Source organism: Nomascus leucogenys, chromosome 10 (assembly GCF_006542625.1).
Source record: "Nomascus leucogenys isolate Asia chromosome 10, Asia_NLE_v1, whole genome shotgun sequence".
NCBI lineage: Eukaryota > Metazoa > Chordata > Mammalia > Primates > Hylobatidae > Nomascus > Nomascus leucogenys.
This window is the reverse complement of record NC_044390.1, coordinates 34,860,646-35,149,003: the sequence shown is the minus strand read 5'-3', so window position 1 is coordinate 35,149,003 and position 288,358 is coordinate 34,860,646. Positions and strand designations below refer to the sequence as shown.

General features: G+C 36.9%; 2 protein-coding genes, 1 long non-coding RNA gene and 1 other non-coding gene across 7 annotated transcripts; 3 read left to right on the top strand and 1 right to left on the bottom strand.

Annotated features, from left to right (window-relative positions):
- The first annotated feature begins 81,553 nt into the window (after positions 1-81,553).
- Positions 81,554-192,851, top strand: CNOT2 (CCR4-NOT transcription complex subunit 2). Of its 4 annotated transcripts, none has more exons than XM_030819992.1 (16): positions 81,554-81,637; positions 116,895-117,037; positions 148,768-148,890; positions 157,158-157,224; positions 167,283-167,430; positions 168,147-168,329; positions 170,626-170,705; positions 173,299-173,424; positions 175,240-175,364; positions 176,291-176,411; positions 176,513-176,669; positions 179,900-179,961; positions 180,051-180,100; positions 181,920-182,020; positions 183,976-184,120; positions 191,684-192,851. In XM_030819992.1, exons 2-16 carry the CDS (start codon positions 116,990-116,992, stop codon positions 191,768-191,770), a joined length of 1,623 nt encoding a protein of 540 aa, XP_030675852.1. In that variant the 5' UTR covers positions 81,554-81,637; positions 116,895-116,989; the 3' UTR covers positions 191,771-192,851. The 4 variants fall into 4 exon arrangements, with proteins under 4 accessions (XP_030675852.1, XP_003259579.1, XP_030675851.1 ...); XM_003259531.4 differs by lacking the exon at positions 81,554-81,637 and adding an exon at positions 81,641-81,899; XM_030819991.1 differs by lacking the exon at positions 81,554-81,637 and adding an exon at positions 82,173-82,606.
- An 11,861-nt stretch (positions 192,852-204,712) lies between these two features.
- On the top strand, positions 204,713-272,249 carry KCNMB4 (potassium calcium-activated channel subfamily M regulatory beta subunit 4). The gene is made up of 3 exons (XM_003259536.3): positions 204,713-205,570; positions 238,713-238,840; positions 270,800-272,249. The coding sequence occupies exons 1-3, from the start codon at positions 205,235-205,237 to the stop codon at positions 270,966-270,968; spliced, it is 633 nt and encodes a 210-aa protein (XP_003259584.1). The 5' UTR covers positions 204,713-205,234; the 3' UTR covers positions 270,969-272,249.
- Positions 272,250-272,499: 250 nt separating this feature from the next.
- LOC115836935 lies at positions 272,500-285,225 on the top strand. Its single transcript, XR_004031939.1, has 3 exons — positions 272,500-274,600; positions 284,589-284,721; positions 285,137-285,225. It is a non-coding gene; the product is annotated as an uncharacterized LOC115836935 (long non-coding RNA).
- Positions 284,581-284,720, bottom strand: LOC115837190. The gene has a single exon (XR_004032207.1). It is a non-coding gene; the product is annotated as a U4 spliceosomal RNA (small nuclear RNA).
- Positions 285,226-288,358: the final 3,133 nt, after the last annotated feature.

Here is a 288,358-nt window from a genome sequence, read left to right as displayed (position 1 = left end):
CAGCAATACCCTGATAACAAAACCAGACAAAGAAACAACAACAAAAGAAAACTACAGGCCAATATTGCTGATTAACATAGATGTAAAAATCTTCAACACAATACTTGCAAACCAAATTCAAAAACATCTTCAAAAGATTATTCATCATGATCAAGTGGAATTTATCCTAGGGATGCAATAAATGCAAATCAATAAATATGATACATCACATCAACACAATGAAGGATAAAAGCCATAAAACAAATTTGGTATGGAAGGAACATACCTCAACACAATAAAGGCCATATATTACAAACCCACAGTGAATATTATATTAAAAAAAAATCAGAAGACTTTCCTCTAAAATCTGGAAGCAGACAAGGGTGCCCACATGCACCACTTCTATTCAATATCATACTAGAAGTGCTAACCAGAGCAATTAGGCAAGAGAAAGAAATAAAAGGTATCCAAATTGGAGAGGAAGAAGCCAACTTATCCTTGTTTGCAGACAATATCATTTTATATTTTAAAAAGCCTAAATACTCCACCAAAGAACACTTAGAGCTAATGAACAAATTCCATAATGTCACAGGATCCAAAATTAATATCCAAAAATCAGTAGCATTTGTAAACACTAACAGCTATCAATCTGAAAAAGAAATCAAGAAAGTAATCTCGTTTACAATAGCTACCAAAAAATTACTAGTAACAAATTTAACCAAAGAAATGAAAGACTCCTACAAGGAAAACCATAAAACACTGATGAAAGAAATTGAAAAGTCACCAAAAATTAGAAAGATATCCCATGCTCATAGATTGGAAGAATTAATATTATTAAAATGTTTATACTATCCAAAGAAATCTACAGATTCAATGCAATCCCTATCAAAATGCCAAAAACATTCTACGCAGAAATAAAAAAATAAAATCCTAAAATTTGTATGGAACCTCAAAAGACCCCACACAGCTAAAGCAATCCTGACCAAAAAGAATATAGCTAGAGGAATCATACTACCTGATTTCGAATTATACTACAATGCTATAGTAACCAGTACAGCATGGTACTGGCATAAAAACAAACACATAGACCAATGAAACAGAATAGACAACCCAGAAATAAATTCAAGCACTTGACACCCAACTCATTTTCGACAAAGGAACCAAGAACATACATTTGGAAAAGGACAATTTCTTTTATAAGTTGTGCTAGAAAAACTGGATATTCATATGCAGAAGGGTGTAACTAGATTCTCATCTTTCATCATATACAAAAATCAATTCAAAATGGATTAAAGGCTTAAATGTAAGACTTGAAATGATAGAACTACTAAAAGAAAACATTGGGGAAACACTACAGTACATTGGTCTGAGGAAAGAGTTTTGGATAAGATCAAAAGCACAAGCAACAAAAACAAAAATAGACAAATGAGATTACATCAAGCTAAAAATCTTCTGGACAGCAAAGGAAACAATCCACAAAGTGAAGAGATAACCCATACAATGGGAGAAAATATTTGTAAACTATCCATCCAACAAGAGATTAATAACCAGAATATACAAGGAACTTGACCAACTTAATAGTAAAAGAAAAAAAAAGACATGATCTTGTTCTTTTTGATGGTCGTGTAGTATTTCATGGTGTATATGTACCACATTTTCTTTATGTAGCCTATCATTGATTCCATGTCTTTGCTATTGTGAATAGTACTGCAATGAACATACGTGTGCATGTGTCTTTATGATATAATTATTTACATTCCACCAGGGTTATAACCAGTAATGGGATTGCTGGGTTGAATGGTAGTTCTGTTTTTAGCTCTTTGAGGAATTGCTGCACTGCTTTCCACCATGGCTGAACTAATTTAGACTCCCACCAACAGTGTATAAACATTCCTTTTTCTCTGAAACCTTGTCAGCATCTGTTATTTACATGGATGGAGCTTAGGCCATTATCCTTAGCAAACTAATGCAGGAACAGAAAACCAAATACTGCATGTTCTTACTTATAAGTGGGAGCTAAATGATGAGAACACATGAACACAAAGAGGGGAACAACAGACATTGGGGCCTACCAGATGGTGGACAGTGGGAAGAGTAGGAAGAATAACTAAAGAGTACTAGACTTAATACCTGGGCAACAAAATAATTGTTACAACAAACCTCCGTGACACAGGTTTACCTATATAACAAACCAGCACTTGTACCCCTGAACTTAAAATAAAAATTATTATAGAAAAAAAGGAAAAAAAATCTAACTTAAAAACGGACAAAAGACCTAAGTAGACATTTCTCAAAAGGAGACATACAAATGGCCAATAGGTGTATGAAACAATGTTCAACATCACCAGTCGTCAGGGAAATGCAAATCAAAAACCATAATGAGATGTCATCTTACCCCAGTTAGAATGGCTACTATCAAAGACAAAAAATAACAAATGCTGGCAAGGATAAAGAAAGGAAAACCCTTATACACCATTGGTGGGAATGTAATGTACCTAGTACAGCCACTATAAAGAAAAGTATGAAGGTTCTGAAAAAGGCTAAAAATAGAACTACCATGTGATCCAGCAATCCCACTGTTGAGTACATATTCAAAAGAAGGAAATTAATGTATCAAAGAGAGATTTGCACTCCCATGTTTACTGCAGCATTATTCACAATAGCTAAGATGTGGAATCAACCTAAGTGTCCATCAATGGGTGAATGGATAAAGAAAATGTGGTATATATACACAATGGAATATTACTCAGCCACAAAAATCAATGAAATCATGTTATTTGCAGCAATATGGGTGGAATTGGAAGTCATTATGTTAAATAAAATCAGCTGACCACAGAAAGACAAATATTGCATGTTCTCATGCCTTTGTGGGAGCTAAAAGCCTTTGGGAGGCTGAGGCAGGAGAATTGCTTGAATCCAGGAGGCTGAAGTTGCAGTGAGCTGAGATCGTGCCACTGCACTCCAGCCTGGGTGACAGAATGATTCTCTGTCTCAAAAAATAAAAATAAAAAATAAATTATAGTATTCAATAGTACAGTAGCAAAATTATAGTTAATAATTTATTGTACATTTCAAAATAGCTAGAATAAAAGAATTATAATGTTTCAACACAAAGAAAAAATAAGTGTTTTAGGTGATTGATATCCCAATACTCTGATTTGATCATTACACATTGCATACAGGTATCAAAATGTCATATGTACCCCAAAAATACGTATTTTGGGGGTAATAAACATTTTTATTATATATCAATATAAATAAAATAAATTTTAAAATAAAAGCATTATTTATTATATTAGAAGACACATTATTCACTATTCCTTTAAAAGTTTACTAAACTGTTGGAAAAAGTAGATTTATATTTTTTTCCAGAAATTTAATGTTATTTCTTGTGCCATAAAAATTGTTATGTGATACTAAATTCCAGAAAAAAGTAAAATCTCACTCCACTTGTAAACAAATATTTATTGTATTTTTGAAAAATAAAAAGTAGTTAACTAAAAATAATGCTATTACTACCGTAAGTTCTCATTTTGGTAACTACAAAAAAATAGAAAGGTGACTTATATTTTTTAGCTTGTGCCACTTTCTCATTATGAGTTCCTTGAAATCAGAAATTATATATTTCTCATTTTCTATCTCTAGTGCCAATCACATATTGTTTTCTGGAGAGATGGAATGGATGGATGGGATGGGTGGATGAATAAGAAAGAAGGAATGGATGGATAGGATGATGGAATAAATGAACAGATAGATAAAACAGATGTGGGGTTGTATGGAACAAATGGGATGGATGGATGGAATAAGTGGATGAAATTGATAAATGCATGGATGGAATGAATGAATAACTGAAGAGTTCAGAAGTTCCAGGGTTAGGTGAGTTATGGTACATGGATATTGCAATGTAAGTGTCCATTAATTCACACAGTTACTACTCATCTCTAGATGCCAAATATGTAATGCATAGTGAGGCTTACAGTGATGGAGGGGACACAGGTAGATAAATAAAAATACAATGTAATCAGTATTAGGATGGGGTAAGCATCAGGTCTTATAGGAGCATAGAACACTAGGGAGAGCTTTTAAAAAAACATAGTAATTAATCTGAATCTTGGTGAAGATGATTTTCAACAGTATGACCTAAAACATTGCATGAGGAAGGCACATATGTACTGTATTAGCTCATTGGGAATAGTCGACTAGGTGGACAAAAGTGGAAAGGAAACTCCAGGAAGATGAAGCAGTATGTGCCAAGGTACAGAGATATAAAACTCCATAGGATGGGCCAAGAAACTATGAGTAATTTGGTATGCCTGAATTTATAGCAAAAGGATCGAGTTATTTATTTTGATGCTATAGTTTCATTCATCTCTTAGGGTTTAATATAATGTATTTCTAATTCCTGTCAAACAGCTGGATTTATTACTTATCTTTTATTCCTCACCTCTAATTTTACAAAAATAAACCAAACCTTAAAGAAGATGATTAATTTTCATACACTCACACATCTAATAGTTGAATTGGAACTCAAATCCAGGCCTGTCTGATTTCAAACCTCTTGATGACAATGCTAATATTACTACTTAAATTCAGAAGCTCAGATAATTTCATAAAAAGATTTACATGAAAGGGATGGGGGTAACAAGAACTTGGTTTGGACTAGGGCAAGGACTTTAAAAAGATTATTAGGAATAATTTATATTTGAATTTGGAATAAAGTATATAACATTACATTATAAACAGATTATTAATATAAAATCAATACCAAAGAACTGTATACAAGCTTTTCTAGTTCTTTTTTATGTCAGCAGAATTAACAATGAAGAAGAGGCTCAGTTACAGTGGAAAGAAATATGTTGATATTTGGGAATAAATGTTTCTTATTTTTGAAATGTTTATCATTTTTAAGTAAATAGTGCTATGGTTAAAATTCTGTACTTCTATCAATGTAGGTTTTTGTTTTTATTGTTTCCAGTATTTCCTTGATATCCATTAGAATTTAGTAAGTTTTAAAAAAATTCTAGCCATAGTTAAGCCAGAATGTGAAAGGCAAAATAAACGTATTTCAATGGACCAGTATACATTGGAGGTAGAGGAAATTAGATTGATTACTTACCTTCCCAAAAGGGAAGTAAGCTATAGTTAAGAGTCAGAAAAATAAACTATAGTCTTATCTTTAATCTCCAAGAATATGGGATGGAAAAGGCAGCAGCAAGATTGTGTCTCCTTCTGCTAATAAAAGAGGTTTGAAAGGGAGAGAATGTAAAAGGGTAAAAATCTGCCTACAATTAACCAGTTAGTAAGATGGCTAGATACATTATCTACCTGCAGATATAAATAGCTTTCTTACACATTACTGATAACATGTTCCATAATTTTTTAAAAACTTTGGTCTAGAGGTCTTTCTCTAGGGAATGGCTATAATTGTAGCCCCGTCCTGATGGGACTCCAGGGGAGGTAGTTGTAGATGGTTACATTGTGCATTTCACGGGATAGTTCTTTATCCTGGTTGACAGTCTAATGCCTAAGTGTCTAAACTGTGACCAGGAGTCCCTCTTACAGGAAATTTGTTTATACTGTGGCCCTTATGTGACCGGAGTCCATTTTTCCTACCAAGATAGCCATTCTATAGGAGGGCCCTAACCTTTAGAAGAGCCTTCTGCCCTGTCTAGGACAGACGCTAGATTCAGGTGTGTTGGTCAGGTGAGACACAAAAGAGGCAGCACAACAAAACACATAAATAATAGAAACAGTTTTATTACTTACAGATCCCTGAGAGAAGAGGGCAGCATGCTTCACAAATCCTGTTGGAAATGGGGAAATCATCCAGGACATGTATACTCAACCAGAAGGTAAAGAACAAGAGAAAGAGAGACAGGAGCTATGGGACAAGGCTTTATTGGGGCCCAGGACATTACGCAAGCAGGTTTCCCAAGGGGAATTCTAATGGTTCTATTTAAAGCAAGAAAGCAGGAGTTCTGTGGGGACACTCTGTGACTGAGAGGTGGTCACCATGGTATATCTGTGCAGTCCATGCAAAGTGTGGGGGTCAGCGGGGCAGGTCAAGTAGGTTGTATCTACATGTTTCACAGGGAGGTGGTCACCAGGAGGCAGTTGTACAAGAAAGATACCTGGATTGACCACACGGAGAAACTAGGAGGAGGTGGGAAACTGAAAACTGGGTTAAGGGTAGGTAAGCCCTGCTTCTGCTATGAGAAAGTCCAATCTATATTCAAATAGATGCTTAGGTACCATAAAATTATAGGAATTTGCTATACATGTTTTTAAAATACTACAAAGACTCTATTCACAGTAGCAATAAGAACTATAAAATATTGACGAGTAAATGAAACAAGAAATGTACAAAATCTATTTTAAAAACTAGAACTTAAACACATAAAACATCCAACTAAATGAAGACATACGATGTTCCTGGATAGGAAGACACCATATTGTAAAGTAATGCAATTCTGATTCAAATCTACTCAGTATTTTGAAAAAATAAATCTTAATTAGCTTATTCCAAAAATTACAGAAAAGGTTTATAAACATTGAGTTTTGAAAAGAATAATAATAGAATAATAGGAAAGATAATTAATTCTACTAGAAATCAAAACATACTATGCAACTAGAATAAAACAGTAAGGTATTAATTAGCCTAGGACTAAACAAATATATCAAGGAAAAGAATGGCGTTTAGGGGGACAATTCTGAAGTACATTTCTGCAATCCTATAAGATTCCTTAGAGGTTCCCCAGCAAAACTGAGCCTCAGTTGTCTACAGTAGCAATCCATTTGTTTTGTTACCACACGCTTTACTGGCCCTTTTCCTTTTCCCATCTCACTTTCTTCATTCCTCTTGTGCTTCCTAGGATCACCTCCCAATCAGAATACCTACACTCAAGTCATTTTCTTAGACTCTTCTTTGGGAAGAACCCAAACTAAGGTAAGAAATACTTACATTTTTGTTCTACATGCTCCCAAATAATATTAATTTTTCATAATGACAACATATGCATGTAGGACTTGTGTCATCCAAAAAATTTAATTAAGAAGTATTAGGCTTAACAAATTAAACTTTTAATTTTAGAGTATTGTTTTGGGATTTTATATTTTGTTTCACTAAGGGAGGACCTCATAAGTAGTAATCAATGTCTACATAATCTTCCATATATCTCAAAATTTAGATTTAGAGTCCTACAAACACTTCCAGCTCATTTTGCTCTTAGCCTTTCACATTTAGAGGCTAACAATGTGAAATCACAGAAGATGATTCCCAAAATGAAAATGTTAAAGATTCATAAATGTATAAAAACATGCCATTTATAAATCTGCTATCCCTCAAGAAAAAGCACTTAATGAGATTTATCTGTCCAACATCTAAAAATGTTTGAAGGTTTGTGCTGTGTACTATAATACCATAACTAAAGGATATTTAGAAACATTATCTCTGAAGAACACGTAGATGTTAATCACCAGGTAATGGGGAAGTGTGCAGAGCCGGATATGCAATCCAGTGAATAACAGGAGAATAGTCTCAACAATTGAGTTCAGAAAATGCCATTTATTTCTACTCTAAACTGAGACCTGTTTTTTAAACAGGAAGCAGGAAGTTGATTGCCTAGGCTAAAAGGTAACACAAGCTTAGAATAGAAAGAGGGTGATCTAAAAGGGTTATGACACCATGAAGAAAACCTGGAGTTAAAAATAAAATGCTCAAGATATTGCAGGGGCAACAAAGAAAACCATTGGAGAAACTAGTATTATTCATATTAAAGTGTCATTGCTTGCATAAACCACACAAACCCCAGTGGGCTAGCAAATGGATAACTTTACCATAGCTGATGATGATAGGGTAGTAGAAAAGGGACACTGATTAAGTGATGTACAACATAACCATAGGATGGTGGGGTTGTGAGTATGACAGAGGAAGACCTTTAAGTAAATACTCATATCAGAAACTTACTTCTATTCATCAAACTTCATAGGAGCAAAAAGGGAGGATGCCTAAAATGAGATATAACAGGTATTCTTTTTAACTGAAGAAGGAAAATTCAACCTGGATCTGTTTAGCAGCAAAAAAAAAAAAAAAAGAATAAGTGTAGCCAGTAGCAAAATAAATAAATAAATAAATAAATAAATAAATAAATGTAGTCAGGTAATGAAAAATTTTAAGATCACGGTAACCAATGTCTTCCTATCCTTCCAAATCTTAACAGGGAGGAGGCACTAATTAAAACCCGAGCTACATAGTATGCTAAAACTACATACGATTCCTTCATTAATGTGGGTTCTGCTACTCTCAATTATATCTTCATAACATCCCAAAGCAAAATTTCCTTTTCAACTACTAATGGCAGGTATTTGAAATACCAGTAATCAATAGATAACAGTAGTCAAGATTTTGGTACTCAGAATGCCAGATACCCATACTTGGTGAGTAGCACAGAATGTAGAAGTTCCCAAGCTGGGAATTTAGAGTTTGTGTTAAAAGAAAGCAAGAGTTTGGAAATAGTGAGAAAGGACTAAGAATCTATCTGTGCAGGTTCAATGGTATCATAATATGCCTATTAGTTCAGAATAATAAGTGAAGAATCCTTTCTCCATCAAAGAGTTGAACCAATCTTTCAATTCTGCTGATACATATTCTTGAAGTGAAATAATTTTTTAAATGAGTGAAAGCTTAGTGTAATGTATTCTGTCATCTTTCAAGAGACCTCTTGAAGAAGCATTCAGTCAGCAACTTCCAGAGCAAAATGACATAAAGCCCCAGAGAAAGATTTCTGGAGCTTAGCTAGTTTCATAATGATCTATTGCTGCATAACAAACTTAGTGGCTTAAAATGACAAACATTTTATTTGCTCATAATTCTATGGGTCAAAAACATGAGCTGGTTTCAATTGAATGGTTTGTCTGCTGACCTCACATTGGGTCACTCATGCAGATGCTGTCATCTGGAGGTCACTTGGGACGCATGGTCCAAGATAGCCTTACTCAAAAGTCTGCTGAGTGGTGACAGCTTTGGCTGGCCTTCTGTCTCCATGTGGTCTCCTCATCCTCAAGGAGACTGGCTGGGGCATCTTCACGTGGTGATGGCAACATTCCAAGAGGATAAGAGCAAAAGCTTCAAAGGTTTCCTGATGCCTAGGCTTAGAAGTTCCAAAATATTACTTCCATTGCATTCTATTGGTAAGGCAAGTCAGAACGCCAGCCCAGTTTTAAGGGTGCAGAGAAAGGATTTCACCACTTGATGAAAGAAGTAGCAAAATCACAGTTGCAAAGAAATGTATACAGATGGGAAGCCGGGCGCCGTGGCTCAGGCCTGTAATCCCAGCACCTCGCGATGCCGAGGCGGGCGGATCACAAGGTCAAGAGATTGAGACCATCTTGGCCAACTCGGTGAAACCCTGTGTCTACTAAAAATACAAAAAATTAGCTGGGTGCGGTGGCTCAAGCCTGTAATCCCAGCACTCTGGGAGGCCGAGGCGGGCGGATCACGAGGTCAGGAGATGGAGACCACGGTGAAACCCCGTCTCTACTAAAAATACAAAAAATTAGCCAGGTGCGGTGGCGGGCGCCTGTGGTCCCAGCTATTCAGGAGGCTGAGGCAGGAGAATGGCGTGAACCCGGGAGGCGGAGCTTGCAGTGAGCTGACATCGCACCACTGCACTCCAGCCTGGGAGACAGAGCGAGACTCCGTCTCAAAAAAAAGAAAAAAAAAAAAAATTAGCTGGGCTTGTTGGCAGGCGCCTGTAGTTCCAGCTACTCGGGAGGCTGAGGCAGGAGAATGGCATGAACCAGGGAGGCGGAGCTTGCAGTGAGCTGACATCGCACCACTGCACTCCAGCCTGGGAGACAAAGCGAGATTCTGTTTCAAAAAAAAAAAAAAAAAAAAAAGAAAAGAAATGTATACAGATGGGAGGAATTATTGTAACAGTCTTTATAAATGATCTAACACAGCTAGGGAGATGCTTTCTCCTTTAGGAGCAGGAACAGAAGCAGAAAAGACCACAAGAGGCCTCCATACAAGAGGCTAGCCAGTATATTGATAGTGGAATCTTAAAAACAAATTGGACCACTGAGTGTTTAAATATTAAAAGAGTTAGGGAAAATACTTCCCAGAACAAACTGAAACTCTTCATTCAATGAAATATTGTCAATTCTGAAACAGTACAGGGCTATAAAATAGACCATCCGTATTTAATAATCAGAAAATTTCCCAAATATTTACTTTATCTGAAATTATTTTCTGCCAGATCTTCAGATGGCTGACTTCATATTGACAATCAGCTCAAATTTTGCCTCCTCAGGGAAACCTTCCCTAACCACCCTAATTAAAGTTAACCTCACCCATCTTACCATCACGTTTTCTTCACAGCAATATTACTATCTGAAATTACTTTAATATTTATCTACTTGTCTATGATCTTTTTCCCTTACTAGAAGATAACCTCCATGATATTTGGGATTCTATTCACGTGTTTAGCATAGTAATATCAGCTAGTGATTACTGTTTGAAAAGGTAGCAAGGTGAAGACAAGAATTTTTTTTTTTTTTTGAGACGGAGTCTTGCTCTGTCACCCAGGCTGGAGTGCAGTGGCGCAATCTCGGCTCACTGCAAGCTCTGCCTCCCGGGTTCACGCCATTCTCCTGCCTCAGCCTCTCTGAGTAGCTGGGACTACAGGCGCCCACCACCACGCCCGGCTAATTTTTTGTATTTTTAGTAGAGACGGGGTTTCACCGTGGTCTCCATCTCCTGACCTCGTGATCCGCCCGCCTCGGCCTCCCAAAGTGCTGGGATTACAAGCGTGAGCCACCGCGCCCGGCCGAAGACAAGATTTTGATAATTACTTCTCCACTAATAACCCAAGTTTAGCTCATGTCTTAACTTCTGCAATAAAGCACAAAGTAGATGATACTATCCCATCATCCCTGGGTTGAGATTACCAAGCTTTTCTTATATAAACATGCCATCTTGGAACTTCCTATTAAGTCACAGATTCCAGTCTTTGGAATGCATCTAATTAATCTCATTTTTTTTTTCTTTTCTAAAACTGAAAAAAATGCCTCATTTATTATGTAAGTTAAATGAGATTCAATTTGTAAAATGAGTAGTACAGTACCTGGTATAGTGAAGGTACTCAATAAATGGTAGTTACACTATTATTCTCCACTGTTCAATTGTGAATTATTAGGCTCACACATATCTCAAACCCAATCAATATTCCATTAATTTTTGCTTTAAGTTACCAACTCCAATATCCTCTTTCTGAAGGATTCTGTGACTCCTCAGAAGGTCCTAGACAACATCTGATCATTGATGTTTACAATTTTCCCATGTCCAATGCAGAAATATAACACTACTGGCATGCATAGAATCAGACGAACACATACAGAATCAGATAAGATGTTCTTTTCACATGTGGTCATACAGTATCAAATAAAATGTTCTTGCCTGCTTAGCAGTCTTTCTGATTTTCTTAGTCTTCAGACATTATAGTTATCATCTACCCCTTCTCCACAAAACCCAGGCCTCCCTCATCTAAGCTTATGTTGCTCATCGGATGGTAATCTCCCCACTTTCTCTATTCTTACAATTCTATGTTTCAGCAATAGGTAACTTCTCTTAGTAATGGTGCCTTTTATGCTATCCATGCCTCAGATATTTTGTCATCTTACCTTTATTAATGTTACTCTAATGATTTCTTTTTTTTTGAGATGGAGTTTTGCTCTTGTTGCCCAGGCTGGAATGCAATGGTACAATCTCGGCTTACCACAACCTCCTCCTTCCGGGTTCAAGCGATTCTCCTGTCCCAGCCTCCCGAGTAGCTGGGATTACAGGCATGTGCCACCACGCCCGGCTAATTTTGTATTTTTAGTAGAGACGGGGTTTCTCCATGTTGGTCAGGCTGGTCATTAACTACCAACCTCAGGTGATCTAACCGCCTCGGCTTCCCAAAGTGCTGGGATTACAGGCGTGAGCCACCGCGCCCTGCCACTGTAATGATTTCTAATCACATTTTATAGACACAGCATGAAATCTTTTTCATTAAGTTAAATTTGCATTAATATAATGGCTTCTTGAATCTGGAATCTGGAACGACATCTTGAACCTGGAAAGCCTGCTGTGTTTGTCCTGGGAGAGTATTTTCCTTGGATACAGGAACATCATTTTCTGAAATAACAGGCTCCTTTTTATCCTCCTATTAAAATACTTCCTGTGTATTCTTGTTGATATTTTAGATACCGTCTCACAGGTGAGGACAGCATGTGATATGTACTTGTCATCTTCCTCATAATTGATTGGTCACTTCAGCATCCCTAGAGCACTATGTTGGACTCACTGGGTCATTTCGCTATGTTCATGTCTTCTAGGTTGCTTTTAATTTTTAAGCTATTCTCAAACACTTTCTTTTTTCTTCTTTATTTCATCTCTGTGAAGAGGCAATTAATAAATAATTAGGTTTGGTTATATCATAACTGACATAACTAGTTGACATAAGCAGCTAGTGGCAAATTTAATGTTATAAACGGTTTTCTTGATTCTCCATACAGACTCAACAAACCATCCTCAGGAAAAGATATAGAACCTTCTTGGCTTTTTCAGAGGAAAGCTTCATTAACTTAAGAAAAGTGAGGTATAGCAGTTACCAAAGCAAATTCAGATTTTTTTTTTTCTCTTAGTAGAGAGAATAGTAAATCTGACATAGGGATTTTTAGGAATATGTAATGACAGTGTACTATGATGGTCAATAAAAGATCCCTACCAGTGACATCACAGTTTAAATTAAACATTGAAGAAATTATGTGACTTTGGTGTCTTAATGAAAAACATGGTCTGGTTTGGAAACTTGAGGTGTTTTATAAACTAAAACATTTATATAAAAGAGTTTTAGAAGCTCGAGAGTATGAAAACTATATGCCCTGCCTCATTCTTTTTGGTAAAATACAGGGGTAAGGGGCAGTGTTTAAGTTTTCTTCCAGCTCAGATACAGTATTATTTTGTCTAATGACATATTCTTTAAAAAAAAAACAATATTTTTCATTATGAGCCCTGAAAAAGAAAAAGACTTGAAATTGGCTACAAATTTATGTGAGGGATGCAAAAAAACATTTCTAAAGAAGGCCCATTTGTTCTGTTGAGCACTTTACTGGGTTTTGATAGGCCACGATTTCCTCAAGCTGACTTTAGGTATAGGGGACATAGAGAACTAAATTATTCTGCTACTAAAGAGTAAGAGAAACTGAGATTTTGCTCCTTAGAGAAGAGGACAGAAACTGAGAAGAATAAGAAAGGTACAGGAGGCTGACCTCAAGTTGAGTTTTTATTTTACTGTCATATGAAATGAATCCCTGCATATTACCAGCCTTCAGCAAAAATGTCTACATATATATGCTGTGAATGTGAATTTTTTTTTTTTTTTTTGAGACAGAGTTTCTACTCCAGGGTGGAGTGCAATGGCACAATCTCGGCTCACTGAAACCTCCGCCTCCCGGGTTCAAGCAATTCTCCTGACTCAGCCTCCTGAGTAGCTGGGATTACAGGCATGTGCCACCACATCCAGCTAATTTTGTATTTTTTTAGTAGAAACGGGGTTTCTCCATGTTGGTCAGGCTGGTCTTGAACTCCCAACCTCAGGTAATCCACCCACCTTGGCCTCCCAAAGTGCTGGGATTACAGGCATGAGTCACTGTGCCCTGCCAAATGTTTTTAATGGCCTTATTAAGGAAAAAGCCCAAAATCCAGAACTGAGTTAACATGCTATGAAACATAGGTTACATGAACAGGGTGGTGTATGATCTATAAACTAGACTGAGTAAATAGAAAAAAAACATCCAGAGTAAAAAATGACTATGAGATCACAAGCACCCAGAAAATTCATATAAATCTTAACAAAAATTTTATAAGTCTACAATCCACAGGATAATGTTGGATTAAGTCAGTCTCACCCATATCTAAGGTTACCTCAAAGAACTAAGGTAATATGTGAATTATACAAGTTATGTTTGAGTGGTTTCACTAAAGAAAAAAAAATTACATATGCTTATGTAACAGCTCTAGCTGTGTCCTTGATCCTAGACTCTCTCACCTCTTCTTGACCTTACTACCTCTCTCTTTCACCATGTGAAGTTTTCCTTCTCTACTAGCAGCATGCTCTCAGATGATAATTAGTTTCTCTCATGTTAAAAAATCAACTCCTTAATTCATATTCCTCCTAATACCACCAACTATTTTCTCTTCTCATTCAGACTTCTACCCATAGTCTATATTTTTGTCTCCACTTTCTTACAGCACATTTATTCTCAATTCAGTTCAACCTGGAGGTATCACATTACCTGATTTCAAACTATACTATAAGACTACAGTAACTGGTACAAAAACAGACACATAGACCAATGGAATAGAATGAAGAAATAAAGCTGCACACATACAGCCATCTGATCCTCAACAAAGTCAACAAAAATAAACAATGGGGAAAGTACTCCATATTCAATATATTTGTTCATTATAAATATTGTTAAAGTGTCGTCTTTAATTAGCTACACACTAACACTTGTAAAACCATTGCTTATAAAACTTTTTTTTTAATTCGTTCATTTCCTAGTGGCTGAATTTTAGAACTTTCTTCTTTTGAATGGCCTTACTCACGTAATTTGTTTGCTGCTTACAATAATAGAATTGATACATACCACAAGAGGGCTATCCCAAATCTATAAAAATGTTGTATTGTAATAGAAAATTATTGGGTTTGGGTGGCTTAGCATTCATTTATCCATCTGGAAGGAACCTTATTTCCTTTTGGGGAATAACTTCTAACCCTATGAACACAATCTGATGGGACTGACATATCCCATACAGGATATCCCTGTATAACAAATTAGGCCACATAATTATATTCTTTTTCCAGAATATAATTTTAAAAATTTATAGCCTTTTTATTATAAAACGCAGATATGGCAAAAAAACACAAATATATGGTTTAGTGAATTATTACAACGCAAACAATCTTTCAACTACCATCTACATTAAGTAAAGAACTTTTTCAGCCATTTCAGAACCCCCTTCATTTAGCTCATCCCAAAGACTATTCCCTCCTTATAAAAATCATCATCATCCTGAATTTTATAGGTTTCTTCAACAAAGATAATGATAACCACAGGCCTGAAGATATTGGTATTTTAGGCTTTGGGGGACATCTTATAATCTAGTTCTGTTGTAAATGATCTCCAGAGAGTTTTGCTATCTAGCTGCTTCCTCTAATTTTATGCAAGAATTCAAGAATATTTAAAAACTCTGCAGCCACCTCAACACCTTTGTCCCAGAATTCCTGAAAATGGAATCTTGAGTAGATGAATAAATGTATTGAAAACAGTTGAACACTTAGTGGAGATGTTTTATCTAAAATTTTGCTGATAAAACTTTCCTAAAGTTCTTGTTTACTGATGCCCAGAGCTGCCTTGGTTCTTAATATCCTTCTGACAAATATCTTTTCACTTAAGTTAGCTAGATAGTTTCTTTTGTTTGAAAACAAAGAACCCAAACTATATCGAAACTCTTAAGTCAGTAGTAAACTTGTTTCAGCTCCAATATTTAAAATCTTAGAAGTTGTCACTGACCTCTTTACAACAAGAACAATCTGATCAAACTAAAAAATCAATGACTCTACTTGGACCCATCATAGAACTAATGCTTTGGATCAAACCACCATCCTGAAATCCGCAGAGGCATGTTCTCCCAGAGAAATAAAGCAACTTATATCTGCTTAACTTGGAGCAGAAGCCACTGGAGACATAAACTGTTAGAAACACTTAAAAGTAATAGTTTTGATAAACTGCTGGAGGCTGAGTGTAGACTAGTGTGAGAATAAGAAACTCCTGGAGACTGCAGGTATCACACTTTTATGGTCTTTCTGAGTTTCACCAAGTTTTCATCATGAAGATCCCAGAAAAATTCACTCTTGGTTCTGGCAGGAAAAGGAGGCTTCTGAAGGGGGATCTATGTGCAAACCACACATAGATCCTTCTCCATAACGAAGGCCTACTCTCCAGAGAAAACTTCTTTGCCAAAGTATAATTCTGATAACTTATCCCAGGTGGGGAAAAAGAATTCCTGCCCACTTCAGCCCCTTTTGGCCATCCTATTTCATTTAAGGGTGGGGAGAGAGACCATAGTCAACTGGAGACAAGCCTTAGGAAACAGATTGACAACATTGCAGCCAGCGAGTAGAGAGTAGGGGATAAATGCTGTAACACTGAAAAAAAGACAGAAACATTGGTGAAGGCCATAGACTCAAGGCTTAGACCACTAAAAGAGTGACAGTCAATCAGAAAATTATGAAGTGCTTCTCCTCCCACATACCCTACCACCACACCGGCAAGTCTCAAATATAGTAACAGTGGAATATAGCTGAAAGAGCTGCAAGACACAGACTGTCTTTGAAGAACAGTACATACGAGGTACATACGAAGACTGGAGACAAAATAAAAACAAAAATCCCAGAACACTAGAGAAATTTGAAGTCTCTGATTCCTAGCCAGATTGACATACATCCTCATACTAAAGTCCTATTTGCCTCAGTTCCTACTACCTGATATAACATGTCTAGCTTTTAACATAAAATTACAAAGCAAGCTAAAGGCAAGAAAGAAATAGTCTGAAAAAATACAGCAACCATAACAACCAGATTCAGTTATGTCACAGATGTTGGAATTATAAGATAGGAAATTTAAAATGCATGTTAAGGGCTCTAGCGGAAAAAGTAGATAAACACAAGACCTGATGGTAATATAAACAAAATGATGGGAATTCTCCAAAAGAATCAAAAAGAAATGCCCGAAATGAAAATAGAGTGACAGGAATGAAGAATGCTTTCAGTGAGCTCATCAGTAGACTTAACATGGCTGAGGAAAGAATCAATGACCTTTTAGATAAATAGTCCCACAGAAAATTTCCAAACTGAAATGCAAAGAGTGAAAAGAATGAAAAAATACAGAACAGAACATCCAAGAACTGTGGGACAACTGCAAAAGATGAAACATATATATAATTATAATATCAGAGAAAGAAAAAACAGAGCAGAAGAAATATTTGAAGGATTAATGGCCCATAATTTTCCTTAATTAATGATAGCCACTAAACCACAGACACAGCAAGCTCAGAAAATACCAAATAGTATAAATACAAAAACAGAAAGAACCCACACCTAAGCATATTCAAATTTCAGAAAACTAAAGACAAAGGAAATCTTGCCCAGACTTCGCCACTATAATATACATTAACGTAACAAAACTGCACTTGTACCCCTTAAATTTATACCAAAAATATTAATTAATTTTTTAAGCAAGGTAGAAAAAACACCTTACATATACAGAAAAACAGACAATAAAGCATAGCAGACTTCTCATCAGAAATGATGCAAGCAAGAAGAGAATGGAGTGAAATATTTAAAGTGTTGAAAGAAATAAAAATCAACCTAAAATTCTATATTTAGTGAAATTGTCTTTCAAAAATGAAAGAGAAATAATATCAGTAGCATGGTAGAATACTGGAGAGATCCAAAAAACCTTCCTTCCACAGAACATCTAAAAATGTTCTGTAAAATTAAAGATAGTTCACTTTAATTATTGAATGAACCTGCAATAAACTAAGAGAAATCCACCAAATATAGGACTGAATCAGGAACACAAGATCAAGAAGATACAAAAACTCTGAAGCCAGAAAATTCTTGGCCAACTCTGAGTCATGGTAGGTTAGAGCTACTGTGCAGAAGACAGTATGGGAACAAAGATCATGCTGCATAAAGGTGGAGCCCTGGAAGGCCTACCATCTCAGGGAAAGAGTGAACTAGAAAAAAAAGAAACTTGACCTTGTAATCAAATAGACAACCTGTCTCAGCATTGGCTCTGGATAAAAGTTTGTTTGTTTGTTTAAGTCTCTCCACAGAAAACTGTGACCTTTTTCTGACCCTCACAAGAATTTAGGGCCTAAATCTACATTAATGGAAGGTTGAAACTTAAGTGGAGTTGAGTGTGTTGTGTTTATAGGCCCCTCTCCCTAGAGGAGCGTACATTTATGCTAGCTTCAAGGAATTTCTACAGATAAAGTTCCAAGTATTATTTAATAACAATTTTAAAATCACAAACACAAAAGAAAATAAGCCATCAGAAACAGGAGTAAACAACACAGTGAATAACAAGACCCTGACATACTTCGGGTATTGAAACTATTAGATAAAAAATTTGTTAACTATGTCTTCAGAAATATAACAGGGATTGACAAATATGAGCAATGAAAAACAAATCAATGAGACAAAACTCATCAGGAAAATTTGAAAACTAACCATACTGAACTTTAAAAAATGAAAATGTAATGAAATTTAAAACTCAATCAAAAGGTTAAAAAGCAGATTAGATACAGCTAATTAGAATTAATGAATGGATTATAAAATTGAAAAAATATTCAAATTGCAGCTCAGAGAGACAGACAGGTATAGAGAGGTTTACAAACATAGAATATAGAATGAGACGAGCTAATTAGAATTCCAGGAAGAGGTAATTCAAATAAGGAGAAGTAATATTTAAAGAAATAATGACTAATAATTTTAAAAAGTTGATGAAAGACATCAATTATCATATTCAGGAAGGTCAACAAATCCCGAACAGTATAAATAAAACAAATTCCCACCCCAACATAGAGTGAAGCTGCAAAACAACAAAGACAAGAAGAAAATCTTAAAAGCAACTAGAAAGAAATGATAGATTACCCAACAAAGGGGACACAATTAAACTGACAGCTTTATTTCTTAATAACAACAATGGGCCAGGTGTGGTGTTGTGCACCTGTAGTCCCAGCTACTCAGGAAGCTGAGGTGGGAGAATTGCTTGAGCCAGGGGGTTTGAGTCCATCCTAGGCAACAGAGCAAGACCCCATTGCTTTAAAAAAAAATAATATACAATTGAAAGATCTTCTGAGAAGGAAAATAAAATAAAGATACTATCCAAAAAAAAAATGAAAACAGGATTTATCACCAAAAGACTTTCACTGAGGGAACATGAAAAGAATGTACCTCAAGAGGAAGCCAGCTGATTCCAGTAGGATGTACTGAGATGCTCTTCTTAAGAAGGAATGTTGGAACTTCACTAGAACAAGACACTAATGATCCTCAGGACCACATTTACAGAAAATTGTATTTATTTCTTCCAAACATGATTTTAGATTTACATATATTTGATTTTGCCAAGAGGTTAAAAATTCTGGAAGAACCTAGTATGCTTTCCAGGCAATATACTTTTTTAAAAAAGGTTTTTAAAAACGTTACTAAGAGGATGAATATAGTAGGAGAATATTTTATATTTCTGTAGTCCAAGAGACTTGCTTCTGGCTAACAAGTACATTTCTGGGAAAGCTTGCTCAATCTGAATCAGAAAGCAGAGAAAAAAAGCAGTCAGATCAGCAGGAAGAACAAATGTTGCAAATGGAAGAAAACACAGACAGATGGCTCAATCTGTGTTAGATCACACTGAACCATTGTGAAGGCAAGTAAGGACATTAATTGTTCAGAGCATGCACATAGTGAAATGGGAGGAAATTATTCATTATTTGCAGATGGATTTCCTGATACTCTACAGAAAGACTACTAACATACCTGCATAATGCTGTCCCCAGAGGAAATAAAAAGATTTGACATTTTCTCCCCAAATCGATCTGAGTTTCACATTTACAAAGAAAGAGTCTTCATTGGACTATTTATCCTTATGCTATTTTTATGGCTTTTTCATTGGTTTAAAGCTGGAAAATATTAGAAAAATTTGGAGTGATTTACTTACTAAAAAGCCATATTATAAGTCCTTATTATTTCAATTGGTGCCAGATAATACTTCAGTAATTGTCATAAAAAAAGTCAGAGCTTTTTGTCAATGACAACAATTGTGAAGAAGACAATAGTTTCTCTCATTCATGCCACATTAAAAATTAACTTTTCTACTTTTAACTTCCTCATCCCCAGGAAGATTTGACCTCCAGAGCCAAAATTACTATTTTTAGCTACATTTATCTCTGCTGGGTATCAATAGATACCCAGTATTATCTAATTTACATTACAGTGTTTCTAACTAATATTCCTTCCAGGGTTACACTTTTAAAAGAATTCTTCTTAACCAGAATGAAACACTTATTGGTAGAATGTCCAGCAACTGGCAAATTTCTAAACATCTACTGTATCAAAGTGGCATGTCAAGCCATTTAAAAAAGGACATATTTTGAGGATAATTGGCTAGCCATTTGGAAGAAAAGTGAAATCAGATCTCTACTTCAGGCCATAGACAAATACAATAAAAGATTCATGATTAATTATCATAAAGTTAAAAATAAAAGTTAAAAATTCAAAAGAAAATATACGGCCGGGTGCGGTGGCTCACACCTGTAATCCCAGCACTTTGGGAGGCCGAGGCGGGTGGATCACGAGGTCAAGAGATCGAGACCACAGTGAAACCCCGTCTCTACTAAAAATACAAAAAATTAGCTGGGCGCGGTGGTGGGTGCCTGTAGTCCCAGCTACTCGGGAGGCTGAGGCAGGAGAATGGCGTGAACCCGGGAGGCGGAGCTTGCAGTGAGCCGAGATCACGCCACTGCACTCCAGCCTGGGCGACAGCAAGACTCTCAAAAAAAAAAAAAAAGAAAAGAAAATATACTAGGAAATATTATTCTTTATACTAAGCCTTTCTTATGAAACAAAACTAAATAAAATTAAGAAAAATATTGAAACTTTGATTACATAAAATTTTGTGATTTTTAAAATTTTTTTTAGAGACAGAGTCTTACTCTGCTGCCTAGGCTTGAGTGCAGTGGCACAATCATGTCACTGCAACTTTTGTTTGTCTGTTATTTTATTTTAAGTTCCAGGATACATGTGCAGGATGTGCCGGTTTGTTACATAGGTAAATGTGTGTCACTGTGGTGTGCTGTACCTGTCAACCCACTGCCTCGGTATTAAGCCCAGCACACATTAGCTATTTTTCCTGATGCTCTCCCTCCCCCTAACCCGCCCCTCCTGACAGGCCCCAGTGAATCACTGCAACTTTGAACTCCTGGGCTTAAGTGATCCTCCTGCCTTGGTCTCTCAAAGTTCTGGCATTATAGGCATGAGCCACTGCACCTGGCCTCTACATAAAATTTTTAAATATCATCCAGTAAGAAAGACCATATACAAAATTAAAATTCTGAATTAGAAATTGAAAAGATATTTGTAACATATATGATAGACAAGGAAAGCCAGTAAAGGCAGTGTTTAAGAGCATAGGCTCAGAAATGAGATTGCATAGGTTCAAATATTAACTACACCACATTCTTAGTCTTTTGACCTTAGGCAAGTTATTTAACCTCCTTGGGCCTCAAGTTTCCTCACGTATAAGAAGGAGGTAATAATAAATCTATTTTCTTGGGTTAGCTGATAACTATTATAATTGCCCGTGATATATCAAAGGTTAATCAAATCAATAAGATAAGCGGTACTGATCCACTAGATACTGAACATGAATAAAAACCTATCTATCCATTTCAACTTATTTTCAGCTACTCCTTGGCACAGATCTTACATATCAAATTGTCCTGGTCCACATTCTCTTTAAATTGGGTGTATATTTCTGTGATGGTTAATTTTGGATGCCAACTTGACTGAGTTAAGGGATACCTAGCTGGTAATAACTGGAAAAGCATTATTCCTAAGTATGTCTGTGCAGATGTTTCTGGAAGAGATTGGCATTTGAATCAGTAGACTGAGTAAGGAAGATCCACCCTCCCCCATGGATGAGCACCATCCAATTGGCTGAGGGCCTGGATAGAACAAAAGGGCAAGAGAAAGCTGAATCTGCTCACTCTTCTGGAGCTGAGACACTCATCTTCTCCTGCCCTGGCACATCAAAACTCCAGGTTCTCTGATCTTGGAAAACTGGGACTTAATCCAGCATCCCCTTACTGCCCGAAGTTCTCAGGACTTTGGACTCGGACTGAGCGATGCTACCAGCTTCCCTGGCTTTCCAGCTTGTAGATGGCATATCATGGAATTTCTCAGTCTCCAAAGTAATGTGAGCCAATTCCCATAACTCTCTTCTCTATCTAATCTATTAATATTTACCTTTCTATCTTACTGTTTTTCATTATCTGGAGAACCCTAATAAAACTTCCTGTTGCATACCTTTAATGTCATCATCATTATCTCAGTCTAAAATTCTCCTTGCAGTCACTGGAAGTAAAATATTAATATCACCCATATTTTAAATTCAAACTCAAATCCTGCTTTTAATATATTATTAGTCAGTCAAAATGTTGCATTCTCTCTCTGAATTTCTAAGGAGTCTATAATACTAGTTTCTACATATAATCAAATATTGTTTTGTTCTTTCGGTGTGGAATATGTACATGTCTTATCTCCTACAGAAATGTGTAAATTTTCACAAGCAAGAATCTTCTACTTCTTTAACCTCACAATGCATAGTAAACACTTATTGTGGAAATGTTAAAAAATTTTTTCTGTCTTCCATAACATTGATCTGCTACAGGCCAATCAGTGAGAATGTATATAGAATTCCCATACCTGTAATCTGTTCACCACCACCACCAACTTCCGCCCGAAACCCTTACCCTACATACACACTTAGAAAAAGAAAGAAACATTTCCCAAATGGCATATAGTTCCTTTTGTTACTTGCACTTAACTAATAAATATATGAGACATGATCTGTGCTACATTTTTAGCTGAAAGGGGGAATGGGTGGAAGAGTTAAGCAGGCTATTTCAGTGTTTAAGAGAGATGATGGTGGCTTGGGCAGGATGGTAGCAGAGGAGGTCGAGATGGGATCAGGCTGGGTGTGGTGGCTCACACCTGTAATCCCAGCACTTTGGGAGGCCCAGGTGGGTGGCTCATCTGAGATCGGGAGCTTGAGACCAGCCTGACCAACATGGGGAAACCCTGTCTCTACTAAAAATACAAAAATTAGGTGTGCATTTCTGTAACAGGTGTGGTGGTGCATGCCTGTAATCCTAGGTACTTGGGAGGCTGAGGCAGGAGAATCACTTGAACCTGGGAGGTGGAGGTTGCAGTGAGCTGAGATCCCACTACTGCATTCTAGCCCGGGCAACAGAGTGAGACCCCATCTCAAAAAAAAAAAAAAAAGAGATGGGATCAGACTCCAGATACATTTTGAAGGTAAAGGCAGCATATTTGCCTGCAGACTGGATATAGTGTGAGAAAGAAAGGTCAAGGGCAAGATCCAGAATGTCAACTGCATAGCTGACTTCAGAAAATAACCAGTTCAAATCAGAGCAAATGGATGAAGAGGGGAGGGCATAGGTTTCCAAATGAGATGGGCAAAATATCTTTGTTTTGAATACCTGAAAATTATATTAGTAGGCATACAACAGATTTAGTAGTGCATATTTAAAAATTAAGAGTAGATACATAGAAAATGAACCAATAAACTAACCAGGCAATTATTAATCTTAGGAAAAAAATATTAAGTATATAATAAAAGGTATATAAGCCAGATTTATTTAGCTTTGCAGGGACCAATATTTTTATAGTATTAATAACATAAACACAGAGTAATCAATTTAGCAAAATATTGGGATAGAACTCTACTGGAAGGATGAGAAGAGGGGAAAAGTACAAAAAACTAAATAAATCCTTATTTGCCATAACAGGAAGTCAATAGATAAAGTATAAAATTGTCAAATCAAGAAATAGGATTATGAACATATTATTTAGATGTGGAGGTAAATATAGAGGATACTGCTAAAAATAGTGAAAAATGATACCTTATAGGGTAAGGCTAATTTTAACACGAATAATTACAGTTAACTGGAACCTCAGATATTCTTTTTTTGTTTGTTTTTGTTTAATTTTGTATTTTTTTATTACACTTTAAGTTCTAGGGTACATGGGCACAACGAGCAGGTTACATAGGCAAACATGAGCCATGTTGGTTTGCTGCACCCATTAACTTGTCATTTACATTAGGTACTTCTCCTAATGCTATCTCTCCCCCCCTACCCTCACTCTACGACAGGCCCTGGTGTGTGATGTTCCCCATCCTGTGTCCAAGTGTTCTCATTGTTCAATTCTCACCTATGAGTGAGAACTTGCAGTGTTTGGTTTTCTGTCCTTGTGATAGTTTGCTCAGAATAATGGTTTCCAGCTTCATCCATGTCCCTGCAAAGGACATAAACTCATCCTTTCTATGGCTGCATACTATTCCATGGTGTATATGTGCCACATTTTCTTAATCCAGTCTATCACTGATGGACATCTGGGTTGCTTCCAAGTCTTTGCTATTGTGAACAGTGCCTCAATAAACATATGTGTGCATGTGTCTTTAGAGTGGCATGATTTAAAATCCTTTGGGTATATACCCAGTAATGGGATCGCTGGGTCAAATGGTATTTCTAGTTCTAGATCCTTGAGGAATCGCCACACTGTCTTTCACAATGGTTGAACTAGTTTACACTCCCACCAACACTGTAAAAGTATTCCTATTTCTCCACATCCTCTCCAGCATCTGTCGTTTCCTGACTTTTTAATGATCGCTATTCTAACTGGTGTGAGATGGTATCTCACTGTGGTTTTGATTTGCATTTCTCTGATGACCAGTGATGATGAGCATTTTTTCATGTGTCTGTTGGCTGCATAACTTTCTTCTTTTGAGAAGTGTCTATCCATATCCTTTGCCCACTTTTTGATGGAGTTGTTTTTTTCTTGTAAATTTGTTTAAGTTCTTTGTAGATTCTGGATATTAGCCCTTTGTCAGATGGGTAGATTGCAAAAATGTTCTCCCATTCTGTAGGTTGCCTGTTCACTTTGATGGTAGTTTATTTTGCTGTGCAGAAGCTCTTTAGTTTAATTAGATCCCATTTGTCTATTCTGGCTTTTGTTGTCATTGCTTTTGGTGTTTTAGTCTTGAAGTCCTTGCCCATGCCTATGTCCTGAATGGTATTGCCTAGGTTTTCTTCTAGGGTTTTTATGGTTTTGGGTCTAACATTTAAGTCTTTAATCCATCTTGAATTAATTTTTGTATAAGGTGTAAGGAAGGGATCCAGTTTCAGCTTTCTACTTATGGCTAGCCAGTTTTCCCAGCACCATTTATTAAATAGGGAATCCTTTCCTCATTTCTTGTTTTTGTCAGGTTTGTCAAAGATCAGATGGTTGTTGATGTGTGGTGTTATTTCTGAGGCCTCTGTTCTGTTCCATTGGTCTATATCTCTGATTTGGTACCAGTACCATGCTGTTTTGGTTACTGTAGCCTTGTAGTATAGTTTGAAGTCAGGTACCATGATGCCTCCAGCTTTGTGGAACCTCAGAGATTCTGGTTCAGTAGGTTAGAGTGGGCCCCATGAATGTACATTTCTAGCAAGCTTACTCCTAGCCTGGGCAACATGGCGAAACCCTCCTTCTACAGAAAATACAAAAATTCCAGGCATGGTGGTGCACACCTGTGGTCCCAGCTACTGGGGGGCTGAGGTGGGAGGATCGTTTGAGCCTGGGAGGCAGAGGTTGCAGAGAGCCAAGATCACGCCACTGCACTCCAACCTGGGTGACAGAGTGAGACCTCATCTCAAAAAGAAAAAAAAAATAAAAGTCTCACTGGTGATGCCAATGCTACTGCTCTTAGGTCCAAACTTTGAGAAAAACGGCCACGGAAAGTAGAACTAAGGAGTTAGAAATAGTGGAATAGAAGACATCTGTTTTTTCATTATAATTATTTTAGTAGAGTGGTTCTCAAACTTGGGTGGTCATTGGAATCACCTGGGGATCTTTGACAACTACTGATGCCTGGATACCATCCCCAGATGTTGTGATGTAATCCATCTGAGGTGCAACCTGGTGTTGGTGCTTTTAATAGCCCTCCAGGTGATTTCCATGTGCGGCCAAGCTAGAGAACTACTTTTTAAGCACAATTTTAAGTATGTGCATAAACTAATTTTTAACATTAAAGTAATTATCTGTATAGTCTGCATGGGAGTGGGAAGACTGTCAGACGAAGAGCTGAAAGACATGGGATTATGTCTGATATGATCCTCTGCCATGAGCCAGCTCTTTATCATTGGGAAAGTCACCAAATCTATCTGGGATTCAGTTTCCTCATATGTAAAATTATGATGTTGGACTAGCTATTCTCAAATGTTCTTTTCAACTTCACATTTTTATGGATAATTGCTATAATGCTCTATGCTATAAAAGTTTACAGCAACAAACATACTCCATGTGGATACCAAGAGTAATTATTATTATTTACGAAACTATATTATAAATAATTTTATTATCTTTTTCATATATACATACCACTTTTCCCCAGTGCCTATTTGTTTTACTCAGTACAATAATCAAATCACCCTAGAAAATAAAGATGAAAACAGTTGAGATTAATTTATACTTGATTTCTCTAAAACACCATTTGCCAAATTGCACCCATGAAGAGGACAAAATAGTCCACCCTTGGGTTATTGTAATTTATTTTCTCAATAGTGATAATGAGCAGATTCTGACCCTTCTACTGGCCTCATACGTCTATCTACAAGGAGTACCCTTTTGCAAAATGTCCCCCTCTAACTAACTTTAAGGGGGCAGTGTGTGGTGATAAAAGTTCAGGCATAAGAAAGTAGAGAAAGCTCTCACTTAACATTGTCAATAGATTTTTGGAAACTGTGACTTGAAGCAAAACAACAGATAATGAAACCAATTTTGCCATAAGCTAATTGATATAAGTGAGAGTTAAGTTCCTATAGCATATTTTGGTCACAAAAATATCACCAAACTTCTAAATAAAAACCAAACACTTCTAATATTAAACATTAAAATGAATGTGAGCTATGTATAAATTTTTAAATGATTAATAAAAACAAGTATGATAATTACTTACCCAATTATTCCAGCTCAGATGGCTGGAGCCTATTTTGGCAGCTCAGGGCACAAAGCAGGAACCAGCCTGGACAGGACAGGATGCCTTTTCGTCACTGGGTATACTCATACACACACTGACACACACACCCACACCTGCCCATGCTAGGACCATTTAGACACTCCAATTCACCTAATGTATGCATCTTTGGGATGTGGGAGGAAACCAGATTACCCAGAGAAAACTCATGTAGACATGGTGAGAACTTACCAACTCCACACAGATAGTGGCCTTGGCTGGAATCAATTTTTTTTCTCTCATCAACGTTATAATGAAACCATGTTGAAGAAAATGAGGTTATTCAAGGACCTGCTGTAATTGATTGGTGTGGTGGCTAAACTCCCTGGTGACTCCTCATTACTCAAAGGTCTTACCCTGATTATCCCGGAGGCCTAGAATAATTGTGCTATAAATTCTCAATCATGAGGCCGGGCGCGGTGGCTCACGCCTGTAATCCCAGCACTTTGGGAGGCCAAGGCGGGCGGATCACAAGGTCAGGAGATCGAGACCATCCTGGCTAACACGATGAAACCCTGTCTCTACTAAAAATACAAAAAATTAGCCAGGCGTGATGGCGGGCACCTGTAGTCCCAGCTACTGGGAAGGCTGAGGCAGGAGAATGGCATGAACCCAGGAGGTGGAGCTTGCAGTGAGCTGAGATCGCGCCACTGCACTCTAGCCTGGGCGACAGAGCGAAAATGAGTCTCAAAAAAAAAAAAAAATTCTCAATCATGAATACTAACAAAGAGAGATTTGGGGAATGAGGATTGATATAAATAATCCAAGAGATTTTATATTGACTTCAAAATGCACTATATAGAGAGAACTTCCAATTTGTCTTTAGAATTATGTTTTCCTTAGAATAATTTAAAATCAGTTATCATTTTTTGAGTCAATAGAGATAACTGGTGTTGCATAGGTGAAGAAGGAAAACTGGTCTGAAACAACAAAAATTAGTTGCTCTGAATTACAGATGGATTATCAAGAGTAAGTTATTTATTAAAATAAACATATTCATGCACATGTGTGTTTGTCCATGACTTTGACCTCCTGCCTTTCAAGGAACTTTTTTGCTCAGATGGAAATCATAAGCTAAAATAAAAGGTGAATTCTAAAATGAAATGAGGTCAGCGCCATGTGCCATGATTTTGCAGGTAGTTAAAAATGAACTGAGAATTCACCATCTGGTGAGAGGCATCTTGGGGAAGCAGCCACCTTCTGTTGGAAATAAATGACATGAAAGCTTGTCAAGCTATTTATTCTTAAGTAGTTGTGACCGTGTTTTGCTCCTCCACTGAAATAAGCTCAACTTTTGATCTCACACTTTTAGAATGGATATTCTTAGCTAATAGTGACACTAATCTAATCAATTATTTTGTGCCAACAAAGAAGTTGTAGGAGACAGTCCCTTCTCTCAACCCCTAAGTTTGCCTTACTTTTCTAGGTAAAATAAGAACATGTTATCAGAATTTAAACCCTTCTAGTCTACCAAAGTAGAAACACTAATTGATAAATTCCAGGTGAGGTAGGAGAGAAGATCAGCACTAAGAAGAAAAAGAAGATTGGTGGTCTAGTAGCATCTTGCAACTGCCCTGAAATCACAGCATCTATGCATAAAGACTAGAAAATACACACTTACCTTTTAGTATATGTGCTACTGAAGTGAACACTACACTTACTTTTAGAAAACAGTTGCAAATAGAGGTATCTGTTTTCTTTACAGAAAATCTTTGAGAGTCACTCAAAATCATTTTGAAAGAGATTTATAAATAATATTTTAAAGGTAACCTCAATGAATGAAAATAATGCTAACTCATGTGTATAGCATTTCCAAATACTTTCAAAGACTGAATTTTATTCTTTATAACAACTGTGTGAGATAGGTAAAGTAAGTAAAAGCACTATTTTACAAAGGAAGGAACTGAGATTCAAAGAGATTAAATAGAGTACTAGAAATTGTATAGCTAGTACATAATAGGAAGAGAGGGAGGTGAAAGGGCTTATATTCAAGCAACTATAATAACCACCACTACCATTTCCTGAACACCTACCATGTTCCAGTGATTATGTTAATCATTTTAAGGATATTATTGCATTTATTAAAATATTATTTCTTAAAAAGGAAATAAAAAGTAGGACAATTTCTTGCAAAAAATTTTAATTCAGTAAAACAACTTAAGGCAGATGATGATGATGATAACTATCATTTGTTGAACAGCTATTTGCTAGGCACTTAATCTAGATTTTATCTAATTCTCACAATTACCCAAAGAGATTACTATTATGTATTTCATTTTACACATAAAAAATATGAGGCATAGAGGGATTAACTGACTTGATCAAGACTACACAGCTGGTAAGTGATGGAACATACTATTATATGTGGTAACAAACATTGGTTACATGGAATTATTTACTCTTTCTTCTTAACTGTCATGAAAACTTACCTATCATAGACCTAACTACATAACTGGTATTTTAAGCAATTATTTTTGTTTCCCATAATTTTACTTAAGCTTCTTGATGTGGATAATCTTTCTCCTACCCTTGGATTAAAACTCAGGTAGACCCCATATTTTTTCTGGCCACTCTTGGGTAAAGTCCTATGATCATGTTAAGTCACAAATACAGTCTGAGTATAGTAATTATAAGTGTACAATAATAGATAATGATCAAAACTCCAAAATTGTTTTAATGTTAAAGTCTTCCTGCCTTTTGCAACATGGGCCAGCAGAGGCTGGACACAGGCAAGTTGGAAGTGAGTGCAGTCCTCCTTCCTGTCCCTGCTGTTTCCCCTAGTTTATTAACTATGATTTTTGATTTTCTGTTTCCACCAGAGTGAAAGTTGGGATGGGGAGGGGAGAAGAAATAAAAGGATGAGAAAGTTTTTACATGACTGTTATTGTTATAAGGTGACTCTGTGCTCTCTGGGACTGGAAGACATATAATTTGACATTTTTATCCCCCATGGGCCATTTTTATTGGTTCTTTGGAAATCTCTGTTGAGGGCCTCTCAACTTCCATTGTCTTGATCTGGCTGAATGGATTTTATTCTTCTAGAATCCTTCAGCCCACCTCCACTTTCTTCCTTCTGAGGTCCCATCACCCTTCTAAGCAGCACCATTGAACAGAATGTAATACAAATGCAATACGAACTGAGACAGATTGTCTCTAAAGCTAGCCATAACACTCTCTTCTTATTCCTTTGCTCTTTTGTAATGTGGTTTCCACTCTTCCCATAAGGAGATGAAGTCTATTTTCCTTTCTTTTGAAACTGGGACCATCCCAATAAAAGGCAGCAAAAGCTATGCTTTGTGACTTCCAGGCCTACATCTTAAGAGATCTTGCAGCTTCCATTTTTACCCCTTTGGAGTTCTGAGTCATCATGCATATTAGTCCAACTACCCTGCTGGAGAGAGAGGCTCAGCCAGATCCCAGGCGTTCCAGCCATGCCAGCTGAGGCACCAGGTATGGAGTGGACATTTTAGATACCCCAGGAACACAGAGAAGAGAGATCCCAGCCAACACTGTAGAGACAAGCCAGCCCTGAGCCTACCCCAAATTGCAAAATTGTGAGCATATAAATTATTGCTTTTATTTTAACCTTCTATATTTTGTGGTAGGTTTTTATTTTTTATTTTTTTATTTTTTATTTTAGCAGCAGTATATAACTGATAAAAGGCTATCTGGTCTACAGTAAACACTCCTGTATTCCTGATCACACATACTTTGGGAGGGCAGAGAACTCTCCTTCATTTTGCTGCTCATGTTGTTTGTCAACCCATCTCAAAGATTTCCTTAGAGTCAAACAGCAACCCAATAAAGTTAAACATATACTTAACATATTGACCCATAAATGCCACTCCTAGCACAAGAGAAGTTGAAGACATGTTCACATAAAGACCTATTTACAAATGCTTAAAATAGCTTTATTCATAATTACCAAAAACTGGGAGGAATCAAAAAATTCATCAACTGGTGAACGGATAAACAAATTGTCATTTATCCATGAAACTACTGATGCATGCAACAACATGGATGAGTCTCAAAAGCAATATGTTAATTGAAAGAAGGAAGATACAAAAAGCTACATATTATTATATAATTTCATTCATATGACATTCTGAAAAAGACAAAACTAAATGGGCAAAATTCAAACCAGTGTTGGTTAGCATCTGGGAGTATGAGAAGGGTATTAACTTCAAAGTGGTACCAGATAGCTTTTTTGTGTAATGATGTGGTATTTTTTACATGACTGCATATATTTGTCAAAACTCATACCTAACTTAAAAGGTTAATTTTACTGTGTGTGTATTATACCTCAATAAACCTGACTTAATAAATAAAATCCACTAATGCCCTTCAACCATGGTTAACACATATCAAGCTATATAAGTAGTCTTATGGAAACCCCTGTCACTGGAATTGAGTGCCAGTTTCCCCAATCCATTTGGGTGGTGAAGGTTGGTAATTACAGTATAGCATAGCTCTCTCTAAATTAATCATCCTCAAAAATCTCTCCAACCTTCCAAAAAGCCAAACATTTCGTGCCTTTTTTTTTTTTTTTTTTTTTTTCAGAGACAGGGTCTCACTCTGTTGCCCAGGCTGGAGTGGAGTGTGGTGCAATCGTAGTTCACTACAGTGGACTACAGGCACACACGAGCATGCCCAACTAACTTCATTGTTTTCCAAATTCTTTTTAGAGACAAGTCTCACTATTGCTCAATCTGGTGTCTAACTCCTAGCCTCAAGTGATCTTCCCACCTTGGCCTCCCAAAATGCTGGGATTATAGGTATGAGCCACTGCTCCTGGCCTTTTTATGCTCTTCATAAGGATGAGTCATCTAACATATTTTTGACTGTTTCCTTTGAAAATTTGCATCTGGATTATCATATCCTCTGGAATGTGCCCTCTGTTGTATCTTGGTGTCTCAATTGAAATTTGTGGTATTTATATACATTATAAAGTAATGCTACATAGAGAAACATGATTTTTTTATGTCAGTTTCTAGGAAATAATTATCTACCCACATATTTACCATTTGAAAAACTCTTCACTCTTAAATATCTGAATTTCCATCTGTTACCATTTTCCTTCTGCCTGAAGAACTTCCTTTTGTATTTTTTGCAGTGTAGGTCTGCTAGCAATAAACTCTCTTGGTCTTCTTTTGTCTTTACTTTTCATTCTTTCCTCTTAGAAACTCATAGTGAGCATATAACATTACTACTATCCAGGCATGTTGCTATTCAGGTTTTATGAGGTTTCTGTGAATAAGTGACTGTTTCAGCAATGGGTAAACACAGTCTAAACTGAACAAAACAAAACAAAATGCACACTTTTAAAATGTGTTTTGATGTTCATCAAAGGTTTAGGGGGAAAGGAATCCTGCTCTAGCATAACAGACTAAAAAAGTCTTCTAAATCTCTCTGAGATAAGACTACATTTCTGAGAACAAAAGCTAACTTCCTACTGATTTAAAATTATGTTTTGTATTCTCTAATTCTGGAGCAAGTTATCAATAAGATGTGTCTTTTAGGATGATTTGCAGGACTTTAGGAGTAATTGTTAATGAGCTTTTGCTGTTTACAAATGTGTGTGTGAAGGTGTGTGTTTGTATATATAAACCAAATTTAATGCACAATAATTTTTGAGTAGGTAAATGATTGTCAACTATTTTATTTTACCTCTTTACAAAAATTAAAAATTTTCTCTAATGGGATGAGTTTTATAATAATATTTAAAAATCAAGAAACCTCAAATCTAAAAAATAAGCAGATTGAGGCTCCTTGTTTATATGGTGATTACCATTTTATAGATAAGAACACTGATGCTTACAGATTTTATGTAACTTGCTTAAGATCACAAATCTAGTAAGTGTTAGATGTAAGAATCAAATCTAGGTTTATCATATGACTAAGCAAGTGTTCTTAACCTTTAACCCTCTGATTTCCTATCTTCTTTGACCTTACATGCTGGCAGTAAAAAACAAACAAACATATATTGGTACATATGTTCTACTAGAGTAACATTTTATGAATATATTATGCACATTGTAAAACATGCAAAAATGGAAACTATAAGGGGATAAGAAAACAGAAATAGAAATAGAAGCACCAGTAGTTTTTTCACATACCCTATGGATCATCTAATACATGCCCTAGGTACTGAGTGTCCACTTTAGAGAATGTTGCTTAGATTCTCTGAAAATTATTTGATTTTTAAAGTGAAAATATTATTCACAGCTTTTGCCAAATTTAGATGTACTATGTTTGAACTTGTGATTTCCTAGGCAAGTATATGCCAATCTAATTTAGCAGGGAGACATAGTATAGAGTGAGAATAGCAGCTGAAAGAGATTGCTATAGAGAGCAGAGGGAGGTAGAATAGAGACGGAAGAACATTTATAGACATTCAAACGTAAGCAATCTGTGTTTGTGTACAAAATCAGGCTAATTAAAAATTTAAAACAGAACAGGTTAGAGTCCTTTTTATAACATAAATATGCAATAGGAATATATATATTGTTTATATAACATAAATAAATGATATTATATATGTATATACAATTATATGAAAGATAGAAAGTTGGTCACATTATGCCCACTAGCAGCCATTATTTAAAATTGAAAATATGTTTAGAAATAACACAGGCATAGGAATGTTACCCCCAAAAAATCAACTAACACTGAATCTATAATTATACTAGTAGGTTAAACCACATCTTTAAACATAGAAAGTCCATCAAGATTGTTTCACAATCATCTGCCTAGATTTCTTGGTCATTTATGCCATCTGATTTTCATAAGATGACACAGATAAAACTCATATATTTGAAGAATGCAAACTCATAAAATTGTTATGTATCTGAATAAATTTTGTTTTTGTTTCTTCTTCTATTAACATTATGTTGTTATTCTTTGACTCCCAATTATATTTTCCTTCATCCTTTTTGGATTATTTATCTTTTGGGAATGATACGAGGGAGAGGAGAAGGAAGAAACGGAACCTCTAATATCTCAGGATCTTGAAATTTTATATAGCCTTCTACTTAGACTTTTCTTTTACTCAGACTGATCCTTAAACTCTAAGTTAACACATTTTAGGGTTTCTTTTCAAATTGAAACCAGAAAATTCAGACCCAAGGACTTGACATCTCTCTGTAGGAGAGATGGGTTCTCACAAAACGGTACAGTATACATCTATAATTCATGGGAATTTCCTAAGGAATTCCTAAGAAATACTAGCTAAATTTCCTAAGAAATACCAGCAAATATAATCATAATCATCTATCCCATTAACTAAAATCTCAGCCTACAGTGCCTAAACCCAGATATTTCATGACAAAGGATAATATACAGACTATCTTTCCTCCAAGCCTCAAATTTCCTGTTCTTATTATGTATCTTTCTTCTTATAAATAATGATTGTTTCAAAGAACCATCTTTGAAGTTCTTTGAGATGAGACTTATCATTTCTGCTCTAAATTTTCAAATATTAATAGAAAATACTGTTTCTTTGGCATTATCTGAAAGAAGCCAGTCTATGGAAAAAGTAATTGTGATCATTGTTTTATTCTTTTAATTTATCTCTTGTGTTAAAGAAACAGGCCATGCATTGACCATGCACAGAACATAACAATGAACATTGTTTTGATCATGAAAACTAGGAATTGAAAACCACCTTTATTTCATTAAGCTTAAACTTAATTGTACCCTTTGCAAGGATTCCAGGCAAACATGCCTTCTGCAATGCTATATTTGGAGTGGGCATATGCACCAGATATATTGCTTCTGCTTTTTCCAAGGCTGTAATAACTACATGACAAGTTATATTTTTTAATACCTAAATTACTCCTGAGAAGAAAACTCTGTGCCAAAAAAACTAATAGCTTTAATTCTTCATATCAATGACATATAAACTTATTAAATTACTATTAATTGACAGGCATTTAGCATATTGCATGGTTTTATTTTTTGAAGTTTGTTCTGTGTTTCTTCATACTTATTCACATTCATATAATATTAAACCTGCACCACAAACACCAACATATGCCATTTAAAACATAAGTGAATTAGATACATCATTAATCTTATTATTGATTAGATATAATGCAGCATATACTTATTTACTCATTTTTATTTACACTCCAAGTCCTTTCACAAAGAATTTAGGCAATCACATAAAAATTTTAGCATCTACAATATAAAAACTGAGAGCCAACAGTTTTTATATTTTGGCAGATACTAAGTAATCTTAGTTAATTGTGGTAGACACAAACAGTGGTAGATACTAAGTAAAGCTACATTTTGCCGTGGGTGATTGTATTTTAAAACTTTACCACATTGCTTTTAAAAAGCAATTTCTACTAAATAATAGAATCCTAGTGGGTATCTGAATCACCAGTATAAATGGGGTTAATAAATGCATGATGATATGGCTTAGCAAAATTTAGTTGCTAACACATTGTTAGCTGCTTGCAGGGTTTGTTTTAATAGCAGCTGGAAATATTAATGATGTTAAAAAGCAGTCATAAGGCCAAGCTGAGGCAGCTTAAAAGATTTGGCTCTCTCCACTTGATGCATAATTTTCATTAACCCTTAATGTTACCAAAGTAACATACAATCTCAGTAAAAACATTTCCTATGTAAATCTTGCCTTAGCACCTTCTTTCAGATTGCCTCCATAAGCCCTGCCTATATAGAAACTTTGGAGCCACCCTAGGATTCTGCAAAATCAGAGGTTCAAATATGTCAGCCTCAGTTCAAATCTCTATTTACTGCCTAATCTCCCTGCTTTCAAAGAGTAACTAAAAGAAGAAAAGCACTTTGAAGTTAAAGAAAAAATAAAATTCTGGTAATTGAATTGTTGTGAGAGTGGAGAATGCATATTAAAATATTTGCTATAGACCAATATAAAGTCTAAGTAGAGAGAGACATGAACTTAGTATAGATCCAAAAATCATTGCTGAAATAGGTCTAATATTGTGTTGGTGGTGTCTTTTTCAACAGCAACCTGTTTATGGTTTGAGTTGACTCAAGGTTTTGAAGTTGTTATGTACGTAAATACTGTTGTTGGAATTCCTCCACTTCTGTCCTTGGTCCATACTTCTTTTCATTCTGTTCACTCTTCCTGGGTAATTTTTAATATTGTCATAATTGTAACTACATCCATATCCTATTAACTACCAAAATCTGGGCATTTAATAGAAACTTCACACACATATGCAATCACTTCCTAGAATCTCCACTACATATCCCATACATGTCTTCAATCTCGACCTGTCCAAAACTAAACTCATGTTATCTTCTCTAAACCTATTCCTCCTCTTATAATTATTCCTTTGTTGGCACCCCATCCATCTGATCATCTGTGTTACAAACTTTGAATCTTTTCTACCCCTTACCTCCCTATACCAATCAATCACCAAGTTCAGTCAATCTAACCTCCTAAATATTTTTAAATTCTTTTTGCTTCCCTGGGCAACATTGGCAGAAGAATCGTCTTGGGCCACACATAAAATACACTAACACTAACAATAGCTGATGACCTTTAACAAATCGCAAAAAAATTCTCTTAATGCTTTAAGAAATTTTAGAATTTGTATTGGGCCACATTCAAAGCTTTCCTGGGCCACATTTGGTCCACAGGCCATGGATTGGACAAGCTTGATTTAAACTCTTAATGATTCCCTAAAGATTTGTGCACTACTTCCCAAAGTAATTCTCAGAACTCTGGCCCCAAAAGATTACCTCTGATAAGTGTTTCATGGTCAGAAACTGTATAGTATATTCCTGTTTTGGAGATTCACAATATGCATTAGCATATTTAAATTTCCAAGAGACTCTACATTAAAGAAGTCTTGTTGATATGTTTTCCAAACTTTTTCCCACAGAATTTTCCTGCTAGGAATAAACTATTCCATCAAGTATCTGCTAAGGAAAGCTCTTTAACATGTCATATGAAGCCTTCCATGATCTGGCTCTGCTGGATTCTTCAGCCATCATTCCCCTGACTCCACATGTCCCACTCTATTCTTTACTCCCACTGAAGCACTTTCTCTGCATTTAGCCCTAGCTGAAGCTGCTGCTTCCCCCATCATTCTTCAAGACTTGTTTCAGAAGTCACTTCCTGCAGAAAACTTTTTCTAATCCCTCCTATATGTTTCCATAGCCTTCTCCATGCTTGCCTCTTTTATTATTACACTTACCACATTTTTACTGAAAGTAACAATTTAATGAATCTTTCTCTCCCCCTACTAAACCTCTTGAAGGAAGTGGTTATGTTTCTTTCATCTTTGTACTTCCAGCATAAGCACATGCTATGGCCTGAATGTTTGTGATCCTCCCAGATTCATGTGTTGAAACTTAATCTCCAATGCAACGGTATTAAGAAGTGGGCCTCTGGGAGGTGATAGGTCGTGAGGGCTCTGTCTTTATAAATGGGATTAGTGCCCATATAAGAGGCTTGATGGAACCTGTCTGCCCCTTCTGCACATGAGAACTCAGTGAGAAGACCATCTTTGAGGCACAGAGTGAGCCCTCACCAGGTAATAAATCTATTGGCACCTTAATCGTGGACTTCCCAGCTTCCATAACTGTGAGCAATAAATTTCTGTTGTTTAGAAATTAACCAGTCTATGGTATTTTTGTTATAACAGCCCAAACGAACTAAGACAGAGATATACTTGACATTTAGTAAGGACTGAAATGAAACAAATAGTGCCTGGCTCATGTAGCAGGTACCCATAATTAAATGCCATAGACATTTGTTATTAATAAGTAATAAAAGGTTTTCCTCAACCATAAGCAATTATTTGAAAGTTTTTGAATATAAAATCAATGCGTCCAACTTTGACTTTATATCTCATGTATTCAGTGAGTTCTTATAATCACCACTGGGCCTTCACAAACACTGTGGTGCTCCTTTCACTTCTGATAGCACATATGATGTTGTTCTATAAATCTGAAAAGTTGCAGCATTTCATTGATGCAAATATTTAAGCAAATATTTCAGGTGGACAGAACTGAGTAGGCAAAGGAAAGACGATGTGGTCAAGGATTCCCTGAATTGGTTCATAAAAGGATATAGTGAGGTAAATTAATGCTGACACACTGCCCTCTGTCAAAACAGCCTGCTGGCCTAGGAAAATGATCACAAGCAGCATATGTGCTGGCTAGGGAAGAGAAAAGCAGTCCAGATGGCTGATTTTTAAGCAGCCAGAATTTTAGAAAAGAAAGGGGGAAAATTTGTATCCAGGTCATTCCTAACACTTCTCCTGGGAGATCATATAAAGTTGTTGCTTTTAAGTTCCTAGGAATTCTGCCGATAAATACTCACTACCTCATTGTAAAGCTGTGAGCATCCCCTTAAAACTGGAGACTAGATGGATGTTTACTAAAAAGTATGCTAAAGTATCCTTTATTCCTTTTGCTTCTGTTCCATTTTATGTCTCATCATCACTGATGATTTCTACTATACTTGTGCAGAACAATTAACCCCATACTTACGGGTGATTTAGTGAGAGTTTGTGTATTTGCATCCTACTCCCTCCAGCTGTGCAGAAAGGGTCCGTTTCTTGTCCAATGGCATATGATTTCTGAAAGAATCTCTTATTTTATAGCAATCACAGTGCTGAATTTCATCATGCCATTACTTATGCAATTGAAAACAGACTGCTATGTGTTCTCATAAAGACACTTTGTGAGAATTTTAACCCTATGAATTCCAAAACTGTGAGAAGATTTTAAAAAATTGAACAGCACTGGCTCTGGTCCCCTGGGACATCAAGAGTACTCAAAAAAATTAGAGTCTCTCCTACACTACCTGGATATAGGTTGTTGCTGTGGCCTGATTGCTCTTTTCTAAACCTATATATTAGCAAGGCTTTATTAAGAAATAAAAATCTGTTTTTTCTTTATAAAACAATAGAGAAGAGCATAACAGACAACAGAGGGCAGACATAGCAATTCCTTTTTTTCTCTCTTTTCAATTCCTTCTCTTTTTTATTTAATTTATGTGAGATCTGAGATCCTGAGGATACTATCTGTACCTTCACATTGTACTCACAGTCATTTTATATGTAACTCATCCTTTTACATGTTTACTTTGATACTATCTCCAATCCTATACCCAAAATGTTTATATCTCCAAAATAATAATGGAAATCTTTCCATTCTGATTTTGAGATGGAAAATTTATGTAAATGTTTATTAAGTACATAGTTCTTTTTGTGTGGGGTATTTTTTTCCTCCATTCAAAATTGTAATCTTGTATGGTTTTGCAAACTATTATAACTCCCTCCCCCCACCATTTAAAAGTCATTATCATTTTCTATCTGTAGAATTTCTGGCACCCATTTCCATTCCAAGCTATTAGGTTGCTTTTGAAGTGACGTCCCACTGCATCTTCCTGGCATATGTGTCTAAACTTGTATTTATTTTACTTCTCTGTTCCTGTTCACATTGACAATGCCTCCCAAATTAGGTCACCAATGGATTTCATTATCTTGCTCTTTGCCTTCTTGAGTCAAGATATGGAATAAAACGTCCAATAAAGTAAATGTGACCTTATCCTGACTCCTATGACACTCAACCAGGGATCTTCACACAACAGACTCATTCTTTGTCTATGGCTAAGAAATATTGCCCAAATCAGTTGAAGTCAGATTTTAAATGATACACATCATCCCATATCAAAAAATGCCTCAGGGCCAGGTGCAGTGGCTCATGCCTATAATCCCAGCACTTTGTGAGGCTGAGGAGGGCGGATCACTTGAGGTCAGGAGTTCGAGACAGGGCTAGCTAACATGGTGACACGCTGTCTCTACTAAAAATACAAAAATTAGCCAGGCATGGTGGTGTGCACCTGTAGTCCCAGCTACTCAGGAGGCTGAGGCAGAAGAATCACTTGAACCTGGGAGGCGGAGACTGCAGTGAGCCCAGATCACACCACTGCATTCCAGCCTGGGCAACAGAGCAAGACTCTGTCTCAAAACAACAAAAAAGCCTCATAGCCCAGATAAGTAAAACCTACATTACCTTCTTTTGTTCAACAATTTTAGGGGGAAAATTATTTAGTATAGTTGACACAATCCACTTTTTATAAAAGACAACATGGCTTGCAATTCCATTCCATCTAATGTTTACACATTTTCTCCCAGTGGTTGATGTGAGACTTGCTAGGATTTTTCTTCTCTTTGCTTGCTTGTTTTTTTGCCTTGCTTTGTTTCATGTATTTACGGGCTTTGAAGGTGTATATCTAATACCTGGACTTGGGACAATTTTATATTGTGGAAAATCCATTAGGTCAGCTAAGAGACCTGGGTTTTTATCCTTATATTGTTTTTAACTAGTTATAATCTTGGTTAAGTCAACCAAGTTATCAAGACTTAATTTTTTTCACCTGTATAATAAAAGCATTAGATTTGGATTTATTGCATCTGTATGTGTTCTGACTTTATGAGTGCATTTTAAAAACTTACCTTCCTTTGGACTGGTCTCCTAAGACAAGACTGAACAGGGGCTACCAATGCAAATTGACTTAGGGGCCTTTGAAAGATCCATTTACCACAAAGCATCCACAAACCTCTGCCTTCTTCCTCATTTGGCTTTAAATTCCATCTTAAAGAGTTGTCAGCATGTATGAAAGCCAAGGAAAAAGAGGTAAAGTCTCCAGAAGACCCAGATTAACTATTATATATATTTTCCCTGGGGATGGTTTACTTACCATGTCCCTTTACTGGGAGTTAATTTCTTCAACTACTGAAGTGACTCTTTGAAATTTGAAGGTATGAAGGGCAAAATAATAAACATATCTTGTATAGGTAAAGAACTTTAAACCTTACAAAGGATTTTGACTTCTATCTAAATGAAGGAACAAGCAGCCAAGAACCACAAAAATCACTGGCCACTGACAAATGACACTTAAAGAGGAATACAGGCTTAATAGCTGTGAACACAGGTTCACTGAACAAATGAATAATTTTGAATGATTCTTGCATCTCCATTTGGTATTGTCCTTCCTTTTTCTTTTTTCTTTCACTTCTGTCCACCTACCAACCTCACAGACTGCCCAGTACCTCACCCTAGAATGGGTGATACCTCCAGGATACCTCACCATAGAATTCTGACTAGAATTAACCCTACACAGTCAGCTCTATAACTGTAGAGCATTACACAAACCACCAAAATATTCTTCATCAGAATGTCCTGAGTTTGATACAGTAATCCATGCTTATATGTCAATGGATGCTCCCCTCCTGGATCAAATAAGGTAGGTTTCATAGGAAGACAGACAATAGAGCTTTAAACAAAAGGAGTTGCCTTACAAAAATTTTAATGTCCAATGCAGCCAGTGAGGGAGATCCTTTGAGGCATTTAGGAATCTGTAGCAATCTTTAAATCATAACAGAATAGAAAAGAAGACCTACCAATAGAATAGGCTTACTATATTGAATAATATGTAAATTCATATACCTTTCACCATACCTTGCCTTCTTACCTTCTGTCCTCCAAATTTGTCAAACTGAAGACATTAAAGTTGGTAAGTATATTTATGACAATTAGTCTTACTACTTTGATTAACTAATTTCAGATTCTGACCAGCGCTTATATAACGTAACTCCCCAATCCTGAATTTTCTCATTGTGCTATCTTCTGATTACAAAAGAAAATATATTTTTGTAAAAATTTAGAAAATATAGAAAGTTTAAATAAGAAAATGGCAGTAAATCAAATGCCTAATCCAAATAGCCAGAAAGAACCATTATTAATATCTAGATATATTTCTTCTCAGTCTTTCCCTAAAAACTATAATAATTATATATATTATAAAAATATATACACATATAATATATACTTGCCTCATTTAATCAATATCCTAAAAATAAACGTTTATCTGTCCTACATATGTAACATAGTTTATGTAATGACTTTCCTGTTCTTAGACATTTAAATTATTTCAAAATTTTAATTATAAGAAACAGTGAGCAAAACATGATGATAAAAGAAATTTTATTATCATCTCTACTTATTGCCATAAAAAATCCTGTAAGTGCAACTATTGGGTAAAAGAATATAAATATTTCAAGACTTCTCATAGTTTACTAAAATTACACTCAAACAGTAGAAATAGTAAATATGTGGGTAAGTATAAAAATAACCAATGTATGTATATGTTTCTTTCCTTATTGAAAACATATATGACTGTTTAAAGCAAAGAAATATGACACTTCACTAATATTAATGGGTTTATAACAAATGTAGATGTAATATATATGACAATAATAGCACTAAGGAGAAGGGGTAAATGGAATTTGCTCTTGTGAGTTTTCTATATTTCACCTGGAGTAATTCAATATAACTAGGTAGATTGGGATTAGCCAAAGATCCACTTTGTAAACACTAGAGAAAGTAAAAAATAATGAAAAATGTAGCTACAAAGTCAACAGAGAAATTAAAATGGAATATGAAAAAATATTTGATTAACATAAAAGGAAGAAAATGAGGAACAAAAAACCAAAAAAATTTGGTAAGACAAATAGATAATCAACAGCAAAATGGCAGAGCTTTAAATACAATCATATCAATACATATATCAAATGCAAATAAACTAAACGCTCCAATCACAAAGCAGAAACTGTTTGAGTGGATAAAAAGTAAGCACCAACTACATGATGTCTACATGAGATGCACTTTAAATACAAATAGAATAAAAATTTTAAAGATGGAGGAAGGTATACCATGCAAACAATAACCACAAGAGAGGAGTTGTTGTATTGGTATTAGATAAAATAGACCTCAAGAAAATGAGTATTACTAGAGACAAAAGGAAATACTTCATAAAGGATCAATATATAAGGAAGATATGACAATTATGAATGTGTATGTAAGCCACAATGGATGGTGACTTCACAGTGAAAACTATTTTAGGGAAGAAGGAATATGAATGTTGGGTAGACAACTAGGCTTTTCTGCCACAGGCAGATTATTTATCCTCTCTGTAAAATAGATAACACTTTATAGGATTGTTGTGAGGATTAAATGACTCCCCACAGTAGGCACTTAATCATATGGGTTATTGTTGATGCTGTTACTATTATCTTGTGGTAGACTGCGTCTATGAGTGAAAGCTCAGCTAAAATTAAGTTGTCCCTCTATATAGGGAAAAGAATCCCTGAAGAAGGAGTGAAGTAAGTAGAATGTCCACACAAACGTCATTTTGGGATCAGAGTGGGCCCTGATTCCAGGAGAAGAAAAAAGTATTATAGAGAGTTGGTGGCGTGGATGGGCCTTGCTTGGTAGGGGGACAGGGGTGCTAAAGGGAATTTGGATCTGGGAAGAAACTAGACAGAAGACTTGCATAATGAAAATATTGTTTACTGTGTGTAATGAAATGTTGCCTTCTTCTCCATCTATCATAAAAAAAAATTCAGCAAAATCCATATTGCTCACCAAACTGGTTAGGATAAAGTTCAGGAGAGAGTAACAGAAACTCTAATGAACAGTCATATACAAGACAGATGCTTCTTTCTCTCTTGTATAAGAGAAATCAAGAGACAGCTCAGGGCTGATATGGTGGCTCTACAGTAATCAAAGGGCTGAGGTCCTTCCAGTTTTCTGCTCTGTTATGCTTTAGGTATGGCTCTTGTTCCCTTGATCCAATATGAATTTTGGAGCATCAGTCACCACATCTACATTTCAAGCAGCAAGATGGGAGACAAGAAAGAATAGGTACACACTCCTTCCTTTTCAAAAAGATTTTTCCAAAAATACCACACAATATTTCCACTTAAAGGTGAGTTATAGGCTAGGAAATGTAGTCTTTTAGCTGAATAACAATATACCCAAATAAAAATCTGGGTTCTCTTATTGAAGGTGAGAATGAATGTGAGAAAACCAAGAACCCATCAATACTTATAGATTTTATTTATAAATGTGTTATTTGCATATTTTTATGTGTAGACAAAAGATGTGCATAATAGATCAGTCTATTGAATGCAAGGTGAAAGACTGTCAATGTGAGTCAGTTTAACAAGAGTTAGATCATAAAAAAAGCTTCCCTCCTTTCTTATTACATTATTATTACAGTTATAAACTAACATTTAACTATTCCAGGTAAGTTTGCATCTTACTCTTAGTTCTTCAATTAGACTTTGCTTCAAGGAAGGTTTGGTAGGCCTACAGCTCTAGTATTGGCCAGAGGGTGCAGAAGGAACAGACTGTGTAAATATATTACTATAGTACAACAACAAATTTTTATATATTAGTGAATTAGATCCTTAACTATGGCCCCCTCACCCAGCCTGTTACAAAGGTCTGTAGTTTTGAACCCCTTTGATCTTATTCCTCATGGGCTGCCTCAATTACCGAACTTGGGCATTTTTCAAGTACAAGGAAGCATTAAAGAGCTGCATCCATTCACTTATATACTTATTTGGTGTACATATCCCTTGCACTGCTTGTTTGGTACTTTAGTGGTAAACTAAATGATAGTAGACTTGAACTGACAGAGTCAACATTCACATCAATCTTTGTGCCTGGATTGTACTTTATAAGCTGGCCCGTATCAAAAGGAAATTACTATTTTATATATATATATCTCCAATAGTTTTCCTATGCTCTCTTTCCCATTGCATATTTCTACCTTTAGGCCAGACCAACCCACACATCTATGACCAGTCAAAAAAGAAAAGCTGATGGTATTTCATTTCTGGTCAATGCCTCTCTTCAAGGCCATTTCCTGGTATAATCCATCCTTTAATTCATCAAATATACATTCAGTATTGACTATGTACTAGGCACTGTGCCTAGTATTAGGAATATAGCAACGAACAGATACTTAAAGTTCTTCTCAGAAATGCCTTACCTGCTGGGCATGGTGGCTCACACCTGTAATCCCTTCACTTTAGGAGGATGAGGTGGGAGGATCACTTGAGTCCAGAAGTTTGAGACCAGCCTGGGCAACATAGCAAGACCCTATCTCTACAAAAATGAAAAAATTAGTTGGGCATGGTGGCTTGCACCTGTAGTCCCAGTTTTTCAGGAAGCTGAGGTGGGACGATTGCTTGAGCCTGGGAGGTGGAGGCTGCAGTAAGCTGTGATGGCACTACTGCACTCCAGCCTAGGTGACAGCACAAGACCTTGTTTTTTTGTTGTTTGTTTTTTAAAAAAAGCCTTTCCTGATAGTAGTTACCTCAACCACTGAGTATTCTCTCTCTTTGCCTCATTTTATTCATAACATCTTTTAGAAATCTATCATTTAATTTATTTTTAGCCTTACCACAGTTCCATATGGGCAGAGAAATTCTGTACTTTTCACCATCGTATCTCCAGTGCTTTGCACAGTGTGATACATAAACACTTAAATATTTGATTCATTAACATAATAGACCCTCAACACATACATTTGATGTTTCTAATTGGAGCTCAGAATTTAGAATAAAGAAATTTCCCCAAAAAAAGCCTTGAGAAAAATTTAATAATTGAATCATTAAATTAGTAAATCAAACCACCATTTTCCGTAATGATTCTAATAACTAGTATATATTTTATACAAAATAAGTCGATTGTTTTCTCCAGCATTATTGACGTATAATTGACAAATAAAAAATGAATATATTTAAGGTATACAAGGTGATATTTTGATACAACATGTACATTGTGAAATGATTACTGCAATCAAGTTAATTAGCATATCCATTACCTCACATAGTTACCTGTTGTGTATGTGGTGAGAACATTTAAGATCTGTCTTAGCAAATTTCACGTATATAACAGTCTTACTAACTGTAGTCACCATGCTGGACATCACATCTTCAAAACTTATTCATCCTGCATAAGCGAAACTCTGTACCCTTCACCAACGTCTTCCCATTCCTCCTACCCCCAGCTCCTGGCAAACACCATTTTACTTTCTGCCTCTAGTTCTACCTTTTTAGATTTCACACGTACACGAGATCACACAGTATTTGTCTTTCTGTGCCTGGCTCATTTCACTTAGTAAAATGTCCTCCAGGCTCATCCATGTTGTTCCAAAAGACAAGATTTCCTTTTTTTTGAGACGGAGTCTTGCTCTGTCGCCGAGGCTGGAATGCAGTGGCGCGATCTCAGTTCACTGCAACCTCCGCCTCCCAGGTTCAAGCAATTCTCCTGCCTCAGCCTCCTGAGTAGCTGGGACTACAGATGCGTACCACCACGCCCGGCTAATTTTTTGTATTTTTAGTAGAGCTAACACAGGGTCTCACCATGTTGCCCAGGCTGGTCTCAAACTGCTGACCTCATGATCTGCTCGCCTCAGCCTCCCAAAGTGCTGGGATTACAGGTGTGAGGCACTGTGCCTGGCCCAAGATTTCCTTTTTTAAGGCTGGCTAATATTCCATTGTGTGTGTGTGTGTGTGTGTGTGTGTGTGTGTGTGTGTGTGTCACATTTTTTCCATTCATCCATTGATGGACACTATGTTGATTCCATCTTGGCTATTGTGAATAATGCTGCAGTGAACATGGGAGTGCACATACCTCTTCAACATACTGATTTCATTTCCTCTGGATACATACCCAGAAGTGGAATTGCTGAATCATATGGTAGTTCTATTTCTGTTTTTTTTTTTGAGGAAGCTCCATACTATTTTCCATAATGGCTATACCAATTTACATTGCTAACAATGCACAAAGGTTTCCTTTTCTCCACAGCCTCACCAACACTTGCTATCTTTTGTCTTTTTTATATTAACCATCCTAACGGGTGTGAGGAGACATCTCATTGTGTTGTTTTTGAGGCATGGTCTCGCTCTGTCACCCAGGCTGGGGTGCAGTGGCACGGTCTTGGCTTATTGCAACCTCCACCTCCCAGGTTCAAGCAATTCTCATGCCTCAGCCTCCCAAGTAGGTGGGATTACAGGCATGCACCACCATGGATGGCTAAGTTTTGTATTTTTAGTGGAGTCAGGGTTTCACCATGTTTGCCAGGCTGGTCTCCAAATCCTGGCCTCAAGTGATCCACCTGCCTCAGCCTCTCAGACTGCTAGAACTACATGCTTGAGCCACTGTGCTGAGCCTCACTGCGGTTTTAATTTGCATTTCCCTGATAATTAGTGGTGTTGAGAATTTTTTCATATACCTGCTAGCCATTTGCATGTCTTCTTTTGAGAAATGTCTGTTCAAGTCCTTTTACTTCTTTAATTGGGTTATTTGCTTTCTTGCTATTGATTTGAGTTCCTTATATAATTCAGATATTGGTGCTTTATTTGAGGCATAGTTTGGAAATATTTTCTCCTATTCCATAGGTTGTCTCTTCACTCTGTTGTTTCCTTTCATGTCCAGAAGCTTTCTGGTTTAATATAACCCTATTTGACTATTTTTGCTTTTGTTGCCTGTACTTTTGGTGTCACATCAAAAAAATCAGTACCCAGACCAATACCAAGAATTTCTCCCCCATGTTTTCTTCCAGCATTTTTATAGTTTCAGGTCTTACATTTAAGCTTTAATCTATTTTGACTTGATTTTTGCATATGAAGTGACATGAGTCCAATTTCATTTTTCTGCATGTGAATATATGGTTTCCATACCACTACTGATTAAAGAGACTGTCTATTCCCCCATTGTGTTTTCCTGGCACCTTTGTCAAAGATCAATTGACTATAAGTGCGTGGATTTATTTCTGAGCTCTCTATTCTGTTCAATTGGCCTAAGTGTTTTTGTGCCTGGACCATGCTGTTTTGATTATTATAGTTTTATAGTATATTTTGAAATTAGGTAGCATGATGCCTCCAGCTTTGTTCTTGTTCGAGATTGCTTTGGCTAGTTGCGATCTTCTATGGTGACACGAATTTTAGGATAGTTTTTCTATCTGTGAGAAATGCCATGGGAATTTTGAGAGTGATTGCACTGAATCTTTAGGTTTATATGAGTAGTATGGACATTTTAACATTATCAATTCTTCCAATCCATGAAAATAGAATATCTTTCCATTTATCTGTGTCTATTTCAATTTCTTTCATCAATGTTTGAGAGTTTTCAGTATACAAATCTTTTGCCTCCCTGGTTAAATGTATTTGAAGTATTTCTTTATGCTATTGTAAATAGGATTATCTTCTTAATTTCCTTCTCAGATAGTTCATTGTTAGTGTATAGAAACACAACTTATTTTTGTATGTTGATTTTGTATCATGAAGCTTACTGAATTCATTTATTAGCTGTAACAGTTCTTTGGTGAAGTCTTTAGGGTTTTCTATATACAAGATTATGTCATTTGTAAACAGAGACTGTTTTACTTCTTCCAATTTGAATGCCTTTTCTTTTTCTTGCCTAATTGCTCTAGCTAGGACTTCCAGTAGTATTTTGAATAGAAGTGACAAGAGTGGGTTTTCTTGTCTTTTATTTCTTTTTCTTGCCTAATTGCTCTAGCTAGGACTTCTAGTAGTTTGCTGAATCGAAGTGACAAGAGTAGGTTTTCTTGTCTTGTTCCTCATCTTAGAGGAAAAGCTTTTAGCTTTCCACCATAGAGTATTATATTGGCTCTAGGCTTGTGATGTATGGCCTTTCAGGCACATTCCTCCTATAGCTAATGTTGAGAATTTTTAATCATGAAAGGATGTCAAATTTTGTCAAATGCTTTTTTTTTTGCATCTATTGAACTGAACATATGATTGTCCTTCATTTGGTTATTATGGTGTATCACATTTACTGATTTGCATGTGTTGAACTACGTTTGCAGCCCAGAGATAAATCCACTAGATTGTGGCATATGATCCTTTTAATGTGTAACTGAATTCAGTTTGCTGGTATTTTGTTAAGGATTTTTGCATCTATGTTCATCATGGATATTGACTTATAATTTCTTTTCTTACAGTATCCAACTGTCTAGCTTTGGTGTCAAGGTAATGCTGTTCTCATGATGTAAGTGGTCCCTCCTCTTGAATTTTTAAGGGTTTGAAAACAATTGGCATTGATTTTTGTTTAAATGTTGGGTAGAATTAACCAACAAAGCCACCAGGTCCTGGGTTTTTCTTTTTGGGAGGTTTTTTTGATTATCGACTCAATCTTCTTGCTTATCATTTGTCTGTTCAGATTTTCTATTTCTTCATTATTCGGCCTTGGTAAATTGTATGTTTCTAGAAATTTATCTATTTCTTCTAAGTTATCCAATTGTTGGCATATAATTTTCATAGTTGTCTCTTATTATTCCTCATATATCAGTGATATCAGCTATAATATCTCCTCTTTCAATTGTAATTGTTTGTTTTGAGACAGGGTCTCACTACATTGTTCAGGCTGGCCTAAAACTCCTGGGTTCAAGAGATCCTCCCACCCCAGCCTCCTGAGTAGGTGGGGTTACAGCTGCACAACAGTGTTCCTGGCTTTTTTTCAATTTTTGTTCTTTCATTTATAATTTAATATTTTGAGTCTTCTCTATTTATTAGTCTAGCTAAAGTTTGTCAATTTTGCTTATATTTAAAAAAACTCAACTCTTAGTTTCCTTGATCTTTTGTAATATTTCTAGTCTCTGTTTCACTTATTTCTGCTTGGATTTGTATTTTCTTTCCTTCTGCTAACTTCAGCCTTAATTCATTCTTCTTTTTCTAGTTCCTTGAGATATAAAGATAGGTTGTTTATTTGAGATCTTTCTTTTTTCTTAAGTAGGCATTTATTGTCATAAACTTCCCTCTTAGGACTGCTTTTGTTGCATCCAGTAAGTTTTGTTATACTGTGGTTTTGTTTTCATTTGTCTCAAGATATTTTTCATTTCTTTTTTTTTTTTTTTTTTGAGATGGAGTTTCGCTCTTGTTGCCCAGGCTGGAGTGCGGAGGCGCGATCTTGGCTCACTGCAACCTCTACCTCCTGGGTTCAAGTGATTCTCCTGCCTCAGCCTCCCAAGTAGCTGGGATTACAGGAGCCTGCCTCCATGCCTGGCTAATTTTTGTATTTTTAGTAGAGACAGAATTTCATCATGTTGGCCAGGCTGGTCTCGAACTCCTGACCTCAGGTGATCCACCTACCTCAGCCTCCCAAAGTGCTGGGATTACAGGCACCTGGCCTTTTATTTCTCTTTTGAAGACTTCTTTCACCTATTGGTTATTCGAGTGTATGTTCTCTAATTTACACAAATTTGTGTATTTTCTAATTTTCTTCCTATTGTTTTTGTAACATTTTACAGCATTTCATAACATTGTCGTTGAAAAATATATTGATAATTATTTCAATCTTTTTAAATTTGTTAAGACTTGTTTTACAGCCTAACATATGATCTATCCTTGAGAATGTCTCATGTACACTTGAAAAGAATGTGTATTCTGCTGCTGTTGGATGGAAAGTCCTGTATGTGTCTGTTAGATCCATTTGGTTTATATTATACTGTATTTCAAGTCCACTGTTACCTTATCAATTTTCTGTCTGGATGATCTATATCCATTTTTGAAAGTGAGGTATTGAAGTACTCTACTATTATTATATTGCTTTCTAGTTCTCTGTTCAGTTGTTAATATTTGCTAAATATGTAGGTACACCAATGTTGAGTGCATAGTATTCATAATTGTTATATCCTCTTGATAAACTGATCTCTTTACTATGACATAATTAGCTTCTTTGTCCTTGTGAAAGTTTTTGACTTAAAGTGTATTTTGTCCAATATAAGTATAACCACTGCTGTTCACCCTTGGTGACCATTTGCATGGAGTATCTTTTTCTATCCCTTCACTTTCAGCCTATGTGTGTCCCTAAAGCTTAAGTGAGTCTCTGGTAGGTGGTATATAATTGAATCTTGTTTTCCTTTTATCCATTCAGCCACACTATAGTTGAAGAACTGAATCCACTTACAATTAATTATTGATAGGAAGAACTTAATATTGCCATTTTGTTAATCATTTAAATCTGTTTTGTAGTTCCTTTGTTCCTTTCTTTCTCTCTTGCTGAATTCTTTTGTGATTTAAGGATTTATCTATTTTTATTTTTATTCTATTTTTGAGATGGAGTCTCACTCTGTTGCCCAGGCTGGAGTGCAGTGGCGCGATCTCGGCTCACTGCAAGCTCTGCCTCCCAGGTTCATGCCATTCTCCTGCCTCAGCCTCCCGAGTAGCCGGGACTACAGGCGTCCGCCACCATGCCTGGCTAATTTTTTGTATTTTTAGTAGAGACGGGGTTTCACCATGTTAGCCAGGATGGTTTCGATATCCTGACCTTGTGATCCGCCCACCTCAGCCTCCCAAAGTGCTGGGATTGCAGGCGTGAGCCACTGTGCCCAGCCTAATGATTTATTTTTGTAGTGGTGTGCTTTGATTTCGTCTTCTTTATCTTTTATTTACTACAGACTTTTCTTGTGTGTGGTTACCATAAGGCTTACATAAAACATCTTATAACAGTCTGTTTGGATCTAATAACAACTTAACTTCAACCACATACAAAACTCTACACTTTTAACTTCTCCTCCTCTCACATTTTATGTACTGGTGTCACAATTTGCATGTTTTATATAATGTGTATCCATTAACAAATTATTGTTGCCATATTTATTTTTAACACTCATGACTTTTAACTTTTTACTAGTTATTTATGCACTATCATTACCATCATTAGTATTACAGTATTCTGAATTTGACTGTATTCTTACCTTTACAGTTCTATACTTCTATGTTTTTATATTATGTCATTTTAAAAAATTTTTCACAGCTTCAGCTTCTAGAAAGTTAGTGTCATTTTGTTTCAACTTGAACTCCCTTTACAGTTTTTGTAAGGCATGTCTAGTGGTGATGAACTCCCACAGCTTTTGTTTGTCTGAGAAAGTCTTTATCGCTCCTTCATTTCTGAAGGAAAGATTTACCAGGGGTAGTATTCTTGGTTTTCAGGTTTTTTTTTTTCTTTCAGCACTTTAAATATATCATTCCACTCTCTCAAGATCTGCAAGGTTTCTGCTGAGAAATTCACTGACCATCTTATGTGAGTTCCACTGCATGTGACAAGTGTCTTTCCTCTTACTGCTTTCAAAATAATCTTTGTCTTTGGCTTTTGAGAATTTGATTATAATGTGTCTTGGGGTAGATCTCTTTATATTTACTATATTTGGGGTTCTTTGAGCTTCATGAATCTGGACATTCATTTCCCTCTCCAGATTTGGGAAGTTTTCTGCTATTATTTCTTAAAATAAGCTTTCTCCCCTTTTCTTTTTCTACTCCTTCCAGAAAACTTACACACAAATATTGTTTTACATGATGGTGTTCTCTAAGTCCCATAGGCTTTCTTAACTCTTTATCATTCTTTTTCCTCTGCTCTAATTTCAAGTGACCTGTTTTCAATCTCACTGATTCTTCCTTCTGACTGATCAAATCTGCTTTTAAATCTATCTATGGAATTTTTCAATTCAAGCATTGTATTCTTCAGCTCCAGAATTTTTAAATGCCTTCTATCTCTTTGTTGAACTCATTTCCTTATGTATTGTTTTCCTCATATTGTTTAGTTGTCTAGCTGTGTCCTCTTGGAGCTTACTAAGTTTCTTGAAGACAATTATTTTCAATTCTTTGTCAGGCAGTTTTATTTGTAATCCTTGTGGTGTTGTGTTAGTGTTTGTCTATTTGAAGAAGTAGGAACCTCTTAACCAGGCACAGAAGTCCCAGCTACTCAGGAGGCTAAGGCAGGAGGATCACCTGAGCCCAGGAGTTTGGGGCAGCAGTGTGCTATGATTGTGCCTATGAATATCCACTACACTCCAGCCTGGCAACATAGTGAGACTCTGTCTCTAAAAAATAAAACACAATTTTTAAAAAGAAGCAGGCAACTTTTCCCATCTTTACAGACTGGCTTTGGCAGGGAAAGTCCTTTACCAGTCAGACCATCCAGAGATTCTTGGTGAGCCATTTAGTGGGGTCTGCTTGCAAGCTTGCGGTTGGAAGCCTCAGACAGGCTGGTCCTGGTGGCTAGGTCCACTTGGATGAGCCTGGCTCATGGGTCCAGTGGGGCAGGCGTTGAACCTGAATCTAGGTGGTTAGGCCTGGATCTTGGGTTCACAGAGGCCAGCCTAGTGCTGGACTCCACTGGGTTGGGCCTAGAGATTGGGCCCACATGGGTAGGCATGCATAGGCAGGCTGAAACCTGTGTCTACAGGGGCCAGCCTAAAGCCCAAGTCCATGAGGGAAAACCTGTTGCTGGGGGAGGCCTGGTGCCTGGGTCCATGGAGATGGGCCTGGTCCTGAGTTTACAGGAGCTGACCTGGCACCAGGGTTCAATGGAGTGGCCTGGCACCTGGGTCCATGGTAGTGGGCCTGGAGGCTGAGTCCATGCGGGCAGGCTTTGGTCTTGGGTTGATGAGGTCCAACCTGGAGCTTGGGTCTTTGAGGGCTGGACTAGTATCAAATTCTACTGGGGTGGGCCTGGAACCTAGATATTCTAGAGCATAGGGCCACAGGGGGCAGTCTGGAGCCTGGGACCATGGGAGCTGGCTTGGTGCTAGGATAGGACTAGAGCCTGAGTCTGCAGGGGGTGGGTTGGTGCAGTGGTAGGGCATTTTCACCCACTAGTATTTTAACGAGAATTAACACATTATGTCATCAACATAGGTTATTTAGCAAGAGCCTAGGACAATAGGACAGAAGACTTAGCAGGTTTGTTGGACAAAGTATAACATGATCATCAAAAATAAGGACTCTAGAAAGAAATGAGACACCAAAGAGAATACACGATATGATTCCACTTCTAGGAAGTTCAAAAATAAACAAAGTTAATCCATAGTGAGAGATAACAGAATGTTGTTTACCTTTGGAGGCCTGGAGCTTGTGTCCAAGGGGCTGGCCTAGAACCTAAGGCTGCAAGGTCAAGCCTGTCTCTAGGTTGGGCCTGGAGCCTGTGACCACATGAGCTGGTCTGGAGACTGGGACAGTTGGCCTGGAGACTCCTGGTGCTGGGGTGGTCCTGGAGTCTGGGCTTACTGGGGTAGGCCTGCTGCCAGGGTCTGAAGTTAAGGTGAGAGCTCACTTCACACTGCTTTTCCCACATGAAGGGTATTTATTTGCATGACGTGTTGCCCAGGTTGTGAAAACAGTGACATGGTGTCTTTAGTCTGTTTTGTGTTGCTATAACAAAATATCTGAGAGACTGGATAATTTATAAATAGCAAATTTATTTTCTTATCATTCTGGAGGCTAAGAAGTCCAAGATCAAGGCCCTGATAGGTTTGGTTGTTTGGTGAGGGATGCTCTCTGCTTTCGAGATGGCACCTTATTGTTGCATCTTCTGGAGGGGAGTAATACTAGGTCTTCACATGGTAAAAGGTGGAAAGGCAATGAGGTGAACACTACACAAAGCCCCTTTTATAAAAGCCTTGATCATGAGAGAAGGAGCGCTCATGACCTCTTAAAGGCCCCATCTCTTAATACCATCATATTGGCCATTAAGTTTCAACACATGAAGTTTGGAGGGGACACATTCAAACCATAGCACACCGGTAATGTAAAACTGTCTTTCCTGTCGACGTGAATACATGTTTTCTTATTTCCATGCTACATCCAGGTGCTATAATCCCTCACTTGAATTTCTTAGTTCTTGTAAAGGTATTTTTTTAGTGTGGATAGATGTTTAAATTTATGTTTCTGTGAGGAGATGAGTACTAGGAACTTCTGTTCCACCATTTTGCTGATGTCATTCTTCAACAAGTTCTTTGTTCTAATCTCTGAACATAATTGTTTTGTTTGTCAAACATTGTTTGACTTAATTTACCAGTAGATGGCAGTCCAAAGTAAAGCTGAACATACTATTACTACCCATCCTCCTACCCAGCGCACCTCCCCACCCCACGCCAATTTTTTTAAATTGGCTATAAATTAGTAAGTGGTTATCGGCAGGGCACGGTGGCTCATGCCTGTAATCCCAGCACTTTGGGAGGCCGAGGCAGGCAGATCATCTGAGCTCAGGAGTTTGAGACCAGCCTGACCAACATGGAGAAATCCCATATCTACTAAAAATACAAAATTAGCCGGGCATGGTGGCGCATGCCTGTAATCCCAGCTACTCAGGAAGGCTGAGGCAGGAGAATCGCTTGAACCTGGGAGGTGGAGGTTGCAGTAAGCCAAGATTGCGCCACTGTACTACAGCCTGGGCAACAAGAGCGAAACTCGGTCTCAAAAAAAATAAAAAATAATAATAATAATTGGCTATCAGTATGAAGTCTTTCACATTTTTCTAATAAATTCTTCACACTCTTACCTGACAATTAGATAATTCTTGTTACAGGAGAATCCCTAGGCAAATTCACGTGTGACATGCAAGAAATTCTAAGGAAAAGGGTAAAAGTAAAAAAATTATGTCTTGCTTTCCAACAAAATTTATCACCGAGAAGAGGTGAAATGTAAAAGCAAAAGGAAATGGGAAAGAAAATTGCTCTTGTATTTTTCCAAATCCATTCATTTAGAGTTCTGACAAACTTGAATTGAGTGACTGGCAGTCTGGGTTATTAGAAGTTCTTCAAAAACAATGTCATTAAGACTTTCTATTGCATCAGGTGGTTACAGTATCCAATTTTTTTATATATCTAATATTGTATTAACTATTTTATGACAGTGATATGTGTATATATATAAAGCTTCATATATGAGACTTTATAAAGCACATTAATATAAACTAGCTTATTTCATATTTAATCTTCACACCAATCCTGTCAGGCAGGGTAAATGTTTTTATGCATATACTGAAGTTGACTCAGAAAGATTAGGTGATTTAAGCGAGGTAATTAGCTGGTAAGCTGCAGAGCAGTGACTAGAACCCAAAACTTTTGACAACTTCAATGTTCATTTTTCTATATGACATTAATGTTTCTTTTTATACATTTAAGATTTCTTCTGAGGTATTTCAATTTCAGTTATAGATACAGCACTTACATTTTAGAAATAAATTTTAAAGGTCCACAATTAGTGTACCAGTGCTATGATTTGAATATTTGTGTCCCCTCCAAAATTCATGTTGAAACTCAATCCCCAATGCAAGAGTACTAAGAGACAGATGATTAAGTCATGAGGGCTCTGATCTCATAAATGGGATTAGCACCCTTATAAAAGTGCTCAAAGGTTGAAGGGAGCACTCTCTTGCCTTTCTGCTGTTTTGCCATGTGAGGAAAAAACATTTGTTCCCTTTTTGCCCTTCTACCACGTAAGGACACCTAAATGGCACCATCTATGGAAAATGGGGCTTTACCAGTCATCAGACTTGCTGGTGCCTTGATCTGTGACTTCTGAGCCTCCAAAACTAAGAGGAATAAATGTCTATTGTTTATAAATTACTAAGTCTCAGGTATTTAGTTACAGCAGGAGAAATGGACCAGGACACTCCCCTCTCCCAATACCATAAAACTCATACAGCCTTTCTTTGCCCAGAAGTATTTACATACTTTCAGTTTCCCCCTTTTTTTTCAGCTTTTGCTTTCCTTCTATGCATTCATTATGAGCATCTTTCCTAAAGTTAACAAACCATATAAAACTGGAATTAGCTAGGCCCCTTTTGCCTAAAAGTCTCTCAGACTCTACTTAAAATTTTCATAATAGTCATTCTTCTCAGCTTAAGGTCAGTTATGATACTAATAAGTTATCCCCCCAAAAAAGTAACTTAAACAATTTTCACCCACTAATATTTTAGCAAGAATTTGCATATTACATCATCAACATAGGTTACTTAGCAAGAGCCTAGGAAAATAGGACAGAGGACTTGGCAGTTCTGTTGGATAAAGTATAACATGGTCATTAAAAATAAGGACTCTGGAAAGAAATGAGACACCAAAGAAAATACAGACTTGGCAGTTTTGTTGGACAAAGTATAGTATGGTCATTAAAAATAAGGACTCTGGAAAGAAATGAGACACTGAAGAAAATATACTATATGATTCTACTTCTAGAAAGTTCAAAAATAAACAAAGTTAATTCACGGTGATATATAACAGAACGTTGTTTATCTTTGGAGGATTATCTACTGCTAAGGGGGATGATTAAGGAGTCTTTCCATCGGGGAATGTTCTGGGTGGTGATAATTATACAGGTATGTAACATATCAGAGTTCATCATACTAAATATTTAGGAATTGTACATTTTAAATCATGTAAGTTATACCTTGGTTTTACATCGAATTTTTTTAAAAGTAGAACTTTGAAGTCAGACAGATCCAACCAACCCAGGGTCTGCCATTTATTAGTATTATGATCCCACATATGTCACTTAACCTCTCTAAGCCATAGAAATATCCTCTGGAATATGAGGATGATAATAGTATCTACCTCATATAAATAGTATCTACCTCATATTGAATTAAAAGAGCTGGCACACTTAGTGCTCAATACATTTAGCAATCTGTACTACTATCATTATAAAGGGAAAGAGGAAAAGTAGGAGACAAAAAAAGAAAAGCTAAATTTCACATATGAGACTGGATTACATGGGATATCACAAAAAACGGCACCTTAGAAGCTTGTGGGAAGAATGAAAGCATACTGTATAAGGTTGAGAATAGAGTCAGTATAACCTGATGGTTTAAATTACAGGCTCCTGAAACTAGGTTACTTGAGTTTGAATCTAGGCTCTGCTACTTACTAGGTCTGTGACTCTGTCTAAGTTCCTTAGCCTCTATATAGTAAGTTTGAATATCAATGCCTACTTCATATAGTTTTTGCAAAGAAGGACTTTGGAGTGCGAAGAAAAATAATGACTTTATTTTAGAATTATTTAAAATACCAATAGAACATTTACCACTGAGCTGGAATAACACCAGTGAGTTTGATTCCCAGTGATATTTTTAACTTGGCTGGGACAGTCTCATCATTTACGTTTCTGTTTAAAAGTCATATAGTTCAAGAAGCCTTCCTAACTGATCTAAAGTAGTTTATTCATTTCCCAGGGCTTCTATAACAAATTAATACAAACTGGGTGGCTTAAAACAATGGAAACTTACTCTCTCACAGTTCTGGAGGCTGGAAGTCCAAAATCAAGATGTGGCAGAATCATGCTTTCCAAAGGCTCTAGAAAGTCATTTCTTGCCTCTTCTAGCTTCTACTAGTTGCTGGCAATTTTTGGTGTTCCTTGGCTTGTAGATCACTCCATTCTGCCTCCATTTTCATATGGCATTCTTCCTTGTGTGTCTGTGTCTCTACTTCTGTTTTTATAAGGTTACCAATCACTGGATTAGGGCCAATCCTAACCCAATATGACCTCCTCTTAACTAATTATATTGGCAACGACCCCACTTCTAATAAAGCCACATTCTGAGGTTCTGGGTGAACAAGAATTTTGAGGGAACATTATTCAATCCAATACAAGTAACTTTCGCCAAAAAGACCAAAATAAAGTAGTTCCCTAACAAACTGTAAGTATTGTTTATCAAAAATACAGATTTTTGGCCGGATGTGGTAGCTCACGCCTGCAATCTCAGCACTTTGGGATGCCAAGGCAGGTGGATCACCTGAGGTCAGGAGTTCGAGACCAGCCTGACTAACATGGTGAAACCCCATCTTTACTAAAAGTACAAAAATTAGCTGGGCGTAGTGATGGGCGCCTGTAATCCCAGCTACTAGGGAGGCTGAGGCAGGAGAATCGCTTGAACCCGGGAGGCAGAGGTTGCAGTGCACCAAGATTGTGCCTTTGCACTCCAGACTGAGGGACAGAGCGAGGCTCTGTCTCAAAACAAACAAACAAACAAACAAACAAAAACAGATTTTCTTTATAGCACAAATTGATATTTTTTCACTTCTTTATTATCTGTCTCTTCCAGACAGATTCTAGACTTCTTGAAGGTAGGAATCAGTATAGTGCCTGGCATTTACTTGAAGTTCAAAAATCATTTGATAGAATAAATTTATTGATTCTGGCTGGGAGAAATAAGGAAAGATAATTCAGTATAACATAAAAGTGAGCCATTGCCCCAGGAATTGTTCCCCCCTTTCAAATCACTTTTTTTTTTTTTGACATGGAGTCTCGCACTGTCACCCAGGCTGGTGTGCAGGGGTGCGATCTCAGCTTGCTGCAGCCTCCGCCTCCCGGGTTCAAGCGATTCTCCTGCCTCAGCCTCCCGAGTAGCTGGGACTACAGGTGTGCACCACCATGCCCAGCTAATTTTTCTATTTTTAGTAGAGATGGGGTTTCACTATGTTGGCCAGGCTGGTCTCAAACTCCTGACCTCGTGATCCGCCCACCTTGGCCTCCCAAAGTGCTGGGATTACAGGCGAGCCACCATGCCCAGCCCAAATCACATTTTTTAGATAACCAAAATAAATCAGTTGAATATTTAAAAAGTAAGCCAATCAACCAAGTGTTCCAGCCACAACATGGGCTATTAAATGACATTCTGAGTTCTGGAATTTGTAAATTTTTCTTCAGAGGTTACATGGAGAATTAGAGGAGAGAACTGGGTAGGGAGCAAATAGAGCTACATCCCCCCATCTTTCACTTGTACCCCCACTTCAACCATTTTCACTTGTTTTATGTAGCTTTCTGTGGGGGAAAAATAACTTTTTTTTTTCAACTTTGAAAATCACTAATGTAAAGACAACAAGCAAACATCTCACCAGATTTTCTTCTCTTAAATATTTTGTCTAAGTAGATATTCTCTTAGAGTTAAAACAATTAATTACTATATGGCACTGTCCTCCTGATAATGAGAGCTAATTTATATCCTTATACTTATCTTGGGCTAGTTAGTGTTTTAAAACTAAAGCAATCATTTGGTTTGTTGTTGGTTGGTTGTTTTGTTGTTGTTGTTGTTTACATTTTAACTACTATAACTGCTTACAATCAACATTACAGATGTGTCAATCTGCTCTAATGCTTGGATCCCAATCTCTTAAGCAGCATAGTATGGTTAAAAGAGCATGGGCTTTGAAGTCAGAAAGGACTGGGCTTGAAATTATCTTTGTCACTTCCTACTTCTGATACTAAGTAAATCATTTCTCTTAGTTTCTTTGCTTGCAAAGTAAGGATAATATTTCACAGGATTATTATGACAATTATATGCACAAATTATACAAAAGCACCTCACACACAGCAGGTATCAAATAAATGTTGGTTTCAAAATATTTTTCAAGGATATGTTATAGCATTTTCCTAATTTCAACTTTCTCATGTTGAAGAAGTCTATTATTCTATTTATTACTTAGTAAAGTTAAAATTTTGCTGATGTTACTGTCCATATATGCCTAATTGAAAGTTATCTCAAATTGGTAAGTAGCTAAAGTTCTTTCTAAAAACATAATTCAAAAAGTTCAAATAATAGATTATACCTGAAGGAATATATATTTCCAATCTTGGTTTACACATGACTTTTTGAAACTGACATAAACCTCATGAGTGGGCATAATGCCTTATAAACAGATGGATGTGAATGCTCAGGTGCCAGAAATCCGACATGGCCACAGCTGATGGAGAATGTTAAAATAGTGACAGTTTTTGCAACTGGTCATCTGTTCCTGGTAATAACTAAGTCCATCAGAAATAGAAAACAAATTCCAAAATACATGAATGTTAAAATTTAGTCTTCAGTAGGAATTTATATATAGTTCATATTCAAATAGTTTTGGCACCCTTTAAAATCTACCAATATGCATCTGATATAATATTTTCTTTCTATGGTTATAGCTGGGAAAAAACCCAATGTACACTGTATCCAATGTGTAGACTTTTATCCTTCATCCAGCCCCCACCCTTCCCCACTAGTCCCCAAAGTCCATTGTATCATTCTTATTCCTTTGTATCCTCATAGCTTAGCTCCCTCTTATAAGAGCTCCCGCTTATAAGTGAGAACATACGATGTTTATTCTCACTGAGTTACTTCACTTAGAATAATGGTCTCCGATTCCATCCAGGTTGCTGGGAATTCCATTATTTTGTCCTGTTTTATGGCTGAGTAGTATTCCAAAAAACTTATCCACATAACCAAACACCACCTGTTCCATAAAAACTACTGAAATAATAAAAAAAGAAAAAAGTAATTCTTTGATTAAATATAAACACAATGAAAAAATATGATGAAAAAAATTCTTTAAATAGGCAGAGATTCCTAAGTAATACAGTGACTATATTTTCAAAGATATAGCAATGCAGATGTTCATTTCAGTGGTATTTATAATATAGAAAAACTAGAAAATGTATAAATGGCCAACAATAGAATACTGGATAAATAAACTGTTCTATCTATAAAATGGCTAAATTATGCTATATCCAAACTATATTATTTAGCCACTAATAACTATGGTATGAGAAAATATTTAAAGAAATGGGAAATTATGACAATATATAAAAATACATATAATGGGTAACAAAATGATTTTTGTATGATCACATTTGAATAAACATAAGATACATACACACATACATTTAGAAGAAGTGAAAGACTATCCATCAAATGTTTAGAGTGAGGTTCTGAGTGATTTTTACTTTGGTTTTTCACCTACCTATATTTTTCAAACATTTTACTATGAAAGTATACATCACAAATAATTATAAAAACAGTACTTCAGTCAATGATAAGCTAAATGGATTTAATGGCTCTTTATTCTACATTCAGAAGCTGACTGCTTCTCACCACCCCCTCTGTTACTGCTCTGTTCCAAGTCATTATCTCCTTTTACCTGGAATATTGCTATAGTATCCTACCTGGCCTTCCTCCTGCTTCTGCTTCTTACCCCAATTCAGTTAGCTCTTCTTAATAAAATAGATCATGTCACCTCTCTACTTCAAGTCCTCCAAAGGCTTGTTATTTCACTTAGAGTAAAAATCAAAGTTACCAAAATAGCTTAGAGTGACTTACGATTGGAACTCTCTACTCTTCTTCACTGGACTCCTTCTACTCTCACCTCATCACATCTTTTACTTCGTCTCCTAGTGAGCTTCCACTTTGCACACTACTTTCCAGCCTCATTGGTCTTCATGCTGGACCTTGAACACACCAGGGTTTTGTATGTGCAGCTCCCTTTGCCTGAAATGCTCCTCCCTGGATATTCAATGGCTTGTAGTTTTCTTCCTCCAGGTTTCTATGTAGTTGTGTTTTCAGACTTTCCTTTCATCGGATTTAGTATTATAATCCTCCATGCTCCTACCTCTACCCAGACTCCTTACATTCCTTCTTTGCTTTATCTTTCTCCCATAGTACCTAACCACATCTAACATACCAAAATTTTACTTATGATTTTTCTATTGCCTGCCTCACTCTCTCTAGGGTTTAAGCCCTCTGAGGCAAGGGTTAGGGTATCTCCATCTGTTAAACAGTAGATTGCTAGAGAAGGTAGTGTGAAAAGAGATTTCATTCAGCGATCCAGTTTCTCAAGGGCAACAGTAAGTTGTAAAGTCCAAGGGAGCAATTTAGGAAGGCTGAAACTTAAGTTCTGTATTTTAAATTTATTTAACAACAAACTGTCACAGTGAAAATCATTATGCCTATTTATCAATTTCATCCACTAATTAGGTAGCTAACCTAAAAGTCAAAATCAGAAATTTAAAAAAACTTTTGCTTAGCTTTCTTAACTGTCATAAAGTTTTTAAGGAGAGAAGGGCAATTAAATCTGTTATAATAGATTGGGTTGAAAGGTTCTTGGTCAAATTCCACTTTCCACATTATAACAATATGTAAACTGAATAAGCTCGATTAACCACACTGCAGTTTAGTTGCTATACTTTTTAGGTTTTAAAGTCATAAGCTTGTCTGACAAATGTGAAATGTGGTGTTTTTTCCCTAGTTCTTTGACTAATGATTATTAATGATCAGGCCAATGAAGCAAGTCCTTGGCATAACACTAGGGTTCCCTCAGTAAAGCATATTTTTTTATTAGTGAGGCCAAAATAATGTTCTACTAAAACTATGATAACTTCAACCTGATGCCATTCACATAGAAAATAAGACCACAAACTGATAATTTTTTCTCCTTAGTATGAATTTTTGTTATTTAGAGAAATATTTAAAATATGGTTTAACTAGGACTAATGTATGAATTTTTAACATAGCTATACATTTTAACTTCCACTAGGAGAAAACATCTAATAACTCTTTATAATTACAATATCAAATAATTTTCCAAGTAATACCTTAATAAGCATACATACCCTTAAGAGTTCTTATAGGAGACAAAACTGGAAGTTCTGTTAGTTAAAGCAATAGACTTCTAAGATTTTCATTATTTGCTTGCACTTCTTATTTAGAGGATCTGCTTCATAGGCATGCAACCTGTGCAGTAAGTAGCACAGGGCACCATGTTTAGTTGTATTATTAGACTAACTGCTTGGTATCCTTTTCAAAGTAGCGATCACTGGACTTCACGAAGATCATGTATCAAACAAGTAAATTTCAGCTCTGCCCAAAGGTGACACTTCAATCATGGTTAGTTTTTCCTAACAAGTGACAACACTGACCTGTTCAAACTTGTTAGGAAAAACTGAAGAAGTGCAATGTCCACAGCTCAGATTACTCTGCATCAAGTTAATCTTTTTCCAACTTTCTGTAATAATTCTGGTCAAAGTAGTTGGATTGCTAGGCCTTGATAACTTGTACAATATCTTATTTCTCTAAGATTAGAGTCTATCCTCTCACCCAACTCCTAATCTCCTCTGGAATTGGATTATTCCTGCAAGAAATAAAGTAGTCATCAGGGATGAGGACCTAAAGTGAGTAGAGGGCGGGTGTTAAAGATTAACCTGTGAGTTTTTCCAAAGGACATCTTAAACATAACTGAATCTTACACATGATCTAAGATGAGTAGGATGAGGATATGTATTTTTGGGTAGAACCAGATAATACATGTTACTTTAGTTGTTGCAAGTTGAAGTCTATCAAAGAGCAGAGTTCTCATGGATTTTAAAATACAATAATCATATTTTGATGGCCAGAACTGTTGCACTGCTACATTTAACCTTTTGTGCAGATTAGAGGGGAAAGAAGTAAATGAAAGTCCTTTGAATTGCTTCTCTTTTGAATTTTCAGACTGTATAGATATAAAAGCAAAATATTTTGGTGTCAATATAAAACAAAAACATTTTAGGTTTAAATTTATTTCTATATAGTACTCCTTATGATCAACTTTTTATATGTACAAGCTGGTTATTGCCGCTTTGGCTACCCAATTTTTCAGGTAATAGAACCTTAACCACCAAAGACAGAGGAGGGATGATGGAAAGCCTTTTTTTCTCTATCTCAGGAAGGTAGACTAAATAAACCCTTTCAATTTTAAAAAGATTTCAATTTTAGTATAGCATAATTTTATATACTATACTATATCTATATTTAGATATAGATAGGTAGATATAACATAACTTTGAGTTTTACAAGTGTAGTGGAAGAATTACTTTGGGAAACAATCATTATGCTAACTGACAAGAATTGGATCTTTGTCCTTGGAAAATGTATGGTCTATTTTTGGACGCTAAAACAGACACAAGACAACACATACTATTAGGTTGGTTTTTGCCATTAAAAAAGTAATTGCAAAAACCGCAATTCCTTTTGCACCAAACTAATAAGTGTCACATAGGTAATACAGAAAGTAAATTCAGAAGACAGAAGGAGACGCTGTAGACAGGATTTGAAAGGAAAGATTTTATGAAGAAAAAAAGTTATTTTTTTAAAGCAAATCAAACCTATTACTTCCAGGTTAGTAAAAGAAGTATAAAAAGTATATGTTTATGGAACGTTTATGATCTTTTTAGTAAAATATATTGTATCTAAAGTTACAAAAAGTTACCTGTTATTTAACATTGATTCAAAAATAAAAACAGAACACAATTTGAAAATGGAAAGAAAACACAGTTACGGTACCTAGATGCCTAGTTGTAATTGTGTGGTTACTTTTTTTAAAAGTCATGCTTTTAGAAACATAAAGATTAGAAGATTTTACTTAACTCTGCAGAATAACAAATATATGTAGAGTAATAATGTTAACTTTAAACACCTTTATAATAAAGTCAGTGATATCTGAAAGGCAGACGGGATGAAGCAAAAATAAAAGAATTGAAAGTATTCTAATTTTATTGAATAAACTCATAAAAGTCAATTTTCCTAACGACACATACCACACTTGTTAGCTCTGCACTCAATTTATAGCATGCAGTGAGTAACCTACCATGTCTTCTAACTTATCTTAAATTATTATTTTGGATTTCTAACATGTCTTCAAGAATACCATTACCTTTTAACTGGAAAGCATAAAGTATATTTGTAGTGTGACCTACACATGCCAGTATATAAAAATATATATTTTCTAATCATAAGTTATTTTTCAGTGCCTTTAAAAATAGTAGTTCTTGGCTGGGTGTGGTGGCTCACGCATGTAATCCCATCACTTTGGGAGGCCAAGGTGGGCGGATCATTAGAGGTCAAAAGTTCAAGACCAGTCTGGCCAATAAGGTGAAACCCCGTCTCTACTAAAAATACAAAAAAATTAGCTGAGCGTGGTGGTGCACGCCTGTAATTCCAGCTACTGGGGGAGGTTGAGGCAGGAGAATCACTTGAACCCGGGGAATGGAGGTTGCAGTGAGCTGACATCGCGCCACTGCACTCCAGCCTGGGTGATGAAGCAACACTCCATCTCAAAAAAAAAAAGGTAGTTGTTCACACTTTCAGATGATAAAAATTTAAAATCATATATATGTCATATATATAAATCATATATGTATATACGTATGTGTGCATGTGTGTATAGTAGTGGCTACCTATGTAAATAAAAGATAACCACGTCATGTATTCAAGTAAATTATATACAGTGATGGTATATCATAGCTACTTTATTTTTTATTAAGCTAAAAAAATAGTAAGAGTTGGAAAAAAGATAGTAACTTTCCTGGAGGCAAAAGCGTATGTATATATGTATGAGTCAAGGAGAGCTGTTCTCTCAGACAGGCACTTAGCTAACTCCCTCAGGTCCCTGTTGTTTGCTCAGGTCTAACCTAATTGAGGGCCACTCTGCTAGCGTACTTACTAATGGAAGCTGTTTTTCTCCAAGTAATTAGTATCTCCCTTTCTCTGGTCTACCTACCCCACTACAGCACAAATCACCTTCTAACACAGTATATAATTTGTTTATTATGTTTATTGCTTATTGTCTGCATTTTCCTGCTAGAATGCAATCTCCGGGTAGCCAGGGTTCATTATTTTATTCAATGGTATATAGCAAAAACCTAGAATAAAGCCTTGAAGTACAGCAATTACTCAATAAAGATCTGTTGACTTAAAATGAAATGAGTCAGAAGCAACAGATTTTATGAAGATATAACTGTACATAACAATATGCCATTTTTTTGTAAAGGCAAGTTAATTGTATTTCTCAGATGGGGTTGTTCAGAATATACAAAAAATACTGTCCTTAAGAAATATTAAATTCATAGCCTGACACCTAAATCATATATATATCAACATGCACTTGATGCAACCTCATTTCCTACATATCTTTTGCTTCCGTTACCTGCTCAGAGATGTCTTCACTGACCACTTCATCTAAAAGAGCACACCATTCCCTTATCATTCTCTAGCTCTTATCTTGCTTATTTCCTTGATAGTTCTAGTCACTGCATATTATATTGAATATTTATTGTTTATCTCCTCCATAAAAACAGGAACCTTATCTGCCTTCCTTACTGCTCTACTTTCCCTGTATTTGGATGAGTGCCTGGTACACAGTAAATACTTACCAGCATGAATGCACTGGGAATTTGCATGGACCCACGTTGTCCTTCATATAAAAGAATGATCTAATTGTTTGTATCCAGAGCTGAAGTTGGAAAGCAATCACTTGTATTATTCCCTCACCAATAAAACAAACAAACGAAGAACAGTTCTTCATGCTTCACACCATACAGACTGAGATGGTTAAAAGGCTTGACTAGATATATGCTAGATGTTATCGCACCAAATATCAATGAAATTCAATATTCAAGTGGAAGATTAAATCTTAAATCATATTAAATACAAGTTTTAGATTTACTCTGTGCTTTTTTTTGGGTGAAATTATACTCATTTAATTGATCAGAATGAAGATACTGATCTAAAATTCTGTGAAATTCTGTTTGATTTTAAAACTTCAGCAAGGTGAATGCTAAAAGTAAAGCAGTAGTTCAGACTCAGTTGCTCTTTCATCCCACTTTTCTGTTTAAAATCTAAGACTGAGTGACAATATCTGGATTGAATGACATAGCTGTCTGTCTTTGTAATGGGTGGTAAATGCAAAGAGGAGCAAGATTTTTAAGAATAACATTCTGCAAAGGATGTTGCTTACCTAGTCTGTTCTGTCTGAACACCAGAATCTTCACTCAAACTGTTAATTGTAGATATCTTTAAAATTCTTCCCAGAATGTTTTCAATTGCAGAACTTTATAAAGTTCACCAAAGAAGTTGATAAAGACTGAAAGCACATTTTGAAATGAACTATATAATGTAAGCATACATGTTATTAAGTATCTGTCTGGTTTACTAAAAGTCCTGCTTCTTTTTGCATTTGCTACCCATTACAAAGACAGGCAGCTATGTCATTCAATCCTGATATTGTTACCCATAGGCAGCAAAATCATTCAATCTGGATATTGTCAGCCAGTCCAGATTTTAAACAGAAAAGTAGGATTAGAGAGCAACTGAGTCTGAACTACCACTTTTAGCATTGGCTTTACTTAAGTTTTTTTTTTTTTTTTTTTTTTTTTAGACGGAGTCTTGCTCTTGTCACCTGGAGTGCAGGGGCGCAACCTCGGCTCACTGCAACCTCCAACTCCCGGGTTCAAGCGATTCTCCTGCCTCAGCCTCCTGAGTAGCTGAGATTACAGGCATCCATCACCACATCAGGCTAATTTTTGTACTTTTTTAGTAGAGACGGGGTTTCACCATGTTGGCCAGGCTGGTCTCGAACTCCCGATCTCAGGTGATCTGCCTGCCTCGGCCTCCCAAAGTGCTGGGATTACAGGTGTGAGCCACCACGCCCAGCCCTGGCTTTACTTAAGTTTTAAAATCAAACAGAAAAAAAGAGGGATGGCTCCTTTAATTATATCCTACGTAGATTCTCTTGATTTTTCAGTTATTTAAAGTTATTAGAACAATCACAGTATATTAAAGAATCATGTTGTTAACTTTAAAGCTTCAATCTCCTGCTCAATTCAAAGCTCTTTTCACTATTCCCTTCTACTCTCCCCGACCCCAAGTACAGAGAAAGGGGCGATTATTTTCTTACTCAACTGGGTAAGGATGCAGTCCTCATTGGATTAACTGGATTTTGATAACCTCTGTGTGACAGTATCCAAAAGCTAGATCTATCATAAGGCTTCTTTGAGGGAGCCTGCAGGGGCTTCCCATTATGTAGTTTCCTGATGTTGGTCATCTGGATCATTTACTGAACCACTTTAATTTCTCTTGCTGCAGAGATTCCCCTCTTGCTGAGGTCAGCCTGCATACTGACAAAATGGCTGAAGCTCACCTACTTTCCCTGGTGTTCATACCACCCATGGGAATCTCCGTTATTCTTGACACACTAAATGATGGGCATGAAGACCCCTTTCTTGCTGTCCTGGCCTCTGTTAGTCTACCATCTCTTGCAAATTCTCTTTCCTCTACTCATATAGCTCCAGGAGCTCAGCAAGTCCTTTGGCCCAGCAAACACCCAACAGAGAAAAGAAATATGCCTCTTATTTTGGTAATCCCAATCTTTGGATATAATTCTCTTCATGCAACCCCCACTCCAATTATATATTGGGAAGAGTCCTGTCCACAAACTGATTCTCCAAAAGGCCTCCTTATTTTCTCTCAGGCCTACCATTTTTTTAATGAAGGGTGAGTAGAAGTGGTGGTGGTGAGATAGTGGCGGTGGTGATAGCTATGGTTGTGACACTACTTGGCTAATACTATGGGATTATTCAAAGTTATTTTAACTTAGAATGTGAAGTATTTAATGCATTTTATTCTCAGTTTTCGGGCATAATCATAATTATGGGGCAATGGGAAAACTCCCACTCAATATTATATTATAAATGCATCAACAAAAAAGAAAGATTCTGTTGTACCTACAATATTATGAAATCAAGTGTTAGCCAGTCCTTGCCTAATGTATTGGCAAAACCTCAGTCCTAAAAGGGTAAGAGAAATATCTTATTTGGTCCTGTTAAAAATATCTTCTGTGATACCCAATTCACATCATGTGTCAACTTTTTTAGAGAGGAGGTCTCACTAGATTGCCCAGGCTGGTCTCAAACTCCTGCACTCAAGCGATCCTCCTGCCTAGGCCTCCCTACGTGCTGGGATTAGAGGCGTGAGCAGCCACGCCTGGCCTTGTGTCAATTTCTTATAACAAAGCTGTGGTAGGGAATTCTCATCCCCATGTACAGGAACCCAAAATTCAGCCTTTCAAGTACAGTATCTCCATCAAATGTAGTTAGATAGCTTGTGGTTTTGTGAGATATTAATTAAAATCTTCAATAAAAAAGAACTAAGGTACTTAGGTACACATATATTAACACCTTAACATACCAATGGGCTGGGCACAGTGGCTCACACCTGTAATCTCAGTACTTTGGGAGGCCAAGGTGGGAGAAGTCTCAAACCCAGGAGTTTGAGAACAGCCTGGGCAATATAGTGAGACCCTGTCTCTACAAAAAAATTATTAAAAGTTAGCTGGATGTGGTGGTGCATGCCTCTAGTCCCATCTACTCTGAAGGCTGAGGTGAGTGGATCACTTGAGCCCAGGAGTTGGAGGCTGCAGTGAGCTCTGATTGTGCCACACTGTACTCTAGCCTGGGTGACAGAGTGAGACCCTGTCTCAAAAACAAAACAAAAAAAAAAGAAGAAAAAAAAGTAACAAACAAATTTGGCAATAATGAAACCTCTTAATTCAGAGCATTACAATGAAATCCTTTGCTTTTTAACAGAATACTCGCCAGTATCTTACGGAACTAGTGTACTGAGGAATCCAGTTTAGAGCCTTCCTTTCCTTTTTCTTTTTCCTTTCCTTGTTCCTTTTTTCTTTCCCTTTTCCTTTTTTCTTCCTTCCTTTTTCCTTCCTCTCCCCCTCCTTCATTCCCTTTTTGTAATTTTTGTTTCTATAAGGAACTAGGCAAAGCCAAGTAAATTCTTTAACTTAATTAAAGAAGTGTAATAGCTCTCTTTTGCTCCCACTCCACCATGTTGAGATGCCTGCTCACCCTTCACCTTCCACCATGATTGTAAGCTTCCTGAAGCCCTCATCAGAAGTCAGGCAGATTCTGGTACCATGCTTCCTGTACAGCCTGCAAAACTGTGATCCAATTAAATCTTTTTTCTTATAAATTTAAAAAAAGTATAATAAATATGTCTGCTGTTGTTGGTTCATTCAAAACAGATTTTCTCTTCCCTCTGCTCTATTGTTAGTGGTGTCGTTTTTAAAAAGATTCTAAGATTCCCTAACTTTTAGCAAGAAGAGATTCGTTTTCAGAATAAGGCTTTCAGAAAGGTCTTCCTTACTAAGTATTTAGAAGTCCTGTGTTTTATGGTATCTTTTTGTGCTACATTATCACCTGTTTCCTCAGTGGCAGCTGCTGAGTTTGTAAAAGATCAATTGGCTGTTTCTCTGGATTTTGCCATTTAACTATTACATGCTCACTTATATGGGTTATGCTTAATAAGAGTTGTTTCCTAATTGCAGGCTGCTTCATTAGAAGGAAAAGAAGAGGTTTGGGGATAATATTCCTCCAGAATCGCCTTCACCAAAGTTATGGCAGCTGTAGCAACTTTTATAATCCAGAAGCTAATAGAAACTAATCTTACTCTTACTGAGGAAGTACAGTAAGTGTATTATAAAATATGGTGTTTACCTCTATATTAGGCAGTGTTTTTAAAAATCTTAATTGATTATCACTCTCGATTCTAACTACTTCAGAGTTGGACATCATATTAAAAATGTAAGGTTGTTTAAGAACTGTTGTAAATATCTGGTAACCACCTTCTTCTAAACAATGTCTTTAAAAAGTGATGTGTCTTTTAAAACCCTCTTAGTAATTGTGAAAGGGATGCCATTACATAAACTCAAGATTAGTTAATGTGTTTATTTTTTAAAGTGACTTAAAAATATATTTTTATGGCAGCAAAATAAAACATGATCACTAGTTGATGCTATAAAATGTAATCATTTAGGGATATGTTTTACTTCCCTACCTTACCTGATTTATTTTTTAGTTCTCAACAGAAAATATTTAACTCAACTAGCTAGCACATTTATATTTCTGTTGTTTTTTTAAATGGCTGTCTACATGGTCTATTATTTTCTTGCATTTTCCTTTTCAGGTGCCTCATTAGTAATTTTATTAAAAATTCTTAGATTACATGTGGTTTTCCACATAAAACTATTATCATCATCATCACAACTATTTGAGTGGTTGGTTCATTCCATACACTACGCTAAGCATTTGCATATATCGTCTGATAAATTTTTCTTTTTTTTTTTTTTTTTTTTTTTTTTTGAGATGGAGTCTCGCTCTGTCATCCAGGCTGGAGTGCAGTGGCGCGATCTCGGCTCACCACAAGCTCCACCTCCCGGGTTCACGCCATTCTCCTGCCTTAGCCTCCTGAGTAGCTGGGACTACAGGCGCCCACCACCATGCCTGGCTAAGTTTTCTGTATTTTTAGTAGAGATGGGGTTTCACCGTGCTAGCCAGGATGGTCTTGATCTCCTGACCTCGTGATCTGCCCGCCTCGGCCTCCTAAAGTGCTGAGATTACAGGCGTGAGCCACTGCGCCTGGCCCATCTGATAAAATTTTTATGACAATTGTGAAAGGCAGCCATATTTTTATGCACAAATTTTAGGCAGCAAAACTGAGGTTTGTAGAAGTAATTTTTAAAATATTGCATTTTTTTCAAAGGGCACTGAAGCTTGCATGTGTTTCAGTTAGATAAAATTCCAGATCTTAGCTATTCAAAACCCTTATGCTCATAACCTTGCTTCTTAAATCCCTGGTGGCCCACTAACATATCCTTTAGTATTTGTGAGTTCTTACAAAAAATCTTTAGTTTTGTACTTTCATTTCAAAAGTAATCTGAAAATTAACATAACTCTGTTTTGGATTACAAAACACCATTATATAAATAAATACTTTGACGTGAGTGCCCATGTTTTTGTTTGCTTATAATGGAGTTGGAGCCAGACTATCTAACTTAAAATTGCTCTGGGCTACAGTAAAGAATAAGTAAATTAATGATCCATTTATGCCAGGTAAAGGTCAAATACTGTAATTGCTTGCTTCTGGAATAAAGGTTTCAAAAAAATTATAACAGAGAAAACTGTTAGGAAAATTGAGTTATCACATAGCAACATAGGTATCTCAAATTCAAATAAATCTGTGCTCTATTTCCAATGATGATTTAGGCTTAACAAAAAACTTTTACATTAATGTTAACCTAAAATATTTTAGTTTTATTTCATTCTTAATTTTTTTCTAGTTTAATAGTTAAAACAGAGCTAAAAACATAAGTTTACTCCCAGTTTTCTATTTGTACATATTAGGGTAACTTTATAAGAAAAATAGTTTATCACACTGGGTATCCACAAAAATTCATAAAAGGTGCTCCTATAGTACTCAAGACTGAGAAACAGTAGTGTATAATCTGTGAGGCCAGTGCATAATAGCAACACAACAGTTAGTTGAATCAGAATTTTAAGCATCTACCTAGGTTCTCCATATTTATTCATTTGATTGACTAGTAACATTTAAAAAATATATTCTGTGGCCAAACTATGTCAGAGTTACTTTCTTCCCCATTATTAAGTGCACTAAATTCATAGTAGGGAGTTTTAGTGGTCCTTAGACATTTTTTTTTTCAGTAAGGACCCCTTCGAGAATCTTGTGAAATCTATGGATCCTCTCCCAAGAAAACGGATATACAAAAATATTACAAACATTTTAAAAATTACATACATTTAAAAAAGAAAAGAATAGGTTCTGTAGTCACAAAACCTGAATTCCAATCCTCTCTCTTTATAATCTGTGTAATCTAAAGCAGCCTCTCTTTTTCTTTTTTTAAATTATACTTTAAGTCTTAAGGTACATGTGCACAACGTGCAGGTTTGTTACATATGTATACATGTGCCATGTTGGTGTGCTGCACCCATTAACTCGTCATTTAACATTAGGTATGTCTCCTAATGCTATCCCTCCCCCCTCCCCCTACCCCACAACAGGCCCCGGTGTGTGATGTTCCCCTTCCTGTGTCCATGTGTTCTCATTGTTCAATTCCCACCTATGAGTGAGAACATGCGGTGTTTGGTTTTTTGTCCTTGCGACAGTTTGCTGAGAATAATAGTTTCCAGCGTTATCCATATCCCTACAAAGGACATGAACTCATCATTTTGGGGGGCTGCATAGTATTCCATGGTGTATATGTGCCACATTTTCTTAATCCAATCTATCATTGATGGACATTTGGGTTGGTTCCAAGTCTTTGCTATTGTGAATACTGCCTCAATAAACATATGCGTGCATGTGTCTTTATAGCAGCATGATTTTAATCCTTTGGGTATATACCCAGTAATGGGATGGCTGGGTCAAATGGTATTTCTAGTTCTAGATCCCTGAGCAATCGCCACACTGACTTCCACAATGGTTGAACTAGTTTACAGTCCCACCAACAGTGTAAAAGTGTTCCTATTTCTCCACATCCTCTCCAGCACCTGTTGTTTCCTGACTTTTTAATGATGGCCATTCTAACTGGTGTGAGATGGTATCTCATTGTGGTTTTGATGTGTATATCTCTGATGGCCAGTGATGATCAGCATTTTTTCATGTGTCTTTTGGCTGCATAAATGTCTTCTTTTGAGAGGTGTCTGTTCATATCCTTCGCCCACCTTTTGATGGGGTTTTTTTTTCTTGTAAATTTGTTTGAGTTCATTGTAGATTCTGGATATTAGCCCTTTGTCAGATGAGTAGGTTGCAAAAGTTTTCTCCCATTCTGTAGGTTGCCTGTTCACTCTGATGGTAGTTTCTTTTGCTGTGCAGAAGTTCTTTAGTTTAATTAGATCCCACTTGTCAATTTTGGCTTTTGTTGCCATTGCTTTTGGTGTTTTAGACATGAAGTCCTTGCCCATGCCTATGTCCTGAATAGTATTGCCTAGGTTTTCTTCTAGGGTTTTTATGGTTTTGGGTCTAACATTTAAGTCTTTAATCCATCTCGAATTAATTTTTGTATAAGGTGTAAGGAAGGGATCCAGTTTCAGCTTTCTACATATGGCTAGCCAGTTTTCCCAGCACCATTTATTAAATAGGGAATCCTTTCCCCATTTCTTGTTTTTGTCAGAGATCAGATGGTTGTAGATATGCGGCATTATTTCTGAGGGCTCTGTTCTGTTCCATTGGTCTCCATCTCTGTTTTGGTACCAGTACCATGCTGTTTTGGTTACTGTAGCCTTGTAATATAGTTTGAAGTCAGGTAGCATGATGCTTCCAGCTTTGTTTTTTTGGCTTCGGATGGACTTGGCAATGCGGGCTCTTTTTTGGTTCCATATGAACTTTAGTTTTTTCCAATCCTGTGAAGAAAGTCATTGGTAGCTTGATGGGGATGGCATTGAATCTGTAAATTACCTTGGGCAGTATGGCCATTTTCATGTTACTGATTCTTCCTACCCATGAGCATGGAATGTTCTTCCATTTGTTTGTATCCTCTTTTATTTCATTGAGCAGTGGTTTGTAGTTCTCTTTGAAGAGGTCCTTTATGTCCCTTGTAAGTTGGATTCCTAGGTATTTTATTCTATTTGAAGCAATTGTGAATGGGAGTTCACTCATGATTTGGCTCTCTGTTTGTCTGTTATTGGTGTATAAGAATGCTAGTGATTTTTGCGCATTGGTTTTGTATCCTGAGACTTTGCTGAAGTTGCCTATCAGCTTAAGGAGATTTTGGGCTGAGACGATGGGGTTTTCTAGATATATCTAGCAGCCTCTCTTAAAGCCTCCATTTCTTCATCTGTAAAATGCAAATACCACCTATCGCACAGAAATGTTACACAGATTGAGTGATATCATGTAATTATGGTGCTTGCCACTTAGCAGATGCTGAACTAAGCAGTAACTATAATTATTTTCTATTGTTAGAGGTTTTATTATGCTGACTGTTTACAGCCACTTTTTAGATTCCAAGGATCTTATATTCTTTCCACTGGTTACCTCATTTATTTGGCTTCTCCTTTTAGAATATTTTTATAGATGATAGTGACCCACAAAATCACTGGAGGGGTAATAGCATCTTTAATGTTCAGTTCAGAATAGAAGTGGCTTTAATACTGCCATGATCAATTCCAATGGTGATGAGTATTAGAGAGATTCAATATATGGACAAGGATATTTAAAGGGGGGGAAATGTGGTTCACAAATTTAAATGATATCTGCTACATACATGTAGCATACAAGAAAATGGAAAAAATTATACTATTATTCTGACATCACATAGTTTTCTTGAGAACTAAATGACAAGGTGATGTGATTTATAATATTATATATATAGATCTATTTTCTGTATGCATTTTTTAGTTTTCGTCTCTGTTTCCTAGCCCAGAGGTCCTAAAACTTCTAGATGGGGCACTAGGAGAATCTTATTCTATTCAGTCTTTGACCCTTGGTTCCTGACCCAGAGCTTCTAAGCCCCTTGGAATTTCCTGGATGATAGGAGAATCTTTTGTTCTAATGAGGTAACTCTTGATGGGCTCCTGGATAGCCTCAGGATGGGAGCTGGTTGCCAGGGACTCCACCCATGTGATTAGGGAGTTGGAACTTTAACCTGGCTCCTCACCTCTAGGGAGGGGAGAGGGGGTTAAAGGTTATTTGCTCACCAGTGACCAATAATGTAATCAATCATGCCTACATAATGAAGTATCCATAAAAACCCAAAAGGACAGGCAGGGTTCAGAGAGTTTCCTGATAGCTGAACACTAGGAGGTTCCCGGAAGCTGGCCTGCCTAGAGAAGGCATGGAATTGCCACACCTCTTCTCCCTATACATAGGGCAAGGTCTAGGAGAAAAGGTGTGCAGATTCCTCTTCCATCCAGCTGTTCACCTATATGCTTTGTAATATCCTTTATAATAAATGGTTAAATGCAAGTAAAGTGTTTCTCTGACTTCTGTGAGCCACTCTAGTGAACTAATTGAACCTGAGGAAGGGATCATGGGAATCCTGATTTATAGCTTGGTCAGGAGTATAGGTGACAACCTACTTGGGGCTGGCACTGGAAATGGTGGGGGCAGTCTGCAGAACCGAGCCCTCAACCTGTTCGATCTGATGCTGCCTCCAGATAGATGGTGTCAGAACTGAATAGAATTGAGACACCCAGCTGATGTCTGCTAGAGAATTGATGGTTTGATGTGGGCAGGGGTGAGGGGGGACCACTACCCCACCCCATCTTGTTGCAGAAGTATTGTATTGAGTAGTATTTGAGAACAGGGAAAAAGTTTGGTTTTTCCTCTCTCAGAGACAAAACATAGTGCCTGGAACATGACTGAGGTTCAGCTACATTTGAAAAATGCATGGCAAATGAATACTGCATCAGAACAGAACATCTTATTAAGGTGAGAAGGCATTTATTCTATTATACTCAAAATTGATAATATTAAAAACATACTTTATGTTCATATCTGAGACACAAACAAATAACTCTAAGGAACTATCCAAATTTCTTTCATTTTCATGGTCACTTTGGTATTTTAAGCATCAAATATTGCTTGAAATATCTGAGCATAAACATATTCTGGTTGTGTTTCATATAGGGTCACTATAGCCATCATAACAAGATTTCACAGAAGGCTGAAGAAGTTTTAACAAAGATCCTCAGTCAATATAAAATGGTCCGATAACAGTAACTGATATAAAAATAATGAAAAAATAGTTACGTTTGCAAGGCTGACTTAACACCTCGTGCATATTTTGTTAGATGATCTTTGTGAGACTTACAAATTAAACATTTGTATTTTACAACTTTTTCTTTGCTCTTAACAATGTATCATGTCAATAAAATTTCCTCCACATCATTTCAAATGTTCACTGTATGGATGTTGCTTAACCAATCTCCTAATAAATGATGCAGTAAAGAATACTCTTGCAACTAACTTGTTAAACACACCCTTATTTGCTTATAATACATTTTTTTTTTTTTTTTTGAGACGGAGTCTCGCTCTGTCACCTAGGCTGGAGTGCAGTGGCACAATCTCGGCTCACTACAACCTCTGCCTCCTGGGCTCAAGTGATTCTCCCATCTCAGCCTTCCCAATAGCTGAAACTACAGGCACCTGCCAGCATGCCCAGCTAATTTTTGTATTTTTAGTAGAGATGGGGTCTCACCATGTTGGCCAGGCTGGTCTTGAACTCCTGACCTCAGGTGATCCAACCCCACCGCAGACTCCCAAAGTGCTGGCATTACAGGTGTGCGCCACCGTGCCTGGCCTTTTGTTTTGTTTTAGGCAGAGTCTTGCTCTGTCACCCAAGCTGGAGTGCAGTGGCATGATCTCAGCTCACTGCAACCTCCACCTTCCGGGTTCAAGTGATTCTCCTGCCTCAGCCTCCAAGTAGCTGGGACTACAGGCGTGTACCACCACACCTAGCTAATTTGTTTGTATTTAGTAGAGACGGGGTTTCACCATGTTGGCCAGGCTGGTCTCAAACTCCTGGCCTCAGGTGATCCACCTGTCTTGGCCTCCCGAAGTGCTGGGATTACAGGCATGAGCCACTGCACCCAGCCTGCTTATGACACATTTCTAAAAGAATTGCTGGATCAAATGCACATGCTCAAGGCTTTTGATACATATTGCCAAACTGCACTCTAGAAAAGTGCTGCCAGCATACACTCTCAGCAATATAAGCAGCCCTGTTTCTCTGAATCCTTGCTAGTATTATCAAGAAATAACCACTTGTTAAAATAATGCCTGAAGACTAAATTAATGTTTAACATGTTTTGTCACTCACAAGTTGGGCTTACTATTAAACTTTTAACTGTTATAGTATTACCATTCAAAGCTTAAGATTCTTACACATATTTCAGATGAAGAAACTGAGGTCTAGTAAATTATAAATCAGACCCCTTTTAGTGTGAATTTTAGCCCTGGAATATATTGCAGTGCAGTCTACTTTTTTTTTTTTTCCTTGTACTAGCCTTACAGATTTCCCAGAAAAAGGTAGACATCTTCTTTACTAAGTTGGAGGCTAATATCCTATTAGTTTAGTACTGTTTTTCCTGTTTCCCAGATTGGATTTTACAAATTTTGTGTTAAGGATATCTTTTGACATTTACTCATTTATTATTAAAAAAGTCTAGCTAATCTTGGATAAGAATTTTGTTGATTCATTCACTCAGTAATTTAACAGCATTTATCTAATGCCTACCATGTGTGAAGGATAAAGTAGTGAACAAAACAGGTGTAGTTTATATTTTTGTAAGGGGAAGGGAAGTAGAAAATAAACAGTGAATAAAGAAGATAATGATAAATTATAAATGCTAATAAGAAAATAGAAGGGCACGTGATTGACAGAGAATAAATGGGAACGGGAGCTATTTTAGATAGGGTGGCCAGGGAAGGCCTGTCAAAGATATTTGGGTTAACCTGAAGGAAGAGAATGAGTCAGCCATATCCAAGACAGAAAAACCACATCCCAGGCAGAAAAAAAATAAATAAGTAAAAAATAAAAAGCAAGTGCAAAGGCCCTGAGACACAGTATCAGGTAAGATTAAATTCAGTTGAGAACAAGAGACTCCAAAACAGTGGCTTTAATAATATAGACATTTACGAGTGCAGGGCTGGCATGGTGCTCTGATCCACAAAGTCCTCATGGACCCTGGTTTCCACCAGTTTAGTTTTGCCATCCCAAGAATGAGAGAACTTGCATGAGACACAAATTGGCAGCTAGAGTTCCAAGCCATCACATCTATATTCCACGGTACAGGATAAAGGAAAAGCTGCATTGAAGGTGTGCACCAACTGTCTTTTAAGGATGGTTTTACAAGTGTGCCACATGATATACTGCTTATATCCCATCAGCCAGCACTATTACACAGCTACAAGGAAGGCTGCAAAACATAGTCTTTGTTCTGGGTAGCCATGTATCCCTGTCTATTACTATGAAAAAAATGGAGGAATTTTTGGGGACAACTAACAGGCTCTGCTACCGACGAGAAAAAGCTCAGCCCACGACAGAAAGGAGGCAGTAAGAAGGGTGAGAACAACTTCCCGTGCTGCTTCCTGGGAAGATGGAGAAGTGGGCAGGAGGCAGATTATCTATGGTAAGGAATTCCGATTTCATTCTGCGTGCATAAGGAAGCTATTGGAGGGTTTTAAACAAGGGAGTGACATAACCTAACAACATTTTTTAAATGATTGCTTTGATTGGTATATAGAGAACGGTTTAAATGGGAAAATATTGATGAGGGTACAGATAGAAAGTGAAAGCAGCTAGTGTGGATATTGCTGTGGTCCAGCAAGAGATGATGGTGGCTCCCAAGGGTTGTAGCAGTGGAGGTGATAAGTAGCTAAATTCAGAATATATTTGTCAGGAAGAATTGATGGTACTGTCTGATGAGTAGTATGAGTATGAAGAATCACAGAAAATTCCAAGTTTTATGCCTGAGCAAGTAAGTGAATGATGGTACTATTTATGAAAATCAGGAATTCTAAAGGAGCAGCAGATTTAGGGAATGAACAAAGGGAATTCAAATGTTGTTTTAGACACATTAGAGAAGCCTGTCCTTTTTATCCCTTGCCATGGCAAAATTTTCAATACCATCCATACTTTTCTAAAAATGTGTGGCCTCCTTCTTCTACAAGTTATACACAAACTCATTCTTCCCTTAATAGGGTATTTTTTTCCTCAAAGTCTGTAATTTTTAAATAAAGTGTACAGAGAATTTAACATAATACATATTTTGGAAATACACAAAACATGCGCCTATTAGTATGGACTACTTTTCAGGTAAAAGTAAGAAAATCTAGTAAGATAGTTAAAAGAAAACCAAACTACCAAATGGGCAAACTTGATCAACATTACCAATAAAGACGAACTTTTTGATGTAACAGGACAATTTAAAAAATGTCCCATCTATTGGTAAGAACTCCTACTATAAGAATTCTTACTATACAAGCCTTTAACAAATGCTAGCTCATTAAATACCTAGAGTACCCTCTAAGGTAGGTATTAAAAATTTTTTAACAAATTTATAATAGATTTGGCACAAATAATAGGACAATTAAAGGCTTGTTCTTCAACACGGCTTAAAGTGAATTCATCCTAAACAAATAGTGTTCAGTGAGAGTCAAAGTAAGTAGTATCAAATATTGAAAGTAATAGTATCAGTGTATTTTTTCCTAACACTCTTAACCCACACATTTACTATGAAAATGTTTGTTGTTCTATCTCTTCCAGTAAAATACTCAAGGTAATAAAACTCTCAAATCAGACTTACACCCTCTAGAAGTCATTCCATAGAGGTATATTCAATCTTTTAACACACCATCTTATGGTTGAAGATGTTAACATGAGGAGGAGAAAGCAGGAGAGGAAGGGACTATTTGGAGAAGACGGGGAGAAAGAAAGGAAAGACACTAATGTGTTGTTCCTCCTCGAATTTTCCTGAAGTGAAAAAGAAAACAAAAAACAGTGGAGTGTTTGATGAAATGAACAACCAAGCAATACATTTTCTACCTACACCAGTACCACTAGGAGTTGAAATAAATTCACACAATGTCTGCTGATATGTCAAAACACCTTACCTTCAAAAACATGACCGTTACCTTTTATTTTATAGTATGCTTGTGTTTCTTGCTATTTCTTGCTTTTGACCTTCAATGATAAATTTAAACTGGATTACAGTGATTCTTTTGTAAGTAAAAGGTGACTTTTTAAAAGAAACAACCAATGGAAATAGAAATTTTATTTGCTTCAAATTAACTGTACTTTAATTACTCAAATAGAAAAGAACAATTTTCACATTATGAAGCCACACAATTCCAAAACACATGTGCAGAGGCTCTTTTTAAGTCCGAACTGTCTACTAATTACAAAAAAGTGAAGAGTTTACAGATATACAAGGAAATAAAGGGGAATTATTGCAAAGAAAACAAGTTTAATTTCACTTTGAACGACAACGATTTTTCTGGAAAGCAGATACTTCACTGCTTTAAGTTTCCACCTAAGCCACAATAATTTCAAACGGTCTTGCGGATGACCCAGCTGGTCACTCTTGTTTATGTGGGGACTGCGGGGAACGAGACCCAGAAAAACTGCTATAAACCTAGTTTGGCTAGAGCAAGTTCACACGACGCGACCGTGCTTTAAAAACTTGCTCTCCATTATGTACCTCCTTCCATCAGGTTGGGAAAAAAAAAAAAAGGTGGGGATTGTGAGTAAATACACCAGTGGTTTCATCAGAGGGGAACTCACTACTCAGGAGGTGACGGTGACGTGGTGCCGGTCCCTGAAGTACGCGCACAAGCTCCGGAGGTTGCGGGAGCTGAGGGAGGAAACAAGGACACGGTCAGATTCGCTCCAGGTGGCGGGAGTGAGGAGGGGAGGAGTGAGGAGGCGGACGTGCGGGGGCGGGGTGTCCAACACAAACACAAACACGAACACGCTCAGCGTCCCCGGGGAGGGCGGACTGAAGCCACCTCACCATTCATCGCCCCTGGACCCCGCGGTCCCCCTCGGACTCAGGACCAGAGCCCCCCGCGAAGCAACCTGGCCCTAGGGAAACGGTAGCGGCCGCAGAAGCCCCGCTCTCTGTAACGGCCGCGGAGGAGCAGCAAGCCTCCCTCTGACTGGGTAGGTGACAAGACGGAGCGGCGGTAAGGGCGGTAGGGGAGTGACGCGCCTCTCTCCACCTTGTTACAAGCACGCTGGAAGCGGCCTACCCACCCCATCGCTGCCGTTTTGCAGTCGCCGCTCCCACCTTCCGCTGCCGCCTGGAGGGAAGCCGGAGCGACGGGGGTCACGGCGGCGGTCAGAGGGTAAAGGTCTTGCTCCCAGCAGCCTCCGCGGTGGATACGTCGCCATCTTGGATCCGCGGGACAAGAAAATTCATGCGGTGAGTTTTTGGCAAATTTTCGGAAGTCTGGCAGCGGGGCGCGCGGCGGGGGCGGCGGATTCGGGGCCTCTGCAAGGCGGGGGAATGCCCCGGGGCCGGTCCGGTCGCGCCCAGGGTCCGCCGGTAGCGTCCCGGCCCACCGCTTCCCGTTGCTTTTGTCTCGGCTCCAATCGAGAGAGGGAGAGCGGAGCGGGCGGGGAGGGGGGGTGGCGGCGGTGGAGGGAGGGAGGGGGTGTGTATGGGGGTGGTGGTGGACCGGACGTAAAGCGTCGCTGTACTCGGGCCGCTGCAGCAGCAGCAGCAGCTCCAGATCCTAGGCCCGGTCCCATCCGCGAGTGTTGGGGCTTCCCCAGACTCCACTCCCCTAGGCTCCCGCCAGTGCGGAGGAGCCGCTGCTGCCGCGCTGCTTCCTGGGGGAGAAGAGAAGGCGGCAGTGGCCGTGGCCGAGGAGCTCGAGCCCGCTTTAGACGGCTCTGCCGCCTTTCCGGCAGCTGGTGCTGTCTGTGGCTTCTTACATTCTCTCAATACACGTATATCATCTGCCAGTTATGTGTATTTCTGTTAGTGTGTTTGCAAGTGTCAGATGGGAGACACTGGACTGGCTAACGGGTGTCAGGAGCCCGCAGGCCCTGGGATACCGAAGGCTGTGCGTGGTGGAGGGAGAAGGAATGCAACTGCGATGCCGCCTCTGCCACCGCACCAGGAAGGTGAAGCTTCCGTAGTGTCGTAGACTGAGTCCAGATGGTCCTGGGGCGGCGGAGGAACCACAGACGCTTCTGTCTGTGAAGTTGCAAGCCCTGGGTTTCTACTTCCGCAGGCGCCTCTCCACCTTTTGCTGTCGTAGGTCTCACTTAAAAGTTTAACAAGAAAAGAGTAGGGTTAAAAGAGGCCTTTGTAGTTCTTCATTGAAGCACTGTTGTCTGTCTGGGAGAAAGCTGACAACTCTTGGTAACTGTGGTTCTTAGCAAAAGAGAATTGTAGTTTTCTTTTGTACAAAGTATTTCCAAGGTTTTAGACTTTATATTTATTCCAGGCCTAACGGTATTACTACTACAAAAGTCTTAAGTAAGGGTACCACCCTCTCAGAAGGAAGCTAAACATCAACTTCCTTCGAATCCTTGGAGACATCTTCACTTTTCAACATCCGGAAGACTGAGTGCAACATATTTTGTTTCATTTTCATAAAATTCTTGGTCAGAGAATCCCACTCCTTTTAAAATCGTTTGGGCAATTCCTCATAATTAAGTACACTGCTTCGAACCCTTAGTTCTTGGCGAAATGGTAAAAAGTACTCAGTTAAAGTTAGTTCACGAGGGAGGCCAACTTGAATTTAAGATTCAAAGTTGAGCGTATTTAGTGTCATGCTTGATATTAGGAATTTTTAGAGCTCGGAATCATAAGTGTGACTCTTGATTTCCCTTTTGAAGCAATATAAATGGAAAGAATAAAGTATGGGGTGAGGGATGAGATAGAAATTTTAAAGTATCCATTTACATACAAGGTTTGTGTTGAGTTTGGGAATGCTTGGCATAATTGACAACAGTTCTTTCCAAACGTCAATGAATAAATCTCTTACAATTTTGTAAGGTAACTATTGCAGATTGAAAGGGTTAAGAATCATAGTTGGCTGAAATGGTTAAGTGTATATTCAGATCTCTGTTCATTGAAATGTTTTATAATGGACCAAGATAATTAGTAAGCTCTGTATGTTGAATTTGTTTAGTTTGTAGTTCTTTCATAATGTTTAAAGAAAAAGAAATACAAAATACACCTAAAGACAAAACATGTTCCACTCTACTCACTTATTTCTTGACTTTGTAAGATCCTTACTGTAAAAAAGGTACCTTTCTCTCATATTTTCTGAGAGCTTGAATTGTAATAATTTTTGTGAATACTTTGTATTTTAGAGAGGAAGTGAGAAACTCCGCTAAAGTTTTTTTTTGCATCTTGATTAGTGCTTCATCAATACAAATAAGTTAATGTAAACATTTGTTGGCAGGAGTCTTTTTCTAAGTATACAATGTAGAGATATCTGTAACCTAATCTGATCTCAGGGAATGAGAATTGCCTGTTTGTTTAACCAAGCAGCAAATACAGCCTATACAGTTTTTCAGTTTCTATAATACTTTAATTTATATGGTGGAAAAATGAGGGCAAAATGCTTATGTGTGAGTGATTTATATCCCCAAGTACCCGATCTTGAAGATAAAACTCAGATTGTGGCTTATCTTCTGATGCTGGGCAAAAAACAAAAACAAAAAAGTTCAGAATGATACAACTTCCCATGTACCTCCCTACAAGAACTAATTACCTTTGTTTTTGCTTTATAACTTTGAATGTTGCACTTTTTGATTTTTCAGAGATGCTTTACAGTTATTATAACCTGAAAATTATTTGTTCAAAAGTAAATAAAATTTTCAGGTGTATGAATAGTTTTTATTAGAAGTGATTCTAAGCCAGTTCTCATTTGTATTCCTTTAGTAGATACTGATATTAAAAGTACTTGTATTTTGAAAGACCATTACAGAATTTTTTACAACCTGTATAAGTTATAGTTTTATCTTTTCTAGTGACAGACTTACTTCGTAAGATTTTCTGATAATATAAATAAAATGTATGCTTCACATGTATATATGAAATAATGAGTAAGCATTAATAGACTAGTGAAAAGAACTTAGCTTACAATTTATTTTCTTGCTGTTTAAAAGCAGTGTTAAATAATAGCTTTTTTTTGTTGTTAAAATTTGTAACTGTAGAAAGTTCATTCTGTTGGGATCACATATTTGAAAGCAAACTAACAATGCCATGTGCCTGCTTGAATAGGCATTTGAGGACAAGTTACTTGCCTGAGATTTCAGGAAAATATACCACCAAACATTTATGATGTTTGTTACCTGGATCTGTAGTGGATTTTGTAACACAAAGAGGCAAAAGATCCAAGGTACCAGGTAGGGCGGTTTAGGGGCAGAGTTAATATGAGGTGTACTGTAATGTTTGAGTGGAATTACATACAGTGTTAATCAAGGGATCTAGTGCTATGGTAGAACTTATTCTGCTTGATGATACAGGTGACTGTTCTTCCTTACTAAGAGCAGTTTCTACCTGTGATACTTAAAGGGATTGAATTTCACTGTGACTTATACCAGATATTTTGAAAAGAGCTGTGCTAAAGTTGATGTCGTTGTAGAAAGTTTGCCTTGAAGTGGAATGAAAGTTAGGTTTTTATTTCTTTAGTTTTTCTGTTTGACATCCTTTGATTTCTAGTTTAGAATTCAACTCTTATGACTAATCATGCTGATGTGGTTTGTTCATTTATTTTCTTTGTCTATACTGTTAGGAATGTCCTGGAAATAGAATTCGTACTGTGTTTTCTGACAACTTGTTCTCTGAAATACAGATGCTAATCTGTTGGTATCTGTTGGTATATCCCGTGGGGGTGTGCTGCATTATAAAGTAATAAAACAGTTTACAATGTTTACTTTTTGTCAAGAGCTCATGACATGTAATATGGAAATACAAAAAAGTGAATAATTTAGAAAAAAATGGGAAATTTTTCCTTTTCTGGGCACTTCAGTGTTTTGTATATGCTTAGACTCAGGATCTAAGTCCACTTAGATATATGGTTAGATATTTTGGACTATTTGCCACTTAACCCTGAACATTTTCCTTTCCTTATTCTTTTTTTTTTTTCTTTGAGTCGGAGTTTTGTTCGTCGCCCAGGCTGGAGTGCAATGGCGCGATCTTGGCTCACTACCACCTCCGCCTCCCGGGTTCAAGCGATTCTCCTGCCTCAGCCTCCTGAGTAGCTGGGATTACAGGCATGCGCCCGGCTGGTTTTGTAACTTTAGTAGAGACGGGGTTTCACCATGTTGGTCAGGCTTGTCTCAAACTCCTGACCTCAGACGATCTGCCTACCTCAGACGATCTGCCTGCCTCAGCCTCCCAAAGTGCTGGGATTACAGGCGTGAGCCACCACGCCCGTCCTATTCTTTTTATTCATGTGTATGTTAATTGCATGTATGTGTGTGGGGGGTAGGTGGTAGTGCATATTTTATGTATCTTTCACTTCTCTGTTGTTTGATGAACTTCTTCCATACTCCTCTTTGGTATCACTTTCTTCATAAATCTTTCCTGACTCCCCAAATCCTTCTGCTGTATTGCTTTTTATTCTTCAAACTTCTATTATGGAATGTCACACTGTATTGTAATTTACTGTCCATCTGGACTGGGAGCACCTGAGAGGTATGGCTTTCCCTTGTTTATGTTTACATTTCGAATGCCTCTATAGTGCATAATACTTAGTAGGTTCTCAATACTATTAAACTGAACTGTTGCTAGATTGTCATTTGACAGTGCTGTTTCACAATCCACAGATCTGAAGCAACAGATTGGAAAAGTGGTGGGGAGAATGGCTTCCTGTATTCCTTCACTTCCTTGAATCCTTTCTTACAGTTTTGCTTCTTAATTACATATGGAAAAATAGATAACTAGCTTCTTAGAGAAGTGTGTTTAGAGTTAGTATGGAATTAGGGAAGGATGTTAGTAATAGAGTGATTAATACCCCGTTTTGTTTCTGGCAGGATGTTTAGATCTGTATTTCTTGCTGTATTTTGTATGGTTATGGCTATTATTTGAAGGAGATATTTTGTATTTGTCTTTACAAGGTATCATGTTTACCAGTACTTACCCATGAGCTCCTATTAGATTTGGGGCTTCTGAAGTTAGATTCTGTTTTTCTCATCTTTTCCCTCTTAATGCCTGGCCCATTGGTTAGTAGAAAGCAGAATTTCTCTAGTTTGAATAAAATTGCCCTTATGGAAATAAGGTGAGATGTGTCTTATTGGAGGTCCAAAATTTAAAAAGCTCTGAAAGTTGATCATTTCTTTTGTTTTGTTTTGAATAAGCAAGCTGAGAAAATATCAACTGGAATTATACCTGTGAATTTTATTATTATTATCTTTCTTAATCTGATTTTCCCACATTTTCATATGGAAATGTTCACGTGTTTGACTGCAGGTGTTGCCATTGGCAGATGTTACATCATATATGATACATGCAAGATTTTACCTTTCTCAAATCTGAAACTGTGTTTTGAGAAACATGTGGCCTTTGTAGGTTTGTTTAAGAGATTGTGAGCCAATTTTCTGCCCATTTTAGAGATGTAGAAATCAAAACAGGATAGATGACTCTCAGAATTGCATTTTAGTAGATAATGCTAATATTGATAATGATTTTAGGAATATTATGTCTTAATTGCCTGTATATGTTTCAGAGACCTTTTAGTGACTGAGAGCTGCCAAAGATACAGAGTATATATTTTTAAAAAGGAAGTATGATCCAGTACTCAGGACACTAGTCCTTTCTCTGCCTTTTCTGAATGGAAATGTCTTTCCTTATATGTGAGTAGATGAAAATGCACATTTAGTAAGTTTTTACTAAAACTTAGTAAAAACTAATGATAAAATGAGTGAGAGAAAATTATGTGTCCTGGCAATTTAGGTAACAGTGAGTAGACTTGCTTGTTTTTCAAACATATTGATACACTATTTTTCCATTTGTGTATTCAGATGTTGAAACAGCTCCAGTTTGTATTAGCATCTGGACAAAATGTAATGACTGATTATGTAATACAATGTGTTTGAGAGAGGAACATTTGGTTTTGTGTCATATCTGGCAAGTATGTGCTTTTGTATTTTCTACATTGTAAATTATAATGCCTATCCTGCATACAAATTTTGTATTTAGTTTTCTGCTTGTAAGAATCTTTCATAGGTCAGTAAAATAAAATATTGTTTACTATGCCATTCCAAGCACCTGACTACTTTTGGCTTTGCTACTTAATATTTTTAAAATGTTTTACAGCTTGCAGAGAGGACTTCTATATATGTTATCTTAATTTTATATATATTATTTAAAATAAGTTTAAAACTTAACTTTTATGTTTATAAACAAGCTATTTTGGTTAATAAGAAAATTAGAAGTTGGGAATTACAAAGGCCATTTTCATCTTCAGACTGGACTCAGTCTAATTTCTTTCTCATTTATTTTAGCGCTACTTTATAGAGAAAATCGTGATTTATTAAATCAAATAGATGTTAATGGAGGATTTGTTTTTGTTTGCATCTGATCATCTTGCAGATCCTGGATATTTAATCAAATTGATACAGAAGTTTGAAAGACAAGCAGCAGTAGGAAATTTTTGTTTCAAGCTTGACTTTCTGGCAATATCCAACAGCTGCTCATATTTTTAAAAATTATAAACATTCATTGAAAAACGTTAAAAACTTAAAAGCCAATACTGTGTTATAATGAGAATAGGTAATAACATATCATTGATGCTACACTTTACATATTATTGCACCATTTTTCTGAGGTAATCATATGCTGAACAGATTACTGCACAAAGTAATGCTTTAGGGGTGTAGTTTTTATGGCAGTGAACATGTCTGGCCTGAAATTAGAAAAAAAAAATGGAGCCATAATCTTTCTAATCTATGCTTGCTTATGAGAAATTCTAGGTATATTTATGTCAGGCCAAACTATTTGCTACAGCAAAACCGGTTAACCTGACATCTGAGATAGTCTTTAAAGTGTTTAAGTTTGGTATACAATGCACTTGTGTGTGTATATCACTCATCCTAAAATGGATGTATGTGTGTAAAAAAATTGTAATCCAGTGTTTAAATGAATTTGTGAAGCACAAATAAGTGAAACACTAAGGTGTTTCAGAGCATAGTTTGAAAATCCCTGTGCTCGATCGCCAAAGTCACTTCCAACAGTAAAATTCTGTGTATTTTAAAAGTTCTTTTTCTATTCCCTGCACATGCAAAGTTCATATAATTTAGCTGTTTTTTAGTAGTATTTGGATAGAAATTGTTTATTAAATTAAATTTAAAGTTTAGGCTGATTATATGTTAGCACTCTAGATGTTTTCAAGTAAATCCTTTAGTAATTTGAGTGTTTAGTCTCTGCTTGACATTGTTATTGGATATATGATGGTGATCCAGGCAAGCCTCCACCTTCATTAATGTAACATTGTGGAGGAGACAGACAGTAAACAAATAAATAAACATAATTTCAGGTAGTGGTAACTTAGGAAAAAATAAAGGGGGATAAAGGTACAGCAGTTGATTAGAAATGGAAAAAAAGAGATTAAGTAGGGTGATGAGAGAAGACTTCTGTGGAGGTATCATTTGAGCAGAAACAGAGAAAGGAGTCAGCCATGCAGAAATGTGGTTGAATGGTTTTCCAGGCAGAAGGAATAGAAGGCCCTGAGATAGGGTCAAGTTTTGTATGTTTGAAGATAAGAAATTTCGCAAACAATTACTTAGTGCTTTCTGCATAAATGGGGGTAAGCTCTAAACGGGAGAAGAGGTGATTAAAGCATAATGATCTGTGTCTTTCACTTCAGAAAATATTGTGGTGGACCCAGTAATCTGTAATAGGTTTTACAAAGAGCAATAGGGAGGAGGGATTATTTTTTATTAAGGTGCCTTGAAATTGTTTTCTACATCAGATGAATTGCAGGGGTTGTGGGGTGGTCTGTCTGGAGTACTGGAAAATGACATAGGAAAGCAAACTGAAAACGTCCCTTAATTCATGTGTTTATGTGGAATAATAAAACCTATACTTTTCTTAGAAATTAGTAATGATTTTCATGTTTAATTAGATTTTCTTGTACAGTCCAATAAACGTTACTTTGTGCACTACAGTTGCACTGCATAATTCCTCAAGTTAAATTTTTGTCATACTGTAGAAACATCCTAGAGTAGAGTAACCTTGTTTCAGGGAGTTAATGAGTTGGCTTCAAGGAGGTGATATGTGAACTGGGTCCTGAAGGGGTGATTTGTAGTTAACTAGATGGGGGAGGGTAGGGAATCAGCATTGTAAATGCACAAATCCTAGGAAAATATTCTGGATTTGGAGAATGGCGAGGTAATCCTCCATAGCCCTTGATGGAATTCTGGGACCTCATAGGAGAAGTTAGTTGAAGGAATGAAGTAGCCACAGTATGAGAGGTCTTATCTTTTATGTGATGAGGGAACCATTAACCATTGGGGGGAAAGAAAGCCAGTGAGATTGATAAGGAGATTTGTGTTTCAAGGGAAAGTTTAGATTCCACAGTCGATTTACAATTAAAATTAGAAGCTTACTGGTGTATGTTTATGACATTTTTGAAAGATTATTTTCTCTCCATTAAACAAATTGAGTACTTTGTATTCATATAAGCAGGATTTTTATTTGTTAAGAACTGTATGGCCTTGAAACTCTGTAGTCTCTACCTTTTAGAGAACTTGTTATACATATAAATGAATGCCTACTGTTCAAGGTTTTTCCATTACTGGGGTGGAATTTTTACATACGTTTTGGGGCAGGCAAAGTTTGAGTATTAATCATCTGATGTAATGTGTTAGGCATGAGATTTAACATTCTTGGATAAATTGGAATAATACCAAGAAAATCTAAATCAGTTATAAAATCCCTACGTAGGAGCTGATATTTATGTTATGTTACTAGAAGTGCTTATTTTACAATGCTATGATATGTTTGTGTGTTTCTCAAAATATATAACACTTGGTTATATTAGGTTGCTAGCATTATTTGTTAATTGACATGCAAAAACAAATCCTAAATTAATGTTTTTAAAGAAAAAGAATTGCTTCTCTGAGAATGTAGTTTCAGCAAATTATTACTTTTGTTTTTATTTATTTCTTTTTTTGAGACAGGTCTCGCTTTGTCACCCAGGCTGGAATGCAGTATCATGATCATGGTGCTCTGTTGCCTCCTGGGCTTAATCAATCCTCCCACCTAAGCCTCCTGAGTAGCTAGGACTACAGGCGCATGCCACCATTCCCGGCAAATTTTTGTATCTTTCGTAGAGACAGGGTTCCTCCATGTTGCCCAGGGTGGTCTTGAGCTCCTGCGCTCAAGCCATCTGCCTGCCTCATCTTCCCAAAGTGCTGGGATTACCGACCTAAATTATTGCTTTTATTGTATGCATTATATACTGTTTTATCATAGCAAAAGTTAATGGTTCAACTATGGCATTTAGAGCTGCCCACGTAGCCTGATTGTCTATTTAGTTCACTTTTGACTGAGTAAAATGGAGCTGATTTATCTGCTATTAAAGAGTTATATTCTGAAATTTTAAGTGATGTTCATAATGCCTGGAACTAACCAGCCTGAAATGGAATCACCATTGTACTGTTTTCAGTTGGCTAGGTGACTTATTCTCCCTATGCTTCAGTTTTCTCATTTGAAAAATGTAGATAAAAATAAATAAAAACAAAGAAAAATGTAGATAAATAACAATACTTACCCAGTAGAACTGATGTAAGGATTAAAGGTTTTTGTGGGCTTTTTGTTTGTTTTCGTTTTGGAGTGGGACTTGTTAGGTTAAAGAGGAGCTTCTGAGGCATAAGAGAATTGGCCACAATTTATTTCATAGAGTGCACTGTACTCTTTTTTGTATCAGATTTGTAAATGTAAACAAGAATGCAGTTTTAGAGTCTAAACATGTTTTTCCCACCAGGAATTTTGTTTAGATGACCTTCTGTGAAGTAAGATGTGTAGTATTTTGAGTAACATACATAAATCTTCACATTGCTCTGTCTGCAGTACTTGGCAAAGCACAGGGCACGTAATAGGCATTTAATAATTCCTTTGTTAAGTGGGATAAATCTGATGGGTTAGGATTCAGACAGACTGGTGTCTACCTTTTCCAACCTGAATAATGCAGAGTTAGTTACCTGTAGTAGTTTTTTCTTCTGTGCCTGTTTTCTTCCTTAAAATTAATAAAATATCTTCTTCGCTTAAGTGTATTTAGTGGGTTTAAATATGATCCTGTAAAACTCCTGACAAGTAGATATTTACTGGTGTTGGTTCCCATGCCATTTCCTTTATTTAGAGCAAAAATTGCAAAAATCCTGGAAGTTCAGAAGAAACACTTAGCACCTATCATTTATTTTTTTGAAAGTTGAGAAATGCACCATTGAGTACATGCTTATCTTTAATGAAGAGATAATATATTATTTTGGAAAGACTTCACACTTGGATTCAGATGATGGGTTCCAGTCTGGGCTCTATAAACTTACTAGCTGTTTGCCTGGGCAGATGAATTAGTATTGAAGAGCCTCAGCTGTTTGATAATTTATACCTCCCAGTGTTGCTGATGACAACTCAGATAATGAAAGCAAAAGTGTTTAACTGTAGAGCATGTCAAAGCATCATGATAATTATTCCTGATTATTAGTTTTTGTAGTGAAACTAGTATAGTAGTCTCCCCTTAATTCAAGGGGAAATATGTTCTAAGACCCCAGTGGATGCCTGAAACTACGGATAGCACTGAACCTTATATGTACTGTTCCCCCCATACATACATACCTATGATAAAGTTTAACTTGCACATTAGGTACAATAAGAGATGAGCAACAATAGCTAATAATAAAATAGGACGGGCGCAGTGGCTCACGCCTGTAGTCCCAGCACTTTGGGAGGCCAAGGCGGGCGGATCACGAGGTCAGGAGGTTGAGACCATCCTGCCTAGCACGGTGAAACCCTGCCTCTACTAAAAAATACAGAAATTAGCCAGGAGTGGTGGCACGCGCCTGTGATCCTAGCTACTTGGGAGGCGGAGGCAGGAGAATTGCTTGAACCCGGGAGGTGGAGTTTGCAGTGAGCTGAGATCACACCACTGCACTCCAGCCTGGGGGACAGAGCGAGACTCTGTCTCAAAAAAAAAGAACAATTATATAATATAAAAACGTTAAATGAATGTGATCTCTCTCTCAAAACACCTCTTGTACTGTACTTATACTTCTTGTGATCTGTCAGTCTGATAACCAAGATAGTTACTAACGTGACTAAGGGGTGGGTAGCATATGTAGCAAGGATATCATGTCCCAGGTGGGATGGAGCGGGATGTCACAAAATTTCATCACACTCCTCAGCATGGTGCCCAATTTAAAACGTATGAATTATTTCTTTTTGGAATTTTCCATGTAATATTTTTGGACTGCGGTTCACCATGAATAACTGAAACTGAAGAAGAAGAAACCGTGGATAAGGGGAGACTGTGGTTTCTTAAGTTGTATGATTGATTGAATGATTCATTCATTTTTACCTTGTGATGCTGCTGCATTTGGGTGCTTTGCCCTTTATGCATTTTTATTTAAATAGATATCTGGTTTATTAGGCCAGGCGCAGTAGCTCATGCCTGTAATCCCAGCACTTTGGGAGGCCGAGGCGGGTGGATCACTTAGGAGTTCAAGATCAGCCTGGCCAACATGGAAAACCCTCTCTCTACTAAAAATACAAAAAATTAGCCAGGCATGGTGGCATGTGTCTCTAATCCCAGATACTTGGGAGGCTGTGGCAGGAGAATCGCTTGAACCTGGGAGGCGGAGGTTGCAGTGAGTTGACATCGTGCCAGTGTGCACCAGCCTGGGTGACAGAGCAAGTCTCCATCTCAAAAAAAAATAAATAGGCGGGCGGTGGCTCACGCTTGTAATCCAGCATTGGGAGGCGAGGGGGGATCACGAGGTCAGGAGATCGAAACACGGTGAAACCGTCTTACTAAAATACAAAAATTAGCGGGGTGGTGGGGCCTGTAGTCCAGCTACTGGAGAGGCTGAGACAGGAGAATGGGTGACCGGGAGGCAGAGTGCAGTGAGCGAGATTGCGCCACGCACTCCAGCTGGGCGACAGAGCGAGACTCCGTCTCAAAAAAAAAAAAATAAATAAATAAATAAATAAATAAAATAAAGAAAACTGGCTTGTTGGACTTTGGGAGATGGGAGTTTGGAGAGATTGTGGGAGTGGTAAAAAATGATTCTGCTATGTTCATCGGAGCAGGCCAGTTAATTGAGTATTTTTGCATGCTGAGGTCCTGATGCTTTCTCTGTATCTATAGTAGGAAATTTACTTCATCTTAACTCCTGCTTCATTAGGGTAAAATATCATTATAATCTTTGGGGTATTCCCATTTTTGTAACTGTATTCGTGTCCTTTCTCTTTATCATTGTTAGCCAAGCATATTTTTTGTGAACATCGTGTCTGTGTTTTTGAAATTCATTTTTAATTTATAGTTAGGGCGTTGAGAATGTCAGTGCAGTAGTTTGAAACTCTTGTGTATTCTTGTGCATATGTGTATGAATAACTTACACTGTTCTTTGTCCCTTAAATCTGTAAGATCTCTTGGGTACTGAGCCTTTTGGAGCATTAAAAGTAAATACCATATAAGGCAAGCAGAATAGTACTAAATAGCTGCAGTAGCAAAGCAAGGAAAGTGAATCACAGAGTAATGAATTTGGAAAATGACTGTCGTGCATTGTAGGAAAAGGCATTGCTTTTACGATCATCCTTATAAAATCTAGTTACTGACATTAAGTATTTGTTATGTGTGCTGATTATTTAATCGTGTACTGTAATAAAGCCACTTACAAGCAAAATACTTTTTCTTCTAAAAACATATACTAAAACTCTGGAAATTGGAATACAGCTACCCTAAATCCTCAGTTAGTTCGCTCTTCAATTCTTTCATGTTAACTAAGGCAAATAATTTAAAATTGAGCAAATAACTCATATCTAAAACTTATTTATAAAACTTATATTTGTTATATAAAACATATGAACTTCTAGAAGATTTACAGATTCTGGTCAAGATATGCCCCTTTATAATTTTGATAGTTTTAATAATGATTGTCAGGCACAGCAAAATACTCGGGCATCAGATACTCAGTTAACTCCGTTATGTTTACTATTCTTAGGAGATTATTACCACACTTTAGAAAAGTTTTCAATATCCAAGGCTCTTTGCTTATTTCACTGGAATTAACTAAAAGTAATTAGGGAATTTATTCCTCAGAATAATTTATATCCTAATCTATATGATTAAGAAGGCTTTTATTTTTAATTGTATATTCCAGCCTTGGACCAAAAATGTACGTGCTGAAATATCAAGACAAGGCAAAGATATATTTTTGCTTTTCTGTCACTTAACACTATTTCAAAATAGTTTCAGATTTATCAAGTGGCCCAGAAAAAGAGTATTTAATTCCTTCGATTTTGAACCTCTGATTCAAATTAATGATTTGAGAAGTTTTTATATACTTTGGGAACTTCAACTTGGAATTCTGAGGTAAATTTTTTTAAAGGGAAGATTCTTTTGTAATAGAAAGTTTCTCTGTAACTTACGTATTTTATAATTTTGGATTCTTGTATATTGATATGTATTATTACAGCATACCAAGGAAGTAATACTGTTATTTACTGGTTTTTAAATTTTTATATGGAGTGAATTTTAAATTTTTATACGGAGGTCTGCTGAAGGAGACCTCTGGTTAAAAAAAAAAAAAAGTAGTAATAGCATATGCTTATTATAGAAAAAGTAGAAAGATTAGTGAGAGAAGAAAATGAAAATCACTTCCAAGCCTATAACCTAGAGAACCGTTGTTAACTGAGGCAAACATTGTCATTTCCTTTGTATGCATGTGTTTGTAAGCTCTACAGTCTCTCGCTTTTCTCTCTGATTATTAAGGTAATATGGGGGATGTGAAAATGCAGGAGAGTTGTAATAAAGAGGGGAGAAAAAGCCACTCAGAGACATCCATGAAAGTTTGCATTTTTGTGATGAAGAAACTGGAGTAGACATGCTAATGTGTAACCTGTATTGAAAAAACAAAACTGACACCATAAGCATTTTCCAGTGTCATATATTTATCCAAAACAGGATTCTTAATGGCCAGAGCATACCTGATTTAATGATTGTGTATGATTGAACATTTTATTTTGATTTTTTACTTTTATAAATAGCACTGTGATGAACATTCTTGTACCTGAATTGTTTGTACATTTATTTCTTTAGAAGAAATTTCTATTTAAGTACAATCATTTCAAAGTATATGAATTTTGGAGGTAAGCAGGTCCAATGCTTAGCCAATTGCTGTGTCCTTAGATTACTTTTCAAGCCTTAGTATTCTCTCTGTAAGAACAGGTATAATAATGATACTTAACTCAGAGGTTAGAAGGAGTAAATAACAACATATGTATAGCATTTAGCATATCCGATAGTATACAGGATATTCTCGGTGAGTCCTTCCCCAGTTACCCTTTGTTTTTTTTTTTTTTGAGACAGAGTCTCGCTCTGTTGCCCAGGCTGGAGGGCAGTGGTGGCGATCTTGGCTCACTGCAAGCTCCGCCTTCCGGGTTCACGCCATTTTCCTGCCTCAGCCTCCCGAGTTGCTGGGACTACAGGCGCCTGCCACTGTGCCCGTCTACTTTTTTGTATTTTTTTTAAGTAGAGACGGGGTTTCACCATGTTAGCCAGGATGGTCTGGATCTCCTGACCTCGTGATCCACCTGCCTCGGCCTCCCAAAGTGCTGGGATTACAGGTGTGAGCCACCGCGCCCAGCCCCAACTACCGTTTTCTTAAGTAGACTCTTCTCCCCTAGCATCTATTGTAATTAGCTATTACGGTAAAAAAATTTTGTCTTTCATTCCACCACTAGATCATGAGTAGGGACAAGTTCAGTCTAGTTCATTAATGTATATTTGAAACCTCATGCAGGCTTAACAAATATCAATATGTTGGATGTATGAAAGGTTATCTTCCAAAGCTTTTAATATTCAGTTGCTTTTTTTCTTACAGCAGAGCTGTGCCAGTTTACATTCTCTGCAGCTCTGTGTGAATTGTGTCCTTTTTAATTTACTGTCACTGATACTGAGTATGGTTGTGTTAAAAAAAAGTTGTAAATTTCAAAGTTATAAACTGATGATTTTAAAAACTTGTATTTTTTGGCTTTTTCTCTGAAGAGGGAATATTTTATATTCACTTCTATTTTCACGTTTTCTGTTTATATTTTTCATTCTTACTAATAAGAATAAAGACAAAATAAGAGTAATATGTTACAGTCCTGTCCATGGTCCCCTCCCAAGCATTATTCCATACTTCCTGGGAAGAAAAAGTAAATAGTATCACACAATTATGAGACAGGGTTAATATACAGAAGTACCATATCAAAACTGATCTCTAAGAGGTTTAAGCTGGATAAACTTAGAGTGAAAAAGTTTAAAAGAATTTTTGCCTAATTTAATTTACTGTATTAACACTGAAAATGTAGGTTAATCAGATTGTATTTTCAGTATTAAGCTTATGTTTTCTGGAGGGCTTCAAAATCACTTTGATATCTGTAGATATATTTGAAAATAGTATTTTGCTTGTGGGAAGTAGACAAAGACAAGTAACATTTAGGTATTGTATTATATACTTTCTTTATATTACTCATTTATTCATTAATTTAGCAAATATTTGTTTAACTCCTACTGTGTGCCCCAAGTGCTATTCCAAAAGAATATAGCAGTGTACAAAATAAAATCTATATAGATACATATAGTCTGACAGATGGTGGTAAGGATAAGGAGGAAAAGAAACTAAGGGAAAGTACGGAGTGTGTATGAGGTGCAGATTTAAATAGGCAGGTCAGGGAAGTCCTTTCCCACTGATTTCCCCTCAAGGAATGAGCCTATGGTGAGGGAGCAATCCTGTGCTTGTTCAGGAGAAAGGGCTTTCAGGAAGGGACAACAACAAAGAACAAAAAACCTGAGAGAGACGTATTCTTGATGTCTTATGATTAAAAAATTGCACAGAAGTCTGTGTGGCTAGAGTGTAGTGGGAAAGGAAGAGAATGGTAGATGGGTACAGAAAAGGTCAGAGGCAAATGAGGAAAGACTTTGCTAAGCTACCTTAAGGACATTTTTACTTACAGTAAAATATACCTTGTATATACTCTTCACAGTTGTTACACGAGGTTAACTGAATTTTTCCCATTTTACAATTGAGTAAATAAGGTAGGTTCTACCATGTAACTGGTAATTAACTTCTTCAAGGTCACATAAGCTAGCCAGTAAGATCCAGAGTCAGGTCTTTGACTTCAAAACCTCCTGATTTTTTGTTTGTACTGTTCTTGTTCAAGCATACTTATAGAGGCCTTCACTTTTACAGTGAAATTCACACCAGGCTTAGTTTTTAGTGTTGATCTAGGGTGAGTTTTCATGCAGGGCTTATTATTTTTAAATATCCATAGGAACTAATACCATTCTTATTTTTAAATCAACTTTGTCAAGGAAGTTTACATATAATACAAGGTACCATTTAAGTCTCCTTTTTTAAATGAGTTTTGACAAATTTATACACCCGTTTAACCATCACCATCATTCAGATACAGAACATTTCCCATCAACCCTGAAGTTCACTGATTCCAGGGAGACCCCAGTCATGGCCCTGGCAACCACAGATCTGCCGTCAGTATATTTGAGATTTTTTCTAGAGATTCGAACAAATGGGTTTGTAGGTACTACATTGTTTTGTGTCTTCTTTTGCTCAATATACTTTTATGACTTACTTATGTTGCATGTATCAGTTGTTCACTTCTGTTGGATATTTTGTTGGCTAGTACTCTTCTAACTGGTGCCTGAAACATGTTTGTTGAATGAATGCATATAATAAATATCCTCTTCCTCCAGTTTTGCTGCCTTCCTTTATCATGAGACTGCTAAAACCTCGTCTAGATTTTGCATGTTGCTAGACTTAAATTTGTGTATAGAGTATGTGAGGAGGTAATAGTGAAAAAATGTGCATGATTTGGAGCTCAGTATTTGTTAAAAAGACTGTTTTCTCTGTTTATTTATCTTAGTACCCTTCTCTAAAATGAGCTAACTGTATATGTGAAGCTTTATTTCTGGACTCTCAATTCTGTTTCATTGATTGGTATGCCTATCCTTATGCCAGTATCCCTTGATTACAGTCTGCAATTTTGAAAACAGGAGTTTTTGAGAATCCTCCAACTCTGTTCTTTTTCGAGATTGTTTTATTAGTATGTGCTCCATGAATTTCCGTATGAATTTTAGAACTAGCTTGCTAATTTCTCCAAAGAAACCAGGTGGAATTTTGATAGAATTGTGTTGAAACTGAACATGGGATGTCTATTTATATAGTTATTTAATTTCTTTATTTTTTTAATCAATTGAGGACCAAAATAGACTTTAATTTCTTTTAAGAATGTTTTGTAGTTTTTATGATACGTTTTGTATTACTTTTGTTAAATTTACACCTATTTTATTCTCTTGGATGCTTCAGAAATGGAGTTATTTTCTTAATTTCATTTTTGGATTGTTCATTGTTATTGTATAGAAATGCAATTAATTTTGGCATATTGATTTTGTACCCTGCAACCTTGTTGCACTTGTTTACTTAATTATTATAAAGCATTACTATTAATAAAATCTTAAGTATTAAACTGCCATGTAAACTGTTTTATATTTTCAAGTCTCCTGTTGGCTTATCTTGTATCTAGTTGTTGCATTCATTATTGACATAGAGTATTAAAAGTCTCCCAACCACTGTTGTTGAATTGGCTATTTCTCTCTTCAGTTGTCAGTTTTTGCTTCATTCATTTTGGTGCTCTCTTGTTAGGTTCATGTGTTTATAAGAATCTTTTTAGTGGCTTCTTTAGGATTTTCTTATCTATGATACCATGTAATCTGCAATTAGAGGTAGTTTCACTTCTTCTTTCCCAATCTGGATGCATTGTATTTTATTTTTTTGCCTAATTGTTCTGGCTAGAATCTTCAGTACAGTATGAAATAGAAATGGCAATTCTGTTTAGTGGACAACCTTGTATTATCTCCGATCTTATAAGGAAAGCATTCAGACTTTCGCCTTTAAGTATATACCTGTGTTTTTGTTTTTTTTTTCCTGGATACCTTTTATCAGTTTGAAGATGTTCCTTTCTATTTCTAGTATGTTGAGTGGAAATGAAGGGCTGTTAGATTTTTTCAGATGCTTTTTTTGGTGCATCTTTTGAGATGATAATGTGGTTGTTTCTTCTAATATGTTGTATTACATTATTTTATTTTTATGATGTTGAACAGTTCTTGAATTTTTGGGATAAATCCAACTGGTCATGTTGTACAATCCCTATTTTGCTGTATTTGTTTTCTGGTATTTTGTTGGGGATCTTTGTGCCTATTTTCTTTTTTTCTTTCTTTTTTTTTGAGACAGAGTCTTGTTCTGTTGCCCAGGCTGGAGTGCAGTGGCACGATCTCGGCTCACTGCAACCTCTGCCTCCTAGGTTCACGCCATTCTCCTGCCTCAGCCTCCTGAGTAGCTGGGACTCCAGGCGCCCACCACCATGCCTAGCTAATTTTTTTGTATTTTTTAGTAGAGATGGGGTTTCACTGTGTTAGCCAGGATGGTCTTGATCTCCTGACATTGTTATCCTCCTGCCTCAGCCTCCCAAAGTGCTGGGATTACAGGCGTGAGCTACCACGCCTGGCCAGGTTTTGTGCCTATTTTCATAAGATATATCAGTCTTTAGTTTTCATTTCTTGAGATTTCTTTGATGTTGTTATCTGGATAATAATGGTCTTGTAAAATGAGTTAGGAAATGTTCCAGGTTCCAAAACTCTTCTCTGTTTTAGAAGAGTTTGTGAAGAATTGATATCAGTTTTTCTTGTAATTGGTACAATTCACCAGTGAAGCTGCCTGGCCCTGAGATTATTTTTTTTTATGGGAAGTTTTAAAATTATTAATGCAATCTCTTCACTTGTTATAGGTTTATTCAGATTGTCTGTTTCATCCTAAGTCAATTTTGATAGTCTGTGACTTTGTAAGAATTTGTCCCTTCCCTTTAGTCATTTAATTTGTTAGTATTCAGTTCACATTATTTCTTTACGATCCTTGTTATGCCTACCCTACAAAGTTGTAGTAATGTACTATTTCTTTCCTGTTTTTGGTACTTTGAGTTTTCTTTTTCTTTTCTTTTCTTTTCTTGGTCAGTTTAGCTCAAAGTTTGTTAATTTGTTTATCTTTTTACATAATAAACTTTAAAAAGTATTTCTCATTATTTTATTCTCTAGTTCACTTATATCGGCTCTCATCTTTATTATATCCATTGTTTGCTTTTGGTTTAGTTTGTTCGTCTTTTTCTAGGTTTTGTTTTGTTTTGTTTGAGACAGAGTCTCGCTCTGTCACCCAGGCTGGAGTGCAGTGGCGTGATCTCAGCTTGCTGCAAGCTCCGCCTCCCAGGTTCACGCCATTCTCCTGCCTCAGCCTCTGAAATAGCTGAGACTACAGGCGCCTGCCACCACACCTGGCCAATTTTTTTGTATTTTTTAGTGGAGACGGGGTTTCATTATGTTAGCCAGGATGGTCTCGATCTCCTGACCTTGTGATCCGCCCACCTCGGCCTCCCAAAGTGCTGGGATTATAGGCGTGAGCCACCGCGCCCGGCCTAATTACATAATTATTTTTATCGGTCTGCCAAGTTTGCTAGCAGTGAATTCTACCAATCCATCTTAATCTCCAAGTTTATTTTGCCTTATTTTTTTTTTTTTTCGGTTATTCGTGTTACTTGAGATGGAGTCTTTCTCTGTTACCCAGGCTGGAGTGCAGTGGTGTGATCTCAGCTCACTGCAACCTCTGCTTCCCGGGTTCAAGCAATTCCCCTGCCTCAGCCTCCAGAGTAGCTGGGATTACAGGTGCCTGCCACCATACCTGGCTAATTTTTGTATTTTTAGTAGAGATGGGGTTTCGCCATGTTGGCCAGGCTGGTCTTGAATTCCTGACCTCAGGTAATTTGTCTACCTCGGCCTCTCAAAGTGCCGAGATTACAGGCATGAGCCACCACACCCGGCCTATTTTGCCTTTTTTGAAGGATGGTTTTGCTGGATATAAAATTCTTTATTGACAGTTTTTTTCTTTTATCATTTTAAATATGTTATCCTACATCTTTCTGGCCACCATTATTTCTAATGAGAAGTTAGTTGTGACATGACAAGTCACTTTTCTCTTGGTGCTTTCAAGAGTCTCTGTCATTGGCTTCCAACATTTTGTGCTATGATGTTTCTGGGCATGAATCGTTTTGTTTATCCTACTTGGTAACTCTTCTTGGATGTGTAGATTAGTGTTTTTCTTCAATTTCAGAGGTTATCAGCCATTATTTCCTGAAATATTTCTCTGTTCTTTTCTCTCTCTCCTTTCTTCTTACTCCCATTACATATATGTTGATTCACTTAATGGTGTCCTATGCTTTTTTTTTCCTGAGGCTTTGTTCACATTTCTTTATTAATTTTTCTCTGAATTGCACAACCCTATCAATCTGTCGTCAAATTTGCATTCTCCTTGTTCTCCTGGTTCAGATACACTTTTGAGCCCCTCTTATTTTTGAGCCTCTGAATTTTTCAGTTCATTTTACTTGTTAACTACATAATATCTCTTTTTTTCTTATCTCTTTCTTAAAGATAAGACATTGTCATCATACCTTCCTTTACTTCTTTGATCATGATTTCTTTGAATTATTGAATATATTTTTAATGACTGCTTTGAAGTCTTTATTAAGTCTGACATCTTGGCTCTTAAACAGGCAGTTTCTGTTGACTGCTTTTTCACCCTGTATATGAATTACTTCTATTTATTTGCATGTCATAATTTGTGGGCGAGAGGCTGGACATTTTACATGAACTTTGCAGCATCTCTGGATACTGATCCTTCCTCTCCTTTGTGCTTATTGTTTGCTCGTTTAATGGCTTGGCTGGGCTATTTCAATGAAGTTTTATATTTCTTGCAGTGTGAAGTGCCTGATGTCACCCATGAGAGGGTACAGCCTTGGACATGGGCAGTTGTATTGGGATGACAGTGATTTTAGTAGGACCGTTTCCGATTGTCTCTTTCACTTATATGTATCTGTTAAAACCTCTGCTTCTGTTGGTGTCACACCCAGATGTGATAGCCTTTACTAACTGCTGGTGACTGCTCTTTTGTTATTAACAGTTCTCTGGAGCGTAAATTTCTCCACAGTGAGATCAAATTAAATTTTGGCCCCTTTGTAGGGGCATTTTTTGAGGCTAGTCTTCATTGTTTGTTATGAACCGAGGAGGTCTGTTCCTAGCTGTCTCTCTTCCCCGTTCTCTTTGGTACACTAGCTGGCCTGTGGTTTAACTTGTTCCTGTCTTAGAGCTACCAGCTTCCTTTTAGTTGCTTACTCCCCAAATCTCCATATTTTTGAGGGTACCCTTAGGCTTGAACTTCTCTACACTCTGTTCCAAATAAAGTCTTTTCTCTTTGGGAGGCTTTTAGAGTTCTCTGCTCTTAGGTCTACTGCTGCTCTGCAGCAGAATCTCTGAGCCACTACCACTGGGCAGGGTGGTAGCCTCTAGTCTTTTTGGCTTGCCTATCCCTGTGTGTAACCACTGTTTTATGAGTGAGATGGGTTGAAGGCAAATGGGGCCCCTGTGTTCTAGGCCTATCATGTTTATGGTAGAGCCTCTGCCTGTGTTTTGAGGCTGGTGGCAGCAGTGAGGGAGTCGAGTATAAGAAATTCTGTTGGCCTGTCTGTCCTGGAGAGATACTCTAACCCTTGACTGGAAACTAGGCAGGGAGAGAGCCCTGTCTTGACTCCATCTGCCAGAAGTAGAAATTTCATTATGCTGAGCTGGCAGAGGGAAGAAAGGGACAGTGTGGCTCAGATACTATAGATTCTTGCTATTTCTATTGAGATTTAGTAGATTATTTAAAATAAAATAGTTTTTCATTTGCTGTATTCCCTTAGAACACTCTCCAGAGCACTGAGTTTTTGTTTTCTTTTCAAGCGGTTTTCTCCAATTATGTTTTTTTCATTGATTGAATTTTGACAATTAAGTCAGTCTTATTTTCTCTGGATAAACCTTACTTGTTCATAGATCTTTGGGCATTTTATTGAATTTGCTTTGCTAATATTTTGTTGAGAATTTTTGCCTTTATATTTATGAGGAATATTGGTCTTTAATTTTCTTTGTTTGTTGTTGTTTTCTTGTTTTTAGTTTTGATATCAGTAATGCCTCAAAAATGACTTAAGTGTTTTGTGTCCCGTTTTCTGGAAAACATGTCCAGTTGGTATTACTTCTTTAAATGTTTTGGTAGAGTTCACTAGTAAAACTACTAAACCTGGAGTTGCATTTTGTTTTGTTTCATTTCTTTTCGTTTCATTTCTTTTCTTTCTTTTTCTTTCTCTTTCTTTCTTTCACTGTGAGTTCATTTGTTTCTGTAGGTATAAGACTCTTCAGGTTTTTTGAGGAATAGGTGCATTTCATCTAAGTTGCTGATTTTGTTTTTATAGAGTTGTTCTGGTATTATTATCCTTTTAATGCCTGTGGGTTCTATATTTTCTCTATTATTCCTGATAGTGGTAGTTTCTGACTTTTTTGTCAGTCTGCCTTAGAGGTGAATCAGTTTTGGTGATTTGCCTTTTAAATAATTAGATTTTCTGTTTTGTTTAGTTCTTTTTTTCAGTTTTTGTGTTTTTTCCTCTCATCTTTATCATTTTTGTTTACTTTTGGTTTATTTTGTGCCCTTTTTCAAGGTTTTTGAGATGTAAGCTTAGGTGATTGACCTGAGATCTTTTAAAGATAAGCACTTGAAATTATAAATTTCCCCTTGAGTACTAATTTGGTTACATCATACAAATTATATGTTTTATTTTTTTTTCAATCAGTTCAAAATATTTCTAAATTTCCCTTTATAATACCTCTATGACCATGGATTACTTAGATATGCACAGTTCAATTTTTATGTATTTGGAGATACTTTCCAGTTTCTCATGTCACTTTCTAGTGTAATTCTCTTATAGTCAGAGAATATCATTTGTATGAATTCAATTCTTTTAACTTTTTTTTTTTTTTTTTAAAGAACTAAGATGCAACTAATTTGATGAATGTTTCATTTTCTCCTTTTAGGAGTTTGTAATCTACTGTTGTCGATGTTGTGGTTTTTTTTTTTTTTTTTTTGAGACGGGATTTCCTTCTTGCCAGGCTGGAGTGCAATGGCGCCATCTTGGCTCACCACAACCTCCCCCTCTGGGTAGAGGCTGAGGCAGGAGTTCATGCGGTTCTCCTGCCTCAGCCTCCCCAGTAGCTAGAATTATAGGCATGCGCCATCACGCCCGGCTAATTTTGTATTTTTAGTAGACACGGGGTTTCTCCATGTTGGTCAGGCTTGCCTCGAACTCCTAACCTCAGGTGATCTGCCCACCTTGGCCTCCCAAAGTGCTGGGATTACAGGCGTGAGCCACAGCACCTGGCCGTTGAAATTGTATTCTATAAATGTCAATTAGATCTAGTTGGTTAATGATGGTGCTCTGTTTTTCTGTATCCTTGCTGACTTTTGTTTACTTGCTTTATAATTACTTAGAGGAGTATTGAAATTTCCAAATGTAATGCTGGAATGGTCAATTTCTCCTTTCAGGCTTATTAGTTTTTGGTATTTTTAACTTGAAGCTCTGTTGTAAGTTCATACACATTTAAGGGATATTATGTCTTCCTGGTGAGTTGGCCTTTTTATCATTATTTAGCATACATTTCTTAGCCCTGGTAATATTTTTTATTGCTCTGAAGTGTACTTACTCTGGTGTTAAGGTAGCCACTCCAGCTTCTCTTTACTTTTTACATGGTTTATCTTTTTTCACCTGTATGTTTTCTGTAGACAGCGTATAGTCTTTTTTTTTTAACCATTTTGACAATCTCATTCTTTTGGACTATCTATATCTAATATAATTATTGATCTATGTGGATTTAGGTAAACCATTTGCTTTTTTAAATTTTGTTTGTTCCATTTGCTTTTTCACTCATGTGACTGATTCTTCTTTCCTGCCATCTTTTGGATTATCTGACTACTTTTAATATTGCATTTTACTTATTGAGTTTTTTAGTATATTCTTTGTGTAGTTTTTTTAGAGATTACTTTAGGGATTACAATGCACATTCTTAACTTTTTAGAATTTACTTATTATGTTAGTTTCCTAGGGCTCCTATAATAAATTGCCACAAACGATGTAGCTTAAAATAACCAGAAATTTATTCTTTCATGGTTCTGGAGGTTGGAAGCCCCAAATCTCAAGGTATCATCAGGGCCGTAAATCCTTTGAAGGGTATAGAGAAGACTCCTTCCTTCTAGTTTTGTTGGTTGCCAGCAATCTTTCGTGTTCCTTGGCTTATCCCTGCATCACTCCAGTCTCTGCCTCTGTTTTCACATGGTCTTCTTTCTCTTCCCACTGTGTTTCTGTACTTAAATCGCTCCTTTCTTTTCTGAAGACACAAGTCATTGGATTTAGGGCCTTCATAAATCCATTATGACTTCCTGTTAATTTGGTGAGATTTGCAATGACTCTGTGGCCAAATAAGATGAAATTCAGAGGTCCTGGGGGTTAAGTCTTGAACACATCTTTTTTGAGTACACAATTCACTCCACTGCACTTATATCACCTCAAGTGGAATGTGGAAACCTCGTCAGCATGTAGTTCCGTTTACTCGTCCTCTTTTATGTTGTAGTTTCATATGTATTACATTTGTATACTTGAGATACTTGTCACACAGTGAGGTCACTTGCTTTAAACTATCATGCATGTTTTAAAGGATTTAAGAGGAAAAGAATAGTCTATCACAGGGATTGCAAACTATGGCTGCAGGCCAAGTCTAGCCTGACATCTGCTTTTTGTAAATAAAGTTTTATTGGAATACAGCCGCATTTGTTAGTTTATATATTGTCTCTAGCTGCTTTTGCACTACAATACAGAATTGATTAGTTACAATGGAGACTGTTAGGCTTGTGAAACTTGAAATGTATTTTATCTGGCCCTTTACAAAGTATTTACTCTCTGACCCTTTACAAAAAAGTTTGCCAACTCCTGGTCTGCCATGTATGTGAAACTTGAGATATATTCTATCTGGCCCTTTACAAAGTATTTACTATCTGACCCTTTACAAAAAAGTTGTGCCAACTCCTGGTCTGACATGTATACACACATAATTTCCATTTTTTTCCCATTCATTCATAAAACTCTAAGTTTTCTACTGGTATTATTTTCATTTTATCCAAAGAATCTTCCTTTCTTTATAGCAGGTCTGCTAGCAATGAATTCTCTTAGTTTCTTTCATCTGAAAGTGTCTTTATTTCACCTTTGTTTTTGAAGGTTGCTTTTGATCCATATAGAATTCTGGGTGGACAATTCTCTCGGTAGCAATTAGCTAGAGTAGAGTAGCAGCAACTGCCTTCTTTAGGTGGTCTGTGGACTTTCCGGTTTGCCATACTTTTTGATACTTTCTCTTGTCTCTTTGACATTGATACCCACTGCCATTCTTGATATTTACTATTGTGCCTATGTGGTGGTTTTTCTTATCAAAGGATCAGAAGAAAGTAAAATTTATTATTTTCTGAGACAGGGTCTTGTTCTTTTTCCCAGGCTGGAGTGCAGTGGTGCAATCAGAGCTCACTTGCAGCCTTGAACTTCTGGGCTCAAGTGATCCTCCCACCTTAGCCTCCCAAGTAGTTGGGACTACAGGGTGCATGTGCCATCACGTTCAGCTTATTTAAAAAAAATTTTTTTTTTTTTTTTGTGATGATGGGGTCCCACTGTGTTGCCTGGTCTGGCCTCGAACTCTGGGCTCAAGTGATTTTTCCTACTTTGGCTTCCCAAAGTGCTGGGATTACAGATGTGGGCCACCACACCTAGCCAGAAGTAAAATTTTTACTGTACTCGTGTTTCTATGTAGTGGGAAAACAAAATAATAAGTCCATGTTTCAAGAAATGTGGGAGAAACAATAATTTTAATGGCATTTGGAATGTTTATACATGTCTGGTATGCAAAGAGGATCATACCTGTTTTCAGACTAGTCTTTTTAAACGTTTGAGTTGGCATCTTATGCTGCAACATATATTTTCAAAATGCTTTAACATCTCACCCATCATTTTCTTTTTCAAACTAGCTCTTTTTCCTGTATAATTTATGTCTTTCCCTAATAACTTTTTGGCATATATTTTCAGTGTCTTTGCCCTGTCTTGCTTTCTTATAGCCAAGTCACATCAAAGTTGGTTTAGCCCTGGGTTGTGAATCAGAAATCCTGGATTCTGTTTTTCTCTCACTCTGTCACTAATTAGCTGTGTGTATGAGACCTTGAACAAGGTTAGGCCTACCAGACTACAATGTATCTCTGAAACAAGGTGTTTCAACTCAATTTTGCTCTGAAGTGGTTTTTTTTTTTTTTTTTTTTTTTTCAGTTCTTTACTGTTCTAAGTTACTCTCTGCCAACAACTTTGTTCATGCTGTGATATTCTCATCCAGAGGTTATTAATATTTTTTGTTCCATGAACCTTTTTGGCTCTCCGGTGAAGAATGTGGACCCCTTCTCAATAATAGTTTACATGTGCAAAATTAAATACATATGCTTATGAGGGCACCAGTTATATTGGAGTACGGTTTTTAAAATATTGACTAAACAAACTCAGTAACATGCATATCAACATGAAGTCTACTGGTATATAGTATTAATAACTTTTAGACTTGTGATGAATATAAATGATAATTTGAGATTTGAAGCAACTAAAGTGATATGAAAATATCTGTGGTTTCTAGTGGTAACAAAAATCATCACAGGTGCTTCTAGCACCACTGTGGCTTGTTACCTACATTTTAAATTAAGGAAATACTAAATTTCAGTTAGAGGTTTGTAAAATTAAAGCTCTAGCTTTTTTACCCCAGCCAAGTTTATGTACCCTCGGCATTCAGTCAAAAGACTGAAGATTTATAGAACCTGGTTAAGAATTCTGTCTTTTCCAGCCCATGAGACATTTAGCTTAGTGCCTAATATGTATTAGGTGAACGTAAGTTATGTGTAATACATATGAAATACATTCCTCAGTGAAAAAGTGTTGCTAATAAAGGTTTGAATATTATTGCCATTTGTGACCTTGTGTTAATTATAATTAGTGCTTTATAAATCCGTAGAGAACAATTGGCAAACACAGAGTTTTATTTACTACCTGGCATATAGTAGGGCTCAGTATTCTTGGAAGGAAGTTAGAAGAGTCTCTGATTATTAGTATCAATGATTTTTGACCATTTGATTATTAAATACTTGTTTCAAAATCTCTGGTAAATTTCTGTGTGAAATAATTTGTTTAGTTACTTTAGTATTTCTTAACAGGGAATACTGGTATCCCCTATAAATGGCAAGCTGCTATAGTTATCCTTAGTATAACACATGATAAACTGGAACTTAGTTCTTGGATAAAGCAAACAATACGTTTGTCTGCACTGCCTGAAAATTTTGAATTGCACAATTTTTCAGATATTCTCAATTCAGTAGCAAGGAAACAACACATATTGAGATAAAAGTTCTTTACATTAATAGTATACTACCACTGTTCTTAGAGTAGCCTTATACCCCTACTTCTTTGATTCTAGGTTTACTCTAATTTTAATGTTTCTCCTGGAAATGTAAGTCCTAAGTTTGTATAGGGCTTTTTAGCTGCCTTCTTCCTCCTCATAGGAAAATATTCATTTGTTAAATAAAGATATTAATATATACAGAAATATGTTTGTAACCAATATTCTTAAACCTACACTTAACTGACCCACTCTTTTAAACAAACCATTATTTTAGATTCTTAGTCCTGAGTATTCTGAGCATTTATAGCTAGTAAACTACTCTCTAGTTTACCCTTGTACCCTTTTCTCCACCAGGTTAGTTATATGCCTAACAAGAATCAGTTTTTCTGCCAGTGTTAATGTAATTTTTACTTTAAATGTGATCTAAGTGAATAAAATATGAGCACAGAAAAATAGAACTGTTGTTGTAATGAAAAGCACGGTGAATGGTTTGGAAGGACTTTATATAAAGTTCTTTATAAATTGCTAAAGGATTAGGTGTGGATAAGCCCAGAGGTTTAGGAAGCTTTTGGTTCAATTGACTAAACAGTATGGAAAACTATTTTCTCACATATCTGGAGGAATGGAAGCTTTTGTGTGGTTGGTTAATGCAGTGGTTTAATAATTAATTCCAGCATCAGATTCTTTCTGTTTGTTCTGCCATTGTCAGAGTGTCAGCTTGTCCCCAGGCTAACTCTCTTTATGGTTACAAGATGGATATAGTAGCTCTAGTTGTGCTGTTCTGATATAACAACACCTATTGGGGAAAGAGGGGATGTTTTTCTTCCTTTCCTAGGATCCTACCATCAGTTTTTCCCTTATGTCTCACTAGCCAGGATTGGTTTAAATGCCCTTTCATAAATCAATTACTGACAAGAGGGATAGGATTACCATATTGGCTTAGACTGACCACATTTACTCTTTTTTTTTTCGAGATAGGGTTTCTTGCCCAGGCTGGAGTGCAGTGGCGTGATCTCGGCTCACTGCAGCCTCCACCTCCCAGGTTCAAGCGATTCTACTGCTTCTGCCTCCTGAGCGGCTGGGATTACAGGCACCCATCACCACGCCTGGCTAATTTTTGTATTTTTAGTAGAGATGGGGTGTGCCATGTTGGCCAGGCTGGTCTTGAACTCCTGACCTCAGGTGATCTGCCCGCCTCAGCCTCCCAAAGTGCTAGGATTACAGGTGTGAGCCACTGTGCCCGACCAGCATTTACTCTTGAACCATGTGGGAAAGTTTGAATATTTGGACAACTATAGTGGTCACAGATAGAAGGGCGTTTAGAGTGTCAACCAGGAGTGTTTGCTATGGTGAGACAGCTATTAAAAAACCAGAAAGTATTTGTAAAATTTCAGAAAGATTCTGCTATTTATTTGCCTTTAAGGTCTTGTTCAACTTTAAACAAAATTGAAACTAGACATCTTAAAAGATGCATTATAGATGTGCATTATACAAAAAATGATGTGAAAAGTTAATTACTAATCCTACACTCAAAGTAAAAGCTTGTCCTACATCAGACTATCAAGGGGGAATAAATGTACATTTATATTTTAAAAGTATTTGATTTGGCAGGAACTAACTTTTAAAATTAACCTTCTGGTTGCTGGTCTTTTTCTTACTAGACAAGGTGCTTCTGCTGCAGTCCTTGTAAGGAAAATGATGTTTCCATAAAATTAAAGTTAGTAAAGGATTTAGTATATTTCTTGTGGTTCATTTATTCAGTAAAATGTATCCGTTATGTATCACTTATTGTAGGTACTTGTGATAACAGTGATAAGCTTAATAGACAAGGTTCTTCTGCTTAAGGAACTTAAGGGATACAGACAGAAAACAAATGAGAACAAAATTCAGACTATTGGGTGTTCAGTGAAGGCCTTTCTGAAAAGAGATAGTCAAGCAGACATGTTAACGTCAAGAAGCAGTTTGGCATTTGGAGATTTGGGGTAAGGTGGTTGAAGAGGAGCAGCAAATGTAAAGGCCCTAAATTGAGAACTGACTGGATGTGTTTGAGAAACACAAAGAAAGGCAATATGGCTAGTACTTACTGAGATATTCTCACTTCTTTTCTTACTCTTTGTTTTCTTACCCATCATTAGTAATCACTATATTGCTTATACCCTTAATTCTGTTGCTTCTCTCATGCTTCTTAATACTCACGACTTTTGGTTAAGTCTGCTTCTACCTATACTGTTCCTGCATCCCTGCAGTTGTGTGTGGCTGGAGAAACCAGCCTCCCATGGGTCCTTAGTACTACTTGGCAATTCTACCTACTGTTGTTCCTCTAATCCCTTCACTCTGCCTTTCTTAGAAGACCTTTTCCTTCCTCAGACCTCTAACACTTCCTCCCATATTCTTTTGCTCACCCAATAACTACATTGCTTACTTTACTAAGAAAACAGAAACAGCTGAATGAGAACTTCCATAGCTTTTATTACTATGGCCTACCTGAATCTGTTCCTATGTACCATCTTTCTTTCTGTTTCTATTGATGGTATATCTTTGTGCCTATCTGAGGCCCTCTTATTAATGCCATCCACATCTGCTCAAAGTCATTACTCCAGTAATTTCTCTCTCTCCATCTCGTATCATCAGCATTTCCCTCTGTGCCATAATTTTTCCTGTCTTTAAAGAAAGCCTTCTGTCAACGCTATATTTTTTCAGCTATTACCATTTTTCACTTTTATGGCAAAATTTCTTGAAAATGATGTCTGTACTTTGTCTCCAGTTTCTCTCTTCCTGTTCTCTTGTGAATCCAGTCTAGTTAGTACATTTATTTCACCAAAGCTATCTTATGAAGATTACCAAGTAGGTGATCTCCATGCTGCTAAATCCAAAGATTAATTCTCATCTTCTTTTTTTTTAATCAACAGCATTTTGAAACAGTTGATTACATTCTTCCTTGAACCACTTATTCCAGTTAACTTCCAAGATATCTACCATACTCTCTTTGGTTTTCATCTCCCTTGCCGGCTGCTCCTTCTCTAAACCATGAACTAGACCATGCAGATATATTATTTTCATTTATAATAGGAAATTAAATCACACAGAAGCTAAGCAACTTGTGTAAGCATATGTACATTTCAGGCAGCAGGAAGACTAGAAACAGCCCGTATTGTCTGAATTTCAGACACCAGTTTTATTTAAGCCCAAATCAAATGAAGACCTTTCAATTTTCAAGCCTGTGGTTCAGAAATTATTGAACTTTTGTTGTTTAAGATCAGTAGGATTCCCTTTATAAGTATTCACTTCATTTGAAACTTTTAAGCCACAGTAGAAGAAAATTTCTATGTCTCAAGATGGTAGACCTGCCTCTCTACTTATAGTAAATTTTGTGTATCAGATGTGTAGAATCCTCCTTGGAGTATGGATGAGAGAACTATACAGTTGAATTAAAAGTAGTACCACTGTGGAAAATGGCAGACACATACAACATTGTTATAAAACATTATGACAACCAGAGAGCAAATTCATTTCAACAGATTATTGTTAAGTTGTATTTGGTTTTTTTTTGTAGATAATAGGCAACTTTTCATTTTACATGCTAATTATAGGTCTGTGAAACCCATATTACTAAAATACTCAGAGAAACTGTTCTTAGTTAATATGGCAATTTTCCCAGACCGGGTATGGTATTCTTGAGTTTTATTTATTTTTATTTCACTGAAATTCTTGAGTTTTATTTATATTTATTTCATCTGTCCATCAACTCAGAATTTTTAAAACATTTATCCATGTGATCAAGCAAAAAATTAGTTCATAAGGGCAAGGAAATATTTATGTGACTGCAGTCTACCTATTAAGAAAACGTTGCTTGATGTAATTCTAGAATTTGAGGAACCCTTATTTTAAAGATAATGGCTAAATGCATTTACTGCACGTTTTATTGAGCTCCAGTGAAATCAGTCACATCTTGTAGTTTGTCCTAATTCATAGCCACCCTAGAATGTAATGTCTTCTGTTAAAAAAAGAGAAAACCTGTTCAGCTGGTTCAGCTGTCTTAACCTAACCAAATTCATATTTTAACTTTGAGTGTGGTAATGACTACCAAATTACAGATATTTTAGATGCTATTTTCAGCCTCTAAAATATTTGGACATTGTTTAAATACTATTGAGTAATGAAGTGGGATGAGGGGAACATGGGGAAGGTTTTTTAAAAAGTTTAAAAAAAGAAAAAGTTAAAAAAGATTAATCTAAGTCATTTTATTTTATAGCTTAGGAAACTAAGGCCAGAGAGAATTAATTGATCTATTTTTTGTGTTTGTAATTTTGCCTTTTCCATAATGTCATATTAATGGAATTGTTCAACATGTGGCCTTTGGGGTCTGGTTTGTTTCCTATAGCAAAAATGCACCTAAGATTCATCCATTTTGATGAATTAACAGCTTCTTCCATTTTGTTGTTGAGAGTATTCTGTTGTGTAGATACTCTGTTTATCCATTCACCTATTAAAGGACATCACGTCTTCACTAGAGTGAAGTACATCTTCATACATGTACTGGTTTTGGTGTGAACCTGTTTTCAGTTTATACTGGTAAATACTTTGGGGCATAGATGCTGAGTTGTATGGTAAGCTTGTGTTTACCTTTATAAGAAACTGGTTTTGGTGTGAACCTGTTTTCAGTTTATACTGGTAAATATTTCGGGGCATAGTTGCTGAGTTGTATGGTAAGCTTGTGTTTACCTTTATAAGAAACTGTCTAACCTTCTTCTAACATAGATACACTTACCTTCATTTTTGAAAGATATTTTAGCTGGGCTTAGAATTCTTCGTTGATAGTTTTCTTTTCTTTTCTATACTTTAAATATATTAAACGACTCTTCTCTGATTTGCATTGTTTCTGATGAGAAGTCTGATGTCATTCCTACCTTTGTTACTCTATGTACTTTTTTCCCCTGCTTTAAGATTCCTGTTTATTGCTGTTTTGCAGCTATTTTACTCTGAGATGTTGTGATCATGTGGTTTTGTTGTTGTTATTCTCTTTAGAGGTTGTTGAATTTGGATCTGTGGGTTTATAGTGCTCATCAAATATATTTTAAGAAATTAGTTCTAGTTTCCCCTCCTTGTGCTTCAGCCTCAAAACTACAGGCAGTGAGCTGGGTGCACTACATTTGCTCCTTTTTCTTGATGATCTCTGTCCTGAGAAGATTGTTGTGTGATGTCTGGAAACCATTGTTTCATATATTTTGTCTAGTTTTCTGTTTATTTAAGGTAGAAGGGTAAACATAGCCTCCTTTTTTCATCATGAAATACATCCTTGCCTTATAGAAAATTTCATTGTAGTTTTGCAAATATTTGTCTCTTCTGAATTCTTGAATATTTATAGGACTTGGTGGGAGAACAGTGTGTAAACCTTAATAAATTTTGGCACCTAGGGTGCATGCTGTCTCTCATACTTGTTCCTTTTCACAGACTGTCTCTCTTTGATTTATTGTACATCCTTTCCAATATGAAGGTTATCAACAGAATTTATTGCTGAATATTTTTATTTAATATAGTACAGTGAAGATAGTGGTGACAGATGTTAACTTTTCATGTTTATTTGGAAGAAAATACAGTGTCTTCAGTCATTTTTCTTTTTTGTTTATTAAAAGGAGATAATGATTCTTAGTTCACTATAGAATATTAGCTCCCACATTGATTAGAGTATATAGTGGCTATGGATTGAAACTCCAGGCCATGAAATATTTCCAGTTACCCCAAAAGAGGAAACAAAGCAAATAATAAACAGATTTTCCCTTTATACGAAAATACATAATTCTTCAAAGTGAACTTTTATCTGGTAAATTCTTACAGATTAAATATTAATATGTATTGTTGTGGTATTAGCCTATAAAATTCAGTCCTTACTATTTTTTGTATATAATTAGGTTGTGTTAAAGATGTATACAGCATTAGGGTATTGAAAATTACCTTACCTGATTATAGATTTCCAACATTCTTTCGCTGACGTTAATATAGTTGGAGGTAATTCGTAGACCCTAAATATTATATAAGAAGGAAAACATTTTATTCTGTAAGTACTGACTGAAATTTTGCATTATTATCCACTGAATTCAGAGTTACCATGTATATATTAATGGTAAGGCAAGTACTACTTTACAGTTTAATATTATACAACACTAATATTAAAACGGTTAATATTTAGGGGATGCATAATAAAATAATCTTGCTCTCTTTTTGTGACAATCGTGAAAATTTGAGTTGGAGCCAAATGTGCGTCATTTAACAATTCCTGAATATCCAATTCATTTGTTAACTTTACCTTATGAATAACCTCATTGCTTGCTAAATGATAAAGATTACATTTATAGTAGTAAATGTGCTTTTAAAACTTTACTCCTTTGTTATTTTTGAAAGAGACGTTTAATCCCAAAGGTATTTATAAATTTGGTAATCAACAATTACAATTTTGTCATACAGCCTGACTGAAGTATTTCAGCTAAACGTACGCTGTAAGATAGTCAGACTTAAGTAAAAATACAACTCCCACTACCTTTGTGATGAAACATAAAAGAGGAGCCAGAAGATAGGTTTTTGTCACCTGGGTTCTTTTTAAAACTTAAATTTAGTAATATTCATTTTTAATTATTATTTTTTTAAAAAACATGTTCTGCACGTATAGATTGCTTTTTAGAGGTACTCCATATATATGTGTACATGTGTGTTTGTTGGTTTCAATAATTCTGATTCACTCTCCTTATAAATTATAGATTAGATGTTCTCTCCTCACAAAATATTTGTTGATATTAAATAATTGCTCTGAATTTGAATACAATCTTTAGTGGCTAGCAAGATTATTAGTTCAGTAGGTATACATACTACTTCCTTAGGGAGAATGTTTAACAAAACTTAGGTAAGAGATATCTGTCTTGAAAATGCATATTTACAAATTCTTTGTAGACCCGCCGTTGAATATTTGAACTCTCATTTTCAATATTCATTTTAAAGATAGCATTTCTTGTGACTGTCACCTCAGCTTCAGTGATTTTTTTTGTTTTTGTTTTTGTTTTTTGGTGGGAGGTGGTACCTGGAGTGCAAGTCATTTTGACTTATTTATATCTCTGCAGTTTAAGAAATTAGCCCCATTATTTTTTCGCCCAGTGTAAAAAAGTGAATTCCCTATTGGAGTATGCGTGAAATTGGATGACTGAAAAGACAAAAGCATCAAAGGAAGTTGACATTTTTTGCTCTTCTTTGTGGAGTAAAGTTTAATAAAATATTGAGTTAGGTTTGTATCTCTTAATCATGTTAAGAATATATGTTGCATTCCCATTTTGTTGCATGGGAATAAACCTACAGAGAAGAATCGGTAGCTGTGTGAATAACTTATATTTCTGTCTCTCATATATAATCATTTGGAGGGGAAGGATTTGTAGTTAAATGATTGAATATGAATTGTATATTTTTGAGATAACTGGAGAAGAGTCATGTAAAAAAAAAATATGTCAGTTGTGGGAGGGGTAAACTTTTTTGTCCACTTCATTTTTTATTCACTGTAAATTTCTCCCTTGTGTGTGATGTGTGGCAGACAGTCTTAATTGAAGAAAGTAGAAGTGGGTAGGAAGAATGTTTCATATTTAATAATTTCTGTTGGAAATGAAGTATGCCAGTCTAGCCCACGAAAATGGTTACGAGGAAGACTATAGAACAATTACTTTTTGTTTTTTGTTTTCTGTGTATCATATTGAATATTTTTGCTGCTGTTGATATATTTACATGTTAGTAATTTTGATGGCTTTTGGATAATTCCACTCTAGAGGGAGAAGTGGTGGGCGGTCCTTCCTGTGACACGACCCTTGAGTGACAGTTCTATTTGATTGCCTCCGATACTGTGAGGAAAGGACACGACTCTATGGTGAGGACTGATGGACATACATTATCTGAGAAAAGAAACTACCAGGTAAGACCAGTCTTTTTTCTTTTTTCTCTTTTGGTCTTATAGCTACCTTGAAACTGTTTAAATGTGTTATATGTAATTGGAACCAGCAAATTGGATACACCTCAATTTGAAAATTTGGGTTTATAATTTTAAATTAAGTACTGGATTTGATAGTTGAAATAGTTGGGAACACTTTTCAAAGTAAAGCATATTCATAATGAATATTCTTTTAGTGTCAAATCAGGTTTTCTGAGATATTTGTCAAAACTTAGATTATATGATATACAAGTTATGACTTCATGGCTGAATTCAAAGCTGGTAAAAACAAAAGTGTTGATTGCTTTTACGTATATTATTCCTGGAAGACTAAACCCGAAGTCTTGTGCTATATTTTGGATAACAAAATATATATCACAGAAATGTAGACAAAATTGAGTAGAGTATAGAAGAAATAGAAACGAGAAACCCAGGGTGCTCAGAGACCCAAATTCTATTGAATTTGTTATTAGTTTGCTGTCCTTAAAATGCTAGATTCTTGTTTTCTCATTTAATAAGGTGGTTAATAATATCCATTCCTTATTCAGTGTGTAGGAAGGCTGAAAGAATAGTGGAAATGTAACACTGCTATTTCTGAGCTTTGAAAAGAAGGTGAATTTTAAAGATTGTGCTATTAAACAGTGATTTAAAGAAAACCAACATATTTGAATTTAGTTTTTTAAAGGAAATATCCTTTATTCATTCGATAGTGATCTGTTACCACATTTATTTAGTTATCCAGAATACAGAATACTTTAAAGTTTGAGTACAAATAAACTTTTAGGCTTCCTGCACAGATAGGTGTCCAACCTCCCGACCTCCCACACTTCCTTTCACTCATCAGTTCATTCCCTCTAGGTTGCGAAGGCAGCTAGTATGATAGCAGCAGCTTTGGTTAACTGACTGTTTATCTGCTAACCATTTATTTTAGCCCAGTTAATCTTTTCTTCCCTTAAATTGGAAAAGTGAGCAGTGGAGCAAATTGTAAATTAGTGTTTTTGGTGTATGGTATAACAAAGAGGCTTTGATTATAAGATCTGGGTTCTGGTTTAGGCACTGTTCCTAATTAAAAATAATGTCATATTTAACCTTTCTAGAATTTCTTCTAACTTGATGTCTAAAGTTTCTTGCCAGGTCTTTATGATTTTAATAAGCCAGAGAAAACTGAGGGTATGCTGAATCAGTTTTCTCTGTAATCTTTCTTCTGAGTTGTCCTCGTAGACTTGACCAACATAGCCTTTGCTAATTATCTGTACTCAGGTGTAGCTCCTGCTTCCCAACCACTTCCAGTTACCTTGACTTATAAGATTTTAATTGGTCACACTTCTTGGACTTCTGCATCTTTTGGTAGGTTCTGCCAAATTATTTTAAGAATTTTGTGATTCTGAATTATGTGGCTTTTCAGTGCTCATAATCCAATTTGTAAAGTGTGAATGTAGAATTTTTAACACACTATAGTGTAGAATGTAGAATTTTTAACACACTATAGTTAATTTGTCTCATGGAACCACATTAATATAGAATTCTAAAATTTATACTTAAGAAAGAAAACAGAATTATGTTTTATACATGAAGAGATTTGCTTATTCTTGCTCATTCTACACTAAAAGTACTCCATTGTTTCAGTCACATTATTTACAAATAATCCAGGTTTTGAGCATACCTGGAAAATGCATTTTTGGTTATGGTTTTGCTGCCTCAAAATGTTTTCCCTTTTCTCTCTTATTGATACATAATTGTACGTATTTATGGGGTACATGTGGTATTTTGTTACGTGTATAGAATGTCTATATAAGAATGTATGGGAAATTCAAAGGAATGTTCATCACTAAAGTAACATTTATATTTGTACTGGTAGTCTAAGAATTTTTATACTCTTAATATATTCATCATAATACCAAACAGGAAATTCTGTTTCTATACATGTGCTTTTCAGAGTAGGGTTCAAAAATAAAATAATTTTACAATCCAGCTTTAAGTAGCTGTTTCCAAGGTATACTTCAATATGCATTTAGCATCACTAAGTAAAAACAAAAGAGAAAAGGGATATAGAGGGATAAATTCTAATGTTCCATAGCAGAGTAGGGTGACTATAATTAACAACAAGGTATTTATATTTCAAAATAGCTAGAAGAGAGAACTTAAATATTCTGAATTGATGAAAATGATTTTGGATTTTTAAAAATTCTATTTTGGAGGAAATTTATTTTTCATGGATAAAGTAGAGTTTCTTTGTGTCTGTGTTTATAACCATTTTCATTTATCTTTGAGGGTTTTTGCTTTTGAGGGATACTTAATATTTTATATTTATTCGAGCATTCTGATAATAGGCTAATATTGCAGAGTTTAACAAGAATTTTTGTAACATTTCTCCAGGTCTCATTTCCTTACAGACCTGATTAAAGCCTTAGGAATTTATTTAGTTTAGGGAGGTGCATTCCCTTGGCTCTATACTAAAGATAGTGACTTTTAAATGGGCTTGGTTTAAAGTATTGATTTTTATGGTGGTATCTACTTTGTGTGTTTTCTTTCTTACTATATATTTAAGCCCAGTTAGGTATTTGGAGTTTGAATACAGTAGTTGAAGTTTATTTGCAGAGATAGACTGGCATATGAGTTCAGATAAAACAATTTATTTATATGGCTCACAGTTCATTTTTGGATTGTCAAGCTTTTTCCAAGGAAATGCATCTTCAGTTTTTGTAAGCATTTTCTTATCTTCCTCTAATTTAGACTAACTTACCCTGACTATGAGCATGTACATGCACAAATGTAAACCATCTTAATTACCAATTTAACTAATCAATGGCTTTCCCCTTTTTTTTTTTTTTTGAGACGGACTCTCACTCTGTCACCCAGGCTGGAGTGCAGTGGTGCGCTCACTGCAACCTCCGCCTCCTGGGTTCAAGCGATTCTCCTGCCTCAGCCTCCTGAGTAGCTGGGATTACAGGCACGCGCCACCACACCCAGCTAATTTTTGTATTTTTAGTAGAGATGGAGTTTCACCATGTTGGTCAGGCTGGCCTCGAACTCCTGACCTCGTGATCCGCCCGCCTCGGCCTCTGAAAGTGCTGGGATTACAGGCGTGAGCCACCGGTGCCCAACCCGGCTTTCTCTTTGTTACATAACATATTCAAGCTTCTAAACATTACATTTAGACTTTCCACATTCTGGCCTCCTTACATACATTTACCTTTCCAGATCTCTCCTGTTGCTTTTTGTAGTAGATTTTCCCATTTAATAACACAAGGGCTTACTTATATTGGTTATTTTCATGTAATGCCTCACCTTCGTTTACGTGATTCAAGAATTAAGTATCAATTTTTCCAGACGTCACCCTGTGGTAGATTCAGTGTTCCTTTCCCTTTCTTTCATAGCCTTTACATACTTCTAGTTTAGTGTTTACCATAATACATTGTAGTTGTGTTTATTTGTCCTTGTCTTCCATAGACTTGTGCAGTCCAGTGCCATAGGCACTAGTCACAAGTAGCTATTTAAATTTAAACTCATTTAAATTAAATAAATTTTAAAGTTCATTGGTCACATTAACCACATTTAAAATGCTCAGTGGCTACATGCTGCTAATGGCTACTGTATTGAACAGTGCAGATACAGAACATTTCTATCATTGCAGAAAATTGTATTAGATAATACTGCTGTATCTAATAAGCTTCTTGAAAACTGGGACTGTATCTGTTTATTTTGGTACTGCCAATACCTAGCTTGGTGCCTGGTATATAGATAGGTGTTCAATGCATGTCGTTCCAATAAAATTAAATAAAACAGTGAAAGAAGGGAAAGGAAGAAATGGAAAGTATACTGGGTAACATACCAGTGTAAGTGGTATGGGAAGATAGAGGTATTTGCAAGATATTTAGATGTTACTTTGAATGGAACTTTTCAATATGAGGTCATTGGTCACATCATATACTAGCTAATTCAATGCATTATCTACAGACTGGGTCTAATGCATCCTATTCTGTACGTTTCTGAAGAATGATTCATAATCTAAAACATTGCATTTTTGTGGAATATAGTATGTCAGAGAACTGTAAAAATGATTGTATTGCCATTTTCTTCCCCAACATTAAATATCTTACTTCCTTTTAATTAACTTTAAAAATCACAGATGCCCATTACCAAAACGTTGAAGAAAAATACGGAATATAAAATACAGTGTGAAAGTTTGCCTTGACAACTTTACTCTTAACAGTTTGGTGTGTACCTCTTCAGATCTTTACTAGTGACTATATAGTGTAGATGTGATTCATTGTCTTTGTCTTTAACAAATGTGTATTTTTCTGCATTGTACTTAATGGAGTTATTTCCATTTCCCATTCTTTCCTCTGTCCTCTTCCCCAGAAGTAATCAGTAGTTTTAATTTTGTGTTTCATTCTTTATATTTTTATAACTTTATTACATATATGTGTTTCAGTATATTGAGGTACATCTTTTTTATGTATTCTGTGGCAATTTTTTGGAAAGTGGTACCCCGTATTTTATTATTTTGAGTAGGAAAAATCATAATTTCCAGCCCACTCAAGACCCTAAACAATTTCCTAGATAGAGCTAAAGTACTCAACATCTACTTGATAATTCACCAAGGATGTCTGCATAATACAGAGTATTTAAAATACAAACTACTTAATATAAACAGAAACAAATGAATCACTAAGTATATTTCCATTTAGTATGTACTGTATTCAGATCATAATTTTTCTTTTATACTGCAATAAAAATGTAATTGTAAATAAACAGTTAAGTGTATTTCCTTTCTTTTATTGTAAGTGGCACATTATTGAACATTTTTCTCTCTCTGAAGTCAGGATGCATCTCACAGCTGATGGTGACTTTGAGTCATAGTTATGACAAACAGTACCCAGCACCAAAGCATCTTAGAATCTATGATATATAGTATGTTAAAGATATATAGTGAATATAAAGAACACAATAAAATAAAATCATAGCTGAGTGTAGTGCTGTGCACCTGTAGTCTTAGCTACTGGAGAAGCTGAGGCGGGAGAATAGCTTGAGCCCCAGAGTTTGAGGCTGCAGTGAGCTATCATCACACCACTGCACTCCAGCCTGTGTGACAGAGCAAGACCCTCAGTTGGTCGATCAATCAATTGATTGATGGATGGATAGATAGATAGATAGATAGATAGGTAGAATTTTATTAAATTAATACTTAACAATTGAAAATTTGTCAGATCTGGTGCCCAGAGAAGAAAAATTGAGTTTGCGGTTATTATTGAAGCCTGGTGTTAGGCGAAGATGAATAAGAGTGACCTAACGAAAGAATGAGTTTAAAAAAAAAGAAAAGGGAAAAAGCCTGAATCCAATGAATTGGTTCAGTTTTCTCTTCTTTGTTCTTGAAAGTCTTGCAACCAGATGGCTGTGACATGTTATCACTAGCCAGAGATAAAGTAAAGGGGTAGAAAAAACTCACATGGATGACTTTTTATGTGCCCTTTACTTGCATTTATACAGCTGCTTAAGATGAAGTTGCTCTTATAATTACATTTTTGATTGTGAAAGCTCTGTTCATGTCATGATCACATGATCAGCAACAGAAGTCACTTTGACTTCATGATGTAAATTTTTTTTTTTTTTTTTGAGATGGAGTTTTGCTCTTGTTGCCCAAGCTGGAGTGCAGTGGCGCGATTGCTGGAGTGCTCATCACAACCTGTGTCTCCCGGGTTGAAGCGATAATCCTGCCTCAGCCTCCTGAGTAGCTGGGATTACAAGCATGTGCCACCATGACCAGCTAATCTTGTATTTTTTTTTTAGTAGAGACAGGGTTTCTCCATGTTGGTCAGGCTGGTCTTGAACCCTTGACCTCAGGTGATCCATATGCCTCGACCCCCCAGTGTGCTGGGATTATAGGTGTGATCCACTGTGCCCAGCTTTTTTTTTTTTTTTTTTTTTTTTTTTTTTTTCTTTTTGAGACAGGGTCTCACTCTGTCACCCAGGCTGGAGTTCAGTGGCACCATCTCTGCTCACTGCAATCTCTGCCACCCAGGTTCAAGCAATTTTCATGCCTCATCCTCCCAAGTAGTTAGAACTACCTACACGCACCACCACATACGACTAATTTTTCTATTTTCAGTAGATACAGGATTTTACCATGTTGGCCACGCTAGTCTCAAACTCCTGACCTCAGGTGATCTCCCTGCCTTGGCCTCCCCAAAGTGTTGGAATTATAGGCATGAGCTACTGTGCCAACCTAATCTAAATTTTTAAAAGTAAAATTTGACCTTTTTTTTTTTTTTTGGCATTCATGGCTTCTCTTTGTCCTCTTTCTCAGGCCAACCAGTAATGTCAAATCAAGTTAAATGAATTCCCAAGTTCCTCATTGGTTGGCTCATTGCCATGTGATGCTAAATGTTAACCTTTCTTTAAATGCATTATATGTTCTGATACTTTTTTTTATTATCATCTGAAATCATCAAATAAGGTGACATTTGTTTTCCAAAAAATAAGTTTCACCAAGACACCTGGTTTATGGCACCCTTAGTGAATTGGTAATTTTTTCATAGTGCCCTTGGGCCAAAAGAAACTCTGCTAAATAAGTAATTAGGTCCAAATCACTTATATGATTATCTGATAGATATTGTTGTATTTCATAAGAAGATATAAAATATCTAGTAGCACCCCTGTGTGTTCACTCTGGTGTTCCTTTTGGCAACGTATGCCCCAGACTTTATATATGAAATATGAAGTCTTCTCTTTCAGAAAAATAGTTTACATTTAAGTGGTTTGCCTTAATCATGAATATGAAATGTGTACTCATTAAATCAAAAGTTAAGACATTAATGCGGATATTTCTGTGAATCAGAGAAAATACAGAAGCAAGCAAAGTTTTTTTTTTTCTTTTTTTTTTTTTTTTTGAGACGAACTCTTGCTCTGTTGCCCAGGCTGGAGTGCAGTGGCCTGATCTCGGCTCACCGCAAGCTCCACCTCCCAGGTTCACGCCATTCTCCTGCCTCAGCCTCCTGAGTAGCTGGGACTAAGGTGCCCGCCACCATGCCCAGCTAATTGTTTGTATTTTTTTTAGTAAAGACGGGGTTTCACCGTGTTAGCCAGGATGGTCTCGATCTCCTGACCTTGTGATCCGCCCGTCTTGGCCTCCCAAAGTGCTGGGATTACAGGCGTGAGCCACTGCGCCTGGCCGCAAAGTTATCTTTTAAGAGGTTATCTTAGGTCTTGCCTGGAGTCTAGGATGATAGCACTGATGGTGGCAGGTTAGTTTTTTTTTTTTTTAATCTTTTTGAATTTCTACATAAAAATAGAACCAGCTAGACAGCAAAACTAAAACTCGTGAAAACAGAACTTGATGACAAAGTGTCCCCATGAACCCCAATATAAGCAGATGAGAACTAAGAAAAAGACCTACAGTTATCAGTTTTTATGCATAAAAAAGAGACCCCTTGGAATGTCTGATGGACCTGAGAATGGAAGCACCCAATGTAGTCAACAGGTATTCACTGGTAAGTACAATTAGCCAGTTTGAAATTGGGAGAGACTTTGTCAGCCTCATAAGGTGAGCAAGGAACCCATGGTAAGGCTAAAGTGATTGGAGCAGCTTCGCTCTGTGACCTCCTGAGCGTGACCCACCAGTGTGTCCTTCTAGGATTCCACCGAGGAGAGGAATTAAAATTGAGCAGGAAAGGGACAACAGTGACATTGGAAAGAGAGATCCAGATAAAAATGGGAGAGGGGAACAGAACCAGGAAACCTCAGTAAATAAGCAATCATGTTTTCAAACACTACGTGAAAATAACAGAAGAGAGAACTTTATGAAGTTAGAGAAGTTTATCTGAACAAAGCAGTATTCTAAAACTTCAGAAAGATTAAATTCCTAAGAGGTCTTCTAGGAGTGTATTTGGGAGTGTTTATACCAATTTTGAGCCCCATCAGTAGTCCTCATATTCATCTGACATTTGATAATTTCAGAATTAAAATTTTTTTTCCATCTATTGAGGTTGTGTTTGAGATATATTGAGATATTCTTCTTCATAGTCTTTTAAAAAAGATTTTTTGTTTTGTCTTCCATATTTAATCTACCTGAAATTGATTTTTGTACATGGTGTTAGAAGTGCAGTTTCCTTTCCCCTGCACCTAAATTATCATATTAGCATTGTGTACCAATTTGTTCTACCCTCCTTAACTATTCAGTAGTGCTAGCTCCATTGTAAATCAAGTTTCTCTTTATATGCATGAATTTCTTATGTCTCTGTTACCTTGATGTGTTTGTCTGTGCCTGTACCAATATCATGTTTTCTTAAATACTAAAGCTTTGTGTTAAATCTTCATGTCTGTCTGTCAAGCTTTTTCTTCATAAGAGTCTTGACTTGGCCTTTTGCTCTATGACAAATTTAGAATATTCATGAAAATGCTCCCCTCCAACACAAAAAGAAGCATTGAGTTTGTAAGTGGAATTGCATTGACTTTAGTTTTCTTTGTGGAAGAATTGATAAGTTTATGTATTGAGTTCTTTCGTGTTTTCTCTCAAAGTTTTATATTTTTTTCATAAGGGACTTAGAAATCTTTAGTGCGATTTATGACTACTTTTGTTGCTTTTCTTGGTTGTAAATTTAAAAAAATGTTTTAGTTATAGGTGTTATTGAAATATAGTTGACTTTTAAAATTGATTTTTGTATCTATCAATGTTGCTAAACTTTTTAATTTTTATAATTTATCTGTAGGCTTTTGGGGGGGTTCATATAAGTAAACACATCCTTCAGAAATGACAGTTTTGAAATTGTCACCAGTTTTGAAGTTGTCATTAAATAATATTCGATACAGGATTTTTTTATAGATATACTTTATCAGGGTAAAGAAATTGTTCATAATGCTACCTTATGTATTTTTTCCTCTGTAGCATCTTTTTTCTTAAGGTTGTTTACTATGTGCCTTTTCCCCTTATTTGGTCAGACTTACTAGTGATTTGTCAGTTTTACTAGGGGTCAAATTTTAGCCTTTATTTATTTCTAAAATTTAATTTTGTTTTCTATTCATCAGTGTTCTTTACCGTTTTCCTTTCACTTCTTAGGGTTTGTTATACTGTTCTTTAATCTTATGTTTTTAATTTTCCAGGTAGTTAACTTATCAGGTTTGTCTAGTTATCTTTTTGTTGCTGATTTCTCATATAATTCCATTTTGGTTCAAGAATGTGGTCTGTGTGATACAATTATTTGTTTATGTGTTTGAACAAAATGTGTATTAACGAAACTGGCAGGTGTATTTCTTTGTTTCTCTCCATTAGATCAAGTTTGTTAATCTTATTATGTGTATCTTATGTATCCATATAATCATTAATCCCTTTGTTTAGATCTAGATTCCAATATATCTTATTTCTTTAATTATTTTATAAATTTTTGTGTTTAGCGTGTGGTAAATCCAACAATTGGAAGTTGTCACAGATTATGCTAATGTTTTTGTTTCTGCTGGTTCTCATTGTGCCTTGTTTCCTTGTGTGTGTATTAAGCTATCATTTCATGTTTCTTAGAACTCTGGGAATTCTTTGAGGACTAGGTAGAAGGGGACATTTCTCCCAAGGGGATTTTCACTTGTTTTTGCTAAGCCCCTAAGGCACTACCAATCCAGAACCAATTCCAAATAAAATATTAGCTTGAGGTTGCAGTCCACATAGGTAATGTGAATTCATGCTTTTTTTGTGGCTATAAATTTTCAGAGCATTCCTTCACCACTTTTTGCTTACCATAAATAACAGGAACATCGAGATTTTTTGATGTCCTCTTTACTAAGGGGTTATTACAATTATAGTGTAGCTCTTTTTTTTTTTTTTTTTTTTTTTCTTTTTTTTTTTTTCTTTTTTTTGAGATGGAGTTTCACTCTTGTCACCTAGGCTGGAGTGCAATGGTGCAATCTCGGCTCACTGCAACCTGTGCCTCCCTGGTTCAAGCGATTCTCCTGCCTCCGCCTCCCGAGTAGCTGGGATTACAGGCACCTGCCACCATGTTCAGCTAATTTTTTTTGTATTTTTAGTATAGATGGGGTTTCACCACATTGGCCAGGCTGGTCTCGAACTCCTGGACTTCAGGTGATCCACCTACCTCGGCCTGGGATTACAGTGCTGGGATTACAGGCATGAGCCACCGCTCTCAGTCATGGTGTAACATTTTAAGGTATATGATTTATAAAAAGCTTTTTTAAATAGCTTCTCCTTTGGGGATACAAGCTTGTGGCTTCTCTGGAATTCTAGCTTTTACTCTCATTTAAGGGTGCTGAATTTCCCTTCCTCCCTTGCAGGTTCAGCTGTACACTTAAAAATGTAACCTCTGTTAGTGTTTATTTTGTTCATTGCTGTACCCTCACCTGAGAATAATGTCTGGCATGTAGTAAGTATTGTTGATTGGATAAAGTTAGTATTTTATGGAGTGATTTTAGTTGTTATTTAGTGGGGCATTCTGGGTTCTTAGTTGTACTACCAAACAACATGTATTTTAATTATTCTTTAGATCTCAGCTGAAATCTCACTTCCTAAGGGAAACATTTTCTGCTTAGACTTCTGTTATATTTTCTCATTGTTCATGGTGATTTTAGGGATGGTGGTAATGTTATTTCTGCTTTTTATTATCATTCATAATTGAATAGGTTTGTTGACTCTTTTTCTTCCCATCTTTTCCTGTTTTTACTTCTTATCCCTTTCTTCTCTCCTTTCCCTTCTTTTTTTTTTATTCCCTCCCTTGCCCTTTCTTTATTTTCTTGCTCACTTCTCTTCCTTTTTTTCTTCCCTTCTTTCTTCATAATATTTTTCTTCTACCTAAAGGATTAAAATTTTTTTTTTCTAAGGCATTTCTAGTGGTGATGAATTATTTTAGGTTTTGTTTGAAAAGTCTTTATTTCACCTTTATTTGTAAATATACTTTCACTGAGTCTGAAGTTCAAAATTGACAGGTTTTTTGCTTTTAGAATTTTTTAAATGGTACTTCACTGTCTTCTTACTTATTTCCTATGAAAAATCTGCTGTCATTCTTATCTTTAGTCTTGTGTATATGATATACCTTTTTCTCTCTGGCTAATATTAAGATTATTAAATCTGTCACTTATTTTACACAGCTTGATTAAGGTCTATGTCGGTATAATTTTTTTTATGGATCTTATGCGTGGGATTTGTTGAGCTTCTTGAATTTGTTTATACAAATTTAGGAATTTTTTTCATCCATTATTTATTTGAATATATTCTCTGTCTTCACTGTCCTTTGAAGACTCCAGTTACAAGTATATCTAATTGCCTGGAGTTGTCCCATAGCTTACTGATGCTTTGTTCATTTTTTTTCTTTTTTTCTCACAATGCTTTAGTTAGGATAGTTTTTATTACTATGGTTTTAAGTTTGCTTATCTTTTCTTCAGCATGCCAGTTATTCTGCCTTCTTTTACATACAAAATGTAATTATAACTCTTTGAATATCATTGTCTACTAATTCTGTTACTCATGTTTACTAATGGAAACTATGTCTGTTTCTGTTGAGTGTTGGTTTTTTTTCCTTCTCGTTATCTGTTCTCTTTTACTGCTTGTTTGCATGGCTGGTGATTTTTGCTTGGATGCCAGTCTTTGGAAACTTTATCTTGTTGAGTGCTATATAATGTTTGTATTTCTGTTAATATTCTTTAGATTTCTTGTGGTTGCAGTTAAGTTACTTATAATTTGATCTTTGAGACATCCTTTCTTTTTTTTTTTTTTCTGTTTTGGGTCTTGTTTAACAGAACCAGAGTAATCTTTAGGGTTAATTTTCTTCCAACTATTTAAGCAATTCTTTAATGAATTATGTAAATTATGTTTTTCTACTCTGGCTCGTAGGAAATAAATGATTCCCAGCCCTGTCTGGGCCCTGGGGATTGTTTTCTCTGTTTTTTTCAGGTGGACTTTTTTTTTGTTTTTTTTTGTTTTTTTAGCTTATGGTAGTTTCCTTACATGCATGTGCTAATCAGTACTTAGCTGAAGACTCAGAGGGACCCTCTGCGTATTTTCAGAGCTCTTTCTCTGTGCCACTCATTCTCTTTTAGTATCCCAGCCTATTAATTCTGGCTGCCTTTAATTACCCTCTTCTCCACTTCCTCGATTCACAAAGATTGCTGGGCTCCACCTCTCTGGAATCCCTCTCCCTCACTGCAGACTGAAAACTCTTTCAGTCTTATAAGCGAGGGTAGTTGTTGAGCCCTCATTGATTCTTTCTCTTGTCTCAAGGATTATTGTCCTGCACAGCCTGATATCCTGCGTCTAAAATGCATTGTTTAATATATTTTGTCCATTTTCAAGTTGCTTTAGGAGGGCTACTGCTACAACTAATACTACCACTACTCTCTCTTGGTTGGAAGTAAAAGTCTTAATGTTTCATTTTTTTAAATTATTTTTTCTTATTAAAAATTTTTTTGTAGAGACAGGGTCTCTATAATGTTGCCCAGGCTTGTCTTAAATTCCTGGTCTCAAGTGATCCTCCCACCTTAGCCTCTCAAGATGCTGGGATTACAGGTGTGAGCCACTGCATCCTTATTTCATTTTTAAAAACTATATTTTGGTTGAGAAGATGAATGAAAACCATTCCTGATAAAGAGAATAAGCTTTTGTGTCAACATTCAGACAAGGCTTGGATGCTTTCTCTTGTATAAAATACTATACAGTGTGCAATATACACAAATTTCAGACCATTTCTCAGCATTTTTCATTTAGAAAGAAAAATAAAACAGTACAGGTCAGTAAATGAATTCCACTTCTTATGTAGAATTGTCATAGTCCTGATTCAATTTAACTTAAAAATTGGACTGTTTCCTCTGAATTTCCTGATTCCCTTAAGATTCCCTAGGATCCAGTAGGCCTATAGATACAATGGTAATTCATTTTCTCAGCTGTGAGGTAAAAATTTTACTAATTAGCATTTCTTACTTTAAAAAAATCTGTGTTGTATAGCATAAAATAGTATATTATCTCTGTATTGTTTTATCTGGATCAGTAAATTAAAGACAGTATAATAAATGTGCTAATGAAAATAGAAGATGTTTTCAAGGAAAAAGAAAAGACCCTTATTAGGGCCAAAAATGCTAAGGGCACATGAAATTTTACACCTTTTCTACCAAGGCACTTTTCTAAAGGCACTGTGATAAAGCTAAAACAAATGTGCTTGGTAGAGTGAAGAGCCTTTAGTTTGAGCCACTAGTCTTCACCTTCTACGCGAATCACTTGGGTCCATTTATGTAAAGTCTTTGACACTGTGTTCATAATTAACAGTGAAATCTTTAAAAGATTTGGTTTGCTTTGTTAAAGCATTTCCATTAAATAGAGAAGGAAAGTAGAAAATTACCATTAAAACACCACGGTAGACCAGGCGTGGTGGCTCATGCCTCTAATCCCAGTACCTTGGGAGGCTGAGGCGGGCAGATCACAAGGTCGGGAGATCGAGACCAGCCTGGCTAACACGGCGAAACCCCATCTCTACTAAAAATACAAAAACTTAGCCGGGTGTGGTGGCGGGCACCTGTAGTCCCAGCTACTCGGGAGGCTGAGGCAGGAGAATGGTGTGAACCAGGGAGGCGGAGTTTGCAGTGAGCTGAGATCATGCCACTGCACTCCAGCCTGGGCGACAGAGCAAGACTCCATCTCAAAAAAACAAAACAAAACACCACCACGGTAATAGGTACTGCAAGCAATATTCACGGATGAATGCTATAACGAGTGGACAGAAATGTAAGGACAGACAGGTATTTGCATGTTCTCACAGTACTTCTCCAAAACATTTCTTATTTAAAAAGAGAAAACTAGTAGTTTACAGTGGAGAAAACTTGCAGATGCACCACCTTAACCATGATCAAGGTTAACTTCACCTGTAATAAGACATATTAACATCATATGCACTCATATATTGGAATATATGCATCACATATGATGCACTTGAGAAGACTACATCAGCTCTGTGGTGATGTGGCTTTCAGAATGCATAACTTCAATCTAACGAGAAAACACCTGACAAACCCAAATTGTGGGACATTCTGCAGTGTGTATGATATAACATCAATATTGTGAAAGAAGAAAGACTTGGATAAGTCTCGGATTGGAGAAGACTAAGGAAATGTAAAACTAAATGTAAGGGGTGGGGGGACAAAGTATTGTAATTTTAAATAGACAAGGAATTCCTTACTGAGATGACTTCATACCTGAAGTAGGAAGCCACCTGGATGTCTAGAGGAAGAGCATTCCTGGAGGATAACAAAGGCAAGGGCTTGGAGACGGAAGTATGTCCGATGTGTGTGAGGAATAGCAAGGAGGCCAGTATGGCAGGAGCACATGAAGAGAAGGGGAAAATGCTAACAGAGGAGATTAGAGATAACAAAGAGTAAGGTCATGAAGGCCTTGGAGGCCTTGGTAATGGTGCAGGAGTCCATTGTAAATGTGTTTCACCTCTATTCCCTTTGATTTCTGATGTTCTTTTATTCTGAGCGTGAAGGGGATAAAGTATATAAGTATAAAATGTAAAGTCTTTAAATCTAAAGCCTTAGATTTAATGTTGAGTACTCGAGAGAGCAAGAGAGTATACAAGGAGTGGATAGGCACAAAGTATTTGAACACAGTGCTTACATGTTTTCATGATGGCCAGGTAAGCTCTGTCTTTGCATTTTCTGGAGAAGTGTGCAAGTTTGTAATGAGCACTGCTTTTTTTTTGTTTTAAACTTAGTACTTTAAATTAGTCTGAAAGATGAATCTAGGTTTGGCCAATAATGAAGAGGTGAACAGGGAGTCATAATGTTGAAACTGGACATTCAGATCTTTATAGCATGATTTCCTTATTTTTCAAAGAGCGAAAGAATCTCATCGTTTATCATGTTCTGGTTGGACTCCTTTCTTACTGTTTGCTGGAGTTGAACTTCAGAGCTATGGCGTCAACCCTGCTGTAATATCTCAGGGGAGCTCCTAGTGTGGAGCTGGTGCCATGGCTCACCGTCCAACCTTTCCTTCTTCACTTCAGCCTCCAGCTCTGAGCTTTCCAATCCCCAGAGTAGCAAATGTTGAAAGAAGTTGCACAGGTAAGTATGTGGTGGGGAAAGCTGGGGGAAAAATGGTACTGTCATCAGTATTTTGAGGGTGGATGTTGGGCCATTTTATCAATGAGTCATTTTGTTTAGAAATATAATGTTTCTTATAAATTATTTTTCTCATAAAACTCAAATGATTTAAAAATAGTGTAGAAGAAATAATTTTAATTCTTGTTAGATGTGAAATAGGAAAAAACCTTAATAAACTATTCATATTACAATGCAAAGGAAGGTTCTTACATTTTTTTAAACTTTATATTCTCCACAGTGTATATAGCAGGTCCAGAAAACCCATGTTCAAAAAAGAAGCTAAAAAAAAAGTTGGGGAAGGCCTAAGTCCATAGACTATAATTTTGCCGTATGTAACTTGGTCTCAGAAGGAGGCAAGTTTTAGTTTTCTTCCACTAGCTTTAGATGTGCTATTTTTTCCTGAGGTATTAGGCAGGTAGCCATGTTTTTAATCTTTACAGAAATAGAAACTTCAAACATCTTTTTCCTTGAAGTCTTGACAGGAGGACTGGAACGTTTCTACCAATCTCTAGGTTTGAAGTTAACAAAAATAAGTATAGATATCTGGTACATAATTCAGCAAATATTTGTTGAATGAATGAATAAACTCGTCAGATCCTGTGTCGTGTGTGTGTGTGTGAGAGAGAGAGATGCCGACACTCCTGGCGTTTTCTCCTTGTCTGCCTTGCACTGGAAATCATGATCTAAACATTACAGATTTAATTTTGTAGGGATGTAGCTCTGGGTCTTCACTACCTTACTTTTGAGCTTCTTCTCAGAAAGCTTTCAAAACTTGTTTCTTTCGTTCTCCTACATCTACCCGTATAATTCATGTTCATGTGATTTATAGATTTTTGCACATACAAGACATTCACATTAAACCCAAGAAAAACAGACTCTTAAGATGGCCCATGGTTACTAAATTTCTTCAGAGAAAGTATGTGAGGATTAAAAGAGATTGGAGTTCTAGTGTGTTTGGTATTTCAGGTCTCAAAACAAGTCATCAAAATACAGACTTCCCAGCAGTTTATCTCCCTTTTTTTCTTGAGTTTTTTAGATAACTGGACACTCTATATAAACACATCTCCCTCAGCAAAGTACATCCCATTTTTTTCTCAATATGTATTCATATTCCTTTCCTTCCTCCCTATCAGACCCATCTTTGCCTACCCTCTTTTAAGGATTTAAAATATTCTCATTAGAAGATTTTCTTTCTTTATGCATAGAAGATTTGTTTTGTATTCTAAATGTAGAGATTTTCTACTGTTATATGTCGTTCCATTTGTATTTTATAGTTTTACATCCTAATATTTAAGGATAAAGTACTACTTTAATTTTAGGCTCTATTGTGTGAGTTCTCAACTCCAACTTCTTACTGCTCATAAGAGGTACTAATTATATTTAGTTCTTTAGTATATGTGTACTTTTTTCCTATGGATTAGCACTTTTTGAATAATTAGAATTTTGGTTTTAGGATGATGCACTTAGCTTTTAAAGCTTATATATTAATTATTCAAATGTGAATCTATATAAAGCATATTGGTGCAGCACATTTTAAGATTCTAGAAAACCACAAAATCTGTTTATTCATGTTGAAACGTACAGAACATATTCTCCCTAGATCAGAGTCAAACTTGTGGAGATACTTGTAGCATTTTGGTAACACTCCCTAGAGAATTTGTAGACTTTGGGGGTGTATATTAAGGGATAACATACGTGGCTTTTCAGAATATTTTCTGAATAAAGCAGCTTCAGACACCAGATTTTAGTTTTTGGATTAGGAAAGAGTAATGTGTTTTTTCACCCTCCCCTCTCCCCACCAACACACACATACATACCCTCCCCATCTTTCAGATATAGGCCATCTTGTTTTATTGGATGAGCCCCCAAAAAATACACAGAAATATGCTAAATATTTCTGTAAACCTTGGAAAGGACTCTGCCAGGATATTTATCTACTCTCCAAAATAATGATTGTGGAAATGTTTGTATAGGTCCCTAGCTTTCTACTAAAGCCTATTTCCAACCAGTCATAGATTTTTGTGTGTGTGTTTCTACATGTTAACTATCTTTGGTATTCATTAAGGCCTTTTTTGCTTATTTATGGTCATTCTGCATTGGCTAAAACTATGAAATGAGTTGCTCTTGTTTCCATGGTATTGATTTGATTATTTATAATTCTAGACTTTAAAATTTCTCTAAATCTTCACTTTTCTTAGATCCATCCTAAGCAGATTCATGAACTTTTCATTATACATATATCATATTAAAAATATGAAACCACAGTATTCTAGAACTCGGAGGACTTGAATTTCTCACATGGAGAGTTTTTTTTTTTTCTGTAAAGATTTCCAGGTATTAATATCTTTGTTCTTTAAGAAGCTAGAATTTTTTTGTGCAGTGTAGGTGCCTTTCTGTCCTTTATTTAAGCCCCCCCTTTTTATTGTTTTTCAAGAATTAAATAAAATTAGAATTATTTATAGTAGTTGTGAAGCAGGATAAGCAGTTTAAAATCCTATCACAAAAAATACTACTAAAACAAAAATATCTTTGTTAACAAATATTTCCAGGTTGTAACAATACAATATTTGATATAGGAATATTCTACTTCCATAGAATTTAGGCAGCCTGTGAGATTTTTACCTATCATGTTTTCCCTCTAAAGGGCAATTATAAAAACACTAGATTATCTTCAGGTATTAGGACTCCTCATCATTGGTTTCAGATGTTAATTGGCTACACCTTGATAAAAGGCAGATAAGTGTTAATGGCAGTTGGCTATGATTTTCTATTAAGTTTCTGCCTATTTTATAGACAAGAACTTGTGCATATTTGTATATTAAGTGTTTGTTGATATTGAGTATGGAATTCAGAGAGAAAGTAAGAAGTCAAATTCTAAATTACTCAGCTCTCCATTAGGAAAACAGTGCCTGAGAAAGAAACACTTTTTCCCCCTTCTCAGGTACTGTATATCTTGCAGTTAGCACTCTTCATCTTGTATAATGTAAACGGAGTACAAACTCTGTAGCTGGGAGTGAAAATTTGGTACTCAGTATGAAGCAGTGAATGAGACAATTGATTTTATCCTGTGACACCTGTACCAACATGTTAGCAGTAAAACTCCTCTCTACATTAGAGAATCTACAATAAAAAGTTGCTACTAGGGAATTGTTTTGTTTTAACACAAGTTCTAGATGTGTCCTACATATGTAATGCTATAATGTCTACATTAGAGCTATTATAATAAAAGTTTGGTTATAATTGTCCTAATTCCTTGAAAGGTTAAATTGTGTTCACTATACTTAAGTACCTAAAAATGTTAGTTCTTTGGGAAGATGGAAACCGGGTATATATAACTTTTAGTAGTTATTTCTACTTATCTGAAGCCCTCCTTGGATAATAATTTTTGTTTGTTTGTTTTTGAGACGCGGTCTCACTGTCACCCGGGTTGGAGTGCAGTGGCATCGTCTTGGCTCACTGCAAACTCCGCCTCCCAAGTTCAAGTGATTCTCCTGCCTCGGCCTCCAAGTAGCTGGGACTACAGGTGCGCACCACCATGCCTAGCTAATTTTTGTATTTTTAGTAGAGATGGGGTTTCGCCATGTTGGCCAGGCTGCTCTTGAATTCCTGACCTCAGGTGATCCACCCACCTCAACCTCTGGGAGTTGAATGGGATTACAGGCATGAGCCACTGCACCTGGTGGATAATAATTTTTAATTGGTATAGTAGTATTTCTTTTAAGCATAACTTCATTTTCAAATTAATGCAACTTTCTGTAAAATACATGTACTTAGTGTTGTAGAGACTGGCTTTTGTCTCACATGTTTATAGTCAGTCATAATCAGTCCATTCTTGTTCTTGTGCTAAAGTGATCTTTTTGACACACATAAATATTTGAATTGTGGTATACCCTACTTACCATTGTTCACAATATAAGGACCTCCCTCCTCCAATCGGCTTATTTGCTCCTTACTGCTTTTCCCTTTACAAATTCAAGAACAAAACACACATTAAACTATTCGTTGTATATTTGAGAGTCAGTGTACTATCATGGTTAAAACAGGGGACTCTGGCAAATTGGTCTGGGTTCAAAACCCATCTCTGCATTTCTCAGATATATAACCTTAGGAAGTTAACCTAACTTCTCTGGTTCTTAGCTACAAAATAGGGATAGTTAATTGTTCTTACTTTCTAGCGTTATCTTGATAATTACATAAATAAATTTTAAAGCATTTAGAATATTGCCTGGCACAATAATTTATTATTATTTTATAGTTATGATAAAGTGTTTTCAGAGACTGTATAAAACAAGAGTCCTAACTTATTGTGAAAGTTTCAAAGAACGGGAGAAAGGACATTTTAAGTAGCTGTATCAGCATATGCAAAGACCGTGACATGGAAACTAACTTGTGTTCTGAGTAACTGAAGGTATGGCAAGGGTTTGGTGGTATCAGGGGACTTAGGAGAGAAGTCAGAGGTTACAAAACATCTTATAAGCCTTATTGATTTGGGAGTGCTGTTGAGGAATTTTTATCAGCAAGTCCATGAAGATAAAAAATTTTTACTTTAAAAAATCACTTTGATGTGGGAGAGTACAATTGAGGGGAAGAAGAATAGATTAATAAAGACCTGTTTGGAGGCCATTGGAGTGGCTTCTCCTATTGTATTAGTCTGTTCCCATGCTGCTAATAAAGACATACCCAAGACTGGGCAATTTATAAAGGAAAGAGGTTTAATTGACTCACATGGCTGGAGAGGTCTCACAATCGTGGCAGAAGGCAAATGAGGAGCAGTCATGTCTTACATGGCAGCAGGCAACAGTGAATGTGTGCAGAGGAACCCCCCTGTATAAAACCATCAGATCTTATGAGACTTATTTTTTTTTAAATTTTATTATTATTATACGTTAACTTTTGGAGTACATGTGCACAACGTGCAGGTTTGTTACATATGTATGCATGTGCCATATTGGTGTCCTGCACCCATTAACTCGTCATTTAGCATTAGGTATATCTCCTAATGCTGTCCCTCCCCACTCCCCCCACACCACAACAGTCCCCAGTGTGTGATGTTGCCCTTCTTGTGTCCATGTGTTCTCATTGTTCAATTCCCACCTATGAGTGAGAACATGCAGTGTTTGTTTTTTTGTCCTTGTGATAGTTTGCTGAGAATAATGGTTTCCAGCTTCATCCATGTCCCTACAAAGGACATAAACTCATCCTTTTTTATGGCTGCATAGTATTCCATGGTGTATATGTGCCGCATTTTCTTAATCCAGTCTATCGTTGTTGGACATTTGGGTTGGTTCCAAGTCTTCGCTATTGTGAATAGTACCACAATAAACATATGTGTGCATGTGTCTTTATAGCAGCATGATTTCTAATCCTTTGGGTATATACCCAGTAATGGGATGGCTGGGTCAAATGGTATTTCTAGTTCTAGATCCCTGGGGAATCACCACACTGACTTCCACAATGTTTGAACTAGTTTACAGTCCCACCAACAGTGTAAAAGTGTTGCTGTTTCTGCACATCCTCTCCAGCATCTGTTGTTTCCTGACTTTTTAATGATCCCCTTTCTAACTGGTGTGAGATGGTATCCCATTGTGGTTTTGATTTGCATTTCTCTGATGGCCAGTGATGAGCATTTTTTCATGTGTTTTTTTGGCTGCATAAATGTCTTCTTTTGAGAAGTGTCTGTTCATATCCTTCACCCACTTTTTGTTTTTTTTTTTTTTTTTTTACATTCTCTTCGCCACTGATGCGTTTGATGCGGTTGTTTTTTCTTGTATATTTTTTTTTTTTTTTTTTTTTTTTTTTTTTTTTTTTTTTTTTTCTTGTAAATTTGTTTGAGTTCATTGTAGATTCTGGATATTAGCCCTTTGTCAGATGAGTAGGTTGCAAAAATTTTCTCCCATTCTGTAGGTGCCTGTTCACTCTGATGGTAGTTTCTTTTGCTGTGCAGAAGCTCTTTAGTTTAATTAGATCTCATTTGTCAATTTTGGCTTTTGTTGCCATTGCTTTTGGTGTTTTAGTCATAAAGTCCTTGCCCATGCCTGTGTCCTGAATGATATTGCCTAGGTTTTCTTCTAGGGTTCTTATGGTTTTAGGTCTAACATGTAAGTCTTTAATCCATCTTGAATTAATTTTTGTATAAGGTGTAAGGAAGGGATCCAGTTTCAGCTTTCTACATATGGCTAGCCAGTTTTCCCAGCACCATTTATTAAATAGGGAATCCTTTCCCCATTTCTTATTTTTGTCAGGTTTGTCAAAGATCAGATAGTTGTAGATTGCGGATCATTTCTGAGGGCTCTGTTCTGTTCCATTGATCTATATCTCTGTTGTGGTACCAGTACCATGCTGTTTTGGTTACTGTAGCCTTGTAGTATAGTTTGAAGTCAGGTAGTGTGATGCCTCCAGCTTTGTTCTTTTAGCTTAGGATTGGCTTGGCAATGCGGGCTCTTTTTTGGTTCCATATGAACTTTAAAGTAGTTTTTTCCAATTCTGTGAAGAAAGTCATTGGTAGCTTGATGGGGATGGCATTGAATCTAAATTACCTTGGGCAGTATGGCCATTTTCACGATACTGATTCTTCCAACCCATGAGCATGGAATGTTCTTCCATTTGTTTGTGTCCTCTTTTATTTCATTGAGCAGTGGTTTGTAGTTCTCCTTGAAGAGGTCCTTCACATCCCTTGTAAGTTGGATTCCTAGGTATTTTATTCTCTTTGAAGCAATTGTGAATGGGAGTTCACTCATGATTTGGCTCTCTGTTTGTCTGTTATTGGTGTATAAGAATGCTTGTGATTTTGTATCCTGAGACTTTGCTGAAGTTGCTTATCAGCTTAAGGAGATTTTGGGCTGAGACGATGGGGTTTTCTAGATATACAATCATGTCATCTGCAAACAGGGACAATTTGACTTCCTCTTTTCCTAACTGAATGTCCTTTATTTCCTTCTCCTGCCTGATTGCCCTGGCCAGAACTTCCAACACTCTGTTGAATAGGAGTGGTGAGAGAGGGCATCCCTGTCTTGTGCCAGTTTTCAAAAGGAATGCTTCTAGTTTTTGCCCATTCAGTATGATATTGGCTGTGGGTTTGTCATAGATAACTCTAATTATTTTGAGATACGTCCCATCAATACCTAATTTATTGAGAGTTTTTAGCATGAAGGGTTGTTGAATTTTGTCAAAGGCCTTTTCTGCGTCTATTGAGATAATCATGTGGTTTTTGTCTTTGGTTCTGTTTATATGCTGGATTACGTTTATTGATTTGCATATGTTGAACCAGCCTTGCATCCCAGGGATGAAGCCCACTTGATCATGGTGTATAAGCTTTTTGATGTGCTGCTGGATTTGGTTTGCCAGTATTTTATTGAGGATTTTTGCATCAGTGTTCATCAAGGATATTGGTCTGAAATTCTCTTTTTTGGTTATGTCTCTGCCAGGCTTTGGTATCAGGATGATGCTGGCTTCATGAAATGTGTTAGGGAGGATTCCCTCTTTTTCTGTTGATTGGAATAGTTTCAGAAGGAATGGTACCAGTTCCTCCTTGTACCTCTGGTAGAATTCGGCTGTGAATCCATCAGGTCCTGGACTCTTTTTGGTTGGTAATCTATTGATTATTGCCACAATTTCAGAACCTGTTATTGGTCTATTCAGAGATTCAACTTCTTCCTGGTTTAGTCTTGGGAGGGTGTATTTGTCGAGGAATTTATCCATTTCTTCTAGATTTTCTAGTTTATTTGCATAGAGGTGTTTGTAGTATTATCTGATGGTAGATTGTATTTCTGTGGGATCGGTGGTGATATCCCCTTTTTCATTTTTTATTGCATCTATTTGATTCTTCTCTCTTTTCTTCTTTATTAGTCTTGCTAGCAGTCTATCAATTTTGTTGATCTTTTCAAAAAACCAGCTCCTGGATTCTTTTATTTTTTGAAGAGTTTTTTGTGTCTCTATTTCCTTCAGTTCTGCTCTGATCTTAGTTATTTCTTGCCTTCTCCCAGCTTTTGGATGTGTTTGCTTTTGCTTCTCTAGTTCTTTTAATTGTGATGTTAGGGTGTCAATTTTAGATTTTTCCTGCTTTCTCTTGTGGGCCTTTAGTGCTATAAATTTCCCTCTACACACTGCTTTGAATGTGTCCCAGGGATTCTGGTATGTTGTGTCTTTGTTCTCATTGGTTTCAAAGAACATCTTTATTTCTGCCTTCATTTCGTTATGTACCCAGTAGTCATTCAGGAGCAGGTTGTTCAGTTTCCATGTAGTTGAGCGATTTTGAGTGAGTTTCTGAATCCTGAGTTCTAGTTTGATTGCACTGTTGTCTGAGAGACAGTTTGTTATAATTTCTGTTCTTTTGCATTTGCCGAGGAGAGCTTTACTTCCAACTATGTGGTCAATTTTGGAATAGGTGTGGTGTGGTGCTGAAAAGAATGTATATTCTGTTGATTTGGGGTGGAGAGTTCTGTAGATGTCTATTAGGTCTGCTTGGTGCAGAGCTGAGTTCAATTCCTGGATATCCTTGTTAACTTTCTGTCTGGTTGATCTGTCTAATGTTGACAGTGGGGTGTTAAAGTCTCCCATTATTATTGTGTGGGAGTCTGAGTCTCTTTGTAGGTCACTAAGGACTTGCTTTATGAATCTGGGTGCTCCTGTATTGGTTGCATATATATTTAGGAGAGTTAGCTCTTCTGGTTGAATTGATCCCTTTACCATTATGTAATGGCGTTCTTTGTCTCTTTTGATCTTTGTTGGTTTAAAGTCTGTTTTATCAGAGACTAGGATTGCAACCCCTGCCTTTTTTTGTTTTCCATTTGCTTGGTAGATCTTCCTCCATCCCTTTATTTTGAGCCTGTGTGTGTGTCTGCACATGAGATGGATTTCCTGAATGCAGCACACTGATGGGTCTTGACTCTTCATCCAGTTTGCCAGTCTGTGTGTTTTAATTGGAGCATTTAGCCCATTTACATTTAAGGTTAATATTGTTATGTGTGAATTTGATCCTGTCATTATGATGTTAGCTGGTTATTTTGCTCGTTCGTTGATGCAGTTTCTTCCTAGCCTTGATGGTCTTTACAATTTGGCATGTTTTTGCAGTGGCTGGTACCAGTTGTTCCTTTCCATGTTGAGTGCTTCCTTCAGGAGCTCTTTTAGAGCAGGCCTGGTGGTGACAAAATCTCTCAGCATTTGCTTGTTTGTAAAAGATTTTATTTCTCCTTCACTTATGAAGCTTAGTTTGGCTGGATATGAAATTCTGGGTTGAAAATTCTTTAAGAATGTTGAATATTGGTCCCCACGCTCTTCTGGCTTGTAGAGTTTCTGTTCTAACAGCTGGGAGATCAGCTGTTAGTCTGATGGGCTTCCCTTTGTGGGTAACCTGACCTTTCTTTCTGGCTGCCCTTAACATTTTTTCCTTCATTTCAACTTTGGTGAATCTGACCATTATGTGTCTTGGAGTTGCTCTTCTCAAGGAGTATCTTTGTGGCATTCTCTGTATTTCCTGAATTTGAATGTTGCCCTGCCTTGCTAGATTGGGGAAGTTCTCCTGGAAAATATCCTGCAGAGTGTTTTCCAACTTGGTTCCGTTATCCCCATCACTTTCAGGTACACCAATCAGACGTAGATTTGGTCTTTTCACATAGTCCCATATTTCTTGGAGGCTTTGTTTGTTTCTTTTTATTCTTTTTTCTCTAAACTTCTCTTCTCGCTTCGTTTCATTCATTTCGTCTTCCATCACTGATACCCTTTCTTCCAGTTGATCGCATCGGCTGCTGAGGCTTGTGCATTCGTCACGTTCTTGTGCCATGGTTTTCAGCTCTATCAGGTCCTTTAAGGACTTCTCTGCATTGGTTATTCTAGTTATCCATTCGTCTATTTTTTTTCAAGGTTTTTAACTTCTTTGCCATTGGTTCGTACTTCCTCCTTTAGCTCGGAGTAGTTTGATCTTCTGAAGCCTTCTTCTCTCAACTCGTCAAAGTCGTTCTCCGTCCAGCTTTGTTCCGTTGCTGGTGAGGAGCTGCGTTCCTTTGGAGGAGGAGAGGTGCTCTGAATTTTAGAGTTTCCGATTTTTCTGCTCTGTTTTTTCCCCATCTTTGTGGTTTTATCTACCTTTGGTCTTTGATGATGGTGATGTACAGATGGGTTTTTGGTGTGGATGTCCTTTCTGTTTGTTAGTTTTCCTTCTAACAGTCAGGACCCTCAGCTGCAGGTCTGTTGGAGTTTACTGGAAGTCCACTCCAGACCCTGTTTGCCTGGGTATCAGCAGTGGTGGCTGCAGAACAGCGGATATTGGTGAACCGCAAACGCTGCTGCCTGATCGTTCTTCTGGAAGTTTTGTCTCAGGAGTACCCGGCTGTGTGAGGTGTCAGTCTGCCGCTACTGGGGGGTGCCTCCCAGTTAGGCTACTTGGGGGTCAGGGACCCACTTGAGGAGGCAGTCTGCCCGTTTTCAGATCTCAAGCTGCATGCTGGGAGAACCACTACTCTCTTCAAAGCAGTCAAAGAGGGACATGTAAGTCTGCAGAGGTTACTGCTGCCTTTGGTTTGCCTCTGCCCTGCCCCGAGAGGTGAAGCCTACAGAGGCAGGCAGGCCTCCTTGAGCTGTGGTGGGCTCCACCCAGTTCGAGCTTCCTGGCCACTTTGTTTACCTACTCAAGCCTTGGCAATGGCGGGCGCCCCTCCCCCAGCCTGGCTGCCGCCTTGCAGTTTGATCTCAGACTGCTGTGCTAGCAATGAGCTGGGATCCGTGGGCGTAGGACCCTCTGAGCCAGGTGTGGGATATAATCTGGTGTGCCGTTTGTTAAGCCCGTTGGAAAAGTGCAGTATTAGGGTGGGAGTGAGCCGATTTTCCAGGTGCCATTTGTCACCCCTTTCTTTGACTAGGAAAGGGAATTCCCTGACCCGTTGCGCTTCCGGGGTGAGGTTATGTGCCACCCTGCTTCGGCTCACGCACGGTGCGCTGCACCCACTGTCCTGCACTTCCCAGTGAGATGAACCCAGTACCTCAGTTGGAAATGCAGAAATCACCCGTCTTTTGCGTCGCTCACACTGGGAGCTGTAGACTGGAGCTGTTCCTTTTCGGCCATCTTGGCTTCACCCTCATGAGACTTATTCACAATCATGAGAATAGCACAGGAAATACCTGCCGTCATGATTCAGTCACCTCCCACGGGGTTCCTTCTACGACACGTGGAGATTATTACAGTTCAAGGTGATATTTGGGTTCAGACACAGCCAAACCATATCAGCTAGGAAATGATAGTAGAGATGAAAAGATATTGATGATATAAATAATTTCAATAAATATATAGGGTTGGTTTGATCAGCTTGAATTTTAATTGTTGAAGATCAGAAAGGTTACACACAGCATTTTTGAGAGTTAAAGTGACATTTTTCAGAGATTACCATGAACAGTTACAACTGTGAATAGCCAAAATTAAGCTGAAACGTAAGATTTGTGTTGGGTTCTAAGATAATTAGTGCTGCAAAGTCATGTTGAGGTGATGATCTCAGGGATTTTTAGGTGTATCCTCTATGTAGTTTCAGGCCCTGCCTCTTATTTTGTTGGTTCCCTAATTGCCATTCGTCCTGCCTGTATCAGGGACCACTTTACCCATCTTCTCTGAAGTTCTTGGTTATTTTATCTGAAGTTTGTTTGGTTTTTTTTGTAAATTTCTGTGATTATTCTGTTTTACCACATTTGGCTTTGAAATACTCTATTTAAATGTTGAGAATGTCATGCCTTAGGAATTCATAGCTAGTCTAAACTAAATAATGAAGGAGCAATATACTGGGAAAATCCAGCCAACTTAAGTGGCTCCATTACGTCTTCCAGTTTAATTCTTTATTACTTTTTGAGACCAATTCTTTTTGGGGATTCGGTTTGATACAGAGGATTAGCTTACTTATCTCTGTATTTTTAACTTAATTTAATTTTATTTTATTTTAAGACGGAGTCTCATGGTGTCAGCCAGGCTAGAGTGCAGTGGCATGATGATCTTGTCTCAGTGCAACCTCCACCTCCTGGGTTCAAGCAGTTCTCCCACCTCAGCCTCCTGAGTAGCTGGGATTACAGGTGCATGCCACCATGCCTGGCTAATTTTTTTGTATTTTTAGTAGAGACAGGGTTTCACGTTGTTGGCCAGGCTGTTCTTGAATCCTGACCTCAAGTGATCTGCCTGCCTTGGCCTCCCAAAGTGCTGGCATTATAGGCATGAGCCACCATTCCTGACCTCTGTGTACTTTTTAGAATATGCTGCTTAGTTCTTATGAAATCAAAGGAAAGATTAAATGTCTTGATTAAACGTTTTAGATTTGTGTTCAAAACAGGTTTAAGAGACATTGGTTTTGCTACATGCGTATATTCTTTCTTGGTAAAATCTCAATTTGTCTTAGAAAGTCTGGTGTGAGTGTCAAGTAAAAAGGTGATCACTTAACAAAGTAGATATAAGCCCTTGACTTGTTTGCTTGAATAAAGCTGACAAATTGTACACACCAAACATTCTAATGCTGTATATCTAAGATGAAGTCTGATTTAATTTTAAACTACAGCCATGTGTCACTTAACAATGAGAGTACATTCTGAGAAATGCGTCAGGCAATTTTATGAATGTGGACCATACTTACACAAACCTGGATGATACAACCTCTTGCTCCTAGGCTATAAACCTATACAGCATATTGCTATATGAATTCTGTAGGCAGTTGTAACACATTGGTATTTGTGTATCTAAACATACCTAAACACAGAAAGGGTACAGTGAAAATAAGATATAAAACATTTTTTTAAAAAGGTTACACCTATATAGGGCACTTATCATAAATGGAGCTTGCAGAACTGAAAGTTGTTCTGGGTAATTCAGTAAGTGGTGTGTGAATGTGAAGGCTTAGGACATTACAATATACTACTGTGGACATTGGAAACACTGTACACTTAGGCTACACTAAAATTATTTAAAATTTTTCATTCTTGAATGAATTAACCTTAGCTTACTGTAACTTTTTTACTTTATAACCTTTTTAATTTTTTAAAATCTTTTGGACTCTTTAATACTTGACTTAAACACGTACAGCTGTACCGAAATATTTTCTTCCCTTGTATTCATACTTAGCTTTTTTCTATTTGAATTTTTTTGTTTTTTTACTTTTTAAATGTTTTTGTTTTGTTAAAAACTGATATACACACTCATGTATTTGCTTAGGTCTGTCAAGACATCACTAGGCAATAGGAATTTTTCAGCTTGTTTATAATCTTATGGGACCACCATTGTATATCTGATCCATCATTGACTGAGATGTCATGCTGCACATGACTGTCGTTTATTAAAATTTTTATTTACCAAATTAACTTTTTAACATACGTTGTAACCAGTAATTTCAATGTATTTCGATATAATATTGACATATCCTCTTTGAAATTTATAGAAATTGATTTTTATGTACCCTAACTTCTCTTTCAGGGAGAAGATGGGTATAGTTTAACCCTTTCATATCCTCCATCCGTCCATTCATACTAGTTCTGCCTTAGAGTATATCCTTTATTCAGCTACTACTCACCACCCTATTAGGCCATCATTATCTATCACTGGCCTCCTTATGCGTTTTCCTGCTTTCATTTTATAGCCTCTTTAGCCCATTCCTCATGGAGTAGCTAGGACCTTTTTAAAAAAAAAAAAAAGCCAAATTAAGTTACTCTGAAGCTTCCCCTAAATCCTCTCTTGATTTCCCATCTAACAAAGAATAAAATCCAAAGTCTCTCAGGCTCGCGAGGTGTACTATATGATCTAGCCCCAACCAGTCTCTCTGACATAAGTTCCTACCCTTCACCACCTAAGTTCATGCTGCTTGAGCCATACCAGTGAGGGGCTTACTGACCCTCTGAACTGACTGCTTTTCCTTCAAGCATTTGCCTGGTCAGTTACTTCTCTCCTTGTTTTCATCTCAGTTTTATGTTCCCTGATTATTTTTAAATACTTCCTACCCTGTTCCATTGTTCTATGTAGAATAAAGGACAGGCACTTTGAAATTAAATAAATCTAGCTTTATGAAACCTGTGTTGTCTTTTTCTCTTGTGATTTTGCCGTGGATTAGAATTGTCTCATACCAGCACCCATCTCTGGATGGGGGCTTGCATTCATGGGGGAGAGTAAAACACCCTTATTTCTCCCTCCCTCTGTCCGTCTCTCTCTCTGTCTCACTCTTATTTTGTTTTGTTTTTTAATTATTTGCTGAAGTCATATAAGAATAATTAGTATTGTCACTGATGTGTAATTTCTGTCCCAAAGCACACAAAACAGAAATTAAGCTTAAGTTTGGTATATTTTCTTTCTCTCTCTCTCTCTCTGTCTCTCTCTCTCTCTCTCTTGCGCGCGCACACACACACACACACACACACACACACACACACAGTGACTCTTGAGAAAATCTGGTATTGATGGAAAAGGAACATTTCTTCATTTTCTTTTGTCTGGAACATATGTTTAATTTTGCCTTCAAACCAAACCTTTTTGCAAGGTATTAAGCATAAAAGTTTTAATTCTATACAATTAATTTCAATTTTAGAATTCTAGGAGTCTATAATGGTCTTGATGATAAGTGTTATACAAACAGTGTCAAAAGAAGAGTTTATCAATTTGAGCTTATTTATGTGTATAAAATTTGATGAGAGATGCCTTGATATTCACCTGAAACTTTATTGAATTATGTACATTTTATGCATTTTCCGTGTTTATTCTTTCTTAGAGCTCAGTAGTAAAAGTTCTATAAAGATAATTAAATGTATCTTTAACTTTCAAAAAGCAAACTTCTAAAATCTTATGTATAGTGAATCTTAATTTGCAAGCTCTAAAGTGATTTTTGCCACTGTTTCCTTTTTGAAATTACTCACTAAGAAACATCTGTTTTCCCCCTAGTAGGGACTACTTAGGGAGCTGGTGGATAGACACGCGGGATCCTGGTCTGAAATAACAGAGTACAGAATAGCATTCTGAGATTCACCAGGAGTCTGCTTCCCAATAAAAGATTAAGTACCTGTGTTCTAATAAATTGTTAGACCCTCAAAAAATATCTTTGTATATTTCACACCTCAAGCAATTACTTGCCTAAAAGCATATAGCAAAGTAATAGTTTAGCTGTCCTTAGACTTTATTTATACCTGACTGAATAGGTTTTCAGACCTCATGAGGAAAGACAGTCAAATAATTAAGTTTCCTACATATTTAACAGGGAACTTAGAATATATAAGAAATATTAAACAGCATGGGTGCTTTCAACAGAGTTACACGTAAAGTTTGGCCTTTAAAGTCTGCAACATAGTTCACCACGTCTACTGATATGTAATAGTGACTACAGCATTTTTTGAAATGAGATATGGAAATTGTTCACTTATTTATAATGGAAGAAAATATTCTTAGTCATAATGAATGTACAAGACAGATACCTAATTTGAGATGAGGTTTCCCCACAAATGTACTTGTGAAAAGACATAGTCACCTTGTATTCAAGTCTTTAAAATCTCTCTTCTCATTGACATTGGTTTACCTGGGTTTTCAAAGTACTGTTAGGAGAAAGACACATTGACCTTAAATAACTTTAGTCAGTTAATAGTTTTGGTAATTTTATAGAGGTCACATTTTAAAAATAATTAAAAATAAAAATTAGCACAGATTTTAATAATTACAGTTGGTCCTTCATACCCACAGGTTCTGCATCTGTGGGTCAACCAGTCGCAGATTGAAAATGTTTGGGGAAAAATAATGGATGGTTGTGTCTGTCCTGAACATGTACAGACTGTTTTTTCTTGTAATTATTCCCTGAACAATACAATGACTATTTATGTAGCATTTACGTAGATATTGTAAGTAATCTAGAGGTGATTTAAAGTATATGAAAAGATGTGTGTAGGTTATATGCAAATATTGTAAACCATTTTATATGAGAGAATTGAGCATCCATGGATTTTATTTTTTAATCCATGAGGGAAGAGGTCCTAGAACCATTTCTCCACAGATAACAAGCGACAGCAATTTATGTTGGTGTGAGCTCAAAATTGCTAATGTTGGATGTTACAAAGACTGGAAAAACAAATGAATAAGCAGATTATATCATTGAAATAATAACTTTATACCAGTATGATCAATGAAAGATTGTACTTTGAGTGGGTGCTTGCTTGAGATAAAATTCTAGTATGCCACTATATATGCACCGATTCAAAAAATAAACTTAGATTGTAAGGAAAAATAAATGCTTGGGAAAACAGATAACTGAGAAAATAAGGTGATGACAAATACACAAATGTGGAAGATGCATGTGAAGATTTTAAATAATTAAACCTAAACTTAATTTTTAAAAAATCTATGTATGGGAAAATGATATTTGGGGTTGCCATTTTTGAAGAGTAAGGTATACTTAGTTTTTTAAAAGGAAGTGGAATTGTTAAGATAGGCTTTATGTGATTCTCCTACTTTCAGGGTCTGGAAATAAACATCTAACACTTTATTGTTATAATCAGATTTATGACTTTATCACATGCCCCGCTAGCCATTAGTTGATCAATTTCTGTATCTTAGCAATGCTCCCTTCATGTTCTGTTTTCCACATAGAAGTAAGGTAAAACTGAACATTTTCCAAACTATTACCCCTGATAAAAGTAATATTTTTGTTTAGGTGACAAACAGCATGTTTGGTGCTTCAAGAAAGAAGTTTGTAGAGGGGGTCGACAGTGACTACCATGACGAAAACATGTACTACAGCCAGTCTTCTATGTTTCCACATCGGTCAGAAAAAGATGTAAGTTAATCAATTATGTTGTATTTTTTCAGCAATGTAAGTCTGTGTCTGGGTTCCTGAAAAACAGCGTATCAAGTGCAGAATACTGTCTGTGGTTGAGTGACAATCTTTTCGGCACAGTGCTAGTCCCTTTGGTGCTTGTATCCTTTTGGGATACAAAGACAATGAATTTGTATTCTAATGGGGAAAATAAATATCCCGTGATTCTCCAATTGGGATATGGTAATACTGTGATAGAAGTACTCAAAGACATGGAGTAAACATGGTATAACTTCTAGATCACTGATTTTTTTTGTTTGTTCAATATGGGAAATAACTTGTTTGATATTAAAACAAATGCAGTTATAGAACAGAAAGCAGATTTACACAGACTTGAAGATATAATGACAAGCTGTAATAAAACTTTATGCTTATTGTGTCATCTAGCTGTAATTCTGGACCTCGGTGTATCTCTCCTCTGTTCAGCCATAGGGATACTACAATAGGAAAAATTTGGAAGAACTGTATTCGAAATGTGATGGATGATATAGAGATATGAATTAAATGCTTTGGAAGGCTAATAGTTCAATAATCCCATTTGGGATAAAAGGATTTATAATGCAACCAAGTCATAATTAGCAAATTTATAAAATATTTTAAAATGAATGTAATTACTAAAATTCTGTTAAGCTACTTTGTACTCTCTATTCACACCAGTTGCATTCTTATACTTTGTACACCTGCCCAACTTTTTTACCTTTCACACTTTATAAACTTGCTATGCCCGATCTCCTTATGTATAAAACAATCTAGCTATTAACTTAATGAGATTTTTACTGATGTTTGAAGCATTTATAAAGTTCTAAGATAGGGAACAAATGCCCTTGTTTTTCTTTGAAGTCGATCATTAGTAAATCACTTCGTTTGTCTTTGCAGAATTTCGCAAATCAGCCTAACCTACTAGGTTTATGTTAGGATGTTTGTTATTCTGTTTTTGTATTTTCCTTTTTTATTTTGATTTGAACATTCTTGTGTCATTTTGGAAACAAACTGTCAATGGCATTATTGGGCTTTTTTCAACTAATGTGTGTTGTGGCTTTGTTGATAATTATTGTGTAGTTTAATAGCTTATGGAATAATTTCATCTAATTTTCTGTTATCTTACAGTGCTTTTAGCTATGTGCTATGTAACTTATAATTGAATTATTATTTACACTGTTTTCTGTTTTAAGTGTTGACCTTGTAAATAAAGAATTTGGGATATATTTTTGGTAGTATCGTTGCAGAAACAAAAACCTACAATTTGTGTGTATTGCTGTGATTATATAATGAAAGTTAAGTTTGCTTGGAAAATGTTAATGAAATATTTATTACTGATGAAATGCGTTTATTCTAATTAGGAAGATAGGAACCTTTCAGGCTGAAATCTAAAAGTATATAAAGAGAATGAATGACAAAGAGATATATGTCTTCTCAAAAGCAGAAATACTATATGTCTACATTTTAAAATCAGAATTAGTATATCTACTTGCACGCATACTCACAAATGTTGGCCACCATTCTGATCCAGTTGGTTGGCACAGTAGTAATGGAATGGTTTGATTCACGAACCATTTTCTTTAATGGTTTAAAAATTAATGTTTTTTAAAAAAACATTAAGAACATAGTATGGCATAGGAATTAAGAACTTGGACTCCAAAGCAATACAAATATGTGTGTTTGGATCCTGACTTTGCCTGTTAGCAAGAAATTCTCCAAGTCTCAGTTTCCTTTTCTGTAAAAATAGGAGTAATAATATGTTAGCTACCATTGGCTGCTGTTGCTGTTACTTTTTTAAAATTACAAAATAGCACAGGTAAATTATACAAATTTTTAAAAATACACTTGAAGAAGAAAAATTACCTATAATGCTATCAGAAATAATTGCTAAAATTCTAATTTTATGCTTTAAATATTTTTATTGAAAAGTACACAATTATTTAAACCTTCTAGGTCATACAGACATATTTTCCATCAAAAAGTTTGTACCAGTTTTTACTGTAATCACCACTCTCCATGCCAACAAGAATACCAGCAATTACATTTAAGTCTTTGCTAATAGACAAGCTTATTGTTTTCGTGTACATACAGTAAAACATCATTAATTTTACACACACACAGTGTGATGTGTCTTTTCCATATAGTTATCGGTCATTTGTATTTCTTCCTTTGTGTACCTCTTTTGTGTCATTTTCTATTTCTCTATTGAGATCTTAAGTCTTACTAGTTTGCATTCTCCATGTATTGAGGATAACAACCTCTTGTCATTACAAATATTTTCCCAGTTTTTCACCTTTAATTCATGGTATTTGTAGTATACGTATATTTGTCATTTTAATTAAATGTGATCCGTCAGTCTTATTTTTAAATGCCTTCTGTTTTCGAGATCATACTGAGGAAGACATTTCTCAATTACTTTCTTATAATACTTTTATGTTTTGTTCTTCACATATAATTTATGTCCATTAGAAATGTGTTTTGGTTTAACCTGTGAATTGTAGGGTTCCAAATACTTTTTTTTTCTACAAGCTTATCCAGTTGCCCAGACACCATTTCTACTTTAAATCACGGGTCAGAAAACTTTCCCTTAAAGAACCAGACAGTAACCATTTTAGGCTTTGTGGACCAAGAAGCAAAATCAAGGATATATATAAAATCAAAACCTATTTTGTATAATAGGTCTTTATATAACCATCTGTAATGTAAAAACTTTCTTGGTTCATGTATCTTACAAAAACAGGCAGTGTGCTGGATTTGTCCTACAGGCAATAATTTGCCCACCCCTGGGTTAGATCATTAATTTATGGCTAATTAAAATATCCCTTTATTATATGTACTAGTGTCTCATACATTCTTGGGCCTGTTTCTAAGATCTTGTTCTGTGTACCATACTGATCTGTGTCAGAACTACAACATAATTGAATTGCCATAGCTCTGTAGACCATTTTAACATCCTGGGTAAGAATCTTTGACATCCTTTTTTTAAAAAAATGGTTTTTGATTGTTGCACATTAATACCAATATAGATGGTTTTTCAGAAGGATATTTCTCCCTTTAATCTTGTTCTTTATGGGTTTTAATAGGGTTATGCAGTTGCCATTTTCATTGCATTTTTCAGATTGGTTTTTACTGACCTATGGAATACTTTGTGTAGTTATTTTATAACAAACTGCCATGTAAAACTCTTTCATTAGTTTTTGGTGATTGAGAATGTAGGCCCTGGAAATCCTACTATGTAAGTTTTTATGTCAGCTACCTGATTTGCTAGCTGTGTGTCCTAGGACATCAGTCTCTGTGTGTCTCAGTTTTCTCATCTGTAAAATAGGAACAATAGTACATAGCTCATGAAGGATTTTTTTTTTTTTAAGTGAGAGACTAGTTAGTGTTTGTGAGGGGGGCACTGAAGTGACTGCTGTAATTAAGACAGACTGTAGAAAATAGCTTAACAATGAATATTGAAACCCTTTAAAATGTAAACATTCCTTGAGTCAGTCATATGTCTTTCCGTAAATTTGTACTTCAGCTGTAACCTGACATTCAGACAATATAATATAATATAATGCCATACTTGTTTTTAATAAAAAATTTGAGTCTCAAGTGTTTAAGGAATTAACTATATTGAGTATTACACTATTTTTCAAATGTTCCTTATGTAAGCTTAAGAATATTTTAATGAAAATTATTTGAAATACCTAGTAGATGCATATCGTCAGTTATCTGATTTGTAAGCTACCCTGTTCTGTGACTTAATGACTATTTTATTTTACTGTCTGCCTCCTCCCTTGCCCCTTTTCTCTTTTGTTCTTGTTTGTTTGTTTGTTTGTTTGTTTGTTTGTTTTGGGGGACATTTTGAGAGAATTTCGCTCTTGTTGCCCAGGCTGGAGTGTAATGGCGTGATCTTGGCTCACAGCAACCTCCGCCTCCTGGGTTCAAGTGATTCTCCTGCATCAGCCTCCTTAGTAGCTGGGATTACAGGCATGCGTCACCACGCCTGGCTAATTTTTGTATTTTTAGTAGAAACGGGGTTTCTCCTTGTTGGTCAGGCTGGTCACGAACTCCTGACCTCAGGGGATCTGCCCGCCTCGGCCTCCCAAAGTGCTGGGATTACAGGCGTGAGCCACCATGCCTGGCCTTGTTCTTTTTAATGTATTACCTTCTCATAGTTTTCTTTTTTTGTGCCTGTTTGCTAGATTTCATTAGTTTCATGTTTTAAGTCATCCGTTTTCCAATTTTAAAGGTTCTTTAGCTTCTGTCTAGATCTGGAACTCTATGTGTGTGCATGTATAGGCTTTCTTTCTTTGTCTCTCTTTCTCTTTGTAGATATGGTACAGTTAAAAAGTCATAATTCATTTGTCATTTTTGTCCTGGAATAATAACATAGTGCTAGGAATTATGTTATCACCATAATTTTGAGTATATTATACAGTCTTTTAAAAATAATATTTTAAAACAAATATTATTTTTTAATTGCTGTCATGGTCATGGAATTTTTATTTAACAAAATTTTGTTGTATTTCCTTACAACAATTTGTGGATTTCTTTGACATTCTGTATATTAAAGGATAAAGAAGTTCTGTGATGGGTTAGGGAAATAACCAGAATCACATTACTGTTTCTTCTAGTTGCTTCCTGGTTTTTATTGTTGTTGTTTGACTGCAGTGTGCATTGTAGATTTCTGAGAGATATGGAAGACCTGATTATTATGATGATTTTAGAGTGTGCTGTAACTTGTTGTTTTCAGCATTCTATTAATCTTTTTCTACCTTTTGCCACTCTTAAGAGCACAAGTTCTACGCCTTATTTTACCTGGAATTTGTGAAGATAAACTTCTTTCTTTAGCCCCTTGGGCAAAAAGTTATATAAATTAAGGGTATTATTTAATAAATTTCTCAAGAGTCTGAATGCCCCCTCTCACTCCTGTTAATGAGAGTTCTGCAACTGAGGGGAAGATTAGATTATTAGCAGCTGCTGCTACCATTTATTGAGCACATACTATATGCCATATCTTATTTCATTTAACCTTCAGTTCGGCTCTGTGAGGTAGTTAGTTATTTTCATTTTATAGGAAGGAAACCAAGTATTGGCCGTTCCATAGGTAAGTGGCAGAACCAGGATTCAAACCCAGATTATTTCTGACTCCAAAACTAGGCTCTTTTTACTTGTGCTGCATCCCCTACTGTAATGTAACTTGATCTAAAGTTTTATATTTTTCTAAGAAATTTACCTTTATATTATTAACTTTCAGAATTTAAAAAATATATAAATTTTGTTTTCTGTTAATAGTACTTACTGTTCTGTCAGAGTATATTTCTTGTGCATTTTCTATACTCATAAAAAGCATTTCTGTGACATTCACATTTCTTTACTGTGTTAAATCCATTTTTAGCACCGACTTGTTTCATGAAATATTGCCGTCAGAATTTAAAAGTACAGGTTCTTAGGGATAGACTTTATAAGAAATTAGATATTTGCATTTTTGACACATTTTGAGGCAGTAATTTTAAGATATGTCTGTATAGCTGATCGATGCTTATTTTACATGAATGTGTTGAAGGTTATAAACTCTTAAATTTAACATTAAACTTTTATTATTCCTGTAAAGCTGTGTTTACTAACCACCTTCATGTAGTGGCACATACAGAAGATTGTATTTAATATTACACTGTTTAGTTAGTGAATCAGCCTACGGTTCTTGATCTCAAGTAATTGGCCTAGGGACCTACCACCTCTTTACCTTCATGCTCTGCTTCCCCTCCCTACTTACTCCCTCCTCCCATTTTGAGAGGGCAGGTAGATACCCAGGCATATCTGTAATTCATGGATGTATAATCAGTGTGAGAAAGTAGACTAAAATGTGTGTTGTCTGGAGTTAACTATTCGATAAACATAAATATCTTATGAAAAATGTTTTAAGTGTTTTGTTTGACAATATTCACATTATGGATTGTTCTAAGTCATGCATTTATGATGGCCAACATCTTATATTTGCAGCCTTTAGAAACAACTGTACTTTTTCATTTATAGCTTGTAATGACAGAAAATCATGATTCTTAAGAATTTTATATAAATCTTTTACCTCCTTTTTTTGATGGTTGATTTGTATTACTATTAGGAAAACCAGATTTTAAGATATCAAGCATTATTTGGAATAAAGAAGGCCACTACATAATCATAAAAGAAAACTTACTAAAAAGGATAACTTCCTTTTTTATTTTTTAATTTTACTTTAAGTTCCAAGATACGTGTGCAGAACGTGCAGGTTTGTTACATAGGTGTACATGTGCCATAAACCTTTTACCTTCTGTGATCAACTAAAGCTTTATTATATATTCTTGTTCTTGCAATTTGGAAATGAACTTTTAATATACCTACAAAATATTTTCAGTTAATGCAGTAACAGTAATCTATAATACCTAAGAAAAGAACTTATCAGGCATCTTTTGATCTGTTGGGTTATAATTGGGAAAGAATATATAGTTTAATTGTATAGATAAAGAATGTTAGTTTAATTATCTAGGTCACACATCCTCTGGATTTGGGAGGGAATATTTATAAGGTTTGATTTTTTTGTTTGTTTGTTTTTTAGAAAAATCACTACTGTCTTACCAAATTACTGTTTTCTTTAGAGTGGTGTATAACTCAGCCCTACCTCAAGAGTGTCTGATGTGTATCATTGGTCTAAAACTATAGCTGTATAAAAATTTTGCAAACTTTAGTATAATTAAAACAAGTTAGAATTTTGACATGAAAATAGTATGAAATGTATATTGTAAAACCTCTACTGTTTAAATGTTTCACCTCAGCACCACAAGACAGAGTGAGAAAATAGAAAAAAAACAAACAAAAATACACGTTTCACTTCTTGGTTTTTCTAACTGTGATCAGTGTCAGCATGATTTTTCATCCCTGGAAACCACAGATCAGCCTCTGATAGTTCTCTCTTTTGAGTCTCCATTCACCTCCTTTTCCCGTTATACCCCAGCTTGTCAACAGGACGTAAAATAACTGTTACTTCTACCACCAGAATACCTCTTATTTTTAGTCTCACTTCTGCTGTTGTCGTTTAGTATCTCAACATATCCTATTTTTGCTTTTAGAGTTATCTTCCCAAAGCCCATTTTGATTGCCACCTTGTTGCTTAATATTATTTTTCTTTTTATTGCTATAGTTGGTAGCCATTCTTGTATGACATTTATTTTGCATTCTTCTATGCCATAATGTGGGTGAGCTTTATCTCCAAATAGAGGTGAACTTTATCTCCTTTCATAGTTATCCTGTTGCCACTGTTTATGTTCTCTAATAATATTACAAACCTTTATTTTTTTTTAACAACTGGATACTGGGTTTTTGTGTTTAATTTTAAAATTTTTGTTCAATTTTTTTGAATTTCAATAGTTTTGGGGGTACAGGTGGTTTCTGATTACATTACTAACCTTTATTACACTTATACTCACTTCATATTCTTGAGGGAAGACCCCTTCATTGTATGTACCTAAATGTTACCACTCTATAGAGTATTCCTGATACCTTTGTGTAGCTCCAGTGATGTTTCATGTTTCCTTTAGAGCATTTAAGGCACACTGTGCCTTAAAATATAATGAGTTGTATAATTCATTCTCTTTCCCCACTAGATTGTAAGCCCCTTGATGACATGGCTCATGTCTTATTTAATTAGGATGTTTTGATGGTTGTCTAATATAAGACAGGAAATACACAAATATGCACACACACATATTTTCATTTACTCAGCTTCAGTACTTTGAGTATATGGCACTACTACATTCATTTCTATGAGGATGTATAAAATGAATATATGTTCTGTGAACATAATATATCTTCAAATAATTTACATCTACAAGGAAAAAAAAATTGATGAAGTAAATTCAAAGGCATTGTACAAGTGCCATGAGGTTCATATCACAAATATATAAATTATATACCATGCCTATATAATTTTATTTTTTTAACTTGCTAAGTGAAATAGTAGTGCTGCTATAACTCAAGTTCGTGTGACTTTTAGAAAACTTATAGTATTAAAAATTAATTTCATTTGCACAGTTTGGTTTTATCCAATTGTGATATTCTCTTAAGAAAACATGGAATGTAGAATGTTTGTTCTATGTTTTTCTGAAGAATGAGAAAAAGTGTTAGATTTTCACATTTATGGTATGATTTACAGATTTGTAGAGTGTAAATACAATGCTCTGCTCTGTTTTCTTTATGCTCTAATGTAATTAATTTGTTTCTAGATGCTGGCATCACCATCTACATCAGGTCAGCTGTCTCAGTTTGGGGCAAGTTTATACGGGCAACAAAGTAAGAATTTTGTATTTATTCTGGGATACTTTATTTAAAGAGAAAAATAAGTAACTACCAAATAAAGAACAACCAGTACTTCCTTTGTGGGTTTATTTTATGACTTAAAAGGAAAAATGTTTAATTTTCAGAGTTTTATTTTACTTACATAGCAAAACCTCATTATTTCAGACCTTATTGATCCTATGGTTGCTGTTACTTGGATATAGCATAGATTGAAATTTATTTCAACATCTTTTATATCTGTAAATTTTTTGCAGTATTTTTGAAGAATTTGCTAAACAAACTAAAAATAGACATTCTCTGTATTTTCAATTAAAGGAAGTTAAAAGCTTTTTTTAGCTTATTTGATTGGCTACTGTGTGTGTGTGTGTGTGTGTGTGCGCGCGCGTGCCTGTTTATTAAGTAAATTCATTAGCGGTTTGTAAAATGTTGTTTCACAAGTATTTCTTAAATATTTCTTCTTTTGCTTTAGCTCAGTCTGGATATAGAATCTAGATTTTTGACTCACAGTTTAATGCTTGTTCCATTTTGCAGGCTTCTATTTTTTTAAAGTGTTGTAATACTTTTAAAGCGCTTAGCACAGAGCCTAGTGCATAGTAAGTGCTCAATAAATGTTAGCTATTATCACATAAAATTTTTATAAAACCAAACAATAAAATATCTTTATATTTTCTCAAATTAACTTCCCAAATTGTTAAATATTAGTATGATTTTATCATCTCTGTTAATGTCAGATCTGTTGATCTCCCATTTCTGTTAATGTAATCTCTGTTAATAGAAGAAGGGAATTAAAAGTATTATAAATTCCCATCAGACATTATAGGATAATTGAATAACTGAAGAAGACATCTGATGACTATCTTAACCAGTTTCAAGTAAAAATCAATAATTTGATTTGGAACTCTCCCAGTATAATGAAAAGCAAAGTTTTGATAGGTATCAGAATAGTTTGTCATAACACTTTACCTTCCAAATTGATTCGAAGTGGGAGGATGAAACTTATTTCATATACAAACATGGTTTCCATTTACTTTTTTCTGTCTATCTTTTGTGGCTTTTCTCTTTTTTTGCTATGGAACACAATTTTGTTAATATAGAATTAGTAGATAAAAGTTACTCTGTATTAACAGTTTCTCCAATTAAACCAAGAAATGTATTTTCAAAGCTTATTACATAAAAAAATTGTTTATCTACAAATATTTATCCTAGTTGTTGAAGGACTATTATTAGCTAGTAATTTATTCTGTTTACCCTGTGTTTTAGTATGGCTTTCACCCTTCTGGTAACCCTTACTATAGACATATCTAGCTATTTTAAAGCTACCTTTTATTTCTTTAGAGCAACTGCAGAGAACTTACTTTATCTTTTGGAAGACCACCGTTTATCACAGCAGAAAGTAGATATGGATTGGAGAAAAATTGTATTTGAGAAACTAAGGTTATTTTGTAAAGGATAATGGCAATTACTGTAGTTATAATCAGCTATCTGGATTTTTAAAAATTCTGGTCTAATTTTTTTAGCCTACAAATGTGAAATTCTAACTGGGCTAAGATATGGAATGGGTTAGGTTTGAAATGCAGTTATATCATTGGTATGACAGACATTTATGTTTTTGTTTTTAAGGACATACAAAGATTAATACATGAGCAAATTTATTTTCATTAGAAAAAGAATTTTTAAGGTACTTACTAGTTTAAAAAGAAGCCATGTATGGCAAACATTTTCCACTGGAGTTCAGTATATTAAATAGCTATATTCCTGTAACATTGGTGAAGCAACATTTTGAATGTATGGCTTACTCTTTTAAAGTGACATTTTAAGTATTAGATAGAGTACAGAAAAATTGAACCTTAGATCAACTGGAACTGTAATATTTCAGGTCAGGGTGTAATTATTTTTTTCCAAGATATCGATCTAGAAGCTATAACTAGTGGAAGAAGAAAGAGTCTAGGTTGCCAATTTCTGTCTGTTAGGACAGACCCAAGAAAGCCAAATAGGTCATTCGACTGGTAGGTAATCTGAACAAACACCTTGTCAGACAGCAGAACACAAGCTACCATGTGGGTCTTGAGGGTTAAGGTTTTAATAATTTAAGTCAGAATGACAAAACTTAAGGGACTGAGTTGAATGAAAGATGGAGAGATAAGGAATTAGTAGGTGAGTGTAGATTAGAGATATTATTCTTATGGCAACTTACTGTAATTGCACATTGAGATTGGTTTAACTAAAAGTTCGTTTCCCAAGTGCATTGAGTACCACTATCAATTCTGTTCAGTTGGCAAACTTTAATTGTAATTCGTGCCATTAAAATGTGAGATCTACTATCTATTGTGTGTTCTTGATGGTTAGAAAGGTTAGAGGTGGAAGAGATACAGAAGGAAGAGTGCCCTCTCTAAGAGTCACTGAGATTAAACAAGAAAGGGAGTTCGTCTTGGAATAGATACAGAAGTGCTTAAAGTTAGATTTGGCTAGATTTGGGTGGAAGTGATTATGCAGTGCCATGAAGTAGCCAGAAAATACTGGAACAGAGACCTGTATGGTCTTCAGTTCTAGTATAGTATGATTGTATCCAAATATGTAAGAGACTTTTCATCCAAGAATTCACATGAATACTGTACATGGAATGATAACTATAGAAACCAATGAACATACTCTTGTATTCAAGTTGCATAATGTTTCCTATTTGTTATATTTAAGTGTGTGATAAGCTTTCAGGTGAATTAAGTCCTCACTTAACATAAGTTTTTTTGAAACTGCGACTTGAAGCAAAACTACATATAACAAAACCAATTTTTTGTTCTCATCAACATTACAATGGAATGATGTTGAATGAAACAACACTATTCAAGGACCTGCTGTATGTTTTTTTGCCTAAAATCACAGTTTCCAAGAATGATCAGTGGCATTAAGTGAAGACTTACTGTACACCTTATGGGCTTCAAGACCCATGAGCTCCCTTAAGCTGTCTCCTAGATTAGAATCAACAGAGAACCAGGAATTAATTTCTTCTGGATAGTTAAAGCATTGGAATTAAGTGGTTGATAGTTGCATTTACCTTTTCTTAGTTACCAACAGGATCTAGGGCCTTGTAAGATTGGAGAAAAAGGAAACTGTCATTTACTGAGTGCTTTCTATGTGCATATTATCTTACAGGTACCTAGCTTATCAAAATATCTGGGTGAATTCATTATACAAATTTGTGTCTGAATTCTCTGAGGACCCAGGCATCTAGTTGGAAGAGGAGCTAAATCTGTCTTTCTAAGTTCTGGACTCCTAGCTTGAGAACAATGACATAGTCTCATGCTTACAGCAGACATTTCTTTGGCCTCCTGCTTTAAGAACACCTATGTGAAAGCTACTTGCTTCATAGAGAACCCAGAGCACAGGTGGGATGGTTCAGAAGTGATGCTATCAGCTATGTAAATAGGTGCATGACATATTTTGGTTGCTTTCGGAAATTGTAGGACCATTGAACAGATACTAAATGCTTAGTAATAAGTACAGAGTGCTCTAGGATTTCTTGCTGTTTTGAACACATGTTTTATAGTTGGGGAAGATAGGACATATTTATATGTAAAATATTAAAAAACAGCCTGTGATGCTAATACATAGATTAAAAGATACCATGTACAGAATGGTGTAGACAGACCTTTAGGAAGCAAATTCTGTCTATACCATTCTCCTTGAGGAGAATCAGAAAAAAAAAAAAAAAAAAAAAGGTAAGCTATAGTGGTATGGAAAAGCTTCAAAAAGGAGGTAGGAATTAAAGTTGACAAATGCTTATCGGTCCCTACCATACATGTTGTGCCATTCTAGATACTGCAGATGTGTGGTAGAAGAGATCATCCTCATTTATGCCATCTCTGCATAGTGTGCCTACTGCTATGGTGTTGCTGCATTATTTATTGCATGTCTTCATTGCCGTTGTATCCTCTGTACTTTGCATATGACAAGCACTCAGTAAATCTTGAAAGCATGATGAACAAGAGGCGGTCTCATATAATCTAGTAGGATAAGTACACAAATGATTTTACTATGTAGTAGAGTAAGAAGTTCAAGGTTATTTGGATATTTCAGAAGAGATAGGGCACATTCAGGATGGTACGGCTGTAGACTATTTGGATATTTCAAAGGCAGGAGTAATCACGTATCTTGGAAAATGATTAGGAAAAGAATTTACTGATGAGATTATATTTGAGATTAGCATTGAACGGACTGTGAGTAAAGTTGTTTTAGCAGTGGGAATAACATCCACAGCATGGGATAGATTTAGGAATGGCCTGCTTTATCAAGACTGGAGAAACCTGTTAGGCTGTTATATTGATTCAGCAAGAAGTACAGTCTTCACATTTCTGAGGGATTTATTTCAAGATCATTGCTACTTTTCAAGTTCAAGAACACAGCTATAGAATAACATTTTCCACCATAAAACATCTTTTTTGTGTGTGTGAAAACCATCACTTCATTAGACTGTCTTATTTTATCTTCACTTTTGGTACCACATGTTGGCTTTCTTGTCATAGGTATGTCACACACACACACACACACACACACACACACACAGAGAAAGAGAGAGAGCTAATATTTATTGAATATTATTTACTGTGTATCAGATGCGATTTTAAGTATTTATGTGAATTAACTCATTTAACCTTCACAACAGCTCCATGAGAGGTTAAGGAATTTGCTCAAGGTTACACAGATTGTAAGTAGTAGAGCCAGGATTATATTACTTTGTAAGAGTAACTATGTGAACATGAGCTGAAAACATCAGTTTCTTTGAAACCTGAATGCCATGACCCTAGAAAGCCATTTGTACATAGTAGAAACTACCAGTGTTAAATCCACAGGTGCCAAGAATCTGTTGAATTAAGACATTATGATAGAATGTATTCTAATAATTATGTATTTATTGGGTGCCTACAATGAATGAGGTATTATTTCAAGATATAAGTAGGAATATAGCAAATAACAAATGTCCTGTTTTTATGGAGAGAGGGAGAGAGAATGTTACTAATACTGCAGTAGTCCAGGCAAAAAAAAAAAAAAATACGATGACTTGGACTAGTGGAGGTGTTGAGAAGTGATCAGATTTGGTACATTTTGTAGATAGAGCTAATGGGACTTGATGATATAGGAGTGAAAGAAAGGGATCAAGAATGATTTCTAAGGTTTCAGACCTGCAAACCTTTGTGAATGAGTGCCACTAATTTAGAGCAGAAATTTAGGTTGAGGGAGTGTAGAGTGTACTTGGGAGATCCACAGAGCTGTTCCACAGGTAAAGATTCTGTGGCACTCCTCTAAAGATCCAGCCAGATATTGAGACTCTCAGCTGATTCGAGCACAGCAGCCACTTCTCATAGTTGTTGAGGCCACTTAGCTCCATCCATGTTTCTTGTCTCATACATTCTTAGCACCTGGAAGGCAAAGTCTGTTCCTCCTCCAGGTGTATAACTTGTCCTTATTTTCATATATCTTGTCATTCTCTCAGACTGAACTATTGTAACATTTATACCCACCTGACTCCCCACCACTGCCACCACCAAACACCTGGCTAAGTCTCATACGTTATTTAATTCATATACTATCTTCTGTCTCCTCCAGGAAAATTTTTCTGCTCCCAGACTCACTCTATTCCCAAGTCTGAGTTAGTGTGGTCCCTCCTACAAGCGCTCAAGCACTCCATGTCTAATGCATGTAAACACCTTGGTCATAGCACTTATTTATTTTTAAGTAGTCTTTTGTATCTCTAGAACAAGAGAAGGGAAAGTATTCTTGGTGAGGAGTTAGATATGAGTAGTAAAGGACAGATTCGAGGAAAGGAATAGAGAAAGAAGAAAGAAGATTATAAATCAGATATGTAGTGTGTAAACAGAGTAAAATGTCTGTTAAGGTTAGAAAACATCTTTGGGTCTTGACAGAATTTTAATACTCTAGAACAGTGGTTCTCAACCCTGACTGCACCCATAGAAATACCTGGGGAATTTTAAAAATTCTACTGCCATGATTGCCCAAAATCACAATTGCTGGAGAGGAGACCCAGACATTAAAGTTCCCTGGATGATGCAAACATTATTAACTACCATTAAAAAATGGAAAATGATATTGGTTGCAAAAAAGGCATTGAAATAGGAGTCAAGAAATTGGATCATTGTCTTTAATGCCTCATTACTTGTGATCTTGAGCAAGTCACTTAATGCCTAGTGTGAATTCTTTATCTGTAACCTACTTGGATAATCTCTGGAGTCTTTTCTATTCTAAAATACTTTGAATTTAATGAAGAAAATTGCATAAGGAAATAATTTTACAGGGATTGTTAACCAGCTAAGTGCAAGACAGGTTGAAGGTAAGAAGCCATTGAGATAAAGCACCATTCAGAACTGTTGTCCTTTTTAGTATGGGCATGCCAGTGTGAGTTCCTAGAGGAAGCTGGCTGCTTTGCAAATGGAAAAGGGGACACTTTAAGGCATCAGTTAAGGACTACTCTGTCCTGCCCCATAAAGATTTTAGGGTACTTTATTTAAGTATGAATATTCAGGGATTTGGTTGCTATGATTTTATTTTTTTCATGTAACTTAATATTTTTTATTTCTAGCAAAAGATTGAATAAAGAATGACATATTTTGCCATAAGTGTTTAAGGGATGTGCTGTTAATCAGTTTGTGCAGTGGAAATAATTAATGGAATAATTTCTTAGATCATATTCTTTAAGGGTTTCTGAAAAATGATCAATAAGGAATTTGACTAACACTCTGCCAGATAAGAGGTAGGAATCTATTTAGAATATGTTCGTATAGTCCTCCTAATATTGTGTTGTTATTATCAGTTGTTAGATTGAAAGAAAAATTTGACTCAGAATTATAACCTTTTAAACTTTTTTTTAAAATTTGTTTTTATTCTTTGTAAAAAGGTGATAACCTTTTTTATAAGATGATTATAAGAAGGAAGTGAGAGGAAGTAGTATAGTGCTTTGTTGATAAGTGCCCAATAAATTTTAATTTTACTGTCCTTCCAGTCACCTGCTCATATACAAGCTCATTTATACATATTTATATTTTTGCCTGTTTTAGTTTTTTTATGCCAAGAAAGTTCTTCCCATTTTTCTTTTTCTTTTTTTCAGCTGTATGTCCTATTCTTGGCATAATATTGTAGAGATGATTTTCTGTGATTGTTTCTAATTATACTAGTGAGAGATTAGATTTTTTTCCCCTTGACCCTATTCAGTTGTGTTAGTTTGATTCAAGCAACTCAAAGTTAATTACTTAGTATATTTAGTTTCCAAAAAACAAATCTTTATATATACCTTTCCAGTGCCATTAATTCTTTATGTTTTAAAGAAATTCAGTTTTTAAAATAAATTTAAAGTAACAATTATTAAGTATTCAGGGGTTGATGATCCAATTTGAAGTGACGTATTCTTTTTTTATCTTTTTATACTACAACAAAATTAACTTGACTTTTTGAATTTATTAGCTGTTTTTGTGAAGATTAATTTTAGAAAGCTAAAATTAAACACTGAAAGTAAGTTACTTTATTCCATACGGTCTCTGTCCAGTTTTAGCACTAAAATCAGTTCAAGGATGCCAATCCCTAATTGACCAAATAGCCTTACCATTCTTGTTTTCTTCTCCAAATTTGTTTTTTTGCTGGTCAGATAATTTCCAATCTCTAAAATATTCCTGAAATTATAAATTTTTATGATACAGCATAGAATAATATGTATGTGGAGACTTGAAGGAGTCAAATCTCAATGAGCCTTTTGTAGGGCTTAACGATTATTAAAAGGGGGCCAAAAAGGCACTAATTTTTGGAAAGTGTATTTTTGTTTATGGTGGTGAATGTGTAGAGAGGGTGAAAAGTAAAGGAAAAATAAAACAGGAAGAAAGAAAACTGATAGGTATGAAGATGAGAGAGAAAGAAAATGGAAGAGAGCAAGACGTGGAGATTTAGAAAAAAAGTTGAGGGAAACGTATTCAAAAGGGAAAAAGAAAGCAGGGGGAAAATACATTAGAGGTGTTGAAATTAGGCATTCACAGGAGTGCTAATCAAGAGTTGCGTTGGGCTCCTGTCTTGCTGCTATTAAAGGGCATTAGGAGCTAAGAGATCTAAATTCTAGTCCTAGTTCTTTGTGTTGCCATGGAGAAGTCAGTTAACTTACATGAGGCTCAGGTTCCTTACCTGTCTGTAAAATGGGAACATTGAACTAGGTGATCTTTAAGATCCTTCTGGCTCTAAAATTGTTTGACATTATCTTGGTGGTCAGTAACTGTGAGAAACACATTCCTGAGGAAAATTTGCAGCTATAGCTGACTTCAGGACAGCATGTTCAGGGAGTAGAATGTAAGCTCCCTGAGGGTAGGGGCCTTTTCTGTTGTGTTCACTGCCGTATCCGCAGCAGCTAGCACAATGCATGTTACCTAGTAGGCATTCATTAAATGTTTGTTGAATGAATGATGTGAAAAGTATCATGTTGATGGTTTGTTATGAGCACACCTAGAAAGCCTCAAAGCAAAATGGTGTGCTTTAGGGACAGAAAAGACAGATTTCTTCTGAAGAAATCTTAAGCAAGCTGATTTTAAATCCTTATTCTTCCTTATTTTGTCCCAGATTCAAAGAAAGTGGCTTCAGCTAGTGGCATTCTCATAGTCAGAAAACTTAACGGTGACTGTAGACATACATTAAAGTGTACATGTAATCTAGGCCAGTTTCCTTAAAGTATCTTACAGAAAGGCAGAACCAAGCTTGGGTCGCCATGGAATCTGAGTGAAAAGTATATACATAGAATATATTAGCTATATTGAATTAGATTGATTGGATTAAAATTCATTCAGTTGAGAGGCACAGTTAGGCTACAAGCTGAGATACAGGCTGCCAAATTTAAGATAACCATCAGCGAGATACTCTCTAACCACTCCTATCCCTAGGTTAGAAGGTGAAACATTATGCCAAAGGATAAAATCACCTTAAATCCCTAGCACTGAAGTCATCTATTTACTGATTAGCTCTCACTCTATCTTATCAGTTTTATTTAATCTCCAGTTCAGAATAAGTTTGGTTGATGAAGCAGACTAGAAATAGAAAGCACTAAAAAGTGTGGGTCAGGAAGATGGAGGAAAGGAGGAGGAATTCATAGACAGATATGACAGTGTAAGTGAAAAAAATCACTTAAGGGAAAAAAATAAACGTATGCTGTCTATGATAATTATCCTGGATTATTAAAAAATTTATAATTCCTATGATCGGAATAAAAACTCAGGAAATATACATTTTTTAAAAAAGTTTATCCACAGTGGTTTTGTTTGTTTGTTTGTTTCATATCAGAATGATAAAACTCTTAGTAGTCTTAAAAAAATAAATAAATAAACCTATTAGAATGTATAGTCCATCCCCACACCTGGCTCCAGGGGTACTAAATAAATACAAGGCCATTATATTTTGACATCTTTTTAAATGTTTTAAAATTTTGTCTTTTATAGCTATATCAGTTTGAGTTTTTTTTAACAGTTGCTGGGATTTTATGTTGGGTTTGTAAAAATAGTAATGTTGAAAAATATGTATAAATAGTAAATTGGCTTTTTCTAAAATATATTTTTAAAGGATCACATCAAATTAAAGCTACTTCAGCAAAGCGGAGTTAAATGTCTTTCTGTATACATCAGTTGTGAATAAAGACATAAAAACACATGACTGCAAAATTTCATAATGGCCTCTTTGTATATACACATGTACATATATGCAAATAGGCCTTTAAGAAATTTTAGAGCAATATCCATTCATAATATTGTAACTTGTTAGTCATTGACATACTTTATCATGAAATTGAAATATGAAAAATAGGAATATGAAAGAAATATCCATTCATAATATTAAATTTCAGACTAGAACATATTTTTTGTTAAAATCAGAGTTTATTTGGAGTGAATCGAATATATCTATCTAAAATTTGCGTACTATGTTAGGTCATTAAAAGTGTCTTCAATCGCCAACTCCAGAAGATGGATAACAATTTCATTCCTGATGGCAATGAATTTCCTTCTTCTGAATTTTTTTATTAGGTGCACTAGGCCTTCCAATGAGGGGGATGAGCAACAATACCCCTCAGTTAAATCGCAGCTTATCACAAGGCACTCAGTTACCGAGCCACGTCACGCCAACAACAGGGGTACCAACAATGTCACTTCACACGCCTCCATCTCCAAGCAGGTATTTATTGATGGACCAGAATATTTTTCAAAATGTATCTTGGTAGAGTAAACAAACTTTTAATTTTTTAATAAGGTAATTAATTATTTGATTTTCTGGTTCAGTGCCTTTCACTGAGGAAGAAAATACCTATGCTCTTTTTATTTCAGTGCAAATTGTTAAGTACAGTACAAGTGGTTTTTATACTGCAGCTCGCATACTGGTTGTCAGTGGGGTGGATATCAAGGGTTAATCATTTCCTGGGGAGCTTTTTCAAAAGGCACCTGTCTTCCTCAAAGGAATATGTGCAATTTAAAATTCCTCCCCAGATGATTGTGATCATTGCTCCCTCGCCACACATCCATTGCTCTAATGAGCATAAAGTAAAACAGATGACATAGACTATACATTTAGTATGCAGAGGATAGAACGATACGCCTTTGAAATGAAATTATTCTAAATATGTGTGTGAAATACATTTATATTTTATGTCACAGTCACACCAGTAGTTCTCTCATCTTAGATACCACCTTTTATCAGTTGCACTATAATTTGCCCTTTATTGTTTGCTTACTTTTTCTTTTCAAAGAGCTAGAATGACTAAAGAATTAATAAAAATTAGAACTGCAATTTGAAAGTATATTTGAGATTCTAGGGTTGGACCAATTGATTATTTATAGAGAATTTTAATGAGTGATTGTAGAGAGCTTATTTAGTATAATGGACTTCTTTTTCAGGGGTATTTTGCCTATGAATCCTAGGAATATGATGAACCACTCCCAGGTTGGTCAGGGCATTGGAATTCCTAGCAGGACAAATAGCATGAGCAGTTCAGGGTTAGGTAGCCCCAACAGAAGCTCGCCAAGCATAATATGTATGCCAAAGCAGCAGCCTTCTCGACAGCCTTTTACTGTGAACAGGTAAGATGTTTATTGATACTGTGTATAATTGTCTTTCTGGGTATACTCAGATTTGCCTTTTCATATTTTCACTTTGTTCTTGAGGTGTGGCTTCTCTCTAATTAAAGTGTGTTTCATCATGCATTTATGTCCAAAGATTCTGTTACCCATCACAAAACGATACGTTTTCTTGAAAATCAGGTTGATTTTGGAAAGCACATTAAAACTTGTTGTTGTTGTTGTTGTTGTTGTTGTTGTTAGAAAAGGATTGTTCTTGGATTTGCCACCAGGCAAATTTTAGTTGATATGTCCTGTCTTTATAAAATAAGTTGATTACCTGTGTGGTAAGAGTTCTAGGTTTATGAATAGAACTGGAGACATGTTTGACTATTACTACTTTGCTTTAGTTATACTTTGAGTACCTTCTCAAGTAAGATTTGGTTTTGTGCATTGGAGACTTACCAACCAAAGACTTTTTAAGATCACATCTATAGTATTTGAAAACCGTATCATGTTTAGGGATTCAAAACAAAAAGATGGGTTTTTGTACTTTTTCACTTCTCTTTGCACTGTCTGTTGCATATACTTTGCAAATAAGAGGAGTTACTCATTTTGTTAGGATTTTCAAGCTATTTGGGTAATTTGTATCAGAATTATGTCTGAAATATAACACTTTCTTGCAAAAGTAGTATTTAAGCTTGATTGCCTACATGTATATATATGTATTCTTTAAATGGAGAAATGTAGGGGCAAAATTACCTTGATCTAGTTGTTATCATCATACCTATTTGATTCACTTTATCTAGTAAAATCTGAATTAAAATAGGTTTAGCACATTTACTGTTAATCTTCATTCCATAAACTCCAGGTTTTGCTTTTATTTAGATATCTATAATTTTACTGCTCTTTTAAATTTTAAAAAAGTTATTTGTGAAGGGTTATCAAAATTCTCATCTCCTTGATAGCTTTCTAACCTTATATCTTTATCGTAACTTTATCATATCTTTGTGCATTCTCATAGTATTGGGCATTGAATGTATATTTAAATTTTTACCTTTCCATATTTTTTCACATTTTGTTTTTAAAATATACTTTGCTTAAATTGTCAATGTAACATGGATCTCTAAAACCCTGCTTATTTCTACTATTGACAGATTGTATTTATTATAAATTGTTTTCATCTCTGAGCACTTATTCCATGTTTGATGGTACCTGTAATAGCATCAGCAATTCTAATATGCTATTAAACAAAAATTTCCATTGACTTTCTGGTTCTTCTCTAGAGTGTTTGTTGTTTTGTCAGCTGCATGTTTTATCAAAAAATTGTTTCACTATAGGTTTATAGATTTAGTCAAAGCCCAAAAAACCCTGTCATCTTGATACAGATTAACCCCGCTTACAACATTGATACACTAAGTGCCTTTTATCAGAAGAATATATGATGTTAAAGACATGTGGTTTCACTATAGAATCTGCATTAACAATTCCTATTGATAGTCTTAATTATTTGGCCTTGCTCTAAGTTCAGCCTTATTTTTTTTTTCTTCACATGCTTAGTCTTACACAAAAAAGAGAGGGAGGCATTTGTAACTATTTATGAAATACCAGTTGTGCGTTAATTTAAAATTGGGGATACCATAGACTGTGTTTTAAGTATATGAAAGGTAAACTATATTTAGATAAGAATGATGTATTTTTGAGCCCTGAATTCAATTTTAAAACGCACCATTCAGTTCAGGTCAACTACATATTTATTGAATGTCTATTATGTCTTCCTGAACACTAAAGGGTAGAGGACGCAGAGAGGAGTTTAACATGGGAGGAGTATGACATAAACTCCTCTGTCCATGAGGAGTTTATATTCCAGTTGGGAAGATGAATACTGTATGAGAGAAGATCTATTATGAAAAGTAATATTTGCAAGCTTTACCAATAAAGAAGAAAAACAACTATTTAGCAAGAATAATCTTAACACTAACCTGCATATTTTTGAGGCTAGGTAATCCAGGAAGTTGGCTCTTCACGTACACAAAATGGTGCCCTGAATCTGTTTTCCTCAAGGTTCATATATAAATTTTTGAGTTTTTGTTTTTTAACTAATCTGCCTAAAATATTCTGGTTCTCATTTGTTCATGGAAAGACTTTAGAGAAGTTTTCAAGTAAAGATAAAGAATAGATCCAGAAAAATAATATTAGCGTTGGTTTTGAAACATATTGTTATTTTATATGAAGAGACCAAAAATATACACTTCTGTTTTTCTTCATCTGAAAGTTAGTGTTCTTACTGTATATCTAAAACTATTTTCTATGTACCCAGTATGTCTGGATTTGGAATGAACAGGAATCAGGCATTTGGAATGAATAACTCCTTATCAAGTAACATTTTTAATGGAACAGGTAAGCTTATTCTGGAGCTAGTACCCTACAAAAAGTGTGATAGATTTATGAAATATAAAGCAATTCAACATACTGGTCTTTAAATACGGTAGGATTTTTTATTATGTTAGATGGTAGATTTTAATTCAGTGAAAAATAGGAATAGGATTCAATACAGTGAATAGTTGAGAGAGATGTAAATTTTTTTTACTTGGCATGGTAACATAGTAATTTGTGTTATAACATCAGAATTATTTCCTTAACACCTGGAGAGAGCCTACACATTAACTTAGTTCATATTTATGCCTCAAAATATTTTGCTTCATAGCTTTTACTGTCCTCAGCCCTGTCACTGTGAGAACTATAGCTTAGACTAGGTTGGGTGGTATATGACATTCTGGCTGTGGAGATCCAGATTGAAGAGAACCTTTAAAATTGTATGGAACACTTACATTTTTTCTTAATAGTTTTAATAATACTAATGTTGGCATTTAACCTTTATGAATTGTTTATCCAGTTTTATGTGTAAAATTTAGTTACATGGAAAACCAACTCTGATTTTGACAGTAAAAAATTCCTTCAGTCTTTTGGTTTATTTCTTTTATCAACTGCTTCAGATAGAAGAGAACAGGAAGCTTTGTTGCTATTTTGCTTTAGGTTTTACCTTCTCCACCCTACAGACCCTTTCCTGAGAAAGGAAATAAAGGATGTTATGATCATAGGAGCAAAAATGAACAGCATTATTGGACAGAATTAAATGTAAAGGAAGTGGAAGGTAAAAGAATGCTCACTGAAATGGAGCATTTGTAGAGGCAAGAGAAGATTTAATAAGGAAATGTCATTTGTAGCTATGAGCTTTTAATTTCTAAATGTTAATGTATGCTCAGCAGCATAGATTAATCACACAAGATTAAAAGCTTTGAAAAAAGATTCCAAATTTTAGCATTTGTAAGTGGTGGCTTGTGTTCAAGATGTATGAAATACTATATTCCATTGTTTCTAAAATGTACATTTCTTCATAATTTAATGTATTTGAAATCAGGCTGCATCTCTGCATATCATAGTTTAATTGTAGTTTTTTTCTAAATGTGACATAAATTAACAGTAAAGATGTCTGACAGTGCCATCTTAGATTCTGCATTATGGTTTTATACAGTGCTATAAAACTTGAGAATTGTTTTTTAAATTCTGTTTTAACTAAGCATATTTTATGCTAGGAAAATTCCCAGTTCTTTCATAAAAATATAGATTGGGGGTTTATTAACTTTATTAGGCTAAAACATAGTCTCAAATAATATAGGGCAAATTTAAATTCCATCTTGGAGGACCTAAAGATATGTATTAAAAGTTTATATATATTCAAAATGTATGACTAATTTATAATCAAAGAATTTGAGAAATTATAAATTGAAACAGGATATAAATTTTTAATTTCTATTGTCTTATTCAATGGTAATTTTTTTATTCAAAGTTCTTAAGCTGCAGAAATAAATTTATAAACTGCAGTTTTTGTAAACAGCAGGTATGAATGATTTATCCTTTACCCTTGTAATTTGAAATTGTCACCTGTCTTTGAATGTTAATAAATTAATGATGTCTATTGTTTTTCTGTCAGCAAAGTAATCTTGAGGTAACAGTTACTGTTTGAGATTCTTACAGTTGTGAAATTTGGAGAAAACTAAAAATTAATTGGAAAGTGGCAAAATAAATTGAAAATGGTAAAACAAAAATTAAAGAAAAGCTATAGCGCAGACTAAAAGGATGGTAGAAAGTTTTCTTCAAAAATTAAGAACCCAAGGTTATAAGAATACTAAAAAGTTAAGAAATTGAGATGATTAAAATAGACAAAGTAGAGAAGTTGGGTTAAATTTTAATTTTTAAAGGAAGCCAGCTGATTGTTTTAACTTAAAATGAACAAAAATACATTTAATTTATTCTATATATATTTATTGAGCGCCTACTGTGTAATAGGTAATATAAACTTCTGGGCTTTGTATCATATTTCTGTATTTCCTACCCATTTACCATATATGGGAACCCTACTGCCACCCTGTTGTACCCCACCCTCAAAATGCGCACATGGGCACGCACATACGTTTGTATATGAAAGCGGTCAATTACAGGGGGAAGTCCTCAGGACTTCTGCTTCACTGCCTGTGCCTCAGCTATCTTTCTGGCCATTTGCAGGAGGCACTATCATTGTCACCATTTGTGTGTAACCGAGGCTTCAAGCATTCTAGATATAACCTCCATCTGAGCATAATGAAAAGACAAATTATATCGTAACAATCTCCCTCTTGTTAGCTCACAAGCTATAATTTTAGGTTACCATCTTCCATGGGGGAAATATATGCTTTTTATTCTCTTTGTTACATCTCTAGGATTTGGAGTTTCTATAATACTGGTTGCGTGTTGCTTTGCTAAATTGTTCCTGAAATTCTTTGACATGAAATCAATCTGCAAGTATCTTTTGAGCACCTACATACACCTAGTACAGTGCCGTGCATCATTTAGGAAGAAGGCACAATCATTTCGAATTATATTATGGTTGGTTTTTATAATCTCTTAAAAATATTTGTAGAATCAGTAACCAGCGTTCTTTCTTATTATTTAGATGGAAGTGAAAATGTGACAGGATTGGACCTTTCAGATTTCCCGGCATTAGCAGACCGAAACAGAAGGGAAGGAAGTGGTAACCCAACTCCATTAATAAACCCCTTGGCTGGAAGAGCTCCTTATGGTAATTAAGCTTTTTAATGATGGCCAGTGGAAAGTTTCCATTGTATTTGCACACACACATGCATTTACATGTACATATATATATGCTTGTGTGTGTACACATATATGTTTGCATTTTCTAATCAGGTTAGTGTAATTTTTTCAGAATTGATAAAAGTGATTTTTCTTCCCGGAATACCATGGTAGCAAAGTTAAATGGGAAAACTTTGTACAAAAACCCAAGAGGAAGTCCTCATTGGTATTCAGAAGTTATTTTCTTCTGTTATCCCTGCCTTAGTTTACCTTAAGTGTTTTATTTTGTGGTCTGCCTTTTCTCTTCTTAATTGATCACACATTTTTTCAAAATAATATATTTCTGATGATTAATAATGACTGACTATACATTGAAGATGTTTTTCTGAGCCAAGGTTTTTCTCAACCTCCACACTGTTGACATTTGGGCCAGGTAATTCTTTGTAGAGAGGAAATGTGGGGGGCTATTGTGTTTATATAGAACATTCCTGGCCTTGGCCTATAAGATGCCAGTAGCACTCTGTTTCTAACCCCCACAGCCTCTATTGTGACAGACACAAATGTTTTCAAACATTGGCAGATGTCACCTGGGGAAAAAAAATTCCTGCCTGTTGAAAACCATTGCTCATGGGTCATGTATAGCTTATGCAGACTCTTGGTCTCCATTAATATCCTTCATCACCCTTTTTCACTGTCTCTAATAGATAAGAGATTTGGCTGATGAGGGATAAATGGAAATAAAGGAGAGGAAACATATGCAATAACAATATAACAATGTAGACATGAAAATTCTGTGACAGCAATGTAGCTCTACTATTTTTATCACATAGTTTTTTTCTTTTGGGAAAACCTGATAGAGACCAGTAACAAAATGGTGAATTTAAAAGAATCAGTTCATCCATTATTTTAAGATAGAATTAATATTTGATCACATTTTCAACCAAGAAGGATTGCTGTGCCATTCAGATGTGAATACAAATAACAGTATATGAAGAAGGGAAAAATTTATTGTTTATATTCTAAAGTTTCCAAATTAGTCTCCCCAAAATAAAAAAAAAAAATGATCTGCCCTGGAAGTTGAGTACCTAGCTACTTGATTCTCAGTTCAGACTCTAATGTTTTTAACCTTTCCTCATAGGTCCATTTTTTCATCCCTTTAATCATTCCCGTTGCTCTCCTTGGACCATCTCTAGTTTCTCCATATCGTTCTTGAATTGTGGAGCCCCAAACTGGATATTGTTCTCCAATAAGGGCCCGACTAATGCCAAGTATAGTGGGAGGATTATTTCCCAGTTCTTGCATGTTTTACATCTATAACATGGAGTCCAAGAAAATCTGAAATAATATGGAGTTGTTTTATAATTGATTGCAATTTGCTCACTCTGTAAGTCGCTTTCAAGTAGAATACTGACATATTCTTTTAAATTTTATTTTGTTCATTTGTATTTGAGAGTTAACTGGTATTTATAATATCTAGTCAAATATTTAAATAAAACAAGCTTTTAAACCAAAATTGTTAATAATCCAATATCAAATTAAATTTTTAAGCACCTACGCATGACATTAGATGTACAGGATTACTGTTGATTTCCCTTGTATTATTTTGTATGTTGAGTTATTAATCAGTAAATGAAAATTTAGTTCTTCATTGTTACCCTGGATACTAATTTTTGGAAGTGCGCTTTCATAGCATTAAAAAAAAGAAACCTTTTGGTGTATTATCATGAGGAAAGTTAACTTTATAATCTGTAGCAAAATATCATAAATATCAATTGCAATTCTCCGGATTATTTTCATTACATAGTTGGAATGGTAACAAAACCAGCAAATGAACAATCCCAGGACTTCTCAATACACAATGAAGATTTTCCAGCATTACCAGGCTCCAGCTATAAAGATCCAACATCAAGTAATGATGACAGTAAATCTGTAAGTAACTGAGAAGTGTGTATGTGAGTGATGTAGTTTTTCCCTTCAGATTTCTCTTATATTAACAGTTACTTACTAAATACTATTACAAAACTGTTTTATCTTGATATCTGTAATAATCTAACTTCTGAAGAATGTGGAAAAGCTTTATAACTTAGAAGATAGCCTATTTTTTTCCTATTTCATATAGGTTTGCAAATTTCTGTTGAACTTCTCAGAGTTAATTTAGACTTTTATTGTAGTCCCTGTCAGCTGGATCCCATGAAGTTTGATAATATAGCCTTCTAAGGAGCTGTGTTTTTCTTGAGTAAGTTTTCTCCTTGAAGAATTTATACACATTTTTATACCTGTGTTGATTCAACCAACTCAGCTTCTTCTTTCTGACTTAACAAATATGTTTATTTCTTCCACATTTCACTGAAAATAGCTTTTCTCTGTGTGTGATGGGAGTTTATATATTATTAAAATAATTGATAAAGAAGATTGGTAAGAATTAAAATAAGTACAAAGTTTTAAAGCTTGTATGTCTAACTTATCTTCGAGGTAGCTTTGGTGATTTTAGGTAATATACTATATTTAGTTTCTCTTTTACATGAAAGCATTGAGGAGTGTAACTTCAAGTGTATCCCAGAGCATAAAGACCTGAGAAAGAGATAGATTTTTTTTTCTGTGACTGAAGATCTGAGATAAATAAGATATTTTCCCTTGATTTCTTTTTCTTTAAATACTCAAATGTGGATGATATAGGATTTATTTGTATACCATGGAACAATGATGGAAACAATTTTCTATAGAACTTGAAAAACAGGTAATAATTTACTACCAATTTAAATGTAATAAAGAATAAATAGCAGGGTATTAATATGTGAACTTGAATTTGTATACTTAACAAATTTTAATGTCACATTTAATTTTTTTCGTGCTAGAATTTGAATACATCTGGCAAGACAACTTCAAGTACAGATGGACCCAAATTCCCTGGAGATAAAAGTTCAACAACACAAAATAATAACCAGCAGAAAAAAGGGATCCAGGTGTTACCTGATGGTGGGACTCTAGAAATCTATGTCAAAGATATTATAGAATGCTTTTTTTTTTTTTTTTTAACTTTTTCTTGAAAATAAAAGCAACTGTGTTTTTCTACCCAGGTCGGGTTACTAACATTCCTCAAGGGATGGTGACGGACCAATTTGGAATGATTGGCCTGTTAACATTTATCAGGGCAGCAGAGACAGACCCAGGAATGGTACATCTTGCATTAGGAAGTGACTTAACAACATTAGGCCTCAATCTGAACTCTCCTGAGTAAGTTTTTTCTGTTTTTCCATGTCTGTATATAATACCTCTTCAGACTTCCAGTTTTTAATATCATGGCATCAAATTATCTCACCTACTGCTACTCATTGTAATCTGCTGATTCTCTGGGTCATTCCCATTCAAGTTAGCTCTTAGATCACTGTCACTCTGCAGTATTCCTTTTATAATTTGGCATTTTATGTGTGTGTGTGCGTGCACGTGCATGTATATATGTGTGTATGTATGTGTGTATACACACACACACACACACACTCTTTCCAGAATCCTGAAATCTCAGCTCCTTGAATTTCTTTCCTCCAGGAATTTTTGTCCTGTAGTATATTTCAGCCACTCCTTTAGTTATCCCTTTGACCTAGTCGTTGTTAGTAACCGCAGTCTCTCAATTTTAAAATCTGAACTCGCATGCTTTCCAACTTCCACTTTCTATTTTCTATTTCTCTTCTTCTAGTACCGTGATTCCTGTAATCATTTCACTCCATTGGGACCTTCAATCTATTGATTCTTCAGTGTTTTAACTGTTCTTCCACATCCCCATCTCTCTTCCCCTGTGATCAACTCCCTTCTTACCCATGAAATTCTGTGGTCAGTCATAATTGTTCATTTACATATCCCATGACTACTTTGCTATTTTCTCATGTTGTTATACTTGCATGGCCAAAAGCTACAGTAATGATTGTTTCTGCCTATTTCATTCCTGCCTATTTCATTCCTCTAGCTCTGCTAGAGAAAAACACATGATATCACTGCCTGGTCTTCCTTTATTTTCATGCCCAGGAACCTCAAAAGTAGGCTCTTAATTCTACCAGTAATAATTATACCTTGCATGCTTAGTCCATTTACTCTTTTGCTCTCTTATGCAACTATCATACACTTCTGCATGCCCCAATACCTTTTCTCCTGATTCTTACTATCAAATGATGATCTTGCTCTTCACTTTTACTGTACTAAGAAAGATGGAAGCAATTAGAAAAGCACATTTAGCACAGTCTAGCCAACAAATCTGACTACCTACAGCCACCTACACCTACGTTATTCTTGTTTTCCACCCTATTACCATAATTGACCCATGCGTTCTACTTACAACAGATTTTCACACTTTGTTGGGTCATTTTCATCAACATAGAAATACATTGTTACTTCTCTCATCTTAGAAGAAAATCTTCCTTTGATCCAACCTCCTCTGTAAGTTACTTTCCCATTTCTTTATTTCCCTTTGAAGTGAAACTTTTCAAAGCGTCATCTCCATTTCTCCAACTTGGTCTTCTCCCATTCTCTGGTAAGCCCATTTCAGTCAGAATTTTGTCTCTGCCACTTCACTAAAGCTGCTTTTATCAAGGTCACCAAATGAACTACCTTCATGTTATTAAATTCAGTGGTCACTTGGAGGAACTCTTGCTCCTTGATACACATTCTTGTACTTGAATTTGAGAGCACCATTTTTACCTCATCTTCACTGGTTGATCTTTTTCAGTTTCCTTTGCTGGTACCTCCTCCTTTTCTTCTTGACCTCTTCGTGTCATTCCTCTTCTCTGCATTTACATCCTTGATGATCTTTTCTAGTCTTATTGTTTTAAATACCATATATATTGAGGAATTCCAAACATATGTTTCCATTCCACACTTCTGAGTTTGAGATTTCTACATTCAATTGCCAATTAAATATTTCTTGAATGATCACTCCCCAACTTAATTCTGTCTACAGCCTTTCCGATCTCAGTTAGTGGTAACTCTTTACTTCCAGAAACTTGACATTATTCTTAACTCCTCTTTCTTTTATACCCCATAATCAGGCTTTTCCCAAATATATATACAGAATCTAACCAGAGCTCACTACTTTTAACTGCTACCACCATTGTTTGAATCATTCTCTCTTGCCTGAATACTCCATTAGCCAGTCACTGGGGGTCCCTGATTGTCCTTATACCCCTTCCCATACAATCTTCATATAACAACCAAGACAATCCTTTTTTAATAAATTACTCCTCTGCTCAACACCCAGTAAATGTTTGTGGTTTCATTATGATTAAAAACCCCAAAACTTTTTTTTTTTTTTTGAGACAGAGTCTTGCTCTTGTCGCCCAGACTGGAGTGCAGTGATGCAATCTCGGGTCATTACACCCTCTGCCTCCCAGATCCAAGCGATTCTCCTGAGTAGCTGGGATTGCAGGCATGTGCCACCATGCCCAGCTAATTTTTGTATTTTTAGTAGAGACGGCATTTCACCATGTTGGCCAGGCTGGTCTCGAACTCCTCACTTCAAATGGCCTTCCAAAGTGTTGGAATTACAGGTGTGAGCCACCGCGCCTGACCAGAAACCCCAAATCTTTACAGGCCTACAAGGTCTTACATGATTATTGTTTGTCCCCTAACCCCACCTCAACAGCTTTTCCCTTTGTTCACTGTATTCCAGCTTCATTGGCCACCTTGTTATATCTCAAACATGTCAGTCATGTCCCTGCCTTAGTTGCTCTAGCAGTTCCCTCCGACTAGAAGAGTCTTCTGCCAGATAATTAATATGACTATGTCCCTCAAAGCCTTCAAATCTTCAGATCTGACCACCTTAATGAAACCTAACTGACCACCCTATTTAATAATTATGCATCCAGTCTCCCCTCCCAGTTCCCCTCTAACATGGGCCATTGTTTATTTATTTATTCTGTTAATTGATTTTGTCTGCCTGCCTCCAATCCACCATCCTCAACCAGAAAGTAAGTTTCATGTTGTCAGTGATCTTGTTTTGTTCACTGATGTGTTGTAAGCTCCTAGAACAGTGCCAGGCATATAATAGGCACTCAGTAAATATTTGATGAATTTAAACTTTTGCAAATACTCATTTTTCTTCTTGCCACATAAATAAATGGGAAATTTATTTAAAATTTAATTTAAATTGGGAGCGTGGTATTAAAGAATTTAAAGCATCTTGAGTTGAAATCAAGTAAAAGTAGAAAATTTTTAATCGTATGTTTTGTATATTGTGATACGTTGTGTTCTTTATACTGTATTGCAAGAATACTGAGGGAAGGAGTCCTATCATATTTTACAGACACACACACACAAACACACAATCTTCATTTGCTTCTGTATAAGTCAGTAAACCCAAGTAAGGAAATTAGAAGTAAAGATGGTCATTTTACATTTGGAGTCTTTGTTTTTCCTGAAATAAAATTAGAAATCTGTTTTTCTGGATTTCAAAATGTTTTCTTTTCCTCCTTATTCAGAAATCTCTACCCCAAATTTGCGTCTCCCTGGGCATCTTCACCTTGTCGACCTCAAGACATAGGTAGGAGAATCTATTTGTGTTTAGACCTTTTAAAAAGAAATTTACAACTGAGAATCAGTTAATAAGGCTTTTTTCATTTTATTATCCAGACTTCCATGTTCCATCTGAGTACTTAACGAACATTCACATTAGGGATAAGGTGAGTGTAGTTTATTATTCTACTCAGTCAGCATGAATTTATCTATTTTTCACGTGTTTTTCAGTTCAGGCAGCATACTATTTTTGAAATAATTAGTAATAGTCTCAGGGATATGCTTTCATATGTCCATGTTAACTTGTTAAATGGTAAATGTTAGGACTGGTAAAAAATAAAAATTCTTATATTTAACAACAGGTTACAACCATAATCGCAGTTGATGGGAATAAACTAGATTGGAACATTTGATAAATTTCCTTCTGATAATCTTATTTTATGACCTTACCAGTAAAAAGATTTTCTTTACAAGTATTACAGATACAGTGTTTTTAATGAGATGGTCTGTATCTTTAAAAACTATTTATGACTTTTGACTTTTCTCTGTATTTTTTCATTTCCATTTTTTTAAATCACCTAAAATTCTAATTCTAAAGTAATGATTAACAACAGATTACCGCTTAATCTCTCTTTTTTCAATCTAAGAAAGAAAATGGTGGCACTTTTTGCTTTAGAAGAACTGAGAGTTTGTTTCTATAACCAAAAAATATTCACAATGATATCTAAATTTTAGCCTTGGGAAACTACAATTTAGTGAAAAAATATGTTTTTGTTATATATTTATATATAAATATATATGTATATGTGTATATATACAACAGCATTCTGAGTGTGCCTTACAGTTCTGTGGTCAAGTGGATGTTGATGTTGTGGACAGGCAAGTAAAGGGATACTTTTCTCAGTGTCTTCTAATACTTGAGTAGACGGAAGGCAAGAAGTACGAGATGGAGAGGTCTCCTATTTTCTATTTGTGGATTGTGTGATTTGCTCCCACCTCCACTATAGAGCTCTTTCGTTCCAATTAGCCAGGTGTTCCAGAACCTTTTCTTATTGCCAATTTGAGAAATACTAATTTAGGAGAATTTGTCACATTGGGGCTGCTGCCTGAATAGCGATAACATGAGTGGAGAGAAAAATTACATTCAGAGAATGTGTAATAACCAAATAAGTATTTCGATATAGGATCAAATAATGAGATAAAAATGTTGTTTGGGGACACTTTTAAGGTTTATTTAAATGTGAAAATTTGAGACTATTGAATCTATGTTTTACAGTTTGGTAGGCAGTTATGTTTCTACCCTGGGGAGAGAAATGTAAAGCAATCATCTTTCAGGCATCTATTTAAACAAACTAAAAAGCCATTTCTTTATGATTTTTGTATTCATCATCTATGATTTGCTGAAAGCATACAACTGACTTGTGAATCACTGTCAGGTATAGATTCAGTTTAACACTTTTTATAAGCCGTCTATATATTTGGCACTCTACAAGGTGCTTTCATATACCTTCACTCATTTTATTTACTTTCTTAGTAACCCTTGTAGGTATCATTGTCCACATTTGACAAGTAAAGCTAAGAGATGTTAAATGACTAGGACACAGTCATATTAATGAGTAATAAAACCAGGACTTGAATACAAGTCCTAGATCTCTGAGCACAATGCTGTTGTTAGCATCGTTTCCCCATTGGGTATTAAATCCTTGTAGTGGATCTTGCTTGGAAGTTTTTATTGAGCTTTTCCTCCAATCAGCATATCAAATAGATGTATCAGAAGGAATTGTTTAAATGACTTCAGTCATTTAAATGAGGAAATTCCCTTTTAGAATCGTAACTACCTATCTGTGTAATCATGTAATAACATTTATCTACTACAAGGTGGGGAGTTTCTGTTTATCTCTCCATTTTTACTTTAGTAGTAGCAACTATATATTAGGATTTGCAGATTTGTTTTATATTTCAGAATAAGTTATTTTTCTTTTTCAGCTGGCTGCAATAAAACTTGGCCGATATGGTGAAGACCTTCTCTTCTATCTCTATTACATGAACGGAGGAGACGTATTACAACTTTTAGCTGCAGTGGAGCTGTATGTTCAAAGTATTTTAATCACTTTTGTATTATAGTGGATCTTGACCATGCTGAAAACATCTTTCTTTAAGTGATGATGGCTATCTTTAAATGGAACTATTTCTCCATCAAGAAATTTATTTTTACATTATTAAAGTGAATTTAATTTAGATTAAAACGATATCTTAACCATGGCTTCATAATCTATATACATAAAAAGAATTTCAAACTTAATGCTGAAGCTGGGTGCGGTGGCTCACACTTGTAATCCCAGCACTTTGGGAGGTTGTGGTGGACAGATCACTTGAGGCTAGAAGTTAGGGACAGCCTGGGCAACATACCAAGACCACATTTCTACAAAAAATAAAGAAAAATATTAGCTAGATGTGGTGGCACACATCTATATAGTCCTAGCTACTTGGGAGGCTACAGCAGGAGGATCGCTTGAGCCCAGGAGTTTGAGGTTTCAGTGAGCTATGATTGTGCCATTGCACTCTAGTGTGGCTGACAGTGCAAGACCCTGTCTCTAAAAATAATTAATAAATGCCAGATTTGTAAGAAGACAGAATTGACATAACTCATGGATTTGGTGAATCTAATTTTTGTAAATATGTGAATTATATGATATGATTCATGACTATAGTTTTCCTTGTGGAACCATATGTATAAATAATTAGATACTGAATTTCATCATTTCATAAACATTATTATAAGCAAGGCACTGTGCATATTTGTTGTATGTTTTGAAGTGCTGATTTAAAGTCCACATTTTCATTATCAGCAGTCTATTGGCCAATTTAAACAAATATTAATGTAAAGAAATTGGTTCATTGATATTTTTTCCTTGAGCAGTTCTGTATTTACCTGATGCTCTAAAATTTTCTGTCATTACTCAAATGTACAGTTGGCAACACATTTTGTTATCAATAGACAATTATATTTATCATGTTTACTATAGAGTAACTTATTAGTAATTATTTATGACCTTATGATTGGGAGACCTTTTCACAAATTTAAGTATTTCGTAACATTTTAATAACATTTCTATAAATGGCTTTGGATCAAATAGTTTAAAGTATAAAATTCACTATGTTGATAATGAATTGTTTCGTTTCATTTTACAACTGAGAGGATTTTTCTCTTATGTTTTTCCTTCATTTTTGTAAGAATAGAGATTATTACCTGTTGTTCCTTTTAATTGTTCATAAGTAAATAAATACATTCAGGCACTCATTCATCTATCACTGGCAGTTCTGTTTTCATATCTTATTTATGTCTTAAAAACTACCTCATGACGTTGGTAGGAAAGCATTTCTTTACATGGAGGTTTATTTTGTGGGACATTACCTCCTCTGGATGTTACTTCCTTAGTTTATAAGTAGTGTAAATTCTCATCGATTCTTTTATGAATTGTAATGGATTTTCTCTTAGCTTTTGAGAATTTAGAATCTGAAATTTGAATAAAAAATATTAGTATAATTTTTCAAAATGCTCTATTTTCAAGATACTTAAAAAATTATGTGGAATTTACATAATTAATTCAAATAATACTTTGTATTTAGTTCCTTATCAAATAATGCAAATAGTTGGAGATACCTGAATTTCTTTTGAGTGTTAAGAAAAGCAAGAAAGGAGTGAAGTTTTTGTAACACATTGTGTCTTTATTTGTTCTGCCTATGTTTTTATCACATTGCTTATAAAACTTTTAAAATCCTTGTGTGTATAAAAAGTGTCTTCAGTTAAATAAAAGTGTGTGTATTAATTAGTGTGCCTTCTGGACAAATTAAGAAATAATTTTTCTATATTTCAATACGGTTGTATTTAATAACTTACAATAAATGAGTAGGAAGCATTCATATTTATTTATTTTATGTGTAATTTTTTTTTTTCCTGAGGAAAGCTTTGCAAAATGTAGAACATGTTTGATGTAAGCCACAGGAAAAAGTTAATTATCTTTTCTTTTAAAAATTGAAGTTTTAACCGTGATTGGAGATACCACAAAGAAGAACGAGTATGGATTACCAGGGCACCAGGCATGGAGCCAACAATGAAAACCAATACCTATGAGAGGGGAACATATTACTTCTTTGACTGTCTTAACTGGAGGAAAGTAGCTAAGGTATATTTTTTTCCATGTGCAAATGTATAAATCTAAACTTGAAAAAAGAAGTGTCCTCTTTTATCTGTTTATAAGTACCAATACATCCAATTCCAGTAATGTGCCACATATTTGCCAACTCTTTCATTCCATCTCCTTGGCTTGACACTCTTAGAAGAGTGTCCCAAAACAATTGGTTTCACCGATAGTTACATTATTGAATTTAGTAAGAGATTTTGTAATTTTGCATAAGCCTTGGTAACATTTGAAATATTTTTTGTGTCTACTGCTTTGTAAAATAAAGATACTCTCTTGCAACCCCAGTCATATATTTTTATATTTTTGTAACTTTAAGCAAGGATGAGATTTTTCTAAAAGCAGTATATAAACAGGCTTTTTACACTTGGACTAGTTCCAGGAAATACACCTGAATGTTTATTTGCAAGTAATTTTAAGAAAGAAAATTACAGGCGTTAATCATGACTATTTCTGTGACTATTTTGCTAAATAATGGGGAGAAATCGGCTATGGAGGAATGTTGATTATTTTATTTTGGTTTTGCAACTTTTTGTCACTTAAACGCCTTTCTAACTGTCCCATGTGCAAAATTTTCATCAGTGTCAATGCATATTTCATACTTGTGTGTAGTACCTTGTGTTTATTTAGTCTGCCTAGTAGAGAATATAACCCATATTATCTGATTTCACAACTCCATGATTTTTCTGATACATTTTCTATCAATGATTCTTAGGATTATAAATTAAAGAGTTAAATTTGTTTGTTTTAAATAAATTTAAACAGCAGAAAAATGTTTCTGACAGTTCTTTGGACAATTTTTTAGTTGTCAATTTGTTTTTTTGTTTGTAGTTTTGAATCTGCTTTACTAAAATGATTATTTTAAAAGGTAAAACATTTTAAGAAGACAGTGTAAAATGCCTACCAGATATTTATCACAAAAATGTTTACATCTCAAGATTTCATCCAAAACTCAAAAAAAGGCCAGGCGCGGTGGCTCACACCTGTAATCCCAGCACTTTGGGAGGCTGAGGCAGGTGGATCATGAGGTCAGGAGATCAAGACTATCCTGGCTAACAGAGAAACCCCGTCTCTACTAAAAATACAAAAAAAAAATTAGCTGGGCGTGGTGGAGGGTGCCTGTAGTCCCAGCTATCGGGAGGCTGAGGCAGGAGAATGGTGTGAACCTGGGAGGCGGAGCTTGCAGTGAGCCAAGATCACGCCACTGCACTCCAGCCTGGGCGACAGAGCGAGACTCCAAAAAAAAAAAAAACAAAAAAAAAAAAAAAAAAAAACAGATGTCCCCTAACAGACACCACCAAATAAGCTCCACATAAGAAATTAAATCTTTTTTTTTTTTTTTAGATGTTTCTCAGTGGTAAATGTCTTTACTTCTCGACCAAGTCCACATACTGTATTTTGTATTTGAATTATTTTAACAGTTCCAATTTATGTGATTATTGTGTTTTCGGAAGGCATATTTATGAGTTAACCTTTTAGTTAAATAATCACATTAATTAAAAATAGTGCCTGAGCTATTGTATATGTTACCTGCTTTTTAAGGTATATAGTATATAATAGAAAGCGATAGCCTTTGTATCATGGATTTGAATTTAACTCCTGTTGCTGTTATTTATGCTTTGACCTTCTACAATTTTCTTTTTCATGCCTGTTTCCTCTTTTGTAAAATTGAGGTGAGATTTTCCTCTAAGTTTTTATGAAGATTAAATGAGATTGCATATATATTTATATACACACACATGCTGAGTACAGTGCTTGGCACATGTTGGGTATTTGATACATGGTGGTAGTTGTAGTAGTTTACAGCTATTGTTTTTATCATCATTATTACAGCTACTGTTTTTGCAAGGATGAAAAAATTAGAGCTGATTGTTAATTAGGTTAGATCATTGGTTCTCAAACTATAGCTTGTATCAGAATTACTTGGAAAACTTGTTAAAACACAAATTTCTGGACCATACCTCCATCGTTTATGATTCAATGAGTCTGTGGGTGGGGCCTGAGAATTGCATTTCTAACAAGCTCCTAAGTGACGCCAGTGATGACATGCTGGTCTTGGTCCAGAACTATATTTAAAGAACCTGTGGATTAGATGATGCTACAGGAGTCAAAAAATCTTTGGAAGAAGAAAAAAATTTTATTAGGAAAGAACTGAAGTTTTCTCCATTCAATTTGAACATTTTTGCTCAATATTATTGTAAATTGTTCCAAACTTACATATCTAAAAAGGGGTGGATATTTTCAGTAAACAGCTACATAATTTTAGTTAAATTTTAGTTAGATATATGTATGAAGAAATCAACTTGTGAGAAAATCAGCTTTCCAGAATTAAGTTCTTATGAAGTTAAATATTTAGAAAACAATGTTAACATTAATGTAGGACTCCTTTAATTTCCAGCAAAAGCAATTCCTCAATCAGGTAAATGTCATTTTAAGGAAAATTGTATCTATTTAAATATGGATTTACATATTTTATATATATTATATATAAAACAATTTAGCTCAGTTTTATCTATCTCGTGTATTCACGGAATAAATTTTTCAAAAAAATTTTTAAAGGATGTGTTCAGTGCTTTCCCAGAATATTGATTAGTAATTAAGAAATCTGGGACCTGTTCATGAGTATATTTATTAACAGCCTTCATCAAATTATAGAAAATCCATTAATACGTCATGTCCCAAGTTAACTTGAGTCCCCATCTGTAAAGTGAGTGTGCCTTACTATTCACAGTTAAAGAACGTATATTAAATAACCTCAATTCATTGTAAGAAGCCTACAGTATGAATTAATATTTTAAATAATAGCTGATATGGAGTTCTTGAAAGGTACTGACTGGTCTACACCATAATCCTGGAGTCCATTCATAATATTTTATGTCCATTCATAATATTTTGTATGAGCATTTTTCCCAAAATCACTATTTTCAGATAATTGTAATATTAAATAAGGGATTAGATAATCTAAACCAGAAGTATTTCTTATCCTCTAAAAATTTTGTGACCCTGAGTTCTAGAATCCAATCCATTATTTATTTACAGAATTGCTTGTAAATCAATAATATATACATTAAAATGTTGACATTGGGTGGGCATGGTGGCTCATGCCTGTAATCCTAGCACTTTGGGAGAATGAGGCAAGATGATCACTTGAAGCCGGGAGTTCAAGATCAGCCTGGGCAACATAGCAAGACTCTGTCTCTATAGAAAGAGAGAGAGAGAGAGAGAGAGAGAAACATAGCCAGGTGTGGTGGTGTGCTCCTGTAGTCCTAGCTACTTGGGAGGCTGAGGTAGGAGGATTGCTTGAGCCCAGGAGTTCAAGGTTGCAGTCAGCTGTGATTGCATCACTATACTCCAGCCTAGGTGACAGAGCCAGATCCTATCTCTATTTTTTTTTAATTTAACATTGTATTTTGCTTATTCTTTCCTTTTAGATACTCATTAACTATTTAGCAGGCCATGTTCTCCTGTGTCGTTTTGCTGGAATTACTCGTATTTTACTAATTTTAAATTTGCAGCAATTTAGATAGTATATATAATCTTCCCGCATTAAATTTTTTAAATAATTTCTTCCACAGTTAATTTTTAGGTGATAGAGGCTGCCTTATTATCAGTAGCCTTTCACATCACAGTTAAAAAATTTAAAGATAAAGACAAAAGCTTAACTGTACGAGATAGATAAAACTGAGCTAAATTATGTTTTATATATAATATATAATATATAAATATAATATATAATATAATATGTTATATATTACATATAATATATATAAATATATAATGTATTATATATAATATATAAATATATTATATATAAATATATAAAATATATATATAATATATATAAATAAATACTGCGTTATTATCAGTAGCTTTCTCAAAGACTTAAAATTTAAGAATTCTTTCGGCCTAATTTGACCTTGTGGATCTATCAGGATTTCTAACAGTTAAGATTTTTTATGTCACAGTCTGATATAAATGTGATTTTTCATTAATTTCACAGTTACATATTAGTACATCCTTATACTTTAGTAATATGTACTTTTCTTCAAAGATTATTTCTAATAACTGTATTTAAGATACTTTGCTACTTCCTAAAATTTAAGTTAATAGGGATTTATTACACAGGTTGAGCATTCTGATTCAAAAATCTAAAACCTGAATACTCCAAAATCTGTAACTTCTGAATGCCAACATGGTGTCACAAGTGGAAAATTCCATACCCGACACCTTTGCTTTCTGATGGTTCAGTGTACAGTGTAAACAAACCGTAATTTCTGCACAAAGTATTAGTAACATTGTATAAATGTTACTAATTCACATTAGTAACATTTGTATAAATGTTAAATGTATAAACTTAGTAACATTTGTATAAATGAGGGTATGTATAAATTCACATACCCTCAGGGTATGTGAGTAAGGTATATATAAAACATAAATGAATTTCATGGTTAGACTTGGGTCCCATCCCCAAGATACCTCATTTTATTTGTATAAATATTCCAAAATTCCAAACACTTCTGTTCCCAGAATAAGCAAAATCTCAGATAAGAGATACTCAACATGTAGGTAAGAGAAAGCTGACATTTCATAAGAATTTGAGAAAACACTTCTGCAGTGTATGTTTCTCTACATAACTAGATCAGTGATTACATTAATGTTTGTATAATATTATTTGACTATATGAATCCATTGCATTCAGTTTTGCTTGAATTGAACAAGTAACCTTTGGAGAATACATAGCCTAATTTTATTAATAGAAGAACTAAGGTATGAAAAAGTTGTCTAAAAAGTATTTGGAACTCTTTCTAGCCTTTGCAATCATTATATTATAATCTAGAAATCCTTTTTTTTCCACTAAAAGCAAATACATACATAGACCCTCTAATGTATCATTTGATAATATTAGAAAAATTAAATGTTTTGTTCCTAAAACAAAGGAAGAATGCTTGTGTTTATTCATCATATGTTAATTACACATCTATTAGGGGCTTGGCACTATTCCAAGTTGTAGGTAGTATACAAAGTAGATAGACACTTGCTCCTACAGTATGTATGAGGATGTGCATGTGTGTAGTATGTGTGTGTATATATAACATAAACATGCAAATGGTGTTAGCAGTAATCAAAGTAACTTTTCTGTATTTTAAGAAGAATAAAAGTATGTGGAAAACAAGATTTTAAAATGTGGAAGGCAAAATTTTACCTATGTAATTTCTAAATCTCTGATCTCTATATCAAAATTTCTAAATCTCTATATCAAAGTTATTTATGCTCCTTAGGTTTAAACTGTATTTTTCTAGGGGAAAATGTACATTGATAAAGTTAATCTAGTTTGAATTCCTAGTAATACATTGTAGTTCACCAACGTGAAAAATTTTAGTTAACTTATTCAGTATAACTTATCACTTTGTGGAAGTTACAATTAGACTTTTTTTTCCCTGTAACTACACATTTTGAAAACAAAAATGCCAATTTTAATTTCAGAAGAATGATAAGAACAAATTTTCTTCACGAATTCAGATAGTCAACTTGAACCAAGCAATAAAATTATTTTAATTCCTAGCCAGGGCTGGGAGAGGGAGAGTAGTGCTACACAGTGCATTAGGGCAGGATGTCGTGGTTGTGATGGTGATTCTGGTGTTTGCTAATTTTTACTGATAAGCAAATAACGTCTGTGCCTTAATTACTGTACCAGTCGCATGAAGTCAACCTTTTCAGGCTAAAGTCACCATGGTGTACCTTCTTTATAAACTGTCAGGGGACTGATTTTTTTTTCTCCTTTTTCTTCACCTTATACCAAGAGAGAAGGGGACTGAATTTTTTCAGCATTTCTGGATTGTCGTGTAATGAAGTAAATGAATCTGTTTTGGATCTTGGACTAAAAAAATGTTGTGTTACACTACAAAAGACACAGGCTTTTTGTCACATGGAGGCTTTTTGTCACATGGGTCTGGATCCTAATGCTAGGTGTGCCACTTACTGTATGACTTGGCCAAGTTACTTGTAAGCCTGACTTTCTTCGGGTACAAAATGAAAATAATATCTGCTTTACAGAATTATTATAAAGATTAGAATAAAATTATCTGTGTCTCTAATTTTAGCACATATTAGGCTTTCAATAAATTCTGCTGTTAGGTCTGTAATATCTTTAAATTTATTTAAATGTAATATCTTTTAAATACTTGGTGTTCCATCTTAAAATTTGATCATTATAGTCTAGTTTTTCATTTTACTTTAATAATGGAAATACTCATCATGGAATCAGTTTGAAACTAGACAGATAAGGTAAAATATGTTAATCCATGGTAGCTAATGTCACTTGTTGGCTTAATCTTTAATACATAATACATATTAAGCTTCATAATTCTTTAAGTTGGATTATGCAGTAATTTGTGCTAATTCAGATGGTAGAATTGGTAAGAGGCTTTTAGAGCCTCTTATTGGGGTTGCAGAGGTATTTTTTGTTGTTTGCATTTTTTTCTAATATACATAGCTATTCTGCATCTCTATTCTTGATCTTGGGTGGGAAGTATGAAGAAATTATTTCACCATTCTTAAATTTTAAAACTCATGAAGTTAATATAGTATTTTGAAAGTTTGATTAAAATGAGCTGCTATCTAGTTTTCAAATGTTCCTACAGCAGAACCATTGTCTAGTTTTCGGTGGCAGTTGATTTATATTTGAGTCAGGGTTTTGGGTTTGTGAAATGCAAGTCTAGTGATGTGTGAGTTTTAAGTTCATTGTTTTCCCCAGATTTTAATGAGGTTAGAATAACTTTATGTGTTTTTCTTTTTTCTTTTTTTTTTTTTTTTTGAGACGGAGTCTTGCTGTGTCACCTGGGCTGGAGTGCAGTGGTGCAATCTCAGCTCACTGCAACCTCTGCCTGCCAGGTTCAAGCGATTCTCCTGCCTCAGCCTCCCGAGTAGCTGGGACTACAGGCGTGCACCACTACACCCAGCTAATTTTTGTATTTTTAGTACAGACGGGGTTTCACCATGTTGATTGGTGACGATGGTCTTGATCTCCTGACCTCGTGATCCGCCTGCCTCGGCCTCCCAAAGTGCTGGGATTACAGATGTGAGCCCCCGCGCCCGGCCCTGCTTATTTTTTAATATAAATGTAATAAAGACAAATTGGAAAATTATTTCTAAACTTTTTTCATGGACAAAATGAATCTTTAGGTTTTTATACTTCATTGAAGGGGGCTTTATTTTAAATATCCTGTAATTTCCAGTGATTTAGAGATACAGTAATTTCCCCCTCTTTTTTTAAGTTAAAAACAATACACAACATTTCAGTGTCAAATGGTCCATTAGTAGTCTCTTGACTTACACACAGAAAGCCTGTCTGTATTTTTGTACTCATCGATTAGAAACTACAGCACATTATTTTTCTTCAAGCAGTATTTTATGTAGAGGAAAAACGGTGTATCTGTGTTGATGTTGATTCATATATATTGGGTATTTATTTTTATAGTAAAATGTATTTTGACAATAATGTAAAATGAAAAGGGGAAGATATCTAAATTCTTGAATTTGTTTTTATAGGAGTTCCATCTGGAATATGACAAATTAGAAGAACGGCCTCACCTGCCATCCACCTTCAACTACAACCCTGCTCAGCAAGCCTTCTAAAAAAAAAAAAAAAAAAAAAAAAAAAAAAAGACTTCCCTTTTCTTGGGGTATGGCTGTCTCAGCACAATACTCAACATAACTGCAGAACTGATGTGGCTCAGGCACCCTGGTTTTAATTCCTTGAGGATATGGCAATTGGCTTATGCAAAGGGTCACCATTTGAGGTCCTGCCTTACTAATTATGTGCTGCCCAACAACTAAATTTGTAATTTGTTTTTCTCTAGTTTGAGCAGGGTCTGAATTTTTTCATTTATTTCCTTTTTTGCCAGCAGACAGACTTGAGTCTGTAAAGACAAGCAAATACACTGACAGAAGTTTACCATAGTTTCTAAAATGTAAAAAAGAAAACCCACAAAAGACTCAAGAAAATTAGACCACAAATTTTACATTGTTCATTGTAACACTATTGGTAATAAAATAACAAATGTTTGTGCATTTTTATGTGAAGATCCTTCTCGTATTTCATTTGGAAAGATGAGCAAGGTCTGCTTCCTTCATTTTACTTCCCCTTCTGTTTTTGAAAGGCAGTTTCGCCAAGCTTAATGCAAGAATATCTGACTGTTTAGAAGAAAGATATTGCCACAATCTCTGGATGGTTTTCCAGGGTTGTGTTATTACTGAGCTTCATCTTTCCAGAATGAGCAAAACACTGTCCAGTCTTTGTTACGATTTTGTAATAAATGTGTACATTTTTTTTAAATTTTTGGACATCACATGAATAAAGGTATGTATGTACGAATGTGTATATATTATATATATGACATCTATTTTGGAAAATGTTTGCCCTGCTGTACCTCATTTTTAGGAGGTGTGCATGGATGCAATATATGAAAATGGGACATTCTGGAACTGCTGGTCAGGGGACTTTGTCGCCCTGTGCACTAAAAGGGCCAGATTTTCAGCAGCCAAGGACATCCATACCCAAGTGAATGTGATGGGACTTAAAGAAGTGAACTGAGACAATTCACTCTGGCTGTTTGAACAGCAGCGTTTCATAGGAAGAGAAAAAAAGATCAATCTTGTATTTTCTGACCACATAAAGGCTTCTTCTCTTTGTAATAAAGTAGAAAAGCTCTCCTCACTGCAGTGTTGGCTTTGATTTAAAATTGCGAAATTGTTTCTTCAACATGGAAAATAGAGGAAACAAACTGAAGTTTTTACAGATATCAAACTGAATGGTGTGACTCAAATGTCTTTTTCAGCTTCCAACAAGTAATTTAATGGAAATATAGTGAACCGTTTCACTTGTAGGTTAAAAATGTAGACAGTATTAATCAGAGAAAACTATTTTTTAAATGGGTTGTGGCAGCATTAGAAATAAAACATTCTGAATACTCTTGGAACCCAACCAAAGTACTTCTGTGAAAAATTTATGAGAAATTTCTTGATAGACCTTTAAATTTATCTTTAAGAAGTAATGTGCAAATGAAGGTGGGAATGGGTAGACTTTACCTTCAGTTTGCTGGCCTAGATATCTCATATTTACAAGTTAATGGATTCTTTTCCCATCTAAATACAAATACTGTATTTTAAAAATCAGAAGATTGAAGCTACCAAAGCAGAACTAGAGAGTAGAAAAAAGGCAATGAGTTTTGATCCTTTAAATTTTCATTTTTAACCTATTTTTCTATGAAGAGTAAAAGTCTGTTGGCATTAACCAATCTTTTGAAAATGAAACATTTATGACATTGCTGTGTTTGTGTACCAGGAATATAAAGTGGCTTAAAATTTACCTTTTTCTATGCATTTTGAGATACGAGAAACACTAAAAAAAAACAGGATTTTCTATCTTCCAGAATTAAACGAAAGCATCTCCTCAGTAAGAAAGCACTGGCTGGGCACGGTGGCTCACGCTTGTAATCCCAGCACGTTGGGAGGCCAAGGCGGGCGGATCACAAGGTCAGGAGATCGAGACCATGGTGAAACCCCATCTCTACTAAAAATGTAAAAAATTAGCCGGGCGTGGTGGTGGGCGCCTGTAATCCCAGCTACTTGGAGAGGCTGAGGCAGGAGAATGGCGTGAACCCGGGAGGCGGAGCTTGCAGTGAGCTGAGATTGCGCCACTGCACTCCAGCACTCCAGCCTGGGTGACAGAGCGAGACCCCGTCTCAAAAAAAAAAAAAGCACTGTGTAATTATCATTTTATCTATTGTGCAAAAACCTTCACAGAACACTGTACCTTATTTGACATAAACCAGAGTCAAAACATAGAAATCAATCTAGGAAAAAAAAGATTACATTTTTTCCTAGTAATTCACTTAGTAAAATAAAATGTAACTTTTCCTACATAACCACAAAAAACAAGTAGGAAGAAAAATGTGGAAGGGAATCTTTATTCTGATGAATATAAACAACAATATAGATCGAAGTCTCAGCTGAAGCATGATCATGACTGGTACTGATGAATGACTCCGAAAAATAAGGTAGCTCATACCAAGTGGTTTGTTGTCTTGGCTGTAATCTTTTTTTCTCTTTTTTTGTTAACTGCCATATACAGAGTTTTAAATGCACACTTTTCCATTTTTCTGAGTTCTTTTTATCCTGAATATCAAAATGAAGAAACTCTTGCATATTAGCCAACTTTTTATAACTTGTTAATACCAGAAATTACCATGCTATGGACTTCAAAATACAAGTTACTCTATTTGAAATATTTAAAACATCACTTTCAACTTTTTAAATATAACACAGTTATAATACTCCTTGATTTTATAACTTGTGGTTATACATGTACAGAGGCTGACTCCAACTAATTATATTTCACATTTTCCTTCAAAGCTTTAATTCTGTTAATTTCCCCCATATAGCTAGTGAAATAGATGTGTACACTATGTTAAATAAATTTTTTAGATTAAACTATGATTGGCTTTCTGGGAATAAAAGCTATTTAATTGCAAAGGGAAATCCTTTATTTGGTTTCAAATATAATTCTTTAGGTGGTACTATAATTTATATGCTAAAGCTCCATTTTCAGAGACTTAACTACACAAATAGTTTTCCTTAGATATAATACATTTTAAGAACTGAAAGTTTATGTAAATTCTTAAAGTATATATAACTAGTCTGGTTTTTTTTTTTTGACACTGAAATTGGGACAAAGCAGGTGCTTGATAGTTGTTGACTGATAAAAGTTGATATTTCAATTTGAAAATAAAGTGTATAATTTAAAGCATTGGGCTTTGAGATAGCTTACTCAGTTATCATTTGCTATAATTTCATTTTCACAATAATATTTTTAAGCATTTTCAATAACTTTTAAATATTTCAAATTTTTCCAGTCTATAGCCTCTCTAATTGATAAACCCTCTTCTATTCACAAGCCATAGATCTTCCACTTTGTTACATCCGTTGCTCATAAAATATGTGGCATCTGAGCATGGCCGTACAGTAGGACTCATTTAACTTAGATTTAATAGCTCAATTTTGCAAAAAGTTGCTGAAAACCTAAACGTGTGTGGAAACAGGATTGTATAATACGTTAACCACGGTTTGTCTATGTAGTTAATAAAGAAGATCTAGAAATATCTACTAACTAGGTTCCATTAAGATAGTCTCTGGAGAATGAACTAAGCCAGACATTGAGATGCATTTACTTTCTAAAAGTTGGATCCTAATGGCAGGTCACAAGGCTGTCTCCTTGCCACTGGCATTACCAGTGACTTTGATTATACCATGAATACATGACAAATCTGGAAGATGAAGCAAATAAACACACTGAAGGTTAAAATTGGGATCTAAATCTAACCAAGTAGTTTGGTGTGTAGAGTTGAATCAAATAGGATACATTCAATCAAGAAAATTACTTAGTTTTGCACTTTGATTGTTAATAAAGAATGGTGGAATATAACATGATTTGAGTGGTTCATATATAGATCAGTAAGAATTGTGATCCTGTTGCCAAAAATACTAATGTAATCTTCAGCTACATTAAGAAAAATATAGCACTCAGAAAAAGATAGGAAGCCCACTCTACTGGAAGTAATCACTCATCTGAAATGTCATGTTCTGTTTGAATGCCGTATTATAAGAGCTGCCATGCCTGGGGAAGGCAGAAGGGGAGGGAGAAGTAGCATGCCTGGTAGCTGCCCAGCAAATGCTGTGTGTTTTTATATACATTGTTGTCTGAAGAATAGCATCATGAGGTGAAATTTAGTGTTCCCATTTTAGAGTAAATTTTAAAAAGAACAAATAGGAATAAAATTTTGGAAACATGGTATTTGTCTTCAGGTATCAAATTCAAGAGCTGTCAATGAAAGGCAATTAAGCTCATTCTTGTGACTGGAAGAGCAGAACTAGGACAAATAAGGGATTTCAGTGCAATATTAAAAAGTAACTGAGTTAATTAAGATTTTCAAATCAGTTGCTTTGTAAGACATTAGATTTAACCTCGTAGAACATAACCTAGGAGAGACTGGCTGGACAGTGTTCTGTGCATAAGGTAAGGAGTTGAATGTCTTAATGTTCCTGTGGCTCATTGAAAAAGTGTTAAAGTGAGATAATTACTGTAGTGCAGCAAATCTAATTGCCATCAGTTGTAAGGGACACCATTTTATGTACCAGTAAGACAAAAAAAGCTCCAACTATGACAAGCTGCCAATTACAGAATGTATCTTATGTGAGGAAAGAACGTGCATCTAAAAATTGATGAGATGTAGGGCTTGCAGAAGAGACAACTAAAGAATACTAAGGGGAGGCATGACAGTTGTCATGAAACACAGGAAGAACTGGAACTGGGCAAGTCTCAAACCAATAAGGAGAAGTTGAATGAAACAGACTTTTTCTATATTAAGGTACTACACAGTACTAGCTGCTTCAGGAAGTAAAGGTTCAGTCAATGTGCAAACAAACTGAATGACTCTCAATTAATTGACAGGACTGCCTTTTTAAATAAAAAGTTGAATGTGATTACTTCCAGGCCTCTTTTCAGCTCTTTAAGATACTGACACCCTTTTCTTGATTTGAAGTTGGAGACTATGATGTCATCAGGGCTAAAATGTATATACTTAAAGCATTGACCTTTAAGTACATAAGAATATGCTGTTCTGTGAATCATGGATAAGGTACACTTAAAATCACTGCTATATCTTTGGAAAGAAATTTAAATCAAAAAAGAATTACAAAAGTCAACTTTATTGAACTTACCTGTAGAGTTGTTTTCTTTTGATGTTAGGAGTAGGAATGTGCAACATTAATAAAGCACAACAAATAGTAATCATATGTATGTGTGTATTCACCAGATTTATTTATGTGTATATTTTAGTTCTACATTTGAAAGAGGAAAAAGACAGTTTTTAAGTTTTGACGTAAATGTTTAGTCTGAAATTGTACATTGCATTAGTGTGCAATCTCCTGTGTACAGGTATTAAGTAGAATAAAATCTTGTTTCTTAAAATCCCACTAAATATTATAATCCCTGTGTATCGGGGCATTTATTTACTTTTTCCTATGACATCCAATGTTCTAGGGCAGAAACCATGTTACTACAATAGTATTCGTTAGCAGAACAGGAGGAAAGCTGAATCCATATATAAATATAAAACAGCAAAAGTGCTTTTTTTCTTTTTCTTTTTTTTTTTGAGATGGAGTCTTGCTCTTTCATCCAGGCTGGAGTGCAGTGGGGCGATCTCGGCTCACTGCAGGCTCCGCCCCCCGGGGTTCATGCCATTCTCCTGCCTTAGCCTCCCGCATAGTTGGGACTACAGGTGCCCGCCACCTCGCCCAGCTAATTTTTTTGTATTTTTAGTAGAGACGGGGTTTCACGGTGTTAGCCAGGATGGTCTCGATCTCCTGACCTCGTGATCCGCCCGCCTCGGCCTCCCAAAGTGCTGGGATTACAGGCGTGAGCCACCGCGCCCGGCCTTTCCTGGGAATATTTCTGCTGATCTAAAGATTTCCTCTTCAGTTTGTATGTATAAAAACTGATAATGTAATGTAATAGGAATTACATTATCAGTTACATATGCATTAATTGAAGGGTTTTTTAATCCAATTAAACAGTTGTGTAAATACTGTGACAAGATTTTAGTGACATGTCTCTTTATCATAAAAACTCAAGATTTATAGGGCTTTTTAAAAAGCTAGTCATTTCCATGTTTATTGTACAGTTTTCTCTCAATTATTTAAATGACTTCTTGAAAGTGTCAGAATTCACAAGGTCCTAATTGTCATAATTCTCTATCTTGAAAATCCAAATTATTGCATAGTCAAATAGCATATGATAACCAGTTGACGTGCTAAAATACTTAAACTGTCTTCTACATAGCAAAGCCAATTTTTCATTCTTTTTGAAATTTATCTTAGTTTTCATTTCTAGGCCTGAAAGGCCATACCATACCACCAAAATGTTTTGACATCTTTCTTAGAGAAGATGAAATAAAACTGGCTTTATACCAAAAGTGTTAGTTCTTTTAGACAATAATTGAAGGCACTAGCTGAGGAAAACAAATCTTTACTATGAATCAGAGCTGGTCTCTAATTTGTATGTGTTTCCTGAAATGTAATGTTTTTGTGATTTGCATTTATTTTTGGCCTAAGTGACATTTTGACCATATAATTTACTTTTAAAACTTACAATAAATGCTTTATTCTTCCAGGCCAAACTATTTCCTAGTGCATAATGAAGGTAATTTTGATGATAATACATGAGTTCTTCAAACATTTTGGAAGAAATGCTTCAAATTTCAAGGGTGGTATGATGTCCACAAATCGCTGAGTCTGCTTGATTCTTTTTAGAATCAGGCCTCTTGATACTAATTTATAATGAGAAAACTATTTTAAATTAAACATTTATTCTTCAAAATTATACATCTGAATGAGAAAACATTACATGAGGGAATGATATAAATAGTTTCATCTTATGTATAAAAATAAAGATTTGGGGCAGCCAGAATGTTTCAAAACTACCTTTAAATCTGTTACATACTGAACATTTATTTTAAGATGGAGTTTTAATTACCATATGTAACAGTGCATGAAAAATGAGCTGTCTTTGAGTTGTTAAATATTTCCCCTCAAGCGAAAGATAATATTTGTTTTTTTATTTTGAATGTTTTAATTTATTGTCAAGTGGTTAATATTCTTCAAATATAACATGCTGTCTATTGCATGAGTTATATCTCAGTTTTAAAAAATGCAAGTCATGTTACTCCTCTGCTCAAAAAGTTACTTCCAGATTTCCCTTTTTTATCTAAAGTTTTGTATAATTTTTTTCAGTTCACTCTAAATGATTTAATATAGGTCTAAAATTTGAATGTTAGTTGACTTGTATATCACTATTAGGAATCCAAATTCTCTACATTTGCAATGACACTGTCATTGAACAACAAAATCCATTATCCTAGAAGTGTTTGTAAATTGGAATATCATGGAAAAGAAAAGCTCAGACTTTCGAATGTTAAAGTGGGGCATCCTTTCCAACTTTGACTTATCATTCTTAGCATTTTGGACTAAGGCTAAAACCTTAGTTTCCTAAATCATATCAAAAGAGAATACTGAAGAAACTGGAAGATGTGCATAACAAAAGGCCTAGGAGAGACATAATGGCTGTCTTCTCACATCTGAGGTAGAGTCATTTGTAAGGCTTTATTGTTTTTTGTTTGTTTTGTTTTTTTGAGACGGAGTCTTGCTCTGTCGCCCAGGCTGGAGTGCAGTGGTGCGATCTCGGCTCACTGCAAGCTCCACCTCCCAGGTTCACGCCATTCTCCTGCCTCATGTAAGGCTTTATTCTTAAAAATATCTTTATCCTACGTAACGCCGGAGGGCAGAATAAGGACCATTACATGGCTGTTATGGCAAGGCAAATTTCAATCTACAGTAATAAAGTACCAGTTTATAATTTTTCAAAAGCTCCAGAAATCATTAGGAGTTATATCTTTCCATCACTGGAAGTGTCCAAGCAAAGGCAAAAAAAAAAAAAAAAAAAAAAAAAAAAAAAAGCTAATATTAGAAGTATTTGATGCTTTTCAGTCTGCAGAGGATAGGATTTCCTTCTGCCTTATAACTGTTGCACATCTAGTTATTCCCTGTATTTACTTGTACCTTGAATTTAGCTTGAATTTTTAGCAAGCCACTGGAAACCTAACTTAATCTGTCTGTTCCACATAAAACAGTACTACTACTATTTGCTCAGCATCTGAAGAGGCTATTTTCAACACAAATGTGATTCAGAGTAAAATTAAGCAGAGGGACCAGATAAATTATTAGTTCCTTCAGCCTCACCGTCCCCTTCATAATCAGGTTTCACAGTAGAGATTTTGATTAAGCCTAACTATACTTAAATATAAGTATAGAAACACATTTTAAATCCATTTGTAAATGCTTTTTGTATTATCTACACTTCTTTTTGTTAACAAATTTCTTAGAAGTGGCATAGTATAGTAGAAAAAATGTTTTAAGTAATTTATTATATTCAAGTGGTTAGTATTTCTTAAATATAAGATACTATGTAAAATGCAAATATAAAATCCCCTGGCCCTGTCACAATATGTGTGCAGCCTTGCAAAAATTACCTAATCTCTGAATGTTTTTCCCTCTTCTTCTCATGGGAAGGTTAAATTAGGGCATTTATAAATAACCTAGCTTATATTAGATGTTGCATCGACGTAGATCTATTTCTCTAAAGACAAACACTCTTCTTGTTAGCCATCATGCTAGGACATGCTCTCCATGTTTTGGGATTCTGTTAAAGACCTTTTAACTTCACTAGATACTGTTATATAGCAATACCCAATTTTCTAAAGTGCATGGCAAAACAAAAATGGGAATTAGATACTAGAATACTAAAACTGTCTTCTAGACCCACCCTTTTGTATGACAAGGAGGAAACTAATATTGCTATGGTTTAAAGTGTCCCCCAAATTTAATGTGTTAGAACATATTCCCCAAATTCATATTTTTGATGGTATTTAGAGATGGGGCCTTTGGGAGATAATTAGGATTAAGTAAGGTCATCAGGGTGTGGGGCCTGATGAGACTGGTGGCTTTATATGGACAGTGGCCTGAGTTAATAGGCATTCTTGCTGTCTTGCTATGGAACTGCCTTCTGCCATGTTAGGGTACACAAGGACCTGACCAGATACTACTGTCATGCTCTTGGACTTCCCAGCATCTAGAATTGTAAGAAATAAGTTTCTTTATAAATTACTCAGTCTCAGGTATTCAGTTATAGCAACAGAAAGTAGACTAAGAGGATTATTTACCTTGTGTCAAATTATTTACTACTAAAGCTGGGACCAAAACCTCTTGGCCTCTATGTTTCAAGTTCCAAAGCTGATTTCCCTTTTATTACATACCTGTGTATATCTCTCCCATAGAGATTCACTGTAGCTAACATGAAAGACTCAACAGTTGGTGAGATTTTAGGAACTCTAGAGCACTACCAGTATGGTATTAAAAATTTGCTAATCTATCCAGAATGTAAATTTTAATGGAAAAAATGTGAATTGATTGTGTTTTGCTTTCCTCAGTTGCAAACATAAAGGCTATACACAAACATAAATTTGAGCTTTTAAAAAATATTTTAAATAATTACAATTACAAGCAAAATGCAAAGTCTGGGAGCTTCTTGGTTAATGTTGAACTAGGCAATGGTTAAAGTCCCTTCCTGTTCTAATTTGCTGTGATTAGAAATAGTAAGTAGTGTTCTTAGTAATAATTATGTGCTCATTTTAATAGGTGAAGTTTATGGCCAGGAAAATACAATCAGAAAAAATAGTGACCACATAGGAAATGTATTTTGAATTTAAAATTCTGAGGCTAATAAATATTTAACACTCATAATGGAGCATGGCAAGGAAATTAATTTGGTATCGGCAAGCTGGAACTCAATTTCCTATGACATTAACAAAATCTATAATTATAGCTGCTGAATCAAGAAGAAAATGTAAAATGGTTTTATATGGTTTTCTTTGTTGGATCACTCATACTTTCATCATGTGTAATATCTAATTAGTTAAAAAGGTCTAAATCTATCTAGAGTATAAATTTTAATAGAAAAAAGGTGATTATACATTGTTTTCCTATGTATTTTCACTTTTCAAGTGTTTAGTCGCAGTTATCAAAAAACTTCATAATGTGCCAGTTTTTGAAAAAATTTTCCCACCTACTCTAAATTCCGTTCTATTCCTAGGATACAAAAGCCTGCCTTATAATTCTTTTTAGAATCTTTTATTAAAAAGTATATATACATATGATATTGTATACTGCAACTTTAGCATCAGCCACAGAACTTCTTGAATATTGATCATGAGAACAAATTATAAATAACATGGCTTTGATGCCCTTGTTTAGATAGGCTTTATTTTTCTTTTAAATTGAACTTTATCAAGACCTGGCCATGATCCTACTGGAAAAACTACTGCAGATGATGTACATCAAATAAGTCAGTCTGGTTCTTAATATTACATTTTTAATCTTAATTGGTGGAACACTATTCAAAGAAAGGACTAGCTGCTTTTTCTGTGCTACTTCCACCTTCCACAGGGAACAGAGATTTTAAGTGACCTCAGAGCTTAACATTTCTGAGCTTTCCTGGAGTTCTTACTACCATTCTGACTTACAAGTAAGTGGTGACCTGTATTCTGAAACTGAGGGGCTGACATATCCAATCTTCCTTGGGAATGTGATAAAGCAGCTCTGCTTCAAGTAAGTAAAACTAATAAACACTTCCAGTGTTTCATTAAGAATAAAATAGAAATTGATTTAATTTGTGAAGTCTTAATATGTTTGACTTTCAATAAAGATGTGAAGATAAAGTGTTCAGAGAAAAGCTAAATTAAAAACAGGAAACAGGAGAAAAATGTCTAAAGAACAGAAGACACAAGTTTCTTTAAATACTTTAAGAATAATTGCCAAGAAAGAAATTGACTAAATGCAGAACTGAAAGAAAATGGATTTTAAAACTTCAAGAATTTCAGTTAAAATAAGATAGAATTTTCTGATTTTGTTCCCTAGACTTAGACCACCGTACTTCAGTTTTGAGGCAGAGGTTTCATTCACAGAAGACTTTGAGCTCTGGAATCATTGAAAAATGAACCATGTTTGTTAAATTATTGGTAGTCCCCCAACTGCTGTGCATTAATAGGAATTAATTCTGCCTCATTTCAGTTCCTCAACATACTGAGCTAGAATAATTGTATCTTGTTATTTGTTCATCATTGCTTCAGATCTTAGACATGGCTTTCGTTTCTTGGAAAAGAAGATTATAACAATAGAAAAAAGATATTTCCTATGTTTTTTATTTTTCCTGCAATAGGAAAAAGATTCAGATTGAAGATTTGTGATTTTGGGTTATGTTATTTCAACTATTAAACTCACTTTTAAGCAATGTAATCACTTACAATTGTCTTTATGCTAACAAGAAAATACAATTCTTACATTTAAATTAAAAAAAGAAAATCTCAAAACCTGAAAGGTATTAGAGAACAAAGCATCTTCCTAATTTGGAAGTTTTTCAAACTCTACATCTTCTTAATTTGTTGAGAAAAAGACACTAGGATCTTCCTGTAATTAATTTGCCCATTGCTGGGAAATACTTGTTACCTGTCATAATGTAGTGCTTCAAAATAACGTATCAGAACTGCAGTCGAAAGATACTCAATACCAGTTAAGTAACATTTGAAGTCCAGGAAAGAGAAGTCAAGAATTCCATGATTCCATGTTTCCGTATTCATCAGGAACATAATTAAGAGTTTATTCATTTGAGACTTACAAGCAAACAAAAAAAGTTTATGTAGTTCGCAAGGAAGTTAATATTCTGATTTTATTCTTTGAAATGTAGATATAAATAGCTCTCAAGTTTGATTTTATGATAAAAGTGTGGTTTGGGAAAAGGTAATTCTAACTTTAAAAAGATCATGAAAAGAATAGAGGCTGAAGCATAGCGTAACTAGGGGTGGAGGGAGCAACGGCAAGAATTAAGAGCAGAACACAGGTCTAGAAAAAGTACCTGTCCCAAAGTGGGTCTGCCCGCCGCTGTCGCTTTAAGCAGCGCTCCTGGAAACCTCATCTACAAATCCTAGGGCGGGTCAGGGGTGGCAAGACTCCTAAGGAGGGAAACGACAGAAATGATTCTGTTCTTGGGAGCCCCAAAGCAAGAATACTTTTCTGATGGGAAAAGTGGTATTTCTTTCCAGGCTGCAAAGCTCTCCACCTTTTTCCTTTGGTCTCAGTCAGCCCCAGCCATGGGGGCAAATCAAGTTGGGGTAGACTCGGCTGCCGGAGACCTAAGTTGCCACAAGGGTCACCGAGAACCTAAGCAGCAAGTTTCCTTCGTCCAGCCTCCTGCCCCCACGCACGTTGCCTCCACAGCAAACTCCACCTGACTCAGCTTGTTTAACTCCAATCCTGCAGCCCTCCCGGCCGCAGCAGGGTCAGGGGGCGCGGGTCTGCGCCAAGACGGTTAGGAGGCCCAAGTCCTGGGACTTGCGACGGTTACTGCGCTCCCTGGGGCGGCTGCGCTGGCGGCGTGGGCGCGGCTGGGTCACGCCTCCGGCACCGCCGCCCGCCAGCCCGCTCCTGGCATGGGAACTTGCGGTTCAGTCGTCCCCGGGGACCTCCCAGCGCACACCGCTAGCCTGGGGCTTTCACCTCGATCAGCCCGGCCTGGGCGGCCCGTGTCCTCCTACACCGCCACCCGTGCCCGCTTCCCGGGGTGCGCCCGGAGCCTGGCCGCTCTCCCTGCAGGTGACCAGTCCTCGTTTGGAGTTCAAGATTCCCGCCGCTCCACTTGAACTCCACCCTCCCCTCTTATTATTAATTATTATTATTATTATTATTATTATTAACTTCCCTCCGGTTAAGCTAAACTGATCTTAATCTTTCATCTCAGACGTCCCTCTAAGGGGACTGAGCGAAGATTCCGATTGCAAGTCGCCGCTGTTGCTTGTGCCCGTCAGCTCCTCGCCCAAAGGAGACGCCCCCGAGCGGGGCGGGGCGGGGCGGGGCGGAAGGGCCCAGGTCGGCTGTGGACGGGGCGGGGCGGAGCCTCCTCCTGCACGGGGGAGCCCCCGGGCTCGCCCCAGCTCAGACACTCCTAGCCTTGGGGCAGCTGCCGGGCGAGTCCGCGGAATAGCGGCCAGCGGGCGATGGAGACAGAGAGACACCCGACGAGAGGAGGCGGGGTGGGGGAGGCGGGGAGAGTGCGGGGGCGGAGGCTGGCAGGGGGCGCTGGAAGCTGGAGCGGTCCGTGCGCTCCCCGCGCCCGAGGGTGCAGGAGGCTCTGAAGCGGCTGCTGCACCGCGGGGCCCAGGCGGCGGCTGGGGGGCTGGGGGGCTCTGCCGCCGCCGCCGGGGGCGTCGCTGGCCTCGGCCCCTTTGTTCTCGCGCGCTCCCCCTCGCCGCCCACTCCCCTGCTGTCGCGCGGCGGCGGCGGTGGCGGCGGCGGCTCCTCCCGCCCGAGGCAGGCGGGCTCGGCGCCGGGGGCGGGAGGGGGCGGGGGGAGCACGCCAGCCGCCGAGAGTGGGGGGCGATGGCGAAGCTCCGGGTGGCTTACGAGTACACGGAAGCCGAGGACAAGAGCATCCGGCTCGGCTTGTTTCTCATCATCTCCGGCGTCGTGTCGCTCTTCATCTTCGGCTTCTGCTGGCTGAGTCCCGCGCTGCAGGATCTGCAAGCCACGGAGGCCAATTGCACGGTGCTGTCGGTGCAGCAGATCGGCGAGGTGTTCGAGTGCACCTTCACCTGTGGCGCCGACTGCAGGGGCACCTCGCAGTACCCCTGCGTCCAGGTCTACGTGAACAACTCTGAGTCCAACTCTAGGGCGCTGCTGCACAGCGACGAGCACCAGCTCCTGACCAACCCCAAGGTAAGAACGCCCCGCGCACCCAGGGGCTCCCCGCGAGGGCGGTTTGGAGGCAGCGTCGGTGTTAGACTGCGCGGGGAGGGTTCGGCGTGTGCTCTCATTGCTAGGAGGAGACCAGGTGGCGCAGGCTGTGCTCAAACCAGGAATGACTACATCAGGGAGCCCCAGGGCTCCGGTCTTTCAGGTGGGTTTACGCGCGGCGACCAGTGGTGCCCAGAGGGTTACTTTAAAACCTGACTTGCCTGGTCTCAGATTTTGAGGCCTCGACCCAGTCCGGGTCCTGCGCCTACCGGACTGGGTTTGGAGAAGTGCAAGGAGCCAAGAAAGTTAACTTTTCCTCCATTTAAAGCCAGTGGTTAGCGGGGATCCACCTACTCCAGCTCACGGTCAAGGTCCGAGCTTCAGCTGGTCTCATCTAGAACTCAGATGGAATGACCTTCCTTGAAAGGTCGAGGGGACTCTCGAAAGTTGTGAGAGAGTTCCTTACCTTTTCGCTCTACACAGGCATTTTCAACTTGGGGTTCAAAGATAAGCTTTTGTGGCTTGACAAACGACCTCGAATCAAATATGGAATATTGCGGGTCCATTTTGGGAAGTACAGAGGGCTCCTAGTTTTCATGAAATAGATTCTCAAAAGAGTCTACGGGGAGCCTAGTTACCCTTTGTGTTTAGGGACAGTCTGGAGTCCTCTGGAGAACAGTAAAACTTGCTGAAAATAGAAAACCTTCAGTGAAATGTACCTAATATGACTTCTTTGACAACTTCTTTTGGTCTCGAAAGCAAGCAAGAAGAAAAAGAAAAAGAAAAAAAAAAAAGATAAAACCTGGTTAGGACTCCCGGGATGGAGAGCAGCGACAGGAAGTCTCAGAAAACTGTTCCCAATGGAGAAAAATAACTTATAAAAAGCAGTGTCCTTAGCCTGTGAACTAATTGGCTTTGTAGTGCACCTGGTTCTGGTTCCGTTTTTACTTCCCTTGATCTTTTCTGCTCTCCTTGTTGCTTAACTATCAAAGGTATGTATCTTTTTAAAAGTTACTGACATTTTTCCTTTTTTTGAGGGATCAAGCAGAAAAACAGTCCAAAAGGGAATGCATCTTGTGTTCACAGGAAAACTTTGTTAACTCTAACAAGATATATTTATATTAATCCAAAAGAAAAAAATTCTACATCAATATTGTAATAGTATTTAAAACAAGCTTACCATCACTCTGCAATAAAACTTGTGGTCTTACCTCCTGAACAGTAAATTCTTGAATTTGAGACATTTAAAAAAAAATTTCTTTTTAAAAATGTGAATGACTCCTCTCAAAAAAAAAATGCTCCTGTCGACAAATGAATATTGATTTACCTTAAAAATATCAATAATACATAAGCAGTAAATATAGGACTAAGAATATAGAATTTGGAGTATAATGTTAAAGAACTTGAAGAGGTGATAACGATAACGTCTCAAAGACAAATGTAACTTGATCCTCTTAATGCTCAGGAATTTAAAAAGAAATCTCAGGATTTTAGAAACATCATTTTCTTTTAGAATTAAATCAATCATGTCAAAGATAAGTGCCAACCAGTAGTAATGATTTAGAAATTATATGGCAGTTCATCATTTAGAAGTTGTTATTATAGTTGGTGAAACGTTGCTAATTATTTTAAGATAGTGGTTCAAGCACTAATAAATTTCACATCTATATATACATATATATGCACACACACATTAATAAATGGCTAATATCTAATCAAGACATGGACAAATTATAATTTATTACAAAAAGACTGCTTCACACTTTTCAGGCAGTTTGAAGGATCTGGCAGAAAAAGTAAATTGAAATCATTGGGACACTGATTTTTAAATTACCTAGAAGCAATCACAATGCTTTATGTAATACTAAGATTTCTCCTCTCTCTTTTCTTTCTCTCTCTGTCCCCTGAAGATAATCATTTTTTTTTTCCAGTGCCAGTTCAGATCTTGGCAACAGTTGTTTTGAAAAGGTACCTGAACAAAATACATTTTATAAAGTATTCAGGAACTGACAGAACTGGAGAAGGATATATTTATGTTACAGAAGTCGTAGACAACATCCTATTCATTTTAGTCAAGGTTTTCTCAACCAAACCAATTTATATCTCTTTATCCAGATTATAATTATGTTGTAGCATTTATAGACTATAAGTTTGTTCTTTAGCATCACCTTTCTATTTTTGACTAATAAATGCTCAATTTGGAAATTCTTATAAGCAGTGTGATGGAAAAATTCAATGTAATAAAAATATTATGCCAGAGTCAAGTACATAAGCAGAGTGTTTCCACAGTGTCCCTGCAATTAGGCAATACCCATTGTCCATTCCTGTTGGATCTTGGCTGCCTAGATCTTTTCTTTGCCTCACTTTACCTCTTTATTGAAGGCCTATGCTTCCCCTGTGTTTCTTTGTAGAATGTCTAGATTCCCAACAGTGTCTTGAATGTCAACCACCTCCAAGCTTTTCGTCATGACCCACCAACACAAGAAACCACTTAGGAAATCACTTCTTAGAAAAATAGAATAAGGACTTTTTTCCTCTCCCTTGAGTTTCCTGCATTAATTACAGTAAGAGGCAGGAGAGGGAAAGAATACATGGCAAATACAGAATTTCTTAAGCCATAAACTGCTAAAGAAGATACTGTGAGTAAATTTGATCTTTGACTAATAATTTCTTTAAAATACCTTGAGTTCCTACTGAATTTATTTGTATTTTGAATCATATCCTTATTGTCTAAAGCAATTACTATATCCAGTCTTGTAATAGAGTATTCAAGGCAACAAATTGTCCACAGGGAGATTATCTCTGTGGATTAACCATAGCAAAATCTAAATTTGGGGTCAGCTTCCTCTTGCTACTATTCCAGTCACTGCGCTATCTCTTTGTGACTCATAGTTGTATATGCTAGGAGCTATGGTTCTCACCTATGGCTGTACATTAGAATCACCAGGGGACCTTTAAAAAGAAGTTTTTATGGCTGGGTCCAAGTCTCCAAGATTCTGATCTGGTCTTGGGTGGGACCTGGGCATTGATGTTTTTTAAAAGTTCTGCAATGATTCTAATGTGAAGACAAGATTCAAAAACCACTATCTTAGAAAATGTTCTCATCTGCTATGCAAGAAAAACAACCTGAGAACCAAAAAGGAGTCATTGTGATTAATATTTGTGTTTTCAGATTAAAAGATACTGTTGCTGCTACTGAATTTTTTTTTTTTTTTTTTTGAGATGGAGTCTCGCTGTGTCACCCAGGCTGGAGTGCAGTGGCATGATCTCGGCTCACTGCAAGCTCCACCTCCCGGGTTCATGCCATTCTCCTGCCTCAGCCTCCCGAGTATCTGGGACTACAGGCGCCCACCACCACACCCGGCTAATTTTTTCTATTTTTAGTGAGATGAGGTTTCACCGTGTTAGCCCAGATGGTCTCGATCTTCTGACCTCGTGATCCATCCCCGCTTTGGCCTCCCAAAGTGCTGGGATTACAGGCCTGAGCCACCATGCCCGGCCAGTGCTACTAAATTTAGGGAGTCAGTATAAAAGGAAATTCTGAAGGAAAGGGAGAGTATTATTTAAAATTATTATGCAAATAATAGTTTAAAACCAATAAGCTTAAATGAAATGAACTTGATTCCAGACATTTGCATAATTATATACATTGGATGGCCAAAAAAAAAAAAAGATGAATTTTTAAAACTGCCCTCTTGTATGTGAGACAAGACAGAGTGAGTGATTAGAGATAATATGTTTATTTCATTTATTTATTTATTTATTTTTGAGTCTCATTCTGTTGTCCAGGCTGGAGTGCAGTGGCATGATCTCAGCTCACTGCAACTTCCGCCTCGTGGGTTCAAGCGATTCCCCTGCATCAGCCACCCGAGTAGCTGGGCTTACGGGCATGTGCTACCACGCCCAGCTAATTTTTGTATATTTAGTAGAGACAAGGTTTCACCATGTTGGCCAGGCGGGTCTCCAACTCCTGGCCTCAAGTGATCCCCCTGCCTCAGCCTCCCAAAGTGCTGGGATTACAGGCGTGAGCCGACACGCCCGGTCTATATGTTTATTTTTATTTTGAGTTTTTTTTTTCCCTTCCTCTAATAATAAAAACCTAGAAACAAAGGATAAAGGCTCCTTCTAAGAAACCAGTACTCTAAAAGTGAGAGAAATGCATTAAGGAGAAGAAAAACTTAGGTGGGACTGAACAAGGCTTCAGGCTTTATGTTTGCTGAAGCTAGATGTACCTAACTACAGGGCATGGTGGCTCGCAGTCACCTAGGCCCTCTCCACATCCACTCAGGTACCCTGTCCCAGTGCACTGTAGGGAGAGGCAGTGTGGCCTGCCTGGAGTTGTTTCTGAACTCCTTCCTGGAACATTCAGTTGGATGCATTTTGCACTCTAGAGACATCCATCATGTCAGAACTACATGATAAAAGGCTAGGCAGAATTGTGATGACTTCTTTGTAACCTTTATTTATCTTGAAAAAGTGGCATTTCTTGGTTGTTTTTCCTTTGTAGATTATGTTATATAATGTTTGGTATATACATAAAATTCAATCAGGAAATCCTTTTTCAGCATCTATTATAATGATCAAAGAACTGGGCAAGAAACAAGACGGCATACAAAGATGAATTTGTTCATTTAACAAATATTCATGAAACATCTATCCTGTGTTATGTGTGCATTCAGGTGCTGAGACTAGAATATAGGTCAAAACAGAGTTCCTGCACTCATGGCACTTACATTCTGCTGGGAATTAACAGACAAGAAATAAATGTATAATGCCATGTCATGTAATGATAGGTAGATAAAGAAAATTTGGGCAGGATAAGAGTATAGATAGTGACAAAATAAGTGAAGGGCTCTTCTTTTGGACAGGGTGGTCAGGGAAGGCCGCTCTGATGAAGTGACATTTACACAGAGACCCAAAGAACATGAGGGGATGAGGAGAGACAGAAGGGATGTAAGTAATGAATCCTGTGGCTATCTGGAGACAAGAGTGTCCACCAGCTGAGGAAATAGCAAATGCAAAGGCCCTGTGACAAGAGTCTGTGTGAGGAACTGTGAGGGCGAAAGAGAGGATGGACCACAGTGAGCAAGGTGGACAGTGGGAAATGAGGTTAGGGTCCTAAAGAACATGATAGGGACTTTGGATTTTATTCCAAGCATGATGGGAATATGTGACATTAAGCGGGGCTGAAATATCATCAGACTTAGACTTTTAAAAAATGCAAATGATCCCTCTCGCTGCTGAATTGAAAATAGAATTTATGTGTATGTTTACGTGCACATGCACACATTCTGACTTGTGCAGTGAGAGGTGCAGAGGCAAGACTTGAAACAGGAAGTCCTGTAGGACAGGCAAAAGATGTTGGTGGCTTAGATCAGTTGGTAGCACTGGTAAAATTTACTAATGAATTGGATATGAGGAATGAGGGAAAGAGGAGTTGAGAATGGCTCCAAAGTTTGTGTCAATTGCAACTGGGTGAACGGAGGTGCTTTTAGTGATGGGAAAAACTAAAGGAATAGTAGTTCTGGAGGAGTGTGGATGAAAATCAAGGGTTCAGTTTTGCATATGCCTAACAGACATTAAATATGAGGATGAATCCATGAGTCTCTGTCCTCAAAGAAATTATCACCTAGCAGAGGAGATAAGAACACAAATGACTATCAAACAAGGCAGAATGTCAAGTTCTACGGAGAGGTACAAACATTATGATATGAACATCCAGAGGGAAAAAGTTAGGGGGAAAGCTTCATGGAGAAAGAAGCATTTGCTATGAGTCTGAGGATGAACAGAGTTTCATCTTGGTGGTGGGGAAAGGGAGGCAGGGCGGAAGGAAGAGAACATCAAAGAAGATAAAGTGCAAGAAACAAAGCTATGAGCTGTGTGAGTGTGGGGTGTGTTGGGGGATCTGCAGATGGACTGGTGTGTGTGGAACACAGGGCACATAGAGTGAGGTCTTGGGGGTAAGACGGGAGAGTAAATTGGAACCCACAGTGTAGAAGACCCAGACAGCCAGGATGGGTTTGCTAGACACTGGGAAGCCATGGTAGGAGGAATAATGTCTCCCTTCCACAATGTCCACATCATAACGCTCAAAAACTGTAAGTGTCTTATGTCACATAGCAAAGAGAAATTAGAGTTAAAGAGGGAGTTAAGGTTGTTAATCAGTTGATGTTAAAATAGGGAGATTATCCTGAGTTATCCAGGCAATCCCAATGGAATCACAAGGTTCTTAAAAGTAGAAGACAGAGGCAGAAGGTCAGAGTGATAGAATTTGAGAAAGATCCAACCAGCCATTGCTAGCTTTGAATACAGAAGAGGGCCATGCGCCAAAAAAAGCATGTAGACTCCTTCTCCAAGGAAGTGGTAAAAGGCAAGAAAATGAATTTTCCACTAGGCATTCAGAAGAGAACACAGCCTGGCATCTTGGTTTTAGCCCAGTGAGACACATTCTAGACTCTGACCTCCAGAATTGTAAGATAATAAATTTGTGCCATTTTAAGCCACTAAGTTTGTGTTACAGCAGCAATAGGAAACTAATACAGAAGTCAAGGACGGTTTTTGAGTAGGTGACTATTGTGATCAGATATTTGAAGGTGTGGTCAGAATATTTCTTTAGAAACAATATAATTTGGGCTGGGTGTGGTGGTTCTTACCTATAATCCCAGCTACTTGGGAGGCTGAGGCCTGTACCACATAGTAAGATCCCATATCTTAAAAAAATATAAAGGAAATTGGCTGGTCATTGTGGTGCACACCTGTAGTCCCAGCTGCTCTGGAGGCTGAGGAGGGAGGATTTCTTGGGCCTAGGAGTACAAGACTGCAGTGAGCTAAATTTATTTTAAGTATGTGCTTTAGGACTTTAGCTTGGGTCTTAGACAGAGCAAGACTCCATTTCTAAAACAAAAGCAATCTAATCTGCAGGATGCTATGATCTATCTGTCTGAGATTACTTATCAATCTATCTCCAACCCCCATTTGTGGATGTCATTTATGAAGATCTCAATTATATCTGTAAGGTCCCCAAAACTTATGCATAAAAAAGAATCAGAAACTAAAAATCAAAAGAGATTTGTGACATTACAATACATATCAGTTATAATTTCCTTAAAAATACATTTATTTGATCACAAACTTGCCTCATTATATAGCTTTTTATGAGTTGACACATTTAGTTTATTTAAAATGTTTTGGGCACTTATTTATGAATGAAGATGTCAAGTTTTATTTCCTTTGGGTTTGAATTTTTTTTCAGTCCTTAGCAGAATTTCAGATTCAGTTTAGTTCCTAGATCAGCAGTACATTTATATTACAATTACCATAATTACTCACAGTAAAATACTGAACAGAATAGTTTTTAACATTGCATATGTTTCCAACCATTCCTCATGCTGAGCCTTAGGTATTCTCTACAACACATAAATTAATGTGTAAAAATTTGTACTTATGAGTTGTAATATCCTCTTCTATTCTTTTAAAATAACCAATATAATACTTGCAAATCATTATGTTTATTAAGTTATCTAATTCTGTGGCCATTTTTGTAAATAAACTAAGATACATTTATTTTAAGTAAGTGCTTTCTTGAATACTGTAATCCAACAGATTAGGTTACTAGATGGTCTCTTTATACCGAAGCACATGTGAAAAAATATCTAGACTTGCTTCGTCTTCATGTAATTGATGTAGTTGATCAAATGGACTTTGAAACCTCATCTAATGTCCAGTTTACTGGTTTTAATCTAACTATATTACAGCAGCATATATTGATATTATATTTCACTGGAGAAAACGAGATCCTGGAAAGTAGAAATTTAGTCCATTTTGTTCTTTGTAATAAATATATTTATGATTATCTTTATCCAAACAGTTTTATTTTAAAATAGACCTAAAGAAGGGAAAACCAGACAATAATACTCTATAGTGAGTGCTGAATTTGTAATTCTTATTTTAATTACCTTTTGTTTTCTCTGTTTCAAGGATAAAAATGGCAACAAAATTCATCACTATTTCTCCCAAACCCACTTTTATTCTGGAGTTTTTTGTTTGTGTTAGTTGTATCATCATTTTCTGGTATTAATATTTTTTATAAATTTCACTGCCACTGTCTTGTTCAGTGCTATCTTTTGCTTTGCTTACTATATCTGTTCATTGAGTTTATGGCTAGTCTATTTCTTCCTCCAAACCGGTGGTTTTCAAAGTGTGGTCAGTGGACGGGCAGCATCAGAATTATCTGTGAACTTGTTAGAGATGCACATTCTGGCTGAGCGTGGTGGCTCACACCTGTAATACCAATACTCTGGGAAGCTGAGGCAGGAGGATTGCTTGAGGTCAGGAGTTCAAGACCAGCCGGGGCAACATAGCCAAGACCACATCTCTACAAAAATAAAAATAAAAAAAATTAGCCAGACATGATGACGCACACCTGTAGTCCTAGCTACTCAGGAGGCAAAGGCTCCTTGCTTGAGCTGAGGAGGTCAAGGCTGCAGTAAGTTATGATCATACCACTGTCATGCAACCTAGGGAACAGAGCAAGACCCCATCTCTAAAAAGAAAACAAATGCACATTCTCAGGTCCCATCCTCAACCCAATGAATCAAAAGCCCCACCTGAGTTTCAGATTTAGTAGTTCTGTGTTGGGGTTCAACAATGTGTAGGGGTCCTATACATATTAGCTCTCACTCCTTATTCCTCCAACTTGGTCATGGTATATAATTCTTTTTATAGATTCCTGGATTTTGTTTGCTAAAATTTTCTTGAGGATTTTTGTATTTATATTTATACAGGATATTTGTCTGTCGTTTTCTTGTGATGTCTTTGTCTGATTTTGGTATCATAGTAATAGAATGAGTTGGGAGGTGTTCCCCCTTCTGTTTTTTTGGAAGAGTTTGTGATTATACACCATGGTGAAGTGGGATTTATTCCAGGAATGCAAGTTTGGTTCAACGTGCTAAAACCAATCAATGTAATAGATTACTAGCATAAAGGACAAGAAAAGCATAATTATCTCAGTATATGGAGAAAAAAACATTGACAAAATTTAACAATCCTTTCATGATAAAAAAAAAAAAAACCAACAAATTAGGAATAGAAGGGAACTTCCTCAACCTGAAAAAGGATACCTATGAAAAACCCTCAGCTAATATCATGCTTAATGATGAAACATTGAAAGCTTTACCCCTAAGATTGAGAAGAAGACAAGGATGTCCACTCTTACCACTCTTGTTCAACATTGTAGTGGCAGTTCTAGCCAGGGGCAGTTAAGCAAGAAAAAGAAATAAAAGGCAACCAGATTGGAAAGGAAAAATAAAACTATTTTCAGAAATCACATGATCTTATATATAGTAACTCCTAAAGAACCTCCCCTAAAATTTATTAGAGCTAATAAATGAATTCAGCAAAGTTGCAGGATACAATATCAATATACAAAAATTAATTATATTTTTATACACTAGGAATGAACAATCCAAAAATGAAATTAAGAACACAATTCTGGCTGGGCATGATGACTCACACCTGTAATCCCAGCACTGGGGGAGGCCAAAGCAGGAGGACCGCTTAGCCCGGGAGTTCAAGACCAGCCTAGGCAACATGGCGAAACCCCACCTCTACAAAAATTAAAAAAAAAATAGCCAGATGTCATGGCACGTGCCTGTAGTCCCAGCAACTTGGGAGGCTGAAGTGGGAGGATCACTTGATCCTGGGAGATTAAGCCTGCAGTGAGCTGTGATCATGCCACTGCACTCCAGCCTGGGCAACAGAGTGAGACCTTGTCTCAAAAAAAAGAAAAAAGAATGTAATTCCATTTATAATAACAAAAATAAAATGTCTTGGAATAAATTTTATAAATTTAACAAAAGTACAAGACTTATAACCTGAAGACTACAAAGCACTACTGAGAAAAATTACAGAAGACTTAGATAAATGGAAAGACATCCTTTGTTCATGGATAGGACGACCCAATATTGTTAAGATGGCAATACTCCTCAGGTTGATCTACAGATTCATTACAGTCTCTAGCAAAACCCCAGCTGGATTAGTTATTTTTTCTTTTTGCATAAATCGACAAGCTGATTCTAAAATTCACATGGAAATGCAAGAGAACCATAATAAACAAAACCATCTTGAAAAAAGAGAACAAAATGGAAAGATTCACATTTCCTGAGATACATTGGAAATATTGCAGATTTGGTTCCAGACCACTTCAACAAAGCCAATATTACAATAAAAGAGTCACACAAATTTTTTAGTTTCCCGGTACATATAAAAATTACATTTGTACTATATTAATGTGCAGTACCATTATGTCTTAAAAATGTACATACCTTAATTTAAAAATATTTTATTACTGAAAAATGCTGATAATTATCTGAGCCTTTAGAAAGTCATAATCATTTTGCTGGTGGAGGATCATGCCTCGACGTTGATGGCTGCCAACTAATCAGGGTGATGGTTGCTGAAGGTTTGGGTGGCTGTGGAAATTACTTAAACTAAGACAATGAAGTTTCCTGCATCAATTGACTCTTCCACAAAATGTTTCTCTGTTGCGTGTGATGCTATTTAATAGCATTTTACTTACAGTAGAACTCCTTTCAAAATTGGAGTCAGTCCTCTCAAATCCCTCCAGTGCTTTAGGAACTCAGTTTAGGTAATATCTAGATTATTTGTTGTCATTTGTCATTTCAACAGTGTTCACAGCATCTTCACCAGAAGTGGAGTCCATCTCAAGAAACCACTTTCTTTGCTCATCCAAATGAGGATTTGCAATTCCTCACTTGTTCAAATTTTATCATGGGATTCCAGCAATTCAAGCTATACTTCTAATTCTAGTAGAATCTCTTCAAGCTCTACTTCTTTTTTTTTTTTGAGGTGGAGTCTTGCCCTGTTGCCCAGGCTGGAGTGCAGTGGTGTAATCTCGGCTCACTGCAGCCTCCGCCTCCCGAGTTCAAGTGATTCTCCTGCGGCAGCCTCCTGAGTAGCTGAGATTACAGGCATGCGCCACCACACCCAGCTAATTTTTTTGTGTGTGTGTTGGTAGTAGAGACGGGGTTTCATCATGTTAGTCATGCTGGTCTCAAACTCCTGACCTCAAATGATCTGCCTGCCTTGGCCTCCCAAAGTGCTAAGATTACAAGCATGAGCCGCCACGCCCAGCCTTAAAGCTCTACTTCTAATTCTAGTTCTTTCCTATTTCTACCACATCTGTAGTTACTTTCTCCATTGATGTCTTGAACACCACAAGTCATCCATGAGGGTTGGAATCAACTTCTTCCAAACTCCTATAATGTTATTTTAACCTCCTTTCATGATTTACTAATGTTCATAATGGCATCAAATTGTTGAATCCCTTCCAGAAAGTTTTTCATTTACTTTGCCCAGATCCATCAGAGGAATCACTATAGCTACAGCTTTATGAAGTGTATTTTTTATTTTTTATTTTATTTATTTATTTTTTGAGATGGAGTCTCACTCTGTCACCCAGCCTCGAGTACAATGGTGCGATCTTGGCTCACTGCACCCTCCGCCTCCTGGGTTCAAGTGATTCTCCTGCGTCAGCCTCCTGAGTAGCTGGGACTACAGGTGCACGCCACCATGCCTGGCTAATTTTTGTATTTTTAGTAGAGACGGGCCTTCACCATGTTGGTCAGGCTGGTCTCGAACTCCTGACCTCAAGTGATTCACCCATCTTGGCCTCCCAAAATGCTGGAATTACAAGCATGAGCCACCACACCCAGCCCAAAGTGTATTTTTTAAATAATATGACATGAAAGTTGAACTTACTCCCTGATCCATGGGCTGCAGAATGGATGTCATGTTAGCAGGCATGAAAACAACATTAATCTCCTCATACATCTCCATCAGAGCTCTTGGGTGATGAGGTACACTGTCAACTAGCAGTAGTATTTTGAAAGGAATCTTTTTGTCTGAACAGTAGGTCTCAACAGGGGGCTTTAAATATTCAGTAAACCATGCTGTAAACTGATGTGCTCTCATCCAGGCTTTCATGTTCCATTTCTAAAGCACAGGCAGAGTAGACTTAGCATAATTTTTAAGGGCCGTAGGATTTTTGGAATGGTAAATGAGCACTGGCTTCAACTTAAAGTCACCAGCTACACTAGCCCCTAACAATAGCCTGTTCTTTGAAACTTTGAAGCCTGGGCTTTCTAGCTATGAAAGTCCTAGATCTTCTTCCAATAGAGGGCCGTTTCATCCATGTTGAAAATCTGTTTAATGTAGCCACCTTTATAAATTATCTAAGCTAGATCTTCTAGATAACTGGCAGCTTCTACATGAGCACTTGCTGCTTCACTTTGCACTTTTTTTTTTTCTTTTTGAGACAAGGTCTGGCTGTCGCCCAGGCTGGAGTGCAGTGGTGTGATCTCTGCTCACTACAACCTCCACCCCAAGCTCAAGCCATCCTCCCACCTCAGCCTCCCAAGTAGCTAGGACTGCAGGTGCACTCTACCACACGCGGCCAATGTTTGTATTTTTTGTAGAGTTGGGGTTTGGCCATGTTTCCCAGGCTCGTCTTGAATTTGCTCAAGTGATCTGCCCTCCTCTCCCTTCAGGATGCTGGGATTACAGGCATGAGCCACCATGCCCGTCCTGTTTTGCACTTTTATGTTATGAAGATGGCTTCTTTTCTTAAACCTCATGAATGACCCTCTGTTAGCTTCTGTAGCTTCCTCACTTCTGGCAGCCTTCATAAAATTAAAGAGGGTAGAACATTGCTCTGGATTAGGCTTTGGCTTAAAGAAATGTTGTGGCTGGTTTGATCCTGTATCCAGACCACTAAACCTTTCTCCATATCAGCAATAAGGCTGTTTCGCTTTCTTATCATTCGTGTGTTCACTAGAGTAGCACTTCAAATTTTTTTGCAGAAACTTTTCCTCTGCATTCACAACTTGGCTGTTTGGCAGAAGAGGCCTACCTTTCAGCCTGTCTCATCTTTTGACGTGCCTTCCTCATTAAGCTTAGTCATTTCTAGTTTTTAATTTAGAGTGAGAGACAATGACTCTTCCTTTCACTTGAACACTTAGAGGCCATTGTAGAGGTATTAATTGGCCTAATTTCAATATTGTTTTGTTTCAGGGATAGAAGGGCCCCAGAAGAGGTAGAGAGACAGGGGAACAGGCGGTTGGTGGAGCACTTAGAACACTCACACATTCATTGATTAACTTTGTCCTCATATGGGCATGGTTTGTGGCATCCCCAAGGGAATTATAATAGTAACATCAAAGATTACTGATCACAGATCACCATAACAGATATAATAATCATGAAAAAGTTTGAAATACTGTGAAAATTACCAAAATGTGACACAGAGACATGAAGTGAGTGCATGCTGTTGGAAAAAATGGTGCCAATGGACTTGTTCTCAGGATTGCCACAAACCTTCCATCTGTAAAAGAATGCAATATCTGCAAAACACAATAAACAAGCAATAAAATGAAGCGTGCCTGTACAACAAAGCTACAGTACTCAGGACTGTGTGATACTGAATAAGGATGGACCTACCAACCTATGGAATAGAACTGAGAGTCCAACAAAGAAAACCTATACATTGTGGACAGTCGATTTTTGACAAGAGTGTCAATAGGGAAAGAACAGTCTTTTCAATCAGTGGTGCTTGAACAACTGAATATCCACATGCCAAGGAATGAAGTTGCACTCTGATTGCACATTAAAATAATGGATCGGAGACCTAAATGTAAGTGCTAAAACTTTAATGCTTGAATATGATACTAAAAGCACAAGCAACTAAAGAACAAATAGATACATTGGACTTAATTAAAATTAAAAACATTTGTGCTTCAAAGGACACCATAATAAAATGAAAAGACAACTGTAAAAGAAAGAAAATATTTGCAAATAATGTATCTGATAAGGGTCTAGTACCAAGAAAATAATAAAGAATGCTTACAACACAACAAGACAAATAATCCAATTTAAAAGTGGGCAAAAGATGTGAATAGTTTTTTTTTTTCCAAAGAAGGTATACAAATGGCCAATGAGCACATGAAAAAATGTTTGACATTTTTGGTCATTAGGGAAATGAAAATCAAAACCCCAATGAAATACCACTTCAGATCCATTGGAATGGCTGTAAAAAAGACAATAACAAGTGTTGTCAAAATAAATTGGAATCTTCATACAAGACTATAAGAATGAAAAAGATACAGCCACTTTGGAAAACAGTTTGACAGTTCCTCAAAAAGCTAAACAGTTTCCATATGACCAAGCAACTTTTTCCTAATTATATATCCAAGAGAAATGAAAACATGTCCATGCAGAAACTTTGTACATGACTTTTCATAGCACATTATTCATAATAGCTAAAGGGTGGAAACAAACCAAACATCCATCAACTGATGAATGGATAAATGAAATATGCTAATTCGTACAATGGAAAATTACTTGGCTATAAAAAGAATGAAATGTTAATACAATATGGATGAACTTAGAAAATATGGTAAGTATAGGAAGCCAGCCACAAAAAAACACACATTATATGAGTCCATTTACATGAAATGTCCAGAATAAGGAAGGAAATCCATAGAGACTGAAAGTAGATTAGTGGTCGCCTAAAGCTAGAAGGCATGGGAAGATTGGGAATGACAGCTAAAGGGTACAAGGGTCTTTTTGGTGTAATGAAAACATTCTAAAATTGATTCTGATGATTGTTGCACACCTCTGCAATCTACTAAAAACCATTAAATTGTACACTTTTAATGGGTGAATTGGATGGTATGTGAATTATATTTCAATAAATCTCTTGCCCAAAAAATAATAATGAATGATTGCTTTGCAAATTTTGGCATTTCAAATAACTTGTAAAGCAATGTATTATTCAGTAAGTGATGTTAAAACTGCCTATTACTTTTTGGAAACATATTTTTAAAAACTAATTTTCTAAATTTAAAAACTTGTTTGGAAAATACTAAGAATCATCAAAATGTTATTTGGAAAATAGTTAAAAATATACATTTAAAATTAAAATTTTAGTTTTGATGGAATAAAATTTTGAAGGTACAAAAATAAATTATGAAAGTACTAAATAAAATCTGGGTAAGTATGTATTTTATACATTAATATTATATATATGGGGGTGGGCAAAGCTTTTCTAAACATAGTAGCAAGGACAGAAATCATAAAGGAATACACCGATTAATGACATAATAAGGGAAAACTTACACATATTTTTTGAACATTAAAATTGAAGGAAAAATGATAAATTTGGACAAATGTTTGCTACATGGTAGGGAAATGATTAAAAAGTCAACATATGAAGTACTCTTAGCAATAAAAGACCATCTCTTCAGTAAAATACTAGGCATGAACATGCATAGGCAGTTCAGTAAAGAATTACAAATAAAAACATGAAAAATATGTGTTGTCTCACTAAAAATCAAAGAAATACAGTTGTTCATTGTTTAAGGTGATTTTGTCCTGCGAACATCATAGAGTGTACTTACACAAACCTAGATAGTATAGCCTACTACACACCCAGGCTATATGATATAGCCTATTGCTCCTAGGCTACAAACCTGTACATATGAGTGTACTGAATACTATAGGCAGTTGTAACACAATGGTAAGTTTTTGTGTATCTAAACATAGAAAAGGTACAGTAAAAATACAGTATTATAATCTCATGAGACCACTGTCATAAATGCAGTTCATCATTGACTAAAATGTCATTATTCAGCATAGGACTGTACTAATCAGATCATAACTATGTAAGGTGACGGACATGCTAATTAGATTGTGGCAGTTATTTCACAATGTACACATATATCAAAATATCACATTATATACCTTAAATATGTACAATTTTTATTTGTCAAGTATACTTCAATAAAGCTAAGGGGAAAAAATATTAATTAATGCAATGTCGAGATACCTTTTCTGCCTATCAAGTTGGTACATATTAAATTGGTGGCAATATGGGGATGTGGGCAGTCTTGTGCACTGCTGATGGCAACATATTGCAGGAGCAATTGCATGTCAACTTGGAAATACATATCAAAATCCTGAAAAATACATGTGTTAGGATCTTAGGGCTGACATAACAAAGTACTACAAACGGGGTGGCTTAACTCAACAGAGATTTATTTGTCCACAATTCTGAAGTCTGTAAGTCCAAAATCAAACAGGTCCATGCTCCCCGAAGGCTCTAGAAAAAGACCCTTCCTTGCCTCTTCCTAGCGATGGTTGTTGCCTGCAATCCTTGCATTCCTTGGCCTGCAGTTGCATCACTCCAGTTGCTGCCTCTGTCTTCACATGGCCTTCTTCCCTCTGTATGTGTCTCCGTATCCCTTTCTTCTTTCTCTTATAAAAACACCAGTACAGCCAGGTGTGGTGGCTCACGCCTGTAATCCCAGCAGTTTGGGAGGCCAAGTTGGGTGGATCACTTGAGGCCAGGAGTTTGAGACCAGCCTGGCCAACATGGTGAAACCCTGTCTCTCCTAAAAACATAAAAATTAGCTGGGCTTGGTGGTGTGCGCGTATAACCCCAGCTACTCAGGAGGCTGAGGCAGGAGAATCGCTTGAACCCAGGGGGCAGAAGTTGCAGGGAGCCGAGACTGTGCCACTGCACTCCAGCCTGAGTGACAGAGCAAGATTTCCATCTCAAAACGAACAAAAAACACCAGACATTGAATTTAGGGCCTACTCTAATCCACTGTGACCTCATCTTAACTAATTCCATCTGCAAGACCCTATTGTGTTCATGTAAATTTAAAATTTTTATATGAAAAAAGACTATATACAAAGATCAAAGAAAAATGACAAAATGGAAAAAATGCACATCATTAATACTATTTTTGACCACCTGTAGCTTCTATATTTCTCCTATAAAGAAGGTATTTTTTTATTTTTATTTTTTATTTTATTACTATTGTACTTTAAGTTTTAGGGAACATGTGCACAATGTGCAGGTTTGTTACATATGTATCCATGTGCCATGTTAGTGTGCTGCACCCATTAACTCGTCATTTAGCATTAGGTATATCTCCTAATGCTGTCCCTCCCCACTCCCCCGACCCCACAACAGTCCCCGGAGTGTGATGTTCCCCTTCCTGTGTCCACTCATAGGTGGGAATTGAACAATGAGAAGAAGGCTTATTTTTATGAGAGAAAACTGAGAACTGTTACTTTAAAATAAATGCTCTGTGAAACACAAGTAAGAGACTAAATATGACAACGGAGAGGATCGATATTAGGATAAAACTACCTTCTTACAAAACCATGCTGTTTTACTTAAATACCCCTCTCCCATCCCAACTTAAGTCACCACGATAATGAATGACCGAAAAGGCCTCTCACAGTCCCCATTGGGGAAACATCTCAGGATTCACTAACAGAGTCTAGGACAGAGCTGGGCACATAGACATTTGAGAAGCTACCTAGTATAATGGAAAAGGCCAGTCTAAGTGTAGTGGCTCATGCCTGTTATCCCAACACTTTCAGAAGTCAAGGTGAAAAGACAATTTGAGGAGAGAAGTTTGAGACCAGCCTAGACAACATAGTGAAACTCTGTTTCTAAAACAATTTTTTTTTTTTAATTAGCGAGGCGTGGTGGTACACACCTGTAGTTCTAGCAAGACAGTAGGATCGCTTGAGCCCAGGAGTTTAAGGTTACAGTGAGCTATGATTATGCCACTGTACTCCAGCCTGAGCAACACGGTGAGACCCTGTCTCAAAAAAAAAAAAAAAAAAAAGAAGAAGAAGAAAGAAAAGGCCCATGTGCCTGAATCTAGATGCTTCTTATTTAAAGATGAACATCTATAGGTCAGTCACTTAACCTCTTGATCAAGAAACCTTTACAGGCTGAGGACTATAGATGATATATATAATTTTCCAAGCAAATATTATTCATAAATACTTCTGGAATAAATACATCTTGGTATTTGTATTTGTAGTTACTGAGGTGTCAAGCGGGGAGAATTTCACAGATGAGGACAGAGTTTAGGGACTTTGTTACAAACTTTAGAATTGTTAGTTCAACAAATGTTTATTGAGTATCTGCCATGTTACAGGCACTATCCTAACTGCTGTGAATGCAGTCTGATTCACAAAACCCCTCCTGGGTTGGAGCTTTCCTTCTGGCACAGTCTCTGGAGGACATCACACAGTGTTGTGGTGGCGTGCATTTACTCTTAGATTTGAGAGCATCTACCTCCTCAATCTGTTGAGCTTTCTTTCATCTAGCTTTATCCCCCATGTCCCTGTGATGTACTGAATATTTTCTTTGGTTAATGTCAAACACCTTTCCCTTCAATGTTTTTAATGAACGTTTATTTGATTTTGCATAAGAGTTGGATAGAAAATTAATAGCACAAATTTGTAGCCTTGAAATTTTTCAGGGCTTCAAAATTCCCGTTGAAGATATGCTGAACATCTTCAACGAGTGCAGAATTGTCTTTATTTTTGGAAAGATAAATTCAGTTATGAATCCTCAGCAAGTTTAATTGCCAAAGAAATGTTCTTCAAAAATACAAAATTAGAAACAAAACTGAGGAAACAACCACAAATACAGGAAAAGTTAAATGAACTTCAAGTGAATACTCTGATCAATTCTATGCCAATAAATTTGAACTCATAGGATGAGATAATGATTATCTAGGATAATATAAACTTCCCAAATAAGACAATCTATAGAGATTTCTAAAAAATAGACCAATTACCATAGAGGAAATGGAGAAAGCTGTCAACAAACTACCACCGTAAATGTTTCCAGGTCAACTCTGTGAAAACAGATAACTTTAATCCTACTTTAAACTATGCCAGAGAAACAGAAATAAGGAAAACTTCCAAATTCTTTTCATAATTTTATGATTACGTTGAAACAAAAACCTATAATAACATATATATACAGATGAAAAGTACAGGACAGCTTCTCTCAAGAATATTTACTTAAAATCCAAAATGAAATTAGTGATCTCAGTGATGGAGGTATCAGAGGTTTCTAAATTTTATTTTTGCTTATCTCTATTTTCTAAAAACCTTTTTCAGACAGTCACATACCTCATCTTGTAAGTCTGAGGCAATGTGATAGTGGAGATCTTGTTTCAAAGATTACAATATATGTTTTTATAGATAATGGGTCTGTCTTCAAAGTGGGTCTAATTATATAAATTTTCACAGATTGATTTCATAAAAATTAACTTTTTTATGTAGTAAATGTACCACAAATAAAGACAAGAAAAATTAGGAGGGAAACTGGGATTGTGAGACAATTATTTTTTAACTATATGAAGACTCTTAAACATCAATGAGAAAATGACCAAGATAGGCAAAGATGGTCAGTTTGCAGAAAAGGAACGTTCACTTAAAAATGTAAATTAAAATAAGAAGCTCCATGTTTCACCATCAGAAAAGTTTAATTGTAGCCTTTTTGTTTGTTTGTTTGTTTGTTTTCCTTTTTTTTTTAAGGAGATGGGGAAAGGTGCTCTCGTGAACTCTCATGCAGTTTCTTTGGAATACCATAATTACAATTTTTGAAAATATATGCCAGCTTTTATTCCTGTTCTCACACGTGTGCATAGATACTGGTACAAGGAAGTTTGTTGCTCTTTTGTTTGTAATTGCAAAAGACTAGACACTTCTATAATGTTTTTCATTAGAGGACCAACTGATAAATTTTGACACAACTATGCAGTGAGCATTCAAAAGAATGAGACCTCTATCTGCACACATGAGAGCACTAAGATATTTTGGTTAGTGAAAGAACAAAGCAATAAACAGAAGAATGTGCTCACATTCTTGTTAAGATAGAGTATAGATAATATCTGGAAGAATGCACAATGACTGTTAAGCATAACTGCCTGGGGTAAGGGTCAGTCAGAGGGAGACATTTCATTTTGTAACCTTTCCCACTGTTTGCATTTTTCCGTTGTGTGTTTATTATGCTTTATTTTTGTTATTTTTTTTGAAGGGGAACAAAGCTTATTGCTTTCTTAAGTTTTTATCATATATTTCCAAATTATACTAAATAAGTAATAAAAGTGTATCATTCCGACAGCTGTGTGTGAAAGAGCCTATTTTTGCAGAGACTTGTCTGCACAGGATATTGGCTGTGATTTTCATTTTTAGCAGTTTAATTTTGCCAGCACCTTTGGTATCTAGTTTGTATGAACATTTCATCACATATTTGTGGGCCATTTTATTTCTTCATTTGTGACTCACTGGTTCGTCTTTTTTTAATTTTTAAATTTTTTTTTTTTTTTTTTTTTTTTTTTTTTTTTTTTTTTTTTTTTTTTTTTTTTGTGAGATGGAGTTTTGCTCTTGTTGCCCAGGCTAGAGTGTGGTGGTACAGTCTTGGCTCACTGCAACCTCCTTCTCCCAGGTTCAAGCAATTCTCCTGCCTCAGCCTCCCAAGTAGCTGAGATTACAGGCGTGCACCATCATGCCCAGCCAATTTTGTATTTTTAGTACAGATGGGGTTTCACCATGTTGGTCAGGCTGGTGTCAAACTTCTGACCTCAAGTAAGCCACCATGCCTGGAGTTTTCTTTTTTTTTTTTAATTGTTTTAATTTTTGTGGATACATAGTAGGTATATATATTTAAGAGGTACATGAGATGAATTTTGATGCAGGCATGCAAAGTGACATAAGCACATCATGGAGAATGGGGAATCTATCCCCTCAAGCATTTATCCTTTGAATTACAAACAATCCAGTTATACTCTTTAAGTTATTTTAAAATGTACAATTAAGTAAATGACTAGAGTCACCCTACTGTGTTATCAAATAGTAGGTCTTATTCATTCTTTTTATTTTTTGTACTCATTAACCATCCCCACCTCCCCCACAGCCCTCCACTACCCTTCCTAGCTTCTGGTAACCATCCTTCTACTCTCTGTCCATGAGTTCAATTGTTTTGATTTTTAGATCTCTCAAATAAGTGAGAACATGTGACCATTGTCTTTCTATGCCTTGCTTATTTCACTTAACTTAATGATCTCCAGTTCCATCCATGATGTTGCAAATGATGGGATCTCATTCTTTTTTATAGCTCAATAGTACTCTATTGTATATATGTACCCCATTTTCTTTATCCATTCATCTCTTGATGGACACTTAGGTTGCTTCCAAATCTTACCTATTGAAAACAGTGCTGCAACAAATACAGGAGTGCAGACGTTTCTTTGATATACTGATTTCTTTTCTTTTGGGTATATACCCAGCAGTGGGATTGCTGAATTGGATGGTAGCTAAATTTTTAGTTTTTTGAGTAACTAAATTGTTCTCCAGTTTAGTTACTCAAAACTGTTCTCCAAACTGTTCTCGCTAGTGGTTGTACTAATTTACACTCTCACCAAGAGTGTACAAGGATTCCCTTTTCTGCATATCCTTGCCAGCATTTGCTATTGTCTGTCTTTTGAATAAAAGCCATTTTAACTGGGGTGAGATGATATCTCATTGTAGTTTTGATTTGCATTTCTCTGATGATCAATGATATTGAGTACCTTTTCATATGCCTGTTTGCCATTTGTATGTCTTGATTATTAATTTTTAATTAAAATAGCAGTGTGACTTCAGATGTGCCTCAGTTCCGTGACCTGTAAAATGAGGATTATAATAGAGCCTGTCTCCTTGGGTTATGAGGAGTAATGAGTTAATATATATGGAAAGCACCTAGGATAGTTCCTTGCATATGGTAAGCCTTCAGTGAATGTTTGCTCTTGTTGTTATGAACATAGTTTTGAAAATCAAATTGCACTGTACTTTTATTTGAGGGTAAGGGGTAGTACTCCACTTCTCCAAACCCTTGTGCCACCCAGAGATAACTGGTTTTAACTATTTTTAGGGCTTTTTTTTTTCTGGTTTTTACCTCTGTGTTTCTAAAGAATAGGTTTTCTGATGTATGCAGTTGAGATACTGTTGACCACCTATGATGGATTATATGAACTTAGCTTTCTTGCACCACACCATCCTACCCCATTTTCCTCTCTTTATTTAAATAAATATGATTCTATCATAATTTTTGGGTAAATTAATATTGAGTACTCAACTTATTTTAACTATGTAAAGTACTGTTCACTTCTATAACTTATTTTCCTTGAGCTAAGAATCATCTCCCTTTTTTATTTTCTTACTTTCCTGTGTACCTTTCTCTTATTTTTCCAAAATTCTCCTACAGAATTGTAAAACCCATTTGTATACTGTTTGTCATAATGACCATTCTCAATAGGTAGTCATTTAGTTCCACATTTCTCTCACTCTTTTTAAAAATTTCTTGGCCAGGCATGGCGGCTCACGCCTGTAATCCCAGCACTTTGGGAGGCTGAGGCAGGCAGATCCCTTGAATCCAGGAGTTTGGGACCAGCCTGGGCAACATATTGAGAATCTGTCTCTACAAAAAATACAAAAATTAGCTGGGCATGGTAGCATGTGCCTGTAGTCCCGGCTACTTGGGGGGCTAAGGCAGAAGGATCACTTGAGCCTGGGAGGTTGAGGCTGCAGTGAGCCAAGATCACACCACTGCACTTCAGCCTGGGTGACAGAGTGAGACCCTGTGTCAAAAAAATAAGATCAAATAAAAATTTTGTGGGACACCCTTGCTGGGCCCCATTGGCCTACTTCTGATACTGAACTGGATGCACCTTAGGCCTGCTGCATCTTTCTTGTGTTGAGTACCTTGCTTCCTTGATCCCATGCCTTCCTCTTTCTTAATTTCTTTCTTTGTTTTAGTGGAGTACATCCTCAAATAGCTTTCTGAGAATGAGTGAATGGGAAATAGAATTTGTAGGCCTATGTATAGATCAGAGTTCTGTTTCTGAGGATTTAGCACACTCTAATCATGTTACTTGAAACAAGTTTACTATTTGTTAACCAGTATCCATAAAATATTGTAGGACTGTACCTCCATCATTTCTTTCAAGAGAAATAAACAATCAGATGTTCTGCCCAAAGTTATGCTTAATGAGCTCAAATTTGCTCATCCATCAAAACTGATCATAGGCTTTAAGAACCTCCTGGCACACTGCAGAGTATTCCTTGGGGTCTGTATATCCCAGTATGAGGAAAACCAACCCAGATTAACAACTGCATTTTAGCACAAGATGGGGCAGGTGATAGTATAAAAAGAGAAGGTGCCTTGGGAGTGTGAGCCATTTGCTTCTGAAATTTATTTGCCAACAAGTCCTGCTTCAGTCCTGTAAATCCCAACTTTATGTTTTAGTGAGTCAAAATAGCCCAGCATACAGTGGGTAAAATGGTAAATTGATGTTGCATGTTCAGGCATTCAGACCCTACTGGGACCCAGTAACAAACCACTTGTTTCTCAAAAGGAGAATAGTCATTTGCCAGAGAAAGCATGGGTTTGCTTTATACCATCAGGGCTCTCTCTGGGCTCCATGTCTCCCCTGATCTGTCACAGACTCTTCTTTGTTATTGAAGCCACTGAGCCATAGAGATGAATTGAGACAGCTTCCTGCTCTGTAGCCTTGAGCAGGTTTTCCTGCTCTGATTGCCACTGAAAGCTGGCACGTTCTGGGTTACTCAGTATAAGGATCAGAGAAGCAATCCCAAATGTCAGTATATGTTTCCTCCAAAATACGAAGACGCTATACTTTCAGGATATGTCGGAACAATCGTTAAGAGAGTTCATGGACTCCCTGGGCCTATTGTGACACTAACTTGGGCCAAAACTTCATTTTCCCCTGACCCCCATGAGCTCTCATTCTAAGCACAGGTGTACTTAGAGTCCCCAGGGATTAGCATTAGCATAGAGCCAGTGTTCAATACTATTGTGAATGTCTGCCCTTTCTGCTCTATACTACTCTGCTACATGTCGGCATGTTCTGCTGAGAAAGGCTAGGAGATTTTCAGTAGGTACGACTTGAGGTGCTACCACAAGGAATTTAGGTATAAACCAGCCCCCTCACCCTTCCTCTAAGGAGCTTTGGGCCTGGGATTGGCTGAGGAGTCCTGCCTTACATCCCAGTGACTCATAGACTTCATTTCATCAAACCTCATTTACAAACCTTTCAGGTATGTAAATAAAGAAGAACCTTAGAAGGTTATCCATTTATTTTAATCCTAGATGTCCTGTGATCTCAGGCACTGTCAAGGATCCCTGTGGCTCAAGTCATTTTTCTTATGTTCACACATTCTTTTATTTTTTATTTATTTTTTATTTTTTTTAGAGAAAGGGTCTTGCTCTGTCACCCAGGCTGGAGTGCAGTGACACAATTATAGCTCACTGTAACCTCAAACTCCAGGGCTCAAGCTATCCTCACCTCTCAATCTCCTGACTAGCTAGGACTAAAGGCATATACCAGTACACCCAGCTAATTAAAAAAATATGTTCTGTAGACAGAGGGTCTTGCTATGTTTCCCTGGCTAGTCTCGAACTCCTGGGTTCAAGCAGTCCCCCTGCCTTGGCCTCCAAAGACTCTGGGATTACAGGTGTGAGCCACCGCGCCCGGCCTATGTTCACAAATTCTGTGGGTCAGAAATTTATAAAGGACACAGAGAAGAATATAGTCTCTCTCTAATCCATTTGGATTAATCAAAAGTCCCATTTGGAAAACTCAGAGGCTGTAGGATGGAGGCTCATCTGCAGGTTCATTTACTTACGTATCAGGCAGTTGATCCTGGATGTTGGCTGAGGACCTCAGTTCCTCTCCACATAGGCCTTTCATGTGATCTCTCATTATGGGCCAGTTTGGGTCTCCTTGTAGAATACTGTCTGGAGACCAAGGATGAGCATTCTCGAGAGAGATGCAAGCAGGTGCTTTATCACCTTTTCTGATCTAACCTTGAAGTCACACTGAATCATTGCTGTAATTACAGGCTCATTTATGTGCTAAGGAAGAGAAGCTAGACCCCCACCTCTCAATCGAGGAGTGCCAACATCACATTGTAAGAGTATGTGAAATGGGATGTATATTAATGCAGCTCTCCTTAAAAAACATACTCTGCTACAAACAGGAAGCACCAATTTTTTTATCATCACCATACTGGTTCTAGAGGACTTAGAATAGACAGGGCTTGTTGATCCCCTTCATGCAGAAGTGATGGTTGTAATATTTCATTGAATATATATCGATACATACACACATTGAATTTGTGTACCTTACAGTACACAATATAGCTACGCGTAATGCCATCAATGAAGCCATCTGAATGTGTGCATGAACATTTAAGAAAGTTTTATTTCATTTCAATGTCATAAGAGTATTGACCATCTCCATTAGAGAAATGCAAATCAAAACCACAATGAGATACCATCTCACGCCAGTTAGAATGGCAATCATTAAAATGTCAGGAAATAAGAGATGCTGGAGAGGATGTGGAGAAATAGGAATGCTTTTACACTGCTGGTGGGAGTGTATATTAGTTCAACCATTACGGAAGACAGTATGGTGATTCCTCAAGGATCTAGAACCAGAAATACCATCTGACCCAGCAATCCCATTACTGGGTGTATACCCAAAGGATTATAAATCATTCTATAAAGACACATGCACACGTTTGTTTATTGCAGCACTGTTCACAATAGCAAAAACTTGGAACCAACCTAAATGCCCATCAATGATAGACTGGATAAAGAAAATGTGGCACATATACACCATGGAATACTATGCAGCCATAAAAAAGATGAGTTCATGTCCTTTGCAAGGACATGGATGAAGTTGGAAACCATCATTCTCAGCAAACTAACACAAGAACAGAAAACCAAACACTGCATGTTCTCACTCATAAGTGGGAGTTGAAAAATGAGAACATAGGGAAATAGGGAGGGCAACATCACACACTGGGGCCTGTCGGGGAGTGGGAAACTCGGGGAGAAATAGCATTAGGAGAAATACCTACTGTAGATGAGGGGTTGATGGGTGTAGCAAACCACCATGGCACTTGTATGCCTATGTAACAAACCTGCATGTTCTGCACATGTAACCCATAAAATATAATAAAAAAATAATAAAATTTAAAGAGTATTGACCATTTCCTCAGGATTTTAAATTCTGATCAGGAGTTATTAAACAAATGTTTATAGGTCCTGTCATGCTTGTTATAATTATTAATAACTATTGAACTTCTTCCAGATTAAAATTTCTTGTTTTGGTGTGATTGCTTCTATTTGGATTCAACTTCTATTTTTGGCAAAGACTGTGTGTTTTTATTTTATTTTATTTATCTTATTTTATTTTTGAGAAAGAGTCTCACTCTGTCGCCCAGATTGCAGTGCAGTGGCGCGATCTCGGCTCACTACAACCTCTGCCTCCCGGGTTCAAGCGATTCTCCTGCCTCAGCCTCCTAAGTAGCTGGGATTACAGGCTCCTGCCACCATGCCTGGCTAATTTTTGTTGTTTTAGTGGAGAAGGAGTTTCGCCATCTTGGCCAGCCTGGTCTTGAACTCCTGACCTTGTGATCCACCTGCCTTGGCCTCCCAAAGTGCTGGGATTACAGGCATGAGCCACCACGCCCCACCGTGTTTTTATTTTCTAACTCTAAAACTAAATGAACTATTTTGAAGATGGAATGCCATGCCGAACTTTTCAGTCTTAATAATATAACCAACCTTAGCAGTCTGCCTGAATGCAGAAGTTAAGTGAATATTATTAAATTCCAAAAATCCAGATGTCATATCAACATATGATAGTAAATTCTAACTAAAAAAAACTATGCATTGGAGGGTGGGTGTATTCTCTGGGAGGTAGTGAGCAACTTTCCACAGAAACATTTAAGGAGAGAGGAGCAATTCTTCAGTGAATAGTAGGTCAGATAATTTGGGCATTTTCCAGCACCATCTCCTATGCCCCTTGTCCTCCAAGTACATTAGATGACTCAGTCTTTCTGGAACATCCATACACAGCGTCTGCACATTCCATTTCTTCTTGGGATGTCACCTTCCCAACCCATTCTCTGACAATCAAATTCCTGTTCAGCGTTAAAGACACAAATCAAAAGTCATCTCTTCTGTGAAGCCTTCTCTTATACTCTGGAGGCCAAAATATTCATGTCTTCTTTTGTAGTCACAAAGCAGTTTGTAAATATGCTACTATTACTACACTGCTTGCTTCGGGGGAGGTGGAGAGGGAGAGAGAGGGAGAAGGGAGTGAGTAATAGCTAATCTTTGTTTCCTATGCAGTACTCAGCAATCAAGAATAGTTTATTGCATAAATTATCAATTCTAAAAATCTGTCATTCCAAGGGCAGGAGAGCTGTTAAAAATGCAGATTCCTAGTCTTAATGAATCACACTTTCAGGAGGGTGGATCTTTTTGACAAGCAGTTCAAGTGATCTGTGGAACAGACTTTGACCATCTCTGCTCTAGGCTGGGCACCACTCTTTCTGCCCAGCCTACTCTTGCCTAAGAGCTCATTTTAGCTTCTCTTGTTCTTAGTTAACCTTGCTTTTCACAATTTCTGAGCCATTTATTTAACTCTGAATTCTTCCATAAGATTACTTTCATTTAGCTTTCAGATATGGATAAACATTCTGGACTACCTGCCCTAGAATTTAGTTTTTTAGCTGACATATAATTTTGTATATATTTGTTCAATTAACCTACATTCATAAGGACTCTGTATGTGTGTATGTGTGTGTGTGCCCATGCACATATGCACCGACAACATTTGAAACATTATGGAGTTTATTTATTTATTTATTTTTGAGATAGGATCTTGCTCTGTTTCCCAGGCTGGAGTACAGTGGGATGATCACGGCTCACTGTAGCCTTGACTTCCTGGTCTCAAGCAGTCTTCCCACTTCAGCTTTCTGAGTAGCTGTGACTACAGGTGTGTACTACCATGCCTGGCTAATTATTTAATATTTCGTAAAGATGGGATCTCACTTTGTTGCCCAGTGTGGTCCTGAACTCCTGAGCTCAAGTGATCCTCCTGCTTCATATTCCCAACATGTTGGGATTACAGGCTTGAGCCACTGCACCTGACTATTATGGAGTTTATAAATGGCTCAGTTATACTTTTTATTTCACAGTGTTTTCTGATTATATGCTCATATTGTCAAAAGTATCACTAAAATTACAATGATAGCTGACAGATATTTCTTACAGGAGTTCAGAAAACGAGGGGTTATGGTATAAAATATAATTAAACATGTGTTCCAGTAGATAATGTTTTAAGAATTCATTTTCTAACCAAATTTATTTGGAAATTATTTAATCAGCTGCATGCATTCTAGTATTATGTCTTTCAGTACTACCCTCCCTAACCAAATGAAGTCAAGGGAAAACTGGAGAAACAAATTTCCTCATTTCTGTTTCTTAGATAATTCCTAACATAGAACCCAGTCTCTGATATTTAACTAAGTAGACCACAGGATTTATTCAATAATCTTTAAATGATTCAGTAACAGAAGAAAGTTAATTCTGCCTACTCTGCCCAAATGATTGAAATGCAGTCCTCTGAAGACACTTATCACAAAGAACCTACTCAAAAACGATTCTATTAAAATATAAATCCCATTGTGGTTGGCAGAAAAAAAAATGCTGTTATAAATCCTGATAAACCCTAACATACAATAATGGAAAACTAAGTAATAATAAGTACATAATCAAGCATTCCATGTCGTGTGATGATAGTGTCTTTTCTTAATAAACTCATTGGAAGACTTTATGTTATTCTTGTCAGGATAGCCAACTCAGTTCCATGAACTTTGTTCATGAATGCAAAAGTTCAAAAAATCTTTTTCTAAAATATTTTTTCAAAGAAGTGATTTTATCCAAGTTCAGACAGCAAACAGTATGGGCTCCAGTGAAGGTTATTTGTGCAGTAATGATATTAGAAGCCTGGAAATGCTGCCTTTGCAAATGAAAAACAAAATAGGTCAGAACTATATGAAGAAATTTCTCTAAGGAAATGCTATTGTCCTCCATGACCAAAGGCATTATGTCTATAAATTCACCTCAGTGAAATTACATCCATGGCACCAGAAACCAACCCTGAAGCCAAATTGAAACAGGAGGGAACAAGCAAAGACTTACAGTGAATTTCTCTGAGGATGTACCAGGAAGACAAAGGACTGCAACAGACTTGCCTCAACCCATCAGCTCTCAGGAGGACTACATCAATTCCATTCCAATAAAAATACTACACTGGTGCTCCAAGAGAGGGATGCAGAGGGCAAGGGATCTCCTTGTCCTAAATCAGGAGCTCCAAAGAGAGAAGACTAGGAATCCCTAAAGATAGAGATAAGGAAAGCAGTAGTTAGGACCACTCTGCAGCCTGAATCCCAGCTTTTCCATTTGCCATTGGGACCTTGAGAAAGTTTTCTTCTTCTTTTGGACAGGGTCTTGCTCTGTCACCGAAGCTGGAGTGCAAGTGGCGTAATCTCAGCTCACTGCAGCCTCCGCCTCCCAGGTTTAAGCGATTCTGGTGTCTCAGCCTCCCAAGTAGCTGGGATTATGGGTGGGTGCCACCACGCCCTGCTAATTTTTGTATTTTCAGTAGAGATGGGGTTTCACCCTGCTGTCCAGGCTGGTCTCAAACTCCTGACCTCAAGTGATCTGCCTGCCTCAACCTCCCAAAGTGTTGGAATTACAGGCGTGAGCCGTGGTACCTGGCCAATAAAGTTTTCTTAAGTCCCTCTGTCCCTCAGTTTCCTCATCCAAAAATGGAAGTAATTATATTTGTTCGTTTGAATTAATGCAACACTTGACATATAGTCAATAAATGTTGGTTGTGATGATGATGTTACCATGTAGGTTGTTATTTGTGGTCCTCCCCAAGTGAGAGACATCCATGGTGGAACTATTATGAAGCCTGGAAAACCACTAGGCTTGAACAATCTAGAAATAAAAGGCATTCGTGTGATTGAATTCTCGAGTTCTTTTTCCAGCACCGTGCTTTGGACTTTCATTTCTAATTTATGTAAAAATTCTGGCAATCTACGATGATCCACTAAGTGAATTGAGAAGGAATCTAGGGAGGATCTGAGTTAGGCTTCACAGTAACTTGAGAATAAAGATTTAAGGAAATGGAGCCATAATGATTTTTAAGAATTTGATGTTTGCCTTAAAAAGTTTAGCTTTTCAGACCAGGTGTGATGGCTCACACCTGTAACCCCAGCACTCTTAGAGGGCGGGGTGGGACAATTGAGCCCAGGAGTTTGAGACCAGCCTGGACAACAAAAGGAGACAGACACCTTCTCTACAAAAAATTAGCTGAGTGTGGTGGAGTAGCTGTAGTCCTAGCTACTCAAGAGGCTAGGCAGGAGGATCACTTGAGCCCCAAGAGTTCAAGGCTGCAGTTAGCTATGATCTTGCCACTGCACTCCAGCCTGGGTCACAGAGCAAGACCCTGACTCTTAAAAAAAAATTCTTTCCAGGAAATGTTAGTTTTAAAAAGTTGCCAGAGTATTATAAGTATAGATCGCTTAATCTATGTCACTCTTTGGAAAGAATGCAGTGCATAAAAAGAATACTCAAATTTTGATCTCAGGTTATTTTCTCCAGTGTAAAAAAGTACTTTCCGTCCAAAAATCCATCCACACAACCTCAGACTTTCCAAAAAAGCAAGAATCTTTTTAAAAATCTCACATGAAACTTCAACATACCTAATACAGAACTTTACACACTCAGTGAAAGTTTTTGACCTTTTCAGAAGCATGTCAATGTCATTCTTCTGGTCAAATCTTAGGTTATCATTTGAGAGAGACATTTCTTTTAAACCAATTTCTCCCCAAAAAACTAAATAGCAAAGAATTCAAACTGAGTTAACTTACAAATATTTAAAATCTGTTTTGATTACATGTGGTTGTGAATTGTTCTTTCCTAACGCACTTCTCTTGTGTCAAGTATTTACCCATTGCAAAAAGGGCTCTGATGAATTTTTAGGCTTTCACACTTCACAGCTTCTACCCCCAAATTGGAAAATTTCTCCTTCCTAGAAGAGCACAATAAATTGGCACCTACTCACACTTTATAAACTAATTGACTATAATGTAGAAAAATATATATTTTAATAGAAGGAAACAAAGTATCCAATACCTTAGAGAAAGTAAGCAATAGGAAAATCATGGTCCTCTTGTGAACATTTTTCTAATGCAAAGTACTGGCCCCTAAGGAAGGACCTACCACACTCCTCCTCTTTGCTGGCTGGAATACTGGCTTAGTCAGGGTTCCCAGCCATCTCCCCAGTGGGCAGGATCTCTTCTGGGAAAAGTACTGTGACAGTGTTTGTAGTCCTGCCTTCTGCTGGGTTCTTTCTTGGTGTACCTCCAAGAATAGAATCATAGAAATGTAGAGCTAGAAATTATTTTGGAGATTTTGCATATTTGAAAAAATGAAGTCCAGAAAAGGGAAGTAATTTACCCAAGGCCTAACACCTAATAGACAATAGGACTGGAGCCCTATCTAATGGTCTCCTTTGCTTCCAAACCCAACTGCTGCTTTGGAAGAACTCAGAATCCATAATTTCACAGACATTTTTAGCTTTGTATTACTGTTATTAATAGAAGTAGAACTATATGTGCAGAAGATAAACATTCAGTGATTCAATCATTAAAATAACATTTGCATAACATGTTGTGGATGTATTGTATATAATAGACAACCAAATTTACTAAAATTTATAATGTCTATATATTTTTTAAAAGTTTAAACACTGTGAAAATAATGTCATCATCTTGAATAAAAATGTATCCGTGTTATCATTAACTAATTCAACCAACATTTTTGCAATTTCACCATTAGCAGACATAGTCATAAGTGTGAAAATATAGAAAAGACAGAAAACAGTTCTTGTTCTCACCTCGCCAGCAAATTGGGAAGGCTGACATAAAACAGACAAGTATGATACTCTGTGTTTCCAGCTGTGATATCACGTGGCGTGAGTCCCATGGCAGCAAAAATGAGGGGCACTTAACTGTGGTAGAAGAAAAAGAAGGCTCCCTCAAGTAGGTAACACCAAACTTGAATCTTAAAGGAGATTTAGGAACAAAGGGCATTAAAAGGAGAGAGAACAGCCTGTGCCAAGCAAGTAGGTTGACAGCACGTGGCAGATTTGGAGAGCAAGTACATCCATATGGCTGCATCCCAGAATTAAATGAGGGTGAGGACAGGCAGGGACCAGATCACGAAGAGCTTTGTGCATCATGCTAAAACATTTCAGTTTTACCAGAAAATAGTGAGAAGGTGTTGAATAATTGTATGCTGTAAATTAAACAATGTGACTGAAATTATACTGTAAAACTCTATGTTGTGTTTGGTTGGCTTTCCCTGCTCCTTACTATCGGATACCTTGGTAAAACATCTAAGCGTAGAATGTGATAAGACCACCAGAATCTAGTTGTGGTTGTAGAGCTGACGAAAATCTCAATGTCTGCATCTATAAAATGGAAATTGTTATAGGGTTGTAAACAGTACACAAGTTAAGTCCTGTTAAGCATCTGCGTCTGCTGTATTGCAAACAATAAATAGAAACTGGCATCATCCTCGTCATCATTGTAAAAAGCTGAATTGCAGAAAATGGATTAGAATGCGGAGAGTTCATTTTAACATCTGGACCTAAGAACAGTTGTCTGATTCTGCTTAATCTGTATTGCTTAGAATAATACAGCCCCTTTAAGAGAACTACTTTGTCAGAGGCATGGCTAGGAAAAGACATCAGTTAGCAAAATACATTGATTATGTATTTAAAAGGAAATTTTCCACTGATTTTGTTGTCCAACAGAATGTAAGAAAAGAAAACTTGGGTTTCAGCAGTTAGGAGCAGTATCCTGAGAAGAGCTATGTGCTTGAATTTATTAGTTACAGGTAGAAGACAGAAATGCCAAGGTTCATAGATAGCAATTGGGGATAAAAATAAACTTTTTTATGCCTCCCTCTGTTGACAGACAGGTCACCAAAAGAAAGAGTATATTATGCTTTTAATTTGCTATTACATGGTAACTGTTTATAAAATACCCTTACACCATAATGACTGAAGTTTATTTTTTGCTGTGTTTTTGTATTTGGAATACTTTCTGTCCTTGTGCCAAATTGGAAATTTGGACTATAGTTTAGTAATTTCAATTTGGTTGTATTTAAAAATTAGGGAGGTCTAAATTAGATTTACTGTCTTTATAATGCCATCTTTCTATAAAAAAATGACTATATCTCAATATTCCATAAAATAATAGATTTACTTTCTGTATTCTATTTTGTTAGTGCTCCTATATCCCTCCCTGTAAGAGAGAAAATCAGAAGAATTTGGAAAGTGTCATGAATTGGCAACAGTACTGGAAAGATGAGATTGGTTCCCAGCCATTTACTTGCTATTTTAATCAACATCAAAGGTAAGTCAATATTGGCATGTGCATATTAAAATTGTTTGTAGACTCTGCAGCTTATCACACTGATATAGATTATGCCCACTTGACAGCATGGAGATAGCCCCAACTCTTCCCTGCATGTAATTAGGGAAACCCATATAACGAATCTGCAGGACAGAGAAAAAGACTTGTGTTGTACACCTTACCCTCTGAATATACTACAAAATGATAGTGACTTTAGGTAGTAACGCTACTTTGCATTTCCTAAGAATTACAGATTGATGCACGTAAGCTAAACAGTGTGCAGATTTGCCAGCACTTTTAGACTGCATCGAATCTTACCTTTCCTTTTCCTTTCTATTCTGATGAAGTGTCAATAACATGAGTTCACACCATTAAAACCTTACTTGACTTAGTATTCAGTTTATACCATATAAACCATGTAAAGATGGTTCCTTGGACTAGGGTACTTTGGTACCCACTCAGATTAATCAGTAATTTATTCATCAAACATTGATTGATTATTCACAATTCCTTGCTGTACATCACTTGGATGTTCCGGGGTTACTGCAGACCTTCACTTGCTCCCATAATCTCTGTCTTAGAAAATGGCATGACCATTCACTCATTTACCAAATCCAGAAAGCTTTGAGTAATGCTTAGTTCATTTTTCTCCTTTGTACTTTGTAACCTACGTCACCATCATGTATTTTTGTTCGTTTTTAGACAGAGTCTCACTCTGTCACCCAGGCTGGAGTGCAGTGGCGAGATCTTGGCTCACTGCAGCCTGCGCCTCCCAGGTCCAAGTGATCCTTGTGCCTCAGCCTCCCGAGTAGCTGGGACTACAGGCACACACTACCACAGCTGGCTAATTCATGTATTTTTAGTAGAGACAGGGTTTCACCATGTTGACCAGGCTGGTATCTTAACTCCTGACCTCAAGTGATCTGCCTGCCTCAGCCTCCCAAAGTGCTGAAATTACAGGCGTGAGCCACTGTGTCCAACATATCATGTTGATTTGTACCTCTATCTTGACTCTTCTCTGCCTCCCCACTATCACTGTCTTAGTTTACATCCAGATTTCTCAGCTCCATTAACGCTGAGTTACAAGACTACTGAGTCTTGTAACAAGTCTTCCGCCTCCACCGTGGACCCACTCCAAGCCACTCTCCATAGTACTGCCAAGGTAATCTTTCTAACATGAGTCTAATCAGGTTACTCTGCATAGTTTTCAGAGTAAAGCTCAAACATCTTGGCATGGCCTATGTCAGATACCTATTGCTGCATAACAAACCACCCTAAACGCAGTGGCTTACTACAGCAATGACACATTTTTTTTTTATGATTCTGTGGGTGTGCTGTGCTCATTTGCAGTCGGATGATGGCTGAAACAGCTGCATCGTCCAAGATGGCCTCCTCCGTCATATGCCCAGCAGTCAGTGCTGGCTGTCAGCTGGGGCGCCTCAGTATCCCCACCACCTGGCCTCTCATTCTTCAGTAGGCTAGATTGCCTTCCTTACAACATGGCAGCCTCAGACGGCATTTCAAGAGTGGTAGGCCTCGGCTCTGGAATTTGAATAATATCACTTCTGACACCTTCTATTGGTCAAAGCAAGTCATGAAGCCAGCCGTATTCATGAGGTTCTGGAGTAGGCTTTGCCTCTTGATAGGAGGAGCTGCAAAACATTTGTCACCACATTTAATCTACCACAGGATACAAGGCTTCTCAAGATCTTGTCCCAGACTGTCACTTCTCCAACCTCATTTCCTTGCTCATACTCTTTGCAATAGCCATTCTGAACTATGTGCACTTCCCAGAATATTTTATACTTTTCTATGCATGCCTTTTTATTTGCTTTTCCTGCTTCTTGGCGGCCATACTGGCAACTCCTCAGATACCATCTTCTCTGGGGTGCCTTCCTTGATCCCCAATTTTGACTTAATTCTATATCAGTTGAGATGTGATTTGTTGCAGGTAATCAGAATTTTGACTCAAAGCATCATAAAAAAATTAGGAAATGTATTATTTTATATATCAAGAAATGCAAGGCCAGGCATGGTGGTTCACGCCTGTAATCCCAACACCGTGGAAGACTGAGGCAGGAGGATCACTTGAGCCCAGGAGTTCAAGGCCAGCCTGGGCAGCATAGGGAGACCCTGTCTCTATAAAAAAATTTTAAAAATTAGCCAGGCATGATGATGTGCACCTGTAGTCCCAGCTACTCGGGAAGCTAACATGGGAGGATCACTTGAGTCCTACTAAGCCTTGGGAGGTTGAGGCTGCAATGAGCCATGATCACACCACTGCACTTTAGCCTGGGTGACAAAATGAGACCCTGCCTCAAGAAAAAAAAGAAAAAAAAAGGAAGAAAGAAAAAAATGAAAATGAAGGAGAAATGCACAGGTGGACGGATGTCAGGGTTGTTTGATGCAGTGACTTAATAGTGTCACCAAAACCCAGCTCCTTTTTAAATCTGGCCTCAAGGTGGCTCTTTTCACAGTTATAATATAGTTACTTTAGTTCCAGATGTCACAGCCAGATGCAGCAGTGTCCAAAGAGAGAAAGAGCCTGTCTTTCTTGATGCGTTTTTCTTGGGATTTGGAAACCTTTTCCCGTCTTCCCACGGGCAACCTCCCCTCATGTATCCTTGTTCACAGTGAGTTCCTTTGCCTATACCTAAACCAATCACAAGAAAGAACAATCAGAATCAACCCCTGACTTGGGGCTAGTGTTACGTCTCTTAAGTCACTTGGAGAAGGGCTATACCCCTGAGTAGATTTGGGAAGGAAGAAGAAAGGGAACAAGGTGTTGTGGAACAACCAAAAATGCCAACGAGAAGGTGTGTCTCCCGTATTCCACAGTCGTCTTCTTTTTTTTTTTTTTTTTTTTTTCAGGAAATGTTTCTGAGTCATAATATTCCATAGGCTTCTATTTACAACTCTCTCCCAGGGGCTTGCAAGGGTTGCGTCACATAACTAGGCCAGAGGAGCTTTTTATTTTATTTTATTTTTGTTTTGTTGGAGTAGGAGTCTTGCTCTGTCACTCAGGCTGGAGTGCAGTGGCATGATCTTGGCTCACTGCAACCTCTGCCTCTCAGGTTCAAGTGATTCTCCTGCCTCAGCCTCCCAAGTAGCTGGGATTACAGGTGCATGTCACCATGCCCAGCTAATTTTTGTATTATTTAGTAGAAATGGGATTTCACCATGTTAGCCAGGCTGGTCTTGAACTTCTGACCTCAGGTGATCCTCCCTTCTTGACCTCCCAAAGTACTGGGATTACAGGTGGGAGACTCTGTGCCCAGCTAGAGGAGCTTTAAAAAAAGAAAATTTACCACAGACCAATTAATTAGAATCTTTGGTGGTTGAAACCGGGCATTAGCATTTTGTAAAATCGATGCTAGGGATTCTAATCTATAACCAGAAACTAGAGTCACTGTTCTGCCCTTTCACTTATCACCCATTACTGGAATTGTTTGTATGCCCATTTTCCTCACCAGGCTGCACACTTGTTAAGGGTGTGGGCCAGTCTTCTTTGTTTATGTTTCTCTAATATCTAGCACAATGCCTGGTTTTCAGGTAATAAATATTTGATGAGCGAATGAATAAGTGAATGCAATGTGTCAAATTAAAAGGAGCGTTCTTTCCTTCCAAGGAATTAGGATTTATTGGTGAAAGCATATGCATATGCAAATATAAGTATGATTACATCAGCTAGAAATAGAAGGGGGAAGACTGAACACTGAGGTGGCAACAATAAAGAAATCAAGGCTTGACAATGTAAGATACCTTAGGTAAGTAAGTTATGTAATATGGAGTAATGAGTTTGTAAGCTGGAAAGGTAGCTTGGGGCTAGATTTCTAATGGGTCATTCGTGTCAAACTAAAGAGATTCTTTGTCATATAGGCAGTAAAAATTTGTGAAAAGTTTTTTTTTGTTTTAATCGAAGACTGACATGAGTAGACCTTTTGAGTTAGAAAGTAACTGGTGTGGATGTTGAATGTATACTGGCTGGGAAAGATGGGTTAAAGGCAGAAAGAAAGGAGAGTACTGAGTGAAAAACATTTTTGAATGGTAACTGTGTGCCTGCCATTGTGAATGACATTTTATTTAGATTACTAAATTTCTAAATACTAGCCCCATTTAACATATGAATAAACTGCATATTTAAAAAATTAAATAACTTGTCCAATACACACAGCTGTTAAGTGCAAAAACTGGAATCCAGTTTGTCTGATTCCCAAAGCTCCCATCAACTATCTGCTGGTCCTCATAAGAGACTTTGAGGACAGAAACGAGAATAGTGGTAGTGAAAGTAGCAACAAGGATTATAGCAGTAAGATTTTTTAGTTAGAATCAACAGAACTTAATGACAATGTAAGTGATAAGGAAAAAGGTGTCAGACTTGACCGAGTGTTAGTTAGAAAAGGACAGTCTAGCTCTGAGTATGCCGAATTTGAGAGATACTTAAAATATCTAGAAGATGCTTTGAAAGAGTTAGAAACACAGACTTTTAAGTTCAGGAGCAAGAGGTCAGAAGCAGTGCTGTTCAGATGTGGGAATCATGGTGCACAAGCTGTAGTTAAAGCAAGGACAAAGAGTGCATATTGTGAACGTTTAGAGTGAGGAGGGAAATGTTCACAGAATCTTAGGATCATCTACATTTAAGTTATAGGCAGAAGGAGATGAAGGAAGAGTGGCCAGAGGGTGAGAGGAAAATAAAATAAGAACGTCTTAAAAGGAGAGTATTTTAAGGAGAAGAAGTTAGTCAAGAAGAAGATAATTTAGGTACAGCCTTTGATAAGTACAGACTACTCATTCAAGAAGTTTGCCATGGACTACATCATACTAAATAGCAAAGAAAACACTCAACAGAGTGAAAAGGCAACCTACAGAATGGGAGAAGATATTTGCAAACTATATATATGCTAAAGAGTTAATCCCCTGAATATATAAGGAACTCCTACAACTTAATAGTAAAAGAAACTAATAATCTGATTTTAAAAAGGGCTAAGGGCTTAAATAGGTATTTCTCAAAAATAGACATCTAAATGGCTGACAGGTATATGAAACATTGCTGAACCTCACTAATCATCAGAGAAATGCAAATCAAAGCCACAATGTAATGTCACCTCACGCCTCTCAGAATGGCTATTAACAAAAAAACAAAAGACAGGTATTGGTGAGGATACGGAGAAATTGGAACCCTCGCATACCGTTGGTGGGAATGCAAAAGGGCGCAGCTGCTATGGAAGACAGTATGGATGTTCCTCAAAAAATTAAAAGTAGAACTGCCGTATGATCCAGCAATCCCACTCCTGGGTATTTTTCCAAAAGACTTGAAATCTTGACTCTTCAAAATCCTGAAGAGCACCCCTCCTTTTACCACAGCAATATTCACAATAGCCAAGATGTGGAAACAAACGAAATGTCCATCAGCAGATGAACGGATAAAGAATATGTGAAGGCAGGCGCAATGGTGATACCTGTGGTCTCAGCTAGGGGAGGCTGAGGTGGGAGGATTGCTTGGGGCCAGGAGTCCAGCCTGGGCAACATAGCGAGATCCCATCTCGAAAAGAAATAGAAAATAGGGTATATACATACAATGGAAGTGTTCAGCCTTTGAAAAGAAGAAAACTCTGCAACATGTGACAACATGGATGAACCTGGAGGACATTATACCAAGTGAAAGAAGCCAGACACAAAAAGGCAAATACTGTATGATTCCACTTACATGAAGTATCTAAAATAGTCAAATTCATAGATTAAAAAAGTGGAATGGTGGTAGTTATCAGGGGCTGGGAGGAGGGGTAACGGGAGTTACTAATCAATGACCATAAAGTTTCAGTCAAGTAAGATGAATAGGCTCTACAGACTTGTACAACACTGTACTATCACCAACAGTAATGTATTGTACGCTTAAAAATTGAAAAGGGTCTATCTCATGTTAAGTATTCTTACCACAATACAATAAAATTAAAGTTTCCTATGACTGGAAAAAAGCTTGGGGAGGAGGTGAGTAACTGAGGAGTGGATATAGAGAAATAAGCCTCCTGCAGATGAAAACTGTTGGAGGGAGAGAGAAAAATGAAATGTATATCGTAAAGTAAAAATGGAACGTGCCCTGAAGAAAACGAGACAGAATGAAATAAAATGCTGAAGGAGTACGCAGATTTCTTTTTCTGTGAGGTGCGACTGTTTGAGCCTGAACCCACCGCCGTGTGAATCAGGTGCTTCCTTGAAGCTTCTTCCTGCCCTGGACTGGGAACTGGTTTCAGAACGTTCCTGAGCTTGAGCTTGAGCTTGCGGTTGGAGGTGAACAAGGCACCCCTTCCACGTGCTGTCCTGACTAGATGGTGACCATGTTGATGAACGTCCTCTCACTCCCCACTTGGGAACTGCGTGTTGTGAGGGCTGCCTCCCCCTGACAGGGTTGCCTCCTCCTGTCAGGGCATGAATTTTGAATATTCTCAGTACCCAGTCAAGAAGGACTATTCCTCCAGAAGTGTGAGGTCTACCTAAAAAGAGCTAAACCAAATTATATACTAAAAGTATAAAAGTATTTTTTTGTACTCTCGCAACAATTCTGACACCAAATGTGTGGGGTATTTCCACACCAAGCAGTTCAGTTCTCTGGTGACACTAGCTGGTGTCCTACAGTTCAGTTTGTTTCTGGAGTTGGCATCAGATCCCACAAATTAAAGGGTCCAGCTCCACAAGATGACCCCCACTTCAGATGTCAAGCGCATGTCCCAGGTATCTACCTGTACTTCTGACTGACCTTCTCTAAGTCAGGGTTTCCCACATCCTCCCTCCTTGCATTCGATAATTTGCTAGAATGGCTCACAGAACACTTTACTTCCTATTCCAGTTTATTATAAAGGACACAACTCAGGAACTGCCAGATGGAAGAGATGCATTGAGCAAGGTGCCCTCTCCAGGCACACCACCTTCCCGGCACCTTGATGTATGCACCAACCCAGAAGCTCTGGAGTTGTTAGGGTTTTTATGGATATTACATAGGCACGATTGATTACATCATTGGCCCTTGGTGGTTGAGTTGATCTCTAGCCACCTCTTCCTTGCCTGGAGAGGTGGCTAGAGAGAGGTGGTGCTGAATTCTCTTTTTTTTTTTTTTGAGACAGAATCTCACTCTGTTGCCCAGGCTGGAGTGCAGTGGCTTGATCTCGGCTCACTGCAAGCTCTGCCTCCCCGGTTCACGCCATTCTCCTGCCTCAGCCTCCCAAGTAGCTGGGACCACAGGCACCCACCACCACGCCTGGCTAATTTTTTCTATTTTTAGTAGAGATGGGGTTTCACCATGTTAGCCAGGATGGTCTTGATCTCCTGACCTTGTGATCTGCCCGCCTCAGCCTCCCAAAGTGCTGGGATTACAGTCGTGAGCCACCGCGCCCGGCTCGAGGTGGTGCTGAATTCTAATCCTCTATTCACATGGTTGGTTCTTCTGACAACCGGTCCCCATCCTCCAAGAGTCACCTCACTAGTATAAACTTGGGCATGGTTGAAAGGGGCTTACTATGAAAAAACGAAGATTCTCCTCTCACCCCGACTACTCAGGAAATTACAAGGGTTTTACAAGTTCTGTGCCAGGAACCAGGGCAGAGACCAAATACAAATTTCTTATTATGTCACCTATAGCAGTTGTGTTAACTTTAGTACAGTAAATTTAAGCTCATTATACCTCCTTCAGAACGGATACACATTCCCTATCCATCATTTCACTGTCCCATTCCCAAACTGTGGGGGTGTAGATAGAAGCGGGGGTGGTCTATCACAGCCCAGCAGCACTCAAGACAGGATTTTTCAGCGACTCTGGGAAAGCAGGCGTTCGGAGTTTGGCTCTTTTACCATGACATATGTGAGAGGAAACGGGAGTGCTGTTTGGAGGTGTGAAAAATGGCAGCTCCCTGGTGCCATCTACTCTTAGTACACTTCTTACTACTGCTAAATATGAAATTAAAATAGACTTACTGTATGGACTCCCAGATGCTCTTGAGAAGATGAACTTTATATTTAAAGAAACCTTTAGATTTCACTCAAATGCAGGAAATTAGGGAGAATAGTCAAGTTTTCACTTTCAAGAAAAGGGTGTTATTTTGAAAATCTAAGACAAAGATTAGAGGAGTCTTAGCTTTCCACTGGTTAAGCCTTGTTGAAGCAAGCTATATTCCAGTGTTGAGTCTGCAGTGGCCGAAGCAGCCCGGAAGCAGCTGTGCCTGCCATGGGCAGTCAGTCTCCGTGCAGCCATCCCTCTCTACACCCAGGAAGGATTCTGCAGAGGCGTCACTGGGGTGAATTCATGCCAAGGGTTGAGTCCATTTGTGGCCTTCCCGTATAACCTTTCCACTCTTTGCCTCCCTTAACCTCGAGGCTCAGTCTCCTTCCAAAATGTGTAGATTTTGTTTTTACACTTTTTTATTCAGGTAAGTTCACAATTCTCCCTATATCATTTTTTCATTTTTTTTCTCGGTCTTTCCCTGGCTTATCCCTTCTCAGCAAAACCTAACTTGTACCCCTGTAACGAGTATGCTTTGAAACCCCCTTTTCATTGCCAGAAAACTTCTCTGTATTCTCAATCTTTTCATACAATTTTCTTTCTTCATCTTTGCCTTAACTGGCTTCTCCTTGAAGAGGGCTTGTCCCTTTGAAAATAACTATTCATTCTTCAATTCCCTTTGGATCTAAAGGCCAAAAGGAGTAATCAGTCTTTATTTTTTTATCTTTTCCTCTTGTTGGAGAGCACAGAGTTTTTCTATAAAGGTTTACTTTTTAGTACTTTGTTTTATACCTCTGGATAGTAGGTCACAGAGTACACAGAGCAGGCTTACACACACACACACGTCAAATGAACAAATCCAGCCACACTACCTGTGCAGTCTCTTGAATTCACTTCCTCCACCACTGCCTGGATTCAGGCTCTCACCTGGCTTGTTGAAGCCATCCTCAACTAGTCTCTCAGCCTTGGTCTTTCTCTTGTCTATCATCCACACCACGCTAGGTTTTGTTTTGCTTTGTTTAAGCCTCCTTTTGATCTTGTCACAGTCCTTGATTAAATTTTTCTGCCTTCTTCTTATCTATAGGATAAAGGTCATGCTCTTCCAATTCCAACTTCAACTTCTGCCATTAAATTATGTGCCAGTCAAGGAAAACCAAAGACAAAACAACAAGAAAACAACAACAAAATAGCAGACACGGTCCTTACCTTCATGGAGCCTATAGTCTGTAGTCACAACAGTAGTATAATTACAAAGTAGGGTAGTGCTATGAAGGGGAAGCTGAGGATGCTGCTATGAGATATTACAGCATGATGGGGAATGTCAAAGACCTTTCTGTGTAAATCAAAATTAGGTCAAGACCAGAGGATGTTCAAGAATTAGCTAGGTAAAAAGCTAGGGGGAGAATATTTCAGAATGAGATACTACCATGTGCCAATGTTCTGCAGCAAGAAAGAGCTTGGTTGTTTTAGGTACTGGAAGGCCAGTGTGTCAGGAGAGCTGTGAATGAGTGGGAGAGTGGAGCAAGAATTAGACAGGGCTTAGTTTTCTCTTAAAATGTAGTGAGCAGCCAATCGTTGGTTTTAAGCAGAGTGGTAATATGGTCTGCTTTACATATTTTAACTTTTATTCCAGCTACATCAGTCACCTCGAGTCACTCTGTTTCCCATGCACCTTAATGCCTTTGTTCCTGTCTCTTTCTCCTCACTTGACGACACCTTCATCTTTCTTTTTTACTTCTGGGAATTAGCACAGCACAGTAGTCCTAGAATGAACTCTAGAACCAGATGCTTTCTAGGGGCGTGGTCTTAGATATGTTACTTAAATCTGTGCCTCAGTTTCTTTTGCAGAAGTGGGATATAATATCAAGGAGATGGCATGTGCCTAACCCACAATAATTCCTACAAAAGTGTTTGCTATTATTGTTTTTATTACTATTATTAAGATTCACCTCAAATGTCACTGTGTAACCTTCTCCCATCCTTTCAGGTATAATTCATTACTTCCTCTTCTGCACTCCCACACTGCCACAGTTGCTTTTATCACACTGTTAGAGAGTTGAATATGTACTTTTCTGCTGTTATAGATTATGAATTCCTTAAGGGCAGCAGTCATGTGACATCAAGGCATCGCGATTTACATTTCTCCTTTACCACTGATTAATTGTACAACCTTAGATAAATTGTGCACCTTCTCCATCTTGGTTTCCTCACCTATAAAATGAGGGTAGCATTACCCATCTTAAGGGCTTTTGTTCTGGTTTTATAAGAAACACATTTGCACAATAGCTAATACTTAGTAAACACATATGCTTTTCTTCCCTGCCTCTGTAGATTTCTAACAACCAAGTTAGAAACAAAGGTGGGCCTGGTTATTTACTGATTGGAGGCTGAGGTGTTGAATAAATAAATAATGAGGGTTTTATGAATGAGCAAAACAACAGAACACAAAAAAAGGAAGAAAGAAGAAATTCTATTGTTAAAATAAATATGTTGTACTCCTGATGCTAACAGATATATCCTAATTTCTAAGTTCATTCAAAGTGTGTTTATCCTGTAGCATATGTTTTTAAATCCAATTTACCCTTAGCATTTTAAAGAAAGATAAACATAATGGCCTGAGCTCAAATTGAGTAGCGGTTTCTTCAGAACACAGTTTTAAAGCCATTAAAGTAAAGATGAAAAGCAACTGGTTAGAAAAAGACTGCTCACTTACTTAGGGGTTAGTTTTCTTATCTATAAAGTTTGATAGACTGATGTATTAAATGATCTCTAAAATTCCTTCAAACTCTCAATTTCTATGGTTTTATGATTCCCTGGTTCTGAAGACTTGTACAAAATTACAACAACTTAAGATGCTAGATAAAATCCTAATGGTGAAAGGGAGAGGCAATTAGTAAAGAAATAAATGGTTAACAGTCTGGAGCCATTTAATGGAGAGGGAGACAGCCCTGCTACCTCAACGGTAATTGAGTTTCATAATGATGACACTGAGTCATCAAAAAAGGTTAAATTTGGTTCAACCTACTCTCCTTAAAAGGCAAGGAAATGTGTAATGCATTTTTAGGAAGATTTTTACCAATAATATTTTAATATTTTATTAGTTTTTATTCAACTTAAAATTTAAGCTTTAATTATTTGGAAAATTCACTTTTGTGAATGCCTATTTCCTCTCCATGAAGCGAGCCCATTTCAGGGGCTGCAGAGATCTTTTTGCCACCACAGAATAGCTTATCACGCTGGTATCATGGTTGTTACTCTTTTTGTAATTTAGTGTCCTAAATTTTACACATAAAATTGCTACCATCTCAAGCTGGGAACAGTGGCATATACCTGTAGTCCCAGCTACTTGGGAGGCTGAGATGGGAAGATCATTTGAGTCCAGGAGTTTAAGGCTAGCCTGGGCAGCATAGTGAGACCCTGTCTAAAAAAAGAAAAATGAAAGTGGTAGATGAACTGAAGAGGTTGAAATAGATAATACTGTGCGATTATGTCATGCTAAGGGGTTTAAATTTGTCCTAAGGGCAGTGGAGGAGTGACAGTCACATTGATGTTTTAGAAAGACGAGTCTAGTGGCAGCATGGAGGGTAGATTGATAAAAGCCAAAGCTGGAGGATCTGTGAACAATTTGGAGACTGTTGTACCAGTGTAGACAAGGGATGGTAAGAGCTTGGACAAAGATAGAATTAGTGGAGGAAGAAAAGGAGGAATGGACACAGGACTTGAAGGAAGTGGAATCTGCAGATTTAGAGAAGTACATGATGCTTGATAGGGGTTGAGGTTAAGAACTGGATGGAGGCCGGGCGCGGTGGCTCATGCTTGTAATCCCAGCACTTTGGGAGGTCAAGGCGGGCGGATCACGAGGTCAGGAGATCGAGACCATGGTGAAACCCCGTCTCTACTAAAAATACAAAAAATTAGCCGGGCGTGGTGGCGGGCACCTGTAGTCCCAGCTACTCGGAGAGGCTGAGGCAGGAGAATGGCGTGAACCCAGGAGGCGGAGCTTGCAGTGAGCCGAGATCTCACCACTGCACTCCAGCCTGGGCGACAGAGCCAGACTCCGTCTCAAAAAAAAAAAAAAAAAAAAAAAGAACTGGATGGAATTGGATCCAGTTCTGGCTTTCTGTCCTGGGTAACTGTTTTGGAGGCACCATTAACTGGAATGTTCCGGGAAAGCCTTTGCTTTCCTGATGTAAGTACTACTGCCTCCTGCTTTCTGATGCCACGACAGCAAAAGCCATCATGCAGCTTTAAGGTGATAAACAGGAGAGTGGACATCTACACATTAGTAGAGTGGAGCAAAAAGAGCCAGCCTCCTCGCATGCTTGTGGAACAGCTGCCCCTGCCCTGGCCATGCTACCTCTGGATTTCTTGTTATGTGAGACAGACAACACTTACATGCTTAGAAATGGGCATCTGAGTATGTTTATAACCAATAGAGTGAAAAATGATTGGTCAGTTGTAGTTTATTTTCCTGATGTCTTTGCATTCTAAAAACAGATTGAGCTCTAAAAACAGATGCAGCTCAAAAAAAGATTTATTTTAATGTATTTATATGTTGAATTTAATTGCACCATTGGCTTCTAAGTTTTTCTTTTGGCTTTTTTATAGAGCAAATTACGAAAGAAAAAACTTCGTTTTTACTACCAGACCTCTTAGTATACAAATGGCGAAAATGTGCATATAAAGATGGGACCTAGGATTTGGAACAAATTCCAGAGGAAAATTTTGTTGACATTGGAATGAATTACTAAATACTATGTTTGATATTTGGTAAAAATTACTTATTTTTGTTTTCTACTCTGAGAAGTATTTCTTACAGTCTTATCATTAGAGAATAGACTGGTTCTATGGCTATTTTTTACAGGAACATATTGGCTTTTTCTTCAGACATTAAATCCAGTGATATATCCTGAATCTTAAAAAACAAAACAGTAAATCTGGAATCTTACCAAAACCAAGTCTTTCCCATATACATTTGTGTCTGTCTCCATATTAAGAGAGATTACATCAGAATTGAAGGCTTTCTTTGGTCCCAAAATCTGTACTTTTTAAAAAAAGCAGTGATTGCTGTGGCTTCTCCAGTATGCTGTGGAATATATATGGAAGTTATTCCAGTGTTTTTTCTCAGTCTGACATCCAAATGGCTGTACATTACTTAAAATCTACATTTGAGAGTCTGTTTTCTAATGGTTAATCAAAGTGTTTTCATGCTTGCAAATTCATCTTCTAACAGCTTTTATCATCATGGCATTAAAGTTAAGAATTTGATGTTATTAAATCACTTTTCATTTAAGATATTTTATGCAGGCTTCAAACAAAGCCCTGAGGGAATTTCGGAGGAAAAATACAAGAACCCTAGGACAAGTAGGTCATAGAGTGCAGCATCATCAGATGGTGGAATGCAGGGCAGGGCTGTGCGTCAGGAGACTCCACTCCATTTCTATCCATAGCTCTCTTCGTGACTTAGTGATTGACCTTGGGCTACTTACCAAAGAGCTCTTGCCTCAGTTTCTTTTTTTTTTTTTTTTTTTTTGAGACGGAGTCTCGCTCTGTCGCCCAGGCTGGAGTGCAGTGGGGCGATCTCGGCTCACTGCAAGCTCCGCCTCGGGTTCACGCCATTCCCCTGCCTCAGCCTCTCCGAGTAGCTGGGACTACAGGCGCCCGCCACCACGCCCGGCTAATTTTTTTTTTTTGTATTTTTAGTAGAGACGGGGTTTCACCGTGGTCTCGATCTCCTGACCTCGTGATCCGCCCGCCTCGGCCTCCCAAAGTGCTGGGATTACAAGCGTGAGCCACCGCGCCCGGCCGCCTCAGTTTCATCTTAGATAAAATGGGGCTGGAAGTCACCGGAAGCACATGCCGAATGTATTATGGAGTTCCTAGACTCACAGACTGTCAAATCTGGAGACACTTTTCAGTCATTTGCTCCAACCCAAAATGAATCCCCACCATATAATTTTTTGAAGTGTTTTCTGCTCTCTACTTGAACAACTCTTGTGACAGTGGACATCACCTCCTCCTGAAGAAGCCCACTCCATTTTTAAACGTTTTTAGTTGTCAAGAAATTAATCCTGGGAAATGCCTAAAATAGGCAAATTCATAGAGACAGAAAGTACATTAAGGTTGTCAGGGACTGGGGGAAGAGGAAAGTGGGGAGCTATTGCTCAATGGCTGGAGAGTTTCTGTCTGGTGAGATTTAAAAGTTTTGGGCTGGGTGCGGTGGCTCACACCTGTAATCCCAGCACTTTGGGAGGCTGAGGCGGGCAGATCATGAGGTCAAGAGTTCGAGAGCAGCCCGACCAACATGGTGAAACCCTGTCTCTACCAAAAATACAAAAATTAGCCGGGCGTGGTGGCGCATGCCTGTAATCCCAGCTACTGAGGGGGCTGAGGCAGGAGAATTGCTTGAACCCAGGAGGCAGAGATCGCAGTAAGCCAAGATCGTACCACTGCACTCCAGCCTGGGCGACAGAGCGAGACTCTGTCTCAAAGATTTTTAGAAATAAATTATGTGAATCTAATTAGTGCCACTAAATTGTGAGTCTAATTAATGCCACTAAATCGTACACTTTACCACAATTTTTAAAGATCCACCATGGTTAGTTCTATAATCTCAGTGTGGAGGTTGTTGGACACACATTGTCCAAGTTTTACAGAAGAGGCAACAGACACTTTAAGATCACATGGCCAGGATCTGCACCTGAGTACTTGACCTGCAGACTGTGGGTGTCACCAAGTTCATATTGCCATCACTGTTGGGAACAGATTTGTTCTCGTCATTTGGGATGCTTTTCTTACTGTGCCCCGAGCTGGCCAGTGCAGAGGAAGGCAGAACATTTCTACCACCCTTGATGAATCCAGAGACTAAAACTCAGTTAACGACATGGCATGAGCTTTTTTGGCAGCTACAGCACGCTATTAATTCATACAGAGCTTATACTTAATTAAACTTGCTCCCCCAACATTTGATTTATACATGCTGCTCTTTATTAAAGCAGGTTCCCCCCTGCTGAGATTTGTGTAGCATTTAAATACGCAAGAATTTAAAATTTATTCCTATGTGAATACATCTTGTTGCTTTTGACCGACTGTTCCAGTCTCATAATTATTTTGACTCTTGATTATGGTACCCATCATATTTGTTATATCTTCCATCATAATTCTATCTTAATTGTAAGTCAAAATGGCTTTGATTTTTCTCATCCAAGTTATCAATAAAAATGCTGAAAAGGATTAGGACATAGACCTATTTCACTGCTGATCTTCGTCTGGCCTTTCATAATAGCCAGTACCTGTTTACCATGCTGCCTCTGTACCAGAAACTGTTTAAATGTTTTTTACATATTAACTCATTGAATGTGCACAACACCCCTGCAAGGCATTATTAACACAATCCTCATTTTATACATGAGGGAACTGGAACACAGAGAGGTTAAGCAATATGACCAAATCACATAGCTGGCAAGTGACAGAGCCAGGATTCAAACCTCTTATTGAGCTTCCAGAGTCTGTTTTCTTAACCATTTTGCTCTAGTGCTGCTAACATCAGCCAGGATTCTAGTCCATATTGGGTTAGGATAACATAAGGGACTATATTAAATCTAATCAATAAGATTGCTATTATAACATTTTTTAAAGTGTATTGTTGGCGGCAAAATAATCTGAAATGCCAGACCAAAGCATTTGTGCTGTATCTTCTACCAAGAAATTCTTTCCCCATTTTTTCACCAAACTCTAATCTCCTGGTCTTTCATGTCTGCTGAAAAAATACTTCCTTTTTATTTTCCCAGGCAAACTTCAATTCTCCTTCTTTAATATTACCTCTGCACTTTGTACAAATGTCCATTGCATTTTGAAATGGATTTCAACAGTAAGCCAACAACAAACGTTTATGAGCACCTAGAGCACATGCCAAGCATTATTCTGGGTAATGGGAATATAAACATGGGAAAATGGTGTTCCCGCCCTCGGATTTACAGCTGACTAGTGAGAGCCAACACACAAATATGGCCCTGGTCCTTGCTACATCATAGTTGTTCTGCAAATATCACGTGGCTGAATGGAAGAGAGCTGAGTACCAAGAAAGTCTTTTAAAATGCCCAAATAAACATCTCTAAACTTTTTTGTGCTTTAGATTAAGATTATTTTTGACCATCATGGCTGTTTCCTTAGTGAAACCATTGGATCCTCAGCCTTTCCTAGTGTGTTTCGGTGAGCTTAGGCTAAATTAGGCTGTGGTAACAACCTGAAAATCTCAGAAGCTTATAACAACCAATGTTTATTTCCTGTCCAGGTCTGTCTTGGGTTGTGTACAGCTCTGCTCCGTGTCATTTTCACTGTGGGACCCCAGATGAAGGAGGGGCGCCTATCTGGGACATTAATGCTAGTATCAAGGTGAAAGAGCAGAAAACAGGTTTCTGTAGGAATACCTGTGGCTATACTTTTTAGTGATTTTCAAATTCTTTACCATGTTTATTCTACCAATCTGATAGTTATTTGCATGTATTTTCTTGAATTTTGAATGTCACATGCTACCAGGATAAAGTTAAGCTGCTGGCACATCTAAGAGAAACTTGAAGACCGATAGGGTCTTTTTCATTACTCAAGTTTTAAAATTCTATTGTTGAACTGTAAGTCACCACTTTAATTGTTATGCATATTTCTGTATAGTATTTTTGTTCTCCAAACATATTTGTAATCAATTCATCATTTAGGAAAAGAGCCTCAAAATTAATTTAGCTAATTTTACTTTGCAAAGGCATTTCAAGATCTGTTTAATGCATTTTAACTGAGAGATATTGCTGGACAGACTACAACAAAATTGAATGTAAAAATTGAATGTACAGTAAAGTATTCTTTACTATATAATTTAGGGGTTAGGATGAATGATTCATTGCTAGCCTTGATAGAAATGCTAGCCTATTTCTGTCTTCCTACATGCAATAGCAAAATATATATAAGCTGCCAATTATTTAATTAAAAAAACTGGTGCGTAATACACTTTAATGAAATAGGCTTTTAACAATTGGGAATCTTCTAGAATGATGATATTATAACAGAAGGTAGCGCTTTCTTCAGAAAGACATGCAGTTGACTTTCCCTTCACCCCGGATATATTTTTCAAATCCTTTCTCCAGAGCTGCCAAAATAATGGTACAATACTGATGCTGGAGCTATAGAAAAGAAAATAAATTGTGGTGATGGGAGATTTTTCTTCACTGAGGATCTAATTACAGGGAATTGGACTTAACCTAATCAGACTTTAACGACAATTTCCTAAGAGTAAATTAGGGAACAAATTACTGTGAGATGAGTTGCAGAATCTTTTTCAGAGGTTTGGAGAAAGACAGAATGTCTGTTCACCTGTTTGGGCTCATTTAGTATTGGCTTAACCAGGCGCTGGCAGCAGTTCCTAGCATGCTGGGTCTGAAATTGGGACATGTATAGGAGCAGCAGCATTGGACGCTCCTCAAGGAGGACAAAGCACCTAAACAGGGATAGGGCAGGTGAGTTGAAGGAACAGGGACTGCTTGTGACAGTTGTTATACACACATTGGGGTTGGCTGGGCTAGATAGAGATCGATTAAAAGACGAAGCAGGAAGAAGAGCAGTAATGACAAGATGAGCAGTAAATGTGATCATTCATTCTTGGTAATTATCTGAAAATAGTTGGCACAGTCTGTAAAAACACAAGCAAATACACATGCCTGTTTATGCAAATACATCCATGATATTTGCAATTTCGAAAAAATATATGTGGCCTTTGGAAAAAACCTCCATGAAATCTAAGATCTTGTTCCCTGCCCGCTACCTTAATTTGCTTAACTGACACTCTGTGGCACTGGATTTTCACTTTCTTCTTTGAAGTCTTTTCTTATTCCACTAACATTTACTGAGCTCTCACTTCGAGCTTAGCAGGGTGTGATGCTCTTCTAGGTGCAGGAATACTGGGAAAAAAAAAATCCAGGTTCTTGGGAGTTGAGCAAACTCACTGAGATCACTGACCATTCTTTATGGGGGCATTTGTGGTTGAGCCATGGGGAGACTCAGCTAGCCTGTGTTGCTATGTCCCACTTCAATGGTCCTATCTAAGAAGCCATCTTGATTTTATATCAAAATTCATGTGGAAAATGTGCCTTGACTTCCTTTTAAATGCCTTATTTTGTCTGTGCACATCATACCCAGGATTGTTGAGATGGTAAGAAGATACATTGACATTTGGGGGGATTCCTTACCCACCTCATTTCCTTGAGAACCAAATTCTAAAGCTCTTGCCAGCCTTACAGACACCCAATGGAATCCCTGCTCATATGCATATTTTGGGTGCATCAGTATGTTTGTCATTTTCTCCCTGGAAACGGTTTCTCACACCCACGTTGCAAGTGTGTGATCTGTGATTATATCTCTTTTCTGTGTCCTCTTTGCCTGGAGCGAGGGCTGAGAACATGATTCAGCTTAGGGAAATGATACCAAATGTGGTTGTTAAAGTGATCTTTCAAAAAGCAGCTTTTTTATATGTGTGCAGTCACTATGCTTGGTGTAGCCTATGACTTCATTCGCCTGAAACAATGAAGCAGATTCTAGGATTTTAGAATTATGGTCTTGGACAAACCTAGAAGACACCTGCTTTTAGGCCCTTGGATATAATCTTATTTCATTTAAAAGATTTTGAAGATTTTGAGACAAAGGCGTGTGCTAACTTTGCTCTGTGATTAATCCTTCCAGTGTTTGTTGCCATCTTGATTTTATATCAAAAATCATGAGGAAAATGTTTCTTGACCTCCTTTTAAATGCCATATTTCATCTGTGCACATTGTACCCAGGATTGTTGAGATGGCAAGAAGATACATTGACATTTGGGGGGATTCCTTACCCACCTCATTTCCTTGAGAACCAAATTCTAAAGCTCTTACCAGCCTTATAGATACCCAATGGAATCCCTGCTCATATGCATACTTTGGGTGCATCAATGATTTTTGCTCACTGTGACTAATCCTTCCAGTGTTTGTAGCCTTTCTTATAAGGAGAACTTCTATTTCAGCTTTGTTAATTTGGCTTCACAAAGTAAAATAAGGGGCCCCATTGTTTTGTCTTAATCAGTGAAGGGAATCTGGGATGTCCTGATATAATTAGTCCTTTGATTTTTAGTCCTATCCAGCCCGGGCTTGCTTGAGAAGTCCCTTGTGTAGCCCTATATTATCAGACATGCTATATCACAGCAAGCACCTTTTGATGTTTAAGAATTAATTCCTCTAAGGAATTGTAAAAAAGAAAGATATTTTGAGCATTAACGTCCTAAATCAACATTTCCATTTTCTGAGGATGTTTCTTTAGGACTAGGCATCGCTGAGACAGAAAATGAGTTCTGAGAGACTTTCTTTGGAAATAAAATGGCTCACCCTTAAATTTCCCCGTTTCTGGATGAAATCTGATTTAATAATACAATATTGTTCTTCAAATATGAGAGAAATCATTGTAAGGAAGAATGTGGGTTTTAAAGAATAGAATGGGTTGGATAAATGTTTTTGTAAAATAGAAGTGAAAGGATCAGAAATCAGCAGTATAAAAACAATGTGAAGAACTGAGTAAACCATGCACTTGTTACCTGTGAATTTCTCTTTGCAGAAATTCTACCTCAATTTTTAAATTCAGAATTAAAAAAAAAATTCAAAGGATAGTTAATGAACAAAACTTTAGGAAAGTCAAACATGGTGTGGCGTAGGATTGGGGCTAAAATGAATATGCAGTTTAGAATTGCTAGTGACATTGTATCATAAAAGAGCTGAGTAAAGAAGACTTAAGAATCTTTGGGTACATTTGCACAACAGAGACATAGATCAATGGAACAGAACAGAGCCCTCAGAAATGATGCCGCATAGCTACAACTATCTGATCTTTGACAAACCTGACAAAAACAAGAAATGGGGAAAGGATTCCCTATTTAATAAATGGTGCTGGGAAAACTGGCTAGCCATATGTAGAAAGCTGCAACTGGATCCCTTCCTTACACCTTATACAAAAATTAATTCAAGATGGATTAAAGACTTACATGTTAGACCTAAAACCATTAAAATCCTACAAGAAAACCTAGGCAATACCATTCAGGACATAGGCGTGGGCAAGGACTTCATGTCTAAAACACCAAAAGCAATGGCAACAAAAGCCAAAATCGACAAATGGGATCTCATTAAACTAAAGAGCTTCTGCACAGCAAAAGAAACTATCATCAGAATGAACAGGCAACCTACAGAATGGGAGAAAATTTTTGCAACCTACTCATCTGACAAAGGGCTAATATCCAGAATCTATAACGAACTCAAACAAATTTACAAGAAAAAAACAAACAACCCCATCAAAAAGTGGGCAGAGGACATGAACAGACACTTCTCAAAAGAAGACATTTATGCAGCCAGAAAACACATGAAGAAATGCTCATCATCACTGGCCATCAGAGAAATGCAAATCAAAACCACAGTGAGATACCATCTCACACCAGTTAGAATGGCCATCATTAAAAAATCAGGAAACAACAGGTGCTGGAGAGGATGTGGAGAAATAGGAACACTTTTACACTGTTGGTGGGACTGTAAACTAGTTCAACCATTGTGGAAGTCAGTGTGGCGATTCCTCAGGGATCTCGAACTAGAAATACCATTTGACCCAGCCATCCCATTACTGGGTATATACCCAAAGGACTATAAATCATGCTGCTATAAAGACACATGCACACGTATGTTTATTGCGGCACTATTCACAATAGCAAAGAGTTGGAACCAACCAAAATGTCCAACAACGATAGACTGGATTAAGAAAATGTGGCACATATACACCATGGAATACTATGCAGCCATAAAAAATGAGTTCGTGTCTTTGTAGGACATGGATGAAACTGGAAACATCATTCAGTAAATATCGAAGGACAAAAACCAAAACGATGTCTCATATAGTGAATTGAACAATGAGAATCATGAACAGAAGGAAATCACATCGGGACTGTGGGGGGGGGAGGGGGGAAGATAGAGATACACTAATGCAAAGACGAGTAATGGGAAAAAAAAAATACATATAAAAACTGCACATGTACAAAAAAAAAATAAAAAAAAAAAAAAAAAAAAAAAAAAAAAAAAAAAAAAAAAATAAAGTTGAAAAGGAAATATCAAAGATGTATTACAAAGACAAAAAGGAAATTCTATAAAAAGGAAGGAGGCACTTCCTTAGGGAGGATGGATATTAAAATTGCAAAGTGTTATTAATGCTGTGGTTAGGAACAGCAGGTAGTGGTGGAAGTAGTGGAGATCTAGCTCGGCAAAGGCACGATGTAGGAAAAGGATGAAGGAAAGAAAAGTATTTCATAACGTGTGCTAATCTTTGGGCAGGTGTGTCTTGTATGTAAATGCCTGTCATAAAAGACAAACACTGAAAAAAGAATGAAAAAAGTACATCTTATAACTCAGATTGTAGATCTGAGTTATAAAATAGAATTAATAGAAAACAGTTTATTCCCTAGGTTATTTTTAAATACTTCTGTTGATGATTTAATTCTGAATGACTAACTGGGAAAGGGGATAGAAAACTTGTGCTAGTAAGGAACTGATTACAGTATAGGAGAGCGGTTTATGGTAGTGTGGCTTTCTGAATAGTGGCCCTCAAAGATGTCCACACCATAATCCCCATGGATTTATGTTATTTTACTTTGCTACCCCATGTTACCTTGTATGATAAAAGGGACTTAGCAGATGTGATTAAGGATTTTGAGATAGGGAAATTATACTGGATTGCCTGAGTGTGCCCCAAATGCAATCACAGGATACTTATAAGGGGGAGATGAGATCAGAGAGAGTAGTAAGGGATGTGATCAGGGAATCAAGAGATTAGAGTGATGCCAGGGAATGGGCCGTGAGCCAAAGAATGCAGGAAAGGATGCTGGGAAAGGCAAGGAAACAGATTCTCTCCTAGAACCTCCAGAAGGAACGCAGCCCTGCTGACACCTTCATTTTAGTCCAGTGAAACAGATTGCAAACCTCTGACCTCCAGAACTGTAAGAAACTAAATCTGGGTTGCTTTAAGCTACTAGAACAGCAATAGGAAATAGATACAGGCAGTAATTTGCAGATAGTTCTAAGTATAATTGACTTTTACAATGAATATCTATGAGCTTTTCTTCAACTTTGAGCTTTGAAAATACCACAAATTGCCAGGCGCGGTGGCTCGCACCTGTAATCCCAGCACTTTGGGAGACCGAGGCGGGCGGATCACGAGGTCAGGAGATCGAGACCGTCCTGGCTAACACAGTGAAACCCCGTCTCTACTAAAAATACAAAAAATTAGCCGGGCGTGGTGGCGGGTGCCTGTAGTCCCAGCTACTCAGGAGGCTGAGGCAGGAGAATGGCGTGAACCCGGGAGGAGAGCTTGCAGTGAGCCGAGATAGCGCTACTGCACTCCAGCCTGGGCGACATAGCAAGACTCCATCTCAAAAAAAAAAAAAAAAACACACAAATTTTAAAAGGTTCTGGTTCTATATCATACTCTTTGGGTTTTCAAATTCATTTCTTCAAGATTGGAAAAGTTGGACTTGGACTAGATTTGAGGTCACCTATGCTGTGTAGGGTTTTGTAGAAAACTGCTTCCCAGCTGAGTATGGTGGCTCATACCTGTAATCCCAGCACTTTGGGAGCCCAAAGATGGAGGATCGCTTGAGTCCAGGAGTTCAAGACTGGCCTGGCCAACATAATGAGATCCCATCTCTACAAAAAATTGTAAAAATTAGCTGAGCGTGATGGTGTGCACCTGTAGTCCCAGCTACTAGGAAGGCTGAGGTGAGAGGATTGCTTGAGCCCAGGAGGTTAAGCACTCCAGCCTGGGTGACAGAGTGAGACCTTGTCTCAAAAAAGAAAAAAACAAAACAAAACAAAAAACACTTTTCCCATACATACCCTCATTTGATCTTCTTAATGAGGGTTTTATTTCCCATTTTACAAATGAGGAAACTCCAAGGGTGTTTTTTGGTTTTTTGTTGTTGTTGTTGAGATGGAGTCTTGCTCTGTAGCCCAGGCTGGAGTGCAGTGCCGCCATTTTGGCTCACTGCAAGCTCTGCCTCCTGGGTTCACGCCATTCTCCTGCCTCAGCCTCCCGAGTAGCTGGGACTACAGGCGGTCTCCACCATGCCCGTCTAATTTTTTGTATTTTTAGTAGAGACGGGGTTTCACTATGTTAGCCAGCATGGTCTCGATCTCCTGACCTCGTGATCCGCCCGCCTCGGCCTCCCAAAGTGCTGGGATTACAGGCAAGAGCCACCGCGCCCCACCTTCTTTTTTTTTTTTTTTTAAAGAAGTTATTTTTCTAGAGCATTCATAGTTTGTTTTTATACAGTTAAGGTTCTGATCCATCGAGATTTTTTGGTATGTGTGGGGGGAATAAAATGGGGAGCCACTGTTTTTTTCTCCAAATGATGTGTATTGTCCCAACACAATTTATTGAATCAATAATTCATCTCTCCCATACGAATTTAAAATATTGAACTTTCACATCAAATTTGGAACTACAAAGTAGGTTAACAAGGTGAGAACTATTATAAGAATAATCTGTCTCAAACAGAAGAATGTAAATGTCTTCTTGTCTCCAGTTTATTTCTGCTTAAACCTTAAGTTTAAATGTTTGGACAGAAAAACACTTACAGTCCTCTATGAAATAAATAACTTGGTAACTCAGAGAAACCACAGACCAAATTACTCTGAAGAACAGCAATTCTTAAAGAAAACCTCACAGGAATTTCTGGAACAAGGTTGTCAGCTAGTTTTCGAAATCCTGCACTTCTGATGAAATCAATGAATTGAAAGTCCTCCTCTCTCGTGTGGAGATAACCTGTAACTGATCCAGGTTCCTGAGCAGCTCGAGGAGGTCGATGGAAGAGGAAAAGGATTTAATGTAAATTTAATGCAGTTTCTTAGATCTGATCTTAGAGAATATCTAACTAGGTTGAAAATTCTCTTTCCATTGTATTTTCAATGGAAGAGCAACAAAGGATTTCTAATTAATAAAGCCTTTTTATGCCAAGCTGACTTTAGAATAAAATTCATTCATTGATTTGCCTTTTTAAAAAAGAAAGTCATAAGCATCCTTCTGGTTTGCAGGTCTTGACGATTACCCCTCTTTATTTCTGAGAACTCAGGAAGCATCTCCGGCAGGGGTTATCTTTAATAGGCCCCCGATCTCAGGGTTTTAAGAATCACATTGGGAAAACCGACAGATGGATAAAAAATAATTACCACACAGTGTGAGTAAAACCTTTTAAAAAGTCTATTACTCTGGGAGCACAGAGCGGCGACGGTTTCCCCAGGCCTCTACTTTGGGAGACTTGGTTGAGACAATTACTTGACTGGGCTGCATCTGAAGGGACAGTCATCTTAATTAATAGGAAAACATTTGCCAAACCCAGCTACTGTAAGAATTTAATGCTGTTAAATGATAGTTTGTGGGATAAGTTTGGGGTATAACTTCTATTTGTAGTCCTAATCATGGGTCTAGTGTTATTGAATTATTTTTTTCCTTGCTGTACCTGAGATGCATATATAACACTTTATTTCTCCAAAATAACGTACCTGCCAGTTTTCTGGATATCCTGCCAAAACTGAATGCAAATTTTTCTCTCCAAAAACTGCAAGTTTGGGGCTTGATTTAATTTTCTCCATGAAGAATAGGCAAGCTTGATGAGCAGCAACTCTTGTACAATTAAACATTACTACTTAAAATTAACCTACTTTCAGAAAACAGCTAAGGAAAATGTAAGGCTGTTTATAACATTCATACATCTATAATCAGCCTTTCATTCATAGATAGGAAGCATCTGTGGAGCAAACCATAATCTTGATATAATACCTCCCTAGCCTTTTTTTTTTTTTTTTTTTTGGAGAAGGTCTCAATCTGTCACCCAGGCTGGAGTGCCGTGGCACAATCTTGGCTCACTGCAGGCCCACTGCAGCCTCAACCTTCTAGGCTCAAGCGATACTTCCACCTCAGCCCCTAAATAGCCGAGACTACAGGCATATGCCACCACGCCCATCCAATTTTTTTCTATTTTGTAGAGACAGGGTCTCCCTATGTTACCCAGGCTGGTCTTGATCTGGGCTCAAGCAGTTCTTCCTCCTCGGCCTCCCAAAGTGCTGGGATTACAGGCATGAACCACTGTGCATGGCCACCTCCCAAGCTTTTAAAAGCCCTTATCACAATATCATTGCTAGACCCCAGTGGGCAAAAATTGGCTCATGATGCTGTAGGGGACAAAAACAAACAAACAAGCAAAATACTTCTCCTTTACCTTTCAGTTTTAGTGGCTGGGGCCTGTGAATTAAACTGACAAAAGGTAAATTAACCAGAGAAAAAGCATACACATTTTATCAATGTTAATATTTTTATGAGCATGGGGCTTCACAGAAGTACATAAGAAGTGTTTAGACTCAGGGCTTGTCTACCTAACTTAGCAGGGAAAAGGGAGAGGAAGAAAAGTTTCCTATGGGAAGGACAAATGGCTTTTTAGGAGGACAAGTTAGTGATAATGTTTTTCTTTATGAGTATTAGTGGTCTTTCTGTCTTCCTCAGGGCCACAAAACTCCCCTGGAGAAGGGATTTACAGTAGCCTCAAATCTCAGAAGCTACTGCTTTTAGTCAGATAAGGGAAGATCCAAGAAAGCTTTGTTTAGCCCTGGTTGAATCTAAAATGTCTTCAGCTTAAGATAATCTTGAAACCAACGCTGGAGTTCTGAGTGGATCCCCACAATAGAGCAGTTCAACATAAAGAATACTGCAAAGATGAGCCGAGATCGTGCCACTGCAGTCCAGCCTGGGCAACAGAGCGAGACACCGTCTCAGAAAAAAAAAAAAGAATATTGCAAAGGCTGGGTGCGGCAGGGCACCCCTGTAAACCCAGCACTTTGGGAGGCTGAGGCCAGGGGATCAGTTGAAATCAGGAGTTTGAGACCAGCCTGGCCAACATGACAAAACCTTGTCTCTACTAAACGTACAAAAATTAGCCGAATGTGGTGGCACACACCTGTAATCCCAGCTACTCAGGAGGCTGAGGCAGGAGAATCGCTTGAACCCAGGAGGCAGAGGTTGCAGTGAGCCGAGATCACGCCACTGCACTCCAGCCTGGGCGACAAGAGCAAAACTCCGTCTCAAAAAAAAAAAAAAAGAATACTACAAAGGATCTCTGTGTTCTGGTCTCTGTATTCCCACTGTAATTTATAACATAATTTGATATAGCTTTTAGGTTGCCTTCCTATGATTGCATAGGAAGACAAGCACACTCTGCTGTTCTCTTGGCAAGGTCTTACGATTGCATTAAACAACAGCTAGACACACTGGCTAATTCCCCTTAGTAAGATCAGCTCAGTTATGCCAAAACCAAATCCAACACTTTTCTCAGTTAATTTTTAATATCTTTCAGTAGAAAACATCTTTTGAAATATTTTGAAAGTCATGAATCAATAGATCAAGTCAGATATTTTCATGGGTTGTGTTTTAATACAATCTCTTTCCAGAAATCCCATAGCATGGAGTTGCAAAAAAAAAAAAAAAAACAAACAAAAAAAAGAAACATTGAGGCCGGGTGTGGTGGCTCACGCCTGTAATCCCAGCACTTTGAGAGGCCAAGGCTGGCAGATCACGAGGTCAGGAGATCAAGACCATCCTGGCTAACACAGTGAAACCCCGTCTCTACTAAAAATACAAAAAAAAATTCAGCCGGGCGTGATGGCGGGCACCTGTTGTCCCAGCTACTTGGGAGGCTGAGGCAGGAGAATGGCATGAACCCATGAGATGGAGCTTGCAGTGAGCCGCGATCAGGCCACTGCACTCCAGCCTGGGTGACAGAGCGAGACTCCAGCCTGGGTGACAGAGCGAGACTCCGTCTCAAAAAAAAAAAAAAAAAAAAAAAACCATTGAATAATACTCGCATCAAGGCTTTCTAGATTACATATCGTGGTCAGTCACTTTTGCCTGAAAATCTATGACATAGTCACCTCTTTCACTTGTGGCATCTCATTTAAATATTTGTTTATACACTTGACATTCCTGTAGAAGACTTTCTGAGGCTCTCTGAAACCCAGCCTCAAGCAGAGTTATCTAGGAAAGATCACATGTCAGGTGTTCTTTGGTTTTCATTATAAAAAAATCATTGTGCCACCTCCATGTTGGGAATCTAACCTGATGGGACACTGTCACCCAGAAACATAGGACACTTCAGGCACCTCAGTGATTTGAGTCTTGAACGATTTGCTCTTCAGCCATTGTCAAAAACTAGGCTGAGACATTTGATATTTAAAAAGCGTTTTTAGCTGGGCGCAGTGGCTCACGCCCATAATCCCAGTAGTTTGGGGGGCCGAGGCAGGCGGATTGCTTAAGCTCAAGAGTTCAAGACCAGCTTGGGCAACATAATAAAACCCCATCTCTACACAAAAATATGTGGAGATCATGAAAATGACCTGAACAGGCCAGGCAGGGTGGCTCACGTCTGTAATCCCAGCACTTTGGGAGGCTGAGGTGGGTGGATCACAAGGTCAGGAGTTCAAGACCAGCCTGGCCAATATGGTGAAACCCCATCTCTACTAAAAATACAAAAATTAGCAGGGTGTGGTGGCAGGCGCCTGTAGTCCCAGCTACCCAGGAGGCTGAGGCTGGAGAATCGCTTGAACCTAGGAGGCAGAGGTTGCAGTGAGCCAAGATCGCGCCACTGCACTCCAGCCTGGGTGACAGAGCGAGACTCTGTCTCAAAAAAAAAAAGAGAGAGAAAAAAAAAATGACCTGAACATAAGTATCAATTAGGCAGCTTGGGAAATAGCTAGCTAAGTAGCATTGCGTTTCATATTTCATTTTTTTAACTATTAGAACTTTACACAATGCTTCTTAAACCGAAGTGCACATAAGAATCATCCCAGAGCTTCTCCAAAATGCAGATTTCTGGATCCCACAAACTCAGATGCTCATTATAGTAAATCAAGGGTTGAAAACCGGGGAACTGTACTTCAACAAGCACCGTTAAGTGATTCAAATTTGAGAAAAGCTGACTTAAGGGTAAATAAATAGTACAATTTAAAAAATCTTACAGACAGGGTTTCAAATCATTATTTTAAATTGTGTAATCCTGGGGAAACTAATCTTTCTTTACCTCAGCTTCTTCCATTATAAAGTGAAAATTAAAAATTACTTGAGCAAAGGGTCATTTTAAGGATCAAATGAGTCTGAATGTCCTACCACAGCACCAGGGGGATAGAAAGCACATAATAAATGCTGACTGTCATTATTATCACCACATATTTTCAAAACTTGACTCAGGGTAGTGCCAATGCTTAGGGAAGTTTTTCTATGGGTACCCACAGTATTTACTTTTCTTTTGTAGCCCTGACCCAGGGCTTAAAAGTGCTTTTCATTTGTGTTCCTGCATACTCCAAGAGAAATCTCTTGCTTTTTTGAAGTCCCTGGATACAGAGTAATTACCGCTTTTTTTGCTTATTGTCTATATATTCTTGTCACCATCCTGGTTTTATTATGTCAGATCTCATCAATGCCATTTATCCAGTTTGCCACATGTGGCAAACAGTGATTATTTATAAAGAAATTATAGTTCATTCCCTACCATATAATTATGGCAAATTGAATTCTAAGCCCAAACCCCTTTGCAAATAGTTTTTGGCTAAACAATCTGAAAACTACCCACCTGATAAAATTGGAGGAAACTGAGACAGGGGAATGCCTTCAATTAAGGCACTACAAGCCCAGGTTGAATGAGCTAGACTTTAATTAGGACACAAGAAGCAATTTAGAGATAATCTCACTAAATCAAAAAACTGAATGATGAGCGTGAGTGTTACTGTGCAGAGAAATGTTTTTCCTGTTGAAGGAGATTATGGAGCACCTTAGAGCCGTAGGAAGTGGAAACGGACAAGAATTATTTTTAAAGAAATGTGTACATTTATATATAACATTTCCACCTCAAAGAACGGTTTTGAAGTGATTACAAATTCAGTATGGCTAACTCAGGGACTGATGTTGTTTTGTCATTTAAGATATTAAAATAAAGTTTTACTTGAAGTGCTCTGGTAGGAGGTGGAATGCCAAGAAGTTTCTGAATAAAACAAATATCTGGGTCCAGCATTTTCCAGTTATTATTTTTCTCTCCTCCTCTTCTTTTTACTCACATTCTTTTTTGGTACATGTTCTTCAAACTGTGTTTCAGAAAATATGTATGATTCCCACCACTGTCATCTGGGCTATTTTTCTGGCTCAATTGCACAATATTGTGAAAGCATCCAACATCAGTTAAGAGTGACTGGAGTATGAATACAAACGAGGATCCACGCTGAAGCATTTTACTAGAAAATTAGTTGCAAAAACATATTACTTATGGAAATTGCATGCACATTTATTAAAATAATGTTAAAAAATCCAAGTCCCTCACCCTGAGTCCTTTTTCTTTTTTTTTTTTTAACATCATAACCATTTTTTTTTTCTTTTGGAGGCAGGGTCTCACTCTGTCACCCAAGCTGGAGTGCAGTGGCTTGATCGTGGCTCACTGCAGCCTCGACCTCCTGGGCTCAAGAGATCCTCCCACCTCAGCCTCCCAAATAACTAGGTCTACAGGCATGTAGTTTTTTGTAGAGACAGGGTTTCACTATGTTGCCCAGGCTGGTCTTGAACTCCTCATCTCAAGCATCCTGCCTGCCTGCCTCTGTCTCCCAAAGTGCTGGGATTACAGGCATGAGCCACTGTGCCCAGCCATCTTAACCATTTTAAAATGTACACTTCAGTGATACTAAGTAAAATTCACATTGTTGTGCACCCTTAGCCATTTTAATGAAAAATTTAAGACTCATTTTTGTATCAGTAGATTATGGAGGAGCATAATAGTCCTTCACAGAAAGAAGAAAAGAGCAACCTGAGAGACAGCGTTTACCTTCCCTCACACTTAGGGAGAGGTTTCTGACAGCTATGAGCACTGATGTACCTGGGAAAAGAATCATGGCAGTGCTGGGATGGAGATTTCAGACTCTGGCTATCCTGTGTCCTGACTCTTTTTAGACCTCAGCCTTGACGTTTTTAGACTCTAAGCATGAAGTTTCTTGAAAATTTGCATGGATAATAAGGCTGCAACAAAGGCAGGCTCCTCTTTCTCAGTAGCAACATCTATTTGTAGAATAGCAGCAATGACAATGTCATAGCCCTAATGGGCCTTACAGAGGAAAAGGATAGATACATAAATATATACACATACACTAATGGTAGCACAAGTCTTGGAGATAATTTAATGCTATAGGAATTCCAAAAAAAGGCACAATTTCTGAAAGCTGGGATGATTGTTGCCTAATTGTTAAAATGACTCTGCGTTTACTTAATATAAATTTTATTTGAAATACTATGAAATAAAACATCAATAGAAATCTTGTATTATGTGCAAAATTTGAAATTACACTGTGCATCAAAGGAAAAAATGCAAGGATTTTGTAATTTCAAAGCCAGTCTGTAAAACTATTTATGTTAATGGCACATGATAGCTCCACTATGAGTAAAAAGAAATACCCAACACCCTTTGTCAATCTTCAGGGAAAATGGGTTCTGAATTATGAGAGCTGTGACTAATGAGTGATTTTCAGAAATGCATTTCTGTGTTAGATGCACTGCCCTTGTGCTCTGAAGGCTTTGATGTTCTTAAGGGCAGTTGGACTCATTATTTTGCATTATTTTCATTTTTTTTCTGGAGGAAACATAGCTACTCTAGTGTAACAGGGCAAACCTTGTGGATGAAACGGAAATATCTTACAAAATGTAAACCTCTTGTATTAAAAAGTTAAAATTCCGGCTGGGTGCAGTGACTCAACGCCTGTAATCCCAGCACTTTCGGAGGCCGAGGAGAGTGGATCACGAGGTCAGGAGATCGAGACCATCCTGGCTAACACGGTGAAACCCCGTCTCTACTAAAAATACAAAACAATTAGCTGGATGTGGTGGCGGACGCCTGTAGTCCCAGCTACTCAGGAGGCTGAGGCAGGAGAATGGCGTGAACCCAGGAGGCGGAGCTTGTAGTGAGCCGAGATCGCACCACTGCACTCCAGCCTGGGTGACAGAGACTCTATCTCAAAAAAAAAAAAAAAAAAAAAAAAAAAAAAGTTAAATTTCCAGGATCTCTTCCTAATGGCCAAAGATTAAAGATTAGAGATCATGGCTTGTGAAGCACATCTCATCTTCACTTTCTATGAATGGGACCAATGCAGGAAATGAAAAATAGAGCCTCACATTGACAAGATAGAAATCTATTGCTAGGACTTTGCAAGATTTATCAAGAAAGTGGTCAGTGTTTTAAAATGATGGCTAATTTCACCCAGAAGCATGGAAAAAGGCACTCATTCAGCCATTGTCTGCTTATTAATAAAAACCTTTAGCTTACATAGTGAAGCCGAGTTGCCCTGAGAATTACACCAGCTGTCGTTCTGACTAAATTCAAGCAGTCGCTTTAACTGACCTTTTTTTTTTTTTCTGAATTAAGATCATTTGGGCCACACCTATGAGGTGAGGTCTAGTTCAGATTTGTTGGAGAATGCTCACCCATCAGTAATTTTTTGACTGATTCAAGCCCCTTGACCAATGGACATTAGAGGATGAATGAGAAAGTGGAATACATTAAGTAACTTGGAATGAAGAAAAATCATAGCATAAGAGATACATTTTTGACATTTTGTAACATGTAAATTATATTATAATTAATATGTAAATTTGCACCAATTACTTGACTCAAGAGCTCAAAACTCTGTAATGGGTTTGAAGCACAAAAATACAGTGTTTATAGTCAGAGTGCAGCCTTTACTTTCAATAATGGTTATTCCCTATGGACTGGAAAGCAAGTTTGGCTTTAGGTTGTAAAGAGTTTTTCAGTGCCAAGGCATTTGACTGCCCTTTCTTTCTTATTCTCCATTGTCTTGCAGACCAGACGATGTGCTTCTGCATCGCACTCATGACGAGATTGTCCTCCTGCATTGCTTCCTCTGGCCCCTGGTGACATTTGTGGTGGGCGTTCTCATTGTGGTCCTGACCATCTGTGCCAAGAGCTTGGCGGTCAAGGCGGAAGCCATGAAGAAGCGCAAGTTCTCTTAAAGGGGGAGGAGGCTTGTGGAAAGCAAAGCACAGAAGCTGTACTCATGGGCACGCGTCCACCTGCGGAACCCGTGTTTCCTGGCGCAGGAGATGGACAGTGCCACGACAGGGCTCTGAGAGGCTCATCCCTCAGTGGCAACAGAAACAGGCACAACTGGAAGACTTGGAACCTCAAAGCTTGTATTCCATCTGCTGTAGCAATGGCTAAAGGGTCAAGCTCTTAGCTGTATGGAGTAACTATTTCAGAAAACCCTGTAAGAAGTTCATTTTCTTTCAAAAGTAACAGTATATTATTTGTACAGTGTAGTATACAAACCATTATGATTTATGCTACTTAAAAATATTAAAATAGAGTGGTCTGTGTTATTTTCTATTTCCTTTTTTATGCTTAGAACACCAGGGTTTAAAAAAAAAAAGGTGAGGACATCTGGGTCTCATTTGCTTCTGCTAGGTTAAACTTTTACTTGACAACAAGGATTCTTGCTGAAGTCTGAACCTTACCATGTAACCCTCAGTTTCCACTATTAAAGAATATCTTTTGATGTCTGCTTGGAAAATGAATAGTATACTGGTAACTCAGTCTCCAGTCACCTCTGTGTCTCTTAAGCAAGAGATTCTAAAAGATTGGGAAAACATATCCTCCAACACCTGCGTTTGCCTAACCATTATTTTTCACCAGATTACTTCTTAAGAGAGGGAGGTGATTCTGAAGAAGGCTTCTATCTCAAAAAGCACTGGGCTTCTTTATTCATCTGTTCTTGTTGTTTTTGATGGATTTCAAAAAATTTGTGTGCAATACAATATACATGATGTGAAGGACAGTCTTCAGCTTAGTGAAACGCTGTTTTCATTTTTTCTTTTTGTAGGTCAGAAAAAAACACCAAAATCAGTTCAAGCATTTTGATTTTTTTTTTTCTTTGTCCTTGCCTTGATGTTACGAGTATTAAAACCAGGAGGATTGCTGCCATTGTTCAGTTTGCTTGGACAAACCTGGAGATGCAACCCAGCTCACATCATTGCTACTGATGAGCTTTCTGTGCCTTTATCTAAAGTTGATTGAGAAGACCATATTTCTTTGTATCTGTTTATAAACTCAAATTCCAAGTATCAAATCGCAGGTCTCAGTGAACATCAAACCTATTTACTACATAGAATCAAACCTTTGTTTAGGTGAGATGTACATCGTTAGTGGAGGAACAACTGACCACATAATTTCATTTGTTTTCTTCTGATACGCTTCAGACATGCCTCTATTAGAATAAAGATAAACTGGAATTTAAAGACAAGTTCCCCTCAGTTATTTCCATGGGGCTGTAATATATATATATATGGAATGATGGTTTCCTGACCTTTAGTCCACATACCAATGTTTTCTTTTTTTCTTTTTTTTTTTTTTTTTTTTTTTTTTTTTTTTTGAGATGGTGTCTCACTCTGTCACTAGGCTGGAGTGCAGTGGCGCGATCTCAGCTCACTGCAGTCTCCACCTCCTGGGTTCCAGTCATTCCCCTGCCTCAGCCTCCCGAGTAGCTGGGACTACAGGCACGCACCACCACACCTAGCTAATTTTTTTGTATTTTTAGTAGAGACGGGGTTTCACCATGTTAGCCAGGATGGTCTCAATCTCCTGATCTTGTGATCTGCCCACCTCGCCTCCCAAAGTGCTGGGATTACCCGCCAATGTTTTCTTAATCTTAGAATGTGAATAACTGAAAATTGTAGTCTGTGGAAAGGTGTTGAATTGAGTATAATCTTCTTCTGTTTATTTTTGTGTTTTGTTTTTTAACAGATGGGGGTCTTGCTGTATTGCCCAGGATGGAGTGCAGTAGCTATTCACAGGTGTGATCATAGCGCACTGCAGCCTCAAGCTCCTGGGCTCAAGCGATCCCCCTCCCTGAGCCTCCCAAGTATCTGGGGTTACTGGTGTGCACCACCGTGCTTGGCTCCAATAATTTTTTTTCTAATTCAAAAGTTACAGTTTCACTGTGAAAAAGGCCTTGAACACACTATTTATGGCATCTTTTGAGGCAGCTCCAGTGCCTTGACTTCAATCCCAGTTTCTGGTTGCAGCATCCTTGTTGTCTTAGCAACACAGTGAACTATTCTGAAGCATAGAGAAACGCGAAACTGGGAGTCCGAGAAATCATCATCTCTGCATCACATTATGGGAGACGAAGTCTGCTTTATCCATTTTATCTTTATTCAGTTGTCTATGATTAATTGATTACAGAGTAGTAGATTAGAATAGTGCATGGATGTACATTTGTGTTGAAAAAAGGGGAAGTTGATATATATCAATCTTAGTTTTCATTTATCAGTTTGATACTTATGCATTTACATTAAACGCTTCCATTTATCCCAAAAAAATATGCAACTGTATTCTATAGGTTGATTTTTGGAAAAGGGGAGAAGCACACTGAATTCATAAGGTCACATGTAGTCTTAAGGTCTTACTTGCTTACAACCAATTAAATTTGAAGCACCTTACTTATACTTGTTAAAGGTAAAACCCAAAAGAACAAGCAGAGGACATTTTAAGGTCTTAAAAGTTAAATAAGCTTACCTTCTTAATGTTTTCATCCTCTTTTTGTGTAAATCAGAAAATGATCTAAACTGCTGTAACAAAGAGACCCCAAAATATGATGGCTCATGTAAGATAATTTATTTTTTTCTCACATAGCAATCCAGAAGTAGCTTCGTTTCACAAGGTATTCAAGGGATATAGGATTCATCTACCTTGTTAATTCTCTTAATACCCAAGGGTATTGTTCTTTCCATGGTCAAAGCTGGCTCAAGACTTCCCAGCCTGTGAAAAAAGAGGAAGTTGGAGCAAGCCATTTCCTTTTTAGGAAATTACAGCCATCACTTCTGCCCACAGTCCATTCATGAGTACTTACTACATAGCTATACCTAGCTTCAGGAAAGGCTGGGATGTGTCTCTAACTAGATGGACATGTGCCCTACTAAAACTCCAGGGAAAGGGTTCTATTACTAAAGCTAAAAAGAGGGGAATGAATACTAGAGTTAAAGACAAAAATGATAGCAGCCAATGGCCCATGCCATGATAATCTGCTGAGTAGGCATGATGGAGATCCCTTGCCCAGCAGAAAGTGTGTTCCTTGGTGAAACCATGAATCTGCTATCTGGGAGAAACTCCCTTGTCCATTGTCTTTGTGGCCCCTAGTTTGACCTCTAGTAAAGTCTTCCTTGTCAGCTTCTGTGGCCCCATCTGAAACTTTTGAGGGACATCACAGCTTTTGCAGCCCCTGCTTGCTGGTGCAGACTTTTAGACCTAGATTGCCTTAGAGACTGAAAGATATACGCTTTTATAGGCCAGGGTTTTAGTTCATTTGACTGTAATAAAGACTTCAATGCCGTTTTTAATGTTTGACTGCTGACATCTTTCAAGACTCACCTTTCCCTTTCCCCTTATGCTGCACATCTGGGCAAGCTGATGGAAGCATGGGTGCCTCCTCCTTTGGCCCCAGCAGGAAGTTCAAATCACACAAGCCCTGGCATGCATGCAGGAAGCTTCACCCCAGCCTCACACTCTAAGACGGATAAAAGCCAAACCAATTAAGCCGTTTCTCGACCCTCCTGGGAGCCTGCCCTATCTCCCTGGAAAGTCTCAGTATGTGAGTAATAGATCTTTTTATACCCATTTCTTGTGTGTGTGGCATTATCAGTCTCAGCATCTGAACTGAATTCATGGTAATTTTCTATGAATTTTGGGAGGAGGAAGTTCATCTGACATCTTAAGGGTCATCATAGCATTGGTGACATCATTTTATCAAAAACACTAGAACTTTCTGGTTCATTTGCTTTCAGTCAGTTCATGTGAAAGTAGCCACAGCCAAAGAGATGCTCTAGTTATAGTTCTTTAAGCCAGCAATGTGTTATTTATTAATCACTGTGCTTGGCCCACACCTCTGTCCCTCAAATTAATGGCAGCCACCTTGAAGTCTTCTCCAACAATGAGTTTAAGTGGTGATGCAACATTCTTCATCTGGTCTTTTCTGCCGAAATGACTCCCATTGTCTGACCAGTAACACAATGGAGACTTTTTTTTTTTTTTTTTGAGACGGAGTCTTGCTCTGTCACTCAGGCTGGAATGCAGTGGCGTAATCTCGGCTCACTGCAACCCCTGCCTCCCAGTTCAAGCAATTTTCTTGCCTCAGCCTCCTGAGTAACTGATATTACAGGCTTCTGCTGGCTAATTTTTGGATTTTTTAGTAAAGACAGGGTTTCACCATGTTGACCAGGTTGATCTTGAACTCCTGACCTTTGGTGATCCCCCCGTCTTGGCATCCCAAAGTGCTGAGATCACAGGCGTGAGCCTCTGCGCCCAGCCACAGTGGTGACTATTGAACAAAACTGAATAATAGTCACATCTCCTGCTCCCTTGAATGCAGAAGCAATTGTACTTCAGGGCATGGTGTTATCTACTTGCAAACTTTTTATTTTTTGATCTACAGCAACTACTTTTGATAGTGCCTCACTAAAAACATCAGCAAGGAGCCACCAATATACATTGACCACTCTGGTTCTAACTGCTTGCCCCATAGCTAGTCTGCCTTTCAAATTGTTGCTGGTGTCAGTTTTACCTAGTGATTGGTCGAAACATAACAAGGGTCTCCAGTTTTTCATCCTGCAGTATCTGCTTCCACACTGCTGGTTGCCTGGCAACACAATACCAGAGCCATATATTTTAGATTTTTGTTATGATGGCAATTTTCCATTCTTACGTTTCAGTCAGCTAGAACTGCATAACAAATAGCAAAGACTGGGTGGCTTAAACAACGAAAATTTGTTTTTTAACAGTTCTGAGGGCCAAAAATTCAAGGTCAAAGTGTTGGCAAGTTTGGTTTCTCCTGAGGCCTCTCTCCTTGGCTTGCAGATGGCTCCCTTCTTGCTGTGTCCTTACACTAGGCACTTGTGCCCCTAATGTCTCCCTGTGTGTTCCAGTGTTCTCTTATAAGGTCACCAGTTTCTCCTGAGGCCTCTCTCCTTGGCTTGCAGATGGCTCCCTTCTTGCTGTGTCCTTACGTGGCCAATGGTCTAGGCACTTGTGCCCCTATTGTCTCCCTGTGTGTTCCAGTGTTCTCTTATAAGGACACCAGTCTTATAAGATTAGGGCCCCTCTCTATGATTTCATTTAACCTTAATTATCTCCTGAAAGGCCCTATCTTCCAATATAGTTACATTGGGGCTTTGGCCTTCAACCTATAAATTTTGGGGGCCTACAACTTAGTCCCTAATATTCTGGTACTGAATTTAAAACTATTAGGGTATAGGCTAAGCCACTGTAACAGAGAAACCCCCAAATACTGTAGTTCCAATAAGATAATTTATTTTCTTTCTTGTAGCCATCAGGAGGTGGCCCATGAAATTGTCCAGGGACTTATATTTATTCTACCATTATTTTTACTCTATTATTATTTTATATTATTATTATACTTATTCTACCATTTATTCTGCCATTCCCTAGAGTGTCCTCTTCATAGTGGTCAACCTGTGGGATGGAGAAGAGAAAAGTAAAGGGCAAGCACATACATTTGAATAAAATGAGATAGAAGTTGCACACATCAAGTTTGTATATTCTTTTGGCAAGAAATTAACTGCAGAGGAACCTCTTGCTGAGCAGCCATGCTTTCTAAAACCTAGGACAGAGATTCTATTATTAAAATGAGGAAAGGGAGAATGAACGGGGGTGAAGATGATCAGTTCCTTCCTACATTCCTCTTGTATACATCTTACATTTTGTATTGAGTATGAGAAGAGACTTAGACCTAAAAAGATGATAGTTTCCTGAAATTTAGATGATTCTTTACATTTTTATTTATCTAAAATTGAAGTTTACCTAATTTAGTTTAATTTAATTATTTTACTGATTTAAATTAATCAGAATTTTCTTAAAAATCAGTAAAAGAAAAAAACATAAGGGAAGCCTTGTTGCTTTGCAAAATAGGGAGATATTTCAGGAAGGTAAGGGGAGAGGGCTATCCTACAGTATGGAGTACAGAAGTGGGACTTAGAGATAGCCAAGAGAGTTTGAAATATTCAAAGAATATATACAATAGAATCTGTAGCCTTTGTTAAAAAAATTAGAATTTCCATCTCTCTGAATGTATTCCAGTTTTTAAAAAAATGTATTGAGTTTCCTATCATATGGAAGTTTTTAAAATTGTAGGAAATAAGAAAATATTCAGAAGGCTACACAAGGTGTTAAAAAAGGGGACAGGGATATAATAGCTTACTAGCTTATTAGAATGAATTTGGTTCCTTATGTGGGCCAATCTAGAGAAAAGAGGCATAGAATAAGAGCTTTGGAACCAAACCGTCTGAGTTTGAATCCTGGCTCTCCCTTTTGGCATCTGTGTGATCTTGGGCAAGCTACCTAATTTCTATTACAGCTTTGTTATCTCAACTGTAAAATTAGGCTAATATTGATGTATCATTGGAGAGGACTAAATGAGACAATGCAAAATGTGTACTTGGCACAGTGCCTGATCCTAAATACTGATGATGATGATGATGATGATGATGATGATGATGATGATGGTAGTGGTGGTGGTGGTGGTGATGATGGTGATAATAACGGTGATGATGATGGTAGTATAGCATTAGTGCAGCAAAAAGGAAAAATGAACTCAAAACTAATTTTTCCTAAAAATCTGTGCTTTTATTTATCAGATGCTTCTAACTTAGTCCCCACCAGTCTAAGACTAGAACAATATTGGGATTTTCCTTTTCGGAAGTTCTATCATTGGCAAGTTGTTTTTATTTCCAGAACTCCAACTCAGAAGAAATCACCTCTGAATTCATTGTCCATTTAATAAAGTCAAGATTCTTCAAATTCTCCATTTTATTCAGTATTAAATAACTTTCAAAATATGACTATCTTGAAAGTCTCCACTTCCTCATACTTAGCAATTTCCAGCATTATTTTTAAAAAAAATGTGTCTTCTCTTTGATGCAAAGCAATTACTGGGATACTTTCTTCTCAGAGAGGAAATCCGAAGAACATGATCCTTTCTGCCTGGTCCCTGTACAACATTGAAAACAACTGGGGTAATTTTTTATTAATGCATCCGTTAAAAAGATGCAACATTTCTATCTCCAAGAAGTTCGAAATATATAAAATGTATTCTGTGTCTCATTATGAGGTCTCTGACTCAGAGTAACTTTTACAAAGGTTTTTATCTTTTTTTCCCCTCTATGCTTCCCAAAGCATGACTAATGAGGCTGATGAATGTCATTATAGGAGCGCCACGTTTCTGGCAGGTAGAAAAAGATCATATTAGGGCTAGGACTTCCAAGTGACATCTAGAAGCAATGAGAAATTCAAACAAGACTACCCTGAGTCTATGCAGGAATTGGTAGTGTTTGAAATTTGGGAGAAATGTTTTAATTTTTGTGAAAGTCAGTGGTGTTAAAGGTCAGAAGTGTAACTACCTCCAGAGTTCTAGCATTCAGGGTAGTGAAGATGTGGTGAGAGTTAATGAAATAAAATCAAGAAAGGAAAAACATACATGTTGGTGTCAGGAGATGTGTCTGGTTAAATGTCAGTTCTTGTTCACAGCAAGTAGAAATGTTCAGTCTTTCAGAGTCACTGCCAAAGGCACCATACACATTTCTCCACATCAGGAACCTGAGAATTGTTTTCTCTTTTCCCAATTCTACAAGGGTTTATAATTCACAGAACAGTGCAGGGATCGCTTTTGGACATTTGTCCCCTTTACCAGACAGCAGTTAATGAATTTGCATCTCTGCTTTAAGCTTAAGACACCTAGGTGAAAGCAGCCACTGCTGAATTAGTGTGTACTTCGTTAGAAAACTAACATGAGGGCCGGGCGCGGTGGCTCACGCTTGTAATCCCAGCACTTTGGGAGGCCGAGGCGAGCGGATCACAAGGTCAGGAGATCGAGACCACGGTGAAACCCTGTCTCTACTAAAAAATACAAAAAATTAGCAGGGCGTGGTGGTGGGCGCCTGTAGTCCCAGCTACTCGGAGAGGCTGAGGCAGGAGAATGGCGTGAACCCGGGAGGTGGAGCTTGCAGTGAGCCGAGATTGCGCCACTGCGCTCCAGCCTGGGCGAAAGAGCAAGACTCCGTCTCAAAAAAAAAAAAAGAAAAAAAACAGAAAACTAACATGAGGAAGATTCCTGGTGGAAATATGGCAGTGGTTTCTGAGCCTGTGGGCTAGGCAGTGCTTAGTTAGAATCTCAGATCCTGATCCTCCCAGCTCACTCTACCCCCAAAGAACAACATATACATATTTATTCTTCTGCCAGTGCCTGAAATCAAGCTTGATCAGCCATGGCAGTAGGATGGGAGGTGACCTAGAACAGACCATGGGAAAGTGAGAAGAGAGTCTCTGACGGAGATGATGTTGATGTGTTCTTGAGGATGTCTTTCTGCATATACTGTCTGCACTTATCACTAAGGTGACCTAGAAAATACAGCCAAAGAAACATATACTGAATAATTGTGGGGTATAGTACTATCCTGTTATCTGGTAAATATTAGATATATTTCTTCTCTATAGGATTTTCCGTACATTACCATAATGGATGAGACCCATCCATTCCTTGGCTTTTCTGTGATCTCAGCTGTGATTACCAGATTATTATCTCTTGCCTTCCCCTGTTTCAAGCTCTGGATGTATATCACAACAGCTCAGATGCATTCTTATGTCTCTGTCTCAAGCTTACTGATGGACAGAAATTACAATAACAGAGTAATGGGACAAAATATTATCAGACAACATGGATAGGGAGCCATTTGCCTCGCTCAGATAATGTGTCCTTCTGAAAAGTTACCATATCAAACCATATAACAATCTTTTCCTAATACCTCAACATTTTCATTACACGCTCTGCAGTCCAGTTGCACTGTACTCTTCTCAGGACCTTCAGCCTATCTTCTCATCATGTTTCAGTATCTGGTTCTTCTGATCCATCAGGTCTCAGCTTAAATATTGACTCTTTCCTGAAGTCCTTTGTATGTATGGTGATCTTATATGAGCAGATTTCTCCTGTCATTCTCTCCTCTTCATGCCGCTTTCTTCTTTTCTAGTACTTTTAATTGCTTTATTTATTTATTTATTTGTGTACTTGTCTCTTATTTATCTCTCTTCCTAGTTCTAAGATTCATGAAGGTAGAACAATGTCGATGGGCTTTTTTTTCCACCACTGACGCAGTGCCATATTTATGGGATAAATGAATGTCCTTCCCTGCCTTGGGAAATTTTATTCTACTTTCAAGGCCCAACCTCGTCCCTTTATGCTTCCCCCAAGAATTAATCACTTCTTCTTCTGTGATCCCACAAAAATGTGTACATACAGCTATCATTTTAAGAATTTAGCATGTATTACAATAATTTATCTTGTGTTATATGGCTGTTAATTCACTGATTCTTCCTTACCTCTCCACCTTGTGAGACAAAAAACATAATTTATTGACCTTTTTATCCATATGATAATAATAGTAATAACAATTCCTAACTCTTACTAAGTGCTTTCTGTGTGCATTTAAGTTTTTTTTATCAAACATCATTCTAAACTCTTCATTAAAGGTTGGCAGAATGAGACATTAAGCATATTACCTAGGGCATAGTTAACCCTGTAAAATGTAAATGAATGAATAATAAATATCTATTCCAATCTTGGTCTTAAAAAGTTATGATGAAGATAAAGTAATGCATTTAAATATTATATACTACTCTTTAAACAGATAGACAGCAGGAAAATCACTGTGTTCACTATCAAATTACCCTAAAACATAGCAACTTAAAACAACAAACGTTTTTTATCTCACACAGTTTCTGAATTAGGAAGTAAGGAATCTGGAAGTAGCTTAGCTATAATTCTAAATTATTTTTGGTAAAATTATGCCACTTAGAAAGGTAAGTCTATAGATTAGGGTTATAGTGGAATAAACATTAGCTCGTTAGCGGGAACCCTGCAGAATTATAGTGGGGAACTTTTTATAAGAATACTGGGATTTGATATATTTGATAAGAATAGTGTATTTGACAGACATCTTAGAACAAAAAGTGAGCAAAGTCCAATTGTCTGCTTTCTTTGGGGAGGGGAATGAAGAGGCTTCCAAAAGAAGTAACTGGAGACGTCAGGGATAGTCTTTTTAATAACTTCAGATAGCTTTCAAGAGTAGATACTGAAACATACATGACCCTTAAGCTGTCCTCACTTTTTGTGAACAGCCTTAAGCCAGAAATAAGGCTTAACACTGCCTTCCCCATGCAAACACTGAAATTGGGAATAGCCCTATGGCCAGATCTTTAACACCTAACTGAAATTTTTGAAAGAGGCCTAGACGCTGGGTGCGGTGGCTCACGCCTGTAATCCCAGCACTTTGGGAGGCTGAGGTGGGTGGAACACCTGAGGTCCAGTCCGAGACCAGCCTGACCAACATGGAGAAACCTCGTTTCTACTAAAAATACAAAATTAGCCAGACATGGTGGTGCATGCCTGTGATCCCAGCTACTCGGGAGGCTGAGGCAGGAGAGTTGCTTGAACCTGGGAGGTGGAGGTTGCCGAGATCAAGCCATTGCACTCCAGCCTTGGCAACGAGTGAAACTCCATCTAAAAACAAACAAAAAAGGGCCTAGAGCCCTCAGACCTAGAATAAACTTATGCCTTTACAGATAAAAACTAATAAAAGCATCCAGGGAAAGAAGACCCTTGATAAAGAAGTATGTAAATACTATAAACAGAAAATATATTGGAAAAACAATTGTGCTAGTTAACAAACTGAAGGGGGGGAAATAGTCAGTGAAAAATAAAGTTGCTCTAAGGGGGACTCAAGTACCCAATTAACCACTTTACTTTTTTTTTTTTTTTCTGAGACGGAGTCTCGCTCTGTCGCCCAGGCTGGAGTGCAGTGGCACGATCTCGGCTCACTGCAAGCTCCGCTTCCCGGGTTCACACCATTCTCCTGCCTCAGCCTCCCAAGTAGCTGAGACTACAGGTGCCTGCCACCACACCCGGCTAATTTTTTGTATTTTTAGTAGAGATGGGGTTTCACTGTGTTAGCCAGGATGGTCTCAATCTCCTGACCTTGTGATCCGCCCACCTCGGCCTCCCAAAGTGCTGGGATTACAGGTGTGAGCCACTGCGCCCGGCCGCTTTACTCTTAAGTTCCTGAGAAAAATTTATGTAAATGTTACAGAACAGTCTTGAAAATGTTTTTTTGATGATGAGTATTAGAATACCTCCCTTTAACTCTGGCACTATGATATCACATCTCCCAGAAGGTCAACAAACCACTCAGGTGGTGGGATCTATTGTGTAAATGAATCTGCCAGATTAACTGCTCCATTAAACACCTCTTCTTTGAGATCCATAGGGACTTCCCTATTAAAACACAGGCCAAGGCTAGTTTGAAAATGTACTGGTATCCTTGTGCCTAAATCAAACTCAAATTGAAGGTCTCCATGATGTCCTGTACTGGCCTCCTTATGGACTGAAAGTTCTACTGATATACACAGTGTAGGGGAGGAAAAACTTTTCTTCAACCCTCGTTGGTTCAGTAACTGGGGTCCTGCAAATTAAACTGACCAAAAACAGGCTAGCAGGATAAATAGTTGTGTATGCACCCAGAGGCATCCACAGAAACAAAATGAAGACAAAGAAACAGTTAGACTTGGAGGCTTTATATACCATTTTAACAAACAGCAGTATGAAGAAGTGGCAAGACAAAGGAAAGGGAGTTGAGCCTTGTAGGGGTGGTAAATTGTGGATTTTCCTGGTATGAAAGAGTGAAGGGAGGACATTTTCTTAAACAAAAATGTATGCCCTGCTTTTAAGCAAGTAGGGGGAGGGCACAGAGCTTTTCTGTGCCTGCTATTTCTTGATTGCCTTCAGCTTAAAATAATTCTTATGTCAAAGAGGTAAATTTTGGGGTGGCATACTCTGATCAGTAGAATTCAGTAGAATTTTTAGGGCTGAATCTATCAAGGTTATGTTTACACGTTCAAAACATGTTCAAGCTTGCACAATAACTTCTGAAAACAGTAGATAAAGAACTAAAATCAATAGTTGAAAGCCTAATTTAAAAGAAAGACTCTCCGGCTGGGCGTGGTGGCTCACGACTGTAATCCCAGCACTTTGGTAGGCCGAGGCAGGCAGATCACCTGAGGTCGGGAGATTGAGACCAGCTTGACAAACATGGAGAAACCCCATCTCTACTAAAAATACAAAAAAATTAGCCGGGCTTGGTGGTGCATGCCTATAATTCCAACTATGCAGGAGGCTGAGGCAGGAGAATCGCTTGAACCTGGGAGGCAGAGGTTGCAGTGAGCCGAGATTATGCCATTGCAATCCAGCCTGGGCAACAAGAGCGAAACTCCGTCTCGAAAAAAAAAAAAAAAAAAGACTCACCATAACTTGTACTGGTCCTTATGTCAAATAACACAATCCGCAATGATATATATTAGTTTAGGATCTCAGGGTCATAAAAAAAACTGCCATTCCCGAACTTTCTGTGTACTAAGCTCTAATACTGTTTTCTTGTGGCGTTACATATTCTGGACTTAGAAATCTGTGCTATGCCCTCTTTAGTGGTTCCTTAAGGTAGATTGAAATAGTTAATCCTGCTTACTTTTTCCTGGTAAAGTCAACAATATGCTTTGACAGTTATGCTTTAGTGATTTACCTTTTTTTCACAGGTTCATGATTAGGACCTTGTGAACCTTAAATTTCCTTGAAACTCTACTTGTATCCGATATGTAGATGACCTCTTCTTATATTCTAAAAATGAGTTGAGCTCTCTTAGTCATTTATGTTCTTACAGTTTTAACTCAGAAAGGACTTAAAGTTAGAAGGAAAGTCATAATTTTGTCAAAACAGATTGTGTAACTTAGATCAAGATTTATTCAAGAGTAAATACCCCACTTAGGACAGAGGAAAAGCCATTCAACAGTTTTCCAGGCCAAAGCTACACACCATGATATACACTTGTAGTCCTAGCTTCTCAGGAGGCTGAGGCAGGAGCAGGAGGATCTCCTGAGCCCAGGAATTTCAGCCTGTCTAGGATTGTTCCAGTGAATAGCAACTGTACTCCAGCCTGGGCAAAAAACCAAGATCCCATCTCTAAAACAAAAACAAACACAAACAAACGAACTTTCCCGGGCCAGTTATTCAGAGTCAATTAAGAGGATTCCAACTGTCCTAGAATCATCATGACTCTATCTGATTTAAACAAGTTTTAAGTAATCAAAACTCTTCCTTGGGAGCCTAAATATGAGCCAGCATTTTATGATTTAAAATGAGATTTTTAACATCTTCATATGCTGAGTCATCTTAAGTATTTTAAACCGTTTTACCTATTTGCATATAAGCAATGATGGACAAGCCCTTAGTGTTCTGACTCAGCCTTATAGCATTTATCAGAGACTTGCTACAGCTTTCCTCTTGACCCAATGGCAAAAGTGCACCTTCCTTGTCTCAGGGCAATAGCAACTCAGCTAAATTAGTGAAGGCTACTGCTAACTCACTCGTAGGGTCTCCCTTAGACTCAATGGACCCTCATCATGTACAGTATGTTGCATGCTAACAATTCACTATATTTCTTTCTTTTTTTACTTTTTTCAATCTGTAGAGACTGTCAAAATTTTCCAATGCCAACTGTATTGCAAATCATCACCACCGGGTATTGGGAAATTTTCAATTAGCAATAATCACACCTCAGAAAAACCTCACTGGCTGCATGAAACTGAATATGCACTTAACGGGTATGCTTACTATTCATGAAATTTTATTACTTTCTCACTTACATGTTTCCTTCCCTGGTAGTACCATAATATATGTACTGTTGCTTTCCTTCTTTTACCAGAAGAAGGGGTAAATCATGACTGCCTAATCTCTGGCCAAGAACAGTCCATGCCCTAAACAAATAGATTAGAAACTCTTCCAGAAAATTGGGAGTTAGCCTTGTTCATTCATGGCGATACTGTTTGGATTTGTGTTCCTGCCCAAATCTCATGTCAAATTGTGATCCTCAGTGTTGAAGGAGGGGCCTGAAGGGAGGTGACTGGATCATGGGGGCAGATTTTTCCCTTGCTGTTCTCATGATAGTGAATTCTCGTGAGATCTGGCTGTTTAAAAGTGTGTAGCACCTTTCCCTTTGCTCTCTTCCTTCTGTTGTAGCCATGTAGGACGTGCCTGCTTCTACTTCACCTTCTGCCATAATTGGAAGTTTCCTGAGGCCTCCCTAGCCATGCTTCCTGTACAGCCTGCAGAACCCATGAGCCAATTAAACCTCTTTTCTGTATGAATTACCCAGTCTCAGGTAGTTCTTTATAACAATGCAAGAATGGACTAATACAGAAAATTGGTACCAGGAGTGAGGCACTGCTGTAAATATACCTGAAAATGTGGAAGCAGCTTTGGAACTGGGTAATGGGCAGAGGTTGGAACAGTTTGGAGGGCTCAGAAGAAGACGGGAAGGTGAGGGCAAGTTTGGAACTTCCTAGAGACTTGTTAAATGGTTGTGACCAAAACGCTGATAGTGATATGGACAGTGATGTCCAGGCTGAGGAGGTCTCAGATGGAAATGAGGAACTTATTGGGAACTGGAGTAAAGGTAACTCTTGCTATGCTTTAGCAAAGAGATGGCAGCATTGTGCCCCTGCTCTAGGGATCTGTGGAACTTAGAACTTGAGAGTGATGATTTAGAAAAAATGGCAGATGAAATTTCTAAGTGCAGCTTGCTCTTCAGTGAACACCAGTAAATAAGTATTCAGACAGTTACAGCTGAACAGGGTGGGGAGCAGCTCCTCCAAGGGAGTGCTGCTTTAAGATCTGTCTGCCAAGTATTTACTGAGAAGGCTCGTTAAACTACAATTTAGAGAAACAAGAAACATCCACCAGGTGGCTATTTGGGGTCGGGTCATGAGGTGCATATGGCCTTGCTTATTACATCCGAAAGCACTCAATCCACGTTCTTAGGAGGCTGTGTTCAGCACTCCTTATCACACATCCTGTTCCTTGTCTTGTTTTCAGGGTCAAGGAGTTACAGTCTCATGCACAAACAACATACACACAGTGCCTCAGTATTTTTCCATGCTTCGATCTCAAATGCCTTGTACATAAGCTTGAATGTATTGTCGTACACCCCCCCCATATCGCCCCTTTTTTTGTTTATTAAGATAAACTTTAAGAGTTCGATGATCTTGTTCAACAATGGCCTGACCAGTTGAGTTATAAGGAATACCAGTTTTGTGCTGTATGTGCCAAAGTTGCAATGCATATGCAAATCGAGCGCTAAGATAGCAAGGACCATTATCAGTTTTTATAGTTTTTGGAAGGCCTAAGGTCATAATAGATTTTAAAAGATGAACAATTGCATCTTTAGTTTTTTCTCCAGTCTGGGGAGTAGCATGTTTCAGGCCCATATAAGTGTCCACAGTAACGTGGAGAAATTTAAAGCGTTCAAAGTGTGGATGCTGAGTAATATCAGTTTACCAGACAGCATTAGGTACCAGACCTCGTGGGTTGGCACCAAGTTCCAATGAAAAAGGGGAGAGAGAATGCCCTTGGCAATCAGGACAAGTTTTAATAATCACGCGAGCTTGAGCAAGCATTAAATGAAACTGTCGTTTAAGACTGCGGGCGTTCTGATGAAAAAAGGAATGATCAGCTTGAGCTCACAAAACAGCAAGAGAGTCTGAAAACCACATCTGTGGTTGTACCAGAGCATCAACTCAAACATTCTCTTCTGACAGGGACCAGGTAGCCCAGAATGAGAGCGGATATGTGTGATATAAAGCGGGTGATGACAGGCACAGAGGAGCTCCTGCACTGTGAGAAATAGGGTTAGTAGGGGTTCATTAGTAATGCCTTTCAGATGTGCGAGATCTAAATAAGTAATACTATACACCACATAAGAGGAATCACTAATTATATTTATGTCTTGGTGAGGAAAAGTTTGTAAGGCCAGTATTAGGGCACCTAACTTTGCTTGTTGCATGGTTTTGAAATGTTCCTGGATTTTGTGCTGCCAGTTTTGCATGGCATCTTGCACACTATACCTGCCTTTTTCATTTTTCCTGAATCATCTGTAAAGACAGTAGTGGCGTGAGGCAAGGGCTCAGAAACAACAATAGATGCAAATTTTTAACAGGTACAGTTTGTAAAAAGTTCAGGAACTTAGAGGCTGGTAAATGGAAACTGATATTACCAACAAAGTCGGCCATTGCAACTTGCCAATCAAGATCACAAGCTAAGAGAGTATGAAATCGTTCCTTGCTTAAAGGTAAGAAAAGAGTAGCAGGGTCATATCCTGACAATTGGATGGCATCCCTTTATGAGAAGAGAAGCTATTAAATCTGTGGTCTTTCGTATGTGTTTAGAGGGGTTATGAGACAGGTAAAGCCACTCCAAAGGAGAGACATCTGTTCCAACTTGTCCAAGCATCCTTGTAGGGCCATGAGAGGTAGTAAAGATAAAAAGATCTAGAGGTCTGTCAGGATCTAAACATGAGATGCACCATTGGGCCAAGACTTGCTCCACAGTGTTAAGGTCTGACTGTGCTAGTGGAGAGAGGTCTCGCAGCAAATTTAAAGCAGGGTCACCTTTCGGGGTGACAAAAGATTAGTCAAGGAATTTGCAGGAATGCCTAAATAGGGACATATCCAATTAATCTGTCTGAAGACTTGCTGTAATGTATTAAGGGTTAAGTGCTGTGGAAGAATTGTTTTTGTAAGTTGTGGCCTAAGGGTAGTAGATAAAATAAGACTTCCTAGATAGAGCCACAGAGATGTCAGCTGGACTTTTTTGTGTGTGTAATAACAAGACCATACTATGACATATGCTATATTACCATTGTGTAAAGTTGATGCAGTAATGACTGGTATTGAGCAGCTATCAAAATATCATCCATATAGTGGAAGATTTTTGCCTGGGGAAAGGATTGATGCACAGAAAGTAAGGCTTCAAGTACGTAAAGCTGATATGTAGTGGGCTATTTATCATCTCTTGGGGTAGAACTCTCCATTGAAAACGTTGAATTGGTTGCTGATTGTTATAAGTGGGAATGGTAAAAGCAAATTTTTCTCGATCCTCAGGATGCAAGGGTATGGTAAAAAAACAATTTCTTAGATTAATGATAATAAGAAGCCAGTCTTTGGGGATCATAACCGGAGAAGGCAATCTTGGTTGCAAAGGTCCCATAGGAAGCATCACAGCATTAGTAGCACGGAGGTCATGCAATAACCTCCATTTTCCTGAACTCTTTGGAATAGTAAAAATAGGAGTGTTCCAGGGACTAGCAGGAGGCTCAATGTGGCTAGCATGTTGTTCTTGTACTAGACGTTGAATATGTTCCAATTTTTCCTTCTTAATGGGGCACTGCTCCACCCATACTGGGCT

Coding starts and splice junctions, on each gene's coding strand:
- CNOT2 (XM_030819992.1), top strand. CDS start 116,990: ATGGTGAGGACTGATGGACATACATTATCTGAGAAAAGAAACTACCAG. Junction 176,412..176,512: donor GATCCAGGTGTTACCTGATG/GTGGGACTCTAG, acceptor TTTTCTACCCAG/GTCGGGTTACTAACATTCCT. Junction 182,021..183,975: donor CTTTTAGCTGCAGTGGAGCT/GTATGTTCAAAG, acceptor TAAAAATTGAAG/TTTTAACCGTGATTGGAGAT.
- KCNMB4 (XM_003259536.3), top strand. CDS start 205,235: ATGGCGAAGCTCCGGGTGGCTTACGAGTACACGGAAGCCGAGGACAAG. Junction 205,571..238,712: donor AGCTCCTGACCAACCCCAAG/GTAAGAACGCCC, acceptor CTATTTTGTTAG/TGCTCCTATATCCCTCCCTG. Junction 238,841..270,799: donor TATTTTAATCAACATCAAAG/GTAAGTCAATAT, acceptor ATTGTCTTGCAG/ACCAGACGATGTGCTTCTGC.